General features: G+C 42.4%; 3 protein-coding genes across 6 annotated transcripts; 1 reads left to right on the top strand and 2 right to left on the bottom strand.

Moving 5' to 3' along the window:
• Positions 1-11,519: 11,519 nt before the first annotated feature.
• Positions 11,520-55,323, top strand: LOC144688505 (transcription elongation factor A protein 1-like). Its single transcript, XM_078555162.1, has 10 exons — positions 11,520-11,747; positions 13,126-13,188; positions 16,607-16,712; positions 26,370-26,457; positions 27,842-27,972; positions 41,836-41,892; positions 43,723-43,877; positions 47,685-47,831; positions 50,413-50,484; positions 54,967-55,323. Exons 1-10 carry the CDS (start codon positions 11,679-11,681, stop codon positions 54,973-54,975), a joined length of 897 nt encoding a protein of 298 aa, XP_078411288.1. The 5' UTR covers positions 11,520-11,678; the 3' UTR covers positions 54,976-55,323.
• Positions 55,324-69,776: 14,453 nt separating this feature from the next.
• Positions 69,777-212,765, bottom strand: rgs19 (regulator of G protein signaling 19). Of its 2 annotated transcripts, none has more exons than XM_078555164.1 (5): positions 212,617-212,765; positions 134,773-134,906; positions 88,345-88,419; positions 77,582-77,816; positions 69,777-71,162 (listed from the first exon to the last, which is right to left on the bottom strand). In XM_078555164.1, the coding sequence occupies exons 2-5, from the start codon at positions 134,868-134,870 to the stop codon at positions 70,974-70,976; spliced, it is 597 nt and encodes a 198-aa protein (XP_078411290.1). In that variant the 5' UTR covers positions 134,871-134,906; positions 212,617-212,765; the 3' UTR covers positions 69,777-70,973. The 2 variants fall into 2 exon arrangements, with proteins under 2 accessions (XP_078411290.1, XP_078411289.1); XM_078555163.1 differs by lacking the exon at positions 212,617-212,765 and adding an exon at positions 135,002-135,080.
• Positions 212,766-244,583: 31,818 nt separating this feature from the next.
• LOC144689163 (protein LKAAEAR1-like) lies at positions 244,584-274,204 on the bottom strand. Of its 3 annotated transcripts, none has more exons than XR_013578580.1 (4): positions 274,099-274,204; positions 254,547-254,870; positions 247,964-248,178; positions 244,584-245,287 (listed from the first exon to the last, which is right to left on the bottom strand). XR_013578580.1 is itself a non-coding variant. In XM_078556288.1 (4 exons), the coding sequence occupies exons 2-4, from the start codon at positions 254,841-254,843 to the stop codon at positions 245,225-245,227; spliced, it is 483 nt and encodes a 160-aa protein (XP_078412414.1). In that variant the 5' UTR covers positions 254,844-254,870; positions 274,099-274,204; the 3' UTR covers positions 244,584-245,224. The 3 variants fall into 3 exon arrangements, 2 of the variants coding, with proteins under 2 accessions (XP_078412414.1, XP_078412415.1); XM_078556288.1 differs by having other exon boundaries at positions 248,056-248,178; XM_078556289.1 differs by lacking the exon at positions 274,099-274,204 and adding an exon at positions 268,697-268,771 and having other exon boundaries at positions 248,056-248,178.
• Between the last annotated feature and the right edge of the window lie 14,154 nt (positions 274,205-288,358).

Consider the following 288,358-nt stretch of genomic DNA (forward strand, 5'->3'; position numbering starts at 1 on the left):
TAACAGGTCAGCCGGCGCGCAGCTGATTTTGCTGCGCCCGCGCCTTCCTGAAAATTTAAATGGGGCGGGGTGATGTCGGAAGTTCCGCCCGTCGTCATCCCGCGTCATTTTACGCATCGGTGAGCGGGCCCCGTCCCCTCTCACCGACGGTAAAATCCTGCCCAATGTATCTGTTTAACAATCCCAATCCCAAAGTCCACACATACATGATTCAACCACAAGTGGGCCATAATTTTCTATAGTAGGGCATCAAGCAATGTTTGTTGTTAGTTAGATTTACTCTTGCACCTTTAGGTTGTAAATTTTTTGTGTGGCAAGTTACCGATAGTGTCACAGTTAGGGAAACTGGGCACCTGGGACCTGAGTGAACAGGGTAAACAACTATGTATCACCTTAACCAATTAGATTGAAGGAATGTGAAATTAGCGGTAGAAGGTCAGAGAATTAGAGTGGGTGAATTGAATGCCAAATTAGGTGTTGAAAGGGAAACAAAGAGAGGGAAGGAAAAATTAAATTAAAAAAAAAGAAACAGAATGGGATTTTTTTTTTAGTTTTACATTTTTAAAATCCCTAACAATTAATACCTAAAGGAATGACACTCCACATTTCACTAGTTAATTTTCAGTGCCTGAGAGATTGGCTAGCAGTAATTAACACTTATCACATCATTTAAATTATATTTAAGACTGAAATGGCAAGACATAGCTTTCTGTGACGAGTTTAATTCATATCTATCACATAAATACAGCAACTTTACGATATTCAATGCATGTCAATGGTGAGCCAGGCAACAAGTAGCTGTTTCTGTGAGGCTAATGTTGTAGCAGAGTAACTTGGACAGCAACTTTTGGATATTTGTTTTAACCGCACATTTGCCCTTCTCCTGAAGCTACGGTGATATTTGTGCATAAATAAAGGTGGGTGTCATTAGCCCAATATTTTTGACGTATTTCTAAAACCACTGATCTTCCAAAGTGTAGCTCAAGGGAAGTCAAGACAAGAGCAGTCTTCAGGCCAAGAGGGTATAGAGAGAGGGTCATAATCGTAATGGAGCTGAGGAATAGTTGTGATGAGGTTAATAGGAGCCATTAAAAACAGGCAGAATGCAATTAGAGGTTGTGAAAGGTAAACAGTAGAACAAAATTAGGGCTGGAGAGACGAAGGTAGCAGAGAGATAAAGGCTGTGAGGAAATAGGGAAGGAGAAAGTTAGAGAAGAATCAGAGACTTAGGAAAGGGGCCAAGCATTGTAGGGTTGCAGGGCTAGATATTGGTGAAGACATTGGAGGCACAGAGGCTAGGGGGTTGAAAGCAACAGAAGATCAGAGTTTGGAGAAAAGAGGGTGATAAAGGAGTTTCAGGCTGCAAATGTGGTGCACATGGAAAGCAATAGAAGGACCATGAATCCCTGTTGTCCATGTATTGCTGGTTCCTGTTCTCAAGGAAATTGTTTGCCAAGCCTCTTTAGGACTTGATATTAAGGAAAGAAGCAAAAGGGGGAAAATTGAATTAGGCCAATTTTTGGGGTTCGCAATTTGATATTACCTGTTCAGGTAAGCAACATGCAAACTTTGTACTGCCTCCTCATTTCAACTTCAGCATGCAGCACAGCACAGAGCACACTGCTGACTAGCTACACGCTCAAAAGGGGACCCAGCATTGTGCATGATTAGCATGTGTTTCAGCTAGCCAGACCTTAAAGCTAGCCTGCCCCTCTTAGAGGGGTTGCACTCATTGCACTTGAGTTGTTGAGGACATATCCAGAAGACTTAGAGAGAAGTAGAAGTACACAAAATGGAGCAACAGACAAGGGATAGGGTGCCCTAGTTTTCAGATGCAGCATGGGAGGCATTAGTACAAGAGGTGAAAAGAAAGAGAAAAAGTAATGTTTTTGCAGGGAGTCAGGAAACCCTTAGGCAAACACTGAGAAGGGAATGGGAATATGTGGTCAGAGAGGTCAATTCCCAGAGTCTGATCCTGAGACCTGAGCAGTGTTAGAAGTTCAGTTAGAGACAAGGGTCTAGGTCCCCGAATGCATCTTCACAGGATATCTCCTACCCACGACTCCACCAAACTCTCAATTCCCCCACCAGCAATTGGGATTCAGGTCTAACTTTCAGATACTCCATGTCACTCTTATGCATCTAAAAATGCTACCAGCTTCACAAACACCTTTCCCTGCTTCCAGGTAACTTCAGCTATTCAGCCATAGCAGGTGCATCACCCAAACAGATTGCAACCTGATACATTCTTCCTGCTCTGTTACATAACAGGATGGAGCAGAGCACAGCTGGAAGGTGATAGGCACTCTGATAACACCTGAGCCCTCTGAAAGAGATGGTGCTCTGCATGATGGGGATAGCTGCCTTAGAGGCTGTTGCATCTAGTGTCACTGAGAACATTCAGGATGATGGTATTTTCCTGCTGTTTGCCCCTTCTCAGACCCTACCGCACTGCTATCCTGCTATCTGACATGAAGTAAAAGCTGCAGATGGTGTGACCATGGATTTATTGCTTTACATCCCAACCCCCTTCCCTCATCTCAACACTCCCCTTGTGCATTCTGCTTTCTCAAAGAACTGCCTCTGGCCACCATTGCAGCTTCATGAGGAAGGGCAACAATTACTCCTGACCTCTGATTAAGAAGCATCATTTCTTGATTTGACAATTGCAGTCACTAGCTCAGTTCCTGCACTTTAGAGGCTGGTATAGAGTTGGGATCTGTATATGGTGAGTCACCAGGCATGTGTGGGCTGCAGCCAGGCCAGGGGGAAAGGATAGTTCATGTATCAGCTCAACAACGTGCAAAGTTGAAGATAAATTCTGCTGCTGGGGACACAGATGAGGGTTTTGATGGTGTGGCATACAGGAGAATGCTGATGATCATGCATACTGAGATGCTTGGTGCATTGGCTGGTCTATCATAGAACCTACTGATATTGTCAAAGAGCATATAGGACTCCAGCTACAAAGTGGCACAAAGCTTTGTGCAGATCTTGGAACACATCCTTACCAGCATGGAAATGGTAGCCAACTCCTTGAGAAAGCTTGCAGACTCAACCATGATATAGCGTCTAGAGGCCAATGTCCTAACTTCCATTGCAGCACAAGCGACGACCATGCTTGTTGTCATGCACACTCAGACTGCTGCCATAATGGCTGCAGATTTCAGTTCAAAGGGGCTTTCAGGCTCTCACAGCAGCCAGCAGTCTGTCCTCCAATAGATTACCTGTTGAGGCATCATTCCGGGGGAGTGACACTGGTTCCATGGTGCGTGGATCTGCTGTCCCTACTCAGGATAACATGTTTGTGCTACATACCACTGCCTTGCTGTTGCCTTTCAGCCAGTCAGCCCAGACTACAACTGCCCATGTTGAAGTGATACAGTTTGAAGTCAGGTCCTCAAGGCCCAAAGTTGCTCAGTCATCCTGCAAAGCCATCTTGTCACCACCACTGTAGCCAACAGCCTTCTATCAATCATGCTGCAGCACTGGGCTAGCACTATGTAGGAGCACTAAGACAGGCAAAGATACCTGCAAGACAGGCACTAAGGGAATGCCAAGGGTGTGTATTTATATGTATGATTGGAAGTGTGTGGAAGTGGATAAAGTTGTCAAGGAATGGTTTTTTGGTGGCGACTTTTATTTCAGAATTTCGGACAAAAATATATGATGGTATGTAACAGATGGATTGAAAGGTGGGGAATTGTTGAGTGACTTTGATGATGTAATGGTATCTTATGGGTACCGAAATCTCAGTATCTGCTCACAGACAACCTGTTCAGACTGAAGGAATCTCATACGTCTCCTCCCTGTTTCCTTTTCCTCCCAAGGTGGCCTCCAAATACTTGGTGGCAAGGGATTACGCCCTCATAATACAGAGCTTATGGAGGACACTGCAGACCACCATGCACTTTGAAACACCTTCTATTGAGCACTGAAGGGTGCCAATCATCCCCTCTCCCACAGACCAGTCCAGGCAGTGGAACTGTGACTTTAGGATACTAAGATAAAAGCAAAATACTGTGGATGTTGGAAACCTGAAAAACAAAAACAAAAAATGCTGGAAAAACTCAGCAGATCTAGCAGCATCAATGGAGAGAGAAACAGAGTTAACATTTCGAGCCCTTATGACCCTTCTTCAGAGCAGAAGAGAAGTAGAAATGTGATGAAATTTATACTGTTTAAGCGGGGTGGAGCAGGTGAAGCTGGATAGAAGGTCAGCGGTAGATGGGGATAAAGGGGAGATTGACAAAGATGTCATGAACAAAAGGACAAAGGGAGTGTTAATGGTGGTTGTAAGGGCTAAAAAAGGTGCTGACAGTGGTGTAAAGGTAAGAAAACAGACTATGATAAAAGCATAACAAGGGTAGCATTGCGAGAAAGAACAACATGGAACAAGTAACAGATGGCTCTGTTGGGGATGGGGGCACAGGGCGAGGGGGGTGCTGAGGGGTAGAGGGGGTGGTGGTGGAGAAAAAAAGTATAGAAGGGGGGATAAAAAAGGGTGATAAAACCATGGATAAATGAATAAAAATAAAGATAAAAATAAGTGGATAAAAAATAAAAATGTAGGAAAAAAGGGATTAAAAAAGGGTGAGGATAGAGGAGAGAGTTCATGGTCTGAAGTTGTTGAACTCAATGTTAAGGAAGCAGCAGGAAGGCTGTAAAGTGCCCCCTCCTGCTGCTTCCCTCTGGTCAAAGAGAGAATTATGAAGTCCCCTCTACTGGAGTACAGTGATTCTGTAACCTCCTTGATGCAATGCTGGACAGCACACTTGTGAGATGTTACTGATGTCACCTGCTCCCACCTGCAAGCATCCACTGGCATAGAAATTGAGGGCAATGATGATCTTGGTGGCCACTAGCAGCACTGTCCTTGACCTGCTTTGTAGCCGCAGGTTGGATTGCACAAGGTGGCACAGTTCAGTGACCATCTCCTTGTTTATAAACAGGTGCCTCACATGTTCTTCTTGGCTGAGGTGGAAATAGGAGAAGCGTTCTCTAAAGGCTCATGTTGGTTAGGGCCTCTATTGAGAGCCCTCCTCCTCTGCACATTGCTTCCACTCTCTGCTCTCTCCTCCATTTCAATACCATACTGCAACCATGGCCCCCGTAACTCAGGCAAACTGGCTTGACAGGGCTCTGATCTACCTGTCGGGATGCAGCACCACTACCTTGAAAACCCATGAGTCAGCAAAACTCCTCCGGGATTCCCGGCTGTTTGTCAGTCTGTTGAACGTCATCACGAACACTCCTTTCGTGACCAACAGGACCTGGTGTGGAAATGGAATCCAGAGATTCTAGCCCAGAGATAGGGACATTACCACTATGCCCCAAGATCTCCTACTCAACACTACTTCCACAAACTCTGCGCCAGCAGAAGTAACTCTGGTAGTTGGATAATTGGCTGTTTAAATAAAGCTAATAGGGGTCCCTTCTGTAGCTGAATGCATGTTCAGCGTGAGTGAATAGGAGAAGGCATTAACTGGTCTTGAAGGTTCCAAATTCGCAGAAAGTACATCAAATCAGCTACTGAGGCTGACTGACCTCATGATCCATCCATTCTGCATGTTTCTGGTGCTTAGACAGTATGCTTGCGCTAGTGCCCTGTCAGTCAGGGCGCGCCACACAAGCCAGAGGTGTCTAAAAGTGTTCCAGCTGTCATTATTCCTGTCCAAGGCCTCCATTGTGCTGGTGCTCAATTTCACAGCCAATGTTTTCTTCAGAGTTCTGACAGTTAAAAAAATATTCATTGGTATCTGATACATTTTGGTAGGAAAAAAAGGTATATCAACTCAATAGTACAATTTTAAAAGGGATGAAGGAACAGAATGAACTTGGGCTGTATGTGCACATATTTTTGAAGGTAGCAGCATCAGTTGATCCTTGGCTTTATTAATAGAGGTGAAGAGCACAAAAGCAAGAAAGTCAGCTAAACCTTGATAGAACACTGGTTGGAATTTGGATCTGTTTGGGGACCACTGACCAATGATGTCCCATAGGAACTGATGTTGGGACTGTTGCTCTTTACTATTTTATGATGATCCGGATTTAGGTCAAGAGTCATACACCCCTCAGGGAAAAGCATTATGGTGGAGATAGGGAAAGATTTAGGCATTCTAGTGCAAACATTTCTAAAGCCACATAAGAAATGCCATGAAGCAATAGCTAGAGCAAATTGGATGTTGGGGTGCATTCATTGGATAATTGAGAACTTTTTTTCTTTCATGGGATGCGAGTGTCGGTGGCAAGGCATTTGTTGTCCATCTCTAAACGTCCTTGAGAAGGTGAGCAACCATTTTGAACCCCTGCAGTCCATCTGGTGTAGATACACCCACTATTGCTGTTAGGAAGGGAGTTCCAGGATTTTGACCCAGTGATGGAACGGCAATATAGTTCCAACTCAGGATGGTGTGTGGCTGCGAGGGAAACGTGCAGCTAGTGGTGTTCCCATGTGTCTGCTGCCCTTGTCTTTTTAGCTGGTAAAAATTGTGAGTTTGGAAGGAGCTGTCAGAGAAGGGTTGGTGAGTTTCTGCAGTGCATCCTGTATATAGTACACACTGGTGCCATTATGTCCCAGTGGTTGAAGGATGAATGTTTAAGGCACCGATGGGGTGCAAATCAAGAGGATTTTGTCATGGATGATGTTGAGCTACTTGAGTGTCACTGGGGCTGCACTCCTCCAAGCAAGTTACTCCTGACTTGTGCCATATAGATGGTGGACAGGCTTTGAGAGTCAGGAGGTGAGTTACTCACCATAGAATTCCCAGCCTCTGACCTAATCTTGTAGCAACCATTTATATGACTGACCAAATTTCTGATTAATGGTAGCACACATGATGTTGAAGGGGGATTTAGCAATGGTAATGCCGTTGAATGACAAGGAGAGACAGTTAGATTCTTTCTTGCTGGAGATGGTCACTGCCTGGCATTTGTGTGGTTTGAGTATTACTTGCCAATTATCAGTTTAAGTCTGAATGTTTCCAAGTATTGCTGCATGTGGACAAATACTTCTTCAGTATCTGATGTGTTACAAACAGTACTGAACACAGTAATTATCAGCAAACAAACCAACTTCTGACTTTGTGATGAAGCAGCTGAAGATGGGTGGGCCTAGGACACTGCCCTGAGAAAGTCCTGCAGTGATGTCCTAGGACTGAGATGACTGGTCTCCAACAACCACAACCATCTGCCTTTGTGTTAGGTATGACTCAAACCAGGGAAGAGTTTTTCCCCGGATTCTTATTGACTTCAATTTTACTAGGGCTCTTTAATGCTGCACTTGTTCAAACGCTGCCTTGATATCAAGGACAGTCACTCTCACCTCATCTCTTAAATTCAGCTCTTTCGTCCATATTTGTATCAAATCTGTAATGAAGTCTCAGAGCCAAGTGGCATTTGCGGAGTCCAAACTAAGCATCGATGGACAGGTTATTGGTGTGTTGACAACACTGTCGACGACACCTTCCACCACTTTGTTGATGATCGAGATTGACTGATGGGGCAGTAATCAACTGGATTGGATTTGTTCTGCTTTTTGTGGACAGTACATACCTGGGCAATTTTCAACATTGCTAGGTAGATGCCACTATTGTAGCTATACTAGGACAGCATGGTTAAGGATGCGGTTAGTTCTGGAGCACAAATCGTCAGTACTACTGCTGAAATGTTGTCAGGGATATAGCCTTTGCTGCATCCAAATGTTTCTCAACATCACAGGGAGTGAATCGAATTGGCTGAAGACTGGCACCTGTGATGCTAGGTGCTTCAGGAGGCTGAAATGGATCATCTACATGGCACTTCTGGCTGAAAATGATTGCAAATGTTTCAGCCCAGTCTTTTGCACTGATGTGCTGGGCTCCTCCACCATTGAGAGCGTTTCTGGAGCCTTCTCCTCTGGTTAGTTGTTTAATTATCTTTCACAATTCATGACTGAATATGGCGGGACTGTAGCTTTGATCTGATTCATTGGCTTTGGGATGGCCTAGCACTGTCCATCACATGCTGCTTCAACTGTTTGGCATGAATGTAGCCCTGTGATTTAGCTTCGCCAGGTTAGCACCTCATTTAGCTCCTAGCATGCTCTTCTGCACTCCTCATTGAACCAGATCCCCTGGCTTGATGGCAATTGGAGAGTGAAGGATATACCAGGTCATGAGGTTTCAATTGTGGTTCAATATAATTCTGCGGCTGCTGATGGCCCAGAGTACCTCACAGATTCTCAGTTTTGAGATGCTAGATCTGTTCTGAATCTATCCCATTTAGCAGGGTGTTAGCACCACACAACACAATGGATGGTAACCTCAGTGTGAAGACAGGATTTTGTCTCCACAAGGACTGTGTGGTGGTCATACCTACAGCACTGTCATGAGATGATCTGTGACAAGTAGACTGGTGAGAGCGAGGTCAAGGAGGTTTCTTCCCTCTTTTTGGTTCCCACACCACCGGCCGCAAGTCTGGCAGATGTGTCCTTCAGTGAGATGAGAGACTATTTTGTCCTTCTACAAGATTTAGCACCCGGCGTGGAGAGGGACTGGGAAGGAGGAGGACCTCCTTGTGAACCTGCTTCTGGGCCTGGTCAAGTTGGCCATTAATAGGTCCAGGCAGCAGGCGATTGAGGGAGTCGTCCAACCCGACTGTCTGCCCCTCTTCCGCAGCTATGTTTGGGGCTGTATGTCCCTGGGGAGGGAACACACAGCATCCGCTGGCACCATTGAGGCCTTCTGTGCTCGGTGGGCACTATGGGGACTGAGGTGTTTTATCAACCCTCTTAATCACATTTTGATTTAATGTTGGCAAGTTTCCTTTAAATTTTGTCTTTTGTTTTTGCAGTTTCCCTTTAAGGGGCTATCTTTTAATTTGTCCCTTAATTTGTTAATTTAGTTTATTTGGTTTTGACTCAAAAGTTACAAGATTTAGTTAGGTGTTGCTTAGAATAATGTCTCATTTTAGCCTCCTTACATTCTTCATAGGCCTCAGCTGGAGGATTCTGGGCACCATACTTTAGGAAGGATGTCAAGGCCTTGGAAAGGGTGAAAGAGAGATTCACTAGAATGGTACTGGAGATGAGGGATTTCCACTATGTGGAGAGTGTGAAGAAGCTAATGTTGTTTTCCTTAGAGCAGAAAAGGTATAGGTAGGAAAGTAAGTTGTCAAGAGTAGGTAGAGAGTCTGCAAAGGGATGTAGAAAGGTTAAGTGAGTTGACAAAAATTTGGCAGATGGAGTATAATGTGGGAAAATGTGAACTTGTCCACTTTGACAGGAAGAATAGAAAAGCAGTATGCCATTTAAATGGAGATTGCAGAACTCAGTGGTATAGAGGGATCTGGAAGTCCTGGTACATGAAACACAATAAGTTAGTATACAGGTACAGAAAGTGATTAGGAAGGCAAATTGTTTGCATTTATTGCAAGGGGAATGGAATATAAAATAGGGAAGTTTTACTGCAGCTGTACAAGGCCTTGGTGAGACCACATCTGGAATACTCTGTACAGTTTTTGTCTCATTATTTGAAAAAATATATAATTGCATTAGAAGCAGTTCAGAGAAGCTTCACTTGACTCATTCCTGGGACGAGGAGTTTATCTTAAGAAAAGTTGAACAGGTTGGGCCTATATCCGTTAGAGTTTAGAAGAATGAGAGGTGATCTTTTGAAAAATATAAGATCCTGAGGGGACTTGATGGCGTAGATACTAGAGGATCTGTCCACTTTTGGGAGAGACTAGAACTAGGTGACACAGTTTAAGAATGAGTTCTACCATTTAAGATGGAGATGAAGAGAATTTTTTTCTCTCAAGAGGGTCATTAGTATGTGGAATTCACTTCCCCAGAAAGAAGAAGCTGGGTCATTGAATTTATTCAGGGTAGAGTCAGACAGATTTTTGGTAGACAAGGAGTCAATGGTTATGCGGGGCAGGGGAAGACATCAAAGTGGAGTTGATACCACAACCAGATCAGCCATGCTTTTATTGAATGGTGGAGCAGGCTCAAAGGTCTGAATTGCTTACACCTGCTCCTAAGTCCAAATCAGATTTGATGGAGGTGTTCAAAATCATGAACAGCTTTGATAGAGGATAGAAGGAGAAACTGTTTCCCAATGACAGAGTTGGTAATCATGGACAAAGACCTCAATGATTTCAAAAGAACCAGAGGCAACACGAAATGTTTTTACATGCAGAGAGTTGTTCTGATGTGGAATACAATGCCTGAAGGGGTGGTGGAAGCATACGAAACAGTAAGTTCAAATGAAAATTGGATAAGTAGTTTAAGGGGAAGAAATTACAGGCCTATGGGGGAAACAGCAGAGGTGCGGGTCTAATAGCTCTACCAACGAGCTAGCAGAGGCACTGTGCTGTATCATCCCATGGTGGGAGATGCAGGTAATTGCTGGCAAAGAGGTTGGATGTTAAACATCAGGATGTTGGATAAGCTCTCCTTTCAGTGGGGAAGGAATAACAACTATAAGTTATAAGGAATAACAACTATAGTTAGATATATTCGCTAAGATAATAGAGCAGCTGCTGTCAAGAGCATGAGCACATACACTAGGTATTCAAAGGAAAAATAAAACAATTTCAAATTTACATTTTTAAAATCTCCAACCATTAACACCTGAAGCAATGAGACTCCACACTGGTGGTAATTAATTTTAATTGTCAAAGTTGATTAGTAATCAATCACATAAAAGGATACTTGGACTTGAAATGCGATTAGTTAAATCAGTTGTGCTGTCCCATAGGCTTTTTTTCCTTAATAGTTTTATTTTCCCAAATTGAAAATCAAAGAGGCGTTTCAAAAAAAATCATTTAAGACGATTCTTTTGAGTATCAGATTCAGCTTTACTTTTAACATTACAGGAAAAAAATTAATGCAAATCTGAATGATCTTAATTAATATGTTGGGTACGGGCTGCGGTGAAGAGAGGTCCCAATCAGTCCACCACTAAAGTTAAAGCTGTTGCTTGTCATTCAAGCCAGTCTTTCTTTGAGTGGGCTGTTTCAGATCAATCAAAAAATGTAAACCTGCCACGAAAAAAGTGTTTCAAAACAGAAGGCAATTTCTATGATAGGTTTTAAGGTTTATGATGAATTTACCGTCAGCAAATAATGCCTCAGAACTTAAATTGAGTTTAGCGTCCCTCCACCTAACAAGTGGTGAAAACTTCAAAGGATGAGAAATATTTCAGGTCCATCTTGGGCAGCCGCCGAGCCCTCTCTAAAATCTGTGATTCAAACCGCCGATAGAATGCAACCTAAACTCTATTTTTTTTCCACACAAAAAAAAACATCAGGGAAAGAAAAGGAACACACAGATCTAATAAAATGAGTCCAAGTTGAAGGCTGGGCGCCACGAAGACGGTTTAGTTTAAAAACGCAGACACCCGAGTCACCCAGAACCTTCTTCAGGCAGCAAGGTGGATGCTGGGAGTTGTAGTTGTCCGGCGGCCTGAGTGACGGTGGGAGCCAGCATCTGGGTCAGAGTTTGAAATACAGCTCCCAGCAGCGCTTGCGGCCGCGGCGCCGAGTTCTGTGAATGGCTGGGGTAAGCGCCATATACAAGAAGCAAAGCTGAGCGTAGAGACTGGGGAGCTTGGCTCTTTGGTACCGATGATTGCGGCCATTGTCTCATTTCCTTTTTAGCTTAGCGAAACAGGACAAAAAAAAATCTAAAGAAAATAATGGGAAAGTTGGAGGAAATCGTGCGCATCGCCAAGAAGATGGATAAGATGGTGTCCAAGAAAAACACGGTGGGTAGAGGCCAGCCGGGCTGTCGATGCCGCACTGCCCAGCCCGGCTGATGCTTCCTCGCTGCTTGGTTGCGGGTTCCTAGCTCAGGAGCCGGTGGGACGCAGGCAGCCAAGTGCAGGGAATGATCAGGCTGCTCAGAAGCGGGAAGGACACCCTTCAGGCACTAAATGTTAACTCTATGGGGGGAATGCTGAGGTTTTTAGCGCCATGCTCACGGTGTTTGTAATGTAAATAAATGATGGAGGGCAGTACTCCCTTTGGACCCAGCCCTCGTGCGTATCTGCGTTAAATTTATGTTGTCTGAAGTGCTTGAAGAGATTTGTAATAAAAGATCCAGAGCCATTTACCTTCGCTTTCAATCCTGTTGGGGGGTCAACCTCGTTAATTGAAACTCCATGCCGAAGACGGCATAGAAAACGTTGCACTTAAACATACCCTGTGATGTAGGAATTATAAGTAAAAGTGATTTATCTTGTTTCTAATTTTGACCTCCCCCAAAATGTCTTCGTTGACACCTCATTAAGAAGTATTTTGTGTGGAGGTTATTTGAAGGTGCTCCATATTTTGATAGGAATAAATATTTCCAGTAGTTTACATGAATGTTGAAAGTTTTTTCCCCTTTTACAGAATCTGATTGACCTGATGAGTATTTCCATGCATTTTGTTTCTTACTTCAGATTTCTACTATTTGTAGATTTTGTTTTATTTATAAAGTTAACAATTGTTGTTAAATGAATTACATTTTGTTTCAACTTTAGTTCCATTTATATTTTTAACTGGTGTATTCTGAATCAAAAGAAATAGATTAAAATGTTTCAGTTGTGACCACAAGAGATGAGGGTCACTAGCCTTCGCTCAAGGATTATAGCCTTGGGCTGATAATACAACGATGATCATTTCGAAGAAATGGGTGGGTGAATGGGAAAGACTTACAGTTAGTAATGTGAGTACTGCAACTTTGGGTGGTTATTATTTTTGGCACATGTATCTTTATGTAGCCATTGCTATACAAAGCAGTGCCTTGATTTTTAACCCTTCAGATCTATTCTTCACTGCTTGGTTCTGATTTGGGAGGCACTGGGATGCAAACAGCTAAGTGTAGATGATGTCCAGGCTGCTCAAAAGCTTGGAGAACCTGTAGGTTTTGTCCCTACTGTTGTAGACTGACCGCCTTGTATTTCTGTCATTTTCTGTGTTTATTTGGAAGTTAGTATTTATACTATTTTTGCTTATTATTTTCTAATATCTGCTTGACTAACAGATTTGGTCTTCAGGCTACAATTCAAAGAAATAGTTCTGTACAAATGTGTGGCTCCTCAAAACCTTTCAGCTTCTACCACAATAACGTACCGCTCTGCTTTTCTGTTAATTCTACAGAATGGTGCTATTGATTTACTGAAGGAACTTAAAAGCATACCCATGACTTTGGATCTGTTGCAGGTAAATAGAAATTATACCAGCTTATTCTGGAGTATGTTTGCTTCAGCCCTCCTTTTCTCAACTTTTTTTTATATAAAAACATAGAAAGTTTATGGCACACAAGAAGTTTGTTCTGGATTTTGCTGGATATAATTTCATAGCTAGCAGCTCTCTTGCCCGAGTGATGTGATTTTTTAACTTGGGTAGTGAGTGTTGGCTGTAAAAGGAATCGCAGTAAAGCCCAATCTTGGCCTCACTTGTCATCAACATAGTACATTTTCCAACAGAGGTCACTGAAATAGAAAGAGTTAACTAAGCACAGGCCAGAAATCAAACCTGTGACCTTTTGTTCTGTATGGCTTAATACCTTTCCACGCAGGGCTATTGGGTGAAATTGCAAGTTTATAAAAATTTTTGCATTTATCATGTCATTGAAACATCTCAATGTTCCATTCTCTGAATTGCTTTTGTAGAGCAATGGTGTATATATACAAATAATACTTTTGAAATAAAGCTGAATCGGAAAGTCTTCTGAAAAGATAGGTAATGATATTCTACCTGAAGAAATTAATTTACAGTTTTGATGTTATATAAATAAGTATACATATATTTGCCAGCAAATAATAGCAATTTGCCTGGGGCCTTTGGCACAACCTGTAAGCAACATCACTCTGCAGACTAATGTCTTTCTGGGGCTAATTTGCATGTGGTTATTAAAGGATGCAGTAATTGGGGTCTCTAGCTGCTTAAAGGAACATCTTTTGACTTAGGAGAACATGTGGTGAGAACAATGACAAGTAGTGAAAGCAGTCTTACTTCCTGTGATTCATATAAAGGCGCTTGCATCTTTTGGATCTGCAGACCAACGTGGTTACTGTCAAATGCATCCTATGCCCCACGCAAACCAGTGAGATAGTAAAAATGAAGAGCATGGACTTGCTGGTTCCCAGCATGTATTGAAAAACAATGGTCATTTTTCCTGGAAAACCATGTCACCTACTGGATTGAAGCACTTGTATGCTGCCAACAGTTTTTTCTATTCATCCTTTCACAGGATGTGGGCGTCACTGGCTAGACCAGCATTTATTGCCCATCTCTAATTATCCTTGAGAAGATGGTGGTGAGCCGTCACCTTGAACTGCTGTAGTCCATGTGGTGTAGGTACACTGTGTTGTTAGAAAGAGGTTTCCAGGATTTTGACCCAGTGATGGTGAAGGAATGGCAGTATATTTCCAAGTCAGGATGGTGAGTAGCTTGGAGGGGAATTTGCGGGTGATGGTGTTCCCATGCATCTGTTCTTGTCCTTCTGGATAGTAGAGGTCACGTGTTTGGAAGGTGCTGTTGAAAAACCCTTGGTGAATTGCTGCAGTGCATAGTGTAGATGGTACACACTACTGCCACTGTCTAGCCTGTCGGACAGCTCTCCTAATTTTGGCACAAGCCCCCAAATGTTAGTAAGGAGGACTTTGCAGGGTCACAAAATCACGGAGTGCAGATGAGGCCCTTCGGCCCATCGAGCCTGCACCGACACGTGAGAAACACCTGACCTACCTACCTAATCCCATTTACTAGCACTTGGCCCATAGCTGGGTGTGCCATTCTCATTTCCGGTGCTTAGATTGATGCCGGATGCTCCGTCAGGTTTCATTCCTTTTGGACATTTCTGTAGTAGTTTGATAGAATTGAGTGGCTTGCTAGGGCACTTAAGAATCACCCATATTGCTATGCTTCTGGAGTTACATGTAGGCCAGACCAGGTAAGGATGGCAGATTTCTTTTTCCTAAAAGACATTAGCGAACCAGATGGGCTTTTACGACAATTAACATGTTTCATGGTCACAATTACCAAGACTAGCTTCAGATTTATTAATTGAATTTTAATTCCACCAACTACCTTGATGGGATTTTTACACATGTCCCTGGAGCATTAGCTTGAGCGTCTGGATTGCTAGCCTAGTGACATTACTACTATGGCACTGCCTCCCCTATTGATGCAGGTGATGTCACCTGTGACTTCCTTAAGACCTGACCAGTGGAAAAGTAATGTTACTTTCACTGGCATTTATAGAGCTATGGAGGCCCATGAAGATGGCTACATAACTCTTTCAGAAGATGACACAGCTCTCATACTAATTTCCTATTAACCTTACTCTTTTGAGAGATTCAGGAATGCCCCACTTTGTCTCCAAGTTCAATCAGCTGGATAGTTCTGAGGCAATACATTCCTCTTTTGGGGTGGCCTCATCACCCTTGCATTGAGCTATGCTTCCTGCTGCTCTTCCTCTTCCATAGAAGACATGTTAAAAAGGAATTGCAAAGGAGACACCAACCCTGCACCTTGCATTAGTTTCCTCCTTCAAGGCACAAATGCCAGGTCAAATAATCAAAACAAAATGCCCTTTTTAACAATGCCAAGATGCTATATCAGAAAAGTTCCATACACGATCCGCAGACTTGGGCCTAACAAAGTTTTGGATCTGAAAACCTGTTGCAGCTCTTTTCAGAAATGTAAATGGGAGGGGGGGGGGGGGGTGCGGGCACGGTGGAAGGTGGAATTGCCATGGGCACATGATCCTGGTGTGCAGTGTTGGGGCTAGAGAGCCTTCATGTTTCATGTCAGGAAGTTTGTGGGCAATTTGCTGCATCTCTGCGACAGGTGCTCCAGGATGCTAGGGGCAGGAAAATTTGCATTTTATGCATCTTAATCAACTACACAGGAATATAAATAGTTGTTTGGTAGGGCAGAACTTGAATATTGCTGAAAAAAATATTTTTTTGAAGCTTTTCGTCTTGCACTCATCAGGACAATTTGTAAGAAAGTAACAATGTCAGGCGAAACAACATATTTATATTGTATGAGAAGGGAATACTGATTTGTTGGCAGATGGCCTCTTGATTGGTAGGTGTGTTGCCATGGCGAATGTACCAGTGCATTCTCCATGGCAACACCTCAACCAGTCAGCACACTTTTCTCATACAGTATAAACGTATTGTTTTCCCCTGACATTTTCTTGTGAACTGTCCTGATGAGTGCAAGATGAAAAGCTTCAGCAAAAAAAGGTTTTTTTTTTTCCCAGCAATACATAGGAATAAAGATGTTTTGGTATATACAGATATATGTTCGGAAATGTTTAATTCAAATTATTGATACAATAGTCCAAAAAATGTATGATAAATTAACCATTTTAATGGTGATGAGTTGTTTTTCGGCAGACTGGATTAATTTACTTATTAATAACATATTTGGTGTTTAAATTACTAGGCTGTTTGTATTCCTGAAGAATGGCGTTTTTGATATCTAGCAGCGTTAAGATCTTTGGCCCACCCTACTGCAAGAGGAGCTTACTGCTAATATGGCTTAACACATACCAGTCTAAATAATCAAGTTGTTCCTGTAAGTTCAAAGATTGTTATTAATATGTGTTCCTTTATTCTTGTAGTCCACGCGGGTTGGGATGTCTGTGAACGCTGTTAGAAAACAAAGCACGGATGAAGAAGTCACAACACTTGCTAAGTCACTCATCAAATCATGGAAAAAACTGCTAGGTAAAGTTGTGCTCTAATTATTGCAGGCTAGGCTAACAATAGCAGAATCAGTTTTACTTGTAGTCTAATTGCTATACATATAGAGGGCCTCTTAATTATTTTTGATTTGAGTGTAGCTTGTGAAAGATAGTGTATTTTAGCTAGATATAACATACAGCCTCAATAGACAGTGCAAATTTTAGGGGAAAGAAATCTAAGCTTGTTGAATGGCGTTAGAGGTCAGAGGAATTTCAGTTTGTTGTAAAATCAGCTTTATCCATTGGAAAAAAGGAATCAAAAGTAAAATTAAACATTTTTAAAAAAAAGTTGCAATTGTATAGTTAACATTTCTAGTGTGTTGACCTTCATAAATAAATAATTCAGTAAAAACGGTGACTTCTTTTAGAGGTCATTTGGCACATCCATCTGTGGCCTATGTTCAAGACCACTTCTTCCAGTTAAACTGTTCTCTCTTTGTCCTGCCCCAGCAACAATGTGTACTTTTGCACTGACATCTTAACCTGGAATTTGCCTTTTGTTGTTATAAACACAAGTTCTACATTCATAGTACTTGACGTTAATACTGTATGTTTACGACTGTGAGATCCTTAAAGTAGGAATAAGTTCATGACTTCCTAAGCTTATATTCTGTAACTACAAAAAGAGCATCACATCTTTAATGTCATCAATTCCTTTCAAAATTTAAATTCTTTGAATCACATCTTGTCACTTTTTGACTAACCTGTACAAATATTTCTAATGAGCTTGCTGTCCTATCCCAGTGAACTAAATGCACAAACCACCCCGGTTGCCCTTCGTTGTACCACTTTTAAGTTCATCATGTCATTGAGCATAACTTGTTTCATTACTCCAAATACCAGATTATATACGTTGCATTATTATATGATACATCCTAATGGCTCAATGTTGTTTGCTGTTGACCTTGAAAGTTGCCCACAAAACTTTGGTGATCTGTGTGGCATGGATTTTCCCTTTCCCAATGTTACTTTGAATCTTACGTCAAGTCAAGGGGATCTCCAGACATCAGCACCAGTGATCAAGCAGGATAAGTAGTTAATCACATTGAAGTATTCTCACAGACAGCACTTCAGGAAGTAAAATGCACAGGTCATCCTTCATTTTTAATTAAATTTTACAGAGCAAAATAAATGGGGTATACACATGGGATTAAGGTAGAGCAGAAACATAAGAAACTTTATTAAAATATGAGTTTATATCATAATGGGGCAATTTAGCATTCCACAGAATAAAATTAGTTTTTCAGGATCAGTGAGGCTCTTCAGCATTAATTATGGATTTAATATAGTGTTAAAAACCCAGTTGCACTTCATTCAACGAGATGCAATTTTTTTCAACAGTTTTCATAGCGAGAGTCATAGTTTAACAATACAAGTTCTTGGCTGTTCACTAACTTTTTTAAAAGTATATTTGATTCCAGTCTGCAGGAAATTCAACACACCCTATGGAGAAGCGTAGCATCAATGACATCAATTTCTGGATTTCTGCATTTAACTGCATGTATGCAGAGTTTAGAAGTTGCTGTCAGTTTTAGAGGAGTAATGACGGCGAATGTTAACAGTTTTGCCATTCTTACCACCTCAATCTGGACCAATATTTGGTCCTGCATTATAAAGATATTTTCAACAGTTGTTCTTTTATGGTGCCTAAATCTTTTTGCATTACCTCCTTTGTACTTTTGTAAGCACATTTATTAACAACTGAGTTTCACTGAGTGATCATTTATCTTTTCTGATAAATTGTATATTTTGTCTTTCTTACTTTGGTAAAAAAGCTTATTGACTGAACATTGAACTAAAGGCTGCACATTTGGCTTATCTCTGCAATTACTAATTTAGGATATGTAGCTTTTCCTTGAAAATAAAATGAATATGCCCTTCATGTTGTGCTGCTAATTCTAATTTTAATTTTGGGTTTCTGAGTTTGCTGATCTGAGTGAGGATGCAAAAGTAATCTCTGTAGTTCTGGGTTAAGGAGGGCAAAATTCAGGCAGGGTTCCCTCTCCAGATTGCTAACTGTTAACATTGGTGACGTGGGTAGGATAAAGAGTGTGGCTATGGTGACTTCTTGGTGAACAGCCTTCAGACACCTGCCCAGTCTCTGACATGAAGACTAACCACATGGGTGAAAAATTGGAGTACTGCTACTCCTGGTGCTGCAACATAAGTTGATGCCGTTCAGAAGAAGATGAATGATGGGAGAAAATTGGATGGGGGTGTGAAGAAAAAATTACTGTTAAAGATTGCACTGCATTCTGCTCAAAAGTTGGATCCATTTTTTTATTTTTCATTTTGTGGGAAGGCATGAAGTTTCCTTGGGCTGATTTCTGACACTGTCAAACTCCAGCAGCTGTGTGATGCTTGCCATGGATAGAGCGGGTGAGGCAAACCTTGCTTCCAAAAATGGCATCTTGAAAGTGACCAGAGCGTTCCCAGTGGCAATCATCAGCAAACTCAGGTGAAAAGCTAGAACATAGTGCTCGCATCATTTTTAACTACCACCAACTAGTTAAGTCCACAAGAGTTGGTCAAACCTGAAAGATATGGAAATGAAAATAACTTTTATATAAGTGTAATTTAAAGGTATTATAATTTTATTAGACTGTTACCTGAAAAGGAAGAATGTGCAGGCTTACGGGGAGAAGGCAGAAGAATGGCACTAGGTGAAATGCTCATTGGGAGAGCCAATGCAGACACGATGGGCCGAATGGCCTCCTGTGTTGTAACAATTCTGTGAACTTGTAACGGATTTTTAAATTCATAATTGTAAAAAAAAAATATTCTATAGCCTTGGCATTTAAATTGTAAATTCTAATCGAGTCAGTTTGCTCAACAAAACTTTTAGGACTTTTGAGCTTTTCATCTAAATCCCCTCCAGAAAAGCTGCAACACATTTGGTAATGGGTGCTTTTGGAACCATGAATAGAGTTTTTCCTCCATCAGTTGTCTCATGAAATCAGTGTAGTCCAAAGGTAGCTTCAGGAGTTAATAGGCCCATGGCATGTATTTGATGAGCAAAGTGGGATGTCTGTCTCGAACCATAATCCACTGACCTCTTTTGGAATCAACAGCTTGATCAGTTTCCTTCAAAGGGTTATGGATTTACTAGTCTTGATATAATCCATGTTAATTCTGTGTTATTTTCTAAATCGGTTGAATTTGAGTGGAGCCTAATATGATCTGCTGAATGATCGCAGATTCATGGCTATTTGCGGAGATAACATTAAGAAAATATAGGGCCAGATTTTGTTGTCAAAGTAGTGATGGTGGTGCTCGCTGTTATTTTTGTATGAATAGTACAGCAGCTCCAGGTGGGGAGCAGATGCATGGCTTAATGCTCAATATCCAAATGTTGCCATCAGAGTTGCTACATTCCGCCATGAGCTTTGTGCAAATATTTTGCTGTTTGTCTTACTGTTTGCATGCGTTGAATGGCATGAGGTGCTGTATTTACACAGGTGGGAACTAAATTCGCCACAGAAAATTTAAGCCTTGTAATTTTGAGCATAAACACTCCTTTAACAATGTAATAATTGTTAATTACACACAAATATAATTAATTACCAATTAACCTCTGGTAAGGAAAAATAACTATTACAAACATGGAGTCTCATTCCTTCAGATATTAATTTTTGTAGATTTTAAAGAAATGTCGAATTTAAAATATTTCAACCTGTTTATTGATTTTTCCTTTGCCTCTTTTCTCCTTTTCCTCTCTCTCTCTCTCTCTCTCTCTCTCTCTCTCTCTCTCTCTCTCTCTCTTTACACCCAATTTGGCATTGAATTCATCCACTTCATCCACTCCGATTCACTCTTCCTCCTCTTCTTTTCATTTATTTCTCAATCCTCCAATTTGATTGGTTCAGGTGATAACGTGTTGGTTGCCCTATTCACTCGGAATTCCTATTTCCTACACTACAACATTACCTGCCCGCATTTCCACCAACTTAATGGGCAAAATGTTTTAAGCCATGGTGTGGGGTAAATCTAACCAATGGTAGATGCTGTTAGATGCCTTGCTACAACAAAATCTAGGCTAAACTATGTAATGGTAAACATGCTAATAATGGAGCTTATTGCTAGTAGCTTATGTTTAAGATGCAAGAGCACATCTACATAAGCAAATTGTGAAAATAGCATTGAAAGCTGGCTACTTAGATACTTTAAAGTTACAGAAAAATGTAAATGGCAACATAGTAAGTTCTACTGTAAAGCTGTCGATCTTTTTTAATGAATTCCATAGCATTACAGAACTGCACCGTATGAGTTATATTTCTGAACATTATATTGGACAAGAAGGAAGAAACGGGTTAAGAGCTCTAATAAAATTCCTAATCTCATACCCTTTTATGTTACAGAACTACCTGAAGTAGAAGCATGTCTATGGTATCCTGGGTTTGCAGTATTTTGGAATCTGCCCTATTTGCATTGGGTGAATGAATTCGACAACATTAGTGGTAGCAGACCGTATAATCTATAACTTTCGTTTTTGGCAGCCATATTATCCAGCTTGGGAAGGTTGGGTTGGCACTGCCAATTGCAATGTTTATGGTTGGAATTTACAGTCAGCATTCGTTGTTGACCTTGAAGAAAGCTGCCCACAAAGATCTAATGATCTCTGGTGGTTTTATCCCTTTCAAATCGGGTGACAGTCAAGGGGAGCTTGTCAGCAAGAGGTAAGGAAGCAATCACGTTGAAGTATTCACATGGCAACCTAGTCTAACAAATATTCTTCACTTTTAATTTTAATTTCAGATAGCAAAATATGATTAGAAAGGATCGAAGCTAATGTAAAGATAAACTTAAAGAATTAGTTTTTTTAAATGTATTTTTTATCATAATGGAGAAATTTGACATTCCATAAATATGAAACTGGCTTTTCAGGCCAGTTGGGGTATTTCACAAGTCAGTACACCATTGAAAAACCCAGCTATTCCTCATTTAAATTAGTGTAACTTTTTCAAGGATTTTTACAGGAGACTGGCGGTGTAAAGAGTGGAAGTTCTTATCAATTTGTTGACTTCCAATTGATTACAATCTGGGCGGTGCCTCAACAGCACACCCTCTGGAGAAGTGTAGAATCACTGACAACAGCCTCTGGGTTTCCATGTTATTCTGTGCATGCCCACGCTCCAGAAGTTGCTTTGATTTTCAGTGGTGTAATGATGGTGAACATTGGCAATTTCACCTTCATTACCACTGCAAAATCTTAGTCTATATTTACCAACCATGTTGGTACTACCCCAGATGTGTCTGGAAGAATAACATCTTTATGTGGTTTTTGGTAACTCTGGTAGCAGTTGGGCCTGTCAAATGCTGTATGGCAGACTGGATCAGAAAACCTGTGTCTCCTCTTTTTTAATGTAATCACTTGTGGAGCAATTTTGACTGGATGTGTTGTGCTGGGAGGTCGCAGAATAATCTTTGTATCACCTCCACTCTACGGTATTGAGGATGTGGTGTTGTGCTACAGATCACTCGGCATCAGAGTTGCTGTGGCAATGCACTTTTACATTTATGTTGTAGTTGGGAGCTATGGATAGCAATGGTAGAGGCTCCAACTTCTTTCCATCACTTGGCTGAGCAGGAATCTCTCCTGCTTTTATGGCCTGCCATCAGCCTGTGTTGGAAGGACCTGCAGGTTGATCTTCAACCTTTTTGGCAATGTTATGAATGCTCCTTCCTTGGCCATCAAATCCTGGGGTGGGACTTGAACCTGAAGCTTCTGACTCAAAGGCAGGGACGCAATGCCACAAGACTTCCCAGTGCTGTGGATACAGGGATTTAAAAATAGAATGTTTGCAACACTCAGTTGGAATCTGTGGAGAGAACAGAAATGATGTAAAGCCTTCATCAGAAAGTTGAGAAATTACAGATAACGTTTGATGAAAACAATATAAAAGCAAGTGGGACAAGCTGCATGCAGTGTGTCTCATGCTCATTTCCTTTGTGTTCCTTTTTCAGTGTTGTTCATTTGTAATTTATTCACATTCTGAAGATGAGTCTACACATGCTCACTTCACTGATGCTGACCAATTTTGTGCATTGAAGTAATGCTTAGTATTGCCTGCATTAGGATTGCCAAAAATTAGTTTATATCACTGTTAAAGCTAACAGATGAGACAAAAGTATTTTTCTGAACTGGAATGAAACCGAAGCCCTAGAGGTAAAAAATATTGTATAATCTAGTTTTGTTCCTTTTCACCTGACATGTATTATCATTATCACTATATTTTCATCCATCCTACAGAACCAAGTTTATATCCTTTCACCCTCTCTCCTAGATATCTCTGAATTCAACTTAGTTTATGTAAGGGGATGACTGTTCTTTTTAATATAGGTTAACAACAGGTCACCTTTAACTCTGAACCTGAATTAAGCCATAAAAGCAAAATATTTCAGAACACATTAGTTCAGATTTTTGTGCAATTGCGAGATTGGTGACATGGACCATAAATTTCCCCATCTAGTGTGCCAATCTCAATATTATCTCTCGATAATTGTATTCCATATTTTCCCACCTTTCTAATTAGAAAGCACAGCCCTTGTACTCTGTCACTCCATAGTTAAATTATATTTTTGAATTCTGTTAGACCAACTGAAACATTTCAAAAATAAATGAACGTTATTTTAAGTTTTCTTTTTTAAGAGCACTAAAACTTGGAAAGAAAAATAGATTAGATAACCAAGGCTATGAGTAAATGCTTGCTCTTCCTGCTGACATTTGTATAGTAGTGAATATTCAATAGTAATGATCTAGAGAACACATAAATGGTAACTTTGTTCTACTTAAATACTTTAGGCATTCTGCAAATGTGTGGTATTAGAACCTTCTTAGGAATGATCGAGTGAGAATACCTGGCCCTGTCCATCAGCTGAAGGTTCTTGTAGACTAATTGGCAGCTCTAGATTAATACAAGTAGCCATTTTAGAGGGAAAAAAAATCTCCCATTAAATGTTGAATATAGTTGCTCACACAAGTAGTAGTTCATAAATTCTTAGTGCTTCCCTGTCTGCTTAACTCATTTCCCAGGGCTTCTTGCACAGATTTAAGTTCCCTGCATTTTGTTTTTCTTGATTTGCACACTGTTCAAGTTTGTCAAATCTTGCTGATTTTCAGGAAAAACAGATGACAATTCAATATAAAATATTCTTTAATTTTATCCATTGTAGCAATTGACCTAATACATCTGTATCAATATCTATGACCGTAAACTGTATTTTGAGATTTGTCAATTGTAAATGTTTTAGTTCATTTTATTCTGTTGTTTGAATGCGGAAATGTCGCACGTATCTTAATAAGTCACGTTACCTCCTTACTGGCTTCTTGACCTTGGCTTTCAATTTAAGGTCTGTTTATAACAACAGTTGATAGCAATAAAAAACAAACTACAGTTTGATCCTAAAATGACAAATTAATGAGAATTGGACCTTTTTGGAACTGATCAAACTTTAATCAATTTGAATGATCATATTATCTCAATTAAACAAGCACATCTAAAGTACATCTACATCACATGATGTAGATATAAAAACAGGAGTTTGAACAAATGACTGATTAGTCCCATAGTTATAATCCTGACTTTCAAAAATCCCAGGAATAAGATCAATTGCTTAAAAATAATAACATTTAAGCTTCTCCTTTTTAGACTGCGGCAAATTTATTGTCCAGATCAATATCCCTAAACATCTCAGTACATCATTTAAAGGCAACCTATGACTGCACCCTTTAATCATGTTGTTGTCAGGCTATTTAAACTATTATTTTGCAACCTAAATGTCAGTGACATGTAAACTGGCCTAAATGGAGATCGATATTGATTTTAACAGCAAGGTGGAGCTACTGTGAAACTTGCAATCCTTCAGTGAGTAATGGTGTAGAGGGTGCCAGGAATTTTAGCGTGGTGTAAGATGTGGCACGTGACATGTATACATAATTTCATGGGAATTCTGTCATAGTAATGTGCCACTACTAAGGCACAAGTTATCAGAAAATTGTGGGCTGATCTATTCTGTATGGCACTAAACTCTATACTAGTAGCATAAGAGTATTTATTAACAAATGTGAAGTCTCTACTGTCATATGGATGTGGTTCCTTATTCTTATTTTTGGAGTAGACTATTGGGAAAATTATTTTTTTGAATGCTCTTTCTAAGGAATTGGGAGCTGCGGTATAATTTAGATGTCCATTTTCAGTAGGTTGAAACAAAAGCATTTATTTTAAATATTTTGTACTGACTGCAAGGGCTAAAATTTTAATTGTAAAACTAAACACCTGATTATCTTCACATTTTGGTATTTGATCATCCTAATTAGGTCTAATGTATAATGATTTGAATGAGTGTGTACTATAAAAACTTGGATTTTAGCATAGTTGGAATTATTATGAAAATAAGTTATAAACAATTGCTCAAAAGCAGAAGAATTTTAGCTGGCTCTGACTATATTCAAGTAGCTGATTTTCAGCAACTAAAATTGTTAATGCTGTGAAGTGAAAAATTTCTATCTCCAAAATTAACAAAATATCAGTTAAGAATTCTCAGTTGAATAATGTATTATGTTTCTACTTCTTGCAAATTGTGAACTGTTCAGTTAATATAGTTTGAACATGGTTTGCCTTAGTTAATACTTAAAATGTTCTGTAGCAGGTTATACACAAGGTGAGTGATTTGAGCTGTAAATTACAATTTAAAGGGTGCACTATGGCGAAATATGTATTTGAAATATAAAGCTCAGCGTTGGAGTGGTTTTAGTATTAAATAAGCCTCTCAGAATAATTACAGCATAGGAGGCCATTCAGCCTGTCATATCCATGCCAGCTCTTTGCAAGAGCAATTTACTGATTTCAACTCCCCTGCCTTTCCCTGTAGCACTGGAAATTTTTCCTCTTCAGATAATGATCCAACTCCCAGGCAGTGCATTCCAGATCCTAACCGTTTGGTTCATAAAGAAGTTTTACCTTGTGTCACCATTGCCTCTTTTGTCAGTCGCCTTAAATCAGCGTCCTCTGGTTCTTAATCCTTCCACCAATTGGAACAGTTTCTCTCTGACCTCTCATGATTTTGAATATTGCTATATAATTTTGTATTTGATTTTAATAAAAAGAACTTGATAGTTTCAACTGAATCAGTCATTTTTGAAGGCATGTAATTTTGGATGCTCTTACACTCAAAGCTCTTTTGTTTCTACAGACATTATGGGCTTGGTTTGAGTGCGCCTTCATTGATATGAATGTCAAATACTTTGTATTAGCCTGGTTGTTGAGCTGAAGATACTTGAGACAGGAATTGTTATATATTTGGCTGACAATAGGTCTAAGTTTTTAATTGGACACATGGGAATTGCTATATGTTTAAAAACAAATCCATTCCCTAGGCTTTCTTCTGTAACAGAAATTTACAACTAAAATTATTTCCAGATAGTAATAGGTAGCAAACGTCTTTGAATTTTTTGGTTTTAGTAGTCAACTTTGATTTACGTATGATCAGGGCACAGATGTCGTGGAAGAAGATTTAACCTTTTGACACTGACTACATAGTTGTGATCATCTCAAGCCCAGTGATTGTAACTATATTAAACGGATGGCATGTTAATTTCAAAGCACTGTAGTTGATGTTTGTCTAAATTAATGCTTTACAGATGGCCCAGCAGGAGATAAAGATGCTGAAGACAAGAAAAAAGAATGTTCAACTTCTTCCAAGAACAGTTCAGACTCAACAGAGCAAAGGTCACTTTGGAGCTTCTTTTTAACATTAAGTTAATTACCTTCCATAATATATACAGTTCCTTTTATAAGAACAGTTGCTTATGTAACTATTTTCAGACTCCCTGGAAGTAATTTCTCTGACTTGCTTATCCTCTGTAAAACTTGACATCATCCAAAATACTGCTTTCCATGCCCTAACTCACATCAAACCCTGTTACCCATCAACGCTGTACTGCCTGACCTACATTGGCTCCCAGTTAAGCAATGCCTTGATTTTTAAAATTCCCATCTTTGTTTTCAAATCCTGCCATGCACTTGTCATCTCTGTAATCTCCAGCCCTATAACCCTCAGATATTTGCGCTCCTCCAATTTTGGCCTCTTGAACAAACTGGATTTTAATCACTTCACAATTGGTGGTGTGCCTTCAGCTGTCAAGCCCTAGGCCCTGAAATTACTTTGTTAAGCCTCTCCCTAACTCTCTTTCTCCTTTCATATTTTCCTTAAATCCAACTCTTTAACCAAGCTTTTAGTCTTACGCCCTAATATTTCCTTAAGCCTCCTTAAATGCCTTGATGTCCAATTTTGTTGACTCTTCTGTTAAGCACTTTGATACTTATTACTACATTAAAGGTTCTAAACTTGGTAGTGGAGGCGGTGGCAGCGGTGCTGGAGGTTGAGGCACTGGAGGAATTGGTGGTAGTGAAGGTGGAAGAATTGGTGGTACTGCAGTGGCGGAGGCATTGGCGGTGATGATGAAGATGTTGATGGTGGCAGAGATATATTGTGGGGTCTTGGCTCTCCTCTGTTTTCTTTAATCCACATACTAGGTTTTCTCATTCAAAGTGATTTTAATTGTAGCTTTGAGGATTTTTGAGATCCAAAGAACATTCAAACATTGCCTCTTGGTGGTGTTGAGCTATGAACAAATTTGAAAAGAATAGCAAATTTAAAATTTAAATTAATGAACTGAAATAGTGGTTCACAAGTGGATCTGATAGTTTCTCTCTTGCCAATTGATTTCACATATTTGATAGTTCATGCTAGTGAATGGAATGATTTTCTATAAGGAAATATAAACAAGTCAGCAATTTATTTTGATTAAAACAGCAAACCATTGATAGTTACTGAAAACTAATCACATCTAAATCACTTAATTTCATGTTCCTCAGTTTCACCTATATGCTAATGTAAGAGGTTAGCTAAATTTTACCTGCAACAATCTGAATAACTTATTTTATAGCTTAAGTAACCAAATGTGAAAACTCTTAATATTTTTGTTTTAGATATTTGCATGGAAAGAGGATGGTATCCCATAAATCAGATCAGTACTGATGACACATCCTTTGAAGATGAGTGCTTTTACTGAATAAACAACCCAATTAATGAAACCTCCATCTCTTGTAGCTGTAGTAGGAGACAAGAACCAAGGACACCCACTACTCCAAAGATGACCACATTTCCACCAATTCCTGTTACGAGTGATACTGTCCGCAATAAGTGTAGAGAATTGTTGTCGGCTGCTCTCCAAACAGACAGTGAGTGAAATATACAATAATCTCTTATTCTATTCCTTCAGCTGAAGCTGTTAAATCTCCTTCATTACTAAAGCTGCCTGGTTTTCTCTCTTGTTTCAATATATTTATTTTGTCCTCAAATATTCCTGTAGTTGAGGAGGCTCTTCAAGATCCTGGAAGAGACACAGAAAAAAGGTTGTCAAATGATGAAAAAATCCTTCTCAGCTCTAGCTTCCAATCACTCTTCCATCAAATGTTTTTTTTGCCTTTCTCTTATTATCAATACTGCTAACATCTGAACGTTCCTGCCTGAATTATGAATGTAGCTCTTTACTTCCCAACTGCTTTGAAATCGAGATTGCAATTTTCGAAATCATTCGTTCCCTAAACCTTCAAACCATGAAACTACTTTCCTCCCCAACTCTTCACTTTCTACAGGCTTCAGGCTAAGTGTCAGTTTGGCTCAGTATTAGCACTCAGATTCATCTAAGTCAAAAGATCATGAGTTGAACCCCAGTCCAAACTCTTGAGAACGTTGTCATACCCAGTAAAGGCATGTCATATTCATAACTTTTAAAATATGAACTTTACCCAGTGTGGAATCTTTTGGAACTGACTTTTCTTTTTAAAATGGACAATATGTGCTTCAAAAGATGACTGTCGGGAGTCAGATGACCTGATCTGTGTATTCAAGAACTGGCTGTAAGTCTGGCTATGCCTTGAGGACAGACAACAGGCATTCCAAACTAAAATAGCAATGCTGGAAAAACTCAGCAGGATTGGCAGTATCTGTGGAGAAAGAAAGAGTTAACATTTCTGTTTTTGGAGTCCGTATGACTCTTCTTCAGTCAGCTTTACTCTTTTCAGATCTGCAGTATTTTGCTTTTATTCCAAACTAAAAGGTGTTCATTACGCATCTCCTAGACATTTCTGATTTGAATGGGGTTTTGTTTAAACAAAGAAGGTGATTGACACACACACACCCCCACCCCCCGCCCCGCCACGGGCTAAATGTCTTCAAACAGTAAACCAGGACATGGCTAATCAACCCAAGATAACGACCATATTGGGAAAAGGAACTAGAGTTGTGAAGAATCACGCGGTAAGGCAGCCATGTTTGTCCCTTTATAATTTTTGAATGTTGACTGCAGAAAGAAGGTGCAGCAGCAGGGGTGAGTCCCTAAATAAATAAATCTCTTCATTTAAACCTGGAATAAGCTTGTTGCTGTTTATTCAAATGGCCCACGCACTCGACGATTAAAAACACACATCTTCCTCTCATAAGCTTACTGATTGCGGAGAGTTGGGAAAGAAACAGGATTTCAGCGACTCTCTCTCGCTCTGTAACAACATAATCAATATACTACTGAGGGAGTGCTGCGCTACGTGAGGTGCCTTTTGAATGAGAAGTTAAACTGAGGCCCCGTTTGTTCGTTCTTGTGGATGTAAGATGTTCTATATCACTTCAAAGAAAAGCAGGAATGTTCTGTACCCTGACTAACATTTAACTCCACTTACAACACAATTCTGATCATTTATCTCATTTCTGCTCGTGAGATTTTGCTAAATGCAGAATGGCTATTGTTTTTCTTTGCATTATAACATGCTTGCACTTCAAAAGTGCTTAATTTGTTGTGGAGTAGTTGGAACATCCTGAAAATGTGGAAGGTGCTATATAAATGCAGGTCTTTTCCTTCTAAAAAGAGGAACAGGCAATGCTCTTGCTGTTCTGTCCAACATTCTTCCCTCAGATTGTGCCTAAGTCACAAGAACTAGACATCCTACTCATTTCCTGTTTGTAGGACTTCTTGTGAGCATATTAACAATTGCATTTGCTTAAATAATAAGTGACTACGTTTTAATAGTAATTAAGTTTAGTTATTTTGGATGTTTGAGGATGAAGCTCTATATAAGTGTGAGATTTTCTTTTCAACTCCCAAGCTGCCCATACATTGCTTGCTTGCTCTAGGTTTGTTCTTTTTACCAGTTCAACAATGACAGTGTCCTGCTTTATTAGCCTTGGTCTTCCATCTCAATAAAAATGGACGTGGAGACGCCTATTTAAATTTTTAGGCAAGAGATGCAGGATTTATGTGAGGAAGACTTTTTATATGCAATGCATGGTAATGACCCGGAACTTGCTGCCTATGAGGGAGGTGAAAACGGAGGCAATTATTGGTTTTGAAAGGAAATTAGATGGGCACTCGAAGAAAATAATCTTGCAGGGCTGTGGGAACAGAGCTGGGGAATGGGATTGACTGGATTGCACTGTAGTGAGCTGGCATTCACTCAGTGTGCCAAATGGCCTCCTTTTGTGCCGTAATGACTCCATGACTTATGCGTGACTTGACACAGGAGATGCAATTTATTTTTTATTACCCATCTTCCTCATTTTCTCTCTCTAACTCAACAATTCCTCAACTTTGAAACCATGAAACTATATTTGCTAGGCAGTAGCAAGGGAGTGTGGGTGTGCTGCTCTGAAATCTAATTGATTGTTGAGTTCATAGCTGTGAGGCATCTTAACATCTGGTTGCGAGTCTCCCATTAGTTTTACTGCTTCTGTAGGGGAGCACAGAACTTTTACTTGGTACCGTCAAATGGTGATACTGCTGTAATAAACAACTCAGCAGTGAGGAGCAAAGGTCAGAAGGTATTGTGCCAGAATTTATCCAGTAATTCTGCATTGGTGTAACTCAATTGTCTGCCTTTCTGAAGTATATTTTAACATAGCTGCTGGAACAAAACCTTAGTAAGTAAATGCATTTTTTTTCCCAAAGTAACAGTCACTGGTGGTTATGTGAATGGAGAAATGTTACAAAGAATTACATAGAAACAAGCCCAATTAGCCCATGCCTGTGCTTGAGCCCCCTCTCAGCCACTCTCTATAGCTTTCTATTCCTTTCTATTTTGTGTTTATCAAATTTCCCCTTAAGTGCATCCCTGTTATTCAGCTCAACTATGCAAATCTAAAGATACTTATTGATGGAATTAGTTAATCTCCTGTGGTGTTGCAAACTCAAAGTCCAAACCCAGTGTACTCCTCAGGTTAAGTAAGGTTAGAGAGGTAGAGAGACTAGGCTATAATTGGACTGGGGCTCGCTGATGTAATGCAGTCCTAATTTTAAAGTCCCACATTCTGTCCTTATTTTTATATTTCTGTTATAAGTTCTTATGTTCACATTATAATGAAAACTACTTGTCACCACGCATTTGTGCTACCTACCAGTGGTGACATTGCAGTTCCTCCACTGCCGGGAGGATGTAATTAAAGCCCAATAATTTTGTGTAGACGGACTCTTGTTACAATTTTGGACATAGCAATTTATAATGGCAGAAGTTAATACGGTGTGCTTGCAGGTGCAGGGTTTTGACTGTAGAACTAGCTGTTTGCTCATGACATTGCACAGGGTAAGTAAAGGCCAAATGAAATCTTCAGCTGAAGCATAACTACAGAGTGGGCAATAATTGGATCTAGTATTCTGACATAATTTAGCTCCCATTAGTCTTTATGATCCCCATGGAGACCAACAAACCAAAAGGACCAAATTTACTGAACAACCCCAATGAGAAAACCAATGGACAAGATTTCACTTATAACTTGTACTTCAAAAATCAAAGCAGGATCAATATAAATTAAACGTGAATTAACCGGCAAAGTGCAGTCAATGTAAACTATAAAAACAAAAAGCTAAAAGCTACTGCGGATGCTGGAAATCCAAAACAAAAACAGAATTACCTGGAAAAACTCAGCAGGTCTGGCAGCATCGGTGGAGAAGAAATCAGTTAACGTTTCGAGCCTTCACGGCCCTTCGGCAGAACTGAAGCATAGTTAGGAGAGGGGTGAAATATAAGCTGGTTTAAGGTGGGGGGGGGCGGGGGAGAGAGAAGTTGAGGGTGTGGTGATTGTGGAGATAAGCAAGCCGTGATGGGAGCAGATAATCAAAAGATGTCACATCGCCCCCGCCCCCCCCACCTTAAACCAGCTTATATTTCACCCCTCTCCTAACTATGCTTCAGTTCTGCCGAAGGGCCGTGAAGGCTCGAAACGTTAACTGATTTCTTCTCCACCAATGTAAACTATAAGTTGCACATTAAATAGCAGGTGCAACAAGGCTAGATTTCATGGATGGCAGTCCACTCAGCATTTATGGCACAAATATAAGCCTCAAAGCTCCGAACTTCCTCAGGTAGAATTCCAGCTCCTTTTTAAGGATTTAGCCACTCCTCAGTGTCACCTGACAGCAGCTCCCAACCAACCCAAGTTCCATAGGCATGGTCTTCACCAAAAGAACCTCCTTGGCTCTGCTCACGACAGGCTTGATTGTCTAGATCCACCTAAAGCACCTTTATTTGAACCGTCAGTAATAACCCTGTGCACTGTATGATAGATGCTGGTCAATCAGTCCCTTTGACTGAAGTAGCGACAGTAACTTATTTTTCCTATGTGCCTGCTCCCAGATCCAGCCTTGCATTCATCTTTTTTCAACTGCGCCACAACCTGTTCACTCTCTCAAAACACAATCACGGAGTCTGTTTTGTGTGCCATCCCTGGGTCACTGGATTGTAGATTCCCACGCCCATCGGAGGCCAGTCCAACGTGGGAAGTGTAAAGTGCCAAAAAGTTCCCCCTGCTTACAGGGAAAAGTGGCCCTGCAGTTGCATGGTTGCTCGTGGAAGAATCTCCAAACACATGCCACCCCACTACCTGAAATGTCACTGGAGGTTGACTATGCAGATGCAAAGCCCAAGTTTGTGAACTTGCTGCAATGGAATGAATCACAGTCAATGCCTAAAACGTTTTTTGCTTTGGCATCTGCTAGGTTTTTATACAGAAAACCTTTACAATTGAGAAAATACTTATGTTGCATAGGATATACGGCACAGAAACAGACCATTTGTCTCAACCATTCCATGACAGTGTTTATGCTCCACTTGCAATTCCTCCCATCATTTCCCCTCTAAGTCCACCATTTTAACTGTTTCCTTCTCCCTCAAATGCTTGTCTAGCTTCTGCTTAAATGCATCTGTACTATTCGCTTCAACCATTCCCTGTGGTAATGACTTCCACGTTCTTACCATTCTTTGGGTAAAAATATTTCTTCTGAATTCCCTACTGGATTTTTTGGTGACTATCTTTGATTGCTGGCCTCCTCTATTTACGCTATTCCCCGCAAAATAAAACTTTCTCTCTGATCCACTCTAGCAAAACCTTTCATAATTTTTAAAGACCTCTTATTAGGTCACCCCAAGCCTTCCCATTTTCAGGAGAAAGGAGTCCCAGCTTGCCAATCCTTTTCTGATATGTATACTCGCATGTTTCTGGTATCATCCTTGTAAATCTTATTTCAGTGCCTCTGTATCCTTTTTATAATATGGCAACCAGAACTGCAGGCAGCACTCCTAAGTGTGGTCTAACTAAGGTTCGATACAGGTTTAGCAAAACTTTCCTACTTTTCAAATGTATCCTACAAATAAAGCCTAATGTTTTTTTTTAATGGCATTGATAACCTGTGGCACAACTTTCAGCAATTGGTGCATTTGTACTCCCAGGTCCCTTTGTTCCTCCACCTCACCTAGATTTACTTCTTCCAAGTAATAAGTGACTTCTCTATCCTTCCTACTAAAACCCACTACCTCACATTTACTTCTGTTGAACTTGATTTACCAGTTATTTGCCTATTCTGTACCCCTGTAACTTGTTGCAGTCCTCCTCGGCATTGACTGTCAACCCCCGCCCCCAGCCAACCTAAAAATTTCGTGGCATCTGCAATATTTAGAAATTGTGTTTTTTGATACCAAAGTTCAAATTGTTGATGTAAATTTTGAACAGCAGTGGTCCCTGCACAGATCGTTGTGGAACATCACTTCCCAACTTCTGCCACTCTAGAAAAGCTACCTTTACTTCCACACTCTGCTTTCTGTCTTGAAGCCAACTAGCAACCCATTCTTCCACTCATCTCCTGACTCCACATTCTCTGACCTTATTCATCAGTCTGTTATGGGGCACCTTATCAAAGGCTTCTTGAAAATCCAGATAAATCACATGTAGTGCATTGCCATTGTCTACACTCTGTTACCTCCTCAAAAAAATTCAGTAAGGTTGATCAAGCAAGATTTTCCCTTTTGAAACCCATTCTGACTATTCATTATTATATATCTCATTTCTGGATGTTCTATTCTCTCCTTTAGTAAGGATTCCGTTATTTTTCCTGCCAGCAGTAGTAAACTGATCTGTAATTCCCTGGACGTATTCAGTTCCGTTTCTTAAATGTAGGAATTACATTAGCTATCCACGAGTCATCTGGCTCTACACCATTTTTGTGACGGATTAATAAATAGTAGTAGTATTAGCTCTGCAATCTCTTCCCTAGATCCTTTTAAAATAAGTGGATGCAATCCATCCAGATCAGGGACCCTGTACTTTGTTTATCTTGTTCAATTCATACCCTTTTTAAATTTTAAGTGCACTCATTTCATTACCCATTTCTTCTTTAAATGTCATGTCTACCTGTTCTGTTCTATCTCCCTGGTAAATACCAAAACAAAATAATTATTTAATATTTCTGCCATGTCTCTATCATTACCTGTGGTATTTTGTCTATCCCTTAATGGTCCTATTCCCATTACAACCTTTTCTTAAATTGACGCGCCTGTAAAATATTTTACTTTTTTTTTTGTTTTATGTTCCTTGTTAATTTAATTTCATAGTTATTCTAAGCTTTCTTAATTTCTTTTTTTACTTCTCTCCTAACCTCCGCTTATTCTCTCTTATCAAATACTCCTCTGCTGTCTTTGTACTTGATGTATGCCTCTTCCTAACCCTCGGTTGTTCCCATATATTTTTATCCATCCATTGAGTTCCACTTGTGATTTGTTTGCTCTTTCCCTTTAGCGGAGTATATTTTCCCTGCACTCTGAACACTGGTTTTAAATGTTCTCAGTATTCTACATTGTTATTTCCCAATATAGTTGCTCAATTTATTTTCCCAAATTCTATTCTCAGCCCCACAAAATCAATTTTTCTCCAAACCATAAATCTGGTTTGTATCTACTTATGTCCTCTATCATCATCATAAAGTGTACTATATTGTGGTCACTATATTATGATCACCAATGCCTAAATGTTCCCCTGCTTTTACTCTCTTATACTTTGTATGTAAATAATAAGTAAATGTTGCTATGTTACCCCACTCCCTTTCCCAATATCAAATCCTAAACACAAACCATCTATTTGCTTTGGCTGTGCACTTCATTTTTCGTATTTTCTGGGCTCTTAACCTTAATCCATATGAATTGGGATAGCAATTAGGCCATGAGAATTAGTAACTTGCAAATATTAGATACTGTACTGCCTCATAATGTATATATAAAATTATAGATCATTGAGTTAGAATTGAGATCAATGGAGAATGCCGCAATGCCTGCTATTCTTGGTTTCTCCACAGAATGGTGCTGTATTTCTTCAAAATTATTATGAATTTCTTATCTTAAAAACAGTACGACAGGTCAGTCAGGCAGCATCTGAGGACAGAACAGACAAATTAATGGCCCAGATTTTGTGGTCAGTGGCGAAGCGACGGCTCTTGCCACTGACCTCGAAGAAAGCTGCCCACAGCTTAGGAGAGCAAAGAGGGGATATGAGAAAGCTCTGGCTGGTAAAAGTAGGGAAAATCCCAAGGTATTCTATAAGTATATCAATGGGAAGAGGATAACCAGGGAAAGAGTAGGGCCCATTAGGGACCAAAGGGGCAATCTATGGGTGGAGCCAAAGGACATCGGTAGAGTGTTGAACGAATACTTCACATCCGTCTTCACCCAAGAGAATGAGGATGAAGGTATTGACCTCAGGGAGAGAGAGACTATGTGGTTCTTGAGCAAATTGATATAGAGAGTGACAAGGTATTGGAGGTGTTGGCAGGCTTAAAAGTGGACAAATCTCCAGGTCCCGATGATTTGTGTCCCAGAATGCTGAGGGAGGCAAGGGAGGAGATTGTAGGGGCCCTGACCCAAATTTTTTATTCCTCTCTCGCCACGGGGGAGGTGCCAGAGGACTGGAGAACAGCTAATGTGGTTCCGCTATTTACGAAGGGTTGTAGAGAGAAGCCAAGGAACTACAGACCAGTGAGTCTCACGTCAGTGGTAGGGAAACTATTGGAGAAAATTCTGAAGGAGAGAATCTATCTCCACTTGGAGAGGCAAGGCTTGATTAGGGATAGTCAGCATGGCTTTGTCAGAGGGCGGTCACGTCTAACAAATTTGAATTTTTTGAGGAGGTGACCAGGTGTGTAGATGAGGGTAGTGCAGTTGATGTAATTTACATGGATTTCAGCAAGGCCTTTGACAAGGTCCCACATGGGAGACTTATAAAGAAGGCAAATGCACATGGGATACAGGGTAATTTGATAAGGTGGATTCAAAATTGGCTTAGTTGCAGGAGACAGAGGGTGCTGACAGAAGGATGCTTTAGTGACTGGAAGCCAGTGTCCAGTGGCGCACCACAGGGATCTGTGCTGGGGCCCCTATTATTCGTCATTTATATAAATGACATAGATGACTCTGTTGGGGGTAGGATGAGTAAGTTTGCGGATGACACAAAGATTGGCCGGGTGGTTAACAGTGAGGTTGAGTGTCTTGGGCTACAGGAAGATATAGACGGGATGGTCAAATGGGCAGATAAGTGGTAGATGGAATTTAACCCTGAAAAGCGTGAGGTGATACACTTTGGAAGGAGTAATTTGACAAGGAAGTATTCAATGAACGGCATGACACTAGGAAGTTCTGAGGAACAAAGGGACCTTGGTGTGTGTGTCCATAGATCTCTGAAGGCGGAGGGGCATGTTAGTGGGGTGGTGAAAAAGGCATATTGGACATTTGCCTTTATCAATCGAGGCATAGGTTACAAAAGTAGGGAGGTTGTGTTGGACAAAAACAAAAATACCTGGAAAAACTTTTGTTTTTGTTTTGGATTTCCAGCATCCGCAGTTTTTTGCTTTTATCTTTGAGGTCATGTTGGAGTTGTATAGAACCTTGGTGAGGCCACAGCTGGAGTACTGTGTGCAGTTCTGGTAGCCACATTATAGGAAGGATGTGATTGCACTGGAGGGGGTGCAGAGGAGATTCATCAGGATGTTGCCTGGGATGAAACATTTAAGTTATGAAGAGAGGTTGGATAGACTTGGGTTGTTTTCGTTGGAGCAGAGAAGACTGAGGGGCAACCTGATCGAGGTGTACAGGATTATGAGGGGCATGGACAGGGTGGATAGGGAGCAGCTGTTCCCCTTAATTGAAGGGTCAGTCACAAGGGGGCATAAGTTCAAGGTGAGGGACAGGAGGTTTAGGGGGATGTGAGGAAAAACTTTTTTACCCCAAGGGTGATGATGGTCTGGAATGCGCTGCCTGGGAGGGTGGTGGAGGCAGGTTGCCTCACATCCTTTTAAAAAGTACCTGGATGAGTATTTGGCACATCATAACATTCAAGGCTATGGGCCAAGTGCTGGTAAATGGATTAGGTAGGTAGGTCAGGTGTTTCTCACGTGTCGGTGTAGGCTCAATGGGCCGAAGGGCCCCTTCTGCACTCTGATTCTGTGAAAGATCTAGTGATCTCTGTGACATGGGGCAGAATTTTTACCTCATCTAACATCAAAAATAAATAATTCAAAAATAAAGAAAACATGCCCCCTCATGTCACATGAGCAGGGACATGTTAAAAATGAGTTTTGAAAATCTTTTTCTTTTATCACTGTTTGAAACCTCATCCTGCCCGTGGATAAGGTTTTGCAAAAAATGCAAAGGCAGCTTGGCCTATTCGCCCACCCGTCAACCGTAAGGTTGGATGGGCAGGGAGAATCTCTCAATTAATTAGTTGGCTTAACGGCCCTCTAATTGTCAGCGAACTCCATGCACGTCCGCTGACCGAAATATCGCGCAAGTGCGATACGTCGGGATGTATCGGGCGCGCACCCACATGCCGAACTGAAAATCCTGGCCATGGATTTCACTTTTCCTGCCATTAAATTGAATCTGGCGCCAAGTCGAGGAGATCTCCAGGCGTCCAGCAACAGTGATGTCATCAAGCAGGGCAAGCAGCCAATCAATTGAATTCTCAATGGACAGAAACCAGGAAGCAAAATATCATAAACTTTAAATTGTCTTTATTGTACCAAAGCTGGCTTTTAAATCATAAAGATAAATTTGACATTCCACCGATATAAAATTTGCCTTCCAGGACCAGAAAGATTGTTTTAGTAGGTGCTTAAAAACCCAGCTATATCTCATTAACAAGGTGTATCTTTACCAGGCTTAAACAGTGATATCACAGCATAAAAGGGGATGTTCTCCAATTCACTGATCTCTGAAGATTGCAGTTTGTGGTGTCTACATCAGTGCACCCATGTGGAGGAGCAGGGAATCACTGACAGCAACTTCTGGATTTCTGCATTCAACTGTGCACATGCGGGCACCAGAAGAAGTTGTCAGTTTCCGAAGAGTAATGATGGCAAACACTAACAATTTTTCTGTCGTTTAACAGCAAAACCTGTGTCGTCGTTTCAGGCACGTTTTGTTCACAAATGTTCCCTTCTTACCTATCCAGTTATAGCTAGAGAATTTCCTGTAATTCCTTCTCTGTTTGCCCTGGCACTGTTACCTCTGAAGTCTCCCATGGTTCTACTCTTGACTCCCTCCTATGTCTCATCTACACGTTCTTCGATATCATCCAAAAAATGGTATCAGGTTTCACAGGTACGGTGATGGCACCCAACTCTACCTCATCACCATCTCTGTAGCCCCTCCATTACTTTATTGTCAGGCAATTCATCCAATATCCAGTCCTGAATGAGCTACGATTTTCTCCCGTTAAACATTGGCAAGCTGACGCTCTGATCTATTCCTTAGCCACCAATTTCATTTTTACGTTGCAGACTGTTCACAACCTCAGCGTTCTGTCTGATCCTATATTTTCTCCATTACAAAGGCCCCTGCTTCCACCTCTACCCTGCCTCCACTGTTCCAGAAGCTCTCATTCATGCTCCAGACTTGACCATTCCAATACTATCCTACCTGGTCTCCCATCTTCCACCTTGCATAAAGTGGAGCTGATCCAAAACTCTTGCTAATTGTTACAATCCCTGTAAAGTCTGATAACTTTTGAAATAATATTTGAATTCCCAGTGACAAACCTTAACTCTTGTCACGCAATTCCTTTAAGTTTTTAAGACTTTTACTGTAACAAACTAAAAAGCAACATGAATAAACATTACTTCATAAGCAACTAGTACTCTAAACTACAGAAAATATGTCTAACTTTTAACTTGATTGGAAACTACATGCCACGGTTATACTTTACTGCTATCTGCAGGATTTCAGTTTTTACAGGAACCAATCCAACATCACTCCCAACTTCCTTTTCCTTTCCCATGTTCTGGGTTAGAAAATTGTGCACTTGGTCTGGTCTGGTTAGCTTTGTCAAGAACAATATTGTTGATTTCTAATAATCACTTGGGCCTTCTGGTACCAGCAGGTGTGTATCAAAGAAATTATCTGTCATAGTGCTTCTTACGCTCTGTATTCAGTAATTTATTTTGTTCTCCTTTAAACCAGACACTACACTGTCATCAGGGCGTTGACTTTTTAATACAGTCTTTGCATTACCCTGTTTATATTTTAACTCTGGATCTTAATTCTCTTTTGTGGCTGTAAGTTTTTAAATGTCCAAGTCTGTAAAGAAAGTCTCAGTCAGCTTAATTGCCACCCTCCTGTTTAAATGCAGGATTACTTTTATCTTTAAGTTCATTCCCATGATTCAATCTTCCAGCATTTTTTCCCCAGGAGAAACAGGTTTAACACTGCCTTCTTGTGTGCAAGCAGTTCATTCTTTTGCCAAGTAAAATTCTCCTAAGCTGCTTTAAGAACTTCATTAAGGTCACGTCAATGATCAGCAAAAACATCCTGACGCTCTTCTCTTTTTGTCCGAAATCTTGGAGACAGACAGCCTGTCCAGCTGCTCTTGCCTTTGTTCCAGGTGTGAGAACTTTGTACCTTGCTCAGCAAATCCCAACCTGTCCCCATGGTAACCAAGCCACTTAGCCTGTACTGAGGCAAAGTAATATCATCTGTATCAGATCTGCAGACCTCCATTGGCTCTTGGTCCACCAGTGTCTCAGTTTTAAAATTCTCATCATTGTGTTCAAATCCCTTCATTGACTTGCCTTCCCCTGTCTGTATAACCTCCTTGAACCCAACAATTTTCCATTAACTCTATATGGTTCTCCAGCACTTGACTCTTGTACATCCCACACTCCCTTTGCCCCACCATTGGTGGCCTGTGCCTTCATTCAGCTTGACCCTAAGCTTGGGAATTCACTCCGTAAACCTCCCTTTTCCCCACGTTTCTCTCCTCTTTAAATCTCTCCTTAAAACTTAGCTGAACTCTTTGATCTTGCATTTGGTCACCTGACCTACTGTCTCTTGGATCGAGGCAAAATACTGTGGATGCTGGAAATCTGAAACGAAAACAAAAAATGCTGGAAAATCTCAGCAGGTCTGACAGCATCTGTGGAGAGAAAGACAGAGTTAACGTTTCAAGTCTGTATGACTCTTCAAAGCCTTTATCTCGGATCAGTTTTTTATCTTATGCCCTTGTGAAGCACTTTGGGACTTTTCCTGGTGTTAAAGGCATTATATAAATGCAAATTGTTTATAAAATTACTCTGTTTAGAAGAAAATACCAGAGCAAAATTCCTATTTTTCTTAATTACATTAAAAATGTGAAACTAGTGACAAAAAATGACTAGTGTTCATGTCGGCTCTCAAAGCCATTAAGTACCGTTATTTATATAGATTACTGAGATGCTCTATGGAAATCTAGACCATGAAATTTCAGTTACTGAATGTTTCTTGATACAATAAATGTTTGAGTTGTGAGGATACCTTCGCATTCTTCTTGCATGAATACAAAGATACAAACTGAAAGCAGTCCTTTTGATATTATTTTTCTCTTCCAACATTGTTGCTAAATGCTGTAATCTAGCATTATAAATACCATGTTTTGCTCATTTTAAGAGTTTGAAGTTAGCATAATGTAAAGGAAAAGAACAAACTAGAGGCTTTTGTTCTAAACAAAACATTACAGTTTTACTTACTTGATACAGAAGTTCCATTAACAGATTGCTATTTTATGGTTGCTATTATATGGTTCCTATTAAATTATTTGAATTTGGAAGAGAACAAAATGTATTTATCATTAGTAATTCAGTAGGCTACTAGCAAAATGATTTGCAAATAAAAATACTGAGCGTACAGAATTTTTGATGGAAGCCAATGTTTTACAAAAAACATTGGAGTTTTTTGACCGAAAATACTTTGAAATGGGATTTAATGCTGAAAATCTGACATGGGATTTATATAATCTGTTAATGGAGCTTTGAGACTCATATTTGCAAGTTCCTGTACAGTGCCATGAAATCATTTTGTTGGCTGCTGAATTTTGACCAGTCCCCACTTCCCAGAAAGACTGGAATCTGGACTGATTTGAAAACAGATGTTCTGAATGAATCCTCCTATTAGCCAATATGGCTTGCAATAACAGTACAAAGAGTTGTACTTAAGAGACACAAGTGTATTATTTTAGTGAAATATTCTAGTATTAAAAAAGTCATATCATTTATAAGGATATTTGGATTAGAAGTGTTAACTGAGAGGATTGCTGAGCATGAAACAAGTCAAGCATTTCCTCTATCAGCATGAAAAAATTATTTGATCTAGATGAAAGACCATTTGAAATTACCAACTTGTCTTGCTTATACTGTTTGACTATGTATTTACTGCTGAACAGGACAAGTACAGAACATTCAGCTTCTGACTTTAATTGCATCTCGATTGCAGATGATTATGTTGCAATAGGAACTGACTGTGACCATATGGCAGCGCAGATTGAAGAAAATATCCTTTTTTATGTGAATATCTTCTGTACAGATGATGTTCATAAACTGCCCTCTAGCAAACATTTGCTGGATAAGTGGTATAGGCTAACATTTTGCCCTTTCATTTCTGTAGTGACTATGGGGCCTCAGTTCAGAACTGCCCATAATTCAGCATGAGTTGAAATAGATTGGCAATCTCACTCAACAAGGTAGTAAGGTTATGTGGTGTAGGAAGTGGATTTGTCTTTTGAAGTGATGATTAAGGTACTTTGTTAAAGTACAGCAGAGAAGGTTTTACTGTGTATTGCTATTCTGTACTTGACCTTGGGAGTGCTGTAGGCTAATGCTGGGTGTTCAAGGTGTAACATTTCTCCATTCCTAATGCTAGCATTGCTCATCTTAATGAGTGCAAAAATATAAAATTACACACCTAACAGAAATGTGCACTAAAATTAATAATGAGAGATTTTGGTTTGTTTAGCAGCAATAAATTTATAATGCATGTGTTCATCCAGTAGAGAGAGAGGGTTGCATTTTACTGGGGGGACTGCTCGCGCCCCTGGAAATAAAGTTGGCCAGAAACCACTTGTTCTGTGCCAGCCCTCCTCACAGCCATAAAATGCTGTGGGTGGACTAAGTTGGTGAACCGTGGGACTTCTGCCCCTCATTCGGGTGGAAGTCCCATCCTTGGGTACTGCCGGCCAATCTGATTGGCTGGCAGTGCCAGAGCTCAGTAGTGAGCACTGCTGGGACTGCAGAAATAAAGCCAAAGAGGAACGTGGCTGCCCCGAGAAGGTAAGCCCTGAAATTTTAGATCTGGGATCCCAGAGTCCAGGCGTGGAGGGGTGTGGGGGCCAGGTTCTGTCAGGCAGGTGGTGCAGAAATAATGTTGGTGGGGGGAGGGACGGGAGGAGTTGGTATCTGAGGAGTGGGGGCACCATTGATGTGAGCAGGGCACCCCCTGAATTAGATGCCCCCTTTCCTTCCTGTCTTTGTTTAAGTAGACCTTTAAAACATCCTGCCCACTCCAACCTGACTGCCCATGCCAATCATGTTATGACGTGGGCAGCGAATTATTCAGAACAGTAGGCTTGTAATGAGCCTGAATGACCCTTATTTATATGTGGCGGGTTCAGCCTGTCTATCTAGTATATTATGGGGTTGAGCTTGGGGTGGGCGGGAACATGGTGGGCTGGCTACCAAACCTATTTTACTTGCCCCTGTTGAGAAAACGCCCAGCAAGGACATGTGAAATCCAGCCCGTACACTATGGAGACTCCCAAGAGTCTATGTTGATTGTAGCCTCTCTTCTGCAAATGTAATTAAAGATCAGATCCTTTAAGTTGATTGCTACGCAAAATGCAAGAACAATAGTTAGTTTACAGAAAAAGTGTCCTTTTATTGTCTGCCTTTGCAAAGTTGGAGGTGAGGTGATGTAGGTGGGAATGGTAATGTAACATTAGAAATTTAATTTTTAGCAAATATGTTGAATGCAGAGCTATAGCCCACAAATACTGTAAAGTTTTTTTTGGAGGAGTACTAATTTCCAACTTTTAGTTCCTTCCTCCTCCTCCCCTGAAAACATTAACTTTATTAACTGAGCTGTCAGAGGAGCTCATGAAGGGATAGCTGCAAAGAGTCTGAGCAGAAAGCATTGTCACAGACGGGTTGTCTTGTAAGCCAAAAAAATTGAATAAACAGATTTGGTGGTTTCTGTGACTGATTCTGTTTTGGGCCAATATTCTTTGGAATTTGACATGTTTGCTGTAGAGTTAAACTAAAATGAAAATATTCATTCAATAGTTGTTATATCTTGACTTTGGCTATGACTCCTTAATTTAATTGACACTTGTATTCCAAGAGATGGGCAATACAGATATGAAATACAAAAACCGAGTGAGAAGCAGGATAGCTAACCTAAAAGATACAAAGAACCCCAACTTAAGGAAAAATGTTCTCTGTGGAAATATTTCAGCAGAACAGATTGCAAGAATGACTGCTGAGGTAAGGCAACATTATTAGTGTGATGTTTTCTTTCCCATTAAACAAAATCATGCCTTTCTTCTAATAATGCAAAGATGTCTACCAGAAACACTGTACCAATTAGCTACCAATATAAGCTTTGCCGAAAATGCTAAACAGTTTTTCTTACCACAGAAGATACTAAAAGTGTAGAAGGTTCAAGAGCTATAATGCAATCAAGGACATTATCAATGGATTTTGCTTTCCTTCTAATCACCTAATATCAGAAAGATAATTACAGACAAATGGCATTCCACTAATCTATAAAAACCAGATGCATCAGGAGTTAATCCTGTATGAATTATCTGCCACTAAATGTTGCTATCCCACTATAAATGATATAAAGAAAGGTTTTCTAATGTTTGCATATTGGCATGTAGTGCTGCCTTTATGCAACTAAATTTTGAGGAATACGATGGGCCTTTTACAAATTGGAGTTGTGTCTTAATTAAAGTACTTTCATTTTCATTGTGATTTTAGTCTTTTAAATGATCCAAACATGCATAATTGAAGCTAAACTTTTCTAAACAATTCTTAAACAAAGAACAGTTTTAGTGATTGTATAATGGTTCTCTCTAATGCACCATTCAAAAGTTTTATGAAGAACAGTCTCACTTCAGACCAGGTAGTTTTGTACGTTACTTATGTCTTCCCAGACATCCAAATCCACAGGGAGTTCATACAGGGCCTACGTTATTAGATAGTCATAGTAACTTGTTGACGTCTGAAATATTTTTGATATCAAAATAGTTGAGTTTTATTTTAACCAGGGTTGCTGTTGATTAAGTCATTTAATAATTATTGTGGAGGAAATTATAAAATTGGTTTAAAATTATTTTGTACAAAACGTTTATAATGCTTGAGGGAATTTTGTATTTTGCAGGTTTGGTCTGCTTTGTCACATGCTACAATGTGAGATCACTTGCTGCTTTTTTGAGAATGTATTCTCACTGTTCTCCTGTTAAGTGCTTTTGGCTAGTTCCCTCGGTTCCTTCCTGCAGAAACGAAGATCTCTCTAGGTTACGCTCAAGCACAAAGCACCTTCTTTACTGACATTAAATTATATTTTTATTCAGATATTTATTTCCTTGGCCCAGTGGTACCAACTATCACCTCAGTCAGAAGGTGGTGGACCCTGTGTTCCTATGGGTTATGGGGTGCAGACAGGAAAGTGGAGCTAAGACCACAATCAGATCAACCATTGTCTTATTGAATGGTGGAGCAGGCTCGAAGGGCTAAATAGTCTACTTCTGCTCCTGAGTCCCCTACTCCAAGGCTTTAGCACAAAATGCAGACTGACATTTCAGTGAAGTATTGAGAAAGTGCTCTGCTGTCGGAGACGCCATTTTTCAAATGAGACATAAAACCAACGCCCTATTTTCCTCCTCAAGTTGACATAAAAATTCCCATAACACTATTCAAAGAGGTGGTGAGGGAGATCTCCAAGATAGTTATCCCTCAACCAGCAACACTTATCTGGGCATGTCATTGGTTTTTGTAGAGCATTATTGTCTGCCAATTGGCTGCTATGTTTCCCTATGTTACAATAATGACCATGCTTCAAAAATACTTACTGGCTATAAAGCCCTTCGGGACACCTTCAGATTGAGAAAGACAATTTATTAATGCAAGTCCTTTCCTCTCCTTTTATATTCCTTATACTTTATTTACATCCTTATACTTTATTTACGATTGCAATTAATTTAACGTCCCAGCACACCCACCGTAAAATATGCGCACGCATTTAAGGCATTTTTTCAGTTCATACAGATCTAATGCTCTCATTCTGAATCTCCTCCATGTCTTACAGTCCATTCTCTACTTTGTTTTCTATATTTTTAGTTCCTACTAATTACAGTTTCCCTATTTCATGCCCTTTTATGTTATCACATCACTTTTATTGTGGTGCACCATGCAGTTTTCCCTCTAGATATGATTTGAAGTGTTGAATCTGCCCGTACTCCAACTGTTAAGCCTGTTCAGTCCTTGCATGTTATATTTGATTGCAGATAAATCCATTGCCGGATAGTTGGACATAATCTGATTTTTCATTGTTTAATATTTGTCGTGCCCTTTTTTTCAGGTGCTGAATGTGGGGCAGATAGGGCAAGGTGGGGTAGGTTGGTGGAGCAAAAAGCACCAATTTTCATATGCTTACATCCTGTACCCAAAATATCTCGGAATCGTTTTTGATACCGTCTTTCCTTCAGGCAATATGTAAATGACTCTGGCCTGTAATGAGTATTTGGCCCTTTATTGCCACATACAAGCGAGTCTAACATCTATATCATGACCCCAGTGTGGTTTCTTCCCCTTAAAACTGGTGAGCTGCATCAGGATGACAGATTGGTGTCCGCAGCTTTCCAGAATTATTTCTGACTTCGTATGCGCACCATTTTGTGCTCAAAAGCAGGTCTAAAGGAATTTCTTCTTCTTTGTGTTTTATTTTTTTCTCAACAGCAAAGCCAATAGTTAGGTACTTCAGAATTTCCAATTAGGATAAATCTAATCATTATGTTCTAAATTATGGGACTAGATTGTTACCACATTTAAACCAGAAATGACATACATAAAGGGTGATTTGGGGTTGAAAGCACTTGCTGCAAGGAATTTGCAATACGCTAAATACTTAACCAATATTTCAATTCTTCTGTGTGTTTTTCCTTTGAAAATCGGCTGTGACAATCAAAAGATGTAGTGATCCCACTACGCATGTTGGAGGTGACACCATTTTGAATTTTGCAACCCTGACCTCATTGTGATTTAAAAGGTGGCTGCCGTGTGATTAAGGTGAAGTAGAAACATAATTAAGATTTAATTTATCTTGAATAGGTGTAGAAAGGTTAAATTATATCCCTGCTATTCCCAGGCAATGGAGTTCTTTACAGGAATTTGCATTCACTTTGGTAAATTTCATGTGGGGACTAGAATAGAAATGGGTAATAGTTTGAAAAACTGGTTCTCAATCTGGACTGAGATATGTAAATTTGATTACAGTGAAGCTCACATTGAAAAAAGTGAAATCTTTAAGCAGTTTGGATCCTGCTGGTGTTTGATTTTGTATATTGATATTTGTATATCAATGTTCACATTATGTGGAAATCTGACCAGAAATTCATTTTCTTCCCTTTCCTACATCTCAAAAAGCTGCAGGTTAAATCTACATTTATTCAGCCAGTTGTACTTGCTGCATATCTCATACCTCAAATCTGCTATGTCTGATCATCACGCTGGCTTTCACAATCATATCAAAATGGGTAAAATGCATTGGGTCTTTTCACATCTGAAATGCATTGAGTCTGAAAATCTGTTAATTTTGGAATTGTGTAACTTGACAGCCATTTTAAAGTTGTATATGTAAATGCCAATTATCAAACAGTATTGAAAGGAGAGCATTTCTTGGGCAGTAGCAGCAGAAAACAGACTGCGGTTACAGTTCTTGGGTCAGCTGGATGCTGAACCACACTGAATTGCTCCTTGATGTGCTTTTAACCAACATTAACTGTGTGGCTTCTTGATATGAAGAGACACCTGAATTGGTAGATCTCGACAGGGCTGAAAATCAACAGTGAAATTAAGACGTTTTTACCAGGTAGGGATTTTTACAAAAGCACATTTTGGTATCCTGCAGTTTGGAGGGATGAAAAGTTTTTCTTTTAAGAACGTTTTAAAGGAAAACTAATTTTGAGCCACCTTTATAAGAGATATTTGAAATCCATGTAACCTGGGATCTGAAAGTTTTATGCACCATATTTTACCTTCTAATGTTTTTTTTTAACAAAAATAAAGGAAATGGCAAGTGACGAACTGAGAGAGATTCGGAAGGCCTTAACAAACGAAGCTATCAGAGAACACCAAATGGCCAAGACTAGTGGCACTGAAACTGCCCTCTTCACTTGTGGGAAGTGCAAGAAGAAGAACTGTACATATACACAGGTAAGAGTGATGTTGACATATAGTAAACCAAAGGGCCAATTAAATGGTCCTGTTTGGTGCACAAGTTGCGCAGAGGGACTTAAATTGGCAGAGCAGAACTCAAACCAATTTCTTTCAGACTACATTTTTAATAAGCTAAAATGCTTATGCACATTTCATACACTAGCTTAATTAACGCCTTCGATTTCATGATTTTCGTGAATACAAAGAACAATTTTGGGGTATTTTTGCTAAGTTTGCTTTCTCCCTCTTTCAATGTCCACTTACATCGCAAGTAACTGAAACTCTGGATGAAGAGGCTCTTAGTTTGCTTTTGTAAGTTTTTACATCACATTTTAGCAAAATTTTTTAAGCAATTTCTTTAACTACATTTTCTAATTCCTCCACCAATAATTTGATTTTCTTTTAAAGCTTGTCCTTTAAAACATTTCCATGCAGTATTTCACATTTGAGATAGCATAAGTTGAAAGAAGGCAAGTCAGGAAGATAAACAGGCTTCAGACCTTTGTACACCTGACTATATATCGTGGACAGCTGCCTCAGCTTGTATTGAATCAGCAAGGTAGAGCTTTATTATTATTTGCTTCAAGGATACCTTCAGTCAACTTGAAGCATATGAATAACATTACTGGAGGTTAGCAAGGACATGAACTACTGTACTCGGTCAGCACTGCAATATTAGGTATTGTGCTGCCCAGAAAGAGATTGAATAGATGACCAATACCATCTATTGTTGTTCATCAAAGCCAGCACTTTTATCACCACCTTTTCCTGGTTAATGTAATTCAGCTACCCAGTGACACTGCATTGATGTATTTCCTAAGTACACTGGGTTACTGATAGCTGCCATATGCTCAGTCTGGGTGTCAGCAATGACCATGCATTGTATTATAAGCATGAAGATGTTGGAAGATGTGAATGTGACAAACCTTTCAATTGTATGTTTCATCTTGTGCTCTGCTGCAGTACTGATATGCACTGAAAGAATTGCAGGGTTCTGCAAGGATTTAATATGAGTGAGCTACAAACTGAATTAGTTAATGATTTTGTGGCTTGAAGAGATGCTGCCAGACCTGCTGAGTTTTTCCAGGTATTTTTGTTTTCGTTTTGGATTTCCAGCATCCGCAGTTTTTTTTCTTTTATCTTAGGCCATTTATCTGTTGTACAGTACATTTGGTTAGTTCCACTTTGCTAAGCTCCTTAGTATTCCCTCATCTCATGCATCCCAGATACTGTTGCCAGCATTGAGCTGGGATGCTGGCTTCTATCAGGCATGATGCTTTGTTGTCCTGGCAGAGTACCAAAAAGCCAGAGCCACCTCTTGCTGTAACACATTCACTTTGCCAGCCATGGAATGGATTCACAGATGACTCTGCTCTGACATTTGTCCAATCTATTTGTGCTTGCTTATTGACCACCCTTTTGGCCTCAACCAGCATTTCTTGTGCTATGCCTTTGAAAAGACAGAAACATTCTGAACACTCCAACACTTTATCCCTATGTATGCAGTTATGTATTTAAGTAGCTTCTTGCCTTTACTTTTGAGCAGCAAGTCTTTATGGACGGTGCACTTCTAACATTCTTTGGGGCCTGCTTCCTTATATATCCTGTGTAAGCCCTAAGCTGTCCAGGAAGCATATTCAAACAAGATCCTCAAGCTGGCTTTGCATCATCACTCATGGGGTGAGATTTACACCAGTGTAGTGGCTCCAGTGATTTTTAGCTGGGATCACTAAGTCAGCCCAAAAATACTTTCTGTACCGAATGAATCAAGAGAGCATGTAACCATAATAACAGGAGTGGTGACATTGATGTCCAATTTGTTCAACAGTGTGTTTTTTACAATTTGCTATACTTTCTATACAAGTGAAACTTGTTGGTCCATCCTGTAGAGAGTTGTGGCCTAATACTGTTTAGGTTATTAACCAGATCTTCAGTATATTACTCAAACTCAAGTGAATTGAGACCAGTGTAAATGCAACTGGAACAATAGCTCACATGGAGAGTAAACAATGACTTGTTATTTCTGTTTCAATCATATAATTTCTGCATATTTCTGAGTAAATCTTTGACCAATCACATGAGCCAGGTCCTAGTTAAGTTTGTAATTTATTTTCAGATCTTCTTTAAAAAAGCTTCTAATCTTAATTTTTTTAAACAAGGTCAATATTAGACTATTAAAATATTTAAAGAAGATACTTAAACTTTTTTTTATGAAGAAGCAGTGGTAGATTTGCTAGATTATTCGCAGTTGGCATTTATAAATAAAATTCTGTTTAAAGTTGAATAACACTCAATAAATAAGCTATCATTTTTTGATATGTATCAACATAATTTTTTTTTCTTTCAGTTCATTCTTGTCTATGTAGGGCTGGCCTTACTGTAAAAAAGGCAAGAACACAGCAGAGCATTGTTTTTGATAAGTTTTCTTTCCACTGACCCAGAATTGCTGAGATTGCAATTTACATCTTTACTAACAAGTAAAAACTGATCTGTTGAATTTTATCACTTACAAGAATTGAAATGTTATCTATTATGAAAAGGCAATTTTATGATGTAACTGTCTCTCGTCTTTCTCCAGGTTCAAACACGGAGTGCTGATGAACCCATGACTACGTTTGTTTTTTGCAATGAATGTGGTAACAGATGGAAGGTACGTTTTCATGTTGTAGTCAAGTAATTTTGTAAAATATGTGGAACAGCAATTCGTGTTTTATTAGAGCTCTCTGAGTAATTGATTGACACAGTGTTATGCCATACTAAGAAGGACCCAGGTACCATCTTCAGCTGGGGCGGGCACTAAAATTGACCTTGAAATCCTGGCTAAAAAGATGTAAAAATCAGTCAAAGTTCATGCTATCCAAGAACCCCTAGTGTAAAGCACATACCTAATAGGTGCTGGCTGAGGCAGAGTTTTGATGTCTTTCATAGTGGAGTAGCCTACAGACACACTAACGTCAAATATGAAGAGTAACTACTTGGATGGGTACTAGAGATCTGCTGATGCCCAAGGTTCAGTACCTTAAACAAATGTTGCTGCTATCGAAAGGTGAGAAATGAGATGGGGAGGTAGAGGAGAAATAGAATTTTAAAAGAAAGTATGGAAGATGAGGTTTTAAATGTTTTGCAAGTGTAAAGCCATTTATGCTACTGGATAGCTTTCAGTTCAGATCAAGGTGACCACAAACAATGTTATCACCCCATTTATGTTGTCTTATGACTTTTGTTAACAAGAAATATTTTTAGTATTTAGAAAACATTTCCGATATGGACAGTTTAAAACATTATGAAAAATAAACCTCCCATGGTGTTTCTCACTTAGCACGGAATGTAACATACAGTGATGATATTTAGCAATTAAGGTTGAACTATATATGTACAGGTGTCCACAAGCATTGATCCTTGGCCCCCTCTATTTCTCATCTACATGCTGCCCCTTGATGGCATCATCCAAGGCACAGCATTAGTTTTCACATGAACGCCGACGATACCCAGCTGTAACTCAGAGTCAAATTAATTAGGGGATTTTTGAAGTTATTTTGTAGACCTATGTATGTGCTTACAATCTTTCTTGTGTTAATAAATGTTTAATTTAGTTTTATAGAAATTTCCTGAGACACAGTGGTATTACTACTACTGAATTCAAAGCCTGCATCTTGAAACATACAAATTGCAAAAATGGGTTATGACAGTTGTTTCAAGTTTCCCTCTGGGATTTGAACAACTCAGCCTTTACCATCGACTGTGTCATAATAATCAGCTGTCTTGACTCCTACACTGTTGCTAAATTATCAGACTGCTTATCTGACATCCAGGACTGGATGAGCAGAAATTTCCTTCCATTAAACATTGTGAAGACAGCCCATTTTTTTTCAGTCCCCACTCCAAACTCTGTTCCCAAGCTACTGATGCCATCCCTCTCCCTGGCAACAGTTTGAGATAAGTCAGTCTGTTCGCAACATTGGCATCATATTTGATCCTGAGGTGAGCTTCAGACCTCATTTGTGCCATCACTAAGATGGCCATTCTCACCTCCGTAACATTGCCTGATTTTGCCCCGATCTCAGTTGATCTGCTGCTGAAACCCTCATTCATACCTTTGTTATCTCTAGATCTGACTATTCCAACACAGTCCTGGCTGGTTTCCCACATTCTGCCCTCTGTAAACTTGAGGATGTCCAAAACTCTGCTGCCCATATCTTAACTCTCAACAAGTCCTGTTCCCCTGTTAATCCTGTGCTTCCTGATCTACGTTGCCTCCTGGGCAAGCAGTGTTTTGGTTATCCTTGTTTTCAAATCCCTCCATGGCTTTGACCCTTCTTACCTCTATAATCTCCTCCACTCCAAGATATCTGCACTTCTCAAATTCCACATCCATATTTTTAATTGTTCTACCATAGGTGGCCATGCCTTCAGTTGTCTCAGCCTCAAGCTCTAGAATACCCTCCATGTGCCTTCCTACCTCTCTATCTCACCTTTCTCCTTTAAGACACTACTTAAAACCTATCTTTTTGACCAAGCTTTGATCAACTGACCTCAGGTCTCCTTATGTGGTTTGGTGTAATACATTTTTTTTCAGGATGCTGCCATGAAACATCTTGGGACCTTTTGTTATGTTAAAAGGCACTATATAAATACAAATCATGTTGTTGCTAAAGTGTCACTGATGTCCTTTTAAGGTTACAAAGTCCAGATAATAAAATTAGCAGGCTTTACGCAAGGGTCTGTTGAGATGCTGCTGATATTCTGCCTCCACTATTTTGTGCTGTGGATGCTTTGGGGTTGGGTATGATATCAGCCTAATGTGGTATTTAAGAGGCCTGAGCTACTTGACGCCAAATTTGGGCTGCTTCAATATTTGTTCATCAAGTTGCGAGTATCCGGCTGCAGCTCATGCTACCATGGAAATTTGAACAGCTATTTCATGCAGTCAGCCAGTTAACACCTGAGGTGAGGACCAAATGGCAGTGGGAGGGTGGGGAAGAGATTGATTTCTGCTTTTCTTGAATGCCAAATTTTGAGTGCACCCATTCTTGGCTGTGATATCTTATGAATAAGTTTAAATTATGGAACTTAAATCTTAGGATGCAGGTGGGTCGCACAATTTTTCAGATGTTAACTCCTATTTAATGCCCTCACAATGAGTGTAAGAGGATTAGGGGCACAGTTAAAAATTTTAAAACCATGATTACATCCCCAACCAATGCAGCACCTTTAGCCATTTTCATGGAGGTGGATTTCGTGTTGTCAGTGTCCCACCCTTGACAAGCAGAACACCATGCAATTAGGAGCCTATATTAGATTTAACAGTTGCCGAGCAGTTGAAAGGGACGCTGGAGCTGCTGGCTTAGGAAGGTAAGTGCTTTATATAATGTTTCCTGGGCACAATGGCAACCCTCTGCCCCCCCATAACCCCATTGCTGATTGTTATGACACATGGTAAAGGCTAAGTTGTTCAAATCCCAGAGGGAAACTTGAAACAATTGTCATAACCCATTTTTGCAATTTGTATGTTTCCTGATGCAGGCTTTGAATTCAGTAGTAGTAATGCCATTGAGTCTCAATTTTTTTTTATAGATCTAAATTAAACATTTGTTAATACAAGAAAGATTGTAAGCACATACATTTATCTACAAAATTACTGCTAAAATAACTACAAAAATCCCCTAATTAATTCTGTACATCAAAGCCTCTAGCCTAGCTGGCTTTAATCCAATTAAGAGACATACCCATACACACACACACCACTAAATTCTATTTTAAAATAATTTCCAATAACTATATTGATATTATTACATAACTTGACACTGATCATGACCTCCTGCCCTGCTGGCAAATTCAATCTCTAACTCTTTCTCTCCTGTGATCAATAACCCCATCCCATCCCCAAGTGTCCCCAGCTGCATCTTTCTCGTGTTGGATTTCCCACCTGCCATCCAGCCAGCTGGTCAATTTGGCTGCTGGACAGAAAACTGAAGCAAAATATTATGATGAGTCCTGTCATTAAATTCCACATGATCTTTTCGTTCCTGTGCTTGCCCCGTTTCCTCTGCAAATTCCCTGCTTTGGAATTAAGTATTTTCTTTTGTACCTATGAGCCAGGCCGGTCAGTGGTTCCATGTTGTAGACTGAGTTTATGTTGCAGGATTTATTTTTAATTATATGATCAGCTTTAGTTCTTGGGAATGCTATTGATCATCTGGTGATGCAGGAGAAAAAAATGGTAAGGCCTGTAGGGAAAGCAAGAGTGGGAGAGAGGGGCATTATGGTGTTAGAGAGCCAGAAGCTGGGAAAAGTGCAAGAGGCCAGTGACTGGTAGAAAAGGAACAGAGAGAAATGGCAATTTAGATGTAGCTGTAGAAATAGTGGTAAGAGCCAATTTTAAGTTGTCACTGTTGGGAATGATAATAAGTGCAAGAAGCATTTGAGAGAATTTAAGATGGTTGTCAGGTCACAGGCAAGAGATTGGCATTAGTAATATTCCTAATGCTGTGCTTGAGTCAAATAATTTCTCTGGTCCTCTTCCACATGGACCAGAGCTGCTGTCTGATGTCATGCACCAGCCTACCAACGCTGACTTTCCTACACCAGAGGACCCTGCTCTCTTGATGGCAGCTAGATTTGATTCACAAAGTAAAGTTGAAGTAAGGCATTGAAGAACTTGAAGCCAGCTTGCAGGTCATCGTGATCTCTGAATAAGAGTTTATTAAATTAGTAGCCACATACTTGGGAGAGAGATGAGAGCAGTCAGACTGAATATTTACTCCTTTATTTGAGTGATTATCTGAGCACATGAAAATGATAAAAGCACCAAAGGACTTGACATTCATTGATCAAAACATGAGATTGTTTCCTTCTGATGTGTTGAGTAGGACCAAGTGGGAGTTGGTTCTGGAGATTGGCTGATCCTAACAATCAAATCAGGCAAGCAAAAAATGTTTGTATTAGAATAAATTTGAGTCCAATGAAGCGTGATGCAGAAGAGTTAAACTCACATGTTACAGGAAATCTGCACTGTACACAAGACTACATTAATTCAATCTAAATCTGTTAATTTGGTTTTGCATATCACCAGTTTATTGAATTTATTGACTTACGTAAAGCAGTACCTAACAATAATCTTGTTTTTTTTCAGTTCTGTTAATAAATATTCAGACGACCATTGTTGGTAGATGCAGCTGGACCAATATATGAAGTACCTAAATTATAAAGGATCATCATGTATATTAAACCTCACATTTTGTTACATATATTGTTGTAAAGTAAATAATCTTTGCAAGTATTCTCCTTTGAAACTCAGTTGAAGTAATCTAAAATTATATCCTAATTGAGAGTCTTTGTTAATTAATGCATTGTATGGTACGACGAGTTGCATTTCACTTCAACGTGTTTTAAGACTTCTTTATATAATTTAGGTTTCGATAATGAACTGCTATTGGATTGGATATATTGAGATCATTTTTAATTAAAGTGTGATGATTGTTCACAGCAACCCATTGCCTCCATTTTTGTAAAGTTTTCTGTTTCCTTGTACATTTCGTACTGAAGATGTGAAAACCTCCTGAATAGAAAATATTTTGTTTCAGAAAATCAATAGTTGCCATTGTCACCACACTCTTTAGTGTAGTTGATGTTACCAGCAAGAAGTATCGACTTTGTCAATTGTGAAATATAGTTGGAAAAAGTGAAGGTGATGGTTACAGCATTCTGATTCTATCAATTTTCCCAAAAACCTTCATTAATTTTTTCCTGTAATCAGTCTGAGATTTTTCTTAAAAACTTACATTGAAGCAGATCAATTTTCTTCAGTTCTCCAAATGCCATAACTATTTAAATTAGTTTACAACAAGGACATTTGATGTTTGATGGGATGACTCAGTGCATTCCAAAGCCTCAACTGAACAGATCATGAAGTATTTTGGCAACTAATTCTTGTGCAAAAGGCGTTAACTTCAGAACTGTATTTTTGGCTTTAGACTTTTGACTTCATGAATCCAATTATTCCCTTTTATTGAGATGTTTCCTTTGGTGATTACAATTGTTGCTTCTAGAAATGCAACGAGATGATTTTATTACAGTCTATAAAGTTTGGATGGTCGAATGGGAGAGTAAACCAAGTGGCATTGAAGTTGTAGAAATTAACTGTTTCTACCTGCGATTCAGGTCAGCAGATGCATTAGGATCTATTTTTATATATATCTTTGTACAATCTGAATTCTCTCATTCCTGAGCACCCATAATTTTCAGATGAGACTGGTACATTGAATGAGGCTGATTGTGCTGAGGAATGGTACAAGTTCCTATATTAATGTCTCTGATGTCTTGCAACAAGGAAGCCTAACTGATGGAGCTCTTTGGTGAGAAAGAACCCTTTGTCACTTAGATTAAGATTAACAGCTGATTATGAAAGCATTCCAAGAATTACCTCCATGTGAGTACACCATACACTTAGCAAGGATGCTGCCTCAAATTTATAAGTGAGATTTTATCGGATTACTGAAATGATAGCCCAAAGATTATAGCCATTGTGCCAGTGCTAACTTTTCAACTGGAGCTACTTAATTCCCTTTCTTTGTATCCTTTCATATTTTCAAATACTTACTGAATTCCCTTTTAAATGACATTATGACCTTTCCTCAATAGTTACTTTGTGGTCAAGCATTCCATGTTCTAGTAGCCCCCTGTGTGAAAAGATTTATTCTAACATCCATCTTCCAATTGAAAATCTTTCTAGCATTTTGTTACTGATTCTGCAATCAGTGGAAACAACTTTTCATTATTCATTCTCTTAAAAGTTTCCACTTATAACTGAAAAGGCCATTCCCACCAGAGTTTAACTGGCAGTTTCCTGATATGGGATTGCATGCAACCCACAAGAGGTTGTGCAGATATTCTTACTATTCCACAAGGGATAGTGGCTAAACTGGTTTGGAGACTAATGAACAAAGGCTGTAGTTGTCTGTGTGCTGAATACTAGCATCTGTAAGGATTTCTCCAAAGATTACTGTGAAGACAGCCTACTAGCAAAAAGCTGAGACTATATCATACACCTAATGTATTGCAAGGCCAAATATTTAGTGTAGTTCACAGTTTCCAATAAATCAAGAGTTCCTAAACTAACCTAAAATTTGGATACGTCCTTGGAAAAGAAAAAAAAATGCAGGAATGTGAGCATATGATCACTCAGGAGGGATTGCAAGCAGATTCCAAAGGTGCTGACTTGCACAGATACCTAAGTTACAAAGAATAGTAGAATGGATTCAATGCTGTTACCAGATAACAAAGAGCTCCTGTACAACACTTATGGCATGTAATCTTAAAAACTATTTGTAAAAGCAGCCAAATAAGCAAACATTTATTTTGAGATAGCTGCTAACAATGGCTTGGTGTTTGACTTTTTTAGCATCTACTCTAGCTGTTATTGTGTTCTCCTAAAGTGAATTTGCTGGGATAGTGAAACTTGGTGTGTATATGAAGGTAAATAAGAGCAAATTGCTCTGTTGATGCATTCCTTTTTGAATGAAGTTTCAGCTATCCCATACCTTCAATGTTAGTTCTACTGAAACATCTCAAGACTCCAAAAGCTGCGTGTGACATGATAAAACATAGAAAATAGGAGCAGGAGTAAGTCATTCAGCCCTTTGAACCTACTCCACCATTCAATATGATCATGGCTGATTCTCTATCTTAATGCCATACTCCCACTCTCTCCTTGTACCCCAAGGTGCCTTTACAGTCCAGAAATCTATTTCCTTCTAAAGTATATTCAGTGACTTGGCCTCCTTCTGTTGTAGAGAATTTCACAGGTTCACCACCCTGAGTGAAGAAGTTCCTCCTCATCTCAGTCTTAAATGGCCTAACCCGTATCTTGAGACTGTGACCCCTTGTTCTAAACCATGTCACCCCCACCCCAGCCAGAGGAAACATCACCCCTGCACCCAGTCTATCTAGCCCTGTCAGAATTTTATTTGTTTCCATGAGATCACCTCTCATTCTTCTAAACTCCAGTGACTACCAGGCCTAGTCGGCCCAATCTCTCCTCATATGACAATCCTGCTATCCCAGGAATCAGTCTGATGAACCTTCGTTGCACTCCCTCTATGGCAAGTATACTCTTTCCTTAGGTAAGGATACCAAAACTGCACACACTACTCCAGGTGTGGTCTCACGAAGATCCTATACAGCTGCAATAAGACATCCTTGCCCCTGTACTCAAGTCCTCTTGCAATGAAAGCCAACATACCATTTGCCGCCCTAACTGCTTACTTGTTGTCAGTGATTGGTGCACAAGGACACCCAGGTCCCTTCGTACATCAATATTTCCCAATCTATCACCATTTAAATAATATTCTGCCATTCTGTTTTTCCTGCCAAAGTGGATTACTTCACACTTATCCATGTCATACTGCATCTGCCATGTATTTGCCCACTCACTCAAACTGTTTAAATTGCCTTGACGCCTCTTAACACCCTCTTCATCGCTCGCATTCCCACCAAGTTTTGTGTCATCAGCAAGCTTGGAAATATTACATTTGGTTCCCTCATCCAAACCATCGATGTATATTGTCAATAGCTGAGGTCCAAGCATTGATCCCCGCAGTACCCCACTAGTCACTGTCTGCCACTCCGGGGAAAAAATCCATTTATTCCTACTCTGTTTTTGATCTGCTAACCAATTCGCAATCTATGCCAATATATTACCCCCAATCCCATGTGCTTTCATTTTACACACTAACCTCTTATGTGGGACTTTATCAAAAGCTTTCTGAAAATCCAAATACACCACATCCACTGGTTCTCTCATCTATTCTACTAGTCATGTCCTCAAAAAAACCCCGGTAGGTTTGTCAAACGTGATTTCCCTTTCATAAATCCATGTTGACTTTGTCTAATCCCATTGATATTTTCTAAGTCTCGTTATCACATCCTTTATAATAGACTCTAGCATTTCCCTACTACTGAGATTAGGATAACCGGTCTGTATTTCCTGTTTTCTCATTCCATCCTTTTATAAATAGTGGGGTTACATTTGCCACCCTCCAATCTGCCGGGACTGTTCCAGAATCTGCAGAATTTTGGAAGATGACAACCAACGCATCCACTATTTCCATGGCCACCTCCTTTAGTTCCCTGGGATGTAGATGCAGACCCTGGGGATTTATCGGCTTTCAGCCCCATTAATTTCTCCAGCACGATGTTAGTAATGCTAATTTCCTTCAATTCCTCCTCCTCACTAGATCCTTGGTTCCCTAGTATTTCTGGGAAGCTATTTGTGTCTTCCTCCATGAAGACAGAAGTAAAGTAGTTGTTTAATTGCTCTGCCATTTCCTTGTTCTCTATTACAAACTCCCGTTTCTGACTGTAAGGGACCTACATTTGTCTTAACTAATCTTTTTTCTTTTTACATACTTATAAAAGCTTTTACAGTCCGTTTTTATGTTCCTTGTAAGTTTATTCTCATACTCTAATTTTTCCCCTCTAATCAATCTCTTGGTCCTCTGTACTGAATTCTAAACTGCTCCCAATCGTCAGGCTTGCTACTTTTTCGAGCAACTTTGTGACTCCTCTTTGGATCTAATGCTATCCTTAATTTCTTTTATTAACCATGGTTGGGCCACTTTTCCTGTTGTGTTTTTGCACCAAAAAAGAATGTATGACTGTTGTAATGCATTCATTCGTTCTTTAAATATTAGCCATTGTCTATCCACCTTTTAATGAGGTTCCCTAATCTATCTTAGCCAACTCATGGCTCATACCTTCATAGTTTCCTCTGTTTAGATTTAGGATTCTGGTTTCAGATTGGACTACTTCACTTTCCATCCTAATGAAGAATTATATCATGTTATGGTGAGAGTCACTTGTTTTACTTTGGAAGGAATGAAGATGTTTAAAAAGCAGGAACAGTATAAAAGACAAAAAGGTGTTCTTTTTAATTTCAGGTAGCTGACAAAACTAATCTTCAAGAAAAGAACTGAAGAGAGACTATTGGGATTCTTCAAACATCCAAAGGGACTATGTTGAAGGGTTAAATGATACCTTATGCAAGGAGGCGGTAGCTGAAAAATATATATCATCTTTCCTTCCTTATCTTCCCAAAATGACTGTACTGTCTGGTAAATTGTTGTGACTGAAGATTATTACGACAACAGCTTATGTTTTTATAGTACCTTTAATGAAATGAAACTTCCCAAGGTGCTTCGCAGCACTTTTTTTGAGATACTGTATCCATGGGAGTGCTTTGCTTGCTGTCAGCTGGCGGTGTTCTTTGAGAGGATGTTTTCCCTGTGGGCATCGGGTGATTCAATATGTGGCAAGAAGCCACTCAAACTATGTTGGTCTCAACGAAACAGAAATAATCCTGATTTTCCAGAGGTGGATATCTATAACGTTTGTGTCGTGGCTCCTGAGCCAGGTTGAGTAGCAGTACTCAGCTATTGGGTAGACCAGGGCGAGTGAAGCAGTGTATAGTGTGTTGACTCTGTTGCCCCAAGCGGTACCTGCCAGTTTCCATATGAGATTCACTCTTGTCTTAACCTTGATGCTTTTCTATTTCTTGCTAGTATACTCTCATGTTCTAATTTCACCCTAATATTGTTTAAAAACTAGGAGCAGGAATAGACCATTCGGCCTTTCGAGCCTGCTCCGCCATTCAGTATGATCATGGCTGATCCTCAATCTCAACGCCATATTCCCGCTTTCTCTCCATACCCCTTGATGCTCCTAATATCCAAAAAATTATCAATTTCTTTCTTAAATATACTCAGTGACCTGACCTCCACAGCCTTCTGTGGCGTGGAATTCCACAGGTTGAACAACCTCTGAGTGAAGAAATTTTTCCTCACCTCAGTCCTAAATGGCCTGCCCCATATCCTGAGACTGGCCCCTGGTTCGAGACTCCCCCAACCATCCCTGCAACTCCCTGCATCTAGTCTGTCTAGTCTTGTTAGAATTTTATATGTTTCAATCAAATCCCCTCTCATTCTTCTGAACTCAAGTGAATACAGGCCCAGTTGAACAAATCTCTCCCCATATGACTGTCCTGCCATCCCTGATATCGGCCTAGTGAACCTTCGCTGCACTCCCTCCATGGCAAGTATATCCTTTCTTAGGTAGGGAGACCAAAACTGCACGCAATACTCCAGGTGTGGTCTCACCAAGGCCTTGTATAACTGCAGTAAGACATCCCTACTTCTGAACTCAAATCCTCTTGCAATGAAGGCCAACATACCAGTTGCCTTCCTAAATGCTTGCTGCACCTGCCTGTTTACTTTCATTGTCTGTGTACAAGGACACCCAGATCCCTTTGCACATCTACATTTCCCAATATATCATCATTTAAATAATACTCTGCCTTTCTGTTTTTCACGCCAAAGCATATAATTTCACATTTATCCATATTATACTGCATCTGCCATGTTTGCCCCCACACACTTGTCTAAATTGCCCTGAAGCCTCCTTGCATCCTCCTCACAACCCCGCCCAGTTTTGTGTCATCAGCAAACTTGGAAATATTGCATTTGGTTTCCTCATCCAAGTCATTTATATATATCGTGAATAGTTGGGGCCCAAGCACTGATCCCTGCGGTACACCACTAGTCACTGCCTGCCATCCGGAAAAAGACCCATTTATTCCCACTCTCTGTTTCCGGTCTGTCAACCAATTCTCAATCCATGCCAGTATATTACCCCCGATCCTATGTGCTTTAATTTTGCCCACTCACCTCTTATGTGGGACCTTATCAAAAGCCTTCTTGAAATCCAAATACACCACATTCACTGGTTCTCCCTTATCTATTCTACTAGTTACATCCTCAAAAAAACTCCAGTGGATTAGTTAAGCATGATTTCCCTTTCATAAACTCATGCTGACTCTGTCTAATCCCGTTAATGCTTTCCAAGTGTTCTGTTACCACGTCTTTTATAATAGACTCTAGCATTTTCCCCACTACTGATGTTCGGCTAACTAGTCTGTAATTTTCTGTTTTTTCTCTCCCTCCTTTTTTAAATAGTGGTGTTACATTTGCCACCTGTAGGTTTGCAATCTGTAGGAACTGCTCCAGAGTCTATAGAATTTTGGAAGATGACCACCAATACATCCAATATTTCTAGGGCCACTTCCTTTTGTACTCTGGGATGTAGATTATCAGGCCCTTGGGGATTTTTCAGTCTTTAACCCCATTAATTTCTCTAGCACCTTTTTTTAACATACTGATTTTCTTCAATTCCTCCCTCTCACTAGACCCTTGGTTCCCTAACATTTCTGGGAAATTATTTGTATCCTCTTTTGTGAAGACAGAACCAAAATATGTGTTCAATTCTTCTGCCATTTCTTTGTTCCCCATTATAATTTCCCCCGTTTTCTGACTGAAAGGGACCTACATTTGTTTTTGCTAATCACTTTTTCTTCACATAGAAGCTTATAGAAGCTTTTATAGTCAGTTTTTATGTTCCCTGCAAGTTTACTCACATACTCCATTTTCCCCTTGATCAATCTTTTTGCCCACAATTGCTGAATTCTAAACTGCTTCCAATCCTCAGACTTGCTGCATTTTCTGGCAATTTTATATGCCCCCGCTTTGGATCCAGTTCTATCCCTAATTTCTTTTCTAATCCATGGTTGAGCCACCTTTCCTGTTTATTTTTGCGCCAATGAATAATTGTTGTAATTCATGCATGCGTTCCTTAAATATTAGCTATTGACTATCCACCGTCAACCCTTTTAGTAAGGTTCCTCAGTCCATCATTGCCAACTTGTGCCTCATACCCTCGTAGTTCCCTTTATTTAGATTCAGGACCCTAGTTTCGGCTTCAACTTCTTCACTCTCCATCTTAATGAACAATTCTATCATTTTATAATCGCTCTTCCCCAAGATAGCAGCACAATAAGATAGTTAATTAATCCTTTCTCATTGCACAATACCCAATCTAGGATAGCCTGCTCTCTAGTTGGTTCCTCAACGTATTGGTCTAAAAAAACCATCACATACACACTTCAGGAAATGCTCCTCCACAATTTTTATTGCTAATTTGGTTTGTCCAATCTATATGTAGATTAAAGTCACCCATGATTACAGTTGTACCCTTATTGCATGCATCTCTAATTTCCTGTTTAATGCCTTCCCTTACATCTCTGTTATTGTTTGGGGGCCTATAGACCCCCACCAATGTTTTCTGCCCGTTGGGTGTTTCTTATCTCCACCCAGACAGATTCCACAACATGATTTTCTGAGCCAATATCCTTCCTCACTATTGCATTGATTTCCTCCTTTAATAACGGTGCTACCCCACCTCCTTTCCATATTTGTCTGTCCTTCCTAAATATTGAATACCCCTGGATGTTCAGATTCCATCCTTGGTCACCCTGCAGCCATGTCTCCATAATTGCAACTATATCATAACCGTTTATATTTATTTGCGCTATTAATTCATCTACCTTATTGTGAATACTCCACACATTAAGATATAATGCCTTTAGATTTGTCTTTTTAACTTTGTTAGTCATCTTAGCTTTATTTTGCACTGATCCCATTTGTTTTTTGCCCTTGTTTTTTTCTGCCTTCCACTTGCTGCTTATTTTTCTGTCTTTTGTTTCTATCCTTGTTTCCCTCTCCTCTGTCTCCCTGCTCAGGTTCCCATCCCCTGGCCATTCTGGTTTAAACCCTCCCCGACAGCGCTAGCAAACACCCCACTGAGACATTGGTCCTGGTCCTGCCCAGATGCAACCCGTCCTGGTTCTACTGGTCCTACCTTCCCAGAACCAGTCCCAATGTCTCAGGAATCTTATTCCCTCCATTCTGCACCATTTCTTCAGCCACGTATTCACCCAATATATATCCTGTTATTTCTGCTTTCGCCAGCATGTGGCACTGGTAGTAATCCTGAGATTACTAACTTTGAGGTCCTACTTCTTAATTTATGTCCTAACTCCCTATATTCAGCATGTAGGACCTCATCCCTTTTTTTAACCTATGTCGTTGGTACCAATATGTACCATGACCACTGGTTGTTTGCCCTTCAGAATGCCCTACAGCCTCTCCAAGACATCCTTGACCCCAGCACCAGGGAGGCAACATACCATCCTGGAGTATCTTTTGCGGCCGCAGAAACGCCTGTCTGTTCCCCTTACTATTGAATCCCCTATCACTATAGCCCTGCCATTTTTCTTCCTCCCCTCTTGTACAGCAGAGCCACCCGTGGTGCCATGGATTTGGCTCCTGCTTCTTTCCCCTGGGAAGTCATCTCCCCAAACAGTATCCAAAACGGTATATCTTTTAGGGGGACGGCCACAGGGGCCTCCTGCACTACCTGTCTTCCTCTACTCTGCCTGGGTTTCTGCCTGTTCAGTCTTTACCTGCCATGTGACCACATCACTGAATGTGCTGTCCACGATAATCTCAGCATCATGGATGCTCCACAGTGAATCCACCCACAGCTCCAGCTCCGAAATGTGGTTAGCCATCTGGACGCACTTCCTGCACACATGGTCGCCAGCGACACTGGAAGTGTCCATGACTTCCCACATAATGCAGGAGGAGCATATCATGGGTATGAGCTCTGCTGCCATGACTTCCCTTTAGATTAAGCTCGTTAGTTACTCCCTTTAAAGAATACTAACTACGCTAGGTGCCTTATCCCACTCCAAACACTCCCACGACAGCCCAAAGTCCTCACCTTATTTTGTTTAAGCTAATAGACTGTAGCAGTTTAATCAGTAGAAAAAGTAGAAGTACTCACCTGACCCTACTTACCAATCAGCTGCCTCCCCTGCATTGTGTCAGTTTTTGAATCGTGATGTTACTTCAAACTCCACCGCCTGAAGGTCCTGAGAGTATGCCTCTCCTCTCCGGTCTCGGCCTCTGTTTTTCGCGCCCTTTTATACCGCACTCACTGGCCTCTCCTTTCTGGTCTAAAACTCACCTACTTCCAATCCTAACAGCAACTTTTAGTTAATTGCTAAATTAAAGAAAGACTAGACTGTAAATAGAATTTAACCCTTATTTTAACCCTTAAACTCCCTCAATCATCAGTCTCCAACTGAAGCGCTCTACTGCAGCCAAACACAGCACTCCAGTGCAGACATCCTTGTCACCCTTTGCTGGTTTCTAGAATATTCCATTCCCATGGCCTGTTGTATGCTTTTTCTTTCAATTTGATACCATCCTTAACTTCTTTAGTTAGCCAGTCTACCTGTCAAAGATGCATCTGTCCATGGTAGGAGTGACCACCGCACAATCCATGTGAAGATGAATTCCTACCTTCACATTGAGGATACCCTGCATCACGCTGTGAGGCACTACCTCTATGCTAAATGGAATAGATTTTGAACAGATATAGCAACTCAAAATTGGGCATCCATGAGGTGCTTTGGACCGCCAGCAGCAGCAGAATTGTATTCAATCACAATCTAACATCATGGCCTGGCATATCCCTCTCTCGCCTATTGCTGGGGGATCAAACCTGTCTCAATGAAGAGTGGAGGAGAGCATGCATGTGGCAGGACCAGGCATACCTAAAAATGTGAAGCTACAAGACAAGATTACATGCCAAACAGCTGAAGCAGTATGTAATAGAGCTAAGCAATCCCTAGATAAGATCTAAGCTCTGCAGTCCTGTCACATCCAGTTTTAAATGGTGGCGGACAAACAACTAGCAGAAGGAGGAGGCTCCACAAATATTCCATTCTCAAAGATGGGGGGAGCCCAGCACATCAGTGGAAAAGACAAGGCTGAAGAATTTATAACTATCTTCAGCCAGAAGTGCTGAGTGGATGATCTATTTCAGCCTCCTCCTGAGGTTCCCAGCATTACAGATGCCAGTCTGCAGCCAATTTGATTCACTCCATGTGATATCAAGAAACTGCTGATGGCACTGGATACTGCAATGGCTATGGGCCCTGACAACGTTCCGTCTATAGTTCTGAATACTTGTGCTTTAGAACTAGCTGCACTACTCACCAAGCTATTCCAGTATAGCTACAATACTGACATCTACCCAGCAATGTGGAAAATTGCCCAGGTATGTCCTGTACACATGAAGCAGGACAAATCCAACCCGGTCAATTACTGCCCCATCAGTCTACACCTGATCATCAATAAAGTGACAGAAGATGTCGTCGACACTGCTAGCAAGCAGCACTTCATTCAGCAATAACCTGCTCACTGACATTCAGTTTGGGATCCTCCAGGGCCTATTCCTGACCTCATTAAAGGCTTGATCCAAACGTGGAGAAAAAAGCTGAACTCGAGAGGTGAGAGTGACTGCTTTGACATCAAGGTAGCATTTGACCGAGTGGCATCAATGAGCCCTAGCAAAACTGAAGTCAATGAGAACTAGGGAGGGGACGAAAGTTCTGCCGTTGTTCAAGTCATACCTAGGACAAAGGAAGATGATTGTGGTTGTTGGAGGTCAATCATCTCAGTGCCAGGGCATTGCTGCAGGAGTTTCTCAGGGTAGTGTCCTAGGCCCAACCATCTTCAGCTGTTTCATAAAAGATTTTACCTCCATCATAAGGTCAGAAGTGGGGATATTTGTGCATGTCCAGCACCATTTGCGACGCCTCAGATACTGGAGCAGTCTGTGTCCATATGCAGCAAGACCTAGACAAAATTCAGACCTGGACTGATAAGTGGCAAATAACATTCACACCAAACAAGTGCCAGGCAATAACCATCTCCAACAAGAGAAAATCTAACCATCTCCCTTTGACATTCAATGGCATTACCATCACTGAATCCCCCACTATCAACATCCTGGGGGTTATCAGAAACTGAACTGGACCAGCAGGTCAGGGACTGGGAATTCTGCGGAGAGTAACTCACCTCCTGACTCCCCAAAGTCTGTCCACCATCCACGAGGCACAATTTAGGAGTGTGATGGAATACTCACCACTTGCTTGGAGTGCAGCTCCAACAACAGTCAAGCTCGACTCCATCCAAGACAAAGCAACCTTTTGATTGTACCCCAGCAACCATCTTAAACATTCACTCCCTCCCCCACCAACGCACAGTGGCAGCAGTGTGTACCACCTACAAGATGCACTGCAGCAACTCATAGAAACTAGGAGCAGGAGTAGGCCATTCATTATGATTATGGCTGATCATCCAACTCAATAGCCTGCTCCCGCTTTCTCCCTTTGATCCGTTTCGCCCCAAGAGCTATATCTAACTCCTTGAAAGCATAAAATGTTTTGGTCTCAACTACTTTCTGTGGCAACAAATGCCACAGGCTCACCACTCTCTGAAGAAATTTCTCCTCATCTCAGCCCTAAATGGTCTACCCCATACCCTCAGACTGTGACCCCTGGTTCTGGACTCCCCCACCATCGGGAACATCCTTCCTGCATCTACCCTGTCTAGTCCTGTTAGAATTTTATAGGTTTCTATGAGATCCCCCCTCATTCTTCTGAACTCCAGCGAAAATAATCCTAATCGACTCAATCTCTCCTCATATGTTAGTCCCGCCATCCCAGGAATCAGTCGGGTAAACCTTCGCTGCACTCCTTCTATAACAAGTACATCCTTCTTCAGATAAGGAGACCAAAACTGTGCACAATATTCCAGGTGTGGTCTCACCTGTACAATTGCAGCAAGACATCCCTGTTCCTGTACTCGAATCCTTTGGCTATGAAGGCCAACATACCATTTGCCTTCTTTACTGCCTGCTGCACCTGCATGCTTCAGTGTATTGTGCAAAATGGTGAAGTACAATTGCCTCCCTTAAATCAACTACCTGGGGGCCATAGCTGTGGATCTGGAGTCTCAGACCAGACCAGGTAAGGATGGCAAATTTCTTTTAGTGAACCAGATGGGTTTTTAGAACAATGGTTTCATGGTCATCTTTAATTCCAGATTTTTATTGAATTCAAATTCCACCATCTGCTGTGGCGGGATTCAAACACAGGTCCCCAGAGCATTACCCTGGGTCTCTGGATTACTAGTCCAGCAACAATACCACTACACCATCGCCACCTCCTCTGCTCACCAAGGCTCCTTAGACAGCACCTTCCAAGCCCGTGATCTCTAGCAGATGGAAGTGTTTCCATGCATCTGGTGCCTTTGTCCTTCTACGTGCAAGTTCCCCTCCAAGCTGCACACTATTCTGACTTGGAGCTATTTCGCTGTTCCTTTACTGTCGTTAGGTCAAAATCCTGGAACTCCCTTCCTAACAGCCCTGTGGATGTACCTACACCACATTAACTGCAGCTGTTCAAGAAAGCAGCTCACCACCACCTTCTCAAGGGCAATTATGGATGGGCAATAAATGCTGACCTAGCCAGTGACACCCGCATCCTTTGAACAAATTTTTAAAAAAGCCACAATGGTGTATCCTTCTTGATGACTTTCTTTCTCAATGGAATTTTTCTTTGTTGAGAATTATGAATTATCTCCTTAAATGTCTGCCATTGCTTATTTACTATTTTACCTTTTAACCCATTTTCTCAGTCTACTTTCACCAACTGTCTTCAGATCTTTGTAATTGCCTTAAGTTCAAAACACTAGTTTCAGACCCAGGTTTCCGACCCTTAAACTGAATGTGAAATTCTATCATGTTATGATCTCTCATCCCTAGAGGATCATTTACTTTGCAATCATTAGTTAATTCTGCCTCATTATATATTACCAGGTGTAAAATAGCTCGTTCCCTGGTTGGTTCCAAAAGGTATTGTTCTAAGAAACTGTCCCAAATACACATAATGAATTCATCCTCAAGGCTAACTTAATAACTTAATAATTGTCCAATCTTATGAAGACTAAAATAACCTATGATTATATGCCACAGGCAAAGCACAGCCCAAATGTCTCAGCAGAAAATGTGTTTTTGCTAAAGGCAACAGAGGTCTATGACAAAAACAGAATTACCTGGAAAAACTCAGCAGGTCTGGCAGCATGGGTGGAGAAGAAAAGAGTTGACGTTTCGAGTCCAACATGACCCTTCAACAGAACTGAAGTATAGTTAGGAGAGGGGTGTATTTCACCCCTCTCCTAACTATACTTCAGTTCTGTTGAAGGGTCATGTTGGACTTGAAACGTCAACTCTTCTCCACCCATGCTGCCAGACCTGCTGAGTTTTTCCAGGTAATTCTGTTTTTGTTTTGGATTTCCAGCATCGGCAGTAGCTTTTTGTTTTTGTAGAGGTCTATGACAGCCTGTCTGGGGAAACGCAGCCTCCTCATGCACTGCTCTTAAGACAAGTCGAGTGAAGTCTCTCTAGGACTGGACATTTTATTGGCTGGGCATAGCCTTTTCCGAGCAGCCTTCCATCACCTGTTGTACAACAGCTGCTCCTTGTGTTTGGAAAACCTACTATGTTGTTGCTATTTGTACAATCAGTTTAAAATTCTAAGAATGATACCCATCATCAGCTGCATGCTTAGTGCAGGTGAGGAAGCAGAATAAATGTAGAAAAAACTCATCTCCAAGGCAAACTCCCGTGGAAACCCTAAAAGACACAATAGGAGACAGGCACCTCTGACCTGAAAGCTGCAGGTGTGTACCCCTTTAAAAATAACTTCCAAAGTCCCTTACGAAACCAATACTGTTGGATTTTACTCAGCAAGTTCAAATTGGGTAGGACTTGTGTTTTTGCATATTAAAGTTGCATTAGGGTCCTAATGACATCGAGGGAACCTAATTTGCATTCATGAGGTTCCCAGGCACCTGTTAAACATAAAAGGACTTAAAAGCGATGAGCAGGAATCACATGTGAAAGGAGCTGTAACTATCCTGACAAAATGTCAACTTTGATTCAACCCCATCTCTACCATGCGTCGTGAGTTCAAAAGCACTCTCATGTTTTAACCTTTTTTTAACAATAACATGCGAGTTGAGACAATGGGCGTAGTACTGCTTTGAGACTGATTTATGTCAAGAAACTAGGATGTTTTTTTTTTAAAAATGTTTCCCATTAAGATATTTGCAAATTTAAGTAAAAGACAAGAAGCTTCAGCAGATTAGCAATATTATTTATTTAAATTTTAACAAATTCTCTTAACTGTGCTTGTAAAACATTGTCAATGAATTTCAAAAATTATAGTGAGGACATTTTTTGTTTCCATATATTTGTTGAGTTATTTTTCATCTTGTCGGTAAGCCTCGATATATTTAAAGCCCTTTATTTATTGGTTACCTGTGCTAAGAAGAAAATTCCACAAATATATTCCACCGTTAGCTGTAATAGACAGCTATCGGTAGTTTCCTCGTACAAGTTACTAATGCAGTCCAATTAGGATGTGCAGCATATTAAGCTATCAATCTTTAAGAAAAAGTAAGGGATGGAATTTAATTTGTCTTATGCTTTTGTTCTAGAGTCAGATTGGCAATATAACTCACATAGGCATCTTAGTTCCCTTTCAACAAGAATTCACACTTACCTGGCTGTCATCTCATGAAAGCATTTTCTACAATATTCGGATAATTTATCATATTGGCTTAGAACTATTGGAGTTTTGTTGTTATTGTGCCATCACCATTGAATTCAGAATTTTAATTTGTATGTTTTAAAGACACAAAACGAGATGGAAAATAACATCATTACAGTGCTCTTGACCGTACGAATTTGGGACAGAATGATTTTGTGACAACTGGTGGAACCGTAGCAGCAATGTTGGTGTTTTTTAAAATGCAGGACTGCACTCATTACATTTTGAAACATTCACTTTTGTACCTTCTTTGAAACAACGTGAATAGTTAAGTTCTAATATAAAGATAAAGTAATATCCCTTTCACCAGAAACAGTTTATTTTCAATGTAAATGAACTCAAAAAAATCTGTCCTGAAATTACTGGAATGAAGCAGTGTGTTTTCAGCTCTTATTTTCATGTCGTTGGTACCTGATGTATGTAAAGGCTATGCAAAACCGAACCCCTGCACTAGGTTTATTTACTAACGCTTGCAAAAACATACAGACTAAAATCAATATTATTACTTAAGCCATCACTAGAGTTTTGCACAGGTTAATCTGAAGCTGTTAATATCCAGTCCTTTAGTGCTTCTTGCATTTTATTAGGCAACAGGAAATCAGTAGTAAAATAAACCTGAGTTCAATTTTTTTTCTCTTGGTGATGACCCTGTACCTTCAGTAGACAATTTGATGCCTGTATACAAAAATTGATATTTTTTTTCTCTGTAACGTATAGTTAAATATCTAGGATTCTGAAGATGTGCTGGATGCCCTCTGAAACAATGACTTGTATATAGAAGAGTTCAGGAACCTTGGATAGGAGTCTCTGTGCATTAAGGTATAGATCTGAAGCTGTGCATCGTCAAACGTTTGAGTTGATGGCTCCGCCATTTTTTTATTGATGACATCACGGACCCGTGAATCAAGGCTAACCTGGATATAAAAGAAAGTATATCTGTATAAATTAAAATGATGTACACAAAGTCTATTTAATTTCTTACAAACAACATTAACTTTTCTCAATACAGTACTTTTATTATATACATTTACTGCAAGTTTAATGACATTTTCACCTTTATACCCAAATTCATCCACTGTGAAACACTTTCTTCTAATCGCTTCTGCAAGTCTGCTGGAGGAGACTGACTTATAAATAAGATCAGTCTTCTGTGCAGCTTCTTCCACTACTAGCCGTGTTGGATTTCTAGTAGAGTAATATAGCCACTATCCTATATTTCCATCAACTGCAAAGGCCTAGACATTGGGAGTGGATAGCTCTATTATAAATTCTGTAATGGAATGGTGCCTTCATCACCTCAGTTACCAGTATTCCAGAATATAATAAATTAGCAGGTAATTTTTGATTGTCCTGTTGATTTCTCCTGCAGGTACCACATTATTAGTGGCCGTCTTTCATAGCTGGCGGTGGTTCTTATTTGAAATACTCTATAGGCCAGAATTTTTCTGTCAGCGAGTTGGGGGCGGGGCTCGCTCGCCAACGCGAAAGTGACAGGGGATGACATCGGGGAGAACACCCAATGTCATCCCGCCCCATTTAAATATTCAGGAAGGCGGGCGGATGGCGAAATCAGCTGTCCGCCCACCAACCTGTCAATGGCCAATTGAGGCCATTGACAGGATAATTAAGCCAATTAAAGGCCCTGCCCATTCAACCTTAAGGCTGGCGGGCAGACCAGGAGCCCCAGCGGGCTTCAGAAAAAACATGAAACCTCATCCACTGGCGGGATGAGGTTTCATGTCTGTTTTAAAAAACTTTAATAAACTTTGTGATATTTATTAACATGTCCCATCTCGTGTGATATTGTCACATGAAGAGGACATGTTAATAATTTTTTTATTTTTCTATTTTTTAAGTTTATAATACAGCACTCTCCCTGAGACAGCGCTTAGTCTCAGGGAGCTATGCGCTCTTTCGCACACATGCGCGAAAGAGCACACTTTGACAGTTGGGGAATCCCTCCCCCACACACAGGAAATGCATAGTGCTTCCCATCGGGTGGCCCGCTGGGTGGGCCTTAAATGGCCTGCCCACTCTAAATGGAGGCGAGGCCCATTTCGACAACGGTGATCGGCTGCCTGCCTGCCACCGAGCTGGTGGGGCCTGCCCACCCATCAAGGGCAAAATTCTGCCCTATATATTTGTTGCAATATAACTTTTATCTGATGCAAGTTATTGATTTAGATCAGTTAACTGAAGTAATGATTTTCTGTTACCAGAGAACAATGGTGCACTTTAAAAATTTTGTGCAAATTAATCCTGTGCTGTTTGTTGCCTGAAAATCGCTACTACATTGTAAGAGTGTTGTTACTATTCTTAGCCTAGACCTCAGCCTTAACACCAGCGTTAACACAACTCAGGAAATACAGGTTTTTGCATTTGATGAAAGGGACTTTTTTAAACACATGAGGCTGAATCTTCTTATCAGCTCGAGTCAGGACCATATCCAGGTCCCGACCCTGCTCTTCCTGTCAGGGCACCTGCCTATGGGATTTTCCCCTCAATGCTCAGATTGCTGTTATTTGGTGAGGATACTGAAATAGGCTGCTTTTATACATGTCGAAACCAGGAGAAAGCCTCATTAGCCCATGTAAATCAGGATCCCATGAATGCATGCTCTGCCCATTTGTACTTATGAGAATAGATGTTATTTTTTTGAATATTTTGGGGAAGATTGTTATTCTGTGAAGAAGGCTGGGTGTCTATTTTTGTGTGATTTAATTAAGTTCGGCAAGAGATTGATAGGAGTCAGGTTGTCTGGGGGGGCGGGGGGGAGGTTCAATACATGAAAAGGATAGAGATGTTAAGTTTGAGGTACAAGTAAATAGATTAGATCTAATGTTTGCATTTTTAGATAAGTTTGTTTGAATATCAAAAAGGAGTCAGAGGTGACAGAAAACCATCTTGCAGGAGTTCCATAGGTGAAAAGTAGTGGGGATATTATTTTATTGACCCAAAAGCAAAGACAAGAAAGATTTTATAGTTGAAAGAACTGAGTTTCAAAGAAGTGTGAGAAAAATGGAACCAGAGATGAAAGGGAAAAACGGTATTTTAGAGTCACTATGAAGAAGTTAGCTAGAGCTAGCTGAAGCTGAGCTGGGAGTTGTTAGCTCTGGGTTGGGAGGAGGTGCAGTGTGATTCAACCATCCAGTCAAGCCAGAAAAGTCTTGGGCTGTTCAAGAAATTTTATTCTGAAGTGGATTCCACCGCAGAGTGGATGAGGGTAGAGGTCGTGTGGTGTGCCTTTATTGAAGCTACAGCAGTTTGCCTTGTGTAATATTACTGGATTTCTTTTATAGTTAACATCTATAAGGGCGTTTACTTGTGGGTTTGACCAAGTAGGGAATGTCTTTGGGAATGTTTTGTAAGACTAACCTTAATTGTGTCACTGTAATCTTGTGTAATCTTTATTTTTGTTAATAAAACTTTTACTTTTTTAAAATCCCAGAAGTGTTACTGGACCGCTCTGCCGAGATCAGTACATTGTCTTCTCGTTTTCAGAATACAAAAAAAAAGGTATGACCCGTAAGCCAAGTTTCCCTCTGGGATTTGGTTTGCGCAGCAATTAACACTGGCTGTGGTCATAACAGCACTAGGTTTGGGGCAACTTAACCAAAATGTTTTATATTACAAAAAAGATATTTTTAACACACTTTCTTGGGCCAGGGGTATTAATGTACTACAAGAAATGAGCCTCCTGATGCCAGACACTCCACACTCTCCTTTGGGATTGTTTCTACCCCTCATTGTTCCCTAGACAGGTTGTGCTGTGTCGGGGAGCTGCTGGATTTCCCAACCCCTCAAAATAGAAAGCTGCTTTGAAGTGCCAGTAGCTGACTGAAGGAACCAATGAAGCCTGAACACCTCTATCAAATCTCTAAACCTCCTGTTCTCCAAGGAAAATAACCCCAGCTTCAACATATCCACATAACTGAAGTCCTTCATCCTCGTTGAGTGGAGAATGGATTCATTCTCGTAAATCTCATTTGCACCATCTTTAAAGCTTTAACATCCCCTTCTTAAAGTGGTGTCCGGAATTGGATATAATGCTCCTGTTCAAGCCGAACCAGTGTTTTATAAAGACTCATGATAACTTCCTTGCTTTTTTACTCTACGCCTCTATTTATAAATCCTCGGACCCTGTATGGTTTTTTAACCACTTTCTCAATTGACCTTGACACCTGCAAGTTTTGAAATTGTACCCTGTACATCCATGTAAAGGTCAGTAATATAGATCAAGAAAAGTAACAGTCCTAGTACCAACTCCAGGAAAACCCTACTCAATACCTCCGTCCAGTCCGAAAAACAACCGTTCACTACTACTCTGTTTCCCGTCACTCAACCAACTTTGTATTCATACTGCCACTATTCCTTTTATTGCTTGAGTTTCAATCTGCTGGCAAGCCTACTATATGTCAAATTGATCAAATGTTTTTTGGAATTCCATATACCCCACAACAGCTGCATTAACCTCATCAACCCTCTCTGTTACTTCATCAAAAGCTCAATCAAATAGATTAAACACAATTTGCCCTTAAAAAATTGGCGCTGGCCTTAATTTATCCATACTTTCCCAAGTAACTGTTAATTTTGTCCCAGATTAGTGTTTCTAACAGTTTTCCACCAATGAGGTTAAACTAACTGGCATGTAGTTGCTGGGTTTATCCTTGCATCCTCGTTTGAACAACGGTATAACATTTGCAATTCTCTAGTTCTCTGGCACTAGTCTGTAACTAATGGAGTGCATCTAAAATGCTGACCAAAGGATTGGGGACTTGACAAATTATAATTCATAACAACTGACTTTGTTCCTGCATTACAGACAAGCTAGCTTCCCAGGTTTCCTGGGGGCTTTGTTGACCATCAAAACCATATTTAGATGGTTCTGCTGAATATAAAATGAAAAGGTATTGAGGTACGTAGAACTTTACAAACATGAAAATCAAAAAAGGTACTTGGAACTTTACAGACAGGTTCTTTTGCAGACTTAGGTGTGTGAAAAGGTCAAAATTTGACACAGTTCGCTTTTAAGAACTGAAATGTTAAGATACAAGAAAATGTACTTATTTTTGGCCCTTGTGGATACAGCTGTGGTCATAGTAATGGCTACAGTTGACAATGACTGTTGTTGCTGGGGATCTTAACTTTCTGCACTTAAAGAAAATGACTTAAAGAAGCTAAAATGTTGGGAAGGATATCAGTCCTGTTTTTGTTCTCATTTTCTTTTTTTTAGTTCAAGGGGACAACCTCTGATTGCTGAAATTCAGGTTCAAACGCTTAATGCAATATGAAAATATTCCATGTAGGAGTGGAGTATGAGAGTATTAAGTGCTCATGTATAAACTGCACTGATCAGATGTTCTCTCCCAGTCTTAATTGTGCCCTACTGAAATACCATTTTGTTGCTAACAGCTTGAGTGACCAGTGTGATATACAAAATTCATATCATGATATGGACAGAAAATGTGTTGATAAAATAGTTGTTCTACATCCCAATTAGAACAGCTCAAAAATATATATGCTCCAACATTCCAGGGAAGAAGTAGGGCAGTCTTGTTTCACAATAAGTTGGGCAGATTTTAGGTTTTTGGCCTTGGCCCTTTGTAAAATTCAGTACTTCTGGAGCTGGTCTTATAATACATTGATCCAGTTGTGAGTGAGAATATTACAATCCAAACAAAATGGGGGAAATATACAATGTATTTCCATCATTTATGCCCTAAGCAATGCTGGATGACTGGAGGATGGGGGATTCTAATGTTGGTAACTCTGAGCTTGTTTAGGATGATAATTATTTAATTCTTAAGTTGGTAATTTTCAATATTTATTGATCCAGTAGTCAATTTCCAACAAGTTTACACAGCAGGAGTGAAGACAAGTTTGCTGCTCAGCTCAAGCCAGGATAGGGAACAGGATGATGATTGGAGCTAGGTAGGGGAGAGTTGAAGTGGGAGGGGAAAATGGAAGATTGGGGAGAGAAGAGGGGGGAGGTTAATCTAGTTATATATTTCAAATATCATGGGCTTGGAGAAGGCTTGATGAACCAATCAATCTTTTCCTTATTTGTGTATGTTTGTATGTAACTCCCAGTATAGTACTCTCTTCTCCTGATTCCACTCTTGGTGACATTTGCCATGTAAAGGTATGGGGGAGGTTCTGCCATTTAGGCAAGTGGGAAATTCTGACCTGATACAAATGGGTCTGCTTCTCTTTTGGCAGGGTGGAGGTGGGGTTCTGCCTTCTCCCCACCAAATTTATGATAGGAGGCAGGCAAATCATCTGGAACTTTGGCCCCAAGTACACCTTATACAAGGGCAAATGTTAGTGTTTGCACCCACTACTGCTGCTAGCACTAAAACCAGAAGTTAATTACATCTTGCATTCTCCACATTTCACTAAAATAATCATAAGGAAACTAGAAACACAGTATGTCGTAAAGGGCTGCATGATATCATATACTGTGCTGCCCTAAGAGGCAAGAAGGAGGCTGCTGTCTGTGCATGCTGAAGCAAAACTTATGCTTTACTACCAAAACATTCGTCAGAATAGGTGTCCTCCTTCTACAGTTTTTCATTATTTAAAAACTGAAATGCAAAAGAATGTCAACTTAGCTTTGCAGAGTTAACAGTATTTTGACCAACAACAGTTGTCAAACCAGCAGAGGAAACCATTTATTGCCCAGTTGGAATAGCCAGCACCCATTGCGAAAACAGCCACACAGATGGAGGGGAAAGAAGCATCGGCCCCAAACATTGTTAATCATTTTTTCACCTGCAGCCATCGAAGATAAAACTAAAACCCAAGTCTGCTAGGACTGGCCAAAATAGAAAAATATGTTGGGAAGAATTAAGCAAAAAAGGCAATGAAGTGGAAAGAAAATAAACATTAATGAGGGAGAAAGGTGATAAACCTAGAAATGATCCATGCCATATCAATGGATAAAGCAGTAGTGCATTCAAATGACACTCCTTTGTCTATTACTTAGCAAAAACAATAATTTATTTATTTTAAATGGTTCCATCCTTTAAATGGTTCCATCAGACAGTGGAATCACATATGAATGTGCTGGCCACTCACCTGCTAATAACAGCAACAGAAACAGAGATCCACATGTTTGTGTTTATTAAGAACTAGCATGTTTTTGCCAGTAATTTCTAGGTTAATTTGATAAAGACAATTAGCAGCATTCAATTTATTATTCATCCTCTGTCAGTCCACTGTTGCTACTTTGGGTGTTTCTGCAGAGTTTCAATCCAAGATGCACCACTGGTTTATCTGAAACCATTATACTAATAACATCTCAAAACAGAGCTTAAAGCTATATAAAGTTTACCTCTTTAGGAGAAAGTATAGAAATAAAGTCTTCATATATCATTCTTGCTTTCTCCTCAATAACACTTTTGTTTGCTTCATTTTTGAGATCTTCACATGCTAGCCAAAAGAGCATATTTTCTTCACTGTATTCAGTTCGTAAGAATTCTCTGAAGGTATTTCTGCCTGCAGGAGTTTTCATTAGCTTATCAAAGGATTGAGCCCAAGAACGCACTTCTTCTGCTGTTGGCTGTGCACTGTGTGTAGTATAATTAGTGAAAACAATATGAGTGCAAATAGAACAATAATTGTATTTATAAACTGCTTTATTGGACTGGTGTCAGATTTTATTAACATTCTGATCTAATTAACTCACAACAGCAGAGATCCTCGTGTTTGTGTTTATTAAGAACTAGCATGTTTTTGCTATTTATGACTTCATGCACTATACTATAATATAAAATACAAGTTGGCCTGGAATTTCATAGAAAGGTTCTGCATAAGAATGGCATTGCACTGTTCTGTTTTTTTTCTTTTAGGATATTTGCTTGTAACTGATCTTTGCTGTTATTACACCAAATGCTGCTATGCGTGAATTTCCTTGATCATTCATGCCATTTTGAGGTATATCCGCTCACGTGCTCTAAAATCTATTTATATAACTTCACATCCATGCAAACGACTCATGAGTTTTATGGATTTATGTGAATAACATGCTGGTGTAGACCTATGCCAAAATATGTAGATGCAACATGGCCCCAAATCATCTAATATTTGTGTCAATAAGATTTCTGGACATTGATAGCAAATTCCTTTGCACCTTTTTAATGCTTCCTACTGGGAACTGCACTATAGTTACCAAAGTGTTATGGAACATGGCTTTTACATTTTTTATAAGCAAATGAACCCAGTGGGAAATTTGGGCGTAGGTTTCTGTTGGCATTATTGGTGGAGAAATTGATGTAAATTTCAAAACAATTTCTGCATAAGTGTGATCTAGGTCATTTGAGTCCAATCCGTAAGAACTATGCTGTTCTTTAGAATGACAATTCATCTGCTTGCTTCATATAACAACCATGCAATAACATTTATGAAATATTCATTGTTAACGCATTTTAAGAGAATAAGCTCTCAATATTTCTAACATTCCTGGAAGGGCATCATCACAGGTGGATGTGTCATGCCACTCCACAAAGTAACCACATAAATGCCTGCTTCCATATTTTTCATTGTGCTGTTATGCTTTCCAAAAATTTTAGAAAATAAAATTATTACTTGTACATTTCTTGAATTTTTGAGGTGTCTGTTATTCACAGGATTATATTAGGGCAGTTCTAATGCAAACCAACTAATCATAAGCAGAGAATGTAAAGGTCAGTGTATAGGTGTTTTAATACTCTAATGGATGTCTACGCTCTCAGTGAAGAATACATAATGAGGCTTGGTTGAGGGCTCAGAAATCCATTGTCCTTTTGAAACACCTGAACCCCAGGGAAAATGTGGTTTGATTGACAGCTCTGGTGATCTATGCTGTCAATTTTACAATGTTTATTTACACAAGATAAGTGCTGGCAATTTCAGCTATTGATATGTTAAATGGTTTGGATGATTGACACTTTTATTGGGCCGCAGTAAAAAGGACCTTTTTTAAGAAAGTGGAAAGTTTACAATAAATGACTTTTCAACATTTTTAAAAACACACCCTCCTGTAACTATAGGTTTCATAGCTTCTAAACAATATTTTTTGGCTAAATGGGCATGAAAGTGCCACAGCTTGGCATGCGGGGGGGGGCACGATGGGGCCATAGGTGTTGCTTGGAGGACATACCGCAGCATGGGGGACATGGGGGGGTGGGGGCAGAAGGTCTGTTGGGAGCCAAACTTTGTTATGGGGCTTATGAGGGGCCATAGAGATTAAGGGGCATAGCCTGGCATGAGGAGCCATAAGGGTTGTTTGGGGGCATTTCTGGGCATGAGTGTGTCAGGGGAGGTGAGGAGTGAGGGCTGGAGGACCTTCCTGTTTATAACTGGGATGAAGTCACACAGTTCCAAGGCAGGTTTTTTAAACAGTCCACCTCCACTGCAGCCTGCACGGCCCACCCCCTGGCAACGCCCTCACAATGAAAATCTTGTCCCTTTGGGCACTTTCTCATGAGGTGGGCGGGCTGGGCCCGGTATACTTTTTCTGTGAAGAACAGCAAACTAAAAGGACAATAACCTAAGAATGTATCAGTCTTAAAATGTGATTTATATGCTTATGCAATGTATGCTAATCAAAGGGGTGTCTGTTGAATTGATGCTTAACTCTGATCACTTTCTTTTATGGAATAATGAATTGCTAGAATTGTACCTCATAGCCATCAGCTATGTTTAGCAGCTGGTAAATAAATTGAAAAGCGGATGCATGTTATTTTGTGAATTGGATGTCAGTGCCCAAATTTATAAGGCGAATAAAGTGTGACTACCCCCTCCAAGGAGTTTCATTTTCTTTCATTATATTGTCAAATTGAGCCCTGAGTCAGGTTGTATTTACACTATTAACTGTAGAGTTGTGCAAATTGAAATCACTTTAACTGGAGTGTGAAAGCACTTTTAATGATTCCATTTGTGCCCACCTACTATAATGCACAGCATATATTTGTTTCAATTAAATTACTTCTATGTGAGAGTTGAGCCTAGAATTTGTTCTTTACTGGCAGTAGCTAGTTTTATCATCCTTGGGATATTTTCCAGCAATTTATAATACCAATATTTCAATGGTTTGTTGTCACAAGATACAACAGAACATCAATCATGTGCACTCCCATTTTATGGATTCTCATTCTCAAGATTTTCACAGCTATTGGGAGATGAGTAGAAATTGGGATTGACAACATCTTTTGTCACTCATTATTCTGCTCCTGCCAGAAAAATCTGATTATGTTAAATGGCTATCAGCTGAGTTGAGGCTTGTAGCACCTGCAAACTCTTGGATCATGACTCCAACCACTGAACCTGCCAAGGCTCCAAAAAGCTGTCCACTTTCCTTTATGCTAACCACAGGGATTGTGATTGAAGTGAGTTCCAAAGGCTGTGTGTACTCACCTTCAGCAATTATTTCAGCAGTCTCTGTAATGCTGATCTCAGTGGAGCTTCTGCCATTAGAATCAATATCGAGCCTGTCTGTTGGGATTGTGGGCTGATGAGGAACTCTCTCTAGTTCAATATGTATTCTACGCACCACCACAATAGCATGTTATTGACTTTAAAGCTGGCAGCTTCTTAGTACAGATCTTATCAACACTGGAAGAGTATACACTGCCTTCTATGCTCACTTCCATGATTACCATCAGTGTCTTTTTGGTCAGCTCCCTTGTACTGTGTTCCAGCAACTTGAGTCATGGATGGGGGCATAGGGGTGTTCTGAATTGATGAATCAACTATTTCAATGCCAACTGATCTCATCAGAAGAAACAGGACAATGAATGAGAATTATGCTGGAGAGAGCTTGTGATTCGGTGGTGAGCAGCATTCTCCATAAATTTCCACAACTCACCTACATTGTGGTTGCTAGATCTGCTATGTTGTCACAGTGACACCAGGCACATTTGTCAATAAGTAGTTAGCAATTGTGGCAAGAGTAGATGCTTCAGGAGATATGATATATTTTGTTATTCTTCAGTGGCTTAGGTTTTATCTTGTGTCATGAAGCTATCAATGTATATAATATTATTGGTAAATATTTTTCTTTTAAAATAGAGGTTTAATCTGTGGGTGTGTCTTAATTGGATTAAAGACAGCTAGTCTAGGTGCTTTGATGTGCACTAGTTTTGATATGTAAGAGAGAGAGGGTGCATTTGCATTTTTTGAATAGAGCATTCAAGAAGTGGGGTGAATTCTAGCACCTAGCGAGCAGAGAACAAGCAATATGTTTATATTGCTAATAAAATTGGTACTATGAAAGGGCTTTTATTGTTAGAAGAGGCTGGTGATACAATGAGAATTTACATTCAATGGGCTGTGCTAGGTATAACAAGACAGCAGTTTTGTGTGTGAGAGCAGAGGCAATGTAACATCAAAGCAGCTGTGAGCCTACCACTGTTGGTGCATGAACCAAAGTGAAAAGAACCTCTTTTTGAATTTGTAAGGTGAAAATGTTTTGCCTGGTGTCTGGTTAAGTCGATGGTTTGCTGTTACCTTAATAGAGATTAGCTTGGGAATTTGTTAAAAGTTATGATAGTGGTAATTTGTAGCCATGTGTATATAAGACCATAAGACAAAGAATAAGAAATTAGGCCCTTCGGCCCATTGAGTCTGCTCCACCATTCAATCATGGCTGATAGGTTTCTCAACCCCATTCTCCCTCCTCCTCCCCGTAACCTTTTATCCCCTTACCAATCAAGAACCTATCTATCTCGGTCTTAAATACACTCAGTGAGCTGGCCTCCACAGCCTTCTGTAGCAATGATTCCATAGATTCACCACTCTCTGGCTAAAGAAGTTTCTCCTCATCTCTGTTCTAAAAGGTCTTCCCTTTACTCTGAGGCTGTGCCCTCGGGTCCTAGTTTCTCCTACTAATGGAAACATTTTCCCCACGTCCACTCTTTCCAGGCCTTTCAGTATTCTGTAAGTTTCAATCAGATCCCCCCTCATCCTTCTAAACTCCATCGAGTATAGACCCAGAGTCCTCAAACGTTCCTCATATGTTAAGCCTTTCATTCCTGGGATCATTCTCGTAAACCTCCTCTGGTCCCTCTCCAAGGCCAGAACATCCTTCCTGAGATACGGGGCCCAAAATTGCTCACAATATTCTAATTGTGGTCTGACCAGAGCCTTATAAAGCCTCAGCAGCACATCCCTGCTTTTATATTCTAGTCCTCTTGAAATAAATGCCAACATTGCGTTTGCTTTCCTAACTACTGACTCAACCTGCAAGTTAACCTTAAGAGAATCCTGGACTATGACACCCTAGACCCTTTGCACTCCAGATTTCTGAATTCTCTCCCTATTTACAAAATAGTCTATGCCTCTATTCTTCCTACCAAAGTGCATGACCTCACAATTGCCCACATTGTATTCCATCTGCCACTTCTTTGCCCATTCTCCTAACCTGTCCAAATCCTTCTGCAGCCTCCCTGCCTCCTCAATACTACCTGTCCCTCCACCTATCTTTGTATCATCTGCAAACTTAGCCAGAATGCCCTCAGTTCCTTCATCTAGATCATTAATGTATAAAGTGAAAAGTTGTGGTCCCAACACTGACCCCTGCGGAACTCCACTCGTCACCGGCCGCCATCCTGAGAAGGACCCCCTTATCCCCACTCTCTGCCTCCTGCCGACAGCCAATCTTCTATCCATGCTAGTACCTTGCCTCTAACACCATGGGCTCTTATCTTACTGAGCAGCCTTCTGTGAGGCACCTTGTCAAAGGCCTTCTGGAAGCCCAAGTAGATAACATCCATTGGCTCTCCTTTGTCTAACCTACTCGTTACCTCCTCAAAGAATTCTAACAGATTTGTCAGGCATAACCTCCCCTTGATGAAACCATGCTGACTTTGCCCGATTTTACCATGCACTTCCAAGTATTCTGAAATCTCATCCTTAATAATGGACTCTAAAATCTTACCAACGACTGAGGTCAGGCTAATCGGCCTGTAATTTTCCGTCTTTTGCCTCACTCCCTTCTTAAACAGGGGGGTTACATTAGCGATTTTCCAGTCCTCTGGGACCCTTCCTGACTCCAGTGATTCCTGAAAGATCACCACCAATGCCTCCACTATCTCTTCAGCTATCTCCTTCAGAACTCTGGGGTGTAATCCATCTGGTCCAGGTGATTTATCCACCTTCAGACCTTTCAGTTTTCCTAGTACCTTCTCCTTGGTAATGGCCACCATACTCACCTCTGCCCCCCGACTCTCTTGAACTTTGGGGATGTTACTCATGTCTTCCACTGTGAAGACTGACGCAAAGTACCTATTCAGTTCCTCTGCCATTTCTTTGTTCCCCACTACTACTTCTCCAGTGTCATTTTCCAGCGGCCCAATGTCCACTTTTTCTTCTCTCTTACCCTTTATATATCTAAAAAAACTCTTGCAATCTTCTTTTTATATTACTGGCTAGTTTACCCTCATATTTAATCTTCTCCCTCCTTATTTCTTTTTTAGATGTCCTCTGTTGGTCTTTGTAGGCTTCCCAATCCCCTGGTTTCCCAGTGCTCTTCGCCACATTGTATGCTTTCTCTTTAGCTTTTATGCTGTCCCTGACTTCCCTTGTCAGCCATGGTTACCTCGTCCTCCCTTTAGTATGCTTCTTCTTCCTAGGGATGAATTTTTGCTGTGTCTACCAAATTACTCCCAGAAACTCCTGCCATTGCTGTTCCACTGTCTTTCCTGCTAGGCTCATCTCCCAGTCAATTCTGACCAGCTCCTCCCTCATGCCTCTGTAGTTGCCTTTATTCAACTGTAATACCGTTACATCTGGTTCCAGCTTTTTCCTCTCAAATTGCAGGGTAAATTCTATCATATTATGGTCACTTTCTCCTGAGGGTTCCTTCACCTTAAGCTCCCTTATCAAATCTGTCTCATTACACATCACTAAATCTAGAATTGCATATATATTTTAACCTATATAAATTAATAAAATGTTTCATTTAGTTTAATGTAAAACCTCGAAAATTGGTGGTCTGATTCCTGAATTTAGAGCTGCATCTCAAACATTCGACTTAGAAATATAGGTTATGACAATTGTTTGAAGTTTCCCTCTGGGATTTTAAAAAATAACTTGGCTTTACCATCTACTCGGTCATAACACATGTGCATTAAAATAAGCTACAGTTTCTCATTAAATGCATTACTGTTGTCTGATTCAAGCTGAAAGATGATGAATTCATATACTCATCAGATTTAAACAAATGAGATAAGCTTAATTGATGTGATGATATGTATGCTTGTAACGATGAGCTATTAACTAATGGCATTGTAAAATTAAGACCAAGCCCAGAAATCATAACACTCAGTATGTTTTATGACGTTCTGTTATTCACTATATTAACAGAGGCATGAACTCATCTCTTAAAAAGGACTAATTCCTGTGTTGAAACAGAAAACTAAAGGAATGCCACCTGATTGCAATAGGATCATCTGTTCATTTAGCCAACCGTAATTTCTAGTTTCAAAGTTCTTTCAAATGCAATTTCTGATTTAATTTTGTTTTAATGGTGTATTGTTATTTTAAAATAAATGTAACTCTTTTGAGTCAACCAAATAATTAAAATAAATGTAGGTACATTTACTTAACATCAGTCTTTTAAAAAGCATACTGTTAATAGGATCCAAGCCAATTGGTGAAGCCGAAACCAAGACACAGAGCTTTTCTTTTTTGAGAGAATTTATTGATCTGTTCAGACTCACAGCTCTCCTCCCACACAATCCAGTGCCCCAGCTAGCCTCTGTTTTTATGTGCTCAAAGACAATTAATGTGCATCTTACCCGTTTCTCTTAACCTTAACAATATAATTGACATGACATTAACAAACCTTAACAATATAATTGACAAGAGATCAATAGATACTTAATGAGAACAACAGATTACAGAATCTATGCTATGGTGATACGGACAGGGTGTTCATCATGATACATCGGATGGTGCATGGCCTGTGGAAGGAGTGACATTGATACTGAATAGCTTTTCCTTGTTCCATTCCATGTTGATGAACTCGCAAGCAAGCTATCAAAACCTTCTTTATGACTGAAGTAACTTGTGCACATTAATTCAGTGTTGATTTTTTTTTTAATGCTTTCTTAAGATGTGAACATCTCTGGCAAGACCTGCATTTATTGCCCATCCCTAACTGCCCTTGAGAAGGTGGTAGTGCACCACGGTGCTGCTAGGGAGGGAGTTCCAGGATTTTGTCCAAGCAACAGTAAAAGAGCAGCGATATAGTTCCAAGTCAGGGTGGTGTGTGACTTGGAGGGGAAGTTGCAGGTACTGGTGTTCCCATGCATCTGCTGCCCTTGTCCTTCTAGGTGGTACAGGTCACAGATTTGGAAGGTGCTGTTGAAGGAGCCTTGGAGAATTGCTGCAGGGCATCTTGTAAATGGTTTACACTGCTGCCAATGTGCGGCCATGGTGAAGGACGTGAATGTTAAAGGTGGTGGATAGGGTGCCACTCAAGTGGACTGCTTTGTCCTGGATGGCGTTGAGCTTCATTAAGTGTTGCAAGAGCTGTATTCATCCAGGCAAGTGGGGAGTATTCCATCACACACCTGACTTGTGCCTTGTAGTTGGTGGACAGGCTTTGGGAAGTCAGGAGGCGAGTTACTTTCCGCAGAATTCCCAGCCTCTGAGCTGCTTTTGTAGCCACAGTATTTATTTGACTGGTCCAGTTCAGTTTCTGGTCAATGATACCCCCAGGATGTCGACGCTGGAGGATTCAGTAATGGTAATGCTGTTGAATGTTAAGGACAGATGGTTAGATTCTATCTTGTTGGAGCTGATTATTGCCTGTTGTGGTGGAAATGTGACTTGGTACATCAGCTCAAGCCTGAATGTTGTCCAAATCTTGATGCATGTGGGCATAGACTGCTTTTGTATCTGAGGACTTGTGAATGGTACTGAACACTGTCCAATCATGAGCAAGCATCCCCACTTCTGACCTTATGTTGGAAAGAAGGTCATTGATGAAGCAGCTGCAGATGGTTGGCCCTAGGACACTACCCTGAGGAACTCCTGCAACGATGTCCTGGGGCTGAGATGATCGGTCTCCAGCAATCACAACCATCTTCCTTTGTGATAGATATAGCTCCAACCAGTGGAACGTTTTCCCCTAATTCCGGCTGACTTAAATTTTGTCATGTTTCCTTGAGGCCACACTTGATCAAATGCCGCCTTGATCTCAAGTGCAGTCACTCTCACTTCATCCCTAGAATTAAGCTCTTTTGTCCATGTTTGAAACAAGGCTGTAATGAAGTCAGGAGCTGAGCGTCCCTGGCAGAACCTAAATTGAGCACCGGTGAGCAGGTTGTTGCTAAGTAAGTGCCTCTTGATTACACTGCCAACGACGCCTTCAAAAACTTTGCTGATGGTCGAGAGTAGACTGATGGGACAGAAATTGGTCAGATTGGATTTGTCCTGCTTTTGGTGGGCAGGACATACCTGGGCAATTTTCCACATTATTGGGTTGATGCCTGTGTTATAGCTGTCCTGGAACAGCTTGGCTAAGTGCGCAGAGAATGATTCAGGAGCACCTGCGACATCTCAGGTCCACTGACTGCCACATGCCGCATCCATGTGGCAGGCTGGATACGATTAGACAGAAGCTGGACAACTCCGCCAGGGGGTTGCATGAACAACTCTATTGCTTCCTGAGAGCAAGGTGCAGATGCCCAAAGGACTAGGGTGCCCCTCAAATGCAGAGTCCATCTCTTCCTCCTTAGTCTCGCCCTCAGCCATCCTTCAGGCATGCTTCAAACTGCTCAATTGTCATTTTCTGCAAATAGTTTGAATTATTTTTATATTGTTCTTGTTTTTTTACTGTTATAAAAAGTTGTTTGGAAATTCTTGCTGTTTTAAAATTGTTTAATATTTGAACAAATTTACATTTGAAGCATTCCAGGAATTATTTTGCACTCTTTGTAAAACTAGCCATTACTTTTCAATTGACTACCTCAATACTGCTGCTGCTTAGTTCGCAAATGGTGATATAGGCATATTCATTGCAGAATAGTTATTACTACTGTTAGCATTTCCAACTAAAGCCTTCCACAGAAAATGTATTAAATATTTATTTTGTTAAAATACATGCTACTTCTTGTTACTTTTTCCTGATGAGAGTTCATGGCTGTCTTGTTCTCATTTGCTTTTACACTGATGTTGGTTAGTTGTTACCTTGAATAAAAGTTCAATTGTTTATTGTTTTGGTCTTGCCTGTCCTTTTATTGTGTTCACAACACATGATTCCACAGAGAAAGTGTTGCAGCCTTCCTGCTCCATTCTGCAGGTGGAAATCGGAGCGGAGGACCGGGGTGAGGCTCTGGGGAGTTTGTGTTGTCCAAATTCTTCATCCACCAGCTGCTGTCTAGCTGCTGCCTCCTCTAGGAAGCCACATTGTTAGTGATGTGGAATGGTGTCACCAATCATATCCCAGGATTCACTCACCTCCTTATCTCTTACTGCTGAATATGTCCAGGGCATTAGCGTGGCAAAGGATAAAGGCATGGTGAGTGTTTCCCCAACATCCTGCTTTTACACCAGGATCCTCAATTGGGCAACATAGGTAATCAGCACAAGATTAGACTTCCAAAAGTGAGAATATTTTTTTAAAATTTGAGGATAATTTCTAGTCTGCAGGGGTGAGACTCTATTGCTTTAAAGGCACCTTTGTTGACTTCCCAGGATGAGAGTCAGGTGAAAGCCATAAATCACATCAGTACCAGGTGACCAATCCCAATGCCATTTCCAGTCTTGAGTAACTGTGGCTTGATTAATAGTAAATAAATTATATAAATTAAGCAAATTGTCAATCTCCATTGACGGCCATGAAGGGTTGAGCGACAAGAACAAAATATTGTCAGCTTTGAGCCTTTTAATAGAACAATGCAAATGTTCCAGCTAGTAACAGCACAACACACTTATGCTGCAACTTTCACATACTAATAATGGTTAATGCCTAATTACTATAGCATGAGTTTCCAGCAAATTCAGGCCCAGCATTTAAAACAGGAATCGATACAAAAGCAATAAATACATTGATATTCCACCAAGGTATATAAAGTCCCTTCTTCCTCCAGAGTGATAATCTAAACTTACCTTGCTTCACAATTCTGTATCGTTTCCAATTTGATATCGTAAGAAATTCTTCGATTTCGATCATCATCATCTCTCCTAACAAGAAGACTGGAAGTTAGTATGATATTTAGTAAAAAATGCCCATCAACACGAAGGTAGAACCTGACAAAGATGATTCACTTCCAATATGTTGCGTGTTTGTTGGGCTGGTTATATTGCAATTTAGGATTTAATACATGTTTGTGTCCCCACCAAAACAGAATCTAAAGTTACATCTGTTTCACAAATGTAAATGTAAATAAGAGGTCATTTCTATTTCCATAGAAACTTACATTTCTTCCATCAGAGCATTTAGTTGTTACTTCAATGAATTTAAAATTTGTGCCTTCAAGAAAACAGTTGCACAACCATTCAGGCATTCATCATTCTTTTGTGAAGGAATGTTTCCTAACATTAGCCCCAAACCTGCTTTTTTTGTTGTGGTTTCTAGTTCACATGCTAAAGCAAGAAAGAAAACACACTTGGGAAGCTCACCAATTAGGAGGCAAGAAAGTGAGTGCTGCTGTAGGTTCTTAAGGACCTGCAGTGGCTTAGAGGAGAGATTTTGTTTTAGCAAAAGAGAAGCAGTGGCTACAGGCAGAGGTCTGAATTTCAACAGAGTGCCAAGGCTAGCCATGGAGCTAGTGGATCAAGTGAAAAACAGAAAGGAGTTTCTCTTCTTCAATGACAGCAGATGGATACTATAGCAAATTGGTAAAAGAATATGGTGAGAGCAAATCATCCATTCCTTTGTTACCTCTAGACTTGACTTTTAAAAATGTACCTCTGACCAGCCTCTCACATTCTACCCTTCATAAATTTGAGGTCATCCAAAACTGCTACCATGTCCTAACTCACCAAGTCCCATTCAATAATCACACCTGTGCTCGCTGAGCTACATTGGCTCCCAGTTAAGCAATGCCTTGATTTTAAATTTCTCATCCTTGTATTAAATTCCCTCCATGCTCTCACCCCTCCCTATCTCTGTAACCTCCTTTAGCTCTACAATGCTCCAAGATATCTGCACTCCTCCAATGCTGGCCTTTTAGGCATCTCCAATTTTGATCACTCCACTATTGATGTTTGTGCATTCAGCTGGCAAGGCCCTAAGCTCTGGAATTCCTTCCCCAAACCTATTTGCCTCTCTTCCATTTATTCCTCCTTTAAACGTTCCTAAACCTAGCTCGCTGACCAAGTTTTTGGACATCTGCCCTAATATCTCCTTAAGTGGTCAACATTTGTTTGATAGCGCTCCTGTGATGCACTGTGGGCATTTTACCATATTAAAAGCGCTATATAAATACAAGTTGTTGTTATAGTAGATTATAGGTGGAATCGTCCCAGGTTTGCACTAAGTACTGTAGCCGATGGCCGCAATGGTGGCTTTTCACGCCGCATCACCCCAATCCTGCCTCATTAATCGTGCATTTCCGGGAAACACATCATTTCGCTGGTGAACAGCTTCCGATTCACCCGTCACACTGTCATCTTGCCACTTCCTCACGCCAGGCGCCATATTTAAACCACAGCCACGCGCATGCCCCTCAGTGCTTCCAGCCCAGGACTGTGGCACAGAGGGCGTGGCCCTGAAAGGCAAGAAGACTGAAGCCCCTCAATTCAGTGGCGTGTCCCTGTAATGCCTTTTGGATGCTGTGGTGGTCTGCCATAATGTCCTCTACCCCCACTTTGGGCAAAGGCCAGTAAGCAAGGTGACAAATCCAGCATGGGAGGTGGTGGCAGCAGTGATCAGTGCCAACACCCTGCAAAAGAGCACAGTCATGCGGTGCCAAAAGAGGGTGAATGATGATCTCAGTTCTGCCAGGGTAAGTCACTCTCAGCTCGCACACTCACAAACCCATGACACATCCATAGGGATCTCACACCTCAAGACACAACACCAGTAACTCTTATAAACACACTCACATCTCCATCAGGCTCATATCCTCTTGTGCTTGAGTCCTTATCTCGTCCATGGCTCCGCTCACCACTAAAACATTCCATGCAGTGCCATGTGTCCTGCTCACACTCTCTCCATCTGTTTCCTTGTAAGAGAAGCTGGCTCACAACAGCAGGGAGGATCCCAGACTGGGCGTGGATTGGCCCACATTAGGCCCCTCGCTCATTTTGAGGAGCCTGCGTTGATTGGTGAGGACGTGGACTGTGCCTGGTGAGGTCGGCAGCGAACACCCACATGAGAATCCTGCCCCACATCATCCATCTCTCAACATAACTGTGAGGGCTCTCTCTCCTGCTTTTGACTCTGCTGCCATGCACTAATTACCTCTACCTTAGATCAGAGGGACCGACACCCTCAGCCAGCCAGTCCCTCAACTCCATCCAGGTCCTCACCTCCAGCCAAGAGGACTCCTCCTCCATTGAAGAGCTGGAAATAAGCAGCCTGGAAGATCTGTAACAGTGTTTACCCACACCCTCCACCAGCGCAGAGACACACACCTCAGTGGGACCTAGACCTAGAGCAGGCTCAGGTTCACAATCTGGTGGTCACCACAAGGACATGTGTCCGCAACAGGAAGAAGCTCCCCGGCACTTGGAAGACTGCTGGGAAGAGGCATCTGTGAGGTCCGAGTCAGATGACGTGGAGAGTCAACAGAAGGTGTGGGAACATCATGCAGAGCTGTTGGAAGCCCTCAACAAAGTGGAATGCGAGTTGGAGTAATGTTCTTTGATGAAGTGGTGTCCACATGTGTGCACATGGAGGTCTCCATGGGGAGGATGGCGGATGCCATGGAGACCCTCGTCCAGCAGAATGCGGAGATGCGTGCAGATCTGTACTCCATTGTGGTAGCCATGAGTGACTTCCTCCAGTGGCAACGCGACAAGGAAACGGTGCACCTCAATGTCTCTCCAAGTGCTCCTTCCCCTCAAGGAGTCAGGCCGGGATCCTCAGGCACTCAAAGGGGGAGCGGCAGCTGGACATCCCTGAGTCATCCACTCAGGAATCTCAGGGGCTGTCCTCTCTCTCCAAGTCTCCTTTGCCTCTGACTCCCCCCCCACCCCCACCTTAACCTTGCTCTCTGTCACTGCAGAGGAAGCGTCGAGCCCACAGGAGGACAGCCAAAGCAAGCTGCAGCCCCCAAGGCCTCAGCACTCCAGAGGACCCATGGCAAAATCATCAGAGGCAACAGGGCTAACCACTGCACAGGCTGTCTATACACCTGCTGCAGGTGTGAGGGCAGGACCTAGAAGTGTTAGGCCTAGAAAAGTTAAGGAATCCTGATCACAACTGGCTGCACGGGTGAACACATTTTGTCACTTTATAATCTGAGAATATATTCACTTTCACTGTGTTTCAGCTTCATTTACAGGCTTTGTGAGTCCACCCACTGCAGCCAGCCCACAAGTGATTCTGGAGTGTTTTTCAGTCCATTGTGGGGTCTTACTTGGAGCTGGTGTACTTGGTCACCGCCTTTGTCCCTTCTGACACGGCGTGCTTGGCCAATTCCTTGGGCAGCAGCAGGTGCACGGCGGTCTGGATCTCCCGGGAGCTGATGGTGCTGCGCTTGTTGTAATGGGCCAGGTGGGAAGCCTCACCCACGATGCGCTCAAAAATATCATTCACAAACAAGTTTATGATGCTCATGGCCTTGGAGGAGATGCCGGTGTTGGGGTGAACCTGCTTTGTAGATATAGGTGGAGTAACTCTCCTTCCTCGACCTTCGCCACTTCTTGGCTCCCTTCTTGGGAGCTGGTTTCTTCTCATCAACCATCTTCAAGTTGGAGGGAGAAGTGTGTGTATGACAGGGCCTTTCAGAGCCTCGTGCAAGTACTCTCCCATGCACGTGGACACTTCCTCAATCACACTCATCTCAATGTCCTGAGCATTTTCAATGCTACCTGCTGGGCTTCTCTTTCAGTTGCCCATCTGAGCTAACCTGCATCTCCGCCCACCCACAGATCGCACTCCCAAGCAGCACCTGTGCCCGCCCAACACGTGTTTCCTTTCACTTTCGGTTTGAGAAGAATAGTGCAAGTAACGTTTGTCTTTATCCCCCCTCTTCCTTTCCCCTCCCCCAGTAAGCCATGTTGTTTCCCCCATCACTGTCGACCTCCTCACCATCACCTACCAGCCAGAACCATTTCCTTTCGGGGATGTCCAAGTGAATGTGCATGTTCCTGACCTTCTCAAAAATCTCACCTCCATTCACATTGACCTCCCCGACCTCCTCCTTCCCACTCCCAGAGTCCAAGTCCCCACCAACCATGCTCACCATCCCTTCCACTGATACCGTTGGACCCTCACCCTCTCACCCCACTGGCTCACTCTGTCCTCTCTCATTCTCACCATTCCTTCCTACCACAGCCACACTCATTTCGCTCCCCAGGAGGTAGTCATCGACTCCACAGACACCTCCCTGGAACATTCACCTGGACATGCACCCCGCCTTACTCCTTCCTCTCCCTGGACTCCTTCCTCCCCCAGAATCCTTCCCTCCTTGGCACTCCTTTCCCCCTCCTTACTCCTCCCTCCACCCTTGCTCCTTCCTTACTCCTTGCCCCCTCCTTACTTCTTACTTCTTCCTCCTCCTGGACACCTTTCCCCCTCCGGATTCCTTCCTCCCCCTAGACTCCTTCCCCCCTCCTGGTCTCCTTCCTCCCCCCGAAGTCCTGCCCCCCTCTGAACTCCCTCCACCTGAAGTCCTTTCCCCCCTGAATTCCTTCCCTTACACCTTCCTCCCCCCTTACACCTACCTCCCCACTTGTCATATTCTCCCCGTAACACTCTCCTCCCCTGTAGTCCGTCCCTCCCCCCAACCTCACACCCCCTGCTGACACCTTCATTTCCCCCCCAACCTCACCCCCCAACACCTTTGTTTCCCCTCCCACTGATACCTATGGTACCCCCCCCCTGCCAAACTCATCCCCCTGGACACACCTTCCTCTCCCAGTCTAACCTACACCTCTTTCTCCACCCCCTCGATGACCATTCATTGCAGACCATGGCCAAGACGCTGAAATCTGAAAGCAGACCCTCCACGGTGACCTTCCACCTTCCATCAGCTACTTCGCAGCGGAGCCATGTCCATCAGAATCCATCCAGCATGCGATGGACATGTTCCTCCAATGTCCAATACCTGTAGGGCTCCAGCATCTTCTGCTTCTCAGATGTCCACAATGTGAGCAAGGCCCTGATGGTAAGTCCCGACTTCTGCACACTTGTCAAGATGTGTCCTGTACCGGCGTGTTTTCCCACCGAAGTGGGCAGTAAATTTGACGTGGGGGGATGATTCTGGCGAGCTGGGCTTCTAATGATATGCAGACATGTTGCAATGAAGTTCCCGACGTGCAGCTGTGGGAAACGCATTGACAGGCAGAGCAGATAATTGCAAACTTGTTTCACGTTGGCGTGAAACCGATTTTTGGCCTTCCCGCCATATCGTCCACTCATGCCCACCATGACGCCCAATTTCAGCGGGCACTGAAAATTCCACCTAATGTAACTAATTGAAATGGCATTAAAACACATTGTAGTTAATAGCAAATGTAACCAACTCTTGAAAATGTTTCATTGCCATTTACTTTAATGATCAAAATTGTTTCTATTTCTAATTTGTATATCAACAAGAAGTTTAACATTGAAACAATACTAACTATGAGAAATGGCTCTATAACCCACACAGCACTCACATGACATGTGGTATAACTCCAATTTTACTTCCAATAGAGTTACCAGAAGTGGTGTGACACCACCTTGTGGAGATTATTTTACAATGCTTCCTCTTCACAGTTTACAGTATATACCAGTTTCTAACCAGTACAAAGTGAACTTACTGAACAAGATTAGACAATTATTGCCAGTTAAGTTTAATAAAAACATTTTTTATACAGTGCTTTTAAACATAGCAAGGAGTTTCACAGAATTAATTTTAACATCATGCATAAATTGGAACAAGAGTTGGGGTGGTCACTGAAGGCAAAGTAAACAGGCATGTTTTTGACGAAGAGATAAAACCAGTCAAGGCAAGAAGATATGGAGAGAAAATTTACAGGCGCTATACAAATTTAATATCTATTTAAAGTAATAAGAGGAGAATATTGATGTAAATACAATGCACCTTAATATGACCATGAATTGCATTAATCTATAAAAATAGAAGTAGGATGATACCTTGGACCGCGGGGCATATTGTAGAGGAATTGGCATCTAACCACCCCCACCAGGGGGGAGCGGAGATTTTGGGTTCCTAGTGGAGAATCCCGTGGCCCTGCCTACCCTGTGAGCAGAATCATCCCAGATTTGTGCTAAGTGCGGTAGCGTCGGTTTACCCGCCATCCGCGATGGTAGGTTTTCACGCCATATTGTCCCAAATGTGCCACATTATTTATGCATTTCCGGGAAACATGGTGGGCGAGCTCCAAATCGCCTGCCACGCCATCACCTTGCCGCTTCATCACGCCAGGCACCACATTTAAAGTGCAGCTGTGCTCAGTGCTTCCAGCCTAGGACTGCAGCAAAAAAGACATGGCACCAAAAGGCAAAAAGACTGCAGTCCTTGTGCACCCTTTGGACACCATGGAGGCCCGCTGTGATGTCCTCTACCCCAGCTTTGCCCGCAGGATGGGCAGAAAGGTTACCATTGCAGCTTGGTAGGCGATGGCAGTGGTGATCAGTGCCAGTGCTGCACAGAAGAGGTTGGCCATCCAATGCAGATAGAGAATGAATGATCCCATCTGTGCAGCCAGGGTATGGCAACCATCTCATCTCTCTAAATTCACACACTCAAGCCCATCACACATTCACTGGCATCTCACTCACTGCCCGTTCAAGGGACATCACCACCCATTCTCACATACAAACCCTCATATCTCCATCTGGCCTCATCTCCTCCGGAGGCTTCCTCCTCTGGCATCACTATCTTGAGGCCACTTACACAGATCAACATGTGCCCTCACATACACCCTGGGATACCCTCCTTTCTCAGTACAGCCCTTGTCCCGCAGCCTCTTGCTTGAGGCCACTTCTCCCCCTTCCCCAAGCAAACATGAGCCCTGCAGCCATTGAAAAGCCACCCACATATGGCTGATCAGGTAGGTAGAGACCTGCCCATGAATCCCCCTAAAAGTGATACGGTGCTGTCTGTGAAGCCTGGCGCTGATGACTGCGAGTGCTGACAGCAGCAAGTAGGCAAACAAACCTTGAAGTTCCAAGCAAAGTGCAGCCCACCAAGTGCAATTGTGAAACACGTCGGCGTGTTTTCCTGCCGAAGTGGATGGACGACCAAGCAGGAGGGGGTGATTCCTGCGGGCAGGCCTAATAATGATGTGCTGATGTATTACAATGAGGTTCCTGACGTCCGATGGTGGAGAATGCGGCCCACCACTGGCTGAGTAGACGATCGTGAACTGGTTTCACGCTGTTGTGAAACCAATCGCGCCATATTGTCCGCTCACGCCACCAAACATGTCCGACGTCAGTAGGCACAGAAAATCCTGGCCTGTGTCTCCACTGACACCGTAACGCAGACATGCTTTCACCAATCTTAATCATATATTCCAAGAAATAATGCGATGAATTTGTCATAAAACCTGACTTTCTTTCATGTTTCATTTGTTATTTTTCTTTATGTTTCATTTGTTTCATGTAACTTGTCTTCTGAGACACTACACATTATTACATTGTAAGCAAAAGCGACAAGCAGCACGCAAAGCCAGGAAAGATGAAGAGGCAAGAAGACAAAAAGTTGACATAAAGTGATAGGCAGCAAGTAGAGAAAGAGATGAAGATGCTAGAGCAAGAAGGCAATAAGTTGACAGAGGGACAGAATGCAAGAAGAATCAGTACTGCAATTAAGAGACCAAAACTCTTTAAAGAAGCTTCCACTTACAATCCTTAGCATAATTGAGCCAAGGCTAGAATATGATTCTAGCTGTAGATCAGAGGCATGTGAATATTGTGATGCAAAAAAGTGGAAAAAAGAGCCACCTTAATGTGTTGTGCAAATGGTAAAGTATGATTGCCACTGTTCATTGAGCCACCTGACCCACTGAATGTTCCTCTTGTGGGAATAAGATCAGCGAGAAACCTCTTGGCTCAAGAAAGAAGAGCTTCTATTGTGGCCTATCATGAAATATTTAATGTTTTTAACAAACACTGAAAATACAGATGGTGACACTGAAAATGTAGAGAGTGATACTACAGATGTTGCATTTGATACTGCTGTTGTAATACTCAGTGCATTAACAAACATTGAGGAAATAAGTGTAGATGTAGATTTTGATCCTTAGGATTTTGAAGATTGACACTAAGGATATAGAGAATGATTATTAGAAATCGTATAGTAAAAATTATAAATCTAATTAAACTAGAGTCAAGCCAAGGAAAGTAAAGCAAATAAAAGTAAATTCATTGTGAAAAATATTTCTTGTCAAATAATTTTTGGAGTATAATAATTTTGTGTGAATTTAGGCATTTGTGTTTCAAATTTGTGGGACTAAAATTGTTAATTAAAATAATTGTGTGAAGTAAGGTGATTAAGTGAATTGTTGAATGAAATCTGTTGAATATAAGAAATGTTTCAAATAAATTACTTTATAGAAACATTTTATGGTCCGATTTTCAGCTTTAATAGCCACCTCATTCAGTCCACATGCCCACAGGATGAACATCACAGCTTATTACTTCATAAAAACATTTTCTTCATCTTATTTCTTTTAACTTTCATCCCTTTATCTCCTGGACATAGAACGGATAGCCCAACCTGATAATAATAACTTAGAAATCTTAAAATTTATAGATACAAAAATAGCACACTTATGGGAGATGGTGCCAGAGTGAAGATGTCACTGGACTAGTAATTCAGATGCCCTGGCTAATGCTCTGGGGAACACAGGTTCAAATTCCACCACAGCAGCTGGTGGAATTTAAATTCAACTACTTAATAAATAAAAAAAACTGGAACTGAAAGCTAGCCTCAGTAATGGTGACCACGAAACTATCATCAAGTTTTGTAAAAGCCCATCTGGTTCATTACTGTCCTTTAGGGAAGGAAACCTGTCGGCCTCACTTGGTCTGGCATACATTTGACTCCAGACCCCAGCAATGTGGTTGACTCTTAACTGTCCTCTGAAATGGCCTAGCAAGCCACTCAGTTCAAGGGCAATTAGGGATGGGCAACAAATGCTGGTCTTGCCAGCAATGCTCACAGCCCATGAAAGAAAAAAAAATGATAAATGTTAATAAGAATGAAGCAAATAAGGAAGAACCAACAGATATATCAAGCCATTGAAAACTATATTACAAATGGAATGATGGCTAAAGGAAGTTGCATCACTGACATCACCCCTGTTTTGATGAACTTGCTGTTATGTTATATACCAAACTCATGTACAACAGGACTTTAAGGAATAATGCAAATAATTGGCCCCTCATAAAAAGTTTTATTACATTTAATATAGAAAGAGGTTCTGGAAAGTATGGGACCTATGGAAGTTAAATTGAGATGCAGACTAGTTAGTACATCGCGTGGTAAGCAGACACCACGGGCAGAATTCTACGGTCCCGTTGCAGGGGGTACAGGGCTGTAAAATGCGACAAGCTGTTCAAACGTCCATTGACTTCGGCAGGACCGTAAAATCCCACTGGTGTCAAATTCCACCCCTTGTGGGTGGTGGCTGGGCGCAATTTTCAACTCCTGACTGCCCAATTCTAACCTGAGAAATGATCAGCCAGCAATTGTAAACCAGGGGGTGGAGGCGGGTGGCGGAGAGGGTGGGGGAGTGGGTGGTGATGGTGGGGAGGTGGCTCACCTACTCCTCTGATCTTGGGGAGCCTTTAGTTCCTCTTTGCTTTCTCCATGGCAATGCCTTGAGCAATCAGAATCAACTTGCCAACCAATCAGCATCCTTTTGTCCTGTAGTATAAATTGTTGTGATCACTTGAAATTTGCCATTCTCGCATTTGTCCTGATGAGTGCAGGCTAAAAAGCTTTGGCAACATGTCTCACTTTTCAGCAAGATTTAAGAGTGATCTCTATTGTGACCAATTCAGGCTGCCTAAAAAATATCTGGAGAAACTCTCAATTTTTTGGTGGGTTTAGCAAGAGCTGGAGCGTTCCTCCTGATACCCCTTCCCCCTGATATCCCAAGCTAAATCTGTCAGTGACCTGGCCAGATGATTTCCCACTGCCCCTGAATTGAAAAGTAGGGAAGTTATGCTAACCTGTAGTTATGCTAACCTGTATCAAACCTTAGAGCACTGCATGCAGTTCTGGTTACCATGTCATAAAAAGGAAATAGATGCACTGGAGACGGTGCTGAAAAGATTTACAAGGATGATACCAGAAATGTGTAGGTGTACCCATCAGGAAAGGATTTAGGTGCTGGGTCTCACTTCTCTTCAAAAGAGAAAGCTGAAAGGTGACCTAAAAGAGGTCTTTAAAATTATGAAAGGTTTTCATAGAGTGGGTACAGATGGAATGTTTCCTCTTGTGGGGAACAACATAACTAGAGGCCATGAATATAAGTTAGTCACCAAGAAATCCAATTCGGAACTTGGAAGAAACTTCTTCACCCAAAGAGCGGTAAGAATGTGGAACGCGTTATCACAGGGGGTGGTTGAAGTGAATAGTATAAATTGCACTTAAGGGGCAAATAGACAAGCATATGAGGGAAAAGGGAATAGATGGTCGAGATGAGAAAAGATGGGAGGAGGCTTGAGCAGAACATAAAGACCAGGATGAACTGCTGAGTGGCCTGTTTCTGTGCCATATTACACAATGTAATCCTACACAGAAGCAATGAGCAGTATTGCACAGTGACTTTTGGAAACTGGGGACTCCATTAGCATGGCGACTACTGAAGTGAAGATATATTCCATTCATTTGTCACTACGGGGCCTGGCAGCTCGGCATGGAGCATATCCAAGGCATCCTGACTCAACTGGTATCTCTCTGCAGGTCTTCCTTGGAACACATCATTTCGGAGGGTTTCGACTGCCCAACCCTCCCTTGAGGTAGAAATTAGTGGGATAAAAAAATGAAAATTGGCATAAAGGCCCTTTAAGTGCCATCAGTTCAAAAGAAAAGTAAAACGCTACACAGGAAAATCTGTCGGCTTTTTAAAGGCCTGCCTTCTAGCAGGTCTGCTGGAGGCTTCCTTCCCATCAGGATTCTATGGGTGTGCTATGGACTCAGTGTGCTGCACATCTGCGGATTGGAAAATGGCATGATACCCTTTATCTGGTTTTACATAGGCTATTGAAGCTGCCATCTGTTTTAGCCAGAAGCCACCTGGATGAAACTTTCAATTGTAGCAGGGTACATAATGGGGTCTAATTAGCCAGCTGCTCGTTAAACACCCCATTCAATTTTCCATCCAATTGACTTCAGTGGAAAATTGGGGACTGTGAATAATGGGCGGCTCATCCCCTACTTACACTCCCATCAAAGTTGAAACTTTCATCCTCTGTGTCATTAAAATACTGCACCCTCGCCCCAGAAATTTGGACAGTGCCAGAAACAGGCAGCAAGTGGGCAAGGTTAAATCTCCCTTTATTTTTCATCCACCTTTATCAGACGCATTTAGGACGGCGAAGAAATTTTTTAAAAGTTCATTCATTGGATGAAGGCGTCTCTGGCTGGGCCAGCATTTATTGCCCATCCCTAGTTCCCTTCAGAAGGTGGTGGTGAGCTGCCTTCTTGAACCGCTGCAGTCCATGTGGTGTAGGTACACCCACAGTACTGTTAGGAAGGGAGTTCCAGGGTTTTGACCCAGTGACAGTGAAGGAACTGCGATATATTTCCAAGTCAGGGTGATGAGTGACTTGGAGGGGAACTTCCAGGTGGTGGTGTTCCCATCTATCTGCTGCCCTTTTCCTTCTAGATGATAGTGGTCACGGGTTTGGAAGGTATTGTCGAAAGAGCCTTGGTGAATTCCTGCAGTGTATCTTGTAGATGGTACACACTGCTGCTACAGTGCATCAGTGGTGGAGGTAGTGAATGTTTGTGGGTGTGGTGCCAATCAAGCGGGCTGCTTTGTCCTGAACAGTGTCAAGCTTCTTGAGTGTTATGGGAGCTGGACTCACCCAGGCAAGTGGGGAGTATTCCATCACACTCCTGACTTGTGCCTGTGTGGACAGGCTTTGGGGAGTCAGGAGGTGAGTTACTTGTTGCAGGATTCCTAACCTCTGACTTGCCCTTGTAGCCACAGTAATTATGTGGCTAGTCCAGTTCAGTTTCTGGTCAATGGTAACCCCCAGGATGTTGATAGTTGGGGATTCAATGATAGTAATGCCACTGAACATCAAGGGCAGATGGCTGGATTCACTCTTGTTGGAGATGGTCATTGCCTGACATTTGTGTGGTGCGAATGTTACTTGCCTTTTGTCAGCCCAAGCCTGGATAATGTCCAGGTCTTGCTGCATTTGGACATGGACTGCTTCAGTATCTGAGGAGTCGAATGGTGCTGAACATTGTGCAATCATCAGTGAAAATCCCCACTTCTGACCTTATGATGGAAGGAAGGTCATTGATGAAGCAGCTGAAGATGGTTGGGCTGAGGATACTATCCTGAAGAACTCCTGCAGTGATGTCCTGGAACTGAGATAACTGACCTCCAACAACCACAACCATCTTCCTTTGTGCTAGGTATGACTCCAACCAATGGAGAGTTTTCCCCCTGATTCCCATTGACTCCAGTTTTGCTAGGGCTCCTTGATGCCACACTGTCAAATGTGGCTTTGATGTCAAGGGCAGTCACTCTCACCACACCTCGGGAGTTCAGCTCTTTTGTCCATGTTTGAAGCAAGGCTGCAATGAGGTCAGGAGCTGAGTGGCCCTGGCGGAACCCAAACTGAGTGTCAGTGAGCAGGTTATTGCTAAGCAAGTGCCGCTTGATAGCACTGTTGATGACCCCTTCCATTACTTTACTGATGATGGAGAGTAGATTGATGGGGCTGTAATTGGCCAGGTTGGATTTTTCCTGCTTTTTGTGTACAGGGCATACCTCGGCAATTTTCCACATACCCAGGTAGATGCCAGTGTTGTAGCTATATTGGAACAGCTTGGCTAGGGGCGCAGCAAGTTCTGAAGCACAAGTCTTCAGTACTATTGCCGGAGTGTTGTCGGGGTCCATCCAGTGCCTTCAGCCGTTTCTTGATATCACGTGGAGTGATTTGAATTGGCTGAAGACTGGCATCTGTGATGCTGGGGACCTCCGAAGGAGGCCGAGATGGATCATCCACTCGGCACTTCTGGTTGAAGATTGTAGCGAATCTTATCTTTTGCACTGATGTGCTGGGCTCCTCCATCATTGAGGATGGGGATATTTGTGGAGCCTCCTCCTCCAGTGAGTTGTTTAATTGTCCACCACCATTCACGACTGGATGTGGCAGGACTGCCGAGCTTAGATCTGATCTGTTGGTTGTGGGATCGCTTAGCTCCATCTATCACTTGCTGCTTATGCTGTTTGGCATGCAAGTACACCTGTGTTATAGCCTCACCAGGTTGGACACCTCATTTTTAGGTATGCCTGGTGCTGTTCCTAGCATACCCTCCTGCAATCTTCATTGAACCAGGGTTGATCCCCTGGCTTGATGGTAATGGTAGAATGGGAGATATGCTGTGCCATGAGGTTACAGATTGTGTTTGAGTACAAATCTGCTGCTGCTGATGGCCCTCAGCGCCTCATGGATGCCCAGTTTTGAGTTGCTAGATCGGTTCGAAATCTATCCCATTTAGCATGGCGGTAGTGCCACACAACACGATGGAGGGTATCCTAATGTGAGGACTTCTTCTCCACAAGGACCATGCGGTGGTCAGTCCTACTGGTACTGCCATGAACAGATGCATCTGTGGCAGGCAGGTGGTGAGGATGAGGTCAAGTATGTTTTTCCCTCTTGTTGGTTCCCTCACCACCTGCCGCAGACCCAGTCTAGCAGCTATGTCATTTAGGACTTGACCAGCTCAGTCGGTAGTGGTGCTACTGAGTCACTCTTGGTGATGGACATTGAAGTCTCCCACCCACAGGACATTCTGTGCCCTTGCCACCCTCAGAGCTTCCTCCAAGTGGTGTTCAACATGGAGGATTACTGATTCATCAGCTGAGGTAGGGCGGTAGGTGGTAATCAGCAGGAGGTTTCCTTGCCCGCGTTTGACCTGATGCCATGGGATCCAGAGTTGATGTTGAGCACTCTCAGGGCAACCCCCTCCTGACTGTATACAACTGTGCCACCACCTCTGCTGGGTCTGTCCTGCTGACCCAGGGATGGTGATGGTGGTGTCTGTGGCATTATCTGTAAGGTATGATTCTGTGAGGATGACTACGTCAGGCTGTTGCTTGACTAGTCTGTAAGGCAGCTCTCCCAATTTTAGCACTAGCCCCCAGATGTTGGGGAGGAGGACTTTGCAGGGTTGAGATTGCCATTGTCATTTCTGGTGCCTAGGTCGATGACAGGTCCTCCATCCGGCTTCATTCTTTATTTTGTGACTTTGTCGCTGTTTGTTACAACTGATTGGGCCATTTGTTAGGACATTTCAGAGGGTCTGGAGTCACATGTAGGACATTAGTGAACCAGATGGGTTTTTACAACAATCGACAATGGTTCCATGATCATCGTTAGACTTTTAATTCCAGATATTTATTGAGTTCAATATCATAGATTCGAACCAGAGTCCCCAGAGCATTACCCTAGGTCTCTGGATTACTAAACAAAAACACAATTACCTGGAAAAACTCAGCAGGTCTGCCAGCATCGGCGGAGAAGAAAAGAGTTGATGTTTCGAGTCCTCATGACCCTTCAACAGAACTGAGTAAAGTTAGGAGAGGGGTGAAATATAAGCTGATTTAAGGTGGGGGGGCACCCCCCCCCCCCCCCCCCCCCCCCCCGCCCCCACCCCCCACCCCCCACCCCCCACCCCACCTTAAATCAGCTTATATTTCACCCCTCTCCTAACTTTACTCAGTTCTATTGAAGGGTCATGAGGACTTGAAACATCAACTCTTTTCTTCTCTGCCGATGCTGCCAGACCTGCTGAGTTTTTCCAGATAATTCTGTTTTTGTTTTGGATTTCCAGCATCTGCAGTAGGTTTTTGTTTTTATCTCTGGATTACTAGTCCAGTGACAATACCACTACGCCATTCCCTCCCCTGATCTGTTTATCATTGGAAAAATCTGTTTATTATTGGAATTACTATGACCAATATCATAGTAAACCGGTAGTGTAATTTAAAACTATCGTGAGAGGGAGTTAAAAAGACAATATTACGTTACTGAGAGTTACTTCATATGCACAAACCATCTTTATCTTATGACATGACAACAGTGTCTACCCTTCAAAAGTACTTCCTTGGCTGTAAAGCGATTTGAGCCATCTTTAGTCAGACAAGATGCTATAGGAATCATAGAAATCACAGAATAATCACACCACAGAAGGAGGCCATTTGGTCCATTCTGTCTGTGCCAGCTCTCTAAAAGAGCAATTCATCTAGTGCCATTCCCCTTAAATCCTTTTCAGATAATAATCAAAATCACCCTTGTATTCGAAATATTTAATATCCAGTCCTTCCCTTCTTTAAGCCAGGTCTCCATTATAGCTAAAGGTTTGTTTGTTCCTTCTTTTGCTTAAAAGCTTGATTTTCACTGGGTAATTCCCACCTTCCTACCATCTTGCTCAGAAATCATTCCATATTTTTGCATAGTAACTATTTTCCTGTTTAATGATATGATTAAAGTTTATAATTAAATTGACTAGTGGTTACAAATAATTTTTCAAATGTGTTTTTATGAAAATATTTCACTGTTTGTGCTAAAGATTAATATTTTCAGGAAATTTGTTTGCAAATAGAGCAGTACTGGTGGTGATCATTGTGACATTGGTCTTGTGACACCAATTCCCCAATTATGAGTCATACATCCAGGAATGAGTGTTGCAAGATTGATGTCGCCATGCTAGTGCCATTCAAGAAAAGTTTGCAGCAAATGTGATTTTCAGTAATGAATACTTGCATGAATCTGCCAGAGAAATGTTAGACAAATGTTTAATTACACTGTGGTTTACAATAGAGTAAATAACAATTCAATGGCTGAGGGAATAAGCAACATTGGGCAATGCTCCAAAATGCTTTTACTGCTATTATGTCTGACATAGGTTCTGTTAACCAACGAGTATTTTAGATGACTAATATGTGTTCTATATTATAACAATGTTAACAGGATAAACCAGTGAATCATTATTTCTGCTGGCTGAAAGTGACATAACCTTAGGATCAACGCTAGAAGATTAAAGGGTGAAGTTTCAAGAATTTTATTTCAGACAAAGAGAAGAATATTCCCGTTGGCAAGAGGGGGCAGGGCCCACTCGCCGATGCGTAAAATGACGCGCAGTGATGTTGGGCGGGTGTCCCGATGTCACCACATGTCATTTAGATTGTCAGTTCGGCGGGCGCGCAGCCACGTCAGCTGCTATTAAGGCCATTAACTAAGTAATTAAAGTTGTTGAGAATGCCGCCCATCCAACCTTAAGGTTGGCGGGCAGGCAAAGAGCCCAGACGGCCTTCGCATTTTTCATGAAACCTCATCCACAGGCGGGATGAGGTTTCATGAAGGGTTTATTAATTAAATAAAAATTGTTGAAAAAATTAATGGACATGCCCCAGCTCATGTGACAGTTTCACATAAGGGGACATGTCCTTAAAATTTTTTTTCACCTTTATTAAATTTTCCAGAACTTAAACTAATTTCCCTGAGGCACCTCCGTGCCTCAGGGAGATTTCTGCGCTCGTTCATGCGCATGCGCGAAAGAGCACAGGCCGTGACTCAGGGAATCCCCCCGCCCGCACAGGGAGCGCACAGCCTTAACTGGCCCACCCATGGAAAATGGCAGCGTGCATCCGATCAGGGGCGCCGGTCGGGTTTGCGCTCGCTCCTGCCCGCCCCCAACGGGGGGAAAATTCAGCCCAAAGTGTTATTAAAATATGGAATACATTATCACAAGTGGTTACTGAAGTGAATCAAAAACTACATTTAAGAAAGAATTATATAACCAGTTTATAGACACTATTAAACTGTTCATGAAAAGCAACGAAATGGGATTAGAATCGATTGCTGTAATGTGCAGGTAATGTTGGAACAAGAACGAGGGAGCAAATGGTTTCTTTCTGCGCTAAAGTAACTAGTGCAGTCAGGATTAACTAATCTTTGCAGGAAGATTCAGTCCGCTCATGAGGAATAGTTTCCCTCACCCTATAACTCTTAAGTAGTCAGTTCTTAACCAGATCACCACGGCCACCTATGTAGAAAATTTCAGAAACAAATGATTCTTCCCTCCCACCTCATTTTATGAGCATAGTTAATATTTTTTACATGAGCTTTGCTTACCCATCTCCCATTGTTGACGCTTACATTGAAAATGAATGGATTTAGCTCATGTCAGAAAATCGATTTGAGGTAGTTAGTGGTACTGCTGTTTTTGGACAGTGTTCAAAAAGGTAATAATCTCCGGATTACTGCCTGTGCCAGGAGCTAATTGGCACAGGGTCAATAAGATTAAAGAGGAAAATGCGTGGCTCAAAGATTGGTGTGGGAGAAATGGGTTCGAATTCATGGGACATTGGCACCAATACTGGGGAAAGAGGGAGCTATTACATTTGGATGGGCTCCACTTGAATCATGCTGGGACCAGTGTCCTGGCGAATCGAATATCTACAGTTGTAGATAGGGTTTTAAACTAAATAGTGGAGGGGAGGGTTCAGTTGCATGGAAATATAAAAAAATCAAAGTTTAAGGAGAGGGTAAGAGTGCAGGTTAGTGACGAGGCTGACCAAAAAGTGAAAGGAAGGGACAGAGTGTGTGAACGCCATATAGCACCAAAGAATCATATAAGAGTAGGGAAAATTGACAATAGGGCAAACTTAAAGGCTTGTATCTGAATGCACGTAGCATTCGGAATAAAACTAATGAGTTAACAGCGCAAATTGAGATAAATAGGTATAATTTGGTGGCGATTACTGAGACGTGGTTACAGGGAGAACAGGTTTGGGAGTTGAATATCCAAGGGTACTCTGTTTTGGAAGGATAGGCAGGAAGGAAAAGAAGGTGGTGTAGCTTTGTTTGTAAAGGAAGAGATCAGTGCTATAGTGAGGAGTGATGCAGGCACTGGAGAGCAAGACATAGAGTCAGTCTGGGTAGAAATAAGAAATAGCAAGGGAAAGAAGTCCCTGGTGGGAGCAATCTATAGGTCCCCAAACATTAGTTCAGGAAAAGGGCACAGTATAAACCAGGAAATACTGGGAGCATGTAAGAAAGGCATGGCAATAATCATGGGTGATTTTAATTTGCATATAGTCTGGACTAATCAAATTGGCAAGGGTAGCCTCGAGGGAGAGTTCATAGAGTGTATTAGAGATTGTTTCTTGGAGCAATATGTTGTGGAACCAACCAGGGAGCAGGCTATTCTGGATTTGGTTTTGTGTAATGAGATGGGATTAATTAATGATCTCATAGTAAAGGATCCTCTAGGGAAGAGTGATCATAGCATGCTAGAATTCCAAGTTCAGTTTGAAAGCGAGAAATTTGAGTCCCACACTAGTGTTCTGGAGTTAAACAAAGGTAACTACATAGGCATGAGGGCAAATTTGGCCCTAGTGGTCTGGGCAGGAAGACTACAAGTTAGGACAGTTGATGAACAGTGGCAGATATTTACGGAGCTATTCAATTTCTCCCAAGTAAGATATATTCCAAAGAGGAAGAAAGATGTTAAGAGGGGGAAAAAGCATCCATGGCTAAGCAAGAAAATTACTGATAACATAAAGGCAAAAACTAAGGCATACCAAATTACAAAGGTCAGTGGCATGTTGGAAGATTGGGAAACTTTTAAAGATCAACAAAGAGTTACTAAAAAAATAATAAAAAGAGCAAAGGTAAGTTATGAAAGAAAACTAGCGCAAAATGTAAAAATTGATAACAAAAACTTCTACAAGTATATAAAAGGAGAGTAGTGAAAGTGAATGTTGGTCCCTTGGAGGATGAGACTGAGGAGTTAATAGTGGGGAACGCAGAAATGGCAGAGACGCTTAATCAATATTTTGCCTCAGTTTTCACGGTGAAGGACATTAGTACCACCCCAATAGTAACAGGTAGTGCAGAGGGTATAGAGAAGGAGGAACTTAGAACAATCACCATCACTAGAGAAAAAGTACTGAGCAAACTATTGGGATTAAAGGGTGACAAGTCCCCAGGATCTGATGGCCTACATCCCAGAGTCTTGATGGAAGTGGCAGCGGAGATAGTGGATGCATTAGCTATAATATTCCAAAGTTCCCTGGATTCTGGGAAGGTTCCAGGGGATTGGAAAAATGCCAATATAACACCCTTATTCAAAAAGTGGGGGAGGCAGAAACTATAGGCCAGTTAGTTTCATATCCGTCATTGGGAAATTGTTGGAATCCATTATCAAGGAAGTAGTAATGGGGCATTTGGAAAGTCAAAATGCAATCCAACAGAGTCAGCATAGTTTTATGAAGAGTAAATCGTGTTTGACTAATTTGCTAGAGTTCTTTGAAGATGTGACAAGCAAAGTGGATAATGGGGACCCTGTAGATGTCGTATGTCTGGACTTCCAGAAGGCCTTTAATAAAGTGCCGCACAAAAGATTAATACACAAGATAAGATCACATGGAGTTAGGGGTAATATATTAGCTTGGATAGAGGATTGGCTAAGCAATAGAAAGTAGATAAATGGGTCTTTTTCTGGATGGCAAGCTGTAACTACTGGGGCGCCACAGGGTTCAGTCCTTGGGCCCCAACTATTTACAATCTATATTAATGACTTGGATTCAGGGATAGAAGGTACTATAGCTAAATTTGCAGATGATACCAAAATAGGTGGGAAAGTAAGTTACAATGAAGAAATAAGAAATTTACAAATGGATATGGACAGGTTAGGTGAATGGGCCAAAATTTGGTAGATGGCGTTTAATGTGGATAAGTGTGAGGTTATCCATTTTGGTCGGAAGAATAAAAATAATAATGTTATTATTTAAATGGAGAGAAACTTCAAAATGCTTCAGTGCAGAGGGATCTGGGTGTCCTCGTGCATGAATCGCTGAAAGCTAGTATGCAGGTACAGCAGATAATAAGGAAAGCAAATGTAATTTTGACATTTATTGCTAAAGGAATACAGTATAAAAATAGGGAATTGTTGTTGCAACTGTATAAGGCATTGGTGAGACCGCACCTGAAGTACTGTGCACAGTGTTGGTCCCCTTACTTGAGGAAGGATGTATTTGAGGCAGTTCAGAGGAGGTTCACTAGATTGATTCCAGAGATGCAGGGCTTGTCTTATGAGGAGAGGTTGAGCAATTTAGACCTTTACTCACTAGAGTTTAGAAGGATGAGAGGAGATCTAATTGAGGTATATAAGATGCTAAAGGGGATAGACAAAGTAGACGTGGAGTGGATGTTCCCCCTTGTGGGGCATTCTAGAACAAGAGGCCATAGTTTTAGGGTAAGGGGTGGTAGATTTAAATGAGAGATGAGGAGGAATTACTTTTCTCAAAGGGTCATGAATCTGTGGAATTCACTACCTCAGAGTGCAGTGGATGCCGGGACGCTGAATAAATTTAAGGAGGAGATAGACAGATTTTTAATTATTAAAACGGTTGAAAGGTTATGGGGAGAGGGCGGGAAATTGGAGTTGAGGCCGAAATGAGATCAGCCATGATCGTATGGAATAGCGGGGCAGGCTCGAGGGGCTGAATTGCCTACTAGTTCTCATGTTCTTATGTTCTTATCAGAAATACTGCAAACTTTTTTTTCTTTATTCTTTCACGGGATGTGAGCATTTCTGGCAAGGCCAGCATTTGTTGCCAATCCCTAATTGCCCTTGAACTGAGTGGGTTGCTAGGCCATTTCAGAGGGCAGTTAAGGGTCAACCATAGTGCTGTGGGTCTGGAGTCACATGTAGGCCAGATCAGGTAGGGATGGAGCAGGCAGTCCCATCCTTCAGGACATTAGTGAACCAGGTGCGTTTTTACAGAAATCAATGACTGTCACGGTCACTAGGACTGAGACCAGCTTTATTTCCCAGGTTAATTAATTGAATTCTTCCACCAGCTGCTGTGGTGGGACTTAAACCCATATCCCCAAAGCATTAACCTGGGCCTTCAGATTGCTAGTCCAGTGACATTGCTACCACACCACCATCTCCCCCTGAGGGGTATTTCTTGAGTAAATGTAAGAAGTAATTTTCCCCCGGTTCCATGACGGGAACGGGCAGTTGGCAGCTTAAAATTGTTGCGAAGTACTTATCACTTCATTTGCACCAGCCACTATTTTAACCTTACAGCTCTTTTAGTCAGCCAAGGTGCCAGTCAGAGGCAGTCACTGGTCTCATGAATAAATGCAAATTAGAATCCTTTGATTCAATGATCTCATCTGGAAGCGGTTTCCATGTATGCGATTGAGATAATAGGCAAATGTAAGGTTTCCATCACCAACATCTGTGACACACTGGAACATTTTGGGAGCTTCCTGTAGCATCAATGGCTTGAGTTTTACCGGCCCCTATAGGAATAGAGGCAGTGGGTTCAGTAAAAAATCAGGAAGCCACGTCGGAACATCTCCCTGAGACAGTCCTTCCCACCAGGGATGTTTCCCAGTGACAGGCACGAGGCAGGCCAGGATGTGGATTGGCTGCGTGCTCCATCGAGGCAGGCATTCAAGTTGCATAATTAAAACCCTATTGTGGCCATTAAATGAGGCTGCTGGCAAAGGGGGTGGCCCCCCAGCACATGGGACCACAGCCTCCGTGCAGCAGCTCGAGGGGGCCATCAGAGTTAGAGATTGCATGTTCCAAATGGGGGGGTGGGGATGATATTGCAGGCAGGAAAGATGGCCCCAAAAGCCCAAACAATCCCAGTGGAGGCTGTTCCCCTCCAAACAGCTAAGCCTTTTTCCCTAGGCCATCCTGAATTTAGTATTTCTACTTACCTGTCCGAGGCTCGAGGTCTCCTATCTGCTTCAGTAGCATCCACCTCTCCTGGGGATGTAGCTGAGGCTTCAGGGCTGCTGGCCCTGTGCCTGGGCTGACAAGGTCAGGGGCCTGGGGCTGGGAGGTGGCCAATTAGGAGGCTGCCTCCAGTGAAATCACCATGCTGATCCCGATACCGGCATGTGTGGGTTCTGGTTTCCCCATTCAGACCCAACATCAGGGATCTGAAGCCGGTGGTAAATTCAATCCAATATGTCAGAAACAGCTTCCGTACTACTTTGGATGCTTTAAACAGAACACTTTCATAGGTATTCCAAGACCTGATTGGGACTTTTCAGCCTGTATTGACACTGACCAGAAGCTTTGCTGAACCTGTGCCCAGCATCAGTGGGCTGCAAGGAGTGGGTGTACGTTACCTTGTCTCCTGAAAGAGGCATTAAACCTACTTCCACAAGGCCGTCTTTAATAGCTAAACATGAGGAGCTTCACATTTTGGCTTCTTGTACCTTTTCAGACCCTACCAGTCTGTGGAACTGAATGTATTTTGTTTCTCTGCTTCCATTGTGGAAGATATGAATTGTGTGGTCTTCCTGAATAGAGTCAGTAACATTCTTGATGTAGTCCTAAGCAGCTGCTTGATTAATGTGACAAAGGCCACCAAATGCTACTTGGAAGGATTCAGAGACAAAGAAATTCAAAGTAGTACTGACCTTTTGCTAGGACTGGTAATGCTACTGTTCTGTTCAAAGTAATACCAACTTTCAGTAGCGGAAAAGCAAAATGATCCCCTCAATGTGGTATTTGCCTCGGAAATACTTTACTGCAGCTCCCATCACCACTTACATGTTGTCATTAATTATCTGGAGGAAATTTGGGGCAAAGGTTGGGCAAAATGGGTCAGAAAATTTAGCAACAGCAATTCAACATTACCATTGGGCAGACTAAAATGGGCCTTAAAGCTCTGGTGATTTCTTTTTGGGGAGAATAATTCTGGGTCATAAAAGCAAAATACTGCAGATGCTTGAAATCTGAAATAAAAACAGAAAATGCTGGAAAACTCAGCATGTCTAGCAGTATTTGTGGAGGGAGAAAGAGTTAATGCTATGACTTTTCTATTGGACTCAAAGGGCTGGATTTTGCCGTCGGTGAACAGGGGGCAGGGCCCGCTCGCTGATGGAAAAATGACACGGGATGATGTCAGGCGTAACCCCCGACATCTTCCCGCCCCGTTTAAATTTTCAGGAAGGCGGGGGCACAGCGAGATCAGCTGTCCACCTGCCGACCTGTCAATGGCCAATTGAGGCCATTGACAGGATAATTAAAACAATTAAAGGACCTGCCCATCCAACCTTAAGGTTGGTGAGCAGGCCAGGAGCCCCAGCGGGCTTCTGAAAAAACATGAAACCTCATCTACTGGCGGGATGAGGTTTCATGTAGGGTTTAAAAAAGTTTATTAAAGTTTCGGTGAAATTTATTAACATGTCCCATCTGGTGTGACATTGTCACATGAGGGGGACATGTTAAGGATTTTATTATTTTTCTATTTTTAAAGTTTATACAGCTGTCAGCAATCTCCCTGAGGCAGCACTTAGCCTCAGGGAGATGTGCGCTCTTTCGTGCGCATGCGCGAAAGAGTGCACTCTCGCATTTGGGGAATTTCCCGCCCCCCCCCCACCCGCACAGGAAGCGCTTCCCGGCGGACGTCACGCTGGGTGGGCCTTAATTGGTCCGCCCACTTAAAATGGCGGCGGGTCCCGCTTCTCCGGCGGGGATCGGCTCCCCACCCGCCGGAGATTGGGTCGGGCCCGACCGCCCGACAGGCAGAAAATTCTGCCCAAAATGTTGACTCTGTTTCTCTCTCCACAGATGCTGCCAGACCTGTTGAGTTTTTCCAGCATATTCTATAATTCTGGTTTAGTTCTTTAGCAGCAATTTGAGGCAGGAACCTCTTAAAACCCATTTTATTTTATTTAACATAAATTACTTCAAAACATACGCTATTTCAGAGATGACTTCAGCCCTGTATGTACGTTGTGCACTTTTATTTGTATGTTAAGGAATATCAAATATCGTTACATATTCATAGACGAAAACACAACCTGATACCTTACTGTCATTTGAATAGCAAATTGATGTTATTGTTCTGTACTACAGGTTGAAAATAGCATCTGAGGTCATTTCAGATCAGCAGTATTGAAAAGTGCATTGTTCTCTGTTGAAATGTGGAAGCAAAACTACATTGCACTTTTTGAATATGTCTGGATAATTTTCTCTTGCGCTTTTTGAATATGTCTGGATAATTTTCTCTTCAAACTGTTAAATTGGAATTTATAGCCAATGTTTTATTGTCTAGCAGGAAAACAATATTTTGAAAAATCATAACGTACATTGAAAATCCTTAGCCCTCTAATTTTGGGATTTTCTGGCCCAGCTATGGTGGGACTTGCCGTGAGCCGGCCAAAAGTCTCTTGGCTTTTGGCGGGACTGAATGACCCGCGTGGTGGGTGGGGCCAGAAAATCCCACCCAATGGTTCTAATCCTAATGAATTGGCAGGAAAAGGCGAAAGAATAAAAAATGCATGCAAAATGGAAATATTTTAACACCAGTAAATATGAGTAATTAAGGAATTAAAGAAGTAAAATAACTTTGAGTACCCTGTATAATTTTGGTCTCCTTACGAAGGGAAGAATATATTTGCCTTCAAGAATGTGCAACAATTGTTTTCTAGATTGATTCCTGGGTTGTCCTTTACAAGATCGAGTAGAATGGGCCTATATCCTTTGGAGTTTTGAAGAATGAGTGGTGATTTCATTAAAATGTCTAAAATTCTTAGGGGGCTTGACAGGTTAGATGCTGAAAAGCTGCTTTGCCTGAATGGACAGTCTCGAACTAGGGGTCGTAAGTCCTAGGATAAGATAAGCCTTTTAAGACTGAGATGAGAAGAAATTTCTTCACACAGAGAGTTGTGAATTTTTGGAATTCTCTAGCCCAGAGGGCTGTAGATACTCAACCAATGAGCGTATGTAAGACTAGGATGAACAGATTTGTGAGCACCAAGGGAATCAGTGGATATGGGGATAGGACGAGAAAGTGGAATTGACATAGAAGTTCAGCCATTATCTTATTGAAAGGTGGAACAGCCTCAAGGATCTGTATGGCCTGCTCCTATTTCTTATGAAAGAAAAACTTGCATTTACATAGCATCTTTCACAACCTCAGGACGTGCTAAAGCACTTTACAGCCAGTGAAGTATTTTTGAAGTGTAGTCACTGTTGTAATGCAGGAAACATAGCAGTCAATTTGTACACACCAAGCTCCCACAAATAGCAGTGTGATAATGACCAATCTGGCTTTGTGTTGTTGATTTGGAAGAGCGGGTGCGATGATGTGTTCATTCTGTCTAAGGAAGGATTTCTAATTAAAGGGACCACAAAATGGGTCAGAAAAACTCACGAACACTTTGATTTTTGAGGAGGCAGTAGCCAAAGGAATGGAAAATAGACCTGGGAAGGCTGATCCCTGGGGCTGTCACTCTCACCTGGAGGCTTTGCTGTGGGATCTGAGGTGAGGGGCAGTGAGGTGAGTTCGCCCAAGAATGACCTCTCCAAACAAGTAAGTGTGGGTGGAAGTGGCTGAAGAGGTCAGGATTATGGTTGCTCCAACTTAGAGATGGTGCACCAAGAGGATCCAGCTCCAGGAGGGCATGACATGGCATAACACTCTGACTTGCCCAACACTCTCCTGCACAGCATGTCTCAGGTCAACACAGTTTGCAGCAACACCAATAGATTTTTATTTTGGTCTCTAATAAAGTTACTTAACTTTTAGACTCTTGTTTACTTTTCTTTGCTCCATAACCTTAAACATTGGTTGGCACCACAGTATACTGAACAGATTACTTGTGGTTCCATTCGAGGTTTTTCTAAACATGTTTTGTAGTTTTCCCACTAGCAGCTATGAAGCACTCATTCAAAACCAAATTGCAGCAAGAAAATCAGTCCGTAGAAGAAATTAGTCGCCACCCTTCTACACGCAGAGAAAGTTGATGGCCAAGTGTCATGGGTCACTGTGTACCTTATAGGAAGACAATATACCTTGACCTCAAAATTCCAAATAGTGAGTTTCATCACTGGTACACCAACAAAAAAAATATTGCACTGGCTTGTGGATCGGAGGGATAGCCACACAAAGGTATCCTGGCGCAGCACATTTCATACCCATTGGAATAGTACTTGGTATAAAATCTGTGTAAAATCTACACAATTGGCCGAATTGCAGCCTTTAAAAGGGATATAATTCAGCCTGCATACTTCAGCAACATTCAGGGGTCCAACAAGGCAAGGAGGTAACAGTGCTCATTTGGTTCACTCGTTTGATTCTCAAATAACTTCATCATATGTCCTGTAAATCTTTTCATCATACTTTTCAAGAGCTATATCTATAGAATGACTATCCCCACCAAACAGCCAGACAAGGCAGCAGGGCACGACACCAATTGGATAAAAGAACTTTAGATACCTAGCACTACAAGCCTTACAGGCTGAAACTGAAGTTAGCAGGCACGGAAATGTGGAAGAAAGTGGCACTGGTGTTGAGTGGCAACTTGTTCATATGGTAACTTCACCAGGCCAGACAAGGTAATATCCTGGACACTTTTGTTTGCGGAGGATGGGTCCCCTCTGAGTGAACGTACGTTGCTTCTAGCAAGTGTAGGTGAGCCGCATGACAAGCTTGACCGATTATCTCACATTGGTCGTTAGTGTAGCTATTAGTGCACTCAGGATTATTCAGCGAGTGCTGTCCAACCGCGGAATCGGGTCCAACAGCGGACGTTTTGTTTTGGGTTTTTCAAGCACGGGGCTGGTTGAGCGCAGCCTGTACTCTGCCTGTTGTGAACAGGCAGGGGGAAACACGCTGTTCGATTTGACCAGCTGATCGCTGGGATGTATGGCCTATGCACCTGGCATTGCACCAGCACTGAAATTCATACGTGGCGATGCTCAATTGTGCTTTCTTCTCTCTTTTTTTGGCTCACTTGTAAAAATTGTGAGAGGTTAGCGGACTCAGCTGTTTGTGTTTCACTGGGCACAGAACGGACCTCTAGGACGAAGAGACCCATCAGCTTGTAATCTTAAGTCTGTTATTAATAATTAAGGCACCACTCTAATTTTGACCGCTCTTCCCGAGTTGACATTTCCCAGAAAGATGTTCAGATGCTGCAAAGCTCACGACTGCAGTGGCGGTGGAGGGGGTGCTTTTCCATCTACAGGAGGCAAACCAACCTCGCGACAGTTTTATTTAATTGGGGAGGCAATGGCATAGTGGTATTGTCGCTGGACTGGTACCCTAGAGACCCAGGGTTTGAATCCCACCACAGCAGATGGTGAAATCTGAATTCAGTAAAAAATCTGGAATTAAAAGTCTGATGAAAACTATAAGTCAACCATGAAACCAGTCGATTGTTGTAAAAACCCATCTGGTTCACTAATGTCCTTTGGGGGTGGAGGTCTGCTGTCCTTACCCAGTCTGGCCTACATGTGACTCCAGACCCACAGCCATGTGGCTGACTCTCAACTGCCTTCTGAACGGGGGCAATTGGGAATGGGCAGTGAACACTGGGCCTGGCTAGCGACGCCCACATCCCATGAACGAATAAGGCAAAAAAAAAATGCAATTCTTGCTCCTGGGCATCGTTGAGTTTTTGCGACCGCTGGCAGACTTGTAGACTATACCATGTCCAGTTTCAAAGTGAACTTTTCCTCAAGCTGCCACTAAGTAAATTGGAGATAGGGGTGGCCGGTGGGTATGTGCGCAGGGGAGAGGCAGTGGCGCAGTCTCTGGGCAAGCAGTAAGGAGGTCATGTTGAAGGCACTAGTTCTTCAACATTCTGTCCAACCTTCCAGTAGGCACTTCTGGGTGCCGCACTTGAGGAAGGATGTGAAGGCATCGGAGATGCACAAGAATGATTCCCGGGATAAAGAACTTTTTTTTTTCATTATTTGTCCATGGGATGTGGGCGTCATTGGCTAGGCCGGTGTTTGTTGCTTATCCCCGGTTGCCCTTGTTCAGAGGGCATTTCTGGTCGCTTGTCAGCCAGACCAGACCGGCAGATTTCCTTCCCTAAATGGTTTCATAGTCATCACCAGACTTTTAATTCCAAGATTCGAACCCAGGTCCCCAGAACATTACCCTGAGCCTTTGGGGTCACCAGTCCAGTGCCAATACAGCTACGCCACCACCTTCCCCATGAGCTGTGGGGATGGATTGGAGAGGTTGGGACTCTTTTCCTTGGAGAAGAGAAGGCTGAGAGCAGACTTGATCGAGGTATTCAAGATTCTGAGGGGCACGGACAGGGTAAATCGTGAGAAACTGTTCCCACTCAAGGGAGCATCAAGAACGAGAGGGCACAGACTCAAAATGATTGGCAAAAAAGGAGTAAGTGTGATGTGAGGAAAAATTCTTTCACCTAGAGGGTGAAGGTTGGAGCCTGGAGCAAACTTCCTGAAAGGGTGGTGGAGGCAGGCTCGATCGAGGTGTTCAAAAGGGAATCGGATTGCTACCTGGAAATAAAGAATGCGCAAGGTTACAGGGATAAGGCAGGGGAGTGGGACGGGATAGAATGCTCTTTCAGAGAGCCAGTGCAGACTCGATGGGCTGAATGGCCTCATTCTGCACTGTCAAGATTCTGTGATTTCTGTGATTTTGTGACACTTCCATTTTCACCTGGACTCTATCATATTCTTCCTCTTAAAGAAATATCTTCATAACTATTCCTTCAAAATGCTGTCTGGCCAACTCAGGATCTTGATCTAAGATCAAACAGCAATTACTTACACGTACAATCCTAAAATTCTATCTTTAGCTTTAAGAACTCTGCAAGCTACTTAATACACGCTCACTGCTAGTCACCTTCTTATTAAATCTAGGGCACTGGAGGGAACAGCAGCACCTTAGGAGGAAGACAGTGCAGTTTTTGGGTAAGCACTCAGTTCTTGCTATAGGAGCCAACAAATCATTATGATGGTGTCCTCCATATAGACCTCACAGCACTTGAGCCAGGGACTCCTCACCAATAATGTCAAACCAAACCATTCTTAAATGACAAAATTCTGAAGTATATAAGGCTGCAGAGCCCTTACAGATCTGTCCAAGCAGTGAGACTGTGCCATTGAGACTTCAATGGGCCTTTTGATGATTGATCTTGTAGAAGTATGTGCCTTGCTGTAGCACTCCTCAGCTGCTGGTCTCAGCATTCTTACTGGGATCATTATACATGGAAATGGAAGATAGGCTTTGTCACTCAGAATTCATCTGCTGAAGTAATTTCCTCCTTGAAGAAATCAGAGGAGGCAACATTTTGAAGAATGATTACTTCCAGCAAATTGGGCAATGACATGTAGGATCCGCTGCATATTGACATACACAATCAAGATATTAGGGAATGAATGGTCTCCATGTTGAGGTAGTTGAATGGTTTTCTGTGGGAGCTTGTAAGAGCGCCATCAACTGCAATCTTGAGGAAGCCAGCAATCCCTTAAAGGTGGATGGCTCTATTTCAATACTCTAATGCCAGACGTGATGAACTCAGCATCTCTCCCATAAAAGGTACCAGTGAACTGACAAATGTTTGTCTATACTGCAACCTGGTTCATACTGAAGTGATTGTCCTTAGCACCTTGAGTCAAAAAAGGTGAACATGGTAGACATGTTCATAGTCACAGAAAGCAGTGCAAGAAAGAAGGAACTTGCCTTAATATATTAATATTTCACATCCTCAAAACATCCCAAAATATTTTACAGCTAACTAAATATTTTTTGAAGAGTAATCACTGTTTCATGGCAGCTAATTTTGTCTATGGCAAAGTCCCATAAACAATATTCTTGAAATGAGTGGAACAGTAGCCAATATGATTCAGTGCAGCCAAATAATGTATCACACATCAGGATGATATTTGTAGTGTATGAAGAGTATCAAACTTTAAAGAGAGCTAAAAATAAAAAACTACTGCGGATGCTGGAAATCCAAAACAAAAACAGAATTACCTGGAAAAACTCAGCAGGTCTGGCAGCATCAGCAGAGAAGAAAAGAGTTGACGTTTCGAGTCCTCATGACCCTTCAGCAGAAGAGAGCTAAGTGTGTTAAACTTTGCACCTAACAGGAAAGATTTGATGAGATCTGAAAACAGGTGTAGGGATTGTGATGTGTGATTAACTTGTGCACATTTGTTGCAATTCAGGCAGCATGCAAATTTTGTGCTGCCTGCTCATTATAATGATAGTGGCCTGCAGCCCAGTGTTAAACGTACTGATGAGTGGTTCCATGGCTCAAATTCGTGGGTGGCTAGCACCAATTAAAGCTTGCCTGGAGTGGTCAGCTTGTACCTCTTAAAGAGGCGGTGCATTCTGGCTGCAGCAGGTGCTAGGAGTGACTGAGAAGAATGGCCAAACAGGTGTGAAAGAGGAAAAGGGTAGAGAGCATGCTCCAAGGTTCTCTGATACAGCACTGGAGGCCTTGGTGCAGAAGAGAGGTCCTCTATCCACAGGGTTTTAAGGCAGTGGGAGCTGTCGGGATTGTGATGCGTGATTAACTTGTTAACTTAAGCCATCATTATCTATGTTAGCAGTCTAGCCCTGAGGACCTGGATGCACTGCAGGAAGAAGTTTAATAACCTCACAAGAGTGGTCAAGGCCAGTGAAAGCTTATTCAAGTGCCATACTGTTAAAAATTAAGCACTAATCTCACAGAGTTCGCCACTTCTCAGCCTACTCATTTACCTACTAACAATCTGTACCAAGCAGGATTCAGACCCAGCCTCATCTCAGCCTCACATACTTAGCACTGTTGTAAGCCTCCCACCCATAACTCTCAGCTTGTACAGATAACTACCTATTCAACTATCCAAATATATTACACCACACCCTTTGACACCCTTCCTTTTGTCTTGCAGGACAAGGTGGCACATAACTAGAGGCAGCAACACCTAACCAGTGGGGTACAGGCACAGCCATGTGTCCTCACCCCCATGAGGTGCTGGGCATCATTGCAGCGGCCATATTTGAGGTGAAGGCCTGTGGCAGGGCTGAAATCACAGAAGGTAATATGCACCTTCTCACGTCCCACTCCCATTATCCTACAATGTCTTCTGATGAACAAGCTGAAGATGGTATAAGTGTCCACCATTCCCTGACTGAATCCCTACACTTGTACCTTTCTCCTTTCAGGTACAGAAGAGCTGCCACCTGGTCAAGCACTGATGTGGGAGCATCAAGCATAAGAGGAGCAGGACAATGATGATGAAATGACCCCATCACTCAATGGGGTCACACGCAGTATAGAGGCGGGATCTGCAAATGGCCTGTAGCAACAGAAAGGGGAAAGAGTACCACCAGTGCCAACACCCAGAGGGCAGAAGCTACACACAAGTTCTGCTGCAAAGCAGAACTCTGATCGGTCGACGTATAGAAAAAGGCAGATGAGGCGAGCACAATGAAATGTTTGGTGCATTTGTGGACAGACTGTTGAGGAGCATGAAGGAGCCCAGCACCAGCTCGCAACAGGGCTATGCTCAGAGCTTGGGGACCATTCTTACCAGTGTGAAATTGGTGAGTCATTCCATGACAGAACTTGCAGAGCTGATCATGATGCAGCATCTGATAAACTGCAGCATGGGCAGAGGCCACCCAACATGTGAATGCTGCAGTGGAAACTCACACCGGAGTCGTGAAATTTTGGCTTGCTGCCATGTAGACTCAAACTGCTGTCATCACAGTGACAGATCAAAGTGCTCAAAGTGGCTGTCAGGGTATTACAGCAGTCAAGCAATCTCTCCTCAAGTAAATTACTCAGATTGCTGAGGTGCTGCGCTGGGAGAGTGGCAGTGACACTGTAGGGCACAAACCTGCTGTCCTCTCTCAGGATGACAGCATTTGTCCTCCAAACCTGCCACACTGTCAGTGTCCTTGATGTTGCCTGTCAGCCAGCCCAGATTGCTGCTGCCCATGCCAGGATGGTGCTGTCTGAAGCTAGACCTAGGCCCGGAGCTGCTCAAAGTCATCCTGCAAGGCCACCTGCAGTCTCACCTAATGAAAGAAAGCAGCCTTCACCCAGTCATGCTGCAGCCATGGGATCAGCACTATATAGGAACACCAGGTCTGACATAGCCAACCATAAGACAGATACTAAGCGAATTCACAAAGGTAATTAGTTGGCTTTTGTACAGAATATTGGATAGTTTTTTGATAAAGTTTTGGAATGTATCTTTTTTGATGGCTTTTATTTCAGCATGTAGCCAAAAGTACACTGTGATGGCCAGTGACAGCGGGACGGGAACGTGTGAGACTGCTGTAGAATGGGGATTTTGAATTGTGATCAGTGGAACTGCAGTTGAATAAAGCAATAATGGGCAGCCCAGCTGGAATGAGAATGTGTTGGTCATCTCCTCCCTTCCTCAAACATTCCCTTCTCCTCCTCTTGCTCCTGAGCTGCAGTATGCCTGTTGATGACCAGGTTGTGCAGGACACAGTAAACCATGACAAATCAGGGCATATGCTCCAATGAGGACAGATGGCCTCCCCAGAATATTCCTGACATTGCCAGAACTCCTGATGGTTTCGATGATGTTCTGTGTGGTAGCATGGCTCTTGTTATACATACGCTGGCCACATGTGATTATGTTGCACAGCAGAGTCATGAGCCAGGTGTTGAGTAGTTAGCCTTTGTCGCACTGTAGATGCCCTCTGGTTTGACATGGTAGCTGAAATACTCAGGAAACAGTGGAATGACATAGATAAATGCATCATGACTGCTGCCAGGATAGTGTCATGAAAAGACAATTACCACCACGAATTATGAATGGGCATATTGAACTTTTTAAGGAAGGCGTGTTTTTAAAGAAACTCAAGCAAGGCCACTGAGCAAAATATGGTTGATGATGTAAAGTGACCACTTTCTGGAAAATTCCTGGATTATACTGTCAGACCTGTCCTGAGAGAACATGGAATGTCACAGATGAAAAGGTGTCATGGCCTTCTTCAAGCAGAGACACTTAAAAGGGAGATCGGAAAGATGCAAAAGACTGAACTTTAATCTCCTGTGGTTGCAGAGACAAAAGACTAATTTGTACGTCTCACAGTCACCCAAAAATCAAATTCCTCTTGATTTACATCTCAGAATGTGAAAATAGTTCTGAGATGGATGCAAGGCAACTCTTTCCCCTCATGTAATACACAGGGATAATGGATTAAAAAGTTAGCTGTAGAGCAGTGCAGTGTGTGCTGGTGTGTTATGTATATGACAGCAAGAAGACGATCAACTAGCCACCCCTGCAGTTGCAGTCGAAGACTCTCTCTCCCTCTTTCTGTTGCTGGAGGCAAGGCTCAGCATAAGCCACCATTAAAAAGGAAATAGGGCAGCCTCTTCAGCTACCCTACAGACCAAGTGCCTCCAAACCAACTGCAAAACTGCCAAAGTCAGCTCTACTGGAATCACTCAACTTAACGGCTGCAGCGCACTGACATCTATGCCTCATGGACAAGCCAAAGGCTGATTCATTTTTTAAAATTTTTATTTAGACTCCTAACTTCTCATTTCTGATGTGTGTTTATGTGTGTTGTGTTTTTATTATTTTTCATGGGTTTTAGTAACGAATAAACTTACTCTTTCTTTGACTCAAGAAAGCTTAGTTAAATTGATTCCTTCCAAAACTAAATACATTTGGACTGGAAAAAGCTATCCACGGCGGAAGGGATCCCTTTTAAATTAACCTTAATGTGACCAACCAAGGCAGTTGAATAAAGAAGGGGAGCCAGCTCATTTCTCCTCACCAAGGAGCATAAAAAAAATTGGGGTCCTGTTTGGGAAGTTAACAAATTGGGGCACTTCATCCAGGGACTGGTCATAACAAATTGGGGGCTCAGTGCCGGAATAGTTCCCACAGACAAAACAAAAGAATTAGAGTGGGGTAAGTAAATTGTTCCTTCGAAACCATTTTTTCAAAAAACATAAAAAGGTTTTCTTGAGGCTGCCCTACTAAAATGTAAAAATGTCCATATTCGATGCCAGTGTTTTTACAGGCAGGAGTTAGTTATGAAAATTTAACAGTTCTGTCCCTTGGAGTGTAAAAAGAGCTAGCGAGGCACTTAGGATTAGAATTTCACCTGAAAGCCAGAAAACCCAAAATTTTAAAAGGGATGGCTAGCGGTCTACAGATGGAAATTGAGGACGATGAAATGGATAGAGTAGTGATCGAGTGATTAAAATTGGAGCAGCAGAAATTCGAATTTCAGGAATGAGAAAAGGAGAGGTAAAGGGAAAGAGAGAAAGGGGAAAAGGAAAGGGAAAGAGAGAAAGAGGAAAGACAGGAAAGGGCATGGAGAGAAGAGAGAGAATTTCAGGACAGAGAGAGGGAAATGGAGTTTAAACTAAACCAGCTCAAGCTGAGGGGCAGGAATCCTACTGTGTCCCTTGAAAACACCACTAGCTCAGACTTTAGGGCTGAGGCAATCTAGTTTGCTCATTTAATCCCTAAATTTAATGTAACAGGGATGGGAGACTTCTTTATCTCTTTCGAGTGGTTAGCACAGCAGTTGGAGTGGCCAGTCCAACATTGGTCCCTACTACTGCAAAGTAAGCTTTCAGGAAAAGCTCATGAGATTTACTCCCTTTTACCTGAGGAAAGTGCCACTGATTATGAGGCAGCAAAAAGGGCTATTTTAAGTACGTACCAGTTAATGCTGGACGCATACCGTCAGAAATTCTGTACCCTTAGGAAACAGCCTTACCAGACGTGCCTGGAATTTGAACGGCTTAACCAACTTGCTTTTGACCAGTGGGTGTGAGCACTTAAAACAGAAGCCACTTATGAAAGCCTCTGTGAAATAATTCTCCTTGAGGAACTTGAAAACTCCATAGCATTCCCAATAAGAATACACCTAGAGGAACGGAGGGTAACAGGGGCCAGGCAGGCAGCCACACTGGCTGATGATTATGAACTGATCCACAAACCCTTGTCCCAGAAGAGACCTTCCCCTAGTTATCCCCAATGAAGTGGAAAGGATAGAGGTGGAGAGAGTGATAGAAAACTGAGCACCCATGGGAGAGAAGGAGATGCTGAGGGCCCGCCTCAGGGCAGAAAGGGTCGTGCTGAAATGAAAAATTAAGCCAAGAAGCCTGTGTGTTTTGGCAGCCGAAAGATAGGGCACCTCAGAACCAACTGCTGGAGGTTACGGGTAAAGCCAATCAAATTTATCAGGCACATACACCCCTTGCAGAGAATGGGAGTCAGTCAGAGAGCATAACATACCAGGCTATGGCTCTGAGTACAGCTGTGAATCCCTGTAGATGCACTCCTGAGAGTGTAGATGAGGTTAAACAAACCCCTGAGAGTTACAAGAATTTAGTACTGAAGGAAGGGTGGCCACATTTCCCCAGGGTAAGGCAAGTAAGCCTGCAGTGATACTGAGGGATACAGGGGCCAGCCAAGCCCGTCTGCTGGCAAAAAGGCATTATCTTTCCAGAGTGTAGTAAGTGCCAAAGTGTTGGTAAAGAAGATTGAAGGAGGGCACATGCCCATCCCCTTACACCGGGTGCATCTGCACTGCGACATTGTGTCAGGGCCAGTAACCATGGGAGTCATCCCCAGTTTGCCTGTAGCTTGTGCTGTTATAAATGTTGTCTGCTGCCGCCTGGAAGGAGCACAACACAAAGAAATCCAGGGTCATGGTCACCATCACAGCCACTGGAAGGGTTGCCATATCCTGTGCTGTGGCTGCAGATCTGCCTGCAAGAAGTGACAGATATGTGATCACCTCCTTCATAAAATGGAATCGACGCACACATTGCTCCTGGCTTAGGTTGAGATAAGAAATACTCCTGGAAGACCCTGGGTGGTTAAAACCTGCTTCGAGCCCTTCTCCACCTCTTCCTCCCACTGAGAGCAGCTTCTCCTCTTCTGTGCTGCCTCTGCTCCATTTCCCTTTAATGCAGCAGGCCAAGGGGAATGCTAACTACAGAATCTATTAATGATAGAATGTAGACTTAACCAGAACCCTTGAAGTCAAAATCAGGGCCTTCTCCACATGCAGCACCACGACCTGTGGACTTCACCAACTTTGAACAACTCTGAAATCACCAAGCCCTTCTACAAATGCCAAGCGAGCCAGCAGAAATTAATCAGCAGCTAATCTGACAGTAGTTGATGTCTGCTTTAAATAGCGTCGGTCGGGGAGAGGTGTCCTTCCTGCTGGTGATTGTATACTCTGTTGTGCGTGTTTAATAGAAGGCATTAGCTGCAGCGGTGATGTCAAAAATAAGCACCGACATCAAATCACATCAACAATCATGTTATGTTGACTGACATCAAAATCTGTCCTTTTTTAAAATCATTCATGAATGTGATCATCGCTGGTGAGGCCAGCATTTGTTGCTCATTCCTAACAGCCCTTGAGAATATGATGTTGAGCCACTTTCTTGAATCGCTGCAGTCCATCTGATGTAGGTACACCCACTGTGCTGTTTGGTTAAGACTTCCAGAACTTTGACCCAGCGAAAATGATATAGTTCCAACTCAGGATGGCGTGTGACATGGAGAGAAAATGGCTTGTACCAGTGTTTCCCATATGCCCGCTACCTTTGTCAATCTAGGTGATAGAGATTGCGGGTTTGGAAGGTGCTGTTGAAGAAGCCTTTGGGAGTTGCAGCAGTGCACCTTCTAGATGGCACACACTGTTGCCACCAGTGGGGGAGGGAGCGAATGTTTAAGGTGGTGAATGTGGTACCCTTGAAGTGGGCTTTTATGTCTGGAGGTGTTGAGCTTCTTGAGTGCTGTAGGAATTGCACTCATCCAGGCAAGCGGGAAGTTCCATCATACTCCTTGATTGTGCTTTGCAGATGGTGGAAAGGCTTAGGGGAGTCAGGAGTCAAGTTACTCGTTACAGAATACCCAGCCTCCGAATTGCTCTTCTAGTCACAATATTTAGGTAGCTTGTCTGTTAAGTTTATGGTTAATGGTGAGTCCTCCAGGATATTGTGGGGTATTCAGTGATGGTAATCTTCTTGAATGCCAACCAAAAGTGGTTAGATTCTTTCTTGTCGAAGATGGTCATGGCCTGTGACTTGGGTGGCATGAATCTTACTTGCATCTTCCTCTGCATACTTCTAGCACATGCTCCTAACATACATGCTGCTAACCTCCACAAATTGGATTTCAGCTCGGGACACACTGGAATTGTGCATGCACAGCACAGACACCATTTTGGTGCCAAAACAGCATCTGTTGCACTGAAGTCATGAATGTCATATTGAAACTATACAATTACAACTGTACAATTAAACAGCATAGAAAAGTATGCTATGACAGTGAGACAAAAGGGAATACGTTCAAACTGATGAAAGAGACATTTGAAAGGAAGTGATTAACTTCCTGGTAATGTAGGAAAAATCTTAAAGATAATACTTCTGGATGGATGAGTTCAGCAGGCCAAATGGCCTTCCTTGTCAATGTTCATCTTGAGATTTTATGAATATCTATTAAGTGAACATTAGTGCTATACATAGGTCTAAGTTATATAATGATTTCTTGAATTCTAAAAAAATGTAGGCGTTCATTGGAGTAAATAAAGGCAAAAAGACAAAAGAAAATTTTAAAAATAATCTGCCTGGTTTCATTTCTCTTTAAATCGTTATAAATTTCATTTGCAATGAAAACCACATAGGAACTAAATTTCCTGTTTCATGGGTGTTTCAAAAACTTTCTTCCTTTGCAAGTAGGCATCAACTGAAACAGAACCTAAAGTCACTTCCCTAAAAAGCTCCTCAAGAAGCATGCATTTTCTCCCCTTCAGTGACTTCTGTGAAGCCACTTCTGCTTCAGTGTGCAGGGATTGTGCAAAAATTTCATGTAAATTAATTTTCCACTAAATCTTACTCAAAGAATGATAGCCACGCAATCAGTTCATGTTTTATTTTTAAATTATTTGAACTTATCAGAAATATAGAACATAGCTGTATAACAGAATGAATGCAATATTCTGCATGACATAAATGTAATGTGGAATAGATAGAATAAGGGAATTTATTAGGGACTAGGCTAACGACAAGTATTTTCCACTTGCAGCACAAAATCTCACAAATAGCAAAGTAATTAACAGAGAGTGATGAGGTAACCAGACTGAGCTGCCAAGTAAGTATCAGATAAAACCATGACCCCTAAAGGGTCACTTCAGATGTCAATGGTAGGATGCTTGCCTCTCGGAAGGTAAGTCATGGGTTTCACCCCACTCCATAGCCTTGAGCATATAGGCTGCACCTCAATGCAATACTGAGGGAGAGCTGTAGTATCCGAGGTGCCATCTTTTGAATGAGATGTTAAATCAAGTCCGTCCTCTCATGTGGACATAAAAGATCCCATGGCAATTTTCAAAAGAAGGGAGCTGTCCCAGTGTCCTGGCCAATATCTGGTTCCTTCCTCAACATCCCTAAATCAGATTATCTGATGATTTATTTCATTGATGGTCAGGGGATCGTGCTGTGCTTACACTGGCTGCTACAATTCCATACAATACGATAGCAATGATAAGTCGTTGGCTCTTAAGCAATTTGGAATGCCCTGAGGTCATGAAAGCTCTTTCTTTTACTTCCTGTTAAGGCAAGCTGAATTATTTTTCAAGTTTGTTTGCATAGAGTTGGTTTTAGAAGGACCTTTCCAATGTCTTGGATCAAAGGAGCGAATGTATGTTTGCTAAATTTGCTGATGACATCAAGATAAGTAGCAAAGTAAGTTGTGAAGGGGACATAAGGAATCTGCAAAGGGATATAGATAGGTTAAATGAGTGAGCAAAATGGAGTATAATATGGAAAAATGTGAACTTGTCCACTTTGGCAGGAGGAATAAAAGAGCAGCATACTATTTAAATGGAGAGAGACTGCAGAACTCTGAGGTACAGATGTTCTGTAGTACATGAACCACAAAAGGTTAGTATGCAGGTACAGCAAGTGATTAAGAAGGCAAATAGAATGTTGTTGTTTATTGCAAGGGGAACGGAATGTTTTGCTATCATTGTACAGGGCATTGGTGAAACTACATCTGGGGTACTAAGCAAAACTGGTGTACAGTTTTGGTCTCCTTATTTAAGAAAGGGCATAATTACATTAGAAGCAGTCCAGAGCAGGTTCACTCAACTGATTCCTGGGATGAAGGAATCAGTTGAGTGAACATATCTTATGAGGAAAGGCTGGGCAGGTTGGGAATGTATCCATTGGAGTTTAGAAGAACAAGAGGTGATCTTATTGAAATATATAAGATCCTGAGGGGACTTGACAAGATGGATGCTGAAAGGATATTTTATCTTGTGGGCAAGGCCAGAACTAGGAGCCACAATTTAAATTTAAGGTGGAGATGAGGAGAAATGAGAAGATATCAAATGATCACTTAAAAATTGCTTCCAAACGCAGAGTATCATACCCGAGTGCAAGTTAACACTGTTGCGCACAGAATTCTGTCAAAGTTTTCAGGTAGGGAAGGTTGTGGATCTGTGGAATTCTCTTCCCCAGAGAACAGCGAAGGTAGGGTCATTGAATATTTTTAAGGCAGAGTTAGATAGATTCTTGACTAACAAGGGAGTCGAAGGGTACTGGGGGCAGGCAGGAGGGTGGTGTTGAGGCCACAATCAGATTAGCCTTGATTGTATCAAAAGCCAAATGGCTTTTTCCTGCTCCTAATTCGTATGTTCATAGAATTTCACTCACCAAAGTGGAGGGTTTCACTTGACAGGATTGCTTTTATCAGCAACTTGGACACAGGGATCACAGTGCCCAATTATCAACCATTTTTTTATTTATTCACATTTTTGACTGGAAAATTATGTGGGTCATGATTCATCAGATTCAACAGATGTTGAATTCTCTATCTCTACTAGTTCATCAGTGGAAATACTACTTAAAGCAATGAAAAGTTAGAGGCCAAGTAAACCCGCAGTCTTCCGAGAACCTGGTAATAATGCAGTATATTGGTATGAATCTATGATCCTTAATCGAGGGCAGACTAATTCCATCCCTATGATTTTAATAGATCTGTTATTTTCTCATTATACAGAAAAGAAGGCAGCCACAAGCAAAACGAAAAAACTGGTTCACTCCTGTGATGTGTAACATAGTATCTCGAAAGTCCTGATGATATGGTGGCCTTCATTGACATGGACAGTGCCTGATAGATAGTCTACTGCCCCTGCAGGTCCAGCTGGTCATATGCCACCTAGGTGCCCACCCTACTGTTTGTGTCACCTCATGTAGTGCTTTTCCTCTATGCCTAAATAGCTAACACTAGTGCAGTGGTCCTGCTGCCTGAAGTTGTATTTATTGTGAGTTGCATACCTACAATGCTCTCTGTGCACCAGGTTACCCTTCTTCGTCCTATTCTACCTGCTAATCACCACTATGCCCATGTTTGAGTAGAAAGCTTACTTTGATATTCAGTTATTTTACTGAGTTGTTCATACTTTGAAATCTTTCCCTTCCTTAGATTAACTAATTCCAGGTTTGAAATGCAATAAAATAGTCACTTTTTGATTTGACTGTTTAGCTGAGGAAGCTTCCCAAGATCCTCATTAATTATCTTAATAAGTATGGGTTAATTCTTGTCCCACTCCTTGGTAATATTACTTAATATATTTTTGGAAAGTAATATATAAAACAGCAGTAAAGACAAAAGAACTAAACATAAGCAAGTTCTACCAACATTACACCCTTTTAAATTTGTCTATTTCTACACTAAAGTTACCAGAGAAAAATGCACCCTTATGTAACTAACGTAGATGTCTGCATATAAGTTGACATTTGAAGCCTTGAGAGATCCCTCCTAAGCAGGGGTTGACTTATGCACTGAGTATAAAGGTGATCTGCCGGGAGGGGTGTGGGTCTTGTTTGCCACGTGGAGTCAGCTTTGTGTGGATGTGTCTTAAACTACCCCACAGCTTTGCAACACAGCCTGTATCACCTACTTTATCCCTTTCAATGTGTTAAAGGGCAGAATTTTGCCCTTGGTGGGCAGGCTCGGCAGGGGCAGGCGGGATGGTCGGGAATCCGACCGCCACCCACGATCGGCACCGCACCGCGATTTCGTTCAAAGTATGAACAACTCAGTAAAAGAACTGAATATCAAAGTAAGCTTTCTACTCGAACATGAGCTGAGTGGTGATTAGCAGGTGGAATAGGACAAAGAAGGGTAACCTGGTGCACAGGTGGCCAATTAAGGCCCACCCAGCATGAAACGCGGGCGGCAGTGCTCAGCGCTATCTGTGTGTATGGGGGTTGGGAGGGGGGCGAGCGCGAGCCTTGTGCATGCGCAAGAATGAGTGCCGCATAATCTCCCTGAGGCAGCTCCCTGCCTCAGGGAGATGAAGAGATATAACAAAAAATAATAAAGAAAATAAAAATGTAATAAGACATGTCCCCTCATGTGACTCTGTCAACTACGTAGATCGTTGCATGTAAGTCCATCCTATTTTTTCGGCCCTAAAAATTATGTTTTTGCATTTACCCGCCCTATAGGTCGGCCGCCCCACCCGATACCTCATGAGCAGAAATTTGTCATGTGAGCAGGGACATGTTATTAACTCAATTGTAAAACATTTATTTTATTTTTATTTGCTTTTGGAAACCTCAACCCACCTGTGGATGAGGTTTCGAAGGCCTTTTCGCTTGCCCACTAACCGTTAGATTGGACGGGCAGCGAAAAATTTAGCTTAACTGATTATTTAATGGCCTGAACAGGCCTTTTGATTGTCGGCAGGGGCGAACCAGAGTCGGCACCAAACTATCGCGCAACCGTGCATTGATGTCGGCACGCCCAGCCGAAGTCAATGCACCTCATTTCACGTTCGAGTGGGCCATGAGTGCGCCCGCCCGCCAAGCAAAAATTTCTGCCCATAAGGGATCAGTAAGTAAAATATCCATTTGTGGAGTGAAAAATTGAGACTGACTACTGATGTGAGTACAGCATGTTGTGGCTGAAAAGGACAGGGAGGGTGGTGTCAACCTATAGGGCGGGTAAATGCAAAAGAATAATTTTTAGGGCCAAAAAACTAGAATGGACTTATATGCAATGATCTAATTAGTTGATTTTTTAAAAATTCTAAGTGAATTATTTGCGAAAATCTTTGCGTAACATTTTTCACAATACTTATTTATCACTTGTGAGATAATCTGATTACTTAGATCTGTGGTGGTGCATCTTACATTTAAAGCAACATGAGTAGTTGTTTTTTTTGGCTAACGTTTTTAGAAACTAAGGCCCGGGTTTTCCGGCCCTGCCATAGAAGTACCCGCCACAGGAGATTTGGCAGTTCAGCAAAATCCATTGATTTTCGGCAGGGCTGCATGATCTCGGCAGCAGGCAAGGGCAGAAAATCCCATCCTACGTGACGAAATGTTACTAGGATGAGATCCTATTTGTTTTTCCACAATTGCTAACATGCAAATTAAGTATAAGCATTTGCCTTTTTTAGAATAGGACATTTTCTTGAACATTGGAAATAGCAACTTATCCCAGTTGCTAGTACTCATACTTTTGTGTAGGGTTGCCAACTGTGATTAAATGTATCCCTGGAGGTTTCACCACATGACTTGCCCCATGCTCCAACCATTAGACGGCCAACACGTCCATCCTTGTGGCGCACTGCCTTCCTCTGCCAATTGGAAAGCAAAAAGGCTCATCACCCAATAGATTGATGTTTGACTGTTAGCCAAACAGCCTTTTCTTTCCCATTTTCAATAATTTTATATTTAGTAAAGAAAAATCATCAAAGCAAACGACGAAAGAAAACTATCTTTTTTAAAGCCCCGATGATTTTCCTCCAGGGTTGCTCACAGCAGTGTTCTGGAGATTGATCTTCAATTCCCGGAGACTCCCGGCCAATCCTGGAGGTTTGGCAACCCTATGTTTTGAGTCAGAAGGTTGGGTGTTCAAGTCCCTATCCAGGGCAAACCCCAGGCTGGCAAGATTGAGACAGTGCTAATTTTTTAAGATGCTCTCTTTTGGACGAGAAGTTAATAAATCAATATTGCCTTCTGTTTAAGTGGATTCAAAGGATTCCATTGTGCTTTTCGCAAAAAAAAAATGCCATGAATTATCCTGGTGTCCTGACCAATATTCATCTCTCAACTGTTATGACATAGCTAAATTAGATGGGCATTCTTTCCAATGCTGTTTAAATGTGGCTCTTGTGCTTGCCTAAAGTAAAACAATGACTATTTCAAAAGTAAAATATAACAGTGAATATTTCATTGGCTATGAAGCACTTTGGGCCTCCTGAAGACATGAAAAGTGTTACATAAACTCAGCTCCAGAGCAGAAAATTCTCCTAATGTCCTGGTTAATATTTTTCCCTCAGCCAATGATTAGCTGGCCATTTATCTCATTGCTTTTGTCTGCCAGATTTCTCTACATAATGGCTGAACTTCAAACATAATTACGTGGTTGTGTAATTTGTAGGGACATCGTGAGGATATGAAAGGTGCTATATAAATGGCAAACTCTTTCTTTCATTGCTACTTTTTCCACTCAAGAGCGCAGATGCACTGGGAAAGATTTCCTCTCCGCAGATGGTAGTAGTTTGATAGCAGCTGGACTTATGTTAAATCCATTCCTATCCATATCTATTTTCCAATCGTGATGGTGAGATTTTTGCCCCGCAGGCATGTTTAGTCTAACGCCATTACATTTCAATTCTCATCTAAGCAGTCACTAATTTCTCACAGAACAAAATTTATTTAATATAAGCAGCTTTCTGATATAAACTAATACATGCTAAAAATTTAGAAATTTGCACAGAACATATTTAGGTAGCCAAAGACCAAAGTTTAATCATGCCTCGAAAGGGTAGGGAAATAGAACGAGAGAAAGCAGGTCAAGCTGAAGAGCATGAACAGCACACTAGGTGACTGTTTTGTAAACACTTCTGTTCAGTGCAAAAGCATGATCCTTAGCTTCCTGTTGCTTGTCATTTCAATTCTCCACCTTGCTACCACTTTGATCTTTCTGTCCTTGGCCTGTTACAGTGTTCTAATGAAGCTCGAGGAACACCGCCTCATCTTTTTGACTCAGCATTCTATAGCCTTCTGGACTCATCATTGTGCTCAACAATTTTAGATCAAAACTTCTACCTCCATTTTGTTTTGCCATGTTTTTTGCTGGTTCAATCTTTCCTTGTTTCTTGATTCCTTCACTTTGCATTTGGACGGCCACTATCCAGCCATTCACACCTCATCTGGACACATCTTTTGTTCTTTCACTCAGTGCGCTACAATGAAACTTTCTTTGCCCTACACCCTATCATAGACCTTCCCTTTTGTTCCCCCCCCTCCCCTCTTTCACTTGCTCATAACCCATTATATTTCTCTCATTCCTCAGTTATGATGAAGGGTCATCGACCTTAAACATCGGGCAGAATTTAATGGAGATCGTTGGAGTGGCTATGACGATGGTGGAGGCCAGAAGAATCAGGCGGGAGTACCCGCATCCAATTCCCGGCATTGGGAAAACTGTCCCTAATTTAGTCGGGGGTAGGAGGGCAACCAGAACCCAATATGCGAATCCCACCCACTAACATCAGGATGTCCATTAGGGTCATTAACAAGCCTCTTAAAGCCCGAAGCCTATCGGGATTTAATGGTGGCTCAGGGATTTAACAGGTCTCCTGTTGGTCACCCAGCAAACTCTGTTGGGTTTGCCAGTGGCCTATTGGAGTCCCTCATTGACAGGCATTCAGTACCCGATCGAAGGACCCAGCATCAGGAATGGGGGTGCCGCAGGAGGGAAAGCGACCTCCTTGGCCTAACATCTAAACCTTCCCTGCCCCCCTTTGCCGGCAACCCAATCCTTGTGACCCCCATCCCGCCCCACTCGCCTGTCTCCATTGATCCAGCGATGATCCCTGGTGAAGGCCCCACAGCATTGTTGGCACCAGTCACCATTCCCGGTAGCGCTGCGGGTAATGGAGAGCTGCAAGCCTCTGATTGGTCTGCAGCTCTCAGGCGTGGGATTTCTATCCAACTAGGGCCTTTGTCTTATGGGAAACCTGGAGCTGGCCAATTAAGTGCCTGGTTGCATTGAAATTGCATTGACCTCCTGGACAGAAGCGACACTGGCTCCTACTGGTGGGAGGGGTGAAATCCCCCCGTCGTGGGATTCTAATTCCACCCATTAACTGTTTCTCTTCACAGCTGATGCCTGACCTGCTGAGTATTTCCAGCATTTTCGGTTTTCATTTCAAGCTGAAGTGCTATATTGGCATGAGAACAATAGGTGGAATGGTCTCCTCCTGTGCAGTGTTATAAAATTCTACGGCCGGTATTTTCCAGCCCCCCCAACCCCCTGCTGGCCTGCAGCGGGGCCAGCAAGCCACTGAAATCCCCATTCACATCGGCGGAACCAGAAGATCCCGCCAGCATGAGGGGCTGAAAAATTCCGGCCTACCTGTTTGCCTAAATTTGTAATATACTCCCTGCAGATTCGGAGTTTATAGAATTACCTGATTGAGGTATTTTATTTAATGAGAAATCGAAACACAACATCCGAGAAGACCATTCGTGCAAAATCATTTGGGGTGCTTAATAGTTGAGACTGAACTTGATTTGGGAATTAACAATATTAAAGAAAAGGTTGGGAATAGTGTTTAAAATATAGTGCTAATGAGGCTGAGAAAATATCAGTGCAGGTTTAGTATGCTGAATGGCCTACTTTATTTGATTTTTCATAAATTTCTCATGTAATGTCTGTGTAATGAACATTGAGAAGAAAAGATTTTTTCAAATAAATCAAAGCCATGTTCTTATTCTAATCATGAATTAATTCAAAAATCTGTGCACACATTCCATATAGACTTACATCTCCAATGTATTTTATAGGAATAAAGAATACTCACCATGAAAAGAAAAAAGGTTAAAAGTGTTTGCTAAAATGCAATTATTCATTTTCAGAGAAAATATAATAATTTGCTTCACTACACTGTTGGGAGTGCCACCACCTGCTTGTTCAGGTGTGCTTAAAGGGTTTCATGGCACTATTTGAAAAGAGCAGAAAGTTCTTCCAACGCCCTAGCCAACATTGTCCCTTCAAGCAACATCACCAGAAGTAGATTAATATGTCGTTTATCATAATTGCTTTTTGTGAGGCCTTGCTACGAGCAAATTATCTGTCCTGTTTGTCTACTAACAGGGACTACATTTCAAAAGTAATTAATAGTCTGTGAAGTGTGTTGGGATATTCTGAGGAGATGAAAGATTGAAAGATGCTACATAAAAGTCATAAAAGAAATAGAAGTTCGACCTTTTGAATGGTAAAAGCAGACTGTGAGTAATTCAAACTGAAGTTTACTATTCTTTAGAATCTTTATACATTTTCTTAGCTGTTAGAATCTGTATCACAAATATTTACTTATACTACAGGCCAAATAACATACAAAAGGACATACCATGAGCAGCTGCAGCAACAGCACCAGCAGAAACAGCATGTATTTGATCTATGGTTGCGTGCAGATTGCGTTGTGGTGGCGTTCTCATTCTGCGACATCTGCTGCTTCTTCTCACTCTGTTCAGATCTTGCACACTAAAATAAGAAATATAGAGCTTGGAAACACTGAACTATTTGAACGTATGCTATAAATTCCCTTTTTAACACACCAGAGCAAATTAATTTCCAACCATTGCACATTTTTAAAAATCCACAAAGAGCTTCTGAGACAACTTCCTGCTTCCTGTGGTGTAGTAAGCATTTTCCTGTGCTATCATATGATATTTTCTTCCTCACTGCAATACAATTGGAGTACACATTCTAGTGAATGCTGTCTGTAGTAACTGAACAATAAGATATTTTCATTATACAAAGAAAACTGATACAAAAATGTACCTTTTGTTACAGAATACGGGGTAGAATGGGGTTCTCTCAGATTCTGCCATTATTTAAGCAGAGGATTGCCAGAAACCCTGAAGAAACTGTGGATATAGGCTTTGCTTTAGTAAACATTTGCAGCCTTCAGAAGGCCTCAAAGAGAAACTAAGCCTCAACTGCTGTTAGTTCCACTGAAGCTTGTCAAGGGCAGGAAGGGTGGAACTCCCTGCAAAATCCCAGGAACTCCACCTGACATACCCTTGATTTGGGAAGGTGGGTGCGTGGCTTAAAGGAGGTTGGTCGCAGATCTGTCCATGGCCCTGACTCAATCCCAGACCAGAAAGGTCTGTTACAACCATGCATTACAACTAGCAGCAGGGGATCCAGCTCATATTCTTGGCCACTCGGCTTAAATGAGATTTAGGTCATTTGCATTCCTTGGAATTACTTTGGACAACAATGATTAATAATTCAGTCAGTGAATGTCAACTCAAAGAAACACTTCTGTTTACACAGCACCTTTTACAACCTCAAGACATCACAACTAATGAAGTACTTTTGAAGTGCAGTCAATGTTGTATGAACATACGAAATAGAAGCAGAAGTGGGCCATTCGGCCCCTCAAGCCTGCTCCCCCATGCAATAAGACCATGGCTGATCTGTTTCAGTTTCAAGTTCTATATTCCCATCTACTCCTGATAACTTTTGATTCCCTTGCCTAAAAAATAATATATCTAACTCTGCCTTAAAAATATTCAGTGACCCCGCTTCTACTGCCTTCTGAGGCAGAGAGTTCCAAAGTCACACAAGCCTCTGAGAAAAAAATTCTCCTCAGCTCTGTCCTATAAGGGTGACTCCTAATTTTAAAAGAGTGCCCTCTAGTTCTGGACTCAGCAACTAGAGGAAACATCCTTTCCAGGTCCACCTTGTCAAGACCATTCAAGATCTTATATACTTCAATCAAGTCACCCATCACTCTTCTAAACTACAATGGAAACAACCCCCAACCTGTCCAACCTATCCTCATAAGACAACCCACTTATTCCAGGCATCAATCTAGTAAACCTCTCTGAGCCACCTCCAATGCATTTGCATCCTTCCTGAAATAAGGAGATCAAATCTGCACACAGTATTCGGGATATGGTCTCAACAATGCCCTGTAGAACACAAGCATAACATCCTTAATTCCTCTCATAATAAAGGATGGCGTTCCATTTGCCTTCTTAATTACTGTACCTGCTTACTAACTTTTTGTGACTCATGCATGAGAACACCTAGATCCCTCTGCACCTCAGAATTCTGCAGTTGTTCTTGGTTTAAGTAATACTTTGCTTTTTTATTTTTCTGACCAAAGTGAACAACTTCACATTTTCCCACATTTTACTCTATCTGCCAGATTTTTGTCCACTCACTCAAATTATGTATATCCATCTGCAAACTCCTTATGTCTTCTTCATACTTTCTTACCTATCTTTCTGTCGTTTGCAAATTTGGCTACCATGCCTTTGCTCCTTTCATCTAAGTCATTGATGTAAATTGCAAAAAGTTAAGGTCTCAGCACAGACCCTTGTGGCACTCCACGAGTCACATCCTGCCAATCAAAGAACCATTTATGCATACTCTCGGTTTTTGCAAGCCAGCCAATCCTCTATCCAGGTTAATATGTTACACCCTACACCATAAGCTTTTGTTTTCCACAGTAACCTTTCATGTGGCATCTGATCAAATGTCTTCTGTAAATCTAAGTACAGAACGTCTACAGGCACCCCTTTATCCACAGCATGTTAGTCCTTCAAAGAACTGCAATAAATTGGTTAAACATGATTTCCCTTTCACAAAGCCATGCTGGCTCTTCCCAATTACCTTGTGTTTTTCTAAGTGCCCAGTTATAATCTCTTTAATGACTGGATCTAACAGCTTCCCCACGACAGACATCAAGCTAACTGGCCTACAGCTTCCTGTTTTCTGTCTCCCTCCCTTCTTGAATAGAGGGATTATATTTGATGGAACCTTTCCAGAATCTAGGAAATTATGGAAAATTAGCACCAACGCATCAACTACCTTGTTAGCCATCTCTTTTAAGACCCTAGGATGAATTCCATCTGGACCCGGAGACTTGTCAGCCCACAGCTCCATCAGTTTGCTCAGTATTGCTCCCCTAGTGATTGCAATTTCACCAAGTTCCTCTCTCCCTTCCACCTCCTGATTTACAGCTATTATTGGAATGTTTTTGTATCCTCTATAATGAAGATAGAAGCAAAATATTTGTTCCTTTCACACGCCATTTCCTTATTATCTATTATTAACTACTCATTCTCACTCTCTAGAGGGCCAACAGTCACTTTACTTACTCTTTTCCTTTTTAAATGCCTGTAGAAACTCTTGCTATCAGTTTTTACATTTCTAGCTAGCTTTCTCTCATACTCTGATTTCTGTTTCCTGATTAACCTTTTAGTCACTCTCTGCTGTTCTTTATATTCTGACCAATCATCTGACCAGCCACTCACCTTTGCGCAGTTATATGCTTTTTCCTTAAGTTTGATGCTTCCTCTAACTTCTTTAGTTAGCCATGGGTGGTGGGTCCTCCCTTTAGAATTTTCTTTATAATAGGAATATACTTACGATTCTGAGTATTCTGAAAAATCCCTTGAAATGTCTACACTGTTACTCTATTGACTTATCCCCTAGCCTTCCCTCCTAGTTAACTTCAGCTATCTCTGCTTATTTGCCCACTTTATTGTCCTTATTTAAGTTTAAAATGCTAGTCTTAGACCCACTCTTCTCCCTTTTATGCTGGATGTAAAATCCAATCATATTGTGTTCGCTGTTACCTAGTTTTGCCTTAAGTTTTGTCTTATTGTTATCTTTGTGACATCTAGTCTTGATTCTGGGTGCATTCTTAGGTTTTTTTCTCTCTGTTCCTTCCTGCCTTTACCCTGAGGTCATTAATTAATCCTGTCATATTACACAATACCAAGTCAAATATAACCTGCTCTCTGGTTGGTTCCAGAATGTGTTGCTCTAAGAAAATATCTCAAAAGCATTCTATGAACTTCACATCCAGGTTACAACCGCCAATCTGATTTTTTCAGTTTATATTTAAATTAAAGTCATCCATGATTATTGTCATCCCTTTATCACAAGCACCCAATATTTATTTTTGTATACTTTGTCCTAAACTGTGGTTACTGTTAGGGGGCCTGTAGACCACTCCCACTAGTGACTTCTTTCCCCTACTATTCCTCATCTCCACCCAAACCAATTCTACATCCTGATCCCCTGAAACAGGGTGATCTCTAACTATTGCACAAATGCCATCCTTGATTAACAGTGCTAGTCCTTCACATTTACCTAGCTTCTTATTCTTCTTGAATGTCATATACCCCTCAATGTTCAGGACCCAATCCTTGTCATCCTGCAGCCACATCTCCGTAATGGCTATTAGATCATATTTATTTACTTCAATGATTACTTTGTTATGAATGCTACGTGCATTCAGACATAGAGCCTTAAGTTTTGTCTTATTGTTATCTTTGTGACATCTAGTCTTGATTCTGGGTGCATTCTTAGGTTTTTTTTCTCTCTGTTCCTTCCTGCCATTCTCCCACCCTATTACTGTTGCTTTTATATTACTATTTACTATATATTACTATTTTCCTCTCTTACCTTGTCTTTACTCTTTGATACACCAAATCTTCCCATGTTTCATCCCTTGCCCCCGGTACTTTGTTTTAAACACTCTCTATTTCCCTAGTTATGTGGTTCGCAAGAACACTGGTTCCAGCCTGGTTCAGGTGCAGACCATCCCAATGGTACAGCCCCCACTTTGCCCAGTACTGGCTCCAGTGCCCCACAAACCAGAACCCGCTTCTCCCACACCAATCTTTGAGCCACATGTTCATCTCTCTAATTTGATGTACTCTATACCAATTTGCATGAGGCTCAGGTAATAATCCAGAGATTATAACCTTTGAGGTTCTGCTTTTCAATTTAGTACCTAGCTCCTCATATTCTCTATGCAATTTCTTTCCTAGTTCTACTGATGTCATTGGTACTGGTGTGGACCATGACAACTGGATCCTCCCCTTATCACTGCAAGTTCCTCTCCATCCCTGAGCAGATGTCCCGAACCATGGCACCGGGCAGGCAATACAGCCATTTGGACTCTCGCTCTTTGCTACAGAGAACTGTGTCAATCCCCCTCACTATACTGTTCCCTACTACCACTACATTCCTATTCACTCCCCCCACTTGAATGGCTTTCTGTACCACAGTGCCATGGTCAGTTTGTTCATCCACACTGCAGCTCCCACTCTCATTCAAACAAGCTGAGAGAACCTCAGACTTATTGGATAATTACGGAGGCTCACATTCCTGCACTCCTGCCCTCTGGGTCGCCTTACCTGCCTCACTCACAGTCATACCCTCCTGTCCCTGACCAAATCAGAAGACCCTATCCTAAGTGGTGTGACTGCCTCCTGGTATAAAGCATCCAGGTAACTTTCCCCCTCCCTCATGTGCTGCAGTGTCTGCAGCTCAGCCTCCCAGCTCAATGACCCTAAGCCGAAGCTCCTCGGGCCACAAACACTTACTGCAGATGTGTTTTCCCTGGATAATAATGTCATCCAGGAGCTCCCGCATGCCACAGACATGATGCATCACCTGTCCTGCCATCCTTAATGTGTTTCAAATAATTACTTAATTATGTTATTCACATATTTATGTTGCTTTTTTATATATTTTATTAAATTTACCACCAATCTCTGTACTATTTTTAAACCTTAGAAATAAATCGACCTTAAACACTCACCAGATACTCACCAAACAGCTTAGCTCTTTTCCCTGTACTAGAGCAAGAACCAGTTTCAACAGAGTGAGGAAGATAGAAAAAGGAAACAAACCCTCTTTCACCAAACTCCCCTACTGACCAAACTCCAATTCTGCACTCAGTTTCCTCAGCTGCACTCAGTTTCCTCAGCTGCACTCCGTTTCCTCAGCTGCACTCCATTTCCTCAGCTGCACTAAAGAGGCCTATATTCATAGCCAACTGAACTGGGGCCAGAGTAACCAGATTCAATCAGTTAGCTAATTAGCTACTCTGCTCTCACAGAAGAGAATGGGTTTACCCTATCTAAGCTGCGAGAAAAATAGAACTTAGCCTGCTTACACAGTACGTTCCAGCTAGTGCTAATTACAGGCTAGATTAGAATTTAAGACACAATTTAAGAACATAATTAACACTTTAAACTCCCCCACTCACCAAACTCCAAGTCTACACTCAGTTTCCTCATCTGCACTCCGTCTGCCTCAACGCATGAAATGCAGCATTTAATTTGTTCACAGCAAGCTCCCACAAACAGCAATGGCAGTGTGATAATATTCAGATAATATGCATTAATGATGTTAGTTGAGGAATCAATATAGGCAGGACACCAGGGAGATTTTCCTCAGTGTTCTTTCAAGTGTGTCACTAGCGCTATCATGCGGCACTTACTCAGAAACAACCTCCCAACAGCAGGCTGAACACCAATAGCACCTCATTTAAATCCATTCTTCTAGAAGCCTTCTACCCAGATGACCTGGCAGCTGAGGCCACAATATTCGTTTAAAAATGTCATAAAATTTCAGAGAGCGCCTCTATCTTGTGGTGCGCTTGCAGTCTCCTGTCTGCCTCACCAGACATTCTCCTATCTGCCACCTCTCTTGATGGGGCTGCTGGCAGGATGTCAGTGCAGGCCCTCCGACTGGGCCTGCCGATTCCCTGGTCCGCCAACGGCGCTCCCAGAGCTGGCTTCTTAATTGACCACATCCCGGAAGATGTCAATGCTCTTTGGGCATCCAACACCATAGGGGTCATGACCCTGTATTTGTTGCCAAAGTCAGAAAGATTTCAAAGGCAGGAAGATTCTCTCTGAAATGTCAGCCGTATTTCAACTTTCACTTTCAAAAAAAGTGTCAAATAATCTTAATAAAGGACACTGCACTAATAACAATTTAATTACTTTCATTTAGTGTTGATAACATTTTTACAACAAAAGCCCCACCACAAGGCATGAGAAGGTAAAGTATGTCACCATTTCAGTGCAACACTAAGGACACAATGACTAAGGCCAGGATTTCCTGTCGGCGAGCTCCTGTCGGCGAGCAGGGTGTGGGGCCCGCTCACCGACGGGTAAAATGACGCGCGGTGATGTCGGGCGGAACTCCCGATGTCACCGCGCCCCATTTAAATTTTCAGGTAGGCAGGGGTTCAGCAAATTCAGCTGTGCGCCCACTGACCTGTCAATGGCCAATTGAGGCCATTGACAGAATTATTTAACTAATTAACGGACCTGCCCATCCAACCTTAAGGTTGGTGGGCAGGTCAGGAGCCCTGGCGGGCATTAGAAAAAGCATGACACCTCATCCACGGGTGGGATGAGTTTCATGTAGGTTTTAAAAAATTTAATTAAAGTGTTTTTAAAAGTTATGGACATGTCCCAACCTATGTGACAGTGTCACATGAGCGGACATGTCAGGGATTTTTTTCTATTTTTAATATTTTTTACAGTAGAGACAATCTCCCTGAGGCAGCACTTTGCCTCAGGGGGATGAGTGTGCTCTTTCATGCGCATGCGCAAAAGAGCGCACTCTCGGGTTTAGGGATTCCACAGGGAGCGCACAGTGCTTCCGTGCGGATGTCACGCTGGGTGGACCTTAATTGGTCTGCCCACATAAAATGGCAGCACGCCCCCGATCGGAGGTGCCGATCGGAGGCGCGCCTCCATGCGCCCGCTCCCGCATTTCCCCCCAATGGGGGGGAAATTCTGCCCTAATAATTTATACGCAAAACAATTCTAACACACAAACTTGCATAATCTTATCACCATATCCCCTAATTCTAGACCCTTAAAACCTTCAAAACTTTAAGCAAATCTATCAAATCAATTTATATCACCTCTGTTCTAAATTTTTCAAATCTTCCTTCATATTTGTATTTCAAAACCCTAGAGAATTTCAATTCCATCCTCTAATTGCCCCAACATTCTTCCTAAAGTGCAGAGCTGAAAGTTGCACGCTCCAACTGCAGTGTTACATAAATTCAACATGACATTCCAATTTTTATATTCAATGAGTCTTACCATAAATTTGTGCAGTAGCTTTTTATTCACCTCAGGTGCTTCTTGTAAATCTGAATTTCCAACAGCCTCTGCATCTCTATAACAGCCAGCCTTTCATATGCATAATTTCAATGCTTAATTATTTTATTTATTACCAACTTGTACCACTTCACGTTTGCTTACATTGAATTCCATCTTCTGCCATCTTATGAATATTCCCTCAAAGCTTCTTTTGATCTTCAGAATTATCTATTGTATATTCTGTTTTAGCATTTTCTGCAAATCTGAATGCCACTGATCCTAGCCCTATGTCCAAATCATTGATGTACAGTGAAGAGATGTGGTTCTGTAGGAGACCACTACAGACTTCCAACCATTGACAGGAACTGTCCTTAACTCCGAGGTAAGTGTTATTTCTATCATGAGAATGCGACACAAAATGAAAATTGATGGTGGCATTTCAGCATGGTTAGAGTAAGCTTGTGGAAAAAGGTCCTCCAAACAATTTTCTAAAAATAGTATTGTTTTAAAAGACTTGAATTATAAATAAACACACAGGGGATCTTTTTGGCCAAAAAAAAATGAATGGAATTTTCTGCTCCTAGCAGGCAGGGGCACTTAAGCAGGCGGCAGGTGAAATATCTGATTCCCGACAGCAGGACAAACTGTGCGAAGACGGGTCGAGTTTCCCGACAATGTCAGGAACTCCATGTGCATTAATTTTCATCTCATGCATGCTAATTGAAAGGCCACCTACCAGAATTAAATCTGTCCTCCACCAGCGAGAATTTAGAACTTTCATTTTTAAGTCTGTATATAGATGGCGTGCACCTGGTGAGCTTCACCTCTTCCATGACTTTGAGGTGAGTAGATGTTCCTTTCTCCTTCTTGGGGACCTCGCATAACTTCACTGAAGTGCCGTTAGCAAATGCTGTGCCAAGGCTTCAGCTCAAGAGGCAGCAGGACCTCTAGAAGGTCAAGAGGCTGGCAGGCATGGACCAATGTAATGGCGAGCACTGGCCTGACCCTGGGTCTATCGCCGGCATTGCTCTTATCTCGAGATGAGCAAAAGGCAACGCCAGAGGCATCTTTGTATGTTCCAGGATGTGGTTGCTTTCATCTGCTGGCTTCTCTGCAAGGACTCTGTCCAGGCGCCCTTTAAATATGGCACCAGGACCTTCGACCCTGTGAGGTCACGCTGGGGCGGGAGACTTCCTGCCGGCCCTGCCACGAGATTCGCCAAGCTCCTCGCTGATGCTTAATCTATGAGTTGAAAAGCAGAAGTCGCGTGTGTTCACCCGCCCCACCATCCAGCAGGAATCATGCCGACTTTCCCGCCTCCACTGGATTTAATCTCCAACATTAGCTTTGATACGGAAAAGCACAGAAGTGGACAAAACACCAATTCAGCAATTCTCTTTGCAATCACTGTACTACACTTCAGAGCCCCTGAAAAATATCGCACCATTAATGGTTTGAAGCAGGTTTCTGTATAGTCTCAATTTATTTCTGGTCCATAATAATTTTTTTGTATTTATTGTATGCTTTTAAATTTCAATTTCATCATCACGTGACTTGAAAGATTGAAACAAAAGTCCTTGATTTCCACAATCTGAATTCAAAAGTTAGGTACTCAAATTGATTGAATAAACCTAACTTTCAGTTGGAATTTATATTCAGGATGGCTAAATTATAGTTGAAAATGGATTAGTAGATAGATTAGATTTTTACCCCCAGTATTTTATTGTTATATAACTTATATATGCTTAAGCATGCAAAAGTATGAAAATCAAATTTGTGTCAGCACAGGGCTCCTTTGGCTGAATGGAAAGGAATCAAAGCAATTTATTTGCTTTTCCCTTCCCGCAGCATGACATATCCTGATAAAACTGATTTTAATGCCCTCTTTCTACAAAGGAGTCAGTGAACCATTCCTACATGAATTCACATCAAGGTATTTGTTTCTATCAATATCCCACAATGCTTTATATTCTCATATGATCAATATCTAATACTCAATTATTATTAATATTAATCTCAATTGGTTACACATACCACAGAATCAGAAATTATGGCTTAGAGTGCTATTGACAACATGAAGACATTACTGAGGCTGCCACAGCAGGAGAAAGTGCTGTACTGTTGAAATTGCCATCTTTCTAGCGACAGGTCAAACAAGGCCATGATTTTCTCTGCAGGTGCATGACAAAAAGTCCCATGACAATGTTTTGAAAAAGAGCAAAGGATTCCCATGACAATGTATTGAAGAAGAGCAAAGGATTCTCCTGCAGTCATGGGCAACATGTCTTCCTTTAAGCACCATCACCAAAAATTAATTATCTAATAATTCGTTGATTTGCTGCATGTGGAACCTGACCTTGCTGTGTGCAATTTAGCTGTCACATTTATCCATGTAACATTTCAGCTTCACGCAATGAGCTTTGAGGATGTAGTCCAAATGCAGCAAGACCTGGACAATATTTAGGCTTGGACTGACAAGTGGCAAGCAACATTCGTGCTGCACAAGTGTCAGGCAATGACCATCTCCATCAAGCGCGAATCCAACCATCGCCCCATGATATTCAATGGCATTACCATCACTGAATTCCTCACTATCAACATCCTGTGGGGGGTGGGGGGGTTACCATTGACCAGAAACTGAACTGGATTAGCCATATAAATACTGTCGCTACAGGAGCAGGTCAGGGGCTAGGAATCCTGTGATGAGTCACTCGCCTTCTGACTCCCCAAAGCCCGTCCACCATCTACAAGGCACAAGTCAGGAGTGTGGTGGAATACTCCCCACTTGCCTGGATGAATCAGCTCCCATGATTTTCTCTGCAGGTGCATGTAAAAAAGTCACATGACAATGTATTGAAGAAGAGCAAAGGATTCCCATGACAATGTATTGAAGAAGAAGGTCACACTCAAGAAGCTTGACACCGTCCAGGACAAAGCAGCCTGCTTGACTGGCACCACATACACAAACATTCACTCCCTCCACCACTGACACAGTAGTAGCATTGTGTACCATCTACAAGATGCACTGCAGGAATTCACCAAGGCTCCTTCAACAGCACCTTCCAAACCCACGACCACTACCATCTCGAAGGACAAGGGCAGCTGGAAGTTCTCCTCCAAGTCACTCACATCCTGACTTGGAAATATATTGCTGTTCCTTCACTGTCGCTGGGTCAAAATCCTGGAACTCCCTTCCTAACAGCACTGTGGGTGTACCTACACCACATGGACTGCAGCGGTTCAAGAAGAAGGCTCACCAGCACCTTCTCAAGGACAATTAGGGATGGGCAATAAATGCTGGCCCAGTCAGTGAAGCCCACATCCCATGAATGAATTTTAAAAAGGCACGACATAAAATTCAATAAAGCTGCAAAACAGTACAAGGGTCATGATGTGTAATTACGCCGCGTCTGTTGCTTCCAAACATCATGTTGTTTGGTCATTTACGATTGCAGTGTGCAGCCAGCACTAAACAGCTATTGGGAGCACCCCCTGAGCAGGGGGTGCAAAATGATGAGAAGCTAACATGAGTTCAAGCTAGACTGCGCCAGTTAAAACCAGTCTGCACCTCTCAAAGAGGAACAAAACAAAAATAGCTGGAAAAGCTCAGCAGGTCTGACAGCATCTGCGGAGAGGAATACAGTTAACGTTCCGAGTCTGTATGGTTCTTCACAGAACTAAAGAGGAGATGCATTCTGACTGGATCAGGTTCTGGAAGTCATTCTAGCAATGAGTTTCTCTTGAGAAAGAGATAAGAATGACACAACATGATGGAGTGTGGGCTCCAAGGTTCTCTGATGCACATTGAGGCTTTGCTGCAGGTGATGGACAGGAAGAGAGGCCCTCTATCCACAGGGGATCAGAAGATTCTTCAGGTAGACACTGCACAGTAGTGGGAGCAGATCACTGACACATCAATGTCAATAGTCGTAGCAATTTGATATGTGATATACCTTTAAGAGAAGTATTGTAATGTAAGGTCACATGATCTTAATATCCAAAGGCAGAGTAAAATGGGCTACATCTATGTGAGAGAGCCTTGAGTTAGTCACTGATGAGTGAAGAGAGATTTTTATGTTGTGAGCACCAAGTGTAGCTGCTGAGTTTAGTTGTAAATAAAGAGCATGTGTTTATTCTAATGATCTCCGGATGTTCTCTATATCAACTTGGTCACCCTGAAACAACCGTGTGACCTGGATCCTTCAGCCCCAACAAACCAAGGGCACTGGGTCCAACAAACTGTCGACGAGAGTAAAAGCATGAAAAACTTTGGAAAAAAGGTAGAAAAGTGCATAAAAAGCAAAGGAAGTAAGACATATGGACTAAGTCAGATTCTGATGGTTCCCCGTGCCCCAGGCTTGAAAATTTTTGATCATTTTGTGAATCTCGTAACAAATCATTACCTGCCCAAGCCGTCAATGATGATGCAACGGTTTAAATTTAACTCAAGAAACAGATCTGCGGGGGAGATAGCCGCTTGCTATGTGGCAAGCCTGAAGCAATTAACTGAATATTGTGAGTTTGATACTTCTATCAAGGATATGCTGAGAGATCGCTTGGTATGCAGTATAAATGAAAACGCAATTCAGAAGAGATTACTGGCTGAAACAAATCTAGATTTTCAGAAGGCATCGGATATCGCTCTGGCAATGGAAGGTGCAGTGCGAGACTCAGAAGCCATTTGAGGAGTGCAAAATGGCGCCGTCCTCCATGCTGGGTGGGAAGCCTCAACCAAAAGTAGCGCGAAAATGCTGAGCAGTGCAGCCACCGTGAGCAGACAAATTAAAACGGAAAACCTAGCAGCAAAAACATGGAATTATAGTGACAGAGGTGGAAGCAGGCAACCCTGTAATGAAAAGCAGTTTAATAAGATTGAATGTTTCTTCTGCCATCGAAATGGACCTCATGAGACATTGTGAAGATAGAGTCAGGCAGACTTTCAGACAAAGAGCCTCAATGAGATAAACAGTGTTGAAAAGCCTGAAGAAATAGATGCTGATATATATTCGCTATATAATTTAAAGATAGGGAGAATGGAGCCTATCTATGTAACCATGAGAGTGAATGAGAAGCTTCTCAGAATGGAGGTGGATACTGGAGCAGCCACTACGGTGACTGGTGAGCATACTTTCAAATACCTGAATCATGGAGAATGTAAGCTGAATTTAGAAGAAATGGATGAAAAATTTAAAACTTACCAGGAGAAGACATACAAGTCAAGGGTGTATGTAAAGTCACAATACACTACGGAGGTCAAACAGTGAAATTACTCTTGATGGTAGTAGCAGGTGAGGGACCTAGTCTCCTTGGACAAAACTGGCAGGTGGCAAGGTCTGCAAGAAGTTAGATTTGAGTCATGCCTACCAGCAATTGGAATCAGAGAAGGCATCCCGGAAGTTTGTCACCATAAATACACATAAGGGATGTGTACCAATACACCTGTTCACCATTTGGCGTATCTTTTGCTTGTGTCATATTCCAAAGAGCACTGGAAAGTTTACTGCAGGGATTTTCCCATGTTGTAGTTTATTTGGATGATGTTCTTGTGACTGGACTCACTGAAAAGGAACATTTGATCAACTTGGAAGAAGTTCTGAAACATTTTTCACAGGTTGAAGTGAGACTGAAAAAGGAAAAGTGCACATTCCAAGCAAAAGAGGTAACTTACCTAGGTCACAAGGTAGACTCACAAAGCCTACATCCAGTTGAAGAAAAAGTGAAAGCCATTAAAGAAGCCCCAGCACCAAAGAATACATCCGAACTGAAATCATTCTTGGGAATGATCAATTACTATGGACGCGTCTTGCCTAATTTGTCAACAGAAATGGAACCGCTGTATTACTTACTCAAGAAAAACCAGAGATGGTCATGGCAACACCACAAGAAGAAGCTTTTACAAAAGTGATTCAGTTGCTACAATATACTACACTTCTTGTACATTTTGATCCAAAGAAAGAGTTGATATTAATGTGTGGTGCATCACCTTATGGAGTGGGAGCAGTGCTTTCCCATCGAATGGATGATGGATCAGAACGAACTATAGGATATGTGTCGAGAACACTTAGTACTGCACAGGATAAATACTCACACATTTTCAGTGTTAAGATCTTTCATCATTATGTACATAGTCAGCATTTTACTATCATAACGGACCACAAGCCATTGTTAGGACTATTCGATAAAGTCAAGGCTTTACCTCCTATAACCTCAGCAAGAGTACAAGGATGGGCATTGATCTTAGCAGCGTATGAGTATACTTTTATTCATAGGCCTGAACAAATTGCAAATGCAGATGCATTTGGTCGTTTACCCTTGCAAGTAAAAGATGAGGATGTTCCAACTCCTCAGGAATTCATCTTGTTGTTGAACTTCCTGATTCAAATCTGGCATGAAGAAATTATCTGGAGATTCGATAGTGACTAGCACGATTTCTTTTCCATTATAGAACCGCCCCTCATTCGACAACAGGTGTCACACCTGTGAAATAGCAGATGAAGCGCCGTCTCCGGCTGAGACTGAGCCTAATCATGCCAAACTTGGGAGGAAGGTAGAAATAAGGCAGGAAAGTCAGAAAATGGGAGATGATTGTCACGGTCGGGACAGAACATTTAATGTAGGAGCGAAGATATTTATGAAAAATTTTAGAGAAGGACCAGCATGGTTGTTTGATGAAACAAGTGCTGTAATGAGACCTCTTTCCTACCATGTGACAGCCAGAAATCGAATAACAATGAGACGTGTGGATCACATATGACGCGAAGAAACCAAACATCCAGAAGTGATTCCATCAGTGTTCGAGACTGAATCAACATTCCCTGTTGAAAGAACTCCACCAAGTACTAATGTATTTGAAGGGCTGACTGTGTACCTGAAAGATTTGAAGAAGCAAATTTACAGGTACCTGTTGAATGAACCAGATGCTCAGACAACCACAGTAAAGGAGCTTCCAAAGCAAACTTCAGAAGCTGTAGAGCTGAGACATTCTACATGCATTAGGAACCACCCCCCAGAGAGACTGACTTTGTAAATAATTGGTCTGTGTAAATAACTTGATATATTGAAAAATTGTAACATGCTTTTTTCAGTAAAGGAGGAGGGATGTAGTAAACTGATATGTAATTCACCTTTAAGACAAGTATTGTAATGTAAGGTCACATGATCTTAATATCCAATAGCAGAGTAACGTGGGCTACCTCTATGTGACAAAGTCTTGAGTTAGTCACTGATGAGTGGAGATAGAGTTTTATTTTGTGAGCGCACAAGTGTAGCTGCAGAGTTTAGTTTGTAAATAAACAGCATGTATTTAACGATCTCAAATGTTGTCTGTCCCTGTACTAACTCGGTCACCCTGAAACAAGCAACCTGGATCCTTTAGCCGCTATAAACCAAGGGCAATGGATCCAACAATAGTCTAGCCCTGAGGAACTGGATAGTGAGCTGCAAGTAGTTTAATGATCTCACATGAGTAATCACTTACATGAGTGAATGCATCAGCAAATGCCATATCCTTGAACCAGTAACATCACATATTGCTCATATCACAGCTCACAATCTCTATCAACTATGACTTATATATATTTAATTGCTCTACTATTGGTGGCTGTGCCTTCAGCTGCCTAGGACTTAGCTCTGGAAGACCCTCCCTAACGCTGTCCACCTCTGTTCCTTCTTTCCTCCTCTAAGATGCTCCTTAAAACCTATCTTTTCGACCCAGCTTTTGACCATCTGTCCTTGATTTTGCCTTATGTGGCCCAAAGTCAAATATTTCTTTATGATGCTCCTGTGAAGTACTCTGCAATGTTCTTAATACATTAATGGCATGTTGGATCCAGTGCCCTTGGTTACCAGGGGCTAAAGGATCCAGGGTGCATGCTTTTTTCGGGGTGACCGAGTTGGTACAGAGACAGAGAACATCCGGAGATCGTTATTAGAATAAACACATGCTCTTTATTTACAAACTAAACTCAGCAGCTACACTTGTGCAATCACAATATGAAACTCTGTCTCCACTTATCAGTGACTAACTCAAGATGCCCCCACATAGAGGTAGCCCATGCTACTCTGCTATTGGATATTAAGATCATGTAGCCTTATATTACAATACTTGTCATAAAGCTACATTAAATATTAGATTACTACATGGCACTACATAGATATAAGTTGTTGCTAGTGTCATCCACACTAACAATCTGCACAGAATGTTGCCCGGTACAGCCAACATCAGAAAAATGCACATGGTGCAGATACAGTTATGGACACGAACAGCACCCACAGTACCAGAAATATGGTCTCTAGGCAATCAAATTGGGAAAGTGGTTCTGCTTAGGGAGTATGAGCAGCTAGGGGCTAAATTAAAAAGCATAACCTCAAAGGTAACAGTCTCTCGACTGCTACCTGAGCCATGGGCATATTGGCGTAGGCTCAAAGATTGTTGTGGGAAAAATGGGTTTCAATTCATGGCACTGGCACCAATACTGGAGAAAGTGGAAGCTGTACTGTTGGGACAGTCTTCACCTGAACCATGCTGGGACAAGTGTTCTGGCGAGTTGTGTAACCAGGGCAGTAGGGAGGGCTTTAAACGAAATAGTGGGGGCAAGGGATCAAGTTTGGTAAGATGCGATAAATTAAATAGAGCAGATAAGGCAAAAGAGCAATGGAGGAATAAGGGAAATGATAATCAAAGCATGGCAGGAAAGGACAGAATGTACAAATCTAAAAATGCATCAGCAGATAAGGCTAGAGGTTACAAAAAAAAGTAAAAGACAGAACGAACGGCTCTGTAACTGAATACACATAGCATTCATAACAAAACAGATGAACTGACAGCACAAATTGAAATAAATATGTGTGATCTGATAGTCATTACAGAGACATGGTTGCAGAATGACAAGGACTGGGACCTGAATATTCAAGGATACATGATATTTAGGAAGGACAGGAGGCTAGGAAAAGGTGAAGGGGTAGCTCTGTTAATTCAAGATGATACCCTAGAGAGGGATGACCTTAGTTCTGGAGATCAAAATGTTGAATCAACTGGGTAGCGATGAGGAATATTAATGTTAAGAAGTCACTTGCGGGAGTGGTTTATAGGCCCCCTGACAGTAGCCACACTGTAGAACAGGATATACAGGAAGAAATAATGTGGGCTTGTGAGAAAGGTATAGACGTAATCATGGGTGATTTTAATCTACATATAGATTGGGCAAATCAGATAGCCTTGATGATAAGTTTGTAGAGCGTTTTCAGGACAGTTTCTCAGAACATGTTTTAGCACCAACCAGACAACAGGCTATACTAGATCTGGTAATGAGACAGGATTAATTAATGACCTCATGGTGAAGGTGCCTGTAGGTAGCAGTGATTATAATATGATTGAATTTCACATTCAGTTTTAGGTAGAGAGGAGTGGATCTAAGATCTAAGTGTTTTAAACTCAAATAAGGGAAATTATGAGGGCATGAAGAGAGAGCTGACTAAAGTGAGCTGGGAAATTGGGTTAAGGGTTAGGTCAGTAGAGATGCAGTGGCAGATATTTAAGGAGATATTTTAGAATACTCAGAAAAGATACATTGCAATGAGAAAGCAAGACTCTAAGGTAAGAACACGCCATACGTGGCTAACTAAAGAAGTTAAAGATGAAAGGAAAAGTATATAATTCCATAAGGGTCAGAAGTTTGGACTGAATATAAAGAACAGCAAAGAATGACTAAAAGATTAATAGGGAGGGAGAAATTAGAGTACGAGAGAAAGTTAGCTAGAAATATAAGAACAAATAGTAAGAATTTCTACAGGTATTTAAAAAGGAAAATAATAACTAAAGTGAGTGTTGGTCCTCCAGAGAATGAGAATGGGGAATTAATAATGGAAAATCAGGAAATCGCAGATGAATTGAACAGCTATTTTGCAAAACAAAAACAGAATTACCTGGAAAAACTCAGCAGGTCTGGCAGCATCGGCGGAGAAGAAATCAGTTAACGTTTCGAGCCTTCATGGCCCTTCGGCAGAACTGGAGCATAGTTAGAAGAAGGGAGAAATATAAATTGGTTTAAGGTGGGTGGGGGGGGGGGGGGGGGGGGGGGGGTGGAGAGAGAGACATTGAGGGTGTGGTGTGGTGATTGTGGAGATGAGCAGATAATCAAAAGATGTCACAGACAAAAGGGTCAAAGAGGTGTTGAAGGTGGTGGTATTTGTCTGAGAAAAGTGCTAATTAAGAATGGAAGACAGGATACTCAAAGTACAGCTCTAGTGGGGGTGGGGTGGAAAGACTAAAGGTTTTAGTTTTAGATTTAAAAATAATGGAAATAGGTGGGGAAATATCTATATAAATTATTGAAAAAAAAAAGCGGGGGAGGGGGGGGGGGGGACGACACAGGGTGGGGATGGGGGGAGGGGGAGTTTAAGATCTAAAGTTGTTGAATTCAATATTCAGCCCGGAGGGCTGTAAAGTGCCTAGTCGGAAGATGAGGTGCTGTTCCTCCAGTTTGCGTTGGGCTTCACTGGAACAATGCAGCAAGCCAAGGACAGACATGTGGGCAAGAGAACAGGGTGGAGTGTTAAAATGGCAAGCGACAGGGAGGTTTGGGTCTTTCTTGCGGACAGACCGCAGGTGTTCCGCAAAACGGTCGCCCAGTTTGCGTTTGGTCTCTCCAATGTAGAGGAGACCGCATTGGGAGCAACGAATGCAGTAGACTAAGTTAGGGGAAATGCAAGTGAAATGCTGCTTCACTTGAAAGGAGTGTTTGGGCCCTTGGACGGTGAGGAGAGAGGAAGTGAAGGGGCAGGTGTTGCATCTTCTGCGTGGGCATGGGGAGGTGCCATAAGTGGGGGTTGAGGAGTAGGGGGTGATGGAGGAGTGGACCAGGGTGTCCCGGAGGGAACGATCCCTACGGAATGCCGTCAGGGGGGGTGAAGGGAAGATGTGTTTGGTGGTGGCATCATGCTGGAGTTGGCGGAAATGGCGGAGGATGATCCTTTGAATGCGGAGGCTGGTGGGGTGATAAGTGAGGACAAGGGGGACCCTATCATGTTTCTGGGAGGGAGGAGAAGGCGTGAGGGAGGATGCGCGGGATATGGGCCGGACACGGTTGAGGGCCCTGTCAACGACCGTGGATGGAAAACCTTGGTTAAGGAAGAAGGAGGACATGTCAGAGGAGCTGTTTTTGAAGGTAGCGTCATCAGGACAGATGCGACGGAGGCGAAGGAACTGAGAGAATGGGATGGAGTCTTTACAGGAAGCGGGGTGTGAGGAGCTGTAGTCGAGGTAGCTGTGGGAATCGGTAGGCTTGTAATGGATATTGGTGGACAGTCTATCATCAGAAATTGAGACAGAGAGGTCAAGGAAGGGAAGAGAAGTGTCAGAGATGGACCATGTGAAGATGATGGAGGGGTGGAGATTGGAAGCAAAATTAATTAATTTTTCCAGGTCCCGACGAGAGCATGAAGCAGCACCGAAGTAATCATCGATGTACCGGAGAAAGAGTTGTGGGAGGGGGCCGGAGTAGGACTGGAACAAGGAATGTTCCACATACCCCATAAAGAGACAGGCATAGCTGGGGCCCATGCGGGTACCCATAGCCACACCTTTTATTTGGAGGAAGTGAGAGGAGTTAAAGGAGAAATTGTTCAGTGTGAGAACAAGTTCAGCCAGACGGAGGAGAGTAGTGGCGGATGGGGATTGTTGGGGCCTCTGTTCAAGGAAGAAGCTAAGGGCCCTCAGACCATCCTGGTGGGGGATGGAGGTGTAGAGGGATTGGACATCCATGGTGAAGAGGAAGCGGTTGGGGCCAGGGAACTGGAAATTGTTGATGTGACGTAAGGTGTCAGAGGAATCACGGATGTAGGTGGGAAGGGACTGGTCAAGGGGAGAGAGAAGGGAGTCAAGATAACGAGAAATGAGTTCCGTGGGGCAGGAACAGGCTGACACGATCGGTCTGCCAGGACAGTTCTGTTTGTGGATTTTGGGTAGGAGGTAGAAGCGGGCTGTCCGAGGTTGGGCGACTATCAAGTTGGAAGCTGTGGGAGGAAGATCTCCAGAGGAGATGAGGTCAGTGACAGTCCTGGAAACAATGGCTTGATGTTCTGTGGTGGGGTCATGGTCCAGGGAGAGGTAGGAGGAAGTGTCTGCGAGTTGATGCTCAGCCTCCGCGAGGTAGAGGTCAATGCGCCAGACAACAACAGTATCACCCTTGTCAGCGGGTTTGATGACAATGTTGGGGTTGGACCTGAGAGAACGGAGTGCAGTGAGTTCAGAGAGAGACAGATTAGAATGGGTGAGAGGAGCAGAGAAATTGAGACGGCTAATGTCACGCCGACAGTTCTCAATGAAAAGATCAAGAGAAGGTAAGAATCCAGAGGGAGGGGTCCAAGTGGAGGGAGAATATTGGAGGTGGGTAAAAGGATCCGTTGAACGGGGAGAGGACTCCTGCCCAAAGAAGTGAGCACGGAGACGAAGATGGCGGAAGAAGAGTTCAGCATCATGCCGAGCCCAAAATTCATTGAGATGAGGGCGTAAGGGTATGAAACTAAGTCCTTTGCTGAGCACTGAGCGTTCAGCATCGGAGAGGGGAAGGTCAGGGGGTATAGTGAATACGCGGCTGGGGCTGGGATTGGAAGATGGGGTGAGGACGGAGGGACAAGCAGGGGTGGAGGGTCCCAGATGGGTGTTGGAGTCGATGAGTTGTTGGAGCTTGCGTTCCTTAGCACTTGAGAGAAAGAGAAAAAGTTTCTTGTTGAGGCGACGGATGAGGCGAAGAATAAAATGAAACTGGGGGCACGCGCAGCTTTGAAAAAGGGTGCGGCGGTGCTGCTGGAGGGAGAGGTCGAGTGTGTTCATATGGCGGCGCATGGCACTGAGTGTGGATCTCAGAATGCGACGGGAACAGCAGTCCAAGAAACGTTTTATGTCCCGGAGATACCTGTAATCCTGGGTGGGTTCGAAACAAGAGGGATGGAATTTCAGTTGAAATCCACGTGGGGTGAGTCGGAGACGGAGACAGTCACTGAGAAAGGAGATATGGCTGTGAAAGCGGGTTTTAGTAAACACCTTGTCAAACACCAGGAGAGAAATGGAAAGCAATGAAGGTGAGCAGGGCAGAAGAGACAGTCGGAAATCTTGTCGGAGGACAGAACCATACTTCTTCAAAGAGGGCATTTTTTGAAGAGAGGTGGCAGTCAATCAAACACAAAGATAAAAACAAAAAGCTAAAAGCTACTGCGGATGCTGGAAATCCAAAACAAAAACAGAATTACCTGGCTATTTTGCATCTGTCTTCATCGTAGAGAATGCAAATAACACCCCAGAAATAATTGTGAATCCAATGGTGAAAGGGAGGGAGGAACTTAAAACAATTACAATCACCAGGGAAAGGGTACTGAGAAAATTATTCGAACTAAAATTTCACAAGCCCCGGGTCCTGGTGGATTTTGTCCTGGGGCTTTATGAGAAGAGGCTGCTGAAATAGTAGATGCATTGGTTCTAATTTTCCAAAATTCCCTAGATTCTGGAAAGGTCCCATTCAATTGGAAAATAGCATATGTAACTCCTCTATTCAAGAAAGAAAGGAGGCAGAAAGCAGAAAACAACAAGCCAGTTCGCTTAACATCTGTCATAGGGAATTTGCTGGAGTCTATTATTAAGGAGGTTATAGTGGGGCACTTAGAAAGTCTCAATCAAGTGGAGTCAACATGGTTTTGTGAAAGGGATATCATGTTTGCCTAATTTATTGGAGTTCTTTGAGGAAGTAACAAGCAACATGGATAAAGGTGAACCTGTGGTTGTGCTATATTTGGATTTCCAGAAGGCACACATCAAAGGTTTCTACGCAAAATAAGAGCAAATAGGGATATTAGCATGGATAGAGAATTGGTACCCAACAGGAAGCAGAGAGTAGGGATAAATGGGTCGTTTTTGGGTTGGCAAGATGTGACAAGTTGAGCGCCACTGGGGTCAGTGCTGGGGCCTCAACTATTTACAATTTATATCAATGACTTGGATGAAGGGACTGAATGTATAGTTGCTAAATTTGCTGAGGACACAAAGAAGGTAGCAAAGTGAATTGTGAAGAGGACATAAGGATTTTGCAAAGGGACATAGATCGGTTAAGTGAGTGGGCAAAAATTTGACAGATGGAGTATGATGTGGGAAAATATGAACTTGTCCACTTTGGCAGGAAGGATAGAAAAGCAACAGATTATTTAAATGGAGATAGGTTACAGAGTTCTCAGGTACCAAGGGATTTGGGTGTCCTGATACATGAATCAGGAAAAGGTAGTACGCAGATACAGCAAGTGATTAGGAAGACAAATGGAATGTTGTTATTTATTGAAAGGGAAATGGAATGTAAAAGTAGGGATGTTTTGCTACAGTTGTACAGGCCATTGGTGAGACCATATCTAGAGTACTGTGTGCAGTTTTAGTCTCCTTATTTAAGAAAGGGTATAAATGTGTTAAAAATAGTTCAGAGAAGGTTCACTTGACTGATACCTGGGATGGAGGGTTATCTTACAAGGAAAAGTTGGACAGGTGGGGCCGGTATCCATTGGAGTTTAGAAGATTGAGAGGTGATCTCATTGAACTGCATAAGATCCTGAGAGGACTTGACAGGGTGAATGCTGAAAGGATGTTTCCATTTGTGGGCGAGAGTAGAATTAGGGGACACGGTTTAAAAATAAGGGGCCTCCCATTCAAGATGGAGATGAGAAGACATTTTTTCTCTCAGACGGTTGTGAATCTTTGGAACTCTCTTCCCCAGTGATGGAGGCAGGGTCATTGAATACCTTTAAGGCAGACGTAGACAGATTCTTGACTAACAAGGCAGTCAAAGGTTATCGGGGGTAGGAGGAATGTGGAGTTGAGGCCTCAATCAGATCAGCCATGATCTTATTGAATGGCTGAGCAGGCTTGAGGGCCTGAATGGCCTACTCCTGCTCCTAATTCATACAGTATATTCGTAAGGAAAGCATACAAAAGGTTTTAAGGTGTTCAGCATGAACGCGTATTTTCTTTTGTAAAGCAGAATGCTACAGATACTAGGGGCAGAATTTTCCCGTTGGCATGTGGGGGTGGGCCCCGCACGCACACGTGTAGAATGACACGTGGTGACGTCAGATGAGCGTCCCGATGTCACCGCGCGTCATCGCGACATTTCGTTGGGTGGGCATGTGTTGATCTCTGATATGTGCCCTCCATTAATTAACCAGCCACTTAAGGCCCTTGAAGCGCCAATCGATGGGGATTTTTCGGTGCCCATGCAATCTTCGGGTTGGCGCACGGGCGCAATGGGCAGACGGGTAGGACACATTTGTATAAACCTCATCCACGGGCAGGATAAGAGGGCTCATTGGGGTTGTGAGTGTGCTCTGTCAAATTTTGATGTTTCAATGTTACTAATACTTGCCTGTGTGACCTGCAATATTTCAAAACACATACCAGTTGCTTGGTCTGGACTCACAACCTTCAGGTCAACATTCTGCGGTGAGGAATATTTTTTGGGCCTGCATATTTCGGGGAGCCTTCCCTTAGCTTTGGAATGGGAGCTCACCAGTCCATTGGAGGCACCTCCTCTGAGGAGGAAGGGAAGACTGGAAAGGGGAGGAGGCCAGGAGTGCACATTCAGCCTCCAGGGGAGCCATCTTTGGGAGGTCAGGCACGGGCAGAGGGGCACAGGGCCAAGAGGTAGTCCAAGGCGGAAGGGGCCGCAGAAGACACCACTATCCTGCTGCCAGGGTATACAGGCGGCAAAGCAGCTACCTCGATATGTCTGAGGTGCAATGTCGAATGAGGCTCCGTTTCAAAAGGGAGACAGTCAACTATATCTGTCAGATGATTGGGCCTGAGATCTCCACGAACTGTGTGGGTGGACACCCCATGCCAGTAGCTCTAAAGGTCACAGCTGCCCTCAACTTCTCTGCCTCTGGCTCCTTCCAGGGGTCAGTGTGTGATCTTTGCCGTGTCTCCCAATCAGTTGTCCACACTTGTGTCAAGCAGGTTACAGATGCTCTTTTCAGGTGTAAATTGACCTTCATCCATATCCGTTGGGACCAGGCAAGCCAGACACAGTGAGCCAGAGGCTTCGCGGCCATTGCTGACTTCCCCTGCATCCAGGGTGCAATAGACTGCACACATGTGGCCATCAAGGTGCCAGGGGGTGAGCCCGGTGCCTTCATCAACAGGAAGGGCTTCCACTCCATGAACGTGCAGATAGTGTGTGATTACAGGATGCTGATTCTACAAGTCTGTACATGACCTCCCGCCGTGCTGCCACCTCTTCTTTCCAAAGCTGTTCTCTCCTCACTATAGCTTCTGTGTATCTCGGGGCCTGGGAAGCCTGGCCAGCCATAGCTAAACCCGCAATGCAAAGCAAGTTAAATCCGAGGCTTCGCGCCTTGTTGAAATATTTAAAATGTAAACCCTCCTACAGGATAGTTGGCTGACCACCCTTTGTCCTGCCTCAGTGACACCATTTATACTGCCCCAGGTGAGTTGGAGCTGGCTTCTTGACGCGCTCATAATTTTTGGCCATTTAATGATGCACCTTGCAAGCAGTGCCATCTAATCATCCGTTTTAAACCACCCCCCCCTCCACCCCCCACCCTCCCCCCACCCCCACCCCCCAACCTCTAACTCTCACCGATGCTTCCTGAGCTGCTGAGTACTTCCAGCATTTTCTGTTTTTGTTATGTATTTCTTTTAAACCAGTTGTGGAATATATGCAAATTGCTCAAAAGGTCAAACAGTGTCTCTTCTCAGATTCTTAATAATCAGTTCATTATACTGTTGGGTCAGGGCTGTTGGTCATTTTCATCTGTACCTTCTGTAATTTAACAGTCATATTAGGATGTAAATTTTGTCGCACAATTGTTCTGGTCCAAAAGACCAAGCTGTATTAAAATGGTATGGAAAACTTGGGGGAGGCAGAACATTCCGGACCAGTCAGGAAATTTCTTGATTTGGCAGACCCATCTCCATATAAATGACTCCCGCGTGCACTATTTTTGCTCCAGGGTGCTCAGGATGGAATCAAGTCAGGCTCGCTGGCCCTGGAAGCAGTTCAGACTTAACCACAGAGGCAGGCGAGTGCTGAGGCGGGCTGTCTAGAAGTTGTATTAAAGGCTGTTAGGCCCTCTAGCCCTCACCCCCTCCCCATACCACCCCCATGTCTCCCATGCCATCTCTATGCCCCCATGTCATCTTTGTGCTCCCCATGCCATCTTCATGTCCATAGCATTTCTCAACGTTGACTCACCCAGAATGCACTATCTGCAGAACCAATGAGCCATTTAATAACAATGGCAAGTTCAGAAATCTTCATGAAAAAACACCCATTCAGAAATGTGCTTTGAAAATAACTACTGCTCTTACAACCTTACAAAAATGTTAACCAGGCACTGCCATTGATAGTTTCAATAACAGAAGATTTACCCCAATCCACAACTCTTAATTTTGTCCAAATAAATATTCAGGCATTGAAAAGAAATCAAAGAAAAATAACTTATTATAACCCAATAAAGATCTCAATCAATCAAAGCTAACACTCCAATTCAGTCTTTGTAAACAGACCCTGCTGAGCTGATTCTATTGTTGAGTCTTGGAGCTCAGCCAAGTATTCATAATGAGGCCATCTGGCAACTGTATCACCCTTTTTTATGAGCACTTCAAGATTTGCCATTGATATTTTATGGCTCATTGGCTCCAAACATAATGCATAATGGGGCAGCGGACATGGAGGATATGGGGAACATGGAGGTAGCATGGGGGTCATGGAGGAGGCATGGGGGCATGAAAAGGGCATGGGGGATATGAGGGGACATGGGTCAGAGCATTTACACTTACTTTCAAAAGGCTCCCATATCCAGACTGGTTCACTACTCCTCTGAGTGTCCCACCCACCATTTTAAAGTGCTTTGGAGTCAGCCCAACTCCTTGAAAATCCTGCCTTTTGATTTTTGAAGTGGCAGTTGCAGTTCAGTTGTACATTGCACACCCTGCCCAATTTTCTGTTTGATTTGGAAAGGAAAATTAGGCAGAGTACATAATGGTTTACAGGTCCACACTTGCCTACTTAATGCCCCTGACAAAAGTTGAAATTAACCCCAATTCAATGCAATTCAAGTTCAACAAAAACTTAAACCTAATAATGACTTTGTATGACATTAACAAGCAAATGTTTAATATGTTTTAACATACAGCATTCCTCAGTCCAGCATTTTAATAGGTGTTAATTAGTTATACAGGAGTAATCCTGTGATCAAATAACAGTCAGAAAATGTCATTTAATGTTGTTTTAAAATTTTCTCCTCTTAATAAGATGGTAATAATTTATTGGTGGAGAAGCCACCCTCATCTTATTTAAATGAAGCAACTTCTCCCTGATTTCACAAATGAATTGGAGTTAGTGCTACCGGTCATATGGCAGAAATCCCAACTTTTCCACTGGGATGCACTTCCCTAATGGATTTTGTCCCAGAGTCTCAGACAGAAATTTGCTATCAATTTACTTCACATAGCAACTTGCCGGATGCTTTTGTTTTCTCACAGCAAGTTTCTTACAATATTTTTGTTTGAGGCAAGGATTCTGATTCCTGATATCAGAACTTTAATTTCCATTATTAAATAATCATTATGTACTAATATCCTCAAAGATTCACTGTGATATTATTTTTCATAAGGATGTGCTACCTTCTCATTTATTGAAGCATTTTCCCACTATATTTGTATTTTGTACAGGTATGAGTCATGTCAGGAGGCTAAGACCTGACTTTATATTTTTATAATATACATATATCTCTCATCTGAACAAAGGCTTTAAAATGACTGAAGCTAATGCTGGTTATGACTCAAAATAAGGGAACGTTCTGGCTTCCTGAGAGCTGACACCTCATTATCTCTAAAGAGACGCTAACGATCCCTGTAACCATAGAGATCAAATCGAAGGGAATTGCACAAAGGCCGGAAATGGCCAGGCCTGGCCAATGGAGACTACCAGTCTGGCAGGACAAAGGACCTTGAAACCTCTTTTGAAATCATTAGTGGCTGTAACATTATCAATCTCAAGAATCCAGACTAAGGAATACACACCCTTTGTCCAAGCCAAAGTGGAGAGGTGGGAGTCACGTGACCCCTCCACCCCAACCCCGCCACCCACTACCCCAAGTTGGTGGAACCTGTAATATTGCCTTGTGGAGCTGCAAAGCAATCTGCCACCTTCCATCTAGCAAGCAGCAGCTCAAAACCAGAGCCCTGTCCAGGTTTAACTGCCTGGCCCCCATCTACACTGTTTCTACTGGAACTTATGAACTTCTGTACCAGCGCCTAGAAGACCATTTCATCTCAATGTGCCTATCCCATCATGGAAGTCATGTCTACTAGAAAAATGAATTATCAAGCATCAGTTTCAACCTGCTGACTTTGCGAGATTATACATCATTGAACTTTGATTCTGGACTCTCGTGAAATAATGATTCCTTATTCTGTGAGTTTTGCCCTATAAATCCCTTTCTTTCTCCTTTCCCTCCCTTCTTTTATCATATGAGTTGAAAGGGAGGATATGTTGCAACTTCTCCTCTCATGTTTGTATGTGCGCGGATTAACTATGCCTCTGAGTTTACCCTAACTTGAGTTTGCTGTGGAGTTGTTAATAGAAATTGGATCACACAAAAACTGAGAGGTTGGGAAATATATGCCACCACTTATAAAGAGGAAAATCAAAATCAAAACACCTTCCTGTTTTCAGACAGGTAGTGAGAGGAGAAATCAGGGCTCTTTAAACTAAACCCCCTCCTGTCCATAACAGATGTAATCATCTTCCTTTTTTAGTCTCAGCCAAAAGTATTTGGGTGCAGACGCTGCTCCGTTACTTGAGCACATAAATATCAATTGCAATTCCAGTTGAGTAATATGACAGCATGCAAAAGCTGCTTCTCAGATGAGAGTTTAACCCCATCTGCTTGTTTGAGTGAACATAAAATATCTCATTGTACTATTCAAACAGCAGAGTTTATTTAGTACCTAGCCAATATTCCTTTTTCAGCTAACGCTCCATAAAACTTATTTGCTGTTCGTGGGATCTTGCTGTGCACAAATTGGATGCTCTGTTTGCATAAGTAACGATGCTAAAAAATTACTTCTTTAGTTATGAAGTCCTTGAGACATCCTGTAGATATTAAGCACTCTATATAACTATTATTTTTTCCTTAATTTAGTTTGATTTGAAGTAATGCTCTTCATTGCATTATAATGGGCCACAGAGTTTCTTAAATATGTTATGGAATTTGTCACAGCTCCAATTGTTTCTTAACACAATACACTGTAAGCTTATTTTTTAAGAACTTTCACCATACTTTCAGTTATCAAAACAATTCATTCTTACATTTTTCACTGAAACCTGACGGGTGAAGATTTCCTGTGGTGATTAAGAATTACTGTTATCATAAACACAATGGGATAATTTCATTACTCATTATTCATGGCATCATAAATACTAAAGAACAAATTTGACTAAACAAAATAATTAACATAAGGGTAACTTTGCTAATCCTACACTCGTATAATGGAACCATGGGTTAGGAAGAGAGCTACATGATTGTAATCTTTCTTTAAATCATTTTTCTTTTGAATGCAGCTCTCCACTAGGAGCAGGGGATTGGTGAACTAACCAGTAAAAAATCTTCCTGCTGTGTTTATGATGCCTCTAATACATATAATTGAAGGAATAATTTCCCCATGTTTTTAATTATTACAACAACCCATTCATCTTTTTGTGACAGCCCAACACAGCTTTGTTCTCCTTTGACTCACACATTTCTGGCAATATTTTTCCACAAGGATTGGCTTCACCAGAAATCATATCACATTCATAATGGCCACAGTAATTGAAATTTGTAGGAATTTTGTTGGATTTGACAATTCCCTCAAAGGTCAGACGAGATACTCATAGCACTTTGTTAATTTGCTGGCCATTGACTTCTGCTGGGATTCACCACCATATCTAGTTTTCCAGTGAATCTCTATAATACTCTAATTTCTCACAGCAATTAACCTTAATAATTTCATTATTTACAAGGTTAATTTTCACCATAATCTTCCCCCTTCTTGCATAGATTCACCATGTACTCCTTTTCGATAGCCCATCTTGCTTGAACTAATCTTCTGACTGTGTGACCCTGTGCTTTTATCCTCACAATAAGCCCTTGGGTGCCTTGTCCACATTTCTTACAACTGAGTTTTACAATAATTCTTCAACAAGTTACTGTAATCTATTAACTTTTTTTCCAGTTTTTGTGAAAGACACAAAGCCCTACTTTCTCACAGTAATTTCTCACAAGGTCTCTGTGCTGAATTTAAGTTTGTGTAACTCTAAAGCGTTCACAATAATTGCTGCTATGTTTTAGTTTCTTATTGAGATTCAACTGGATTCCTTTGCTTCTCACAGGAATTTGATGTCAACTCCCATTTTATAAATTAAACTACTGAAATCAGATTTTTATTGTATTTATTTGTAGTAAAACACAAGGATGATAAATTTATTAGAGCCATGGAACACAGATAAAGTATAATGAAAATTAACAAGAGAAAGTCAAAGGTAGTATTAACAGTGGTGAATCAGGACGGAACTTTCAGAGTGCTAATGATAATAATGCATTGCTGTACCACGTTTAGGGTTAAAGGCACATGACTCAGGGTCCTAATGCTCAACTGTAATAGTAATTTTATAACAGAGTTGGTTTATTTTCAAATCCAATGCTTTCCTTGTCTTCCTTCAGCAGCTTTGGGAACCTGGCCGCTCACTATAAAACCTGCAAAGCAGGTAAAATCAGAGTCAGCCAGCTTCACTAAAATACGTAAATTACCAGCCAGCCTGCCTGGCAGGAGATTGACTGTCCACCCCTTGTCCTGCCTTTGTTATACTTGGAAGTGGGCTGTTTGGGGCCAGGTTTCAGGTTTTTGCAATTTTAGCATTCAGGCCCAACCGCAACCCACCTGTTTTTAGGTGTTAAAATTCAGCTCAGATGGGTGGAGGAAGAAAACCAACACTCAGCCACACAATTTGCACCAATAAAAGGGGGTTTTAGGTCTCTGGATTTCATGTCATGATCTCATGTCTGAGGTGCACCAGAAGTGTGCCTGGCACCATATTAAATTGAATGCATTTTGGTCATTCAAGGTGCCCGCCTGAAACTGGCAAGAGCCTAATAGGTGTTGTTAAATGAGGATCCTACAGTCTCTTCAGGATCCCTCTGCTAAATTCAATGTTATAAGCGTCAGATTTATCCATTCTAAAACCTGCCCACAAATCAAATACTACCATCATTCAAAGTTTCCAGAGCTGTAATTAGTTAAGTAGCTAGTTAGTTGTTTTAGACTGCTAGTGGGCTTTTAGGCCATTTCTGCCTATGTTGACAGCTGTGACTGAAGTGCAAGTTATTATTTTGGGAGCTGGAAGAGAAACTCTGCCCAGAGGCGTCTGCAGGCAATTCCTCTGTTAACATGGATGTGTCTGCTGTTGTGGCCTGAGGATGAAGATGAGAAAGAGCAGCAAGTCACAATCTAGATGCATGCAGCTGCCAGGAGATGAGGGAGAATGATGGAGGGTGCAGGAGCCGTATACCACACAGGTTTACAGGGTGAGAATATGTTACCTCCAGTTAAGTAAAAAGCATTGTCAACAGCAGCTCCACTTCACAGCGAACTGTGACAGAACTATATCACCAGTTGCAGCACCAGCTACAGCCCAGCAGCAAGTAACAAATTTCAATGCCTATTGAGATGAAGGCCAACATTCCATTAGCCTTTTGAGTGTGCAAATAGCAGCAGTTAAAGGTTCTATAGTGTGTGCTGTTGCGACTGGAGGAGCATGATGAAACAGTGGAAAAAAGGCTTGAGTGCTGAGGATACAGGCAGTCAAGAGCTAAGCAGAAAGTAAGAGATTGTTATGATCCCTGTAGAGACTAATAACTTTTGAAAGTGGATGATGGAAGGAACTGCAGGTCAAGATTTTACATTTTAAGGCTTTTACTGTAACAAACAAACTAAAATCAACAAAGACCAAACATTACTTAACAGGCAACTAAGATACTAAACTGAAGAAAAGATACTTCCCCATTACCTAACACTACCAAAATACTTAATGACTCTTTTATACATTACACCACATTCCCAGCAAAAATGCAGCAATGAACATTATTTTCCAAGCTTCCCCCAGCTTTTTAGCAGGCTTCCTTCTCTCTGTTGCGCCAGGGTGAGTCTTCCAGTGTCCTTTGAAAGTCATTCTGCTCAGTCCTCTGAGTATCCCCAAACCAGTTGCCAAATTCAAAACACCCTCTGGCGACTCTTTGGTCCTTACATCTTCAAAAGTCCAGTCTCTTCGAACAGAGAACCAGATTTCATCAGCATCCTAATGAAAGCAAAGCACTGCGGATGCTGGAAACCTGAAATAAAAACAAAATGTTGGAAAAACTCAGCAGGTCTGGCAGCATTTGTGGAGAGAGAAGCAGAGTTAATGTTTTGAGTTCATATGACTCAAAACGGACTCAAAACGTTAACTCTGTTTCTCTCTCCACAGATGCTGCCAGACCTGCTGAGTTATTCCAGCATTTTCTGTTTTTATTTCATCAGCATTCTGCTTGGTGGCTAACACAAAGCAGCCTTTTCCTCTAATTTTCATAGCAGCAGCTGCTTCAGTCTCCTTCTCCAGGTCTCTGTGTCTGTGTGTGTCTGTCTTTGTCAAGAAGGCTGCCCCTCTTTTGGGTCAGATATGAAAACAGGGGCACGTGGTTTCTCTATATTTTTTCGGCCTGGGCTTCTTTGCCCATGACAACTGGACCACATGAGCTTATCTCTGGGCAGAGTTTAGCATCATCTCACCATCTCCCTATTCAAGGCGTTCAATTTTCTTTAAATTGAAGGAACCATTGGCCCGGATCTTCCGTAAAGCTCCAGTCCTACTTTTCTGCACCCCGACACTGCTCTGCAATTCTGGCTAGGACTTCCGAGACTCATTTCTTCAGAAATACTGAACTTACAGTCCAAGAAACAAGCTTCATTGTAGCGCTGAAGCGTCAGGGGAAAGACAAGCCACACCCACTTTTCACAGCACTAGTTGCTTTAAGGTGAGTTTAAATGTCCAGTTGAATGTTAGTGAATGGATAGGCGGATGAATGTTAGTGAATGGGCAGGGTGATAGGGTGGCTAGGTGTGTGAGGTTAAGTGGGTACGGTGGCAGGTGGGTGAGGAGGTCGGTGGGTAGGGTGGCAGATGGATAAGGTAGTAGGGTGTCAGATGGGTAGGGTCGTAGGCGGGCAGGATGGTAGGGTGGCTGGTGTGTAGGATTGCAGGTGGGTAGGCGGGTGAGTGGGTAGGAACATAGGACTTAGGAGCAGGAGTAGGCAATTCCTCCCTTCAAATCATGGCTGAACTGTTTGTGGCCTCAATTCCACTTTCTTCTCTGCCCCCCATAACCCTTGACTATCAAAAAGCTATCTAACTCAGCCTTGAATAAATTAAATAACCCTATCTCCAATAGTTTCTGGGGAAGAGAATTCCACATACTAACAACCCTCTGAGAGAATTTCTTATCCCTCATTTCTGTTTTATAAGTGGGAACTCATTCATAAACTCTGCTCCTAGTTTTAGTCTTTCTAGTAGGTGGGTCAGGAGTGGTTGGCAGGTTGAGGGGCTTGTTAGGTCTGGTCGGGGGTGGTGCAGTCGAGTTGGGTTGGGTTGGGCCAATGGTAGTCGGGGGGGTCAAGCAGCAATTCCGGGTCAGAGGGGTTAGTCAGAGGGTTGAGAGGGGAGTCAGGGGGAGCGTGCGGTGTACAGTTACCCAGGAGTTAGACTAGGATTTTCCTGTCTAACATTTCCTGGGTAACTATTCAGGTAAGTCCTATGGAACCGTCCGAAGTCTTCCACTCCAATTCAGAGTCAAAGACCTTTTTGGAGGGTTCTGGGGAGCAGAGGAATTGCCTATCGGAAATTCAAACATCCCAGGCAATTTCCATAGAGGTCAGCATGTTGGATTTCCATGGGGTGCCAATGCACATCCTGGGTGACATCTCTGATTTTAGGACATCTGGAGACCAAAAGATCTGGGCCAATTTAAAGCATGACTGTCTGATAAGGTCTTGCATCCGTAACAAGAGATTCCAACTGGCATCTTACCTTAGCAGCTCTGTTCAGATAATTGATTCTTGCACCTCTTGTCCCCCACCCAGGTCCTAGGTGGCATGCTATATGAATTCACCTCTAACCACTGTTGCCATGAGATTTTCCATGATAGTCTTTGTCTCTGAACCAAAACAGGATCTCTTTGTCCTTGGTGTCATCCTCGATAAAAATGTACATGGCATTGGCCAAGGTTAATGGAGCCATTGCAAAGCTTTGATGCAATGGAAGTAGGAGACCCTGGCTGAAGATTCAACCCAGCCAATTACTGCCCTATCAGTCTACTCTCCATTGTCAGTAAAGTGATGGAAAGGGTCATCAACAGTGTTATCAAGTGACGCTTAGCAATAACCTACTCACTGATGCTCAGCTTGGGTTCCGCCAGGGTCATTCAGCTCCCGACCTCATTACATGGACAAAGGAGTAAATTCCAGAGGTGAGGTAAGAGTGACTGCCCTTGATATCAAGGCAGCATTTACCGAGTGTGGCATCAAGGCACCCTAGCAAAACTGGCGTCAATGGTAATCAGGGGGAAAGCTCTCTGCTGGTTGGAATGATACCAAGCACAAAGGAAGATGTTTGTGGTGATTGGAGGTCAATAATCTCACCAACAGGACATCACTGCAGGAGTTCCTCAGTATAGTGTCCTCGGCCCAACCATCTTCAGCTATTGCATCAATGACTTTCCTTCCATTATAAGGTCAGAAGTGGGGATGATCGCCAATGATTGCACAATGTTCAGCACCATTTGCGACTCCTCAGATACTTCAGCAGTCCATGTCCAAATGCAGTAAGACCTAGACAATATCCAGGTTTGGGCTGACAAGGTGGGGTGATAGCATAGTGGTATTGTCACTGGACCGGAACTGGGGACCTGGGTTCAAACCCCACCACAGCAGATGGTGGAATTTAAATCCAATAAAAATCTGGAATTAAAAGTCTGATGATGACTGTGAAACCATTGCCGATTGTCATTAAAAACCCATCTGGATTCACTAATGCCCTTTAGGGAAGGAAATCTGATGTCCTTACCTGGTCTGGTCTGCTCTACATGTGACTCTAGACCCACAGCAATGTGGTTGATTCTTAAATGCCCTCTGAACAAAGGCAATAAATGCTGGCTGAGCTAGTGACACCCACATCCCATGGATGAATAAAAGTGGCAAGTAACATTCACAACACACAAGTGCCAGGCAATCCAACAAGAGTGAATCTAACCATTGCCCCTTGACGTTCAATGGTATTACCATCGCCAAGTCCCCCACTATCACCATTCTGGGCCATTGACCAGAAACTGAACTGGACTAGCCATATAAATACTGTGGCTGCAAAATCAGGTCAGAGGCTAGGAATCCTGTGTTGATAACTCATCTTCTGACTCCACAAAGCCTGTCCACTACCTAAAAGGCAGGAGTGTGATGGAATATTCTCCACTTGCCTGGATGAGTGCAGCTCAATCAAAGAAACATCGTACCCAGATGAACAAGGAATCAGCAGCAGAGTACGCTAAGCTTCTGGCTAAGAGAATGAAGGAGGCTAGGGAAAAACGTCAGGAGCAGATCGCAAAGAGATGTCGTCTTTCTTCAACAAGGGCCTCCACATCTAAATCTGAATCTAGCCAAAAGTAAAAATATTGATGGGATAGACCAAGTTAACAGTTTTTGTTGAAAGCTTGACACCATCCGGGACAAAGCAGCCTGTTTGATTTTCCACTCCATCCTCAAACATTCACTCCCTCCACCACTGATGCACAGTGGCAGCAGTGCGTACCATCTACAAGATGCACAGCAGGAACTCACCAAGCCTCCTTAGACAGCACCTTCCAAACCCACGACGACTACCATCTAGAAGGACAAGGGCAGCAGACACATGGGAACACCATCACCTGGGAGTTCCCCTCCAAGCCATTCACCATCCTGACTTGGAAATATATCGCCGGGCCTTCACTGACGCTGGATCAAAATCCTGGAACTCCCTCCCTTACAGCACCATGGGTGTACCTACACCACATGGACTGCAGCAGTTCGAGAAGGCAGCTCACCACCACCTTCTCAAGGGCAATCAGGATGGGCAATAAATGTTGGCCCAGCCAGCAATGCCCACATCCCATGATTGAATAAAAAAAAGAGGAAACTGGTAGTTTTAGCAGCGCATTTGTCAGTGGCTTTTAAACATACAGCAGTCACTGCATTAGCAGTTTACATCCAAATAGTGTGAGTAGGCATGCTGATGACCCACATCAGTATATTTCAACCTAACTATTTAAAGGGACCGTGGAAGAATGAAACTTGAAGTATTGCCCAGGAGTTTCCATGGAGCCTGAATCTGCAGCAATAGGCTTACAACATTGCAAGACAGAACTTATGCTTCAAAGATGCCTCGCTAGGCACAAAAATCAAAATTGATACTTCAGTGCAGTACTGAGGATGTACTGCATTGTGAGAGGCACCACCTTTCAGATGGGACATTAATCTGAGCGAGGCCATATCTGCCTATATTGGTAGATGTAAAAAATCCCATGGCACTATTTCGAAGAAGAGCAGGCGAGTTATCCCTGGTAAAAGCAAAAAACTACGGATGCTGGAAATCCGAAACAAAAACAAAAATACCTGGAAAAGCTCAGCAGGTCTGACAGCATCTGCGGAGAGGGATACAGTTAACGTTTCGAGTCCGAATGACTCTTCAACAGAGCTAAGGAAAAATAGAAAAGATGTGAAATATAATCTGGTTTAAGGTGGGGTGGGACAGGTAAAGCTGGATGGAGATTGCCAAAAGATGTCATGGACAAAAGGACAAAGAGGTGTTGACGGTGGTGATATTAGCTAAGAAATGTACTTATGGTGACATTAAGGGTAGAAAGCAGGACGAGCAAGGTACAGACAGCCCTAGTGGGGGTGGGGTGGGGGGAAGGGATCGAGATAGGCTAAAAGGTAGAGATAAAACAATGGATGGAAATACATTTAAAAATAATGGAAATAGGTGGGAAAAGAAAAAAATATATAAATTATTGGAAAAAAGGGGATCAGAAAGGGGGTGGGGATGGAGGAGAGAGTTCATGATCTAAAGTTGTTGAACTCAATATTCAGTCTGGAAGGTGTCCTAGCTGGCCAATCTTTATTCCTCAATCAACATCACACAGACATATTATCTGGTCATTATCACATTGCTGTTTGTGGGCGTTTGCTCCGTGCAAAATTGGCTACTGCATTCCCTGCATTACAACAGGGGTGCACTCAAAAGGAGTTCATTGGCTGTAAAGTGTTTTGAGACCAAAAACAAAAATACCTGGAAAAACTCAGCAGGTCTGGCAGCATCTGTGGAAGGGAGCACAGTTATCATTTCGATTCCGCATGACTCTTCAACAGAACTAAGGAAAAATAGAAAAGGGGTGAAATATAAGCTGGTTTAAGGGGGGGGTGATGGTGGTTGGGATAAGAGAGCTGGATTGAGGGCCAGTGATAGGTGGAGACAACGAAAAGATGTCACAGACAAAAGGGCAAAGAGGTGTTGAAGGCGGGTTCCCACGCATCCGCCCTCACACCTTCTTCTCCCTCCCAGAAACATGATAGGGTCCCCCTTGTCCTCACTTATCACCCCACCAGCCTCCGCATTCAAAGGATCATCCCCCGCCATTTCTGCCAACTCCAGCATGATGACATCACCAAACACATCTTCCCTTCACCCCCCCGGCGGCATTCCGTAGGGATCGTTCCCTCTGTGACACCCTGGTCCACTCCTCCATCACCCCCTACACCTCAACCCCCTCCCATGGTACCTTCCCATGCAACCGCAGAAGATGCAACACCTGCCCCTTTACTTCCCCCCTCCTCACCGTCCAAGGTCCCAAACACTCATTTCAAGTGAAGCAGCATTTCACCTGTACTTCCCTCAACTTAGTCTACTACATTCGTTGCTCCCAATGCGGTTTCCTCTACATTGGAGAGACCAAACGCAGGCTAGGTGACCACTTTGCAGAACACCTTCGTTCTGTCCGCAAGCATTACCCAGGCCTCCCTGTCACTTGCCCTTTCAACACTCCACCCTGCTCTCATGCCCACATGTCCGTCCTTGGCTTGCTGCATTGTTCCAGTGAAGCTCAACGCAAACTGGAGGAACAACACCTCATCTTCCAACTAGGCACTTTACAGCCTTCCAGACTGAATATTGAGTTCAACAATTTTAGATCATGAACTCTCTCCTCCATCCCCACCCCCTTTCTGATTTTTCCCCCTCCTTTTTGTTTTTTCCAATAATTTATATAGATTTTTCTTTTCCCACCTATTTCCATTATTTTTAAATGTATTTCCATCCATTGTTTTATCTCTACCTTTTATCCTTTTTCGATTCCTTCACCCCACCCCACCCCACTAGGGCTATCTGTACCTTGCTTGTCCTGCTTTCTACCCTTAATTAGCACATTCCTTTAGATAATATCACCACCTTCAACACCTCTTTGTCCTTTTGTCTGTGACATTTTTTGGTTGTCTCCATCTATCACTGGCCCTCTACCTAGCTCTCTTGTCCCAACCCCCCACCCCCCCTTAAACCAGCTTATATTTCACCCCTTTTCTATTTTTCCTTAGTTCTATTGAAGAGTCATGCAGACTCGAAACGTTAACTGTGCTCCCTTCCACAGATGCTGCCAGACCTGCTGAGTTTTTCCAGGTATTTTTGTTTCTGTTTTCGATTTCTAGCATCCGCAGTTTTTTGCTTTTATCTAAGTGTTTTGAGACGTCTGGTGGCAATGAAAAGCATTATATAAATACAAGACTTTCTTTCTTAGAGTTGATGTTGTGCACTTAAGGAGATTCTCTTCCCTGCTGACAGGAGGAAGAAGCCAGCCACAGAGAACACGAAGGTGTGGCTAAAAATTGCTCAGGAGGTAAACAGCAAGAGTGTGCTGCTGCACTTCTGAATATAGTACCGAAAGGGATTTGATAATTTAACCACCTAACAACACAAGCCTCTTCGGACCCCCACTGTTTCTAGCTTTTCATCATTTAAAAAGTACACTGTTCTGTCCCTTTAGGTCCAAAGTGGATGGCTGCACATTTGCCTACATTGAAATCCATTTGCCATGGTATTGTCCACTCACTTCATCTATCAGTATCTTTCTCCAATTTTAAGCTTCTATCTATACTGCTTACAATGTATTTGTGTCACAGCAAATTTGGATACATAGCTTCTTATCCCATCATCTAAGTTGTTAATAAATACAATGAATAATTGCGGCACCAAAATAGATCACTGTGGGACACTGCTAGACATGTTCTGTGAATTGCAGTACCTGCCCATTATCCCTACTCTCTGTCTCCCCCCGCTCAGCCAATTTCACAGCCAGGTCCCAATTCCATGAGCTTCAACTCTCGCTATTGCCACATTTGCAGTTATGTCCCCTTGGACCTGTGGTAAATCAGCCAGAGCCACAAAGCTGAGCACTCACTCATTCTGACTGGCTTCAGCGGTTGTAATTCACATATAATACCCAAACCTGGCATGGCACCGGTCACCTATGAGATGCATTGTGGGCAGCAGATGGTGAGATTCTGCAAATATCCTCTACAGATCCCTGGAAGGAAACAGTGGGGGAAAAAAAAGGACTGTTGTGGCACTGACAATGTATGCCCACCTGGCCCACTTGACAGGAAGTCTTCTTCCAGGAGGCTGCAAATATCAGCGACCATCTGACTCTGTGATACTCTGAGCCTCCAGAGGCACTGGTGCTCAGACTTGCCCAAGAAGTCCATTTTCTGCTTATAAACTTTGTGATGGGGTTATTGCCCCCTGCAAGCTGCATCTCAGTGCTCAGTCCTTCTTTCCTGCGAAGCAGCAGGTGGGTTAGGAGAAGGCTGCTGGAGCTGTAATTGCTGCTGCTCATCTTGGGCCTCACCTGAGGTCCAAGGTAAAGCAGCATAAGCAGTACTGAAACTACACTGATGTTTGACAGATGGACAGTATAGTTCAGATGCATGAAAGTCCAAAGTAGTAGAAATGCCTTCAAAATATTGGAACTAACCTCCAAGGTAGTGAAAGTGCACTCTCAGAACAAGTTCTGAGAGCAAAAGCCTTTCACTTAGGCAAGGAAGCAGGTGTGGAGCCTCAGTACTTAGAGGATTTTAATGCCTGCCATTTGTTCAGCCCCCTCAATTCCCACTGTCCTTTTGCTTTGCTTTCACTGGCAAGTTCCAGGAAGCCCAGGAAACCCATACACTCAGGGGTAAATTCCAAAATTCCAGTTAAAACAGCTGCTACTTAGCTTTTTTCCATACTATCTTTGGCAATCACTTCTCCTCACTGCACTGAAGTTAAAGGCGGAAGTCGGGGGGGTTGCAGTCGGCTATCTGACACACTGTCAATTTCAGCCCTTTTAGTCAGCCGCCGAATCCCAAACTCACTGACGTTTCCCAAGTTAAAATTCCCCCATAGAGAATCTTCCCTATTCCAAGTTTTAAGTCTAAAGCATGCAGCACAGGCAAAGTGCATCTCCCCCTTAGGATGTGCAGATTTCTTTTAAATTGTGTCAGATACCACTCAAATTTCCACCTCACTGATAAGCAAGCTGCTAGTAATGATTGTGAGTATCACTGATAGCTCACTTATCATATGCAGAGTTTGGATCACAAACCTGAATTTCATTGGGAGGCCCTGATCATTTTATGCCCATTTTGGGCAGAAGTAGATTTTCTTGACCTGTGTGAGTAATTAATTCTGCCCAAAGCAAGATACATTTTATCCTTTGTTCATTTTTCATGCCATCATTAGCTATCCCTGTGAATACATGTAGGGATGTGGTATAATCTGAATGAATGTTCTTGATTGTGGTGAAAACGTATTGCAAACATAGAGCGGAAAGCATTTTCCATATCAACTCTTCAGTTTAAACTGACTAGAAAGGGAAAGAAAAGTTTTTAAACTAGTAATTATTATAATTAAAAAGCCATGTTATGATTTAAAATTACCAAGTTATAGAATATGTGAACAGAAAATTGTTTTTTTCAGTTGGTATGTTTAGTATTAAAACAATAATCTTGCTGTATTATTTAAATGATCATAATCATTTTAGGCAACAGATCTGATACAGATGAATACTGATGACATGACTGGTTATATGTGTTATCACTGCTGGTCTGGCAAAGCAAGGCAACTGTTCACAGTAGGTTTTGCATTAAAAGCATTTTGCTAACTCATTAACCAGCCTTTGCATAGGAAACCACAATGTTTGCACCCAGTTCCTCTTTCAATGTTTCTCATAAAGTTCTACTGTAGTGTACATGTGCATATGGTAAGTGTTCTGATAAATGTATCAGCTTTGCTGAATATTGTAAAATGCTGTAAGACGTTATTGCAGTAAGTTTAAAATGACCAAAATATTTTAAGTATCTCAATTTTCACCTGCTAAACTTGAGGGTCAGAATAAAGGGAAAAGGAAATTAAGAAAATATTTCCCAGTAAGAGGGCGATAGAATTGTAGAACAAATTCACAGCAAGGCTGATGAAATGGAGAATCATGACAGGTTTTTGAAACTGAGCAAAATACTGCAGATTCTGGAAATCGGAATTAAAAACAGAAAATACGGGGAATACACAGCAGATTTGGCAGCATCTATGGAGAGTGAAACATAATTAATGTTTCAGGTCCATGATCTTTTGCCAGAACTGGAAAAAGTCAGAGACTTAACAGGTTTTAAGCAAGTACAGAGGCAGGGAAAGAAAATGGGTGTAGAACTAAAGAGAAGGTCTGTGATAGGGTGGAAGACAGGACAGATTAAATGATAAAAGGGATAAATGGTACAAGGCAAGGGGAGATGTTAATGGATAAGTAAAGAAACAAAAGATGGGTCTCGAGGAGGTATAAATGGGATAAGAATAATTATCACCAACAGTGTTGTTTAAAAAAAAAACATAGATTATGATCTGAAACTGTTGAACAGAATGTTGAATTTGAAGCACGTAAAGTGCCTAATGGAAAGATGAGATACTGCTCTCACGCTTACTTTGAGCTTCATTAGATTTGTGTTGGAGGCCAAGGGCAGAGAGATCAGAGTGGCAGTGAGGCAGAGAATTAAAATGGCAAGAGACCAGAAGCTTGGGGTCATGGTTGCAGATTGAACAAGAGTTTTCCGCAGAGCCGTCACCTAGTCTTTCTTGGACCATTATAGAGGAGACAACATCCTGATCAGCAAATGCAGTATGCTATATTGAAAGAAGTTCACGTAAATCACTGTTTCACAGTGTTCGGGGCGTTGAACAGTGAGAAATGAGGAGGTAAAACGGCAGGTGTCTCATCCCCTTCAATTGCATGGGAAGGTGCCGTTAGCAGAGGAAAGGGTTTTGGGGGTTACTGAAGAGTGGACTAAGGCATCACAGAAGGAACACTCCCTCTGGAATGCTGAAGGAGCAGGGTAGGGGAATGGAATATGGTGATGGCATCAAACTGAAAGCAGCGGAAATAGCACAGAATAATCATTTGAATGTGAAGGCTAGTGAGGATAAGAGGAACCCTATTGTGGTTCTGGGAGGGAGGGAAAGGGGTGAGAGCAAAAGTATGAGAAATGGAATGGACACACAATCAAGGGCCCTGTCAAACAAAATGGTGGGAAATCCTTGGCTGAGGAAGTAGGAAGGCATATCAAAGGTACTGGTATGGAAACTAGCATTGTCAGAACATATACAACAGAAACAGAGAAACTGAGAAATTGAAACAAAGTCGTTATGGGAAGTAGGGTTGGAGGGAAGTGTAGTCAAGTGGGATGAAGTGGAATAAAAACAGAAAGTGCTGCAAAAAACTCAGCAGTTCTGGCAGCATCTGTGGAGAGAAACGGCGTGAACGTTTCAAGTCCAATATGAGTCTTCATCAGAACTGAAAGAATGGTTAAAATTTTTATGATGCTCTGGATGAATTGCTATTAGGAAAGGGGACGCAGGGCCATTAGTTTTAGAATCGTGGCATTGAAGCAGATATTTGGTTTGAAAGGGTAGGCTAAATGGTCGTCTTGCACCCAAAACACAACTATGAAGCTTTGTATTTCTTAAGATGAACTGAGTTTTTCAATGAAAGTTTATGTTCTATCAGTTAGATATTAACATGCAGGTAGCTGCTCATTTTATTAAATTTCTTATTCTAAAGATTACATTAAAAAATTATTTTTCATTTTATTATGAGTATTGGTTGTATGGGGGAAAATAATACATAACTACTACTAGCAATGAAGGTGAATAATGTTCAAAGCTTCAAAATCTAAATGGGAGCAATTTTCATTCTTAATACCACTCCGCTTACACATAGCAACAGGCATGCGGGGGTGGGCCCTGCTCATCAATGTGTAAAATGACGCGCGGTGACGTTGGGCATGCATCCCGACATCACTGCGCATCATTCCGATTTTCAGTTCGGCAGGCATGCACCAGTGTAGGCTACATGCCCACCGAACTGTCAAAGGCCGATTAAGGCCATTTAATATCAATTAAAATACTTGACATAGCTGCCCGTCCAACCTTAAGGTTGGCGGCCTTCACATTTATCATGAAACCTCATCCACGGGCAGGATGAGGTTTCATGAAGGTTTTTAAACCTCAATAAAAATTTTTAATAAAATTCATAGACATGTCCCAGCTCATGTGACATTGTCACATGAGGAGGCATGTCTTAAAAATTTTTTTTTCTTTATTTAAATTTTAAAAAATCAAACTAATTAAACTGCGCGCGAAAGAACGCAAGCCCCGAATCAGCCTACTCCCCTGCCCGCACAGTTAGTGCTCAGCGCTTCCGGGCGCGCGCCATACTGGGCGGGCCTTAATTGGCCCACCTACATAAAATGGTGGCGCGCAGCCAATTGCGGGCGGCAGTCAGCTGCATGCCCGCCCGCGCCCGCGCCCGCTCCCACCCAGTCCCCCAATGGGGAGAAGATTCTCCCCCTAGAGCAGTGTGAAGAAAATTGTGTGGAGGACTGACCCGTCAACTTACTGCTAGAGGTCCACAAATTCTGATTTTTTGACAGACCACGATTTAGGCAGAGTTTCCATCAAAAATAGTTGTGGTAGTAGGGAACTTTTCACCCAGGATCCATAGTAACAGAGAAATAGCTCTATCCCTGGAATAGAGCCTTCCAAACACTCAGCCCCCGAACTAGAGCAGTTCTCTAGCACTGCAGATGCTGGGTAAGTTGCTCCCTGTTCCACAAAAACTATTTCTTTCATAACATGCACTGACCTGCATACAATGACCTTCTGAAAGAGACAGGCCTAAATGAATTTGGGGTAGAAAGGAAGCAAGCTGCAAGGGGAAAATACCTGTGATCCCGGCTCAGGCACAGCAGCTTTTCAACAGGCTGTGTCCCATGTTTTAAGTTGTAAAAGGGCTTGATGCAATAAAGGCCATTTGTAGTTCATAACTTGCAAGCGTCTGTCGTTCCAGGGTGCCTCTCATATATTTTACCATGTAAAGCATTTGGATCACTCAATAAGTGTCCCTTTTTTGTCGGTGTCCATTTTTTGGGGAGTGTCCACTTATATTGGTTTTGCTGGAGGAAGTAGCCAACAGAGCTGCAGAGCGAACAAATGGAAGTAGGTGTCCTTACGGGCATCCTCATCAATCCAACAGAGTGCACAGGCTCAGGGCAATAGAAAAGCAATACAATTATACTTGCATCATGGTTGACTGGCCTTGTGGAATTCCGTGTTCACCATGTTTACAACATCAACAGAAGAAAAATACAACTATATCCTCCAAAACAAAAACATTTCCCAGAGCTATGTTAATTTAACAGGGTAGCCCCTCTTGTTAATTGTGAACCTTGAGTTGTCCTTGGTAAATGTGAAAGAAGCAACATCAACAATAATTTGTGTTTATATAGCGGACAGGATCTTCCGTTCTGGAAACTAAGTCCGGTGGCGGGAGTGGAAGTCGGAGTGACTTCCGCTGGAGACTGGGACGGCTGAACACCTGAGATCTTGTGCTGTTCACCTCACTAAGTGTGCATCCGTGAGGAGCATGTTGAATCTGGAGGTGGGGCAGGCAGGAAGTGGCCCGCCCTGCTTTTACCTCACGGGCTCCAACGTCCGGGCACCATATTCAAACGGCACCCAGGCAGCTATTCACTCTTCCACTCTGCTCCTTGACTCCTCTCCACCCAGTCCTGCCTCGGTCTCACCCCTCCTCTGTGCCCAGATTTGATGCAGCTTGTGCTATCGACAGCCGATATCTCTCAGTAACGGTGTGAAAGAAAGGCGAAAGCAGCATCTACTGAGTTTAAAGTCCAGGAAGAAGTCTACCTCGCCAGGTGCACGCCACTTATGTACAGTCATGAAAGTGAACGTTCTAAATTCCTGCTGGTGGGGCAATTAATTTGGAGGGGGATCAAGATTCCGGTGTGTTGGCCTTTTAATGAGTATTCATGACTTGCAAACGGGGTTACCGACATAGGTCCTCGGGACACTTGACCCATTATTTAGGCCCCATGAAATTCAGGAGAACAAGATTCCAAACTAATTTCCTGTCATCGAGAAACTGATTTTTGGCCACCTGCCAAATCTTCCTCCACCACCCGTCACAATTCCCACTGCTGGCAGGAGTGGAAGGTTCTGCCCAGTGTCTGTAACATGGTAAAATGTCACAAGTTGCTTTGCAGGAGTGTTACCAAACAAAACTTGCAAGAAGATTTTCAGGCAGATGACCAAAAGCTTGGCCAAAGAGATAGGTTTTAAGCAGCATCTTAAAGGAGCAAGGACAGGTAGAAAGCTGGACAGATTTAGGGAGGGAATTCCAGACCTTAGGGCCTAGGCAGCTGACAGAGGATTATCACAGAGGACTGTAAGGATGGAGGAGGTTACAGACATAGGGAGTCGCAAGGCCATGGAGCGATTTGAATGCAAGGAGAGAATTTTAAAATCGAGGCATTGTCTAACTAGGAGTCAATGTAGGTTAGTGAGCAGAGGGGAAATGGGTGAACAGCAGTTGGTCCAAGTTCAGACACAGGCAGCAGAGTTCTGGAGGACCTCAAGTTTATAAAAGATAGAACATGGGAGGCCAGCCGGGAGCGAGATGGAATGATCAAGTCTAGTGGTAACAAAGGGATGGATGAGGGCTTCAGCAGCAGATTGGCTGAGGTAGGAGTGTAGCTGGGAAAAGTTACAGAAGAGGAAATAGACAGTCTTAGTGACGTCGTGGATATGTAGTCAGAAGCTCATCCTAGGGTCAGATATGCTAACAAGGTTGTGAACAACCTAGTTCAGCGTCCAGGAGAGGGAGGGAGCCGGTGGCTCGGGAATGGATTTTGTGGCAAGGACCAAAAACGATTGCTTTGGTATTCCCAATATTTAGTTGGAGGAAATTTCTGCTCATGCAGTAAGCACAAACAGGACATGGCATCACAATTGATGTTTCTTCATTTAAAACTGCGTCAACATTTTGTAATCACACTCATTTCTGCTCAATATGTATTATGATGAAATGTTTTATTGCTGGCCTGCTGAGTTTTTTAACTCTTAACTGCGATTTAACTGAACTGTCCAAAAATTGTTAAACTGTGAGACTGTGCATCATGTTTCTTTAATGATCCTTATTGATGGGGCTAAATGTATGCAGAAAGCAGAATAATAATAATAATAATAATAGTAACGGTATTTTATTCAAGAAACGTGGGCAGAGTCTTCAGTTGTGCAAATGGGGGCCCGCTCGTTGACGCGTAAAATGACGCGGGGTGACATCGGACGTGCGTCCCAACATCACCATGCATCATTTAGATTTTCAGTCCGGCAGGCGTGCAGCTGAATCAGTTGCGTGCCCACCGAACTGTCAAAGGCCTATTAATAAAGTAATTAACATGATTAATGGACCTGCCCGTCCAACCTTAAGGTTGGCGGGCAGGCCGGGAGCCCAGGCGGGCTTCTGAAAAAACATGAAACCTCATCCACGAGCGGGACAAGGTTTCATGAGGGTATTAAAATTTTTATAAAACGTTTAAATAAAAGAAATCAACATGTCCCAGCTCATGCGACAGTGGCACGAGTGGACATGTCAGTAATTCTTCTCCCCTTCTTTATTGAAATTTTCAAACCAGAGCCAATCTCTCTAAGGCAGCACTTTGCCTCAGGGAGATCTGTGCGCTGTGGGTGAAAGAGCGCACTCCCGGCTCGGGGAATCCCCCCCCCCCCTGCCTACACAGAAAGTGCTATGCGCTTCCTGGCGGACATCATGCTGGGCGGGCCTTAATTGGCCCGCCCACGTAAAATGGCAGCAAGCCCCCGACTGGAGGCACCGATCAGGAACCTGCCCGCTCGCACCCGTTCCCCCATATATGCCCCGACGGAGGGAGAATGTTGCCCATGTTTGCAGCCCAAAGGCTGCATTGCATTGTGACTTACATCAAAACATTCAAAATTTCATGTAGACTAAGTAATCAAGTTAAAAACATGGAAACATGCGACAATCATATAGTGATAAAAACAGACAAACAAATTCAGCTGGTAATAGGGAAATGGCACTGAAGTACATATAGGTTTTGTAATTTAAGTGCATCATTGAGGACCTACACCATGTAAAGAATAGAGCTACACTGGTACATTTCCAATCTACAATTTATGCGGATGAATTTTGCCGAACCACTGAGGTGCCTTATTCTAGAAATGCAAAGGTGAAATTTTCATGTCACCATGTCCCATTTGTGCTTAGAAATAGGGTAGGAGTGGGACCAAAATGACGAGACTGGTGCAAGCTCCAAATAACCACAGAGTTACCCTCCATCCTGATTTTTGGGCAGACCTATGTCAAGTGGGAGGCTCATAAATATATACAAATTGGGGTCAAATGACACAGTTAAGACCCCATGCTATTTTTGTCTCTAATCGGATTGACAACAACCAGTTTCTGCTTATACTCACCAACAATGGATGGTACAAATTGAAAGGTGACCACCTCTAATGAAAATTAAAGGGGTGTTCAGCTGCAGTCAGGGAAAACTAGATGGTTGCTGCACACCTCTCATATTTGTCCACCCTGTCCAATTTCCCATCTGAAGATCTGTGAACTCCCTACTGAAGAGCAAGTTTTGTGCTGGCAGCTCACAACTATATTATACTGAGAATATAGGAGCAAAATTGAATGGTCCCACATTGACTCCTGTAATGGTCACTGCAACACCAAAATCTTCCCCAAGAAGTCTAACATTTTGAAATAAATGATTTCATCCCTACCTTTGTGTGCCTTTGCCATGTGCATTTGACACCTCATCTCTTGAGCAAATTTAATAATAGAAATTATTATTATTCATAATAAATGCTTAACATGTTCATGTCAGTTTTCTCTGATTACTCTTTGGACTAAGGCGTCTATTTAATTGGGTAAATACTTCCGTTGAAATAGTGAATAGCAGAACTTCATAAGGGGTTGTTATCTGCTCATATGGCTGATGTTAAATTCTAGACTTGATGCTATTTGATTCCATGGACTTTGCTGGTAATTTACACAAGAAAAAACTGCTTTGGCCATTCCACATCACAGCATCTTAAAATCATTCCTGAAGATATCCTCCTGTCGGAATTGCCAGTGGAACTGTAATCAAGTTATCTGTGAATGTGTTACAGTTTTGCTAGAAGTCCTGAGTAAAGGGAATCCTAAGGAGCACAGTTGCTGCATCTGGTACCAAAGGAAATTCTTACCCCTCCACCCAAACCCCTACAACATGACAATCTCCATTTATGTGAAATTTCACCAGAGTTCTTTATTCATTCTTAAATTTAAAATGCTACCACCCTAATTTCTGAAACATTCATCAATGTTGATAATTTGGCTGGAACAATGTTATTACTCCACCTCACCTCAAAGAATGCTCCTGACAAGAATAACCTCAACTTCATTACTTTTCCTCCCAACCTCTGAGACCAGTTATTCTGGTTCCCTCATATTGTACCCCTTCATGAGCTATAGGGAAAGAAATTGTTAGGTGTTGCACCTGTTTCTCAGGGGTAAAACAGGCACAAGGGGCAGTATTTAATGGAGGCGATGGGTGCCTTGCCCACCAGCTGGAGAGTCAGAGAGAGCCCCATGTCACCTCCATTTGGGAAGGCCTGCCATATTAAGCGTTTCTTATGCACTTAACTGGGCAGCGGCGGGCATTCCACGTGATCAAGGGTCCCGGGGGTAGAAATTCTGCCCCCAAGGAGCTGCCAGCCAACCAAAGACCCGCAGCTGTCGTTGCTGTTGACAATGGGGCTGCTGCCGACAATGCAACCAGGGAGAGTCTTAGGATCACCGAGAGACCTAGGCGATTGACAGCGGGATGGTGGTCGCGGGATAGGGGTCGTGTGGAAGGTGGGAGGAGGTTTGGCATCAAGGGCAGGGAGTGGCTTTTAGTAGGCACTCCATTTCTGGTGCTGGGCCCTTCTATCAGGCACCGAGTGCCTTTGAATGAGGGACCCCACCCTCAGGGAAGCCCACAACCATCCCTGACAGGGTTTACTTTTCAAGCTTCCCACATGGCATCAATTGTCCACTTAAGGGCCTCAACTGGTGGCAAGGTGAGAAGGCCATCCACGAGCCTTTCTGCCCTGAACTTAATCAGTGCAGAGGTCAAAAAGCAGCAGGGTCCCCACCCGCCACCCTCCCACCCAATTAAGTGTCCCTCCACCACCAAACTCGCCTCAGGAATGGGCATTAAATACGGCCCAAGAACTTTCTAACACAACAAGTGGTAATGACCTGGATCTCATTTCCCACGAGTGTGGTGGAACAAGAAACAATCAATGATTTCAAAAGTAAATTGGATGGGCACTCGAAGGGCTGTAGGGATTGAGTGGGGAAATCGGACTGATTGGGTTGCTCTGTGAGGAGCCAACAGGGACTCAATGGGCTGAATGGCCTTCTGTGCCCTAAATGACTCTGTGACTCTATCAGATTTAGCTTAATGAGTGCCTTATAAAGCAATAATACCAGCTATTATTTATTTCACTCCACTTCTTTTTTACATGAAACCATGCACAACGCTGAAAGTTTCACAAGGTCAGAAAGCATGGAATGGTAAATTTCTCAAATAAACTCAAAATGGGTTACAGAAATTTTCAATATTTCTGAAAAATACTCTTTCAGAAAATGAAGGGTATTTGTGAATTGAACTGTTGACCTATGCTGATATAGGTGATTAGCATCACAAATGGGATGCCAAATTTTCTACACTACAAAGTTCTTCATTGGTTGTAAAGCGCTTTTGGACATCCTGAGGTTGTGAGAGGCATTTTTTTAATGATTGTGCAAATTCAGAAAATTTATCTTTATTTAACTTTCCTATGCATTTATATTTGTCACCACGGTCTGCATTATAGTGTCTTCAAATGTTATATTCTTTCACCATAGTTACTTGTTGGTTACAATCCAAGAATTAGCTTTTCATTATTATCACAAATAAATACAACATTAATTTGTGGTGAATGTGTTCTGGGATAAAAACCTCAGTTTACGGGGGGTGGGGGCACAGAACTTACAGCAAAGTCTCTTCTCAGAGCTCAAAGAACAACAGGCTCTATTTTGCATGCCCCTGCCAGGTGTGCTTTTGGCGGGGGAGCACGTAAAATAGGGCGGGTGCTCACCCCACCATCTTTCCACTTTTGACCATAATATGGGGGTGGGGTTGGGTATGCACTACCACGATGATCAGTGGCTATAGTAACTTGGCAACAGACGCCAACGCTGGAAACACCAACCCACAATGTCACTTGGCAGCTTCATGTCCGGCCCTTGTGACAGAACCTATATCTCAAGGATTGGCCTTCACAGTCATCAGCAAAGGTGCACCAAATGAAGACACCTCCGCTTACATGGATTTGTTTGCTGCGCATCATTATCTCTCATAGAAGGGTGCCAACAAAGCATACCACAATAACATACACGAGATAAAAATCAAATGCATTCACTACATTATATTTTTGAGAAAGATGTTCAGTCCATTTCACTGTCATTCCAAATATTTTTAAAAATAGGATACATGGAGGAGTGAAATGCTTTTCAAAAAATGTTAGATATGTTATATACCCAGGTGTCAGCCTTAGTTCAGTGGTAGCACTGTTGCCTCTGAATTGGAAAGTCAATGAATTCAAATCTCAGTCCACAGACTTCAGCACATGATCCAGAATGACATTTCCATGCAAATCTGGGGTGCACAGCACTATCCCATGTTTTCATCTTTCAGATGTGACATTAAACTTTGTGATGCAAAATCAGGGTATGCAATTCCTGGCACACAATATTTCATGGCACTCATTATTTACCCACAATGAAGTCCCAAGGTTCTGCTCACCCCTTACTGGCTGCTCATTTCTCTGCTGTTCAAAGCAGTGGTCCGGAGTCCCATTCCAAAAGACTTGGCAAACCACAATACTGACCGGATAAAACTGTTCTACAGCCCTGATCTGGACAACAAACCATACAATTAACATCCCTGTTCTAGGACAAGTCTACATCATCTAGGCTGACACTTCAGTAAAGTACTGAGGGAGTTCATTGTTCAAGGTGTTATGATCCCCAAAAAGAATCTCTTTTAACAAGAGATGAATTCCCCACCGACCAACTGAAATGACCAAAGGACACAATTTCATGTTTTGAGACTTTTACTGTAACAAACAAACTAAAATCAAATGGACTAAACATTACTTAACAGGCAACTAATATACCAAACTATAGAAAAGGTATTTCCCCATTAACTAACTAACACAACCAAAATATTTTTAATGAAACATTTTACTTTATGCAATGCTTCCAGCAGATGTGTTGCCTTAAAGATTAAGGGCTGAATCTTTCCTATGTCAGGCAGGCTGGGCAGGGGTGGGCGCAGAGCCGATCGGCACTCGCGATCGGCACTCGCGATCGGCTGTGCGCCACCATTTTAAGTGGACGGGCCAATTAAGGCCCGCCTAGCGTAATACGTGTTCTGTAGCGCTACCTCTGCGGATGGGGGGAGGAGGGAGAGTCAGGGCTTGCGCTCTTTCGCGCATGCGCGCCAAAGAGCAAAGCAATCTCCCTGAGGCATGGACCTGCCTCAGGGAAATTGAATAGACAATAAAAGTTTTTTAAAATTCAAGTAAAAAATTATTTAAATATTTCCCCTAATGTGATAGTGTCACATGAGCTGGGACATGTTTGTGCATTTTGCAAAATTTACTTAATTATGTTGTTAAACCTTCAGGAAAACTCATCCCGCCCATGGATGAGGTTTCCTGGAAAATGCGAAGGCCACTTGGGCTCTTCGCCTGCCCACCAACCTTAAGGTTGGATGTGCAACGCTGTTAACAACATCAACCATTTTTTTGATGGCCTTAATAGGCCTTTGACAGTTCAGCGAGCTTACTGCCGCCTCCAGCACGTGCCCGCCGAATGCAATATTGAAATGATGCACGATGACGTCGGGTTGTACGATCAACATCATCGCGTGTCATCACCAGAAACCCTAGAAAACTGACATCAATGAATACTTGCCCAATTCCTCCAGATTTCCTGAGATGTGACAAAAGGATTTCATAAACATAATGTTCTTCATTTTATTATGATTTTCAATGATGAGCACAAACTGTAGACTGTAACCACTTCATATTGTTTCTGAACACAGTGGTTAATAGAGTGTTTCGGCACAAACTGGCTCAAGTACACAATGAGCAAAAAATCAATAAACTGATTGTCAATTAGAATTGTTAGCTGTCAGTTATATACGCACACATCACACATACATTTATGAGAAATCATCTGAGGTTTCTTTAATTACATTGCATATCTCTGTCCTCAGAAAATTATTGTTTAAGTTTTGTTCATTAATTTATTAGCTAATTTTAACAAGCTAGAAGCATGCATGTAAATTATCACTAGAGGAACAATGTTGAATGAAACATATTGGATAGCATTAAGAAAAGGCCAAATGAAAGTATAAATATAATGTGAAGACTCAAGATGTCCATCAAAGGTCAAGTGTACAATCATAGCTGGTGCTATAGATTTTGTTCTAATCTTCCATTTTTATCAAAACTGGTAAGAATTTTGCCTTCTGTAGAATTCAAACAAGTACTAATTACACTTACTTTCATGGAGAATGGCAAAGCAAAGTAAACCTTATTCACAACTGGTTTAGTACATTTATCAGATTCAGATTCATCCTGCCAGTTATATTTTATTATTTTTGGTTCCCAGTGTTCATTGGGAAAGAACAGTAACAATTCTTTTCTGCATCAGGTTTTGTTTTACAAATTTTTCAAACAATGTATTTTATTCATAAAGAATTATAAAATTAGACTCCACATCAGTTCAAATTGGACATTACCAAAAGTGCTAAATGGTTAAAAGTTCTTTCCATGCAGCAGGTTGCACTCTGTGGTGCCTCAACACAGCTGTAATTTCACGTGATATTTACTACATATATTTCATGTCAGACAGGCAGCCCGAGGGGTTCTACATTGTTTCTAACTCCTCAGTATACTATGGCAGGCGAGCCTTAGACTGTGGCCTTTCCCCATGGAGCCTCTGTGGCAGCTGCCCCAAGCTTTAGTGTATCCTTAAGCACGTAGTCAAGGACCTTGGAATGTGCCAGACTGCAACACACAGTTGTGGACACCTCTTTGCACTGGAAGATGAACGTTTTTCGGGTAGACCAAAGAGCATCTTTCATCGAGTTAATGATCCTCCAGCATCAGATGATGCTTATCTTGGTGTGAGTCCCTGGAAAAGTCCATAGAGCACAGAGGCCTACATCACAGAGTTCCTCAAGATGAACCTTGACAAAAACCACTGCATCTTTTTCCAGACCTTCTTTGCAAAGGCACATTCCAGAATGAGGTGGGCAATGGTCCCTTCCCCACATCAGCTGCCACTGAGATTCCAGGTCTGCATGAATTACAGGTTGGGCCCTTCTCACCCCCATCCAAACTATGTCTTGGTACTTATTTGAAATTTCTGGTGATGAGGTTAAATAACTTTGGCAGTATGCTCAGAGAACTATCCAACAGGATTCACCATTTCCTTTTTCTACAGGGCCTCAAGGGTGTTATGTGAGGACCACTGTCTGATGGATTTGTGTTCAAAGGTGTTTTTTATGCACAAACTTTGTCATGAGGGACAGGGCACATTCCAACTGGCTGCAGTGTTCTGCGGCAACATGACTAGACCCATCGTTCACAACACTGGGGTTAGGAAAACCTCAGCAGATGGTGATGTTAATGTCTTATCAATTACATTGTTAAAGTTGGTTAATGTCATGTCAAATACATTGTTCAGGCTAAGAGAAACAGGTGATAGGTATTAATTGTCTTTGAGCACATACAAATGGGGACAGGTGGGACACTGGATTGTGTGGGAGGATAGCTGTGAGACTGAACAAGTCAATAAACTCTCTCAATAAAGAAAAGCTGTGTGTCTTGGTTTCAGCTTCACCAACCAGCTTGGATTAACAATGACACTTGGTGTTTGCACACTGAGGGTCTACAGACGGCTTGATGCAGCTGCACACAAAGTAAGGGCGACATTGAGTATATTTTCCCACCTCTAGCGATTTCTATATGGTATCCCTGTTTTACAAATTAAACAAGAAACCAGGGGTGGAATTGTCTCAGGTTTTCACTAAGTGCGGTAGCAGGCAGTTACCCACTAGCCACGATGGCAGGTTTTCATGCCGTATCGTTCCAAACCCGCCGCATTACCTATGCATTCCTAGGAAACATGCCGTTTCCATTGCAAGCAGGATATCATTTGCCCACCATGCCATCAACTCGCCACTTCATCACACCAGGTGCCACATTTAAAATACAGCTGTGCTCAGTGCTTCTAGCCCAGGACTGCAACAAAGAAGACATGGCCCTGAAAGGCAAGAAGACAGCAGCTCTCAAGCGCCTTTTGGACACCGTGGAGGTATGCTGTGATGTCCTCTAATCCCACTCTGGCTGCAGGAGGGGCAGCTACAGTACCACTCCAACTTGGTAGATGATGGCAGTGGTGGTCAGTGCCAATGCTGTCAGAGGAGGTTGGCCATCCAATTCAGATAGAGGATGAGTGATCTCATCCGTGCAGCCAGGGTATGGCAACCATCTCAGCACACTAAGCAAACACACTCAAGCCCATCACACATTCACTGGCATCTCACTCACTGCCAGCTCAAGGGACATCAGCACCCATTCTCACACACATACCCTCACATCCATCTGGGCTCATCTCCTCTGGAGACTGCGTCCTCAGCCCTCACCATCCTGAGGCCACTTGCACAGATCAAAATATGCCCCCACACAAACCCTGGGATAACCTCCTTCCCCAGCATAGCTCTCATCCTGCTGCCTCTTCCCTTGCCTGAGGCCACTTCTCCCCCTTCCCCAAGCAAAACCTTGCCCTGCAGCCTTTGAAAAGCCACCCACACATGGCTGATCTAATAGGTAGAGATCTACCTGTAAGCCCGTCTAAAAGTAAAGCGGTGCTTTCTGTGAAGCCTGGCACTGATGACTACGAGCACTGCCCAAAGCAAGGCAGGCAAACCAACCTTGAAGTCCCAAGTGAAGTGCAGCCCACCAAGTGCACACCCTATACATGCTGTTGTGAACCACATCAGTGGGAAAAAGGGGTGCACAAACCATCAGGGTGGGATGAGTCCTGCTGGCCTTATAATGATATGCTGATGTATTACAATGAGGCTCCCAAGGTCCAATGGAATGCGGCCCACCATCAGCAGGCATAGTGGATAATCGCAAACTGGTTTTACGACGCTGTGAAACCAATTTTTGGCCTTCTTGCCATATTGTCCACTCACAGCACTGAACATGCCTGACGCCAGCAGGGACAGAAAATCCCGGCCCAAGTTGCACCCTAAATAACCTCTTGCAGGTGCAACCTGTTTGAATGTCTCTTGGTTGCCTTTCCTGAGTGTCCATTATTCACATGTTGACCTCAGCTGTGAGTTGGGGAAAGCTGCTCAATTATGAGAGAAGGGGCATCAAACCAGGCTAATTCTGTCATCCTAAAAAACACATACACTGTGAGCAGGAATTCCCACTCTTGAGTGTGCCCAATTGTAGTGATCTGTTTCTATTCTCGAGGTTGAAATTGGGACCTTCCTGGTATGGATGGCTCAGCAACTCACTGCACAGATTCAGAGCCATCTGGAACTTCAAGGCTCACTGGCTCCAATTCATTAAATTCTCAAATATAGTCATGTTGCTCTTGAGAGGTAATGCCAACTGCCTCTCCACAAAGGGAACCATCTCTGTTGTATATGGTCTAACCATCAGCTTTGAGCTGCATTTTATGAAACTTGGGAACAGATCACTTTTCTACTTCATTTTTTATGTGGGTCAAAAGAAACTAAAAAGCAAATGAAGGGAATTCATGTACTCAGCAAATGCACTAAATGTAGACATTTTTCTCAGATTTTATGGTACATTCCATAATGTGCGATCTTTAATTATGGAAGTGAAACTAAAAAAAAACAAATCCACACAGGAGCTGCATGTTTTTTGTGCTGAGAAAATGAAGATAAAGCAAGTATTTCCTGTCTTTCCATTTTCCCTCATTTAATTTTGTCCCAATGAGGATGAGATGTTCTCCCTGAATCCAAATACAAAATTCCTTAACATCTTCTAGGTTGGTTCTTCATATTTCACCACAGATTAGTCAAATATTGTTTCAACAGACCCTCAGATTTTTCTAGTCACCATTAATGGTGTTCACAGTAATCCAATAAATATAAGAAAGCATGAAAAGAGAAACCCCAATTTGGTGTATAAAGCCCATTCCTCCAACAGGCCATTTGCAATCTGTCCTATCTTGAACCCACTGAAAATTCTCTGAAGCTTCCTCAAAACCTCCAAATGTGTATCAAAGAAACCTTTACCTAATCTTGCATTTCACATCATGGCTGGAGATTGCTCTTGGCAATATATGCAATGAGTAGAATAGCCTCCTTGTGTTTAGCAAATTTTTATGGTTCCTCAAATGTATTAACGGCTTACATGATAATATTGTGCCACAGAATTTCCAAGTTAATATTCTGAAAATGGTCTCATCAATTATATATACAAGGTTAGATTCATAGAATCATAGAATGGCTAAAGCACAGGCAGAGGCCATTTGACCTACCAATTCTGCGCTGGCGCTCTGCAAGAGCAACACAGCTAGTCCCACTTCCTGCTCATTCCCCAGCAAATCTCCTCTTTCAAGTATATATCTAATTCCCTATTGAAAGCCACAACTGAATCTCCCTCTACTTATCTTTCAGACAGCGCAGCCCAGATCATGAGCACCTGCTCTGCAAAAAAGATCTTTATCTGGTTGTGTTTGGTTCTTTTGCCAATCACCTTAAATCTGTGCCTCTGATTCTAGACCCTTCTGGAATGGGAACGGTTTCTATCTACTCTGTCTAGACCACTATGAATTTGAACTCCTCTATCAAGTCCCCTCTCAACTTTCTCAGCTCCAGAAAGAAGAATTCCAGCTTCTCCAATCTATCCACATAGAACAACTTTGTTTCAAATTACTTGCAATTACAGGGAGCTATCTTTTCCTCAGTTCACTTTTAATAAAAGAGCAGATGTGATGAGAAAGCATGAAAATCACTTTGTACTCATGTTCGTTTTGGCTATAATTAGTGCTCAGTGGAAGATACATCCCCCAGACTACCAGTTTACACAACTTAACTGTTTGACTTTACAGCTATCTCAGATATTATAGCCTCAGCATGTATCATATCCAATAGTTCGCACAATTTTGTTAGGGTAAAGATGTCAATACTACACTTTCTTACTTAGAGAAAGACAATTTCTCTAAGAGGATTTTAGTTTTCACCACTTCCTGATTATCAGAGGGAACACTTCCTGTTCTGAAATTAGAAAAAAACATTTGCAAACTTTAAATATCCTTAATTGCAAATTGCCAGCTCAGAAAATGATACCAGAATTTTTTGCCACTGTTCTACTGCCATTATTTTTATTTTGCATTCAAGATTGCAATTAAATGAAACATTTTACTGATCTAAAAGATGTGCAGAGTTCTATCATTTGGATTATGAACACTGAGATCTAATCATTGCCTACTGATGCAGTATCCACCATATTAGAGTGCTTCCAGAGAGAGATTCAACAGCTTTTTAATGCAATCTTCAAGTACATGGAATAAGGAAGATTGTCTTTATCATATTCAAATACAGAGGATTTTATTCACTGATAAAGCAATAAGAAAATTAGAAGGTTTTTTACAATCACTATACAGGAGTTAGAGTGATTTTAGAGACATTATACATAATCTTCAAGATGCAGCAGGCATAATAGTGAACTAGTTTTTTTCAAAATTCTTTGACCATTTTGTGAGCAATCAGAGAAAATCAGCCCACTATATTTGCATATTGACCAAAATAAATTTCTTACGCATGTGCTTTAAATATTAATCTAACAGTTTTATAAATATTTTAAATAAAGTATTTATTGTTGCACTGAGTTTTTGTCCATTTATAATGCTCGTTCAAACACCAGTAGGAAGGACCATGCATGAATTTTCTATTCCACTCTGCCATGTCACACAGGCACATCTGGAAGGGTTCCTGGGCTTTCCTGTAAAATTACACCCCTTCTAGCCTGAAAAACCTTTCTCACTCTCTCACTCTATCGTTCCCATCAAGCTGGGGATTAAACCTGGATCAATGAAGAGCATATGAGAGCATCCAAGGGGTGGCAAACCTAAAAGTGAGGTGCCAACCTGGTGAAGCTACAGGACAGGATTACAAACCAAACAGTGGAAGCAGTATGTGATAGGTAGAGCTAAGTGGTCCCACAACCAATGGATCAAATCAAAGCTCTGCAGTCCTGGCATATCCAGTCAAGAATGTTGGTGGACAATTAAATAACAAACTGGAGGAGGAGGCTCCACAAATATCCCCATCCTTAATGATGGGGGAGCCCAGCACATCAGTGCAAAAGACAAGGCTGACGCATTTACTACAATCTTCTGCCAGAAGTACTGAGTGGATGATCAATCTCGGCTTCCTCATGAGTCCCCAGCATCACAGGTGCCAGACTTCATCCAATTTGATTCATTCTATGGCCAGGATTTTTAGGATGGTGGAGTTGGCCACCCCACTACCGAAGGTTGGTGGAGAACACAGGGCCGCCAATAGCCCCGCAGCCATTTAATGCTCGAAGGAGCGTTAATTGGCTGGAGGCAGAACTTGCGCCCCTCACTCTGGAGGATGTCCTGCCTCAGAGAGCTTCCAGCCAATCTGATTGGCTGGCAGCTTCTAGTCTAGTAGCGTCAGAAGTTGCCGTGGACAGGTCCGGGACTGCATGCTATCCCCAGAGTCTAAGTCCTGGGAGACCAGGACCAGGACAAGGTAAATGTGGTGGTCTCAGAGCAGAGAGGGGAGGTGAGCACTGGGGGTGGTGGCAGACTGAGGGGCAGGGGGGATGGAGGTGTTGGTGGAGAGGCCAGAGGGAGGGGGAACATGCAGGAGGCAGGCCTTGTGTGGAGGGAGGATACTTAATGTTGAAAGGAAGCTATTGTTAGAGGTGACCCCCGCCCCATCCTGCCCAAGTCCTAACCAGGGTCACTTTCCAGTCTTCCACCTTCCCCTGAACTCCTCCCACCAGTCTGAAAATTGTAGCTGGGAGGGAAACGGCCGTTAAGTGGAAGTGAATTGGTCATCTAAAGGCCTCATTTGGGGCAAGGGCAGGGGGGCCAGCCTAGGCCTCTCCCATCCCACTGTAAAATTGCAGAGAGGTTGGGGTGTGTGGGATCCCAGTGGGAAGGTGATCCAAGGAATTTTACAGGCACCCCCTCCCCACCGCAAGCAAACCCTCTGGTAGGGGAACATACAATTCTACCCCATGTGTTATAAAGAAATGGCTGAAGGCACTGGATATGGCAAAGGCTTTAGGCCCTGACAACATTCCAACAGCAGTACTGAGGACTTGTGCTCCAGGATTTGTATTTCTCTCCCGCTCCTCACAGCCCCCAGCAGCGTATCAATGATGGCATCTTTGAAACAGGACACGGCCTTTGAATATCGTGAATCTATTTCTACACCTTTCCTTTTCTTGCTTCAAATTCCAAACTCCCCGAAATTCCCTGTTTGGGTTGGTCCCTTAAAAGCTGTGTTTGAGATTGTGTCGTGTGTGCTGTCATCATGCCCAATGCCATGTCATTGATGCCAAACCCGGAATGAGTTGGCTGTGTTAAAATTCTTCTGACACGTGCACTGAAATTACTTCTGAGTTTCCCATGTGATATCAGAACTCCCTACTCCTATCATGCCCTCAAGTTAATTTCAGGGCTTCGGAATCAGCCTCAAAACCCTTCTCTGCTTCACTTGCAGGGCTTTGTGTTTCTTTAGTATTTCAATGACCAGAACTAAACATAGTATTCAGTCTGTAGCCCAGAAGGGCACTTTGCAGCATGATGACTCCAGGCTTTTATTGAAGTAGACTGATTTTCCATAATAGATCAGCATTCTGGTTACTTTGTTGAATCTGCTCTTCAATATCTAGATATGGTTTTATTTCAGTTTGTTATCAATCCCACATCTTTTCCAGCCTCTCTCCTAGCCAGTTCAGTTAAGCCTCTTCCTCATTTTTTATTCTAATTCTAACTAATTCAGCTACTTTTGATGCTTGACCCTTGCCCCTTATCCACTAAACCAAAGCTTCCCCATGTCTTAACCCTGATCCTATGCTCTTGTCTCATTTTTCTCCTATCTCTCCTCCTGCCCTCAGCAAGCTTAGCTTGTTGATGTGACCCATTTGCTTGGTCCCTAACATACAAACATATGGGACAGAATTTTCTGGTTGGTGGGGGGGAGGGTTGCGGAGAGGGAGCGGGCACGGACCTGATCGCCGCTCGTGATCGGGTTCGCGCTGCCATTTTATGCAAGCGGGCCAATTAAGGCCCGCCCAACGTACTTCACGACCCCTATGCACAGCGGGAGTGGGCGGGTGGCAGCAGCCACGTACTGCCCGCCGTGTCCAATGGCGACCCGGCGGCCTGTATAAAGGAAGACTTGGCAGCCGTGGAAAGGCTGCTCTCAATGGCTGGGCGAAGGGCTCTGCAGAGGGGCAATGGAGCTGATGCAAGGCTGGAGAGTAGGCCATCGGGGCAGGCCAGGCCGGAGGGTCGGGCGGGAGGCCAGTGTGCCCCTCGTTTTTCCGATGATTGCCTTGCTGCCTTCCTCAAGGAGCTGGCAGCACGGCGGGAGGTGCTGGTTCTCCAGGAGGGGAGGAGGAGGCCCCCCAACATGACGAAACATGCCTGGGAGGACGTGGAGGTAGTGAGCTCCCACGATGTGGTGCGGCGCACCTGGAACCAGTGTCGCAAGCGCTTCAACGACTTGTTGCGCTCTGGAAGGGTGAGAACAATGTTGGCATTGGTCACCTAACCCTGCAGGTCGGCTCTACCCCCTGCTTCCCACAGGACCCCCCCCCTCCCCCACCAACTCTGAGTGTAGTGACTGCATTCAATCAATGATGGCATGTGCCCTTTGCTGGGTGGCCCAGCAGATATTGCCCATGCCGAGGTCAGCCTGAGAGGGTGGTGAAGAGATGGGTTCTGCACCCGCAGCATTTGATACACTGAGACCTACATGACTGTTTTGGGGGCAACCTGGAGGTGCTGCACCTAGGCGCAGTGTTTGAACTGCAGAACATGTCCAAGTCAGGGTGATGACATGTTGGGAGGGGAGCTTCAAGGTGGCGTGGCAACAAACCATCTGCTGTCCTCTGTGTTCCACGTGCTTGTGCCTCCTTGCTATGGAAGGATATACCGTGTGGTGCCTAATGTGATGTAGGCAGCATGTGTCCAAAGGTGGGTGACGGTGTGGGGAGCAGGCCTAGCGCCTTTGTGTGAGTGTTCAGCAGCAGCGGGGTGAGGAGGCACTGGAGCCCAGATACCTCCCACTCTGGTTGGGGTGGGCCATCCATGAAGAGACTCCATGTACAATTTGCACAAATCAATGCTGTTCTCTCATTTTCAGGAGAAGAATGCTCATAATGCTGCAGAGCGGGTGAGGACTGGCAGCGGCCAGGCACAGTTAGCCATTCTCAGCCGGTTTGAGCAGGAGGCCCTGGATTTGGAGAGACGCCATGCACCCAGGTCCCCTGGTGTCGGGGAGGCTGGGGTGCCACGGGCAGGTATTTATGCCCAGCAGTGAGGTCACCATTGTTCTCCCAACAGCCATAGCAGTGCTGAATGTTCAGTGATTTAATTTTGCAACATGGCTTGACCATTGGTTATGGAAGGATGAGCGCATAATGATCCGGGGGACAGGGATGCACATTGACATGTTAATGTTAACTGATCCAATGTCCTTGTTCTTCCTTTCAGCATCAGCGGAGCAGGGCCAGGAGGAGGAGCAGCAGAGGCCCCCTCTCACACCTCAGGGGCCTGAAGTCTCACCAGCGTCACACCATCTCTGCCAGACAGGCACCAGCGCAGATACTAGTACCTCGATGGGAGTTAGAACATTGACTAATATCCCAGGGCACAGCGGTGAGGGCACTTTACAATCGCTGGAGGAGCTGGCAGAGACAGAGAGTGCCCATGGTGCCAGCAGTTGGAGGAATGAAGGGGACCAGGCACATACTCAGTTGGTGCCTGATGATGTGACTCTGGAGTCATCCGCGACACAGCAGGTGCAGGAAATTCGACCGGGTGTGTGGGAGCATCTGGGCGAGATACATGAGGCTGTGCTTGGCTTGGTCTCTGTGGTGGAGGAGTCTACACAGACGACCACCGAAGCAATGAGCCACATGTCCGAGCACCATGCTTCTTCCATGGAAAGAGTGGCGACTCTCGTGGAGAGGCTCCTCCAGGAGACCTATCAGGACTTCCTGGGGATGCGCTCAGACCAGCAAGCCCTCACATCGGCATTGACCTCAGCTGGTCAGTGCCAGTGTGGGAGATGGTGTGGGAACCAAGTTTCCCAGCTCAGTGCCCATCCGTCCATGGTGAGCAGGGAGGTCCAAAGCGACCTCACGTCGGTGCAGCAGCTGCCTGTCATCTCTGCGGGCACCTCTCAGGGCGTTCTGGATGAGGGCAGCAGCTCCTCCGCCCCTATCCCAGTGACTGTAGCATCCAGTGAGGCTGCAATGACTGGGGAGATGCCAGCTGTGGAAGTGGCAGCTCCCTCCCAGATGGGGCCAGCACAGGCTCCATGGGCCTGAGGATGACCACCAAGGTCATCGAGGCCAACAGGACAGCAGAGTCAGTAGGCTGTCTCAGGTGCCACTCCCAGTGATGGGGCAGCACCAAGACGTAGCACCTGGAAACATAAACATAAGGCACCTTAGGCACACCACGGGTTTATCACTGATGTTTTTGTTTTGGCCCGAGATTAGGTCTTTATGATTTGCTTTGAATTGGAACACCATTGTCATTTTTTTTGCTTAAATTTCTTTGCCTGTGATATTAAATTCAGACATGTGACCATGGCTGAGGGTGCCTCTTTTCTTCTGCATGTGTATGATTTCCAAAAATGTTAGGAGTACGTTGTGGGATATTCAGCTTTATTAACAAGACCCTTAGTTACTGTTCATAACCTGGCAGATTTGGCACTTAGGTATCGAGTATGGAGCCTACAGCCCAGGCTTATCCTGGAGGTCCATATGTGGTGTGCCAGCTGAAGGTTTGTTGGATTAAAGACTCCCGGGTGTCCCTGCCTCCCTACAGTATGCCCAGGTCAGCGTCTACTCCCTCATCATTTCCCTGTGTATGCTCATCCTCGGACTCACTCATCCTGTGTAGTCGCAGCCACTGTGTCGACATCTTCATCATCCACTGCGTCCCCTCTTTCCAGCACAAGATTGTGGAGAGCGCAGCATGCAACCACTATCACCGACACACGATTTGGGGGGTACTGGAGCACCCCCTGAGCGGTCCAGGCAACGGAAATGCATCTTGAGAAGACCGATGGTTCTCTCCACCACAGCCCTTATGGAGGCGTGGCTCCTATTGTACCGCTTCTCAGCTTCTGTTCTTGGATGGTGGAGAGGCATCATGAGCCACCTTCTGAGGGGATAGCCCTTGTCACCCAGCAGCCATCCATCAAGCTGGGCTGGAGCACTGAAGAGCCCCAGCTGGGAGTGTCTGAGGATGTAGGCATCATGGGAGCATCATGCACAGACTTGTAAAATCAGCATCCTGTGATCACACACTATCTGCACGTTCATGGAGTGGAAGCCCTTCCTGTTGACGAAGGCACCGGGCTCACCTGCTGGCGCCTTGATGGCCACATGTGTACAGTCTATTGCACCCTGGACGTGGGGGAAGCCAGCAATGGACGCTAAGCCTCTGGCTCACTGTGTCTGGCTTGCCTGGTCCCAATGGTAGTGGATAAAGGTCAATGCACGCCTGAACAAAGCATCTGTAACCTGCTTGACACAAGTGTGGACAGCTGATTGGGAGACATGGCAAAGATCACCCACCGACCCCTGGAAGAAGCCAGAGGAATAGAAGTTGAGGGCATCTGTGACCTTTAGAGCTACTGGCATGGGGTGTCCACCCACACAGTTAGCAGAGATCTCAGGCCCAATCATCTGACAGATATAGTTGACTGCCTCCCTTGAGAGACAGAGCTTCCTTCAGCACTGCACCTCAGTCACATTGAGGTAACTGCTTCACCGCCTATATACCTTGGCAGCAGGATAGCGGCGTCTTCTGCAGCCCCTTCCGCCTTGGTCTACCTCTCGACCCTGCGTCCCTTGTGCCTGCGCCTGTCCTCCCAAAAGTAGCTCCCCTGGAGGCTGAATGTGCACTCCTTGCCTCCTCCCCCATTCTAGCCCTCCCTTCCTCCTCAGAGGAGGTCCCTCCAGTGGAGAGTTCAACTCCCATTCACAGGCTAAGGGAAGGCTTCCTGAAACCTGCAGGCCCAAAAAAGATTCCTCACTGCAGAGTGCTGACCTGAAGGTTAAGTGTCCAGACAAAGCAGCTAGTATGCGTTTTGAAGTACTGCAGATCACACAGGCAAGTATCAGTAACTTTGAAACATCAATATTTGACAGAGCACACTCACACCCAGTGAGCCCTCTCATCCCACCCGTGGATGAGGTTTATACAAATATGTGTTACCCGCCTGCCCGTTGTGCCCGTGCACCGACCGGAAGATTGTACAAGTGCCAAAAAATCGGCATCAATTGGTGAGTCAAGGGCCTTAAGTGGCCCGTTAATTAATGGTGGGTGCGCATTGGATATCATCACGTGCCCGCCCAACGAAATATCGTGATGGCACGCGGTGACGTCGGGATGCTCGCCCGACATCACTGCGCATCATTGTATGCACGGACGTGCGGGGCCCACCCCCGCACGCCAACTGGAAAATTCTGCCTATGAATTAGGAGCCGGCGTAGGCCATTTGGCCCATCAAGCCTGCTCTCCCATTCAATAAGATCATGGCTGATCTGATTATGGCCTCAACTCCACATTCCATCTAACCCCAATAACCTTTGACTCCCTTGTTAGTCAAAAATCTTTCTACATTTGCCTTAGAAGTGCTCATTGACCCTACCTCCACTGCTTTCTGGGCAAGGAAGCTCCAAAGTTTCACGACGCTCAGAGAAAAAAATTCTTCTCATCTCTGTCTTAAATGGGAGACCACTTGTTTTTAAACTGTGTCCCCTAGTTGCAGTAGGGGACTAGTTCTAATGACCCCATTCACACTAAAATGCTGACCAGCCAAGTTCCCTGCCTTATGCCCATGCTGGCTGACACCGTAAATAGCTACTCCTCCACCTTATGTAATGGGGTAATGCCTTACTCACTTTCAAAGCAGCCATTATCACACCCCTCCTCATAAAACCTCTCCCTCCAAAATCCTTGATACCTTGTCGCCTTCCAAATTAATGCCAAGCTTCTTTATAAAATGTTTAAATCTCTCCATTCAATGTTCCCATTCTACTACAGTATTGGAACAGCACTACTTAAATTCAAAAATAGCATCCTCTGTGACAGTACAGCATTTCAGATCCTCACTCTCCTCAATCTGCATGTAATCTTTAACATGGTAAGCCTCTTCCAATGCCTCTCTGTTATTCAGTTAAAACAAAACTTGCATTGATACAACCCTTCACAGCCACCAGATATCTCAAAGCACCTTATTGTCAATTAAGTACTTTTGAAGTGTAGTCACTTTTGTAATATAGGAAACGTGGCAAACGATTTACACGCAGCAATCTCCCACAAACAGCAGTGTGATAATGACCATATAATCTGTCTTTCTCTGTGATGTTGATTGAGGGATAAATATTGGCCAGGACACCAGGGAGAACTCCCCTGCTCTTCTTCAAAATAGTGCCATGGGATCTTTTACATCCACCTGACAGGCAGACAGAGCCTCAGTTTAAGGTCTTATCCAAAAGACTACACCTCCAACAGTGCAGCACCCCCTCAGTACTCCATTGGTGTGTCTGCTTTACATTATGTGCTTAAGTCTTTGAATTCACAACCTTCTGACTCAGAGGTGAAAATGTTACAACTGGATCACAACTGACACCTTAAAAAGCCATTCTCTTGACACCAATTCCATTCTTTTGCCCTGCCTTCCACTATTTCATGTTAAATCAGGTTGTTCACAACCTCAGCACTCTGTTTAATCCAAAGCTGAGCTACCAACCCATATCTTCTCCATCACAAAGACTGTCTACTTCCATCTCTTATTTCATCACTCTGAAGCCTATGTGCTGCAAAAACTATCATCCAGATGTTTGTTAACTCAAGATTCAACCATTCAAATGCCCTCCTGGATGACCTTATTCCCCATTTTTCATAAAACTCTTCCACCCATTTTCCATCCTTCTTGAAGTCCCACAGGATATTACTGTGGGAGTTCCTCAGGGTAGTGTCCTCAGCCCAACCATCTTCAGCTGCTTCATGAATGACTTTCCTTCCATCATAAGGTCAGAAGTAGGGATGTTCGCTGATGATTGCACAATGTTCAGCACCATTCGCAACTCCTCAGATACTGAAGCAGTCCATGTTCAAATGCAGCAAGACCTGGACAATATCCAGGCTTGGGTTGACAAGTGGCAACTAATATTCGCGCCACACAAATGTCAGGCAATGACCATCTCCAACAAGAGAAAATCCAACCAGCGCCCCTTGTTGCTCAATAGCATTACCATCACTGAAACCCCCACTATCAACATCCTGGGGGTTACCATTGACCAGAAACTGAACTGGGCTAGCCATATAAATACTATGGCTACAAGAGCAGGTCAGAGGCTAGGAATCCTGCGATGAGTAATTCACCTCCTGACTCCCCAAAATCTGTCCACAAGGCGCAAGTCAGGAGTGTGATGGAATACTCCCCACTTGCCTGGATGAGTGCAGCTCCCACAACACTCAAGAAGCTTAACACTGTCCAGGACAAAGCAGCCCGCTTGATTGGCACCACATCCACAAACATTCACTCCCTCCACCACTGGCGCACAGTAGCAGCAGTGTGTAACATCTACAAGATGCACTCAGAAATTCAACAGCACCTTCCAAACCCAAGACCACTACCATCTCGAAGCATAAGGGCAGCAGATGGATGGGAACACCACCACCTGCAAGTTTCCCTCCAAGCCACTCACCATCCTGACTTGGAAATGTATCACCGTTCCTTCACTGTTACTGGGTCAAAATCCTGGAACGCCCTTCCTAACAGCACTGTGGGTGTACCCACACCACATGGACTGCAGCGGTTCAAGAAGGCAGCTCACCACCACCTTCTCAAGGGCAACTAGGGATGGGCAATAAATGCTGGCCCAGCCAGTGTCGCCCACATCCCATGAATGAATAAAGAAAACTCACATGTCACTCTTGCCTTTTTGGACCACATTGGATCCTGGTCTCTTAATGCCTCTAATATAAATTTCTCAATCTTCAGCTTAGAATCCCTTCATGTCCTTACCCTTCCGGCTTCTTTAACCTCCTCCAGATTTACAGCTGTCACCCCCTACCCTGCAAATCTCCTCTGACTCTCACCTCCTGTGCAGCCCACTTCATTTCCCCTGTGCCTTCAGCCGCCTAGGTTTCACACACTGGATTTCACTCCCTAAGCTTCCCTTGCCTCAAGACCCTCTTTAAATCACAACTCTTTGATCAAGTACTTTGTCACCGCTCTTAATATCTTCTTTGGCTCAGCGTCCATTTTTTCTGATTACTCTCCAGTGAGGCACCTTGGGACTTTTTCTATGTTTAAGGCACTATATAAATGCAAGTTGTTGCTGTTGTTATTCTTGCTGATGTACATATTCTCTGAGTTTTGATAGTAATAATCTTGCACATTTACAACACTACTGTAGGCTTGTACTTTACTATTCTGACTAAGGCCTGGATATTCCCCATGATGAAGAGCCTCTCCATCGTGGCAAAAATGGTGGATGAGTCCAGAAATCCTAAGTCCTGCTCCCCAACATGGCACTTCCTATTTTTTCAGGGGCAGGAATGGAATCGGGTCAGGGTTCATGCATGTGCGATTTACAGAGGCAGTCAGCCATTTAAATCATCAGTGGGAATTTGGTAGGCCAAGAGTGTGAAATCTAACAGTGTAGATTAGAACAGGTAAGAGGAAGTCTGAACTTGGTGGATTCATTTGGGTCTGGTCTGGGGACTCTTTTGGTGGAAGTCAGGTGCCCTTTGGAATTGTTAAAAATAGATATTAATGTGCTTAAAATGTGCATAAACGCATTCCTGTCAAGCTCATTGGAACTGTCAACAGACCTGTCAAAATCAACTGTCAAAACTGTAAGAAGCACATGGCAAAGAGACCTGTCTAAAGGAACTGCCAGAACTGTCAAGAGGACCTGCCAAGACAGTCAAGAGGACCTGTCAAAAGCAACTGTCAAAGGGAACGGTCAAGCTATCAAGATATTTAAAAGCCCTGCTCTTTAAAAAAAATATGCCTGCGATGTTTAAAAAAAATGCTTCATGTGGGTACAGGGGCACAGGTTGACAGGGAGGATATGGGGTGTGCATGAGGGCATGGATTTACCTGGAGGGTATGGTGGATTATAGGGGTGGATACAAGGGCATAGGTTGATATAGAGGGTATGGGGTTTATGGGACGGGAACAGGGATATAGGTTGATATGGAGAGTGCGGGGGCTATGGGGTGGGTGCAAGGGGCATGAGGTGGCATAGTTGGCATGGATAGGGCATAAGGATTATATGAGGGGGTGTGGGGTCTTGAGGGGGTGGGGGCTGGAGGGATGTTTTTTGTTTTTTTTCAATCTTTCACACAGTGCCAGAGCACAAAGGTAAGCTTTCCTGCCAGCCTACTGCCACACCCAGCCGCCTCCTCACTCATTCAAGGCGCCATGGGCCCGACTCCGATTTCACTCCACCTGCCCAACGGAAAGAAAATTCCAACTTCCAGGCCTGTTTTCCTGGGTTGGCCTCGCGGAGCCAAGAAATGTCTCGACTCTGCTCTCCCAATCCAGGAGCGGAAATCCAGGCCCATATATCCTAGCATTGTGTGAACTTTTTAACTGCTTCGCCACTTTATCTAGCCAAATGTCTGCCATTACTCCCAAGTTATTTTCTAAATCTCCCTGTGGTAAACCAACTTTGTCATCATCTGCATTCTTCCTACTAGACATGCAGCAAATTAAATCCACTGGGGTTGGGGTAGTTTCATATGGTGCACTTTTGCTGATGGCTGAAGGGGCCAATCCATGAGAAACAGGTTCTGTCACAAATGCTGCATAGAAAGTGGTCATCAGGTGCTGTTGCGGGCTGTTGTTTTCAGTGTTGATGTCTGTTGCCAAACCATTGTAGCCCCTGTTCATGGTGGCACATGCCAACGCCATTTTCCTCTGTCGTCAGCTAATGTCTCCCAAGCATAAGAATCAATGTCTAGGGTCTTCATGGCATCCTTGAAGCAGAGCTTTGGGCACCCTACTTGTCGTCTGACTCTCACCATACAGAAAATTCTTAGCTATGCGACTCTCTTCCATCCTGTGAATGTGCCTGAACGAGCAAAGTTGTCTCTGCTTGATGAGTGCCAACATACTTGGGAGTTTTGTCTATGAGAGAACTGCTGAAAATAATTTTATTCCTCCATAAGATGCCATGATGTGCCGCAAACAGCAACAATGAAAGTTATTGAGCTTCCTTTCTTGGTAGCTGTGTTACAACCACAGCAGAAGTTATTGCTTAGCAAGCCAGATCCCAAAGGGAAAACCTGTCTTACTGATCTGAACATTTTTTTTTTGCATTTTGAAAACGAGGAGAAAGAGCTACTGACCCCAAAAGCATAGGACTCCAGTCACACCTTTAGGGTTTTAAAAATTAAAAGATTTATTAAAAAGAAAAAAACTTGAGCACATAAGATTAAAATTACACAATTAAAACAGTCTCACATAGCAACACCAAAAAACCCACTTAGTCAAAACATACAAGTTAACTACCTCCTTGGCAACAACTCCCTTAAGGGTTTTTAACCATAAAAATCTAGTAATATTACCCAAATCAAAGAATCGTTGTCACTTTAATAAAGGTATACCAGACATCTCCTCAAACACTTTCACTCCAATGTGGGAATCCCAAAAAAAGGTTCAGAAACAGACTGTTTTCTGAAAACAAAGACTTTTCTGGCTTGAAACAGGGTGATGCTTACTATTCAAAACTTTTACCTTCTCAGCACACAGATCTGGTCTTCAGGACATTTCTCCAAACAGCCACACAACTCAGCTAAACATCTTTCCTTAAATAAAAACAGAATTACCTGGAAAAACTCAGCAGGTCTGGCAGCATCAGTGGAGAAGAAATCGATGGAGAAGAAGGAATTTCTTCTCCACCGATGCTGCCAGACCTGCTGAGTTTTTCCAGGTAATTCTGTTTTTGTTTTGGATTTCCAGCATCCGCAGTAGCTTTTAGCTTTTTGTTTTTATCTTTCCTTAAATATCTCTTTCCCCTTTCATCTCAAATTCCATTGTCCTCAAACACCTCTTTGAACTCAACTACTCCCAATACAGAAATCTTTCATGTTTTCCTATTGTCTCTACTTTCAAGACAATAAAATTTATTATACCTTCCCCTGTTTACTTATGAAAACCTTACAAGTTATAAAGTTCCTTGTCACTTCTAAACTCCCCTTTGAAATTCAACAGCTGAAAAGCCAAGACCCCATTTATCTTATAATGAAAATCTTAAACCCAACCTATTTACTTGTAACTCAAACAAACCATACCTTCTTATTACAAATGCATGAACCTAACACCTTTACCCTTTTATCTCCCAGTTCTCACAGACACGCTGTCTTTATTAACCTCCCCAGTTTAATTAAACATACACACAGACAAACATGCACACACACACACACAAATACACACACACACAATACCCACACACAGACACACGCACACAGCTTTCTTTACGTAATACCACCATAACCCCCAAAAAAAATCAAAAAAATTTCTCATCACAATCATCCGTGTTTTACAGCCATACAACTTACTCGACTAAATCAACTTACTCAACAAACAACAAAACTAATGCAATGGAAAAAAAATCACTATTTCAAGCTCCTATATTGAATTTGTATGGCTATCAAATAGACAGGACAAGAGTATTTTTAAAGGTATTTACATTGTTAAACTGCAAAGCATTTAAAATAAAGTGCTCAATAAGAAAAGGTTGAATTTATTTGTTAAGCAAACTGGTTTAATGTCACAGAAAGTTGGAGTAAATAACAAACGCGAGAAATGCACTATATACATTCTCATACAAAAATGCCAGTATTCTGTTTCTAAAAGAAACAATCAAAAATGTATACATCACAATGTAAGGGGAATTAAGATAACTGAGTGTGTTGTTTGTAGAATTTGCCACAATTATATAAAGTTCTGCACGTTTTGTTAACTTCAACTCACCCAAAACATCCTGCATCAAAGCCCACATTTTTGTTATTCATTCATGGGATGTGGGCATCACTGGCTGGGCCAGCATTTATTGCCCATCCCTAATTGCCCTTGAGAAGGAGGTGGTGAGCTGCCTTCTTGAACTGCTGCAGTCCATGTGGTGTAGGTACATGCGCAATGTTGTTAGGGTGCGGGTTCTAGTTTGACCCAGTGACAGTAAAGGAACAGCGATATATTTCCAAGTCAGGATGGTGAGTGGCTTGGAAGGGAACTTCAAAGTGGTAGTGTTCCCACGTGTCTGCTGCCCTTGTCCTTCGAGATGGTAGTGGTCATGGGTTTGGAAGGTGCTGTCTAAGGAGGCTTGGTGAGTTCCTTCAGGGCATCTTGTAGATGGTACACACTGCTGCAACTGTGCGTCAGTGGTGGAGGGAGTGAATGTTTGTGGATGGGGTGCCAATCAAGCTGCCTGGCACTTGTGTGGCATGAATGTTACTTGTCACTTGTTAGCCCAAGCCTGGATATTGTCACGGTTTTGCTGCTTTTGGACATGGACTGCTTCAGTATCTGAGCAGTCAAGATTGGTGCTGAGCATTGTGCAATTGCCAGCGAACATCCCCACTTCTGACCTTATGATAGAAGGAAGGTCATTGATGAAGAAGCTGAAGATGGTTGGCCCTAGGACTCTACCCTGAGGAACTCCTGCAGTGATGTATTAGAACTGAGATGATTGGCCTCCAACAACCACAACCATCTTCCTTTTTGCTAGGTATGACTCCAACCAGCTGAGAGTTTTCCCCCGATTTTCATTGACTCCAGTTTTGCTCGGGCTCCTTGATGCCACACTCAGTCAAATGCTGCCTTGATGTCAAGGGCAGTCACTCTCACCTCACCTTGGGAGTTCAGTTATTTTGTCCATGTTTGAACCAAGGCTGTAATGAGGTCAGAAGCTGAGTGACCCAGGAGGAACCCAAACTAAGCATCAGTGAACAGATTATTGCTATACAAGTGCCACTTGATAGCACTGTTGATGACCCTTTCCATTACCTTACTGATGATCAAGAGTAGACTGATAGAGCGGTAATTGGCTGGGTTGGATTTGTCCTGCCTTTTGAGTACAGGACATACCTGGACAATTTTCCACATAGCCGGGTAGATGCCAGTGTTGTAGCTGTACAGGAACAGCTTGGCTAGGGGTACAGCAAGTTCTTGAGCACAAATCTTCAGTACTATTGCCGAATGTTGTCAGGGCACATAGCTTTCACAGTATCCAGTGCCATCAGCCGCTTCTTGATATCATACGGATTGAATCGAATTGGCTGAAGACTGGCACCTGTGATGCTGGGTCCTCTGGAGGAGGCCATGATGGATCATCCAATTGGCACTTCTGGTTGAAGATTGTTACCCATTATCTCTCTCCTTGGCGACCTACACTGGCTCTTGATTCCTCAAAGGTTCCACTTTAAAATTCTCATCCTTATATTTCAAATCCTTTCATGGCTTTGAGCTGTCCCATTTCTGCAAGCCCTCCAGCCCTACAAAACCCCAGAACTCTCCATTCTTCCTGTGCTTTGCCCTCTCATTGCTCCACAATTGGCAACTATGCCTTTGGTCACCTGGGCTTCATACTCTGGAATTCACTCCCTAGACTCCCCCGCCTGCCTCTCCTCGTATCTCCTGCAAACCCATGTTGAAGTTCTGAATTTATACTAATCATGTACTTGTATTAACCAATTGTCCTACTTGATTTGTTGCAGTTTGACATGCATATTTTTGAGCTGCAAAATAAATTACATTAGTAGGAAATGAGTTAGAGCGATTTTAGTGGATAATATGACTTCAAAAAGTTTCCATTTTTCAAATGTAAAGCATTGAATGATTAGACCTCTCTTGTACTTTATGCAATATAAATCACCTTAAGCCTTCAATAATATTCCCAGTTTTCTGTTACTATTGTGATTTTCAGCTCAGTAGCTTATCACTGTAGCCCTCAATTATACTCAGGATGTGAGGTACCATACTTTAAACTGATTAGAAAGCTCATTTAAAATGAAGAAAATAATAATGACTAGACATTACTGTGTTAGTGGTCAAAAGCTTAATATATTCATATATGACATAACTCTGTTTTTAATTTTATCAATAATGTTAACTCATTTATTTGATTATTTTTATTCATTCACAAGATGTGAAAGTCATTGGCAAGGCCAGCATTTATTGCCCTTACTGTTGGTGGTGAGCCATCTTTTCAAAACGTTGCAGACCATGATGTGAAGGTACTTGCATGGTGCTTTTAGGTAGGAAGATCCAATGATGATGAAGGAACAATGAGATATTTCCAAATTAGGATGGTGTGTAACTTTGAACAAACTTGCAGTTGATGGTGTTCCCTGGTGCCTGCTGCTTCTGTCCTTCTACATAGGGGTTGTGGGTTTGGGAGCTGCTGTCAAGGAAGCTTTAGTGAGTTGCTGCAACATATTTTGTTCGAGGTACGCACTGCTACGACTGTGCACCAGTGGTGGAGGGAGTTAATATTTAAGATGGTGGGTGGCGTCGGCAATAAATTGGGCTGCTTTATTCTGGATTGCATCAAACTTTGAGTGTTGTTTGAGTCGCACTCGTCAGGGCAAGGAGAGTATTCTATCACACTCCTGCCTTGTGCCTTATTAGGAGGTGAGATACTTGCTGCAAAATAGCCAGCTCTTATCTGTTCCTACAGTATTTTTGTGGCTGGTTCAGCTAAGTTTCTGGTCGCTAGTGATGTTGATGGTGGGAGATTTGACGACGGTGGTACCGTTGGCAGTACCATTGAATGTCGAGGAGAGATGATAATATCCTTTCTCAAGATAGTTGTTGTCTGACACTTGAGTAGTACAAATGTTACTTGCCATTTATCAGTCCAAGCCTGAATATTGTCCAGACCTTTGTGCATGTGGGCATGGACTGCTTCCCTATCTGAGCAAATTGCAAATGGCACTGAACACTGCAATAATCATTGAAAAATCCCACTTCTGACCTTATGATGGAGGGAAGTTCATTGATAAAGCAGCTGAAGATAATTGGCCCAGGAGACACCGCTCCAATAACCACAACCATTCCTTTGTGGTAGGTGTGACTCTTGCCAGTGAGGAGTTTTCCTCTCGATTCCCATTGACTTCAGTTTTACTTGGGCTCCTTGATGTCACACCCGGTCAAATACTGCCCTGATGTCAAGGGCAGTCCTTTTCACCTCACCTCTAGAATTCAGATCTTTTTTTCCATGTCTCGACCAAGATTGAAATGAGGTCTGGAGCCAAGTGGGCTTGACAGAAACCAGAGTGAAGATTTGTGAGCAGGTAATTGGGGAGTAAGAGCAAGTGTCACTTAATAGCAGTGTTGACAACACCTTCTATCACTTTGCTGGTAATTGAGCTGGTAAGCTGATGCAGTGATAATTGGTCAGATTGAATTTGGCCTTCTTTACTTGGACAGAAGATAACTTGGCAATTTTCCACTTTATTGCATTGGTGCCAGTGTTGTAGTTGCACTGGAAAAGCTTGGGCAGAGGACAACTAGTTCTGGAGCACCAAATCTTCAGGATGACGGTCAGGATGCTGTTGAGGCCTGCAGTCTTTGCTGTATTTTCCACACTTAGCTGATACTAGATATCACACAAAGTGAATCAAATTGGTTGAAGATTAGCATTTGTGCTGATGGAAACGTCAGCAAGAGGCTGAAAGGGATCATCCACACAGCACTTTTGGCTGAAAATGTATTCAAATGCTTCAGTCTTGCTTTTTGCACTAATGTGCCAGTCTCTGCCATCATTGAGTAACAGCAATGTTTATAGAGCCTACTCCTCTTCCTATTAGTTGTTTAATTCTCCATTACCATTCACAACTAGATGCAGCAGAACAGCATAGCTTTTGTCTGATCTGTTGGTTTGGGATCACTTAGCTCCACCTATAACATACTGCCTCCATTGATTAACATGCATATGTCCTGTACTGTAGCTTCAGCAGTTTGATACCTCATTTTTAGGTACACCTGATGCTGCTTCTGGCATGCTCTTCCAGACTCCTTATTGAACCAGGGTTGGTCCCCTAAACTGATGGTAATGGGAGAATGAGGAATATGCCAAACCATGAGGTTACAGATTGTGGTTACCAATTAATCAGAGGGAGAACAACAGCAGAATATCATATGAATGCATAAAGTGTTCCTCTGCTAATACTGTAAACAATAGTTTCTCACATTAATTGAATATTTGCCAGACCCTCCTTCAGAAAAGAAGAAATCGGCTTTAATTGCAAATAATATTTGAAAAGTATACTCCAGAAAATGTTATGCTGTAAATGTTACTTTCTGTTCACTTCAAAAATTACACAGATTTTAAGAACCTGAGAAGGGTGTGATGGAAATAAATTTGAAGCCTTATTTAGGCGGCATTGATCAGAAATTAACATTTCATTCATCATGTTTTATGAATGAAATGTACCACCAATCCTAATGAATTCTTTCAATGTCAGGTGTTACCAGGTGTTATTAACAAAGCCGGGGGAATCCTGAATACATCATTTATCTATACATGAGATGAATGAGCCCTGATCAGTCAAGACTGAGCTATAGAGAGCATCATCATTGGTGTATGTGCATTACACAATTTGTTAGTGAGACTACTGTGCATGTACATGTGCAACAAATGTATTGTGCAATAAAAAATAAAAAACTAGCACATTGAATAAATTATGCAAATTATTTAATATGGGCTATGATATTGCATACAGATGCAATTTTGCCACCATGCTGTCTATCTGCCCTGACTCCTTCATTATTCAAACCATATAGCTAAGTCAATACAAATGCATGGAACACAAATTTGGATTACAGCACATCCAATATCTACTTTAATTGCACCAGCCTAAGCTGAGTTCCCTCTTTGGGCAATTTTGTACACAAATAAGAAGTGGTGCATTTTTCTGGAATGTTGATTATTTGTGGTGATATAAACTTATTAGATTTACAAATAATTGGTTAAAATGTGATAATAAATGTTACCAAAAAGTAAAAATATCAACTGCTGGAAATCTAAAGCAAAAACATAAGTACTGGCAACATTTAACAGGTCAGATGGCTCCTCAGTTTTGAGAAAAGCTAATTTGTTGTTCCTTCCACAGAATCTACCTGACCTTTTGATAAATGTTTATTAATTACAAAACTTATTTCTTGTTTTTTTCTGCCCATTTTTATTTAATGGACATTATTGAAGAAACTGGCTTGAATGAATTTCTGATCCCAAATATATTTATTACAAGTAGACCCAATCAATAATTCAGGATGCTACAATGATAAAGTTTTTCCAACTCTCTATTTTGATTCAGCTCCCTTCCAGTGTCTGGCTTGGTAATTCCTTCATGACAGTTTCCTAAATGTCATGGTGTTTTAACACAAACGTTCAACAGGAAGTAAAAAGACAGAAAAATGAATAAGAAAAACAATCTTAAACAATTCAAGACTATGTTCATCTTAAAAAAAAATTCTCGAGTGTAGTGGGAATGAGATTTTATGTTTTGAGAAGGAGAGTGTACAACAGTCTCTTTCGTCACAATGATGTTAGTGCTGCAACGCTTTTTTGAGAGGACCATGTGATATGGGCTTCCCCAACAGCTCTACTGAGACAATTTGCATCTTTAGTTGCAAGTGCCAACACACTTTTGAGAGAATGTTTGCATTTCAGAAACATATTGCAGGCTAAGTCATTGGTTTGACACAGTGAACAAATTCAAAGCATACAATAGCACTCTTGATTGCCCATCCTTGACCACACTCATACTCATGGGACTTCAATTGATCTGTGATAAGAATAAATAGTGTACCTGTGTTCTGCCAACCACTTTTCCAAGCCCACCACATGAGCACGGTAAGCGTTACCTGCAGTTTCATACTTCTGCAGCCTGTCATCACATTGTGTTAAACATGTGCACATAGTATTATGTTGTTAAGAAATAACTGAACCTCTTGTAATTCCTAATAGAGACACAGTCTATCGACATCAGTACCAGCCTCTTTAAAGAAAAATGATTGTGCAACGTTGTTGGTCTCGACAGCAATACATAAGATCTGCTATTCATCAGCAAAATTGAATGCAGTACATTATCAATATCTATTTATTTGAACATCCTCAAATTAATGCTGAATAAGCGTGTGCATTGAGAAACAGCTGTATATATATCTATAGGCACTGGAAACTGTAGGATGATAAAAGTGCTTCATAGAACCTGAGTAGAGAACTGCAATTTTCCCTCCCTCTTGTGACAATGTAGCTGCTCCGATTTCCACACCTAGCAAGCAGCATCACTTGGTCATGCCTCAATTTTTTTCACTAAAGAATCAACCAAACCTCCTACCTCACCGCACCCCCCCCCCCCCCCAAAAAAAAAGTTTTAAGGTGCATGCAACAATCTCATTACTTCATTTGTTGGTGTATTTTGTATCAAACAAATAAAGGTGGCGACAACAAACCACAGGAAAATGCTGGGACCCTGAATCAGAACTTGAAGCCGCAGGCAATTTTGTCTCCTGGTAGACACTTAACAGATCTTGGGGAAAATGATCCCCGTGGCATTTTGTTCAGCTTGGACGGTATAGACCGCGCGAAGGGAGGCTGAGGCTGGCGTGTGCATTGCAAATCTCTGCCTGGACGCGCGCGAGTGGTGCTGGAGCGTGGCGCCGATCCGAGCCTGGAATCCAGCAGCAGCCACAGGTGGCTGTTGCAAGAAGCAGCAGGGGAAAGGTCAGCGCATCCAAAGTGCCGCAACTTCCAATCGTGCGCGTTACCTTTTCCTTCAAAGCTGCGAGCCGAAAGGACACAGGAGCCGGACAGAGCTGCCAGGCTCGGCTTAAAAACTGTGACCAGAGAGACTGGCAAATGGCCACGACTTTAAAGCCACAATATGGGTGCTCTCGCTATTCGCGGGTCTAAAATAATCCTGCATTTTACGGTGAGCAGGGTTAACGCGCAAGAAATGTGAACTGACAGACAAAATGATCAACAAAGCCATTAGAAGATAATAAACGTGATACCACCCTCCTGTTTGTCTGGGGATATTCCAATCTCTTTTTCTTAAATAAAAGGACCATACGGACATCTCTAATGATTTGGAATTTGCCTAAAACGTTGTGAATGTTGAGCTGCAGTACACAAAAGGAAGACTTGTCAGATTGTGGGATCTGGAGCGGATACATTTCTCAGGTTTAGCCTTCAAATTGACTGCTCCAATCCCTGGGTATGGATTTGTTGGGAGGGGGGAAAAAACAAACTAGTACCAGCAAGCAAACATGAAGATAATACTCACAGTTTGTCATTAAAATTCGGTGTGTTACTGTTTCGTTTTCTAAAGCACATCCGTTTTTTTTAAAGTCAGATCGACACCCAGGGCGGCTGGCATAGATGGGCTGCGCATGCGTTTCGAAACGATTGACTTCCTCGCAGTTGAGCTCGGTTTCTACGTCAAAGAGTCTCAGTCGAAAAGCTCTGATGTTCAACAAGCTTTCCCCAGGTCTCCGTGTTTCAGCAACACCCCTCACACCTCAGTCAACAACACGCAGCAAACCAACATTCCACGTTCAGTTTTGGTGCATTTTAAAGAGTCCTCAAACAGAACACACACATATGTATACACACACATATAAACACAAATATTTACATTCACATATATATGCACATATGCACATATATATACATACACGCACATACACGCACTAAATACATACATATACATACATATATACACACATATGTATATATATACACATATATACGCACACACATACACACACACACACATATATATACACACGCCACTCTGTTCTAATTCTTTAAAAGCGCACGGCAGAGACAGCAGGATTTTCTAGAGCGACTGATTTCAGAATCGGGGAATATCCCAGCGTGGTTGGTGATCGATGTGTACCTTAAACTGAAGTGAAAGCAAATTAAGTTCAATTTAGATAATGTTGAATAATTAAGCTCCAGAAATCGGCTTCGCCCAGCTTCTTTTGTGGAAGTTTTACAAAAAAAAAATCCTCAGAAATAAAGGTGACTTTAAAATATGTATCTTTTCATATGTTTGAAAGCATATAGATCTAAACATTGCTACGCCTCGATATGGACCCAAGGAACCTCTTTTCATCTGAACGGACTTATTAACAATTCTAAAAATGTCAATGCTACTACAACAGAATCGATAAAAGACTATACAGTCCATCCAAGAATTTATAAACCTGTCAGTTATCGGGATAATTAACGATGCACTTGCACTCCGCAAGTTATTGTGGAGGGCTTCTCAGCCAAGACGAAACGTGATGTGAAGTGAATGTTAATAGCCACACAGAGTGGATTGAAAAGGAGAATAAGACTTTCTCCTCCTGGGAGTGTCGAGCAGAGCGCAGGCTTCCGACTGGAGTTGTAACATGTCTGCAGTGTCCTGCTGAGCCAACCCACCCGATAGTTACAGTATAAATTGTACTTGTATATGCATGCTGACTCTAAGTTGACCTATATTTCCACGTAATACCCATTTTAATTTGTTTATCATATATATAGATGCAGTATAAAACTAACATTTATTTACGATGCTATGCTTTTAAGAAGTTTATTTTAGATCATCGCGGTGCAGATTTTGTTTAAAAGGGACTGGCAATAGGACTGGAAGATGTACTTTGTATCCTGTGTGTTCATATCGACACAAAAAGATGATTCCCAGGCCAGACTGTTTCAAACAGCCTCTTCTTCCATTATCACCCAATAAGCGCTGCGTGCCAGCGACTTCATCTTCACACATCAATATTTTGTCTTTCAGTTAAAAAAAGGAGCTTCACCGTCTGTCAAAACACAATGCATTTTCGTGCGGTACCAGGACAAATAACGACAGTAATCACCGAATTATCATTACATGTTCCAACGGTTCGAAAAAGATGAGTCACTTTTTTACCCGGCTTCTGTGTTCTTAAGTCGTTATTTGCATGTATCTGACTTCTTCAAATCAGCTGCTGTTGAATGCACTAACAAAACATTTGCAATTCAGAGACAAAAAAAGACCACGCTAATTCCATAGGTTTCAATGAACTGGTATTAAATTTTAATTCATGTATTTCTGTAACATTAAGGTGCAAGATCGCACTGTAATCTGACCTTATATAAAAACTGATCACTATTTATAGACTCTTCTATTATTTCAGCAGTTTTTTTTCTAAATGTCAGTTTTAGCAAACAACATTCAATATGTTACAATTTATCGGATTCGTTCCTTATTTCCGACCAAAATTGGACACCAATTACCTGAATTAAATTCCAAAATCATTTAACTAATGCTCAAATTATCAATTCACAATCAAAGAACATTTTACTTTCAGACTTTCAAAGCAAATGCATTTTTAGCCTCGGAAGGTGGCGCCAGACACCACAAATAAATCCTGAACCAATTAACCAGGGACTATTCAACAATCCCAAATATTTCAGAAATAAATTACCACATTATTTACCAATCTTCAAGGCAAGTCTTATCATCTGAATAAAGAGGGAGGGAGTGTGTGTGTATAGGTGGCAGGGGTGGGGGAGAGAAAGATAGTGGGCAGAATTTTCTGGCTGGCGGGGGGGCAGAGTGGGAGCGGGCACAGATCCAATCGCCGCCAGCGATCGGGTCTGCACTGCCGTTTTACGTGGGCAGGCCAATTAAGACCCACCCAGCGTGAATTGCAGCTCCTGAGGACAGCGGGAGTGGGCGGGCGGTGGTGGGACTGCAATGACCACTGGGTCCAATGGCGACCCGGCGGCCTGTTTTAAAAAGTTGCTGCAGCCTTTCAAAAGCTGCGAATCATGGCCAGTGGAAGGGCTCCCCAGAGCACTGCTGGTGAGCAGGCCAGGCAGGAGGGTAGGACAGGGGGGCACTGTGCCCCTCATTTTTCCGATGAGTGCCTTGCCGCCCTCCTCGAGGAGGTGACAGCATGGCGGGAGGTCCTGGTACCCCAGGACAAGAGGAGGAGGCCCCCCACACATGACCAAACATGCCTGGGTGGAGGTGGTGAAGGTGGTGTCTTTGGATTACAAGAAGACATTCTCTAATTAAAATTAACAATTGATCTAGCATTAATTGAAATTTGCAGAAGAAAATTCTAAACTTCTAACCTTCTACTCCTGAAAAGACTGATTCAACTTTTAGACTATACCCCCAAACCTCAACTTCCCCACCCAGCAGAGATAGTTTCTCTCTACCTACTCTGCCTTTCCCTTAATATTGTGAACGTTTTGACCAAATAATCCCCTAATCTTCTAAATTCCAGGGAATACAACCTGGTTTGTGTAATCTCTCCTCATAATTTAACCTTTGGAGGTCGGGTATCATTCTGGTAAATGTACACTGTACCCCACCTCTAAAGCTAATATATCTTTCCTAAGGTATGATGTCTGGAACAGTACTCCAAGTGAAGACTGACCAGGGTTTTGTATAGTTGGAAAGCTTCTACTTGTGTTATAGTCCTCAAGGCGTAAAGACCAACATTTCATTAGCCTTTTGATTATTTCTGTAACTTTTTATGATGTCATAGTGATCTATATACCTGGACCTCCAAGTCTCTTTGGACTTCCACGGTTTTTAGCTTTTCCCTATTTAGAAAATATCCTATCCTATCCTCTTTAGGTCCAAAGTAGATGATATCACATTTGCCTATATTAAAATCCTTTTGCCACGTTTTTGCCCATTCACTTAATCTATCAATATCTCTGTAATTTTGTGTCCAGCTAAACACCTGGCAATGCTGGCTACCTTTGTGTCATCGGTAAGTTTGATTATGTTGCTTCCTAGCCCATCAGCTAAGTCATTAAAAAATACAGTGTATAGTTGAGGCCCCAACATGGATCACTGTAAGACACAACTAGTTACATCCTGCCAATTAGATTAATTGCCCATTATCCATACTCTCTAGATCCTGCCAAGCAGCCAATTTCCTAAACAGGTCAATAATTTTGCCTTCAGTTCCATGGGCTTCAACTTTAGTTAATAGTCTCTTTAAGGGACTGCATCAAATGCCTTCTGGAAATCCACTAAGAGCTTATTGTGCATGAATGGGCTGTCACGTTTCCTACATTACAGCAGTGAATACATTTCATAAGTACTTCATTAGCTGCAAAGAACTTTGAAACATCTGAAGGTCATGAAAAGCACTATGCAAACGTAAAACACTATTTTTTCCCTCATGCATTACTTCAGTCACCACCTCAAAAAATGCCATCAAGTTTGCCAGACATGACCTACCCTTTACAAATCCATGCAGACTCGTGTGTGTATGTGTGTGTGAGAGAGAGAGAGAGAGAGATGGTTATTGTGTGTTTATATGTGGGTTGGGTGTTGTGTGTTTGTGTGTGGGTGGGTATTGTGTGTGTGTGTGTGTGTGTGTGGGGGGGTGGTATTTTGTGTGTGTCTGTGTGCGTGTGTAGGTGGGAGGGTTTGGGCGGTGGTGATACAAGCAAACAAAATTCATGATGACTACAAAGGAGAAGCTACTTTTTAAAAAATGTATAAATGAAACAAGCTGACCACAATAAGCATTGAGATAATGCTTGCCTCCGATACCTACTCTTTTTGTAAAGGTTTACAAATGATAGGAGCATCTTGATCAGCAAACACAATTGAATGACCTCGTGAGCTTACCAAATGTTGCTGTAACAAGATTCATTTTACCATGAAAAATCCAAGTTAAAAATAAATATTGGCCTTGGGGCTAATGAAAAAGTTTTTTGTGTAAATTGAAAGGGTATAGTCTCTACTACCTTGTAATATTAGACTCGTGACTGCCTTCATATTCCATTTTAATTTGCAGATTAACTTATGCTGTGAATTTGGCAGCGCTTTTGAGTGAAGCCTAAAGCAGTAGATAATATAGTATTGACTCACTAACACTAAATTGAAGATAATGGACCAGACTTTGCTAAGTGTGGCGAACAAATGGTGCTCACCATTCATGTGTTTTGTGTGTGTGTGTGTGTGTGTGTGTGTGTGTGAGAGACGGAGGGGGATGGGGTCAGTGATTGTGGGGTAGTGGAGGTGGTTGGCGGGGAGGGAAGGGATAAATGCCATTCATTAGACTTACGCTTTCCCGTTAACTTGCCATGACAAGTTATTGTCAGCCAAACAGCACAACACTTCCTAAAGGACATCTAGGGGTTGTGTAAACAAGTAAGCAACTCTAATCTCCCTAACCTGTCAGATTGAAGAATAGTTAATGAGCAGTGTAGAGACTGAACTAGGATATGCAAGTTAAAATCAGAATTCAATGTCAAACCAGATACAGAAAGCAAAATAAAAAGAGGAAAGATTGGATAAAGGAAGATAAAAGAAAAAAATAAAACAACAAGCTTTTAATTTTTAAAAAATGTTCAACAATAATTAAAAGCTGAAGAAATGAAATACCACAATTGTAAAATGTAATTTTCAGTGCCAGAGAGGTTATTTGGCAGAAATTAAGACTCACGATGCTCTTAAAAGGGTACCTTCTCTGCAATGGAAAGCCCTCACTTTGTGTCTAGTTATGTCTGTGCCTACAATGTCAATTGTTATGTCATTCAGTGCATTTGAATGGGGAGCCAGATAATGAGGTGCCATTTTGATGCAGTTTACTGAGGGTCAGTGTATCACAGAGAGCAACTGAGATTTTCACATTTAATTGTGCGTGTGCAATCCCTGGAAGTTGCTTTCTAATTTGTGCATAAATAATGGTGAGTGTGGTTAGCCTCACTTTTATTTTTACAGCAAATATGGCCTATAGTGTTTCACTAACTGTAGCTGTATATTGTCATTGGTTACATTAAAAGCCACCAAGGGTATTTGTTCTGGTGACGGTGAGTTAGCATGATTTGAAATGAGGTGTGAAGATTTCCTTTGGTGGCTAAGTTTTAGTGCAATCATAAGGCCATGAATTTTCAAAATTTTTAGAAATTCTATATAGATTTGAAAGTATCTCCTATATACTTGTATTTGAAATCATTACCATAAATCAATTTTTTATGCAGCAATAGGTTTAGCATCATGGCTTAGACTAACATTGGAATATATTGTGTTCTTCATTGGTTTGTGTTTTTAGCATTGGCGCAGAATCTTGGATATTTGAAAAATGAAGAGAAGATGTACAATGGCCAGGATTTTCCCCTCGGCGATTTGGGGCCGGGGCCCGCTCGCCGAGGGGAAAATGACACGGGATGATGTCGGGGGGAATCCCTGACGTCATCCCGGTCCCTTTAAATTTTGGACGCGTGCCTCACACGCCTAAGTGTAAAGTGACGTCGAGCGTGCATCCCGATATCATTGTGCAGTTTCGCGATATTTCATTCAGGCGACTCCGGCACGCATCTGCCGATAATTAAAAGGTTTGTCAAGGCCATTAACAATCTAATTAAATTCAAATTTACGCTGCCCGTCCAACCTAACGGTTGGCGGGCAGGCGAAAAGGTCAAGCGGTCTTTACATTTTTTAGGAAACCTCATCCACAAGCGGGATGTGGTTCCCTAAAGCAAATAAACAATAAATAAAAACTTTACTTTTGAATTAAAAACATGTCCCAGCTCATGTGACAGAGTCACATGAGGGAACATGTTTTATTAAATTTTTATTCTCTTCATTTTTCTTTTACACAGCATTTCAATTTCCCTGAGAAAGCTCCGTGTTCAGGGAGATTGAAGCGCTCTTTCTTGCACATGCGCGAACTGCGTGCTAGGCCTGGCTCACTCTCCTCCCCCTAACCACACAGGCAGCGCTTAGCGCTGCCACTCGCGATCCACGTCTTAATCCAGGTTGGGCCTTAATTGGCCCGCCTGCGTAAAATCGCAGTGTGGGGCCAATCACGGGCGACAGTCGGCTTCCCGACCGCCCCTGCCCGCCCCCACCAAGGGCAAAATCCTGCCCAATGTGTTTATCTTTCCCAAAGACTACTGGTAAAATTGGTACTATGGGAGATTTTTATTATTAGAGAGTTAAATTCTAAAGACATCGTGAAACAATGGGAATTTGCATTCAAAGGGGAAAATACGGATAAAGGAGAGAAGGCCGTGTGCAAGGGTAGGCACCCTAAGATCAAAAAGAAGTGTGAAATGCTTCCAGCATCTAAGCCTCAAGCTGCTGTCTACAAAGAACTAAAGTTATGAAAACTCATTTTTTGAATTGGGCTGTTCTGGGTATTAATGTTTTTTTGCCTGGGTCTTTTTAAAATCTATGTGTCTTACTGTTGCCTTAACAAAAGTGTAACTGAGAGTTAGAGTGAATGGGGGATTTAGAAGTTACCATTGTAGTAATTTGTAGATCTATGTGTGTGCTTAAAATCATTTCTTCTATTGATAAAGGTTTAATTCAGTTTTGTAAGAAAGCTATAAGACTTTGTGGTTTTATTACTATTGAATTCAAGGCACACATCTCGAGATTTATACAAATTGCAAAACATTTGTGGCAGTTGTTTCAAGTTTCCTTTTGGGATTTAAGCAGCCTCAGCATTTACCATTGGCTGTGCCATAACAAAGCTGGAGGCTCTTTGCGGGATATATTTGAAACTCCTTAATTGGGTTGCAGTTTGTGAATATTAAGGTTACGAGTATGAGAAGCGCTTTGAATTCAGGAGTTGGTGTGAGGATTTTTTTGAGGTGGTGAGACTGCACTATGGCTTTGGCACTTACTAAAACTTGTCTGGGAGTTGAAGTTATAACTTTGGCTGGTTTACAAATGGTTACGAAAGTTAAGGTAATGGAATTGGTGGATAAGTTACAATTGGAATTATCTGCAGGGGCAAAGAAATCAGACATAATTGAAGGTCTAGCACAGCATTTGAAAGTGGAAGGAATACCCGAGAGATCAAGTTCTCCAAGGGGTGGGAACTGGAGGGAGCAGGAAAAGAAAAAGAAAGAGCATTTCAAAGGGAACAGGCAGAAAGGCAAGAGAGCGAAAGAAAACAAGAAAGAGAATTATTAATGGTGATTTAGAAAAGGAGAAAAGAGAAAAAGAGGCAGAGGGAGAGAATTCCAGCTTAAAATGCAAGCAGTTAAAAGGGAGATGTCAGTAGGTGAGGAAAGACTTATTTCCAGATTAGAACCCTGTGGAGAGATGTTTAAAGTTGTACAGCTCTTCCAAAGTTTGAGGAAAGAGATGTTGAAGCATTCTTTATTTCATTTGAGAAGATAGCTAAACAGATGAAATGGCCACAGGAAAACTGGATATTGTTGTTACAATCCAGGTTGGTGGGTATAGCACATGAGGTTTATGCTTCATTGTCAGAAGAAATGTCAGTGAACTTTGATTTGGTTAAAAAAGGGTTATTTTGAGTGCTATATGAGTTGGTTCCTGAGGCATACAAACAGAAATTTAGGAATATCAGAAAGCAGTCTTGGCAGACTTATATTGAGTTTGAGAGAGTAAAACAAAGTAATTTTGACTGGTGGATACGGGCATTAAAAATAGAGACAAATATGCAGCTCTTATTGAGGTCATTCTTTTGGAAGAACTTAAAGATTCAATTCCTTTGGTAGTGAGAACTCATGTGGAGGAACAGAGGGTTGAAATGGTAAGACAAGCAGCAGAGATAGCTGATGATTATGAATTAGTTCATAGAGCTAAACCTTTTTTTTCATCACCCTTTTAAATCAGAGAAGGGTAGAAAGTAGGAAGGTGAAAGGAAGGTGGGTAGTGAGGGAAGAGAAGGAGTAGGCGGAAATTCCCAGGAAGTTTTTTTCTCAGAATAAAAAGGAAGGAGCTGAGGGTAAAAGTGACACTCGAAAATTAAGGTGTTTTCATTGTAATAAAGCTGAACACACAAAATCTATGTGTTGGAAATGGCAAGGAAATCTTTTGGAGTTATAGGGGTGCAGGAAAGCTCTGGAAGTAAAAGTACTGTGGGTTCTGAGGTTCAAGCACAGGAAAAACCAATGGTTTGTATACTGGTAAAACAGGAAGAATCAGTGATAGGTAAAGAAGTGGGAATGTGTTCACAATTTGCTCAAGAGAATTCTGAGGAACAGGTTGTAGAAATGTTTAAAGATTTTGTATGTGTATTCTTTCCATGTGTACAGGGTGGAGTAGGTAAAGATGTTAAAATTTTAAGAGACACAGGGGCTAGTCAATCCTTAACGTTGTGGGATAGTGACAGTTGTGGCAGTTGTTTCAAGTTTCCCTTTGGGATTTGAGCAGCTCAGCATTTACCACTAGTTGTGCCATAACACAGCCAATGAAATATGAGCATATATAGCAGAAGAAACTAATTGGATTCTTATAACTGTGGAAGTCCAAATTTTGCTCCTCTTTTAAAATTATTCTTTCATGGAATACAACATTGCTGGAAAGGTCATTATTTATTTCTAATCCATAATTACCATTGAGATTTATAACTTTAAAAAAATATTTAATGTGGTTGCCTTATAGGAGTGGCACCTAGCATGATACAGGTTGCAGCTTAATATATGTAATGTCTCAAAATTTGGATGGGAAAGGTTGCAACTTAGGAGGCCTTGTGGCACAGTGCCTGCCTCTGAGTGAGAAGCTGTGGATCAAGTCCCACTCCAGGATTTGATGGCAAAGGAAGGTGTGTTCATAACATGGCCAAATAGGTTGAGTATCAATTTGTAAATCCTTCCAACATAAGCAGAGATTCCTGGTCAGCCATGTGATGGAAAGGAATTGAAGCCTCTACCATCATTATCCATAGACAAAATGAAAAAGAAGCAGGTCCAGGGTAAACCTACTAATAAAGGATGGGATAAAGACAAGAAAGAGAAAAAATCTTAGCTCAGAAAATCAATTAGTAGAATCAGTTTGGGTCTCTTTTCTTTTCTTTTTTTAAGGCACAAAAAAACCATGGAAAAGAGGTCTAGCCGTGGCGAACAAGAAGAGTTAAAGATATTATTAGATCAAAGGAAGATACTTCTAATGTTGCCAAAAAGAATAGTATGCCTGAGGACTCAACCTCAGAGAGCTGTGGAGGCTAGATCACTGTAAGTATTTAAAGAGGAGGTAGATGGATTTTTGAAATATTGGGGAGTTGAGAGCTATGAGGAGCTGGCACGATAGAGGAATTGAGGCCTGGGGCTGATCAGCCATGATCTTATTGAATGGCGGAGCAAGCTTGAGGAGCTGAATGGCCTACTCCTGCTCCTATTTCTTACGTTTCTTATGACTGGGAGGATTTTAGAATTCAGCAAAGTAGGACCAAGAAATTGAGAAGGAAAAAGAAAAGAGAATATGAGATGAAAACACAGTGAAATGTTGGAAATACTCAGCAGGTCAGGCAGCATCTGTGGAGAGAGAAACAGAATTAAGGTTTCCAGTCTGTGATCTTTCATCAGTTTCATAAGCACCTACTGCATATTTTCAACACTTCAATTTTTATTTTGGATTTCCAGCATCCACAGTGTTTTGCCTTTGTAGAGACTATGAGAGTTGAATAACATGGAGGAGGTTCATTGTCCAATTAAGGGTGGCAGGCAGGCTCTCAAAGCTGGAGGACCAATCAGAGGACTTCTAGTTTGACAGGAGCAGCAAGCTGCAATGAATGGTAAGTAACTGGGAGGGAGCTTCAACATCGAGGCACCCTCTCGCCAACTTCTTAAAAAAAAAATCAAGTAAAAATACAGAAATCATTCAGGCCACCACTGTTGGGTGATGGGATGGAATGGGGAAGGAGATGGTGGGAGTGGTGGGGGAGAAATCCCTCTAAAAGGTGGGCTTTGGATCCACCTGCACCCAGGCAGGCAGGCAAGGTTGTGAGCCTGCCTGATTGGGTGGCTCTCTGATCTGCCGCTGGATGCCCAGCTCCAGGCAGTTAAACTGCCTCTCTTCGTATTAGGATACTGGGGGTGACTGGAAAATCAGAGTCGGCCTCCCTTAACAGCCCTTAACATGGTTCTTAATGAGCCTAATTTGTTACCCACCTTGAGTTTAATGATTAAGTAGGTGAAATAGCTCAGCGATGGCATGGTAATCCAAAGACCTAGGGTAATGCTCTGGTGGCCCGGGTTCAATTTGAATTCAATAAAAACTTGAAATTAAAAGCCTACTGATGACTATTAAGCCATTGTCGATTGTTGTAAAGACCCATTTGGGTCAATAATGCCCTTTAGGGAAGGAAATCTGCTGTCCTTACCTGGTCTGGCCTACGTGTGACTCCAGACCCACAGCAATATGGTTGACTCTTAAATGCCCTCTGAAATGACCTAGGAAGCCACTCAGTTGTACCAAACTGCTACAAAGTCACAAAAAAGGAATGAAACCGGACGGATCACCCGACATCAACCTAGGCACCAGAAACGACAACGGCAATCGCAGGCCTGTCAACCTTGCAAAGTCCTCCTTACTAACATCTGGGGGCTAGTGCCATAATTGGGAGAGCTGTCTCACAGACTAGTCAAGCAACAGCCTGACATAGTCATCCTCATAGAATCACACCTTACATATAATGTCCCAGACACCACCATCACCATCCCTGGGAATGTCCAGTCCCACCGGCAAGACAGACCCAGCAGAGGTGGTGGCCTAATTGTATACAGTCGGGAGGGAGTTGCCCTGGGAGCCCTTAACATTGACTTCGGACCCCATGAAGTCTCATGGCATCAGGTCAAATATGGCAAGAAAACCTCCTGATGATTACCACGTGCCGCCCTCCCTCGGCTGATAAATCAGTGCTCCTCCATGTTGAGCACCACTTGGAAGCACTGAGGATGGCAAGGGCGCAGAATGTACTCTGTGTGTGGGGGCTTCAATGTCGATCAACAAGCACCACTCCTGACCAAGCTGGCCGAGTGCTAAAGGACATAACTGCTAGACTGGGTCTGCGGCAGATGGTGAGGGAACTAATAAGAGGGAAAGATATACTTGACCTCTCCTTACCAACCTGCCTGCTGCAGATGTATCTGTCCATGACAGTATCAATAGGAGTGACCACTGCACAGTCATTGTGGAGACGAATTCCCACCTTCACATTGAGGATGCCCTCCATCGTGTTGTGTGGCACTACCACCGTGCTAAATGGGATAGATTTCGAACAGATCTAGCAACTCAAGGCTGGGCATCCATGAGGTATTGTGGGCCATCAGCAGCAGTTGAATTTACTCGAACACAATCTGTAACCTCTTGGCCCTGCATATCCCCCACTCTACCATTACCATCAAGCCAGGGGATCAAACCTGGTTCAATGAAGTGTGCAGAAAGGCATGTCAGGAGCAGCACCGGGCATACCTAAAAATGAAGTGTCCAAACTGGTGAAACTATAACACAGGACTACTTGCCAAACAGCATAATCAGCAAGTGATAGACAGAGCTAAGCAATCCCACAACCAACGGATCAGATCTAAACTCTGCAGCCCTGTCACATCCAGTCATGAATGCTGGTGGACAATTAAACAACTCACTGGAGGAGGAGGCTCTACAAATATCCCCATCGTCAATGATGGGGGAGCCCAGCATATCAGTGCAAAAGATAAGACTGAAGTATTTGGTACAATCTTTAGCCAGAAGCGCCAAGTGGATGATCCATCTTAACCTACTCTGGAGGTCCCCAGCATCACAGATGCCAGCCTTCAGCCAATTCGGTTCATTCCATGCGATATCAAAACGGGCTGAAGGCATTGGATACTGCAAAGGCTAGGGATCCTGACAGTAATACGGCAATAGCACTGAAGACTTGTGCTCCAGAACTTGCCGCACCCCTAGCCAAGCTGTTCCATTACAGCTAAGACACTGGCTTCTACCCAGCTATGTGGAAAATTGCCCAGGAATGTCCTGTACACAAAAAGCAGGACAAATCCAACCTGGCCAATTACCATCCATCAGTCTACTCCCGATCATCAGTAAAGTAATGGAAGAGGTCATCAACAGTACTATCAAGCTGCACTTGCTTAGCAATAACCTGCTCATTGACACTCAGTTTGGGTTCGGCCCGGGCCACTCAGTTCCTGACCTCATTACAGCCTTGGTTCAAACATGGACAAAAGAGCTCAACTCCCAAGGTGAGGTGAGATTGACTACCCTTGACATCAAGGCAGCATTTTACTGAGTGTGGCATCAAGGAGCCCTAGCAAAACTGGAGGCAATGGGAATCAGGGGAGAAACTCTCCACTGGTTGGATTCATGTCTAGCGTAAAAGAAGATGGTTGTGGTTATTAGAGGTCAGTCATCTCAGCTCCAGGACATCACTGCTGGAGTTCCTCAGGGTAGTGTCCTTGGCCCAACCATCTTCAGCTGCTTCATCAATGATCTTCCTTCCATCATAAGGTCAGGAGTGGGGATGTTCGCTGATGATTGCACAATGTTCAGCATCATTCGCAACTCCTCAGATACTGAAGCAGTCCATGTCCAAATGCAGCAAGACCTGGACAATATCCAGGCTTGGGCTGACGAGTGGCAAGTAACATTCACATCACACAAGTGCCAGGCAATGACCATCTCCAACAAGAGAGAATCTGACTATCGCCCTTTGATGTGCAATGGCATTACCATCACTGAACCCCCATATCAATATCCTGGGAGCTACCATTGACCAGAAAATGAACTGGACTAGCCAAATAAATACTGTGGCTACAAGAGCAGGTCAGAGACTTGGAATCCTGCGACAAGTAACTCACTTCCTGATTCCTCAAATGCTGTCCACCATCTACAAGGCACAAGTCAGGAGTGTGATAGAATAATCCCCACTTGCCTGGATGAGTGCAGCTCCCACAGCACTCAAGAAGCTTGACACCATCCAGGACAAAGCAGCCCGCTTGATTGGCACAACATCCATAAACATTCACTCCCTCCACCACCGATGCACAGTAGCAGCAGTGTGTAGCATCTACAAGATGCACTGCAGGAATTCACCAAGGCTCCTTAAACAGCACCTTCCAAACTCACGACCACTACCATTTAGAAGGACAAGGGCAGCAGATAGGTGGGAATACCGCCACCTGTAAGTTCCCCTCCAAGTCATTCACCATCCTGACTTCGAAATATAACGCCGTTCCTTCACTGTCGCTGGGTCAAAATCCTGGAACTCCCTTCCTAACAGCACTGTGGGTGTACCTACACCATATGGACTGCAGCGATTCAAGAAGGCAACTCACTACCACCTTCTCAAGGGCAAGTTGGGATGGGCAATAAATGCTGGCCCAGCCAGCGAAGCCCACACCCTGTGAATGAATGAACAAAAAAGAAATAGCCTCCATGATGAAGTGAAGGCACCTGAGACACATTTCTCCTGAATGAAGCTTCCTGAATAATCACTGTGGCACCATCCAGTGCCAGTTCTCCATTCTTCCTGTGTGGCACCCTCCTCTTCATCCCTATTCTGTCAGCTCCTCCAGCTCTTTGTTGTCTTTTTGCTGCTTGACCCTATCCTCCAGCAATGAAGGCTGCACTAACAGAACATCCATGACTCCATAACTATCTCTGTGGCAGTCAATGACAGTACCATACCAGTAAAATCTAACTCTGTTTGGAAAAAGTGTAGTTTCCAAATAAAACACGCCAAGAAATATCCAGCAGTTATACAGCTGCTTGATATGATAAACCAGCAACTAACACATCAGTGTATGTGATCCCTTTAAATAGGGCTTTGACAGGGTCCTTTCTGCCAGATAGTACAAAGTATTGTTATGCAGGTTCAGCATCCGGCTAGTGAAGCGTTGGGGCATACACAAATTGAAAATGGATCCTTCAAGAAGTGCAGGACTCCAATTTAAATAAAACATTCTGTGGTTTGCATGATCTGAATATGCGTTCCTGTTGCCAATTTGTCTACCTGCACCAATATGATGGATGGTGCACCTTCTGCTCGTAATGAGTGTGCACTTCCTCCTCACTACATTTGAAGATTAGAAGGCCACAAAACAATTTCTAGGCCATGCGGTTCAATTCAAAATAAAGTCTTGATTATGAGACAAAATCTAGTTCAAAAGTGCAAGATACTGAATTATTAAGTTGCTGAGAAATTGCTGTGGGTGGAATAAGAAGTGATGGGAGTAGAAGTGAAGTGGAAAATGTATCTGTACTCAGACAAGATAATCTGACGATGAATCAGGGTGTAAAATGGATGACATCTGTTACCTTTATGAATTTTATATATGATACATATATAGAGATACTTCCACAGATTGAAGTCTTGTTCCAGACAAAGAAATTGTGACGACAATATCAAAAGATTTATAAAATGTTTAGATTAAATAGATGGATCAGTGATTAGATTAAATTATAGATCCTAAAAGATGGAAGATTATCCCAGTTGTAACAAAACTTCATCATAAGGCGGAAGCTTCCACTCCCACCAGTGGTGGGAATTGTGGTGGGCAGGGCAGCAAGATTTGGCAGGAAGCAAAAAATCAGTTTCCCCGCGATGGGTAATTAGTTTGGAATCTTGTTCTCCTAACTTTCATAGCAGCTTAAAGGCTGTTTCAATGCCCCATAGAGCTATGTCGGGATTTGTATCTCATGAATGCTCGTTAAAAGGTCAACACACCCGAATCTTGTACCGTCTCCAAATTAAGCGTCGGGCCAGCAGGAATTTAGAATGTTTACTTTCATGACTGTACATAAGTGGCGTGAACCTGGCAAGGTAGACTTCTTCCTGTGCTTTGAGGTCAAAAGATGCAACTTTCGCCCTCCTTACGCACTGTTACTGAGAGATATTAGTTGCCTGTAGCACAAGCTGCACCAAGGCTTGGCACAGGGGAAGGGTGAGACTGAGGCAGGACTGGAAGTGGAGTCAAGGGGCAGAGTGGAAGAGTGAATGGCTCTCTGGGTGCAGTTTATATATGGTGTCAGGACGTTGGAGCCTATGAGGTAACGGCAGGCGGGCCACTTCCTGCCCGACCCGCCATGAGATTTGATGTGCTCCTCACGGATGCATAATCAATGTGCTGAACACCACAAGATCTCACATGTCCAGCTGCCCTGCTCTCTAGCGGGTCACTCGGACTTCTGATCCCGCCACAGGCTTTCGTCTCCAGAAGGAATTCCGCCCACAGGATTGAAAATTTGCAAGTTTAATCATCCCTATTTATGAATTAATCATCCAAAATTATTCTGATACCATATGAGTTGCAACTGCAAAGCATCATTTGCCTATCTTGAACATCAAATCACAGGAAACATCTTGCAGTTAGGAACAAGAGATCAGTAAGATCTGTATCTCTAACTGCAGTGCTATTATCATAAGGTTAAGCCTAAAGTATTCAGACCATAGAGCAAAGTAATTGCTGTCTCAACAAAATTACTATAAATATATTGTAAACAACAGTTGCACAGCTTTTCTTATGTTGCCAAGTACAACCATTGCAAGGTTATTTAAGAGCTATTGTACTTGCCAAATGTACTTCCTGTTTTAAGGTACTCCTATTGATTCAATTACTTCAGGACTTTTATGGCAAATATCACCACTTTCATGTGTTCAGTAAAACAGGAAAGCCGTTTGCAGTAAGATATTTTTTCATTCATGTGTCTTGTTATTGCTTGTTTTGCTCACACTTTGTGAGAGTAACTTTTACATAATTTAAAAATACATACTTCACATTACTACAGTGATTTGTTATTTATCTAGTGAATTAATTTTGTCAGATCACACAGGATTCTGATGACAGCCTGAATTCTGTTACTGGATTCAGAGTTCAGTGGAACAACTATTTTTGGTCACTAGAAACCCATCAACATGTTAAAAGTCTTACTGTTTGCCTATTATGGAGTGTGCATTCCACTCCATAGAGATACTCCAGAATTACCCAGATCCAAAGAATTCAAATGTAGAGTGATAAGGACACTCAAGTGTACAAACAGGTTAAGGATTCAACGACCTGAAACTGCAGTTTACCAGTACAGGATATTCCACACGTTCGCCTAGTTGCTTACCACCTTATCCATTATGACGGGTTCAATGCCCCCCAGAGCTATGTCGGGAACCCCATTCGTATCTCATGAATGTTCATTAAAAGGCCAACACACCTGAATCTTGTACCCTCTCCAAATTAAGCGTCGCGCCAGCAGGAATTTAGAATATTTACTTTCATGACTGTATGTAAGTGGCGTGAACCTGACAAGGTAGACTTCCCCCTGGGCTTTGAGGTCAGAAGATGCAACTTTCGCCTTCCTTATGCACTGTCACTGAGAGATATTAGTTGCCTGTAGTACAAGCTGTGCCAAGGCTTGGCACAGGGGAGGGGTGAGACCGAAGCAGGACTGGGAGTGAAGTCAAGGGGCAGAGTGGAAGAGTGAATGGGTTTGTTTGCAGAGCTACCTGGAGCTGCGTAGGAACAATCCCAGATGCAGTGATAGGTGTACTCTTCTAGCTTCCATTAGTGAGTTAGACGGGCTCATTAACTATTAACAGTGCCCTGGAGCACTGTCAACTTGCCTGCTTCAGGTATCAGATTAACGAGCTCAGACCTGGATTGGAACTTCTGTATGTCAACTCAGAGTTTTCTTAATTCATAAGTATCTTCATTTCCCAATCCTCCAGCTCCAAAGTGGTCAACAATAAAAACTGGTCAATAATTTGCTTCTTACTAATTGGTAACTTCAAGTTGATTCCATGTGAAAACTGTTCATATGTGTATACTGTATTTAGATACAAAGTTTACACAGTTCGGAGATTCCACAGATCTTTCACCTAAGTTTACGGCAGATGATTAGGGGAATGACAACCAAAATTCAAGCCTAAAATTTCCACAAATTTATCAAAATGCAGAACTGATATAGCACAAAATGTGTTCTATGGAGCAACGCAATTGTATTGCACAGTCATTGTTAAAGGGGCATAACAGTCAAGTCAACTAAATGTTTACCTACTGAAATAATACACTTAGGACAAAATAGTGCTAGAAGACAGAAGAATGTCTACCTCAAAAGGATGCTCCTCATTTTTCTTATTTGGCTTATTCATGTGGGATATGAAATACCAGTTATTTATGGTCAGAATTTTCCCTGAATTGCACTGAGTGCGGTGGCTGGCGTGAAAGAAGACATTTCTCCCACCAGCCACAAGGGCGAAATTTTGCAGCGTATTGTCCACTTCCTGCCTTATTAATTGTGCAGCAACAGGAACCACACTGTATCACTGGCGGGTGGCCTCTGAATCACCCGCCACGCTGTTACCTCAACGATTCCTCACACTGGGTGCCATATCTAAACTGCAGCTGCGCACACAGTGCTCAATGCTTGCAGCCCAGGACTGCTTCAGTGAAGACATGGCCCCAAAAGCAAAGAAGAGTTCATGTGATCAGTCCTTGGAGTGCAATTGGAGGCCTGCAGTGATGTCCTCTACCTTGGTTTTGTTCGCAGGAGCTCCAGCAATCTCACCACTCCGGCTTGGGAGGTGGTGACTGTGGTGGTGAGTGCCAAAGCTGCACAGAAGAGGCTGGCCATCCAGTGAAGAAAGAGGATAAATGATTTCATCCATGCTGCCAGGGTAAGGCAACCAACTCATCACTCTAAACTCACACACTCAGGAAAATGATGGAAGAGGTCATCAACAGTGCTATCAAGTGGCACTTGCTTAGCAATAATCTGCTCACGGACACTCAGTTTGGGTTCTGCCAGAGCCACTTAGCTCCCGACCTCATTACAGACTTGGTTCAAACATGGACAAAAGAACTGAATTCCAGAGATGAGGTTAGAGTGACTGCCCTTGACATTAAGGCTGCATGTGGCTGAGTGTGGCATCAAGGAGCCCAAGCAAAACTGGAGTCAATGAGAATCAGGGGGAAAGCTCTTCGCTGGCTGGAGTCATACCTAGCACAAAGGAAAATGGTTGTGGTTATTGGAGGTCAATCATCTCAACTCCAGGACATCACTGCAGGAGTTCCTCAGGGTAGTGTCCTAGGCCCAACCACCTTCAGATGCTTCATCGATTACTTTCCTTCCATCATAAGGTCAGAAATGGGGGTGTTTGCTGATGATTGCATAATGTTCAGCACCATTCGTAACTCCTCAGATACTGAAGCAGTCCATGTCCAAATGCATCAAGACCTGGACAACATCCAGGCTTGGGTTGACAAATGACAAGTAATATTTGCACCACACAAGTGCCAGGCAGTGACCATCTCCAACAAGAGGGAAACTAACCATTACTCCTTGACATTCAGTGGCATTACCATCACTGAACCCCCCACTATCAACATCCTGGGGGTTACCATTGACCAGAAACTGAACTGGGCTAGCCATATAAATGTTGTGGCTACAAGAGCAGGTGAGAGCCTAGGAATCCTATGGCGAGTAACTCACCTCCTGACTCCCCAAAGCCTGTCCACCATCTACAAGGGACAAGTCAGGATGGAATATTCTCCATTTGCCTGGATGAGTGCAGCTCCAACAAAGCTCAAGAAGCTTGGCACCATCCAGGACAAAGCAGCCCACCTGATTGGCACCGCATTTACAAACATTCACTTCCTCCACCACCAATGCAGCAACAGTGTGAACCATCTACAAGATGCACTGCAGGATCTTAGGATCTTGCCAAGTGCCCTTAGACAGCACCTTCCAAACCCATGACCACTACCATTTAGAAGAGCAAGGGCAGCAGACACATGGGCACACCACCTGGAAGTTCCCCTCCAAGCCACTCAGCATCCTGACTTGGAAATAATCGCCATTCCTTCACTGTTGCCGGGTCAAAATCCTGAAGGTCCCTCCCTAACAGCACCTTGGGTATACCTTCACCACATGGACTGCAGCGGTTTAAATAGGTAGCTCACTATCACCTTCTCAAGGGCAATTAGGGATGGGCAATAAATGCTGGCCTAGCCAGTGACACCCACATCCCATGAATGAATTAAAAAAACTCACAAGGCCATCACACATTCACTGGCATCTCACTCACTGCCAGCTCAAGGGACATCACCACTCACTCTCTCACAGACACCCTCACATCTCCATCTGGCCTCATGTCCTCTGGAGACTGCGTCCTCAGCCCTCACCATCTTGGGATACCCTGCTTCCCCAGTATAGCACTCGCCCTGCAGCCTCTTCCCTTGCCTGATGCCACTTCTCCCTCTTCCGCAAGCCCTGAAGCTGTTGGAAAGCCACCCCCAACTTACCGCTGGTCTGGTAGGTAGAGACCTGGCCTTGAAGCCCCCCTAAAAGTGATGTGATGCTGCCTGTGAAACCTGGCACTGATGACCATGAGTGTTGCCTGAAGCAAGGTAGATAAACAAACCTTGAAGTCCTAAGCAAAGTACAACTCACTAGGTGCACGTCACTTATATACTGTTATGAAACAAGTTGGCGTGCAATCACGCTGATGTGAACTCATGATCCAGCGTGGGGGGTGGGGTGGGGGGGTGGGGTGGGGGAGGGGGGGGGCAGTGGTTATTCCGATGAGTTGCTAAAGTATTGGAATTAGGTTCCTGATGTGTGGTGGTGGGAAACATGGGCCGCCATTGACGGGTGGAGCGGATGATTGTAAACTGGTTTTACGACTACGTTCCTGATATTTTCCGTTCCCGCTGCAAATGGAAGAGGAAAATCCAGGCTTATGACTTGGTTAACTGCCAAGCTTAATGATTTCTTTCAAATATGTTGCTCTAAATATATGTGAAGGAATGGTACTAAAATGGATGGCTTGATAAAACATTAAAAGACCATGTTGACAGGTGGTTGAAATAAAGTGGATAAAGCGATATGGAAATGGGGTAGGCACAGGATTAAGACGACTCTCCACCTGGATGAAAAAGAGCAACATGGACTGCTTGTGATGAACATGTTACAATTTCCGAGATTTGATGTACTAAGTTGCTGAATTCAAGGGGTTTGGTGCAGGGAAGCAGCAGGTGCTAGCCATAGAATTTTCCCATTTTTTTATTCATTCACGGGATGTGGGCTTCACTGGCTGGGCCAGCATTTAATGCCCATCCCAAGTTGTCCTTGAGAAGGTGATGGTGCGCTGCCTTCTTGAACCACTGCAATCCATTTTGTGTAGGTCCACCCACAGTGCTATTAAGGAGGGAGTTCCAGGATTTTGACCCAGCGACGGTGAAGGAACAGTGATATCTTTCCAAGTCAGGATGGTGAGTGACTTGGAGCAGAACTTCCAGGTGGTAGTGTTCCCATCTATCTGCTGTCCTTGTCCTTCTAGATGGTAGTGTTCGTGGGTTTGGAAGGTGCTGTCTAAGGAGCCTTGGTGAATTCCTGCACTGCATCTTGTAGATGGAACACACTGCTGGCCACTCTGCGTCGGTGGTGGAGAGAGTGAATGTTTGTGGATGTGGTGCCAATCGAGCAGGCTGCTTTGTCTTGGATGGTGTCAAGCTTCTTGAATATTGTGGGAGCTGCACCCATCCAGGCAAGTGTGGAATATTCCATCACCTGTCTGACTTGTGCCTTGTAGATGGTGGACAGGCTTTGGGGAGTCAGGAGGTGAGTTACTCGTTACAGGTTTCCTAGCCCCTGACCTGCTCTTGTAGCCACAGTATTTATATGGCTAGTCCAGTTCAGTTTCTGGTCAATAGTAACCTCCAGGATGTTGATATGGGGGATTCAGTGATAGCAATGCCATTGAACATCAAGGGGCAATGGTTATAGATTCTCTCTTATTGGAGATGGTCATTTCCCGGCACTTGTGTGGCTCGCATGTTACTTGCCACTTGTCAGCCCAAGCCTGGATATTGTCCAGGGTCTTGCTGCATTTGGTCATGGACTGCTTCAGTGTCTGAGGAGTTGCGAATGATGCTGAACATTGTGCAATCATCAGTGAACATCCCCTCTTCTGACCTTATGATGGAAGGAAGATCATTGATGAAGCAGCAGAAGATGGTTGGGCCGAGGACGCTACCCTGAGGAACTCCTGCAGTGATGTCCTGGAGCTGAGATGACTGACCTCCAACAACTACAACCATCTTCCTTTGTGCTAGGTATGAATCCCAGCCAGTGGAGAGTTTCCCCCTGATTCCTATTGACTCCAGTTTTGCTAGGGCTCCTTGATGCCACACTTTGTCAAATGCTGCCTTGATGTCAACGGCAATCACTCTCACCTCACATCAAGAGTTCAGGTCTTTTGTCCATGTTTGAACCAAGGCTGTAATGAGGTCAGGATCTGAGTGGCCCTGGCAGAGCCCAAACTGAGCATCAGTAAGCAGGTTATTGCTAAGCAAGTGCAGCTTGATAGCACTGTTGATGACCCCTTCTATTACTTTACTGATGATTGAGAGTAGACTGATAGGGTGGTAATTGGCCAGGTTGGATTTGTCCTGCTTTTTGTGTACAGAACATACCTGGGCAATTTTCCACTTAGCCAGGTAGATGCCAGTGTTGTAGCTGTACTGGAACAGCTTGGCTAGGGGCGCAGCAAGCTCTGGAGCACAAGTCTTCAGTACTATTGCTGGAATATTGCCAGGCCCCATAGCATTTGCACTATCCAGTGCCTTCAGCCATTTCTTGATATCATATGGAGTGAATCGAATTGGCTGAAGACTGGCATCTGTGATGCTGAGACTTCCGGAGGAGGTTGAGATGGATCATCCACTCAGCACATCTTTCTGAAGATTGTAGCAAATGTTTCAGCCATATGTTTTGCACTGATGTGCTGGGCTCCTCCATCATTGAGGATGGGGATATTTGTGGAACCTCCTCCTCCAGTGAATTGTTTAATTGTCCACCACCATTCACAACTGAATGTGACAGGACTGCAGAGCTTAGATCTGATCCATTGTTTGTGGGATCGCTTAGCTCTGTCTATCACTTGCTGCTTATACTGTTTGGCATGCAAGTAGTCTTGTGTTATTGCTTCACCAGGTTGACACCTCATTTTTAAATATGTCTGGTGCTGCTCCTGGCATACCCTCCTGCACTCTTCATTGAACCAGGGAGATCCCCTGATAATGGTAGAGTGGGGGATATGGCGGGCCATGAGGTTGCAGATTGTGTTTGGGTACAATTCTGCTGCTGCTGATGGCCTACAGCGCCTCATGGATGCCCAGTCTTGAGTTGCTAGATCTGTTCGAAATCTATCCTATTTATAACGGTGGTATTGCTACACAACACGATGGAGGATATCCTCAATATGAAGGTGGGACTTCTGAAGACTGTGTTCTGACGAACAGGAGAAAATCAGTTCTTCAGCTTGAGAGAGGACCATATGGATATATGTAATGTTAAATGGAATAGAAAGAGTAAATTTGGAGTGCCACTTCTAAGTAAACATTGGAACAGGGTGGGCTTAACTTCGAAATAGTGAAAAGCAAATTTAGAACTGATATCATGAAGTTCTTCACACAAAGATAGATCAAAGCATAAAATGAGTGAAGTAGTGAAGGCAACACCTTAATTTCAGACAGGTGGGTATAATAGGGAGACTTCCCAGAAATTAAGATCAGATATTTTGCATTCCTTATGTAAATTTGTATAGTGAAAGACAGAAAATCAAGATAGTACCATTCATTGTCATGCTCCTTATTGAATCTTATTTAGAGCATCACTGGGAGAGGCCTGAACTCATCCATTATCTCTCTATGTGAGGAAGAAAAATGGGACTCTGGCTCTCGAATACAAATAAAGAAAATAAATGTATTTATGAAAAAGCTTGTTTCTGTAACTATTAAACTTCTAACAAGATACCTATGTGCAGGTGTTGATTGATGTTTAATTTTTAAACTGCTATTATGGTCTAATGGGAAGCCCTGCTGCAGTTATGCTCAATTACTTACCTTTGATTAAGATGCTGAAAAGTCATCCTAACATCTAATTAAGAGATTAATGTGTTTATTTAAGTATTTGATCTTCAAATACCAACTTTATCTGTACACTGAGAGATCATTCACTATTTAATACATGGTTTGGACACTCATAATGCTTTGAAAAGCAACTTTTGTGGCACAGGAAGGATCCTTTCATGTCCTTATGGAATAATAAAATGCCCATGATATTAATGTTGGACTTTAAAATTCTACTTTATCTTTTTAAGGTAACGTCTTGGTTTTTGCTTTCCTTCAGGCAGTGAGAATCTTCCTGGAGGCACTGCATTTGTGATGCAATATTTCTTTGAAAATATACTCTTAACATATATTATCCAATATGTTCCATCTTGGGGGAAACATTACTAATAGAAAGGATGGACAGTTCTTTCTCCTAAGTGAAATTTGTGTGACATGACATCCTCCTTTATTAATTATTTCCCTTTTGGGAGCATGGAATGAAAGTTTTTTTAGATTTTTTTTGTGGATTAAGTTTCCTTTAGAACTTTGGACATATGGGCAGTCAAGTGAAAGAATCTCAATATACTAGATGTTTTGAACCTTGATAGTGCTTGCTGACTGAAATTTATTATGTCCTAATATTTTATGTCTAATACCCAAAAGAAGAAAGTATTGGAGTCTAGCTGCCTCCAACTTCTGATCTTATTATCAACTTTGGGTAGAATATTTTGATTTTCTTAGTTAACCCAGCACATCTAAGGTACGGAGTAATTCATTCAACAAAATGTCCTGTTCTGGCACTCTCCTTGGCGTTAACTGGCTTGTAAAACTTTCTTTTTTGTTCTGCCTTAGCTTCTTATTCTGATTTCACTAAAATGCAAAGTCAATCTCTGACATTTCAAGTAATTTCTTATTAAGATAGAATTAAAAGAGAGAAATACCCTGTACTCAGCAGAAATTATAATTATAAATATCCGACAGATAACATTCGCGACCCCTCTCACCCCTCTTATCCCGCCCGTGGATGAGGTTTATACAAATGTCTCCTACTGCCTGCCCGTTGTGTCCGTGTGACGTCCTGAAGATTGCACAGGCCCCGAAAAATTGCAGTCAATTGCTGCCTCAAGGGCCTTAATTACATCAATAATTAATGGTGGGCGCACCCTCGGAGAGCATCGCGCCCCTGCCCAACTAAAGATCGCGATGGTGCACGGTGATGTCGGGATGCTCACCCGATGTCACCGTGCGTCATTTTACACATTGGGGTGCGGGGCCCGCCCCCGCACGTCAATGGGAAAATTCTGGCCAAAGTGATTTGCAAAGAAGCAAAAGCGATATGAAAAGAAACTGTTCACACAGAAAGTGATTTTGTTCTGGGATGCGCTGCCTAGGTGTGTGGTGGAGGCAGGTTCAATCGAGACATTCAAAAGGGAATTAGACTGTTTGTTGAAAAGGAAGAATATGCATGGTTATGGGGAGAAGGTGGGAAAATGGCACTTAGTGAATTGCTCAGAGAGCCGGTGCAGACACAATGGGCTGAATGGCTTCCTTCTGCATGTAACAGTTCTATGATTCTGTGAAGAGGTAGTATATGAGAAGAGAATAATGTTAGTGTGTGGTATGAAGAGAGAAAAGGAAGAAGAGAGTGTGCTTATACTGAGAAAGAGAGGTACTGTAGTTTTCCATTGAAGGAATTAAATTGTTGAGAGTGGGGTGAGGAAAGGTGAAAAGAGTGTTATGAGATGATATTGCAAGAAGTGGAAGAATTAAGAGGTGTTCTTACATTTGTTGTCCTTGCTGAGGACATGGAACCTCTTCCAATACTGAAGCCTAGAGGTGATGTGGGATGATGCACTGACCTTTTCAACCATCTTGGTTCATGCCTACTTTCTCTTGGCCTTGGGAGACATCCTTGTGGTTTGTGGCGGAAAAAAAACCTACCTTTGTCTCTCGCTTCCTTAATTAAGTTGTGATATATTCATCCTGGCTGCCAGAGGTCATTTTCCATTTGTTTTCTACACTTTAAAAGCAGTTTGAACAGCAGTAAATTAAAGCAGAGAATGCAATCTTGCTTGAAGAGGTGTTTCCCCACTTTTAAGTATATAAAATAGAAAATGCTGGAAAAACTCAGCAGGTCTTGCAGCTACTGTGGAGAGAGAAACAGTTAGCATTTTGAGTCAGTATGATACTTCTTCACCCTGAATATACTTAAAGTGGGATAAAGGCAAAATTCTGAAGAAGGGTCATACTGACTCGAAACGCTAACTGTTTCTCTCTCCACCTGCTGAGTTTTTCCAGCACTTTCTGTTTTTATTTCAGATTTCCTGCATCCGTAGTATTTTGCTTTTATCCCACTTTAAGTATATTTGGGAGTCACGCTGGAAATTACATATAGTGCTGGGACTGTCTGATTCTGCAGGTTACCTACCCATGAGACCCTGTCAATCTCATGCTCAGCTGCCCATTGAGACTTGCTTCCGACTCTGCATCTTTCCCACCCTGACTTAAATTCGGGCTAACGTCTTTTGTTGACTTCTCTAATGATTTAATGTAGGGGAGTATCTTGCTATGTACTACTAAGCTGTATAGAGGAGCGGCTCCAAACTCTGATTCCTAATCTGTGGTAAGTTCGTTAGTAAAAGTAGGACAGTACTTGGGGTGCTCCAATGTTTGCCAGCAGTCAGGGCAGAGAAAGAGAAAATCAAGTACAGTTTCATTCCTAATCAGTGTATTGTGATACATCTTTGAAAGTGTATGCACTTTCTTAATTAAAAAAAGTACATGAATACCAACTGAGCTCAAACATGACAGAGATTCCAGAGGATTGTTAGTATCTGTGGAACTGTACTAGAGGATCGATTGCTTGAAGGGAAGCATTTGGCTTTTCTTGTCAACACACAATCTGATAAAACTGATAACCTTTTCACACTTAATACACTTAAATTTTCCAGTCCCGCAGAGGGGACCTTGAATAAAGTTGCAAAGTAGGACATTGGGTCAGTTACCCAATGCATTCCTGCCTCCAAGTGAGCTTGCTAGCTGCAAACCATCCTGTGGAGGGGTCCCTCCTTCACAATGATGAATTTATTCATGGGGTGTGGACGGCATTGGCTAAGCCAACATTTATTGCCCATCCCTAATTGCCCTTGGGAAGGTGGTGGTGAGCTGCCTTCTTGAACCACTGCAGTCCATGTAGTGTAGGTACATCCACTGCACTTTCAGGGAGGGAGTTCCAGGATTTTTACCCAGCGACAGTGAAGGAATGGTGATATATTTCCAAGTCAGGATGGTGAGTGACTTTGAGGGGAACTTCCAGGTGGTGGTGTTCCCACGTGTCTGCTGCCATTGTCCTTCTAGATGGTAGAGGTCATGGGTTTGGAAGGTGCTGTCTAAGGAGTCTTGGTGAGTTCCTGCAGTGCATCTTGTAGATGGTACACACTGCTGCCACAGTGTGTTGGTGGCGGATAGAGTGAATGTTTGTGGATGGGGTGCCAGTCAAGCAGGCTGCTTTGTCCTGGATGGTGTCAAGCTTCTTGACTGTTTTTGGAGCTGCATTCATCCAGGAAAGTGGAGAGTATTCCATCACACTCCTGACTTGTGCCTTGGACAGACTCTGGGGAGACAGGAGGTGAGTTACTCATCGCAGGATTCCTAACCTCCAACCTGGTCTTGTAGCCACAGTATTTATATGGCTAGTCCAGTTCAGTTACAGGTCAATGGTTATCCCCAGGATGTTGACAGTGGGGGGGATTCAGCAATGGTGATGTCATTGAATGTCAAGAGATGATGGTTAGATTCTCTCATTGGAGATGGTTATTGCCTGGCACTTGTGTGGCACTAATATTACTTGTTTCTTGTCAGCCCAAGCCTGGATATTGTACATGTTCTGCTTTAGTATCTGAGGAGTCATGAATGGCGCTGAACATTGTGCAATCATCAGTAAACATCCCCACTTCTGACCTTATGATGGAAGGAAGATCATGAAGCAGCTGAAGATGGATGGGCATAGGAAACTACCCTGAGGAACTCCTGTAGTGACGTCCTGGAACTACAATGATTGACCTGTAACAACTACAGCCATCTTCCTTTGTGCTAAGTATGACTCCAACCAGTGGAGAGTTTTCCCCCTGATTCCCATTGACTCCAGTTTTGTTAGGGCTTCTTGATGCCACATTTGATCAAATGCTGTATTGTTGTCAAGGGCAGTCACTCTCACCTCACCCCGGGAGTTCGGCTCTTTTGTTCATGTTTGAACCCAGGCACTAGAGAGGTCAGGAGCTGAGTGGCCCTGGCGGAACCCAAGCTGAGCATCAGGTTGTTGCTATACAAGTGCCGCTTGATAGCACTGTTGATGACCTCTTCCATCACTTTACTGATGTTGGAGAGTAAACCGATGGGGCAGTAATTAGCCAGGTTGGATTCGTCTTGCTTTTGTGTACAGGACATGCCTGGGCAATTTTCAATGTGTGATTTTTAATTTTGCCCGATGCTACAGACAGTGCCTTCAAGGTGTCCTTGCAGCACCCACATCTGCCTTGGGGCTGAAGGCTGCCCATTACCGTAAGCCCTATTGGGCCTCCTGCTTCCATGGTCCTCCTGCTTCCATGGTCCACCTGCTGGGCTTAATTGGCTCTTAACTGGCTTCTTAATTGGCCACCTCCAGGAAGATCGTGATCAAAGTTCCACCATAGCCACTTCCGTGTTCCTGACACGGAATTGAGGCCAAAATCGGGATTGGGGCCCAACCAGGAAAATTCAGCCTAATATTTCAGATTGCGTAATATTGCTTTTAAAACTGTCAGGGGACTAAGACCTCACTCTATATTTTTATAAGATATAAATCATCCTGGCTAATCTATAAAGTTATTTTTCTTGAAAGCAGGCAAAAGCTTTAAACTGACCGAAGCCATATCTGGCTATGACTCGCACAAAATGAATTTTTGGCCTTCAGAATAGCAGCAACTTTGTTATCCCTGAAGAGGCACTAATGCCCCTGTGACTGCATAAATTCCCCAGGACTTGTACAAAGGCCCTTCGCATATCTAAGGCCAGGCCCCTGGCCAACGGAGATGACCCTTCTGCAAGGACAAAAGGACCCGATTAAAAAAAATTATTACTGATTGAAACATTAAACATCTCAAGAATCCTAAGCAAGAATATACATCCTTTGTCTGAACCAAGGTGGTGAAGTGGGAGCCATGTCACGAAGCACCCCCTCCTTCCCACCCCTCCCCAGCTGCTAGAACATATAATATTGCCTTGTGCAGCTGGAAAAAGGCAGACTGCTATTTTCCATTTAGCAGGCAGCAGCAGAAAAAGGCTCTGTCCAGGTTTTTGAATACCTATGTCCCCAACTACACTGTTTTCTACCGGAATTTCTATATCCACACCTACAAGACTAAATCATCTCTACATGCCTCTTCCATCGTAGAAGTCATCACTATGGGAAAAGTGGATTACCCAGCACCAGCTTCAGCCTGCTGACTTCTGTGAAAGAATACACCATTTGACTTTTGATTCTGGACTCTGGACTCACATGTAGCAATAATTCTCATTTTGTCTGTGGTCTTTGCCCTGATCCTCTTTCCCTCTTTTATTGTATGAATGTACTTGGGGGCTATGTAGCTATGTAGTGAATGTGTGCAAAAAAAAATAAACTAACCCTTTTAGTTCACCCTATCTTGAGTTTGCTGTGGGGTTATTAATAGACAATTTGCTTCAACCAAAACTGAGGGCTTGGGAAAATACACCACCACATATAAAGGGGGAAATCAAAAACACCTTTCTGATGTCGCCCCAGTACTTTCGAATATGTGCAAAACAATCATAAATTTATACCTAGATAATAAATTCTTCCATTTCATAAATTGAAGGAAAAGTTTGGAAAGATTGGAGAGAAGTGATAGTGAAATATCGGGAAGGCCAATACAACAGGAATATTGTATTCATTGAACTAGTGAAGGTGTTACGGTTGTGTCATTTTCCGTAAAACTCAATAAAAAGATGGGCATTTTCCTTTTAAATAGCAGCATGGAAAATGGGCAATTTACCCTGACAATATGGACTCCAGGGGGTTAGGTGACTTCTTTTGTGTTTTGTACAGACACGGGGACAGACATATCTGAATTGCTGAGAAGTTACTTAAAATGTAAATGGTATTCCCAGGTGTTAATTCACTGCCACTCTGCATTTCAATTGAAGAGATTTAAAACGATAGTTATTGCCAGACATGCTGGCCTGGTGAAGATGGAGAATTACAAATAAAGTAATTTCAAGAGCTGTTCATAACTGGAATGTTGATGGGATATCAAACATCTTTCATTGTGTGATAAATTACTTAGCTGTCAACACATTGTGTGAACGATGGAAAACATTGAAACTGTTGTCACATGACAGAAACTGTCTTAAGATAGTAGAGATCTTATTATACTTAGGACAGGTCAGGGCAAGTGAGTCTGAGACAAGGGCTACAGAAGGGAGAGATCTCACCCAACAAGAGGAAAGGACCCCACCTTGAAAAAGTCATGTCAGACAGAGAAGTGGAACTTTTCTTATACATGCATTATTATATTTTTTTCACTACAAAGATTCAACCACAATGTTGACTGGAAAAACCAAAAACCAGCTATTGCTTGGAGTACCATTGTGAATTCATCACTAGAGACCTCAACCTCCATTGTTCCTTCAACGAACTGTAAAGATAATTTTCAGGCTTGCAATGTTTCTGACGACCTTCTTGGAGAAATAGACTTTTTGGACTATAAGTAATTTAAATGCATGTTACATCTTTAGAGGAGTGGCTACATTACATTTTGGGTGTCATGGAATTAAATGTTTATCCTTTCTTTTGATTTAAACTTACAAAAAAAACTTGCTTTGTGTCCGTTCTTAAAAGTCACAGCACTCAAGAGGATTAAAACACGCCTCAAAAATACATCTTGTTGCAGTCAGGTGAGAGCTGGGAAAAAGGGAAATATTATCCCACAGCTCTCTCCCGTCCCTAAAAAAAGTCTTATGACTGGGTACCTAAGGAGGAAGTCTGGATATGTGCTAGAATTTGTGGAGTCAATGAGAAAGACATAAGACCAATACAAGACATATACAAGGAGTGTCAGACAAGAATAAGAGGCAGTGTGGGGGAGAAAGAGTTTTGAAGCCAATGTTGGATTGCACCAAGGATCAGCACTTTCCTCTTCCTGATTGTCAGTTCTAATTGAGCAAATGAGCTATGTGGTGGGGATAATGAGAACATGACTGAGTATCTGGAGAACTGACAAAAAGCTCTGGAAGACAGGGGCGTAAAGATCAGTAGACAAAAGACCAATTTATGGCATGTCAGTCTGAGGCTATGGAAGAGGATCAGAGTGAAGGTGTAAAGATTATGGGTAAAGGCTTAGAGAAAGTGAGTAGTTTCAAGGACCTGAGGTCAATGGTGGCAGAAGGTGGAAGTGTGGAAATTGAAATTAAGCATTAGATTAGATCTGATTGGAGTAATTGGAAGAAGTGCAGTGGAGTGTTATGTGAAAGAAAAGTATCGCTGAAAGACAGTTGTGAGACCAGCCTCATTATATAGTGCAAAATCTTGGGCAACATCAAGAAGAGAGGAACAATGACTGGATACTAACGAGATGCAGAAGTGGAGAGTTGTGGAGTTACAATGAAGGACAAAAATCAGGAACCAGCACAACAGTGGGTCAGGACTAATTGTGGGAGCATTGAAGAAAGTAGACATGAAGAGATTAAAATGGTATGGTCATCTGTTGCGGAGAGAGAGGAAGTGTGGTGAAGTGAATGATGGACATGGGACTGCCAGGAAGAAGTAGAAGAGAAAGGCCTAAGACCAGGTGGAAAGATGAGGTGGTGAGAAACTGAAATGCAGTGGGATTGGAAGAGGAATGGGTGAATGACAGGAGAAGATAGAGCAGGGTGATCACCCAGCAATGTGGCGGCCCCAAATAAAATGGAAGAAGCTGAAAGGAGAAGAATGAAGGAAAGATTTGGAATAACAAGTTTATGACATTGCTGCAAAGTATTTGGGAAAACAACTTACCTTTCACTCCAAATCTTTGAACTAAACAAGTCTTTGAACTGAACAAACAAGCAATTAATTTACACAGAATTAATTATTAACATCTGGAAGATAGATTATTATCCATATGGATTGAGAGATGGAAACTGTTGAGTATGGTGGAGATGGGGGTGACAAGAGAGTTGTGAGGTGCAATTGAAAAAAGTGAAAAAAGCAGAGGTATATTCACCCTTTCTGTCCTTGTGAAGATATTAAAGACCATAAATCCTCCTCCTAGGCTTAGCTTCTTGACAGAAACTGTGGTCCAATTATCTTTACCGAATCTGGAGCTATGTCAGTACATCCTGCAGTTTAGCGAATCAACTTTAGTGAAGCCAGAGCTTCAAAAACCTGAAGGTGACTTTACCATTGAAAATAAAATTCTAGCCCAGGCCTATATACTGTACTACAGTGCAAATACTGCACTGGCTTGTATGTGAACCATCATGACTATTCTCTTTAAAATTTTCCCCCTAAATATGTCCCTAATTACTTCTCCTCTGCAACTATGTTCAACACTTGAAAGCAAACAGTCTGTTGGATAAATAAACACAATACCTCATAAACACAATACATGATAAACACAATAACAAATAAATCTTCACTTTCAAAACTTTAATGCCTTGAAATTGCACTGCAATATTAGTAACAAATTTGTATGCAAGTCTGCTGCTTTAATGGCAACATTCATCTCATTTACTAAAAGAGTGGATAGAAGAATTTCATATCAATGTAGTAAGGTGGTTGTTATGAATACTTGTATAATTTTAAATACAGTAATTTTTCCATTAGACATATTTCAATATAAGAGGCACAGATTTTTAATTAATAATATCTTGTCATTAGAGGGACTCAAAATTAGAATGAAAAATTAAAACAAGTTTACCAACTTTCTTCCTTCTCCATGGGGCCCCAAACAAGACTATTTTAAAATAAATCATATGCAAACTTTATTCCAGATTAAGAATAGAAAGAAATGGAGTTGAATGAAAACTGTTAGCTCACAAAGATAATTCCACCACATCTTCAAAAGAGACCAATTTTTGGTTGCTTTAGTTGGTTGGTATATAACATACAAAGTTGCATGCTGAAATTAACTAAATCCAATTAAAACTTCATAATACTGGGTTTCGACTGATTTTGAACTTTGTTGATATATAATGTTACAAGTGATGCTCCTAAAATTGATGCTCTATCAACTGGTACAAATGTTATGACACATTGCCTATTACATAATTCGATTTATTGTCAGTCCTGCTTCATCGTTCATGATTTCTTCCACTCTTTTTCTCTGTAAAACAATAACATACATAGAAAAGGTTGTCAAAAACATTGTGAAAAAGGATTATGCAGTTCTAAGGGTGATAAGTACATATAAGTAATAGATAAACACACATTACAAAAGAAAATGAAGGATGAGGATACACTGTCCTTTCATCAATGATATCCAGACAGATGAGATAAAACACTTCTCTCAGTTGAAATGGGAATAGACAATCTTAATCCATTCCTCACAGTAGTGTATTGATGGCTCAAAATTCTCAAAATATAGCATTAAACTAGAATTTTCATATAAGGGGGAGGGGGAATAAGTTGTATGGCATAAGGCACTGTGCTTTTTCATGTGTTTAGTCGGGGTACAATTTTTGTGGTTGAGTCTGATGCCTTGTTTCACTGTACCAAATGGTGATTTGGTCTATTTTTAAGAACAATGCAAATGAATGGCTTGCCTGCGTTGTTGCTCAGTGAGTCAAAGCCATTGGCCAGGGATTCCCAAACTGTGGGTTGCGGCCTGCAGTGGGGTCGTGTGTGAGATTATAAGATCGCAAGCTCCAAAGCTTCAACGGCGTGGGGCTCGGACTGAGCTTTGACAGCTGTGAGGCCCCTTTAGACGTTTGGTTTTTTGTCACTGGGCATGGCTTAATTTTGTGTTCTCTGAGGCCCAATTGCTGCCACAACCACAGCCTGAAAAAGGGTGGGTCTTCACACCCCTACACCGGTCAACAAATCTCCCCCCTCCCTACAGGACAACTCGTGCTACCACACCACACCAGCCCCCACGCCTCTCAGGCCACTGAATGGCAGGTTCTGGGGAATAATAATCAAGCACATCTCAGAGGAAGGCAAAGTCAGGGCAGGCAAGACATATTGGAAATTGGAAGATTTCTTGAAGGGCCCTGTGAATGGTTCCATAGCACTGCATTACCAATGCACCTCATTTTCTGTGAGAATCCTGCACAGACTTTGGTGGGGTAGCTCACATCTGGATAAAGTTAATCATCTCAGGGGAAAGGGAGGCATTTCAATTGCTTTCCCTCGGTCAATGAGAATGAAATATTTCCTCTCTCAAAGAATAATGGCCCTGAAATTGCTCACCTTAACAGGTTAAGAACATAGGAATAGGAGTAGGCCATTTAGCCCCTTGAGTCTGCCATTCATTGAGACCTGTGACCTAACTCCATATAGCTGCCTTTGTTCCAATATCCCTTCATACCTTTGGTTAACAAAATCTATCAATGTCAGATTTAAATGAACAATTGAGCTGGCATCCATTACGCTTTCTGGAAGAGAATTCCAAACTTCTACCAGCCTGTGTGTGTAGAAATCCTAATTCTATTCTTGGAAGTTCTGGGTATATTTTTTTAAAACTGTGCCGTCTAGCTATTGACTCTCCAACCAGTGGAAATTGTTTTTCTCTATTGACCACATCTCTTCTCCTTAGTATCTTGTAAACTTCAATCAAATCATCCCTTGACCTTCTAAATTCCAGGGGATGCAACCCTAGCTTGTGTAATTTCTCTTCATAATTCAACACTTGGAGCCCATATCTTACCCTGGTAAATCTATATCGCATTCCATCTAAAGCCAATATATCCTTCTTAAGGTACCCAGAACTGCTCACAGTACACTAGGTGTGGTTTAAACAGGGCTTTGCATAACTGAAGCTTGTATTCTAGTCCTCTAGATATAAAGGCCAGCATTAGCCTTTTTAATTATTTCCTCTACCTGTTTATGATATTTTAATGATCTCTATATCTGAACCCCCAAGTCTCTTTGGGCTTCACTGTTTATTACTTTTCACAATTTAGAAAGGACACTGTTCTATTCACTTTAGTTATAAAGTGGATGATATCACATCTACCTACATTGAAATCCGTTTGCCAGAGTCTTGCCATTCACTTAATCTATCAATACTGTTTTGTTATCCTGCCATCTACATTGCTTACAAAGCCATATTTCTTTACGTCATCAGCAAATTTAGAAATGTGGTGTTCTATTCCATCATCTAGGTTATTAATAAATATGGCAAACAGTTGAGGCCCCAAAGAGATCTATGCAGCATACCAAGTCACATCCTGTCAATTGGAGTACCTGCCCACTATCTATACACACTGGCTGGGATTTTCCGGCCCCGTTGCGGGCGGGACTCGCCGCGGGCAAGGCGGCGCCTCAGCCAGAAGTCCATTGACTTGCAGCGGGACCGGAAGATCGTGGCAGTGGGCGGGTGTGGACAATCGCGCCCACTGTCTCCTCCTGCTCAGCCAATTTCCTAACCAGGTCAGTCGTATGCCCTTAATTCCATGGTCTTCAAAATTAGCCAACAGTCCCTTATGAGGGACTTTATCAAATGCCTTCTCTGGAAGTTCTAATAATTAACATTCATAGGCATTATGAGAGGATTTTGGCACCTCTAATGAAGCTAGCATAGCGGTGGGTGGGTGCAAAAATTTGTGCACTGCCAGGTAGCCAATTAAGTGGGTTAAACGGTCACTTAAAGTGTATTGTCAGAGGCCAACTGGAGGCATCAGGCCTGGAGTGGCCTCCTGGTGGCAGATTAGAGTGCGGAGTGGGGCAAGTGGTGGTGGGCCTGGTCTCCTGCTCCACGATGGTGTCCTGCTGATGAGGGCATTTTTAAGACGTTGGAGTGAGGGTGCTTCAAAATAGATGAACACTCTTTCTTCCTTACTTGAATCATAGGCTTCATCTCCTTCCATTCTGGAAGGACTCCGATTCTCTGATTGCCTCTCACTCGCTGAGTTTATTTGTGCAGGAGCTTACCTCCAGTTTCTCCAATGTATCTTTGAGATTAATTTTTTCATGCCATGGTGGAAGAAGGGCTTCTAGTCGGATAGCCTTTCTGGCCGTTGACTGTGATGATATTAAATGATTTATTTCTTCAGCCTAACAAAAGAAAACACAAGTGTTACTGTCTTATCAAGGTATATCAATCTTATTTCATAAGTTGTTAGGGTAAAATAAGAGGCAAGAGTTAATTTTACATATGATGTACTAACCACCATGGAGCGCAATTTGGTAAAATTAGCACTGTAGAGATAAACTGCAAGCTGTTGCGAGTGTACTAGAAAAGTTTACATGTATTCTGAAAATACGCACAGGATATGGTGTGTTTTTTGGAATTAATGTGTAGAAAAATAAATTAGTGATATTTAGTAACAAACTGAAGATACAGACTTAAATATTGTGTGAAATGTGCATCATTATTATTAGAAATCAAAAACCTAGAAACTTACGGCACAGAAGAAGGTAATTCAGCTCATCACTTCTGTGCTGGTCAAAAAAAAGTTATCCAACCTACCCCTACTTTCCAGCTCTTGTTTCTAGCTTTGTAAATTAGGGCATTTCGAGTGCATGACTACTTTTTAAATGAGATGATGGGGTCTGCCTCTACCATCCAGTCAGGCAGTGAGTTCCAGACCTTTCAACTCCCCTTTATTCTTTCTACCAATTACTTAAACTCTGTGCCTCCTGGTTATTGACCTCTTTGCTAAGTTAAATAGGTCCTCCTTATCCACTCTATTTAGGCCTCTCATAATTTTATACATTTCAATTACACTTCAACCTCCTCTGTTTCAAAGAAAATAATCCAGTCTTTCCTCCTAGCCAAAATTCTACATTCCCAGCAACAGCCTTATAAATCTCCTCTGTGCCCTCTTTTATTTGATCATAACCTGCCTATAATGTGGTGACCAGTACTCTTGCTGTGGCCTAAATAGTGTTTTATACAGTTCTAGCATAATGTCCTCATTCTTACATTCTATGCCTCAGCTAGTAAAAGAAAGTATATCATATGCTTTCTGAACCACCTCATTTAGCTGTTCTGCTACCTTCAGGGATCTGTGGCATGCACTTCAAAGTCCCTCTTCTCCCCTAGACTTCTAAAAATCCCACCATATATTGTGTATTCCCTTGCCCTGTTGCCTTCCCCAAATGCATTAGCACATAGTGTCCAGACTAAATTCCATTTGACACTTTTCTCCCCACCTAACTAGTCCATTTATATCTTGTTGCAGTCAACAACTCTCCTCACTAATAACCACATGGCCAATTTTTGTATAATTTGCAATTTTATTAATCATTTAAGTCTAAATTATTGATGAATGCCTTGAGAAACAAGGGACCTAGTACTGAGCCCAGCAGAATCCCACTGCAAACAGCATTCCTATTACAAAAGCACCATTGGCCATTACCTTATGCTTCCTGCCATTAAGCCAGTTTGGATTCAACTTGCCACTTGCACTTGGATCCCATGGGCTCTTGATTTTCTGACCAGTCTGCCAAGCAAGTCCTTGATAAAATTCATGTAGACTACATGAAATCTGTTTCCTTATCAACCCTCTTTGTTACCGCCTCAAAAAATTCAATCAAGTTAGTTAGACATGACCTTCCCATAACAAATCAACAGTGACTGGCCATTCTAAATGACCATTAATACGCGCCTCAAGAGTTTTTACCATCTATGGGTGATAGGGGTTGCGGTTTTGGAAGGTGCTGTTGGTGAAGTCTTGATGAGTTGTTGTAGTGCAGCTTGTAGATGGTGCAACTTGTAGATGGTACACAACGTAGCCATGTTGTGCCAATGATGAAGGAAGGGTGGTGAAGGATGATGGAATGAGTGCTAATTAAGTAGGCTGTTTTTTCCTGCATGCAGTGGATTTCTTGAATGCTGTTGAAGCTGCATTCATGCAGATAACAGGGAAGTATTCCATCACACACCTGATTTGTGCCTTGTAGATGGTGGGCAGACTTTGGTGAGTCTGGTGAGAAACTTGCTGCAGAATTCCCAACTCCTGACCTGCTCTTGTTCCATAATATCTATGTGGCTGGTCCAGTTAAGTTTCTGGACAATGGTAACCCCTAGGCTGTCAGCGGTGGGGGATTCATCGATGGTAGTGTCATTGAATGTCAATGGGAAAAGGCTTGGCTCTCCCTTTTTGTAAATGGCCCTTGCCTGGCAATTAAGGGGCAGGTAACATTCGCGTCACACATCAGTCCAAAACTAAATGATGTCCAGGTCTTGCTGCTTGGAGCCACAGGCTACTTTATTACTTGAAGATTGTGAATAGAACTGAACACTGTGTGATCATCAGTGAGTATCCCCACTTCTGGTCTTATAATGAAAGGAAGGTCATTGATGAAGCAGCTGTAGACGGTTGGGTCTAGGATACTGTCCTGAGGAACCCCTGGAGTGATGCCCTGGGGCTGAGATGATTGACTTCCAACAACCACAACCATCTTCCTTTGTGCTATGTATGACTCCAGTCAGTGGAGTATTTTCCCAATCTATATTTATCGTATTCAATTTTAATAGGGGTCCATAACGCCACACTCCATTAAGTGCTATTTTGATGTCATGGGCAGTCACTCTCCCTGCACCAGTTTTGTCCACTCACTTGATCTATCACTATCTCTTTGCAATTTTATGCTTCTATCTACACTACTTCTGAAGCCACCTTTGTATTGTCAGTAAATTTAGATATGTGGCCTCCTATTCCAATAGCTAAGTTGTTAATAAAAATGGTGAATAGTTGAGGCCCCAACACACATCCTTTCAGGACGCCATTAGTCACAGGAAAAACTAAACGATGTTTGTTACAGCGCAGAAAGAGGCCATTTGGCCCATTGTGTCTGCACTAGTTCTCTGCATGAGCAAGACACGCAGGCACACAGACACGCACACACACACGCACACACCGCCACCACCCCCCAGCCTTCTCACCGTAACCCTGCACATTCTTCCTTTTCAGTTAACAGTCTAATTCCCTTTTGAATACTTCAATTGAACCTGCCTCCACCATGCTCTCAGACAGTGCATTCCAACCCTCACCATTCGCTGTGTGAAAAAGTATTCCCTTATATCACTCTTATTTCTTTTACTAATTACTTAAAAATGAAAATGGGCAAAACATTATAGCAGAAGGATAGATAAAAGTGTTTGACCCAAATAAACATTTGATAGACAAATAAAGTATAAGGAACAAATTGAATGAATTGGAGGCACAATTTAGCTTGGACAGTATGACATGATGCAAAACAATCTGTACTTCATTAAGGGCGTCCTCATTGAAGTCTGCCACCTGCTGCAACAACTGCAGCCTCACAGTAGGACGACAGCAATATTGCCAGAGCCTCTGAAGGCGACCATGGCCATGAACACTTATGCACTGAACTCCTCCCAGACTGGAGCAGACGATATTTGCAACATCTCCAAGTTTGCCGTCCAGAGTTGCATAAGAGAGGTCACTGAGGTCCTACAATTCAAGAGAGCTGACTACATTTCATTCTCTCTTGCCAGAGAGCAGCAGGTGCAGCTTTGTGAGGATTGCAGGCTTATCCATGTTGCAAAGTGCCATTAACTGCACACATTGTTTTGAGCGGGCTGCATGTCAAGTCTGAGATGTACCGCAACTGAAAAGTCACTCAACATCCAGCTGGTGTGTGACCATATGCAGAGAACCATCCAGGTCAATGCGCAGTATCCTGGCAGCAGTCATGGCACCTTCATACTGTGGCAGCCTGTAGTGCCAATTGCATTTAAGCCATCACGACAACCCAGGGGGTAGCTACAGGGCAACTAGGACTCTCCTTTGATGATATGGCTCGTGATTTTGGTGCACAACCCACACACACATGCAGCTTGCATATAATGAAAGCCATGCTGCCATGTTTGAACAATGTTTCTGCTGCAAGGACTGCTCTGGAGGAATGTGTCAAGAATTGTGGTGGGCTGCTGCATGCTGCAAAACCTCATCATCATGAGGGACCAACCCATGCCACTTGCTACATGAGGAGCAGTAAGAGGAGCAGGAAGGGAGGAGGCAATCTAGGCAGCCCCTTTCTGGCTGGGCTGTCTGAGTGATTCATTTGATTGCAATACCAGTAAATTTCAATTTCCTATTCACTAACAGTTCCCACAGTTACCTTGGCTTTGTTAATGATTATCACAGTGTCATTTGGCTGCAAGGCAAAAATAAAAGGCAACACAAAATTAACATTCCAAACCAACTTTACCAATCAAATCATCCAATATGCCAGACAATCAACCAATCAGCCTTGTGCATTCTCTTAGTGTATGTTTTCCATGTGCCTTTACCTGTCCTAGTGCTCTTATGCAGTGCTACCACAATGACTGCAGAATGGCTGGTGGAAGATTGCTGGCTTTAAGAGTGGGATGCATCAGATGTAACCTTGGAGGACAGCCTGAAGCAGCTCTGGGCCTAGAAGGCCCCAGCTGTGGACTGCATCAGTCTAGGCTGGCTGGCAGGAGCAGGAGGACGAATGCTGTCATCCTGGGAGAGGACAGCAGGATCATGCCTTGGGATGGTACATTAATAATTTCTAGTAATCTGTTGGAGGACTGCTGACACCCTGCAAGCTGCTGAAAACACTGGTATCTGCAAGTGTGCTGGCAAGAGTCTGATCTCGCATGGTAGAGAGCTGATCTTGCATTACAGAAGTCTAAGTTTCCAATGCAGCGCCCAGACTTTGGATGACTTCTGCTTGTACTGAAATGAAAGCTGAGGCATTGGTCATCACACACTGCATCTCCATTACCATACTCTAGCAATGATGGTTACCACGCTAGAAAGGATGAATTCCAAGCTCTGTGCAATGTCCTATGCCAGGTTGGTGCCAGACTCCTACACAGTCCTTGACACAGGCTTTCTGTCAGACCTGAATGCACCAAGAATGTCATTGTGCACAACCATCAGCATTCTTTGTAAGCTGCCTCAGTGAATTGCTCATCTGAGTCCTCTGCAGCAGAACCTCTGTGTCACCTTACCCTTCGGCAAGCGAAGACTTGCACTACTCTTGTTCCCTGCCCTGCTATAGGCCACTCCTGCCTGATGTCTCACCACAACAGCATGTGGTGTAATTAGATACAGCTGCAGTGTCTGAACTTGTGGCCGCGAGTGTGAAATTGAGTCAGTTTCTTTTTCATCACTGTTTCCCTGCAATTCCATCTCTTGCTTTTCCATCATTGTCTGGCCAGGTTGAAGTTCTTGGGTATTTGCAAAGAGAAAGGCAAAAGGGTGGGTATGAGAGGAAGGCTGGGTGAAAGCAAGAAGAGCTTCATGCTTCCACCCTTTGCAGCTTCTAAATCAGAAGTGTTTATGGGATGACGGGGAGGTGGCTATAAGGAGAAGGAACAGACATGAGAATGCTATCATCTTCACTGGTTTAATCCCAACAGATGGCGACAGCCTCAGCGATGGCCACTCCAATGATGATGACCAAAATCTCCTCTATTAGGGTGAAGATATGCAGCTGTTTTTGTTCCATGCTGGTTAGCTTCTACAGTTGCTGGTTATGCGTCAGCTTGAACTGTGGGAGAGAGAGAAGTCTGTCATTGAGCGTGATGCAATCTATTTGGATGATGTGCCTGTCATGGTTGAATAACTGGCAGCACATACAAGCTGTGAGATGTGGCTATGAGGCTTGCAGCCGTGCTAAGCGTGTGAGGGTGAACAAAAGCTATGAATGTGAGGAATGAGTCATAATTGATAGAGGTTGTTGGTAGGTGAGTGATAAGGATGTTGTGCATTGAGCAGTTTGTGAGGCTGGTGGTTTAGTCGGTGGATATGGTATTTGAAAATAAATTAACTGACCCTGACCATTTGCATAAGGTCATTGAACCACTTGCAGCACTACTTCCAGGTCCTTGGGGCTTGACTGCTGGCATTGACCACCATAGCTAACTGGTCCACTGCCTGTGTACAATCTTGAGGCCTCCTGGCCCCATATGGATAGGGAACTTCTCTCCTCCTGTCCACCTCCTCCACTAAGGCATCCAGTTCAGCATCAGAGAACTTTGGAGCACACTCTTTCCCTTGCTGTAACATAATGCCCTTTTCTTCCTGCTCAGATTCTCCTCGACTCTGCTCCACCTAGAGTGCACCATGTCTTTAAGAGCCATACATGCAGAAACCATGCAAATTAGCAGACTGTACGAAGCAATGAGTACAGGTTAGTCGTGCATCATGATACCTACACTCGTTTTTAGGGGCTAGAGTTTTTTTCCCTTATATGTCAAAATTAGAACTTTAACAACACATAATTTTTCATCAATTAAATTGTATTGATTTTCATCTTGATATCTGTTGCAATTCCCTGTGCGTGCTGCCCAAGAATTGATTGAAGATAATGTGAGATAATCCTGCTGTTTTTCAGTAATTGTAACCATCATAACATAAGATCAAAAATTATTATTCAATTGCATGGTTACAAGAAATGTTTGAAACCTAACTTACTCTCATTTTTTGGTAACGTAATCTCATGCGCTGTATCTTGTTGTGCGATTCAGCAGCCTTTAGCTGTCCAATAAGATTTTGATGCTTTTTCCTTTCTAATTGTTGATTGCAATCAAGACGTGCATCTGGTCCAGGAATAATAAAAGCTCCGATCTTTGGGTATTTCTGAGCATTTGGTGCAGCTTTCTGGAGTCCCTTAAGAATTGTCTGCTGAGAAACTCTTTCCTCTAGATTTATTTTGGCTTTAATCTCAATTTCTGAAATTAAGCCATTCGTTTTGACTTCCTTCTCAGACATTTTATTTGGCAATTATTTTTCTAGATTCTGTAATAAAATGGAGACAAAAATGTTCAGCATCAGAGTTTGTATGAGAAAAATAATCTAAAATTAGCCGTAGGTAATTCTGTTTCCTCCATAAAACTTGCAATTTGGTGGATTCTTTGTAAGAAATGTGCTCTGAAGAAAATATCTTTAATTTTTATTAACTAATTTACTCTGTTGTGTTATAAGTATGGGTACCATCAGGATCTTACTGTATTTCTTTTTGCATCTGTGCAATTATATAGCTTAGGATGGATGCTCCTCTTTTCAGCCCTTAGGAAATTGGCATTATAGTGGCTCAATAAAAAGGACAAAAAAAAGGATCATTCTTATTTGCGTTCAACCGAGATTTTCTGGGGCCCCATGTGTTACAGAGCCTGCCCCTATCATAGGGCAGAATATTACGCTCAGCGCGCGAGTGCACACCTGACACGCCTGACCGTAAAATGACACGCGATGATGTTGGGCAAGCCAACATCATTGCGCAGTCTCGTGATATTTCGCTCGGTGGGCGCACGCTGGAGTTGGCTGCGCACCTGCCAATAATTAAAAGGCCTATTAAGGCCAATAACAATCTAATTAAATTCAAATTTACGCTGCCCGTCCCACCTAACGGCAGGCGAAAAGGCCAAGAGGCCTTTACATTTTTTAGGAAACCTCATCCATGGGCGGGATGAGGTTTCCTAAAGCAAATAAACATTAAATAAAAACTTTATTTTTTAATTAAAAACATGTCTAAGCTCATGTGACAGAGTCACATGAGGGGACATGTTTTATGACAATTTTATTTCCTTTATTTTTTTTTACACAGCGCATCATCTCCCTGAAGCATGGAGCTGCCTCAGGGAGATTGAAGCGCTCTTTCTCGCGCATGCACGAACTACGTGCCAGGCCCGCTCATCCTCCTCTGCACCCCCACCCCCCCTCAAACCCAGGCAGTGCTGAGCCCTGCTGCTCGCGTTCCAAGCTGGGCGGGCCTTAATTGGCCCGCTCGTGTGAAATAGTGGTGCACAGCCGATCGCAGGCAGCGGGCGGCTTCCCGACCGCCCCCACCGAGCACTCCCACCAAGGGAAAAATCCTGCCCATAGTTTCAGGCCAAGCATTAACAATGTCATTAAATTGAAAAAGTGTTTCGGTTCCCAAGTTGGGGCACTTGATGAAACCTCAATTACTTCATGACCCATAGCCCCTGATTCCATTGTGCCCCACAGCCTTCCCCGCTTTTTTGTATCACATAACATAACATAAGAATTGCTTAAAAACACAACCTCAGTGGCTCTGAAAATTCTTGACAGCCTATCCTATGCTGGTATTGTGCCTGCTATGCTCACCAGCACTGATCCAATCAAACTTTGCAGGGTCAGGGGGAGAACCGCTAATTGACAGCAGCAAGTGGGTGCTAATGCCACTGCAAGCACATGTCTAGTGACCATGTGGCCAATACAGCTAGAAGATTTGCTAGACATCTGCCATTGAAATGGTGTGATTGCACAAACCACAAGCCCCCTCACTTCAGCCATATCCCCCTTGGTTCCCTGCGTTAAGAGTGCTAATCAAGATATTTCTTTTAAAAAATATTGTTTTTCTTCAAGTATCCAGGCTACTAGCGCAGGATCCCTGATGAGGCTAACTCCATCTACTGGGAGGCCAGTATCTCTCGTCTCAATCGGCAGACCAGCCATCAGTGTTATGCTGGGTCTTGAATGAAACAGGAAAGCAGGCACTCCTGATTTAGGGACTGAATCTTAACTTCCAAAAGTGGATGGGTTGGGATTGGATCAGAAGTCAAATGCAAGAAATTTGGAACAAGAATCAAAGCTGTCTTCAACCTGCTTATTATCGGTTTTAATAGTGTGGGGAAAGGGGCCGGGTAACCAACCTGCTCGCAAGAAGTGGGGTAGTCATTTAAATATTGTAATGAGGCTCCGTTCCTACGTTATAACAGTGATTCAAGAAAGGGGCTGTATCCACTATTTAAGTGCCTTTGCAACACTCCTTATAGGCCAGAAGGTACAGGAATGCTTCCTCCAACCCAACAAGCTAAAATCAGTAAACCACCCCTTCACCCCTGCCCGCAAGTGGTCTGCTTTCCCCGACCCTTCCCAAACCCCACCTTCCAGAAATTGGGACCCTCTGGACCACCTTGAACACCCCTGAAAGCCACATACTCCCTCCACACTGGCCCTAGGTTCCCACCCAGATGGAGATCTCTCTCATTTCTAAAAACTCAATGCATCTACCTGCTGTTCTAGGCTTTGGCCTCAAAAAGCAGGCTTCTCATCCAATTCGGCTGGTGTTGGGGAATCCTACTTAGAGGAGCCATGTAGTTAAATTCTGCAGGATATTCAGAAGACCCAGCCTCACAACAATGCCCATACACAGGACCTATATCCAGGCTAAAATCCAGGTCTAGGAGTCTCTGAGCATTGAACTTCACACAAGGGGGTAAAGTTGCTCCCCTGATATGATAGATACCTAAACAACCATTCTGACACTGAAAACTAACTTTTACAATTGTGTAGTCTCATTCAGACTTTAAACATTATTGGAGATGTTTAGAAAATTAAATAACTTTTAGTTTTGTCTTTCATTTCTTTTTCTTAATCCCATCTTCATCTCCCTCCTTTAATTTGCTTTCTGCACATGATTTGGCATTGAATTCATTATTTAACTTCTACTTCCTGGTTCAGATTGTGTGTGTGCCTCAGTAAAGATTCTTCAACCTGATTGGTTAATGAGTTGCTTGTCCTCCTTGCACAGGTCCCAGAGCCCCCATAGATCTCCAGCTACAGAAAATGGCTTTCTAATCATGCACATTCTATTGCAAAAGTCCATAGAAAGTTTGTCGGCAAGTGTAAGTGTAATGAATGACTGTTGCCATTCATTTGTCACTGACTGCAAAATCCAGCTTATTATGAATAATGGCACACAAGATCTACTAGTAATATGTTTGAAGCCTTGTGACTGTGTGCGCTTCCTATTTTCAGTTATTTAATGTGTCATGATTTGGCCTGCTTGATGTCAGGAGGTTTTATGGTGCAGTGGTGGTGTCCCTGCCTCTGAGCTAGAAGCCCACTATAGAAGTTCGAGCCCCACTACAGGACTTGGTAGCCATGGAAGGCATGCACATAATGTGGCCAAATAGGCAGGTTATCACCCTGCAAATCCTTCTGATACACCTATGGCAGGCAATAAAAGTGGACGAGTCTCCTGGTCATCCAGAACCTGCAGAAAGCAATGGCAAACTACTGCTCTACCTTGCCAAGCATAACCGTGGATCAACACGTGGAAGTCCATGGTCTTCAATGGCCTTTTAGGGCATGGTGCCCAAAGAGAGAGAGAGTGAGATGCCATAACTGGTGCAACAATTTTGTCAAAAGGGATAATGGCTATGGTATAATAGCCTGAGTTAACACCTGGTTATCTTAATTTTCAACTTTAAGTGATGGCTCAGTTGGTAAGCACTCTGTTCTCCAAGTCAGAGGCTTCTGGATTAAAGTCAATTTCAGACTTCAATAAAAAATTAAGGGGGATGTTTCAAGCAATACTGACAAAGCGCTGCATTATCAGGGATATTGTCCTTCAGAGATGTTAAACTGGAACCTCTTCTGCTACATCAGGTGAATATAAGAGCTTCTTCCAGCGAGCTGCTCAATGTTTTTCTTTCAATCAACAAGGCTAAAACAGATTATTTGGTCATTCATTTATATAATTGTGAGCCATTGCTGCATGAAAATTGGCTGCTACATTTGCTGAGGTAACAATGACTATACATCAAAATTAACCAATTATTTGGAAAGCACCTTTTGTACCTCCTGAGATCTGATAAGATGCTATATAAAAGCAAGTTCTTTTTTCCCTTCTTAAATGCCTTACCATTACCTAACTGCAGTGCTGGGCTCCCAACAGTAGGTGGTGCTATTGCATCTCTGCTCTTCATTTCCTTGTTGACCTGACATCTGATGCTGGCCTTGAAGTGCACTTTTCTTCAAGCCTTGCTGTTCAGTCTCAACAACGTTCAGTCTCAACAACTACCCTACCCTGCTGCTCTTCTACACTCCACCTTTAAATTCTTCATTCTAGATACACTAAGTGAGATCTGTTTGACCAAGGTCTCCTTGGCACCAACTGCCCACTCCCTCAATGCTCCCTGGCTTCCTGCCATCTGTCATAGGCCCTATTAGCTATGTAACACTTCCCTACTGCCTGACCTGATTAGCCATGGTGTCCGCTTCCAGCTTCCATTGAACCAATCCCACACTTGCTGATCTTCTTTAGCTGCACTGGCTTTCTTTTTGGGCATTTATTTTCCCTTTTAGACATTTCAGCGTACTCATCCCAGTAACTTCAGAGAAGACACAAAGAGATGGAGATAGAACAGGTAGGCTGTTGGAAGGGAAGAGTGACACAGAGTTAGGAGGAGAGAAAGATGAAAGTGATGGGAAGAAAGATTTTAAGCAAGAGATAGAGGGAGGATTTCTAGAGGGCAATGGTGTAGGACAGGGAAGACATTGTTACAGAGGTGGTGAAATTGTTTGCTGGGGAGAGTTAAAAGGAAGAAATTTCTAGAGAAAGATTTCTGAAGAGAGATGAGTAAAGAGAACTTGAGGGGGCTGTGGAAGACAGACAGACAGTGGCAAGAAAGAAAGAGAGGGAGAGGGAGTGAGAGAGAGAGAGATCACAATGAGAGTGAAATTGGGGACTGGAGTAGAAATCAAAGGAAAGATAAAGGGACAAAAAGAGGTTGGAAAGGGACAGGGAAAAATACTGAAGGACAGATCAGTGCAAGAAATGTCAGGTCAGAGAGGGAAATCAGATGAGAGAAACCCCACAACTTAACTCCCAATACTCTCACCTCCCCAATCTACTTCCACAGCTTTCAGATCCACCTTTCGTGTCATTCACTTTTCCCTCTTAATAAGGACATAAGGAATAGGAGCAGCTGTAGACCATACAGCCCCCGAGCCTGCTCCGTCATCCAGCAAGATCATGGCTTAACTCCACTTCCCCACTCACTCCCATACCCCTTGACTCCCTGAGAGGCCAAAAATCTATCTATCTCTGCCTTAAATATACTCAATGCTGCAGCATCCACAACCTTCTAGGGTGAAGAATTCCAAAGATCCACCCTTTGAGTGAAGAAATTTCTCTTCATCCCAGGCCTAAATGATCTGCCCCTTATGATGAGTCTGTACTCCATGTTCTAGATTCCCCAGCCAGGAGAAACAACCTCTCAGTGTCTACCGTGTCAAGCCCCTTCAGAATCTTGTATGTTTCATTGAGATAATTCTTCTAAACTCCAGAGAGTACAGGCCCAATTTACTCAGCCTCTCATCATGGGACAACCCTCTCATCTCAGGAACCAATCCAGTGAACTTCACTGCATCACCTCCACTCAAATATATCCTTCCTTAAATATAGAGACCAGAATTGCACACTACTCCAAAGCCCTGTGAACTGTGGCAAGATTTCCTGATTTTTGTACTCCAATGCTCTTGCAATAAAGGCCAATGTGCTTATTAATACCTATTGTCCTATCTTATACAGGAAAAAACTGCTGTCAATTGTATGCCTGGAGCAATGGCTTGCACTGTAGGAACACACATTGGAATTCTGGCTCACAATTTTCATTGATGGAAAATCGGAACTTGAGAAACTGGCTTATGCCAATATGCTTTTTCAGCACACAAAACTCTGTGTTAGAGCATCAAAGACACAGTTTAACTTTAGTTATGGATTTAAGCATTGTGCTATTCAGGGTATTTGCAATATTATACAGTGTAACAAAAGCAAATTTAACTGCCATAATTGAAGGAAAAACAGAAAGGGAGAAGAATAAAATTTTTAAACGTCATTAGCAAAATTATCCTTTAATCTTGGCTGCAATATTTAATAAATAACTTAAAATGAAAGTCAAAATGACGAAATCAGCTTCTTCCTGTAGCTTGAAAATACAATAAATTTGTCATGAGTCCATCCATTTTCCTTGTAAAATGTTTCACCTGCTACTTTACAACTTACACTATTTATGCTTGTGTATGCTGACTTTTACAATCAATGTCCCTCTGTTTACGATTGCAAAAAACACTGGCATTTCCACTGTGCTTGGAATTGCACTGGCTAGGACATATCTACCTTTATACTACAGTAAGTGCTTTTGGCCCTAACTCACATACGTTTACAATTCCCCGGTCTTTGCAGTGGTTCAGCTGATTTTGGCTGAATTGCACTGATAGTACTATAGCATAAACAAATGAAAAACAGCCCTACCGTACGTTACGCTGTAGGACACTAGTATAAAAACACTTGACGTGTGTGTCTGAATTTCATCTTCTGATATTTTATTTATATTTTATTGAGGTGTAAACTCATTTTATATTAGTTAATGTTGCTAATATCCTTTAGTGAAATCCACAGCTTACTGTCTGACCCAGAAATTGACCCAGGACCCTTATTGAGCATGCAATAAAGGAAAACATAACTCAGACTCCCCGTGCCTGGATGATGGTGGTAGATGGAAGCGCAATCCCAGTCACACATTCAGGTAAGTTGCTTAACTTCTTGGTACAGGCAATCTCTAGGGCTGAGTTTCCCAAAGTGGGTTTGGCTGGGTTCCCTACATTGACAATAGCTGCCTCAAGGATAACTGATCTTACAGAGAGGAGCCTCAAACCCCTGGCATTATTGATGTACAATCCCAGCATCAATCTGCAGGTCATCAATGACCAAAAATGTAACTGAACCAGCCACATAAAATAGCACGGCTACACGAGGTCAGAAGTCAGGTATTCTGCAGGGAGTAAGTGTTTTCTGGAACTGCAGGAGTACCTTCACCACATGACTGTAGGAGGTGGCTCACCAGCACCTTCTCAAGGGCAATTAGAGCTGGACAATAAATGCTGGCCTTGCCAGTGGCACCCACATCCCATGAATGAATAAATACAAATAAAGCTGTTAGTCTACATACTTGCATTTACCAAGGGCCTAGTGCCTATTTCAGCTGTGGATAAAGTGCACCTCCAGTTTGGCAGATAGCTCAGTTCCAGCTGGAAATGTGTGCGTGCATCCTGCCCACTATTTTAGGGGCCTTAGTAGTCTGCATGGTGCCATGGACTAGTATCTATCTAGATCACTGTATCCTTTGAATGGGTGGTACAGCATAAATTAATTTTTTAAAAATAGCTAAGAATGTTTAAGTGTTATTGAAAATAAAGGTTGTTACTTTCATAATACCAGTTTTAAAATATGAGTCATGGTAGAACATAGGAATCTGGATTACACATAATTATTTTAATGAATAGTAAATGGTTAAGGTTGTTGATTTAATAGATATGTGTATTGTCACAGTACTGCCATACCAGTGTTGTGAAAATACAAGGTGCATAATTCTCAAATTGTATTTAAAATATAACTGCAGCATCTATGAAAAACAGTTTGCTTTGTAATGAAACTATAGTTAAACTGTATATGCAGTCTAAATTAGAATCAGGGACTAACTTGGTACTGAAACAAAGTGAAGAAAAGCAAAACAAAGCAAAATGAAAAGCCAAAGCCATACTGGACTTTAAATCTGCATCTACTGCTTCACATCAATACAAAACTTGTAAGATAAGTGCATGCAAAACTGAACGAACAATTTCCTCAACAATTCCAGCAGCAAGTAAATTTTGCCAGTGCCATCCCAATCATATTCTTTCAGTATCTTCAATACATTAGCCTTTTTACATTCCAACGTGAGTAGGCTTCTAAGTGCCAACATTACAATATGGTACTTCCAGCATTCTGCAAAACTGAAATCTATCATCAATTGATCATCATCATTCTGCCATGCCAGTACTTCCTCATTTTCACTTCTCCCTTCCATACTTGCTCATATCCAGGTCACTTCTACTTTTATTTTAGTCCCAATCATTAAAAGTAACTTAAAATTATGCAACATAAAAAATTTACATAGCATTGTATAGGATACATAGCACAGAAACAGGCCATTCAGTCCTACCAGTTCACGTTGGTGTTTATACCGCACTTGAGCCGCCTCTCATCTTTTCTCATCTAAATCTACCATCATAGCCATCTATTCCCTTTGCCCTCAAATCCATCTATATTATTTGCTTGAACCACTCCCTGTGATAGTGAGGTCCACGTTCTTACAACTTTGGGTAAAGAAGTTTCTTCTGAATTCCCTATCGGATTTCTTGGTGACTATCTTAGAATGAAGGCCTCTAGCTACGCTCTTCTCTACAAGAGGAAACATTTTCTCTGCATCCACTCTCAAAGCCTTTCATAATTTTAAAGACTTCTATTAGTCACCCAGCAGCCTCCGTTTTCAAGAGAAAAGGGATCCAGTCTGTCAATCATTCATGGTATGTATACCCACACATTACTGATATCATTCTTGTAAATCTTCTTTCCCGCCTCTCCTATTCCTCTATATCCTTTTTATAATATGGCAACTAATACTGTATGCTGTACCCTTTAAGTGTGGTCTAACCAAGGTTTGATGCAGGATTAGCATAACTTAACGGTATGTGAAGAGAAAAAGATTGGTGAAGACAAATATAGGTCCCTTACAGTCAGAAACAGGGCAATTTACAATGGGGAACAAAGAAATGGCTGACCAACTAAATACATACTTTGGTTCTGTCTTCACAAAGGAGGACACAAATAACATACCAGAAATGTTGGGGAATACAGGGTTTAGTGAGAGGGAGGAACTGAAAGAAATCAGTATTAGTAGAGAAATGGTGTTGGGGAAATTGATGGGATTGAAGGCCGATAAATTCCTGGGGCCTGATAATCTACAACCCAGAGTACTTAAGGAAGTGGCCCTAGAAATAGTGGATGCATTGGTGGTCATCTTCCAAGATTCTATAGACTCTGGAACAGTTCCTGCAGATTGGAGGGTAGCTAATGTAACCCCACTATTTAAAAAGGGAGGCAGGGAGAAAACAGGGAATTATAGACCAGTCAGCCTGACGTCGGTAGTGGGAAAAATTCTAGAGTCCATTATAAAAGATTTAATAGCTGAGCACGTGGAAAACAGTCGCAGAATTGGACAGAGTCAGCATGGATTTATGAAAGGGAAATCGTGCTTGACAAATCTACTGGAATTTTTTGAGGATGTAACTAGTAGAGTTGATGAGGGGGAGCCAGTGGATGTGGTTTATTTGGACTTTCAGAAGGCTTTCGACAAGGTCCCACATAAGAGATTGGCGTGCAAAATTAAAGCGCATGGGATTGGGGGTAGTGTATTGAGATGGATAGAAAACTGGTTGGCAGACAGGAAACAAAGAATAGGAATAAACAGGTCTTTTTCCGAATGGCAGGCAGTGACTAGTGGGGTACCGCAGGAATCGGTGCTGGGACCCCAGTTATTCACAATATATATTAATGATTTAGATGAGGGAATTAAATGTAATATCTCCAAATTTGCAGATGACACAAAACTGGGTGGGAGGGTGAGCTGTGAGGAGGATGCAGAGATGCTTCAGTGTGATTTGGACAAGCTGAGTGAGTGGGCAAACACATGGCAGATGCAGTATAATGTGGATAAATGTGAGGTTATCCATTTTGGTAGCAAAAACAGGAAGGCAGATTATTATCTGAATGACTATAAATTGAGCGAGGGAAATGTACAACGAGACCTGGGTGTCCTTGTACACCAGTCGTTGAAGGTAAGCATGCAGGTGCAGCAGGCGGTAAAGAAGGCAAATGGTATGTTGGCCTTCATAGCCAGAGGATTCAAATACAGGAACAGGGATGTCCTGATGCAATTGTACAGGGCCTTGGTGAGACCACACCTGGAATATTGTGTGCAGTTTTGGTCTCCTTATCCGAGGACGGATGTACTTGCTTTGGAGGGAGTGTGGCGAAGGTTTACCCAACTTATTCTTGGGATGGCGGGACTGACATATGAGGAGAGATTGAGTTGATTAGGATCATTTTGGTTAAGTTCAGAAGAATGAGGGGGGATCTCATAGAAACCTATAAAATTCTAACCGGACTAGACAGGAAGAATGTTCCCGATGGTGGGGGAGTCCAGAACCAGGGGTCACAGTCTGAGGATATGGGGTAGACCATTTAGGACTGAGATGAGGAGAAATTTCTTCACCCAGATAGTGGTGAGCCTGTGGAATTCGTTACCACAGAAAGTAGTTGAGACCAAAACATTGTATGCTTTCAAGGAGTTAGATATAGCTCTTGGGGCTAAAGGGATCAAAGGGTATGGGAAGAAAGCAGAAGCAGGCTATTGAGTTGGATGATCAGCCATGATCATAATGAATGAATGGCGCAGCAGGCTCGAAGGGCCAAATGGCCTACTCCTGCTCCTAGTTTCTATGTTTCTGGTTTCCTGACTATTCAATCCTATCCCTCCAGGAATAGTGCTTAGCTTGCTCTCGTTATGGCCTTGCTAACCAAATGGTGCAGCTCTGAGTGACTGGTACTTATACTCTAAGATCTCTTTCTCTACCCCCATCTTGACATGCATCTTCCAATTAATAAGTGACCTCCCCATTCTTTCTACCTACATGTAATGTCCTTCCTAATGCACATTTATCTACGTTGAACTTCTTTGCCAGTTACTTGCCCAATATGCAAGTTTACTAATGTCCTCCTGTAACCTATTGCAGTCCTCCTCAGTATTGACTATCCCCCCACCCCATTTGGTGTCATTTGCAAATTTAGATTTTGCAATTTTGATTCCAAAGTCCAAATGGCTAATATAAATTATGCAGTGGTCCCAGCACTGATACTTGTGGAACATCACTTCCTACCTTCTACCACTCTGAATTTCCATTCTCTGCTTTCTATCTTGAAACCAGCTAGCAATCCATTTTGCTACTTGTTCCTTGTGACTCCACATTTTCTGATCACATTAGTGAATTGTGGGGCACATTGTAGAAAGCCTTTTCAAAATCCAGATAAATTACATCTACAACATTACCATTGTCTACTTTCTCTTAGCTTCTCAAAAAATTCAATAAGGTTGACCAAGCAAGCCTTTCGAAATCCATGTTGCCTATTCATTATTAAATTTCTCATTTCTAGATGCTCTTCTCCTCTAATCTCAATACTCATAGGTGCATTTAAAATAACAAAAGGGAATGTATTGAACAAAGTAAATAAACTCCAAGAGGACAAAGCTCCTCATCTTTATGGATTGCATCCAGGTATTTTAAAATAATTTAGGGAATCTCCTGCTCCACATAAACACTTCTTATGACTAATGTATGTTACTCAGTTACTTTAGCAATTTAATACTGCACACTAATTGAGTTTCAAATTTCTCTGGTTGTCCCAATGTTAATTAGCATTTGAATTTAGCATTGAATACTATTGGTAGTTCTCTGCTGTGTCTCCAGACGTAATGTGCTGCAGTAGCAGAATGCTCCACAATAGAGAGGCGGCAGGGATGGTGGGGTTGCAGGAGGAGGTAGGGATCCTAAAAATATATACTTAATATATTCACAGAGAGTCCAGTCTGCTTCTTCAAATGGTGCATCCTTTGAACTGAAGATGTAGAACACTGCAAACAGGCTATAATGGCTGACCAGATTCTACTCTAGTCTTCCAATTAAGGGCCGCTGAAGGCCTATTCGCCAAGTGGGAGACCGCCAGGAATTCTATTCCTGTTTTACCTTAGTAATTCCACCTATTTAGTCATCCAATATAGCTTGGCGGATGGCCTCCTGGTTGGGCACCTGATGGCTCATGGACTGCCCCCCCCCAAGCTTTATCCCTGGTGGCAAGGACTGCCCCTGCTGCAAGGGCCCCCATACCCTCATGAATAAACCCCCGCCACTTGCCAGGGCCTGCCTGAATGGCCCTGGCAAGCCCAACTTGACTTCCATTAATTCCGCAACCTCTTCCACATGGCTGAATGGGCTTGTTGCAGTTCCAGCAGTGGCCACTGCTCCCTTAAAGGGGCCAAAACCCCAACTGCAGGCAATTAAGTGTACGCTGCACGTAAAATGCAGTCAGATTTCAATGAGTGGCTAAGGCAGGGTTGCCCCCAACTTTCCAGCCAGTGGACAGGGCCACTGCAGCCAGGTAAAATCCTGGCCAATGAGTTTCCAATCTTACTTATACCATCTGTGAGTCAAGCCACATAGATTAAGAAACATCATAGAAAGGAAGAAAAAGTGGGAAAAATGCCTTTATAGAGGCTGGGAAATAGAAATGTTTGCCCACCCGCTCAAATGGAATCCTGTGCCTGACAGAAAGAATGTGTATACAATACCCACCACTTACACCATCTATTTTTGCTATGGGCATCAACCTTTATTACGAAAACAGCACTACCATTTGCCATTATCATTGGAGTTAATTACAAATGCGTTGTTTATAATGTATTAAGCACACCAGGGTTTTTGAGCCTACTTTATCATAGAATCCTTCTTTAAGAGATTTTCACGTTTCAACAACTGCAGGTTTTCATCCCGCACTCATTTCTTGTTTTCTGGCAGGTGCTTGAGAGTTTGTCTTTTCTTTTTCACTTGCATTCCTTTCTTGCTATGCTACTTTCAGACATTTGATTGGATAAAAGGCCAGTGCTACAGTTCCCAAAGTTGCACAGCTGTCTCCAGCCTTCCTCTTATTTGTTTTACCATCCACTGCCTAAAGTGTGTAAATCAAGTTATTGATTTGCTTGCTATAAGTGGTAGGGACTGCAATAATATAATCGTTAACAAAAGTACTTCACAGTTGATCAGGCACCATCCAGGGTCAACAGAAACTCCGACATAAAGTCCAGTGCATCAAATCTTAATCTTTGTTCGACATTACAGATTTAAAATTATTATCCATTTTCAACAAGGGTGCCCAGTACTCCATCTGTGAGTAACCAGATTTAAAAATCACTGAAAATGGCTTTAAAAAATTATGCTAGATGATTTAATCGTTTCATTGGTGTGCAGTCAGTTTAATAATAAATATTTTTTGACATGAAAAAAAACTTTTAAAATGTGCCTAAGAAAATAAGGGTAATTTGAAGAGCCGTCCCAAATCAGTGCAGTTGAGGGAATCTTGTAATTCTGACCTACAGTCATGGCCAGTGGTGTGGGTGGGGCCTGATCCGGATGAATTGAACCTTGAACCAGAGTGAAAGATTGCAGAAAACACAAATGCAAGTGGCTTTGGGCATAACTCATTCATGTTTAAAATTCCCTGCGTCTAGATTGCTCTGATATGACTGTACTAGCAGAAATTCAACCCCTATATCCTTAAGGGTCATAATATGGTCCTTGAAAAACTAGCTTCATATTTTTTGTTGATGCTCTACTATATCTGAAACAGCATGTTCAGGAATTGAAACTGGGAGGATTATGCCCAGGCAATTGTTTCGCTGCTTTTTATTTCTACCTACTGTTCCTTACCCAGAACAGAAATAATTATAGTGGGCATAAATAATACTGTGCTTGCTTTACATACTGTCTTACAGGATAAGATTTTTAATTAATTCTTTAAATGCATGATCAAAAGCTCCTGTTAAGATAATATCACCCTAAAAATTATTGTGTTTTAATAGTGTTCTCCACAGGTTAATCTAAACAACCTCTAGGTAGCATTATCAAGCATGATGATTTAATCATACAATTGATGCTAAATGATTGAACCAATGAAACTTTAGTTACTACAGTAATGCTAAGGTGAATTGCAGATCATGATGAATGGCATCATGCATATATATTGTATTTTATATTTCTAAGTGTGCCTTGAAACTGAATTTCCTTCTCACAAAAATGATAAACTAGTATAATAATTAAAGTAATAATTAGGCTGAGATAAAAGTTTGATGAGAAACATTATTATATTTGTACTCTAATACCTCCTATAGAAAGGCAGCAGTCCTCAGTAGGTGGTGGTGGACCTTCTCCTTGAACAATTGCAGTCTTGTCCTGTCCTGTTGATGTAATCATAATGGTGTTAGGAGGATATTACAGTGTTTCAAGCCAGTGACAATGAAGGGGTGATACTTTAACTGCAAATTGGAATGATGCATGACTTGGAGGTGAACTTGTAAGATAATAGCATTTCCACACCATTGTTATTCTTGTCCTTTTTGGGGGGTGGATTATGGAGCTTAGAAGTCCTGTTGAGGTACTTGTACAGAGTTGCTGCAGTGTTTCCTGGAGTTAGTATCTACTGCATCCACATTGTGTCAGTGATGGAAGAGTTGGATACTGAATCCAGTGGCAGGAATACCAACTGAATGAATTTGTTGTTCCTAGATAATGTTGAATGTTTTTGCAACTTTTCCCAGCTAGGCAAATGGTGAATATCACGTCAGACTTCTGATTTGCATTTTGTATGTGGTGGAGAGCTACTATTCAAAGTGTACCAAGTCATTGTGTTGCTCTCTTATCACTAGCCCAGTTAAGCTTCTGATCAGTGAACATTGATGGTGGGGGATTCGGTGATATTGATGTCACTCACTGAAGGTCATGCAAAGGAATTTGTGCCTTATTTTGGAGATGATCATTGCCTGGCATTTACGCAGTGCAAATATTATGTCACTTGTCAGCCCAAGCCCGAAAGCTGCCCAGACCCTACTGTAGATGATCACAGGCTGCTTCATTATTGGAGAAGTTGGGAATGGGAGCTGATTATCAGCAAACAGTTCCACCCTGACTTTCTGACAGAACGTAATTCATTGATAAAGAAGCTGAATATGGTCATACCAAGGACATGGCTCTGAAGGGGTCCTGCAACATTGCCGCACAGGAGTAATGATTGACCTCCCACAACTATGTCCATCTTCCTCAGTGCCTGGAATAACTCCAGTCACTGAGGGGCTGTCTCCTTGATCCTTAACCTTTGTTCTGTCCAATGTACGCAGCGATTTAATGTCACAGAATTAGCTGCACACAATCATGGTGAGATCCTCAAGAGGAGGATGAATAGAATTGTTCACTTAGCAGACAATGGAAATGAGGGTAGGGGATCCTCGGACAGGGAGCGACTGCAATCTGGAAAGTCCTTTAACGTGGGGTCGGGAGCAGCACTTCTGCCCCTTGTGGTTCCACATTTAATAAGTATTTTACTACCTTTGTTGCAGGTGGGTGGTTTCCCTGGATGTAGCCTATGCCAAGTGGGTTAGAATTCAATTTGGATCCCATTTGCATAATGTGACCTCCATTTCAGTTATTAATGAGGATCCTGCTGTAGTCTGGAAGTATTTTCATCTGCCACCAACAACAGCTGTGTTAAAATTGTGCTTTGGCAGGAATGAAGTGGAAAATGCAGCTGCTCCACTTCAACTGCTCCGCTGCCCCTTTCCCAAGCAGGAGGAGTTAAAATTGTCCCACAGTTTGTTCTTTCATCCTGGCCAATCACCAATCAACATCACAAGAACAAATTATCTCGTCATTATCACATTGCTGTTTGGGGAGCTTGCTGGGCACAAATTGACTCCTGTGTTTCCTACATTGCAACAGTGACTACACTTCAAAAGTATTTAATTTGCTGTAAAGTGCTTTAAGATGTCCGGTAGTTGTGAAAAGCACTGTATAAATGCAAGTCTTTATTTTTAAAAAAGTCTTTGTAATCAACTTCTTTTAACCCAAAATTGCAAAACAGTTGCCATTTGGTATACTAAGCAACAAAATATTGAAGAGTTCAAAATGGACTAGTAATTGTGAAGGCAAATTTAAAAAACAAAAACATATCAGTGGCCCATCCCTGAAGGGTAATTCCACAGGTATAGAATAAACTGATTTAATTTTACACTTCCTCATCTGCATTATTTATTATTCTACTGTAGGTGGCATTGTGAAACCTCCAAGCTTGATTAAATTAGTTTAAAAATTTGAATTTCTTTTGTGGCACTCTCATTGCAAGTAAAAGATACACTGTCTTAAAATAGGGGTCTTATCAAAAAAGTGTGATGGACAATTGTTCAAGCAAGGAAATGTGATCCTTCCACCAATATGCAAGACAGCTGAGGTATTAGCTAATTAAATGGAGGTTTCAGCAAATAAATACATTAATCTCCGTACAACTGCTTCTCAAAGATAAAGTAAAGCAATAAACACAGGATTAAGTGGGTTTTCACAAATAAATTAATTGAAGGTGACATCAGACAAAGGAGAATGCATTGAACTCAGATTTGAAATCCTTGAAGTTAGCAATCTGAAGCATTTGCTGAGACCCCCCAACCCACAATCTCATTCACCCTGCAACTTAAGGCTGCCTGACCAGGATCCCTCCCCAGCCCACACAATTCTAGACTCCCTCCCCTCCCCAATTCCAGGTTCCTGAACTCTGCAAACCACTGCCGGCTGTTGTTCTACAGCCTTCTCTAATCTGATCCTTGTTCCTCTTGCCCACAAACCCCCCACCCATCTTGGAGCTCTCTTGTCATTATAGCACCATTCCAACCTGATCACCGATGTAAGTCTGGATGCAGCAAGAATACTTTAAAGGAAGCTCAAAGGAAGTTGGGGGAAAACAGCACCATTACTTCAAAAGTGGGTGAGAGTGACTCAAAGACTTGGGTCCAGGACCACAGGAAACAAACAGGCAGTGGAATAAACCTCCAGACTATAGGATCAAGCAGACTTGGAATGCAGCAATAAGGCACCATGGAGACTCAAACAGGTTCAAAGGGAAGAGAGATTTTACAAGTTACCGCCATGATCTCAGGAGAACACCAGCAAGAATGGACAGTGTGCTGGGACTATTCGCATGTGCATTTTGGCTGCTGCTCCAGATCTCAATCCATTACTTCTGACTCTTGGCCCCTTCCTGTTATCCAAGTATGTCCCCCCTTTTTCCCCCCGCCTCATCTCTTTGATACTTTGCCTTCCCTAAACCATCAGTACTTTTCTGGCTTCTGACTCTGCTGCCACCATTTCAGGCATATATCCCCCTTGGATAAGCACATAACTATCCTCTGTGTCACATTTGGCATTCTTTGAAGGGCCCATCTAAGTACCTGTCATGATTTCCTTTCACACAGCACCCCCAACTGCTCCATCCTCCTCTTTCACTGACCTTCCCTCACAAGGTACACACTGGGGGCTAACCTGCCAACTTCTTTAGTGTTGTTCAGCTGACCTGTCACTGCTGCCTGGATCTCTGAATAACCATCAGAGCCCCTTGTACACTTCATTTGAAAACAAGGCCTTTGTCTTCCATGATTTAGCTTTGACTGAAAACCGGCTCACAACTGATGATATCTAGTCCTTTAGTGAAGCCTACAAGACTAGCTATAGTATCTACCATCCATCTAAACTGCCATGGTGGTATTGTATCTCTTATCACCAAATCACAACCTTGTCTCTCTCCTACTCTTTTGATACTTTCCCCTCCTTGTCTACTACATCCCTTCACCCCATATCCCCAAGATATCTTCCTCAGCCTCTGCACTGAGCAACTCCTTGTCCTCAGCAATATTAATCTTCATTACCCTTATACTCTTCTTCAAATTTACTTCTCTCCTGTCGACCCTAAATTTCTACTTCTGTATGATCTCTCCTACCAATACTTACAGCCAACAGCTTGACCTTGCCAATGGCCTGCCTACAGCCCTGGTCTCTAGCACAGACATGGTCATCTCTCAACACTTCTTTGTATTTCTCACTCACATCCCCAACTCTTTTTGAAACTCACTTACTTCATGAAAAAAACCTCCAAAACATCCTCAAACACGCTTTCTCATTCGCAACTGATGAGTTTTTTTTCATTTTTCATTTGTTCTAATACCTCCTATGTTGTCAATCTGCTCAAATCACACCCTCACTTTAATTTTTAGCCCTTGTCCACAACAAACCTTTACTCTCTCCCATCCTGGTCAATCCTCCTGGTACAGCACTGTCTTCACGCTAAAGTCCCAGGACACAGACTTAAGCATATCTGGTTCAGATATCCATCACCAGATCTGGCTGGACCACATCAAGCACTATTGTGCCACACACTACATTAGGATCATCCAGGAGAGCAAAGATAACTTCTGGCTTCTTTTCCAGGCACATGAGCACACAGAAAATGAAGGTGAGAAGCAAAAGTGGATAAAGGGCAAAGTGACTTGGGAAAGAGAGACCAAAGTAGAGGCACCAGGAAGGGATACAGGGAGCACAAGAGACAAAAAGGCAAAAGTGATGTGGGAGAGAGACAGAGAGATTATTGTACACATTTATATCAGAATCCTTCTTAACTAAAGGGGCATGAGAGGTAGATACTTATGGCAGGAGAGTTTGAGAACCGCTTAATTAGATAGTATTTAGTGAAATTCAGTATCAATAAAGAATATGTTTTGGACCAGTAGAGGAACATGTTGAGGAGGCAGAGGACACAAAAACCAAATAGGAAATAAGTGAGAGACAATTACAGGAAGGGAATTTTAATTTAACTTATGAACAATGCAAAGTAATACATTGTTGGATAAGTTAACTAATGTCATCATGCTCTAGGTGGGGAGCTGCACTTGGAGAATTGAAACTAAAATGTGGCATCCCTATCATAAAAAGGAAAATGCTGACAGTACTCAGCTGATAGGGTGATTAAATGTTTTCCTAGAGGTTTCATCACAACACTTGCCATCAGTCACCAACATATCCATCCTGGTGACACAGTGCCTTCCTACTTCAACTAGTAAGCAAAAAGACTCATTACCCAATTGGATGATGCTTGATTGTCAGCCAAACAGCCTTTTTTCCTATTTTCAATATTTTTATATCTGGTAAAGAAAAATATTCAAAGAAAATGATCAAAAAAAAACCCAATTCTTTTTAACGTTCCGATGATTTTTCTCCCGGATTGCACACAGCCGTGTCCTGGAGATTGATCTTGAGTACTTGGAGACTCCAGGCCAATTTTGGAAGGTGGGCAACCCTATTGCGCTTACCTCCAGCGCGGTTCCTTGCTTGGTGTGCAGAACTGCTGAATTTACCACAGTGTGCTACATGATTTTAACACTCCTGCTATTATGAAGTCAATTCAGCATGCACAACGCCGCGGGAGATCTGCCAATTTGGCATGGCCTATTCTGATGTACGCTCAGTCTCAAAGAAGCAAACGCAAACTCTGTGCAGGCTAAACTAGGTTACAATCCATGGCACTGTTCTGAATCTGAGTATTTCCCTGATGTTGTCAGGCCCGCCCACACAGGCGAATATTGCTATCCCAACTTACTACCATGACACACTGGATCGGACTGCATTCACTTCTCCTGCAAACACCAGGTTAACTCAGCAATATACAATGTAAACATTGACAGTGCAAACTCACCTTTCCAGTAAATACGTGTCAAACTTGCAGTAGACCCACAGCCACATCGGTCGTTTCAGTGAAGAGCAATTTTTAAGGCACCGACGGGAAACCAAACAACTGTTACTATAGTAACCACCGACAGCTTTCCTTCCGGGTCATGGGTCACCCAGCTAGGTACCCGTTGGGGATGGAATGATGTCACAAGGTAGTGGGTCACCTGAGGAGAAGTGGACAGGTATGGCTCCATTAATTCATGTTCTGTGGACATAAAGGTGTTTTATTTTAAATTCTTGCCACATTTTTTCTAATGCAGACTAAAGGCTTGAAAGTCAGAGGCACAGTCACATGAATTCACACAGAGAATCATTTCTTTCAGTTATTCACTGACTTAAGTTTAATAGATTTAGCCTTGACCTAATTTCACACTGTGTCCAGGCTTTTCAACTGTCAGCTCAGGAAGTTCTAACATTCAGATTGAGGATGCCTTGGACTTGCTGTTCTCGAAGTTGATATCTTGGATGTAGTGCACTTTGTTTTGCATTGCCATTGTATCTATTGAAGAATACGATGGTGGTATGATACATTCCACTCGGGACAGAATCTCTGCTGTAGCTGGTGATGAGCTTGGAGGTGGAAACAGCATGTAATTAGGCAGGATGGTGGGGTACCAGAATCCTGCTGCCTCCCCTCCTCGGCCAGAATTAAGTTCCAGGAAGTCCTATAGTTGACCTTCCTGCCCCACCACCTATTGAGGCCCTTAAATGGCCATTTAATGACCGCTTAAGGGCCTCATCCCACTGCTAGTATTAACCCAGTGGTGGGCAGGCCTATCATCATATAGTGTGCAGGGCAGGTAAAACTGTGACCAGTTTGTCACCTCTGGAGGGGTGGTCCCTTGATCAAAGGCACTCAATGCCTGCTCGATGAACTTAACATTGGGAAGGGTGGGCCCGCTGAGAGGCACCCCTCTGCCCTTGCTGCTGACCCCCCTACACTGCTCTTCCCGGAACTCCCACCCCGCAAAATTTTCCTCAACCCTTCACATGACTCACTTGTTGCCTGGGCGCTCCACGATCTTTGGACTCCAGTGCCTGTCCCCCTGGCAGCAGCTATAACCTCCCCAATGATATTGCTCAGCACAAGAGGCTGGCAGCTCTTGGTAGGTGAGACTTCTGCTCCTGGTGGCCTGCTTCCAGGGGAAGGCCCACCGCAGGTCTCGCCACAGCCTGATCGGTTTGTGGTTTGACAGGCTTTCCTGATAAGAGGTAGCGTTTGTCTTTCACAGGCTGTCCGACTGGCAGCCAAGACATCTGATGCCTCAACAAGATTCTGTCCATGGAGTCTGAGCAGCTGCACTTTTCAATTCATGTTCTAGGCTGGAACTATGGATAGTGATGGTAGAGCCTTCAACTTTATGTATCACATGGCTCTCCAGGAATCTCTCCCACTCTTACTGCATGCCATTGGCTTGTGTCAGAAAAATATGTAGGTTGATACTCAACCTGTTGGCCACGTTATGAACGCACCATCCTTGGCCTCAAGTCCTGGGATGGGACTTCAACCTGAAGCTTCTGGCTTAGAGGTAGGAATGCTACCCACTGCACGCACCACAAGACCTCCCACATTGAAGAATATAGCAGCCTGTAATGCAAAAGTATCGCAAGTCCTCACTTGAAGCAGTGACTTTGCATTGCCACATGCAGCATTGTACCTCTTGGCCTAGAAATTCCCACTGTTTTAGCCATAATAATGTGGTGCACTGAGAATGGAGGTACAGGAAATTGATGAGTGATTCCATCCCTTGCACACAACCACAAGGCAATCTGATGGGGGAGGGCTGATGGTTGGGCAGGCACAAAAAACCTTTCGCGGAATTTCTTAGTCTGTACCTTTATATACAACTCATATTAAAACCATGTTCTGTTGAAGAGTCATACGGACTCGAAACGTTAACTGTATTCCTCTTCGCAGATGCTGTCAGACCTGCTGAGTTTTTCCAGGTATTTTTATTTTTCTTTTTGTTTTGGATTTCCAGCATCCACAGTTTTTTGATTTTATCATATTAAAACCAATTGACCAATCCCACAAGTGACTATAGACAGGATTCACTGTGCTGATCACATACCAATTAATTATGAAACAAAAAATAACTTATAGAATTTATAATATCCTGCTTTTTTCTCTTGGTTATCAAACACAGACTATTAATGTACCTAAATATAGCCAAAGAAGTAAAATCAGATCCTAGGCAATAGCTGATTCTGACTCTGTCACCAATTTCACTGAAGAACAGAGGGTGTTAAGTCTGTTTTATAGTTCAATATCTGAAACTAATGAACTGAATGAATAAACATCTTTTGGAAACAGTGTACTTTTCTTTAAATGACATATTTGTGTATAATTAGAACATATGAAAGAAGCCAGCATAATGTCAAAAATATAACACTCAACACATTCATAAATGTTTTAATGCAAAAACATTGAAAAAGTCATGTACACTTCAAAGCTCTAAGGCTACATAATCACTGTAATGAATTCAAAACCAAGTTTCCAGTATAATGTTTCAACTCTCTTAATATTAACTTCAGAGTTGTGTAACTATTAAACAATGCATTTTTCATTTCTTAAATCAGCCAGGCTTATTGCTTTCTTGAGCAAGATTGCTGATATTTGTATCAATCTGAGACAATAATTTTGCATTTATTCAGTATTTTTTATTCCAATTAGGAATCCATTGAAACTATTCAAACTAATTCCATGCCCATCCTTTCCTGTCATTTGATGAATTTTTGTCCCATCATACTGGCTAAATTTAAACCAAGGCCCCAGTGTGAGGAAAAGTCGAGTCACAGGACCAGGGCCGGTGCAAGATATTAGGTGCACCTTCAGTATTGCACCCCAACCCCCCACCACCCCCCTCACAATTAACTTTTGAAAATGAATGTTGTGCGCAGTATGCATAAAAATTCTGCATATATAATTACAGATTTATTTTACATGAAAAGGAGAACATTATGATACTGATTGTACATTCTCATTGTTCTATACTTTTCAGGATATGTACTAGAAATGTGCATTATAATGTACAATGTGGCTCACCTGACGTAATACTATGTGTCCCTGCAACAGTTACTAAATGATATTATGTGCAATTTACACAATAAACATTATGATAGAGTGGGCTAGATTAAATTACGTTCTTTGATATTATTTACTGGTTTGCAGTTTTGGAGTAGTCACATAGATGTACAAATTTATAAAACTGTCACATAAGCAGAATGAGGAATATAGTGTGAAATTTTGGGAAAGACTGCAATGCTCAATGGAAATCTACATATATGTTGGCATATGTGGATGAATACCAGCAGATCACAGAATCAAAGAATTTTAATGGCACAGAAGGAGGCCATTTGGCACATTGTGTCTGCACTGGCTCTCCAAATGAGCATTATGTCCTGCCATTGCTCTGCTTTTTCCCTGTACCCCATGTACATTGTTTCTATTCAAATAATCATCTAATGCCCTCTTGAATGCCTTGACTAAACCTGCCTCTACCACACTTCCAGACAGTGCATTCCAGACCCGAACCACTTGTGTGAAAAAGTTTTTTCTCACGTCGCATTTACTTCTTTTGTAAATCACTCTAAATCTGTGCCCTCTCATTCTTGATACTTTTATGAGTGGGAACAGCTTCTCCCTATCTACTCTGTCCAGCCCCCTCATGATTTTGAACATCTGTATCAAATCTCCTCTTAGCCTTCTTCTCTCCAAGAAGAACAGACCCAACCACTCCAATCTATCTTCGTAACTTAATTTTTTTCATTATGGAACCATTCTTGTAAACCGCTTCTTCACTCTCTCCAATGTGTTCACATCCTTCCTATAATGTGGTGCCCAGAACTGTACACTCAATACTCCAGCTGAGGTCTAATGAGTGTCTTATATAAATTCAGCACAATCTCCCTGCTCTTGTACTCTATGCCCCTTTTAATAAAGCCCAGGATACTATATGCTTTATTAACTGCTTTCTACCTGTCCTGCCACCTTCAATGATCTATGCACATATACACCCAGGTCTTTCTGCTCCTGCATGCCTTTCAAAATTTTACCCCTTATTTTATATTGTCTGTCCTTGTTCATCCTACCAAAATGCATCACCTCACACTTCTCCTCATTGAACTTCATCTGCTACCTATCTGCCCCCTCCACCAATTTGTCTGTGCCCTTTTGAAGTTCTACACCATCCTCCTCACAGTTTACAACACTCTCAAGCTTCGTATCATCCACAAACTTTGAAATTGTCCCCTGCACACCAAGATTTAGAGCATTAATATATATCAGGAAAATTAAGGGTCCCAATACCGACCCCTGGGAAACTCCACTACAAACCTTCCTCCAGCCCGAAAAATATCCATTGACCATTGCTCCGTGCTTTCTATTTTTCAGCCAATCTTGTATCCACATGGCTACTGTCCCTTTCATTCCATGAGTAATAACTTTTCTCATAAGTCTGTTGTGTGAAACTGTATCAAATGCCTTTTGAAAGTCCATGTAGACCATATCAACAGCATTACCCTCAACAACCTTTTCTGTTACCTCTTCAAAAAACTCCAGCAAGTTAGTTAAACACAATTTCCCCTTTAGAAACCCATGCTGGCTCTTCCTTATTAACCCATATTTTTCCAGGTGACTACAAATTCTATCCCGAATAATTGTTTCTAGAATCCTACCCACCAATGAAATTAAACTGACTGGTCTGTAATTGCTGGGCTTATTCTTACAACCCTTTTTGAACAAGGGCGTAACGTTTGCAATTCTCCAGTCCTTTGGCGCCTCCTTGAATCTAGGGAAGACTGGAAGGTTATGGCCAGTGCCCCTGCAATTCCTACTCTCACTTCCTTCAATATCCTTGGATGCATCTCATCCGGTCCCGGTGCCTTGTCAACCTTAAGTACCGACAGTCTATTCAGCACTTCCTCCTTATCAATTTTGAATCCTTCTAGTGACAGAATTTCCTCGTCTGTCACCGTGACCTTGGTGGCATCTACCGCCTCAGTAAAGACGGATGCAAAGTATTCATTTAATACCTCAGCCATGGCCCCTTTGTCCATGTGTGAATTCCCTTTTCAGTCCCTAATTGGCCCTACTCCTCCTTTTATCACCCTTTTCATAGTTATAAGCCTATAGAAGACTTTGGGATTCCCCTTTATGTTGGCTGCCAGTCTTTTCTCATAATCCCTCTTCACTTCTCTAATACGCTTTTTCATCTCCCCTCTGAACTTTCTGTATTCCTCTTGGTTCTCAATTGTATTTTCTACCTGACATAAGCACACTTTTTCTTTTTTATCTTAATTCTATCTCCTTTTTCATCCAGGGAGCCCTGGATTTGTTTGCCCTACCTTTCCCTTTTGATAAAATATACCTTGATTGTGCCCGAACCAATTCTTTTTTGAAGGTAGCCCATTGTTCAACTACAGTCTATCTGACCCAGTTCCGTTCTTGCCCCATTGAAGTTGGCTCTCGTCCAGTTAATTATTCTTACTCGTCCAGTTAATTGTTCTTACTTTGGATTGCCTATCATCCTTTTCTATCATCATCCTAAAACGTATAATACAATTATCACTGTCTCCTAAATGTTCCCCCACTGACATTTGATCTACTTGGCCCACCTCATTTCCAAGAACCAGGTCCAACAGTGCATCTTTTCTTGTTGGATCTAGACCTCTCGTTCCCACTGCTGAAGCCTGTGTGTTTGCTTATGTAGTTTCATAAATAGCTCATTCAGATTTTCACCACCTCCAAACTTTGCAACTCTACACAACTGCCTATTTTGCCTACTGGTTGCACCGATCCTGCACAGGACCAATATCTTTTGGACTCTTTGATCACAGCTGCCCAATAGATCTATCAACAATTATCTGTGCCCTCTTTAGTTCATTATTTACTTTGGAGTTGCTGCAGGAATGTTCAGTTTAGTTATAAACCTGTTATGAGGAACCTCATGAAAATACTTTATGCAAGTCTTAAGGACAGTGCCTTACTAGAGGGAACAATTTGGCAGTGACACAAAGACAACAGTCAGGAGCTATATTGCTGGCTGTGCATAGCTCTTTGGCTGGAGAATCATAGAATCTTATAGCACAGAAGGAGGTCATTCAGCCGATCATGCCTATTACAGCTTTATGAAAGAGCCCCACATCCAGCTTTTTTCATATAACTCTGAAAATTGTCCTCATCAAGGCCTTTTGAAAGCTCACACGGAATCTGATTCCACTACTCTTTCAGTACATTTCAGATCTTAACAGCCATCTTTGTGAAAAAATTCTCGTTTTCTCTCTACTTCTTTTGCCAATTATTTTAAATCTGTGACTGGCCGATGCGCTTGCTAGAGAAAATAGTTTCTCCCTATTTGCTCTTTCAAAACCCTCATAATTTTGAGTATTTTATTAGGTCTCCTCTTAACCTTTTCTGCTCTCAGGAGAACAGCTTTTCCAGTTGCTCCACCTGAATGAAGGCCCTCATCTCTGTATTTAATGCCCCTATTGACAAAGTTATGTATCCTGTGCACTTTCTTAACCACCTTAATTTCCTCCCGTTGCCATTTTCAAAGATCTCTGAATATGGACCTTGTCCCCCAGCCCCCAACTGGGGACCTCTGCTCTTGCACCCCCCTCAAAATAGTGCCATTTACATCTTCTTCTCGACATGTCACCAAACCTTCCCTCACCACTCTTTCATGCGGCCTGTGGGTCAAGAGTTGAAGATCTCAATGTTGGTTCTCCCAAAGTACATCACTTTACACATATCCACATTAAATTGCATCTGCCATTTGTCCATCCATTTCAACATTCGCTCTTTGCCCTTGTGAAGTCTGCTGCTCACTATTTATTACAAGTTTTGAATTACCTGCAGACTTCGAAATTGTACTCTCCTAGCCAAGCCCAAGTCAGTTTTATATAATAAGAAAAACCACTGCATACTTCTTTCCAGTCAGAAAAACATCAGCTCATCACTACTCTCTACCTCCTATCCCTAAGCCAATTATTTAGTAAGGTTACCATCATCTCTTTAATGCTATGTGGTTCTATTTTTCAGATACATCTGTTATATGGTTTCTATTCAAATACCTTTGGAAAGTCCAGATATACAACATTTACTGCACTATCTTCATCAACCTGCTTTGATACTTTATCAAAGGGTAGAAAGTAAATGTGGTGCAGTAACATTGTTTTTCTTTTCACAGGTAAGTTTGGATGAAAAAGCTTATTTTGCCTATTTGATCTCTTGCCATAGATATTTCTAATTTGCCTATTAATCTCCCAGTTGTGAATTTACTTCAGAATTTACTGATTTGTAATTTGAATCATTTGTAGTGAGCATATTGGTGGATCATGAGCAGCCTGCCAGCATCCAAATAGGTTACAGAAAATTCCATGAATTTCTTCATCTATAAAACCCGGAAAGAGTCAAGATGCTTATTAGAAAGGATTTTCTGAAATTATTTTTTCTATTTCTTACAAAAACAAAAATGAAACAGGAATTCCCAGGATGCAAAATTTTAGTGAAACTGAACTTTTATAATCTTTAAACTTCAAAAGAACACAAGAAGAAGATTTGACTGTAAGAAATCTCTTCCTTTATATCTGTCCATGTCCTTGCCTTCCAAAAATTCTATTGGCTATGGCTATTTTCTACAGATTTTAGCATATTTCTCTTGCTGATCTACATTGTTTGTGTTTATGTTTATTTTTGATTACCTTCACCGTGGAAAATGTTGCTAAATTGCAAAGACTCTACCTGCATATAGCTTTTAACTACTGATAATCCTAGCCGTTTAGCAAAATTTGGAGGTAAAACAAAGATGTAGCTGATACATTTATAACAATGGATGATAAGGGGTATACTACAATGTGTATATGCTTTTGAAAATTGGGTATTGCATTATACTTCAGTGATTGGCTGCAACACTCAGTGACCTGGATCCAATAGGATACCTTTACACAGCTTTGCAGCTCATCCCTGTGCACTTATTCGATATATAACATTTGTGAGTGCACTTACATTTCTGATCATCTTTATATTAGCCTTATGCCTGAGCTAGTATCTTTGGGTTCTGTCGAGGCTATGGAGAATTGTTGGAGTAGTATTTGGAACGGATTGACCTTTTTGGTTCATTAGGCAAAAGGATCCAGTAAATAGCAAGAGAACTATAAGTTAAAGAAAAACTATTTGTTGCAATCAACTGACAATCCCTTTGGTTCTACGAACAAAGCTGGCTAACAATTCACATGTTTTGAAATGTTATAGCCGCAATCCACGTTTTAAACTCATTTATTAAGTCTTAATACAATAATAAAATACTGACTAATTTACTAAGGTAATGAAATCTCCATAAACCTACCAGCAGGTAGCCAAAATCATTTCCTACAATTTTATTTGAAAAGGAGTAAATTGAACAGCTAATGAATCCTTTAAACCTATACGTCAGGCCACTCCCAGGCCATCAAGCAGCCGCCAGCGGTGGTATTTTACATTTAGCTGGCAATGGTTAAACAAGGAGTAGCAATTTAGGGAATTCATCAAGTTATGATAATAGCTTTTTACTGTTTCAATGAGAATAACAGCAGAATGGCACACAAATCCAAGAAAATTAGAAATATCATAAGTCACTGATACTATATTCCTCTTTCTTTTGAGCCATAAATCAGGTGCTATGACATCAAGTTTCCGGAAAATTCTGGGCCAATCTAGTTACTAGTATGTAATGTTGTCCATTATATGCAATATTACATTTCCTGAAAATCTTCACTTCTATAAAATTTATCGTAAATAAATATAAGTCTTCAAAAAATAGCCTTCAGTTTAATGTCAACCAATTCAAAAAATGTGTAATGTGTGTAATGTGAGCTACCTTTAATCCAGAAACAGATTATTTCTGGTAAGGTAATTATTCGTCTTTGGGGCATGAACTTCTTCTGAAGGGAGATCATCAGTAAGTAACTTATTAAAATCATAGAATGGTTACAACACAGAAGGAGGCCTTCATATCCTTACAGGCTCTCAGAAAGAGGAGCTCAGTGATTTCCACTTCCCCATCCTGTCCCTGCAGCATTGCAAATTATTTTCCCTTCAGATAATGATCCAATTTCCTTTTGAAAGCCATGATGGATTCTGCTTCACCCAAACTCTCAGGAATTTAATAACAGATCCTAACCACTTGGCCCATTTAAAAAACAAGTTCTCCTCATGTCACCTTTGGTTCTTTTGCCATTCATCGTAATCACTGTCCTTTGTTTCTCAACTCTTCTGCCAATGGGAACAATTTCTCCCTATTTACTTTGTCCAGACCCCTCATGATTTTGAACACATCTGTCAAATCTCCTCTCAAACTTCTCTAAGGAGAACTGCCCCAGCTTCTCCAATCTATTTGCATGACTGAAGGCTTTTCAACCCAGAACTTTTCTCGTAAATGTTTTCTGCACTGTCCAATGCTCTTGCACCTTTACTAAAGAATGGTGCCCAAACTTGGACACTATACTCCAGCTAAAGATGAAGCAGTGTTTTATAAAGATTCATCATAACTTCCTTGCTTTTGTACTCTACACTTCAGTTTATAAAGCCCAAGATCCCATATGCATTTTGAACCATTCTCTCAACCTGCCCTGTCACCTTCAACAATTTGCGCACATATACCCCCAGATCCCTCAGTTCCCACATTCTGAAACTTTTAAACAATTAGAAAACTTTTAAATTAACTTTTTTTTCATTCGTATTATATGATGACATAAATACTAGAAATTTGGACTTTGAGAGAGACACTGATGTACTAAGCAATGGTGGCATTTGCAATCTTTACAATTCATGTGGAATGTTCACATATACAATTGACAAGCACCTGTATTATAACTGAGCAGGACAGATTAATGCTGATGTCATATGAAAATGTCTGGTCATTTTAAACCAGTGTTTTGAGACAACTCTAATTGCTCCGGCGACGATTTCTCACTCATCATCTTCTTTTCCTTTACAACTCTAATGAAATCATGTTGCTAAATGCATCAATCCTCTAACATGTCCCAGTCATTGCTGTTAAACATGCAAATGGCTTTTGCATCTATAATATCTGAAACTACTCCAATTAGTTCACTTGTGATTTTTCATTGCTGTAGTCTCACCATATAGAACATTATCTGGCTATGTACTGCTGTTTCAAAATATTTCCAACCCTGAAAATCAATTTCTTTGCCTGTGATGAATTCCAAGTTGTAATTCGAAGCTATTGATTTTGTGATTTCAAACTTGAACAATTCTGTCTCCTAGTAAAGAATCCGGCTGTTTTTCCTTTTCATATTTAAATCTTAATCACACTAATACGACATTGTGTGGGGTTCCCAAACCCCTTTGTGATCATGTGGAACATAAGGTCCAAATGGGAAATCAACAGTTATTCCAGTTCAAGTAATAAGTTAAAGAAGACCTCAAAATATTTGTAAATTCCAAAGCACTTCTGCCTGATTAGATTGTTGGTGCAGAAATTGTGATAACAAAGAATCTTGAAGCTAGAATATCCATAAAGAAAAATGTTACACTGCATCATCATGGCAGCTATGCACACCACAAATTTTAATACTGTCGTTAAGCTTGATTAGGGCACAGAGGGTTTATTGCCATTTAATGTTGTATCAGACTTGCCAAGTTCCATCAGCACTGCACGAAAACAATAACTACTCAAAATTGACAAGCTATCCTTAATATCATAATTTTTTAAATATTGCAGTTCAGTTGCTAGACTTTGATTTCTTGCCAAAAACTTAATTTGAAATATTTGTATTTCATTTCTGTATGTATTACTAAATCCAGTAGCATTTGCCTCCATTGTGCTAATTTGTCCCAACTCTCCCCCCATTAACTTCTTTTCAATAGTGCATTAATGGCAACTAAAAGATGCCACAATTCACATCTAATTAAAGGATGGCGGGTACACTAGTACATTGCCACAGTGACCACACTAGGTAGCTTGGCTGGCGCCACAACTCATTTTAAAAGGCTATTAAAACAGTGATCAACATAGAGGGTGGAATCATCCCAGATTTGCGTTAAGTGCGGTAATAGGCGTGAAAAAAGTCATTTTACCTGCCAGCCACAATGGCAGGCTTTCACACCATGTCATCCCATTCCCGGCGCGTCCCACCTCATTAGTAATGCATTCTCGGGGAACACTCCAAATCACTGGTGGGCGGGCTTGGATTTGTCCATCACACCGTGACCTCGGCACTTCCTTGCTCCAGGTGCCATATTTAAAGTGCACCAGAGCGCAGCCTACTTCATGTCCACAGACCAGAACTGCTCCAGGCGAAAGATGGCCCAAAAAGCAAAGAAGACGGCAGCACCCAAATTTAATGACACCTCTCTGGGGTGCCTGCTGGATGCAGTGGAAGGCCACCGTGATGTCCTCTACCCCTGCTCCGGCTGCAGGAGGTCCACCAGAGTCACTAATCTGGCCTGGGAGGTGGTGGCAGCGACAGTCAGTGCCACCAGAGCACAGAGTAGGTCAGCCATCCTGTGCAGGAAGAGGATGAATGCTCTCATCCGTTTCGTCAGGGTAAGTCAACCACCTCATCACTCTCAACTCTCACACTCACAAATCCATCACACATCCACAGGGATCTCACACCTTAACGGACAACACCACTAACTCACACGCACCCTCACATCTCCATCAGGCTCATATCCTCTGGAGCTCACATCCTCATCCCGTCCATGGCTCTGCTCACCACACAAACATTCCATACAGTGCCATGCATCCTGCTCACATTCTCTCCATTTGTTTTCATGCAGGAGAAGCTGGCTCACAATAGCAGGGAGAGGTCCCAGACCGGGAGGTGGAGTGGCCCGCATTAGGCCCCTCACTCATTTTGAAGAGTGTGCCATTGCGCTGACTGGTGAGGACGTGGACTGTGCCTGCAGCGACGGTGAGGTTAGCAGCAAATACCCACGTGAGGATCCTGCACCACATCATCCCTCTCTCAACGCAACTGTGAGGGCTCTATCTCTTGCTTTTGACTCTGCTGCCATGCACTGATTATCTCTACTTTGGTTCACAGGGAGCTCTGCCAAGTGACTGATGCCCTAAGCTCCATCCAGGTCCTGACCTCCAGCAAATAGGACACCTCCTCCATTGAACGGCTGAAAATAAGCAGCCTGCAAGATCCATCACACTCTCCACCAGTGCAGAGATACACACCTCGGTAGGACCTAGATCTAGAGCAGGCTCGGGTTCACAATCTTGTGGTCACCGCATGGGTACGTGTCCGCAGGAAGAGGAGCAGGTTCAGCATGCTCCCCTGCACTCAGACGACTGCTGGGGAAGAGGCATCATTGAGGTCCGAGTCAGATGATGAGCCTCTGGATTCGGCCTTCCAACTCATCCTGGAGAGTCAGCTGAAGACGGGGGAACATCACACAGAGCTGTTGGAAGCTCTAATCATCGTGGCATGTGAGTCAGAGCAGTGCGTCCACCTGCTCTCTGATGAAGTGGTGCCCACATATGCGCATATGGAAGTCTTCATGGGAAGGATGGCAGACGCCATGGATACCCTGGTCCAGCAGAATGCGGAGATGCGTGCAGACCTGCACTCCATCGCGTTAGCCATGGGTGAGCTCCTGCAGTGGCAATGCAAGAGGAAACGGGGCACCTCGAAGTCCCTTCAGGTGCTTCTTCCCCTCAAGGAGTAAGGCTAGGGCCCTCGGAGACCTGAAGGAAGGAGGAGTGGTCACTGGACACCCCTGAGTCATCCACTCAGGAATCTCAGAGGCTGTTCACTCCCTCCAAGTCCCCTTTGCCTTTGACCCCCTGAACCTCATCCTTAGCCACCGCAGAGGGAGCAGATAGCCCACAGGAGGACATCCAAAGCAAGCCGGAGCCCTCAAAACCTCGTCTCTCCTGAGGACGCAAGCCGAAGTCATCAGAGGCAACAGGGCCAACCAATGCACAGGCTGTCTCCACCCCTGTTGTGGATGTCAGGCCAGCACCTAGAAGAAGTGGTAGGCCTAGAAAAGTTAAGAAATTCTGATCAAAGTAGTTGCACATGTGAACACATTTTATCACTTCATAATCTGAAAATATATTCACCTTCACTGAATAATGTGTAGTGTTGTCTTTCAGCTGCATTGACAGGCTTTGCAAGTGCTCCCACTGCACCCCCCCTCCCCACACCACTAGCAGTTCAGCTGCATGCAGCCAGCCCACGAGTGATTCTGGAGGGAGAAGTGTGTGTGTGCGGCAGGGCCTTTCCGAGTCTCGTGCAAGCACTCTCCCATGCACACGGTGCCATCATCCATCACACTCATGTCATTGTCCCGAGCATTTTCAATGCTGCCTGTTAAGGTTCTATTTCAGTTGTCAATCTGAGTTTACCTGCATCTTCGCCCACCCACTGATTGCACTCCCATAGAGGACATGTGCCTGCCCAACATGAGGTTCACTTTCGATTTCGATAACCATCGTAGCAGTGAAGTATATTGTTAGCTCTCCCATCCTTTCCTCTCCCCCAGTCATCCATGTCCTTTCCCCCATCACTGTCGACCCCCTGGCATCACCTTCCGCCTCCCCACTGTCACATACCAACCCCAACCCTTGTCTCTTCAGGATGTTCAGGTGAACAACAGTCATCAACACCACAGACCCTCCCTTGCACTTGCGCCTAGACATCCCCTCCCATTTACTCTCTCCTCCACCCTCACTCTCTCCTCCCCCAGATATTGTTCCCCTCTCTGAACTCCCTCCTCTTCCCGGACCCCTTCCTCCTCTCCGAACTCCTTCCCCCCTCCAAACTCCTTCCTCTCGGACACTTTCCTCCCTCCTGACACATTCCTTCCCTGGCCAATTTTCTCCCCCCTCCCCCGGACACTTTCCTCCTACCAGACACCTTCCTCTTACTGGACACCTTCCCCCATCCAAACTCCTTCCTCCCTCTGGACAGCTTCCCACCTCCGGACACTTTCCCCTGTCCGGACACCTTCCCCCGTCTGGACACCTTCCCCCGTCTGGACACCTTCCCCCGACTTCTGCACGTCACACTTGTCGAGACGTGTTCTGGGCCATTGTGTTTTCCTACTGGCATCAAGGTAAATCTGGTATGGTGGGATGATTCTGGTTGGGCCTTACTTTGCATCCCATTACTGGGATGCAATTCAGGTTCACATTGGCCTGCAGTGGGATTTGCATTCTGCCATAGCAGACGCCATCAGATGATCCCATTGTGCTTTCACGGCATAA

This window comes from Cetorhinus maximus, chromosome 13, assembly GCF_964194155.1.
Source record: "Cetorhinus maximus chromosome 13, sCetMax3.hap1.1, whole genome shotgun sequence".
NCBI lineage: Eukaryota > Metazoa > Chordata > Chondrichthyes > Lamniformes > Cetorhinidae > Cetorhinus > Cetorhinus maximus.

Coding starts and splice junctions, on each gene's coding strand:
- LOC144688505 (XM_078555162.1), top strand. CDS start 11,679: ATGGGAAAGTTGGAGGAAATCGTGCGCATCGCCAAGAAGATGGATAAG. Junction 13,189..16,606: donor TGACTTTGGATCTGTTGCAG/GTAAATAGAAAT, acceptor TTATTCTTGTAG/TCCACGCGGGTTGGGATGTC. Junction 27,973..41,835: donor GGCTGCTCTCCAAACAGACA/GTGAGTGAAATA, acceptor TCTCGATTGCAG/ATGATTATGTTGCAATAGGA.
- rgs19 (XM_078555163.1), bottom strand. Junction 88,420..134,772: donor TGTTGCTGCAGCTGCTCATG/GTATGTCCTTTT, acceptor TCTTCTTGTTAG/GAGAGATGATGATGATCGAA. Junction 77,817..88,344: donor ATACAGAATTGTGAAGCAAG/GTAAGTTTAGAT, acceptor TACTACACACAG/TGCACAGCCAACAGCAGAAG.
- LOC144689163 (XM_078556288.1), bottom strand. CDS start 254,843: ATGTCTGAGAAGGAAGTCAAAACGAATGGCTTAATTTCAGAAATTGAG. Junction 248,179..254,546: donor TACGTTACCAAAAAATGAGA/GTAAGTTAGGTT, acceptor TTCTTTTGTTAG/GCTGAAGAAATAAATCATTT. Junction 245,288..248,055: donor ATACATTGGAGAAACTGGAG/GTAAGCTCCTGC, acceptor ATTGTTTTACAG/AGAAAAAGAGTGGAAGAAAT.